General features: G+C 57.2%; 7 protein-coding genes and 1 pseudogene across 11 annotated transcripts in view; 1 reads left to right on the top strand and 7 right to left on the bottom strand.

Moving 5' to 3' along the window:
- Positions 1–19,326: 19,326 nt before the first annotated feature.
- On the bottom strand, positions 19,327–122,109 carry CACNA1I (calcium voltage-gated channel subunit alpha1 I). Of its 2 annotated transcripts, XM_087448898.1 has the most exons (37): positions 121,865–122,109; positions 100,648–100,759; positions 98,788–98,921; positions 84,401–84,498; positions 69,988–70,147; positions 64,758–65,073; positions 63,114–63,206; positions 59,717–60,029; positions 56,937–57,362; positions 56,527–56,531; positions 49,345–49,496; positions 48,488–48,673; positions 48,069–48,186; positions 47,176–47,331; positions 46,628–46,721; positions 45,750–45,952; positions 44,579–45,070; positions 44,180–44,280; positions 43,324–43,447; positions 43,016–43,084; positions 42,200–42,384; positions 41,547–41,673; positions 40,081–40,206; positions 37,485–37,574; positions 34,864–35,056; positions 34,131–34,282; positions 32,780–32,889; positions 32,010–32,143; positions 31,069–31,139; positions 27,525–27,603; positions 26,784–26,905; positions 25,988–26,326; positions 25,595–25,741; positions 25,062–25,184; positions 23,273–23,438; positions 21,457–21,656; positions 19,327–20,534 (listed from the first exon to the last, which is right to left on the bottom strand). In XM_087448898.1, exons 1-37 carry the CDS (start codon positions 122,107–122,109, stop codon positions 19,977–19,979), a joined length of 6,519 nt encoding a protein of 2,172 aa, XP_087305024.1. In that variant the 3' UTR covers positions 19,327–19,976. The 2 variants fall into 2 exon arrangements, with proteins under 2 accessions (XP_087305024.1, XP_087305023.1); XM_087448897.1 differs by lacking the exon at positions 56,527–56,531 and having other exon boundaries at positions 56,941–57,362.
- A 33,941-nt stretch (positions 122,110–156,050) lies between these two features.
- Positions 156,051–159,606, top strand: RPS19BP1 (ribosomal protein S19 binding protein 1). 2 transcript variants are annotated; one of them, XM_087448902.1, is made up of 4 exons: positions 156,051–156,148; positions 156,312–156,440; positions 158,581–158,678; positions 159,021–159,606. In XM_087448902.1, exons 1-4 carry the CDS (start codon positions 156,097–156,099, stop codon positions 159,192–159,194), a joined length of 453 nt encoding a protein of 150 aa, XP_087305028.1. In that variant the 5' UTR covers positions 156,051–156,096; the 3' UTR covers positions 159,195–159,606. The 2 variants fall into 2 exon arrangements, with proteins under 2 accessions (XP_087305028.1, XP_004437937.1); XM_004437880.3 differs by having other exon boundaries at positions 156,059–156,148; positions 159,060–159,606.
- Positions 159,607–166,778: 7,172 nt separating this feature from the next.
- On the bottom strand, positions 166,779–168,838 carry ATF4 (activating transcription factor 4). Of its 2 annotated transcripts, none has more exons than XM_087448901.1 (3): positions 168,629–168,838; positions 167,778–168,089; positions 166,779–167,686 (listed from the first exon to the last, which is right to left on the bottom strand). In XM_087448901.1, exons 2-3 carry the CDS (start codon positions 167,995–167,997, stop codon positions 166,860–166,862), a joined length of 1,047 nt encoding a protein of 348 aa, XP_087305027.1. In that variant the 5' UTR covers positions 167,998–168,089; positions 168,629–168,838; the 3' UTR covers positions 166,779–166,859. The 2 variants fall into 2 exon arrangements, with proteins under 2 accessions (XP_087305027.1, XP_004437935.1); XM_004437878.3 differs by having other exon boundaries at positions 167,772–168,089.
- Positions 168,839–171,541: 2,703 nt separating this feature from the next.
- On the bottom strand, positions 171,542–178,133 carry MIEF1 (mitochondrial elongation factor 1). 2 transcript variants are annotated; one of them, XM_087448900.1, is made up of 5 exons: positions 177,987–178,133; positions 177,772–177,859; positions 176,873–177,050; positions 176,402–176,664; positions 171,542–175,863 (listed from the first exon to the last, which is right to left on the bottom strand). In XM_087448900.1, exons 3-5 carry the CDS (start codon positions 177,048–177,050, stop codon positions 175,057–175,059), a joined length of 1,248 nt encoding a protein of 415 aa, XP_087305026.1. In that variant the 5' UTR covers positions 177,772–177,859; positions 177,987–178,133; the 3' UTR covers positions 171,542–175,056. The 2 variants fall into 2 exon arrangements, with proteins under 2 accessions (XP_087305026.1, XP_004437934.1); XM_004437877.3 differs by lacking the exon at positions 177,772–177,859 and having other exon boundaries at positions 177,987–178,130.
- Positions 178,134–184,180: 6,047 nt separating this feature from the next.
- On the bottom strand, positions 184,181–184,395 carry MIURF (mitochondrial elongation factor 1 upstream open reading frame). The gene has a single exon (XM_087448903.1). The coding sequence runs from the start codon at positions 184,393–184,395 to the stop codon at positions 184,183–184,185; it is 213 nt and encodes a 70-aa protein (XP_087305029.1). The 3' UTR covers positions 184,181–184,182.
- Positions 184,396–186,399: 2,004 nt separating this feature from the next.
- On the bottom strand, positions 186,400–188,405 carry LOC101390774 (large ribosomal subunit protein uL23 pseudogene; annotated as a pseudogene).
- A 16,920-nt stretch (positions 188,406–205,325) lies between these two features.
- On the bottom strand, positions 205,326–234,117 carry MGAT3 (beta-1,4-mannosyl-glycoprotein 4-beta-N-acetylglucosaminyltransferase). The gene is made up of 2 exons (XM_087448578.1): positions 234,035–234,117; positions 205,326–207,192 (listed from the first exon to the last, which is right to left on the bottom strand). Exon 2 carries the CDS (start codon positions 207,189–207,191, stop codon positions 205,587–205,589), a length of 1,605 nt encoding a protein of 534 aa, XP_087304704.1. The 5' UTR covers position 207,192; positions 234,035–234,117; the 3' UTR covers positions 205,326–205,586.
- Positions 234,118–258,666: 24,549 nt separating this feature from the next.
- TAB1 (TGF-beta activated kinase 1 (MAP3K7) binding protein 1) overlaps positions 258,667–280,359 on the bottom strand; it is a 25,279-nt gene continuing 3,586 nt past the window's right edge. The window contains exons 2-11 of the mRNA XM_014793221.2: positions 271,632–271,768; positions 271,131–271,284; positions 270,022–270,108; positions 269,410–269,548; positions 267,898–268,011; positions 267,179–267,290; positions 265,194–265,338; positions 263,397–263,619; positions 262,185–262,347; positions 258,667–260,569 (exon numbers count right to left, since the gene is read on the bottom strand). Coding sequence (XP_014648707.1) covers positions 260,362–260,569; positions 262,185–262,347; positions 263,397–263,619; positions 265,194–265,338; positions 267,179–267,290; positions 267,898–268,011; positions 269,410–269,548; positions 270,022–270,108; positions 271,131–271,284; positions 271,632–271,768 — 1,482 coding nt within the window. The 3' untranslated portion in view covers positions 258,667–260,361. The remainder of the gene's footprint in view (positions 260,570–262,184; positions 262,348–263,396; positions 263,620–265,193; positions 265,339–267,178; positions 267,291–267,897; positions 268,012–269,409; positions 269,549–270,021; positions 270,109–271,130; positions 271,285–271,631; positions 271,769–280,359) is intronic.

A 280,359-nucleotide genomic window follows, 5' to 3' on the forward strand; every position in this document is an offset into this window, starting at 1 on the left:
CACTCAGGAGAGCTGTGAGTTCCAAAGAGCAGCATGCTTCCCCAAGCTCAGACATCTCTGGAAACACCTTCGAGAACTTGGCAAAGTGGCATGGCTGGCCTTCCAGTGCTTTCCCTATAGACCAATCTCCTGTCATAACCTGCTTCAGGGACCCCAAACAGCCAGGCTCTGGAATTAACCTGCTGGTGTTTGACTCCCTGCCTGCTGTGCACGGCTGTGTGACCTGGGCCCCCCCACACAGTGGGATCTGTGCCTGCCTGGGCCCCCACAGGCGAGGGACGGTCGCCAAGGACAGATGCCAACCCTCTGAGGAGAGCAGAGGGCCCAAGCCACGTAGGAGCCTTCCTCCGTCAGACAACTGTGGCTCTTCAAGGCCCCACCCCTCCTGGCTGCGCCTGGCCCCCAGCAGTCCACAGATGCCCGAGCTGTACCCCTGCTCTGCTCAGGTGGGGACCGCAGGCCAGGTCTGGCCACCTCGGGATTAGGTGGCCCAGAGAGAGGAGGGCCATCACACAGCCGATGGGAGCTTCAGAGAAATGGTCCTGGGCTGATCCCATTAGCCTCCCCGGGGCCCAAAGCTTCTCCCACGGGCGCCTCCCACGCTGGTCGGGTCAGATTCCCACGGTCAAGAAAGCAGGCCCATCTCTACCTGCCAGAGCCGGCTTCCAGCCTTCACAGGTTTCACAGCCAAGATATCTTCCCTGAGATTCAGCTGTTTCAACCCATCACTCCTCCTTACTCCCCTGAACCGCACTTTACAAATCTCCTCCTCCTCCGCATTCATGCCCTTCGGAGGTTTGCCACGGGACTCATTTCTTGGCTCAGGGACAGGCCATCAGTCTTCTTAATCTGGCCTCATAAATCAGCCACCTGGGCACCCCTAGGCAGCCCCCCTCAAGTCCCCCAACCCCTGAGTCCTCTGGGCACCTCTCGGGGCAGCCCCTCCAGGAGAGGAGCCGTGCTCCCCAGCACACCCAGCACCGTCCTCCCTCCCCCTTGGCAGGGTAGGGGGCTTGCAGCTGCTGCAGCAGCCTGGCAGCTGTCTCCTGTCAGCAGGGCCTTCTCCCGGAACAGGACATCTTCAACTTGTTGGGATCAATTGCCTGTGGCGTTCCACTCAATCACCCTGCCAGGCAACTGACAGCTTTAGTGGAGAGGAGGAGCAAGAAGGACTTTCAGGACCCTAAACCAACCCCTAAGGGACACGGCCTTCAGTGTAGGGAGTGGAGCAGGGCACTATGGGGGTCTGGAGGAGAAGGGGGCAATTAGAAGCATCCCGCGGCCAATGACCCCGTATTTAGAAAAAGCGCCCAGGTGTAGCCCCAGGGGAGCCCTACTTGTCCCAGGCAAGGGGCAGTAGGACCAACTGGAGTCCAGCGCCAGGCCTGGCACACAGTGGGTACTCAAGAAGGCTCACTGAGAGAAGACAGAGAGGGTAACTCTGGTGAAGAGAAAAGGGGGGTGTGTGTCTGGTGTGTATGTGTGGTGCGCGTGTGTGGTGTGTGTGTAGTGTGTATGTGTGCGTGTGTGTATGGTGTGTGTGTGTGGTGTGTGTGTGTTTGGTGTGTATGTGGTATGTGTGTGTGTAAGGTGTGTGTATGTCAGTGATTTCTTGGTAGGGAGAGAGCCCAGAGGTATCTTGGACTTCCACCCCCACCCAAAGACCCACCAGCCAGAATGCACCCTTTAAGGTTCATAAAGTCAGTCACTCAACTAAAATCGATTTAGCATCTGCTCTGTTCTGAGCAGGTGACGATGAAAATGCAGAGGTAATGATGACAACGCAGTTCTTGCTGGATGAGGTGTGCATGCCAGAAGGCTTCCTGGAGGAGGGATGTTAACCCTGCAGCAGACTGGAGAGACTTGGGGACCATTAGGCTAGGGCAGTGGTCCTCACTCTGTGGTCTGGGCCCAGAAGCACCTGGGAACTCGTGAGAAACGCAGGTTCTCAGGCCACATCAGCCGCTCTGGGGTGGGGCCCAGCCACCAGCCCTCCAGGTGACACGGGTGAGGACCCTGGGCTGGGGCGCAGGAAGACCGGCCGTGGGAACCAATGCCCTGGGAATTCTCTCCGTTGGCCAAGAGCTTGGGGCCTGAAAGCGCTTTCCAGCACCCGCCAGGCCATCCATCATCCTGCAGGTTGACAGTGCACACTGGGGTACAGGCAAAGGAGAAAGCATTTCTGAAAGAATTCAATATTTAGTGTTTCTCCAAAAAGCATCAAATAATCACCATGAGAAATACCAGAATCTCGTTGACATTTTATCTGTTTTATCCCCCAAATTAGACATTATGAGAACTGCTCTGTAAAGCCAATACCATTTCTTTGCCCTCCTGCTCTTGCCTGGGGGGTCTCCCTTCCTCCAGGCACCACCTTCCTTTAGAAGCGGCTCTCGGGAGGGGCCAGGAGAGCTGCCATCTCTCAGCTTAGTCTGAAGGTGTCTTCATCTTGTTCTTGAAAGATGTTTTTACTTGATCAGATCTAGGCGGACAATTATTTTGTTTGTGTTAGTATTTGATGATATTGCTTTCCAGGCTCCTAGCCTCTATTGTTGCTGTCAAGGCGTTTGCCTTCTATCAAACTGCTGTTCACGTGTGGGTCATTCTGTCTCTTCTTTCTGCTTCTTGTAAAATCTCCTCTTTGCTATTCTACATCGCTGTGATGGGTCCAAGTGTGGATTTTTTTTTATCCCTTGCTTGGGATTTATTGAGTTCCCTGAACTGAAATTGTTGTCTTTTATTAATTCTGGAAAATCCTCAGCCATTACCTCTTTGAATAACGATGCTTGTCAATTCTCTATTCTCCTCCTGGAACTCTAAGCAGATGTGCGTTCTTATTTCTTTAACCTTCTCATTTCTTTAACCTTCTCATTTCTTAGCCTCCATTTCCTATTTTCTGTGTCTTTTTCCTCTATCCTGTGTTATGCATTCTGGTGATCACTCCAGCTCCATCTTCTAGTTCACTGATTCCCTCCTGAACTGGGTCTATTTGCTGTTCAACCCACCCGTTGAGTTTCAGGTTTCAGTTACTACATTTTTCATTTCTAGAAGTTCTACTTGGCTCTTTTTTCACATCTCTCGAATCGCTTTTGTAGTCTTTTTTTCCCTTGTCCGTGTTCTCAAGTCTTCTTCCTTTAAACAATTGTTAACTTACTTATTTTTATTCTAGTTCTGATAATTCGAACATCTGAAATCTTTTGATCTAGTTTTGCATGTGTGGTTTCTGCTGACTCTGACTCATGGATTGTTTCCTGCTGTGTTTGGCGACGTGAGACGGTGAGCCTGATGGCACTCTGTGGGAACCCGGAAGGACCCAGACAACGGTGTGCTCTGGCCCGGGGCCCCGGATCTGACAACCCAACTCCACTCTAGGTAAATTTCTTAGCTTGGGGTTTTCTGGACCCCTGAGCTTACAAATTTGTGCTCCAGTCCTGAGTGAAGGTCAGCCTCAGTTGACACACTCTTAGGAGGGAATCTTTTTATCCTCATTCATTGCAGAGTCCAGGACAAATGAGTGTCCTTCTTATCTTTCTTTGCTAGAAGGTTGTTTTTTTAGGCCACGCTTACCCTGATGGTGCCACTTTGAAGGTCCCAGCTTGAGACCAGGGTCCTACTTCTTACTCTCAATGTTTTATGAGCTCAAGGTAAAATAACGTCTTCAGTTGCCTGCGTTGCGCTTAAAACCCGAGTTTCTAGGCTCCTGTCGTGGGCAAATGCCTCGGGACATCCGGAGGTCAGCATTTGCTTCCTGTTCTCGTGTCATTTCTGCCTCTCAGGAATTTCCTTTACTTCCTTGCAAACTTAGCTATGCACTGAATAAAGAAGTTTATGGTCACGGATCCTGCAGTTTTAGGTGTTTTGTAGCAGGAAAGTGTCCCCCTTGCCCCCACTGGAAAGATCTGACTGTAGCAGACCAGATCTCACTGTTCACAAACCATTTCTTTGTCCTTTGAGGTTCACAGCTGGACCACAGCCCCAGCTCCCCCCCCCCGGCCCCCGCCGCGGCTAAGTGTGGTCACGTGACTGCCTTCTGTCCAGCGGGACCGTTTCCAGGTCAGGCCCATGAAAACCTCCCACGCCATGTGCAGGGTGGAGATGGATGTGCCCGCGTCCCTGATCACTGCTCAGAGGAGAACTGCCGACCACCTCAGAGGTCACACGAGTGGGAAAAACCCACTGGGACTGCGGGGTTGACCTGCCGCATCAGCTGCTGTTACTTAACTAGTACACCGTCCACACAGCTGCCAGAATTCAAGTCCCATTTATGACTGTTCCACACTTCAGTACCACACACGTAATCTCCGAATGGCTTAGGGACTTCAACGGTTTTTATCTGGCCTGGCTCTCGGGAGACAGGACTGCCAGTCACAGTGCCTAGGGGCCCACTGGCATTGCAAATGGGGTGACGTCTGGAAAAGACCCCCTCCCCTTGCCTTCCCTGCCTTGTCAGCTCTCTGGGCCAGGTCCTGCACTGGCCACCGAGTCCCCACTCAGACATGGCCCTGTTCTCGAGGAGCTCCTGGGTATCGAGGACACAGAGGCAGACACGAGTAACCCCGGGACAAGAAGATGATGGCTGCAGTGGGGCTGAGGACAGGGTCTGTGGTGGCCCATTCAGGCTGAGGTTCCAGGGCCTGGCTGGGCTGCACCTGGCACGGGACCCCGCAGTCCAGCACACTGGAGTCAGAACCAGGCAGGCCTGGCCCTGGGTTCGAGCAGGCGGGACCCCAGGGGCAACCCAGCCTGCCCGGCAGGAAGGAACCCCAGCACACAGCCCAGAGCTGGCAGGACTTTGAGGCCTGCACTGTGCTGGAGAACCTCGTCTCCACAGATGACACCTTGCTAGGCGGTTGCTGGAGTCCTTGGGCCGCCCACCATGCAGACGTGTCCTCAAGAGGCCACGAACCACTAATCACTGCAGTCTTCTCCCAGGAACGAGGACTGCCATCTGGCAGCTGGTGACATTCCCAGGACAGGGTCTACAGTGACATGGCAGGCCAAAGGACAGGTGTCCAGACCCCACCCTTGATGGGTCACAGCCTGCAGGGACAAGGACACGCAAGTCCTCCTCTACTCCTCCCCCAGCTGCCCAGTAAAAGAAGTGTCCACAGGCCCTGGGCCGAGAGAACACAAGTGCAGTAAACAGGCTGCTATTGGCAAGGGTGGGAGCCGGGATTTGGACCCATTTATGATGTTGATTGAATGTGTCAACCTGGCTGGGTTGTGGGGCCCAGATGCTTGGTCAAACAGGAGTCTAGATGTTGCTGTGAAGGCACATTGTGGATGTGACTCACACTGACAATCAGCTGACTTTGAGTAAAGATCAGCCTCGATAATGTGAGTGGGCCTCATCCCATCAGTTGAAGGCCTTGTGAGCAACACTGAGGCTTTCTGGAGAAGAAGGAGTTCTGCCTCCAGACTGCAGCATGGAAATCCAGTCCTGCCTGAGTTTCCAGCCTGCCCTACAGATTCTGGGTTTGCCAGCCCTCACAATCACCTGAGCTGATTTCTTAAAATAAGTCCCTCAATCTCGCTCTTTCTCTCTCACCTGCTCCCCGGGCTCCTCGACTGACCACAGTCCTGAGAGCTTCCTGTGCACCAACCTCAAGGGGCAGACACTGTCGTTCAGTTCATGGTCGGTCTCTCGGGGGATTCAGATTCATATATGACGCCAACTCTGGTGTGTCTGAGAGGAGAGGGACAGAGGGAAAGCCATGGGCGCCCAGAGGAGGGCGTGGCTGACACCACCCGGGGGTTCAGGGAAGGTGGCCTGCGAGCTGGGCCTTTGAGAGATTGAACCTGTGTGCACAGAAAGGAGGCGATGGGGGAGGCTGTTCAGGCAGGGAGGACGGCACAGGCAAAGTCACGGAGGCGTGCCGGTCCGCAGTGGGCCTGGGGGTGGTCAGGGCCGCCGGGCAGCAGTGAGGGGAGAGGGAGCTCGAGGCTGAGGAGAGAGGTTTGGCCCAGTTTGGGAAAAGCCTTGAACGACAGGCTGAGAATTCTGCACTTTGTTCTGGAATGTTGTGCCCGCCTCCCACTGACCCAAAATAAAATGTCGGAGCAGCCCCCCACCCGTGGGGACTGCAGGAATGGGAGGAGGTGCAGGGTGGGGGCAGCCGGGCTGGCCTTTCTCCGGGAAGAGCTCGGCCGAGAGAGGAGCAGAGCGGAAACACGTCGCACACCGCACGGGCGCCGCAGACCCGCCTCGGGAAACGGATGGTTATTGGATTGTGCCCGCGCAGCATCCAGTCCACGGCCACCCGGGAGGCCAGGTTCCCGGGAGACAAAGTGCCACTTAAAAACCCATCATCTCCTACTCCCCTCCCGTCCTGTCCCTCGCTCCACAGGACATAAATCCCAGAGGGAAGAGGAGGCCCACGCTGGGGGCTGAGGGTCACAGACCCAGCCCATCCATCACTGCAAATGGAGGCCCCCTGGACACGTGGTGCAGAGAAGCACCATCAGCCCATGGCATCCTTGTCAAACTCCTACACTTCCTGCAGCCTGGACCAACCCTCTGACCTCGGCGGGGACCTATTTTGGTCACTGCACTGCACTCCAGGGAAAAATTGCTCCTCCTCTGCACCTGCCTCCTCTGGTTACCCCATTTTAGAGTAGAGCCTCTGGGTTTTTGGGACTAAAGAGCAGTGGGAAAGCTGTGAACACGGCTTAGTCCGTCAATTAGCTGTTAAGAAGACTCAGAAGCCCACAGATATCTGGGAAGGATAGTTTATTTTCACTCACATTCTCCTTAAGACCTGTGGAGTCAGCTGGAAAGAACAGACCTCAGAGTTGGCTGGTTAGGGCTAGAGTCCTGGAGCTGCCGCCGACTGGTGGTGGGCCCCAGGCAGGTCACTGCACCTCTCTGAGCCTCCATTCCTGTGCACTGAAGTGGGAATAAGAATATCCACCCCACCAGGCTGACGTGACAGCGAAGGGCCAAGAAGGCCCAGGTGCATTGAAAGTGCTCGACCAGCATCCTGTCCCTCTGCGCCTGACTCCCACGTTCTGCCTCTTGTCCCTCCCCGTGTCCCTGCCTGCAGAAGCTGCTGGGGATGTGGGACATGTAACAACATTATTCGGGGGTTATGAGGGGAATGGGGGGTCAGAGGAGGTAACTCGAGTGGTGGGGAGGGTTTCAGGTAGGGGAACAGCATGGGCAAAGGCCTGAGGGCACGAGAGTCCTGGACTGTGCGCTCTCTCTCTTCCTTCTCTTGACTGGCTGAACATGGGCTTAAAATGCACGTTTACGGGGCTGGTGCACTCAGGAGCGTTCCCAGTGCCCCGCTGATACTTTCAGAAGCAGAGGCTTAGAGGCCTTCCTCTCAGGTCAGGGCTGTGGACAGCCTGAGCGGCCTCCTTCCTGGTGAAGGGAAGGACTGGGGCAAGGCCCTGTGGGGTGCCAGGAGGCATCATCACCTCTATGCCAAGTCACATCCAGTGTGGAACCCGACTTCCAGGGAGTGAGGCCCCCAGACACCCCAGCTGGGCGTCGACGCTGCAGACCGAGAAGAGAGGAGGCCAGCCTCTAAGGGAGGACAGGACAGCGCGTCCCCGCCTCTGGGCCCCACACCTGCTGTGCGCCTGGCCCGGTGGAGGAAGCAGGGCTGCAGAGGTGAGGTCCGTGTGCCCGAGGTCCACAGGCTTCTCTCAGCTACGACACAGAGCCTGTGCCGGCAGAGCCCTGAGAAATCACCGCTACGTGATTTCACCTACACGGCAGTTCGCGTCTCTGCTTCCAAGACGGGGAAACTAAGGCACAGAGGGAAATGACGCCCCGCCTGACACAGCTCAACCCTCTGAGCACCTGGACCTGGGAAATCCCAGCTCTGCCGCGTCCTCACTGCATGCCCTTGACTGAGTGACTCCGCTGTGCCTCAGTTTCCCCATCCGTAACTTGGGGACTCTCGTTGCTTCCTTGCGCGCTGCCCGTAAGGATGAAACGAGATAACCCATGTGAAAGAGCCTCTTCAGACACTGAGCACATAATAAACCTTGATTGCAATTACTCTCCAGACCACAATGCTATTATTCTAATTTTCTCCCATTAAGCACTCTGTATTTGCTAAATATGTGATTTTTTCCCAACATTTTATTATGAAAATTTCAAACACACGACAGAGTTGAACGAGTTTTTAATGAACACCAGTATACCATAACAGTACAATTCTACCAGCTACATTTCATAATATTTGCTTTATCAACACCCATCCATCAACCCATCTTGTTTTTTGATGCATTTCAAAGCAAATTGACAACATCAGTCCGATTCCCCCTAAATATTTCAGCGTTTGCTGTTTTGGGTTAAAATTCACATACAATGAAATGCACACGTCTTAAAAGTCTTTTGCTGAATTTTGACGAATGCGTATGTGCATGTCACACAAACCCCTCTCAGAATAAAGGACGTTACCATCATCCCAGACAGGTTCCTCCTGACTCTCCCATCCTGCCACCACTCCCAGGAGGCAACTGCCGCTTCGATTTTTTTCTGCCATAGATTAATTTTGGCTGTTGTAGAATTTCACATAATACAGGATATGATTTCATAACACAGTACAGTATGTACCTGTGTCAGTTATCTGTGGTTGCATAACAAATTACTCCAAAATATAACAGCTTAAAACAACACAGTTATGATCTCACAGTTTCTGCGGGCCAGGAACCAGGACTGGGCTCACTGGGTCCCCTGGCCCGGGAGCTCCTGACGTGTTAGCTGGGCCTGCATCTCATCTCCAGGCTCAGCTGAGCGAGATCTGCCTCCAAGCTCACTCAAGTGGAAATGGCAGGATTGGTTCCTGGATGTCGGCTGGCAGGGGCATCTTTCAGTTCCTTGTCACACGAGCCTCTTCATAGGGCAGCTCACAACATGGCAGCTGGTTTCCACCAGAGCAAGTAAGTGAGAGGGGGCAAGAGAGGGTGAGCAAGATGGATGCCATTGTCTTTTTGTGGCCTACTCTCAGGAGTGCCGTATTCTGTTGATTAGAAGGAAGTCACTAGGTCCAGCCCACACTCCAGGGACTGGGATGATACCAGGGCATGGGTACCAGGCGGCAGGACCATCGCGAACCATCTGAGAAGCTGCCTACCACGACCCTCTTAGGTGAGACACCCATGGCCTGCCAGTCACAGCTGGGAATGGCCCTCCTGGCTGCTCTCTCTCCAAATGCCCCTCTGGCTCTGGGAGATGACCACAGTGATTGACCCGGGCCTGTGTCCCTTGGTGTGGCCTCCTGCGGGGGAAGATGCTCCTCCCTGTGGGTGCAGGTGACCTGAGCCCTGGCCCAGAGCTCACCAAGGCCCTGAGATCCTGACCTTTGCCTCTCTCATCCTTCCAGGCAGAAGTGTCTTGTGGGGAACACCCAAAACTGGGATTATGCAGAGAGGGGTGCCCTGGGGTAGGGGGAGGAGCTCACCCAGCTCTGCTTTCAGCTGAGTCCTCATGGCTCTTTTCCTCCGGGGAGAGTGCTCACCATTTTCAGCACCAGCACAGTGAGTTGTCCCCTAAATGCCCAGGGAGGGTGACCACAGGCCATGGTCACTAGTGGGCTCATGGCAGGATGGGATCCCTGTCCTGGGTGCCCTTATCTTTGCTGGAGACACAGGAGGTGAGAGCGTGTGCAAAGCGCACCATGTGAGGAGAAAAGAGCACAGAATCAGGCCCTGGCCGGGACTCACCCCTCAGCCCGCATGGAGATGACCTCGCCCTCCCTCCTGGGGGCTGTGAACCCAGAGAGCCGGGAGTGGGGGGCCTGGCCTGCGATGTGCTTTCTATTGTCATCAATGTGAGGGGACACGGCCAGGGAAATCACCAGAGAACCAGAGATGGAGGGAGAAGGACCAGCTAGAGAGACAGATGTACAGAGAGACACAGAGATCGAGACAGACACAGACAGAGACAGAGGCAGAGAGGGAGGGAGCGGGCAGCAGAGAAGACTAGGGGACAAGGACACGAAGCCAAAAGGCGAATGCTAATGGGCTGAAATGGAGCGAACCCAGGATGTGGCAGCAGCCCCGGAGGAGACCTTCCTCCCCCCGCCCCGCATCTCCCCGGAGAGCACAAAAGCCTCGTCTTCCAGGGGCTACATCTGGTGGCCCAGAAGCCGCCAGCCTGGCCCCGGGCCCGCTGAGGGCGGCAGAGCTGTGCGGGGAAGATCAGACAAGCCCCTGGGAGGAGGGCACTGCCCGGTGGGCGCAGCAAACCCACCTAGCGATGGACCAGCCAGTGCAGCGGGGGTGGGGGATGGCATCCTGGCCTAGGAGCTCAGAGAGGCGGAAACACCGCTTCTCTGTTCCCGGGCTGTCCCCACCTGGGGTTTGCATCGGGCAGTGTCCAGGCATTAGAGGAGGTCCCTTGATGCTGAGCCTCCACCCTGAGGACTCGAGCCTTCTAGACCAGTGGCTCTTGGCTTCTTCCAGGCCACGCCTGGCCCTGGGAAGCTTTGATCAGATGGATGCTCCATACGGCCACTCCTCTTGGAGTCAGACCACAGCCCCAGTCCCATCCTGGAGCAGAGCTCAGGACCCCTCTGCTGAAGGGGCCAGGCACCCTCGCCCGCCTCTCCTCCTCCTGCCTCCTCGCAAGCTCTCCAAGCTCTCCTCCGGGCTTTTGGGAATTAAAGGAAGTGCTGAGCACCACTCAGCAAAAGCCACGCACCTCCTCTGAGGCAAGGAGGCCAGAGCTGCTAAAAAGAGCGGAGAGGGAGTGGAAAAGGGGAAAGTAAGGGAGGCAGAAAAATCTGTAGATAATATGACGAAGTATTACCCCAGCCTCACGTGGAAGCGGGGAGCTGCGGTGGGAGGAAAACAGCACGGCCGCAATGGAAAACAGCATAGCGGTTCCCCAAAACTTTAATGTGGAATTACCACGTGATGCAGCAATCCCACTTTTGGGTGTATACCCGAGAGAAGGGAAAGCAGGGACTTGAACAGATATTTGTGCATTCAGGTTCACAGCAGCGTTATTCACAGCAGCCAAAGTTGCAAATGACCCAGGTGTCCATCAACAAGCCAACGCAATGCGCTTCATATGTACAATGGGATATTTATTGTCAGCCTTTAAAAGGATGGAAACCCTGACACAAGCTGCAGTGTGGATGAAACTTGAAGACATTAGGCCAAGGGAAAGAAGCCAGTCTCAAGAGGACAAATACTGTATGATTCCACTTATATGAGGTCCCTGGAGTGGTTGAATTCATAGAGACAGAAAGTAGGATGGTGGTTGCCAGGGATGTGGGGAGGGGAAATGGGGAGTTCGTGGGTACAGAGGTTCAGTTTGAGAAGATGAAAAAGTTCTGGAGATGGATGGTAGTGATGGTTGCACAATAATGTGAATGTTGATGCCTCTTAACAGTACACTTAAAAATGGTTAAAACAGTAAATTTTGTGTTATTTATATTTTACCACAATAAAAAAATATGGCTAATTAAAAAAAAAGGTGAGGCGCTGATGGTCATCAGAGGGTGGGGACAACCTGGAGGTGCAGGAAGGTTTCTCCAGGCAGCGAGGCCCCAGTTGGGGCTTGAAGGCTGAGAACAAGGAACCGAGTGATGGGAGGGGAGGCCGGGCCAGGAAGTCGCAGTGGTCAGTGGTGAGGACCAGAGTACCAGGCCCTCGCAGGCCTCGGTGCAGGGAGCCTCGGAGCAGGGTGGGGCAGGCAGAGGCGGATCAGATGGCTCACAGTGAGATCCGATTGCAGGGCGGGACTTCGGGGAGACCCTGAGCAGCCTTCCAGGACCAGGGCAGGGTGGCGGGGCGAGTGGCGGTGCATGGGCCCACCTCTGCTGCTCGAGGCCTGGGCAAGTCACCTCCCCTCTCTGATGGGCTTGCCAGATTTAGCAAATAAGAATTTGAATTTCAGATAAACAACAGGTAACGTTTTAGTGTAAGTGTGCCCCAAATACTGCATGGAATGTACTTCCACTAAAAAATTGTTCGTAGTTTATCTGAAATTCAAATTTAACTGTGCGTCCTGTATTTTATCTGGTAACCCTCCTCTTTGAGGGGTGGCTAACGCCTTTGCATGGCTGTCTCCCTCTCATCCTTCAGGCCTCAGAAGCTGACCACCCTGGCCGAAGGGCCCTCCCCTGCCCCCAGTCACTCCAGCCACCTCACCCACTCTGTTGCCTTCCTGGCACCCACAGGCTCTGAAACGACCCCGCTCACGTGTCTCTTTGCTGCTTATTATCTGTCTCCGGCTCTGGGAGGCAGGTTCATGAGCGCAGGGACTGTGGCTGCCGTATCCTCAGCGCCAGCACACAGTAGGTACTCAATGAGTATTTATTGAAGGACGGAAAGGATGCCTCCTGGGAGGGGCTGTCAAGAAGGGCAGTGAGAGGATGTGGGTGACCTGGCGGCACTGTCACTTGCTGGTTCTGTCCACCCTACCCCTCCCACTGGTGACTTGTCCCCTCTCCTCCAAGGCTCAGGGCTTCCCAGGGGACAGAGCTGCCCCCCGCCTGGCCCAACACGGGACCTGCACGTCCACTCCAGCCCAGCGGAGTCCTGCCGGCCGTCCCTCCCCACAGGACCAGTCTCCCTGTCCACAGATTCCCACAGCAGCCTTGTTACCATGGCAACGGCAATCTGAGGTCACAGCGCTGGACACCAGAGGACGCTTCCCTCCTGGAACGCCACCACCGAGTCAGAATCTAATTTTCATTACAGCTATAATGGTGGTTTTACATAATCATACATATATTAATACCTAACATGCCAGTGTTTATTTGGTTAAAATTCATGAATTCAGGTCTAAATAAAAAGTGCTGATGGCTGAAGTTTTTCATTCTCTTAAAATGTTCATGGGTAGTTTTTTTTTAAGTCAGTCTCTCTCCTTGGCAGCAACTTGCTTTTAATCCTGTTATTAACGGGGAAGAGAGAGGAAAACAGAGCAGGGCTCTGCTCCCCAGGGGCCCGGCAGCCACAGCAGGAGAGTTGGGCACGGCTTCCCAGCAGTGGAGAAGGAGGTGTGGGTGACAGTCACCCCTGGCACTGCCTCCCTGTGTGACCTAGAGCCCTCTAGGCCACCTCTCCGGGCTTCAATTTCCCCAGGTAGAGAAATGAGGGAAGGGCATAGTTGGTCTCTAAAATCTCTCTGCTTCCAAAACGCAGGCACGGAGCTGACATTCGCTGAGGCTCAACAGGGCACTAGACTCTGGGCGGGGAGGAGGGACCTTGGGTCGCTGCTCTTGGGCTGGAACTCAGTCAGGAAACAGACAAAGCCCTGGGGCAGCCAGGAAGCCTTCCTGGAGGAAGTGACATTTGAGCTGAGACCAGAAGGCGTAAGTAAGAGTTAGCCAGGAAGGGGAGAAAGGGTTGAAACAGGCGCCCAGACACTCAGTGGAGGGGCTGCTGCCTTGAGGCCTGCGTCCCCCCAGTGCTGGACACACCCACAGCCGGGTCTGGGCACGGTGGGTGATATCTGTGCACACTCACCCGTCTCCCCACTGGTGTGGAAGGAGCTGGAGGTAGGACCACACTAGATCTTCTCTGAGGCCCCAGCACCTGGCCAGCTCAGGCCCCCGGAGCTGCTATTGGTCACGTCAACATCCTCACATCCATTGGCCTAGGGAATGAAGCTGGGGTGCCCGAGGCCTCTGGTTTCTCAGCCCAGCTGGCCCTGCACACCTGCCTCTGCTGCCCCAGCCCTGGGCCCTCCCTCTGGCAGGCAGCCAGACGAGGTGGCGGGCAGAGAGAGGTCTGGGCTGCAGGTAGAGATGTGAGGTTGGGAGGGCACGGGCAGCACTCAGAGTGAGGCTGAGAAAGGGCAGCGAGGAGGGGCCTGACCCCAAGGGTCCCGTGAGAACAAGGAGGCAGTGAGAGCATGGGGGCTGGGAGAGAGGAGAGTGTTCCAGAAGGAGAGATGGTCCTAGGGACAGTGGCCTCCAAAGGGCTCAGTGGGATGAGCTTTGGGATTCGGCCCTAGGGGTCAGCAGGGGGAAAGGATGGAGAGGAGCTTGAGGGGAGGGAGCAGGAGGGAAGCCAGCCTGAGGTGGGCCCAGGGTCCCCGGTGACGGACTGACTGTGGTGGGTGTGTCGCCTGCACAGGCTCCACGGGAGTAAAGAGTCACTGTGTCCTTCCAGTCCCCTACCCTGGCGGGGAGCCTGGAGCCAGCACCAGAGGGAGGTGGGAGGACAGAGCAGACCCCAGAGCCTTGCTTAGCAGACACTAGGGTGGAGCACTGAACCCCAAAGCCTGGCGGTCGTGTGGGGGACGCGGCCTGGCCATTTTGCCAGCAGAAGCTGCAGCCCCACTCCACCTCCAGCCCAGCGAGCCACGGCCACTCTGCCCCTGTCTGTTCTCCAATATTCCTTCCTTCCTCCGTCCACCCATCCAACAACCATTGTGGAGCTCCTGCCCTGGCCCTGCCCAGAGCTGGCCCATCAGGACAGAGGAACAATAGGACGTGTCCCTGCTCTCGGGGAGCTCCCAGTTTCATGGGGGAGACAGACTTGGAAACGACCCCTCAGGATTCAGTGAGATCCGTGCTCATTCTCAGAGGCCTCCTTGAAGCCTGGGGGCACTCACCAGGGCTGGGGCAGATGGGGGGGAAGAGTAGGTGAGAGAGGCTTGCGGGGGTGGGGGGGGGAGACAGCGCTAGCTGAGGGGTCAGGACTTTATCCCCAGGGCGGCCCAGAGCCCTGGGGAGGTGAGGTGACCAACTGGCCTGGTAGGATCATGGCCCTGGCTGCTGGGGCTGTGGATCGCAGGGGCGGCTCCTGGGCTGTCCAGGGTGACGAGACCTGAGCAGGCAGCAGTGTGCGGAGGAGAGGAAAGGAGGCTCTGGAGAGACGCAGCGGGCGGCAGGGCGGCTTGGCCATGACTGATGTCGGAGGAGGAGGGAGGAGTTGCGGCTGGGGCCCAGGTTTCCAGGAGGGGAGGGACGTTGGGGGAAGGTGACTGCGGGGTTTTGGACATGTGGAGTCTGAGGTGCCTGGAGGAGGAGTCCAGCAGGTCAGCCTCGAGGGGCTGGAGCTGGGCTCTCAGCAGACGGCTCTGGGCCATGAGATCCATGGCTGGGCCGCCTGACCAGGTCTCACAGGTGAGGAATGGGGCTCAGGCTGGGGCCTGGGCACACCATCCAGAGGGGCCTGGGCCTGCTCTGCACTCAGGGCCCCGGCTCGCTTTGTAGAGGGCCTGCCTCGCCTCAGCCTCCCCATCTGAAAATGGGGGTGAGATCGCTCTCAGGACGGAGGCTGCAGCCCGGAGCTGGGGCAGGCCTGCTCTCGCGGACTGGGGCAGGTGTGAGTACTTGCACACACGGGCACACGCATGTGCACACACACCCAGGCTTCCGCCACTCTTCCTGTCACCACTGCTTTGCCTATTATGAGGCTGACACCCAGGCAGAAAGGCCTGGAGAGGGTCCCGGTGAGACTCCAGAGGGCAAACCTGGAGCAGTCCTGCAGTCAGCTTGGGGTGCCCGTGTCCCCACCAGGCCATGGGGCCTAGACGCTGTAGTGGCTCCTCTATTATCTCCAAGAGCTGCAGCGGCCAGCTGCAAGAGATCATGGAGCAGAAACCAGGAACAGGGGTGAGCAGACAAAGGGTGATGACGAGACAGGGAAATGCTGGGGGGGATGGGCCTTCCTGTGGGGTGGTCTCAGTTCACCTGTCTGCAGAGTGGAGGGGGCCTCAGAGAGGGAGCGTGGCACCTCCATGGCACGTACCCTAGTCAACTCATGAGATTCCATGGACTTTGCCAGACTGTCAGGGAGAGAAGCTCTTGTTCACCTGGGGATGGGCAGACAGGCCCGAAGCCTGGGCTGCTGGTGGCCACTAGGAGAGGAGGGATACAGAGATGGAAGCAGAGCCGAGAGATGGAGAGATACTGCGTCCTAGTGACATAGTGACTTGATCCAACTGCACCTGAAGCCAACCCCACCTCTGGGCTTTTTAGCTACTTGAGCCACTTAAGTTATTTTCTTCTTTTTCTTTCTTTTCTCCCTCCCTTCCTTTTCTCTCTCTCTGATTCTTTCTTTCTTTTATTCTTAAGCTCATTTGAGTTGGCTTTTTGTCCTTTGCAGCCAAAAGAGTACTGATAATACCCATAATATGAATTCAGAAAACAGTGGCAAAGGTGAGTAGATCATTATTCCCCTGTGACCTTCCCATCTACGTCCAGCATCTTAGATACTGAACCGGAGTGACAGAGCCAGGCCCTGCCTCTTTGCCAGCCCAGCGGAGCCCAACCCATAGTCCAGCCACGGGAGGACCCTTCCATGGTACTTTTCTCTAGGTCCCAGACACCCCAGGCCCCCCAGCCTGAGCATGATGGGGAACACATCACCACCCCGCCCCTGGGAAACCCCCAGCTCAACACCCACCCCGCTGGGGAAAGAACAGCACAGACACACGGAGAAATTCTGAAACAGGCTTCTGGGTTTTTATTCAAAACAACACTGGTGGCGGCTGCCACTTGGTTTCTCTACGCCCAGGCCATCTGGGCCAGCAGGGACCAGCGCCATCAGCAACTAGGAAGGAAGTTCATTCACACCATAGAAACTGTACAGCGACTGGGAGCGTGATAGTTACAGCGGCAGGGCCAGGTCCAGGGCTTCCCAGAGGAGGTGGCCTCTGCCTCCTCCCCAGGCCCTAGCTCGGCCGGGGCTCTGCCAGGAACACTGATTATTGCACAAAGACAAAAAGAATATGTGTATCTGGGCTAAACGACAGCTTCTAAGACCCCAAGCCCTTACACAGCGCAGCAAAGGGGACCAAAGGTGGCCCTGGAAACAGAAGGCTCCAAGGGGAGAATTTGGGGGGAGACAGGCAGGCTGATACTGTGCACACTTCATCCTTTAGGGGGCTGCCTGGTGCAGAAGGCGGGCAGGGACAGGAAGAGGGTTTGGCCAGGGTAGGCCACGGCCCCGTCTGGTCTTGGGTCCATCTGTGCAGACACCGAGGTGCCTGCCAGCCACCACTCTGCAAAGCCCTGTAAACAGATAGCCTGGGGTCTCTGGCACCAGGGTCCCCACTCTCCCCAGGGCCAGGCCCGTGTGGGGGAGGGTAAGTTTGTGCTTTTGTGATGGACAGGCCACAGGATCAGGGAGGGCGGAGAGGGCACTCACCCACCCCTTATCTATTCGGGCTGGTCCTGGTCAGCCAATCACAGCTTCCCTGGTCCCTAGCCCCCAGAGCTCCCAGGAACAAGGCCAAGTGCCTGGGAACAGGATGTGGGGCCGTCCAGGAACAGCCCCAGCTCCCACGACATCCCGGGTGAAGCTTCTCCTCTATGCTCACTACCCCTCCCTCTAGACACGCACTGCTGTCCCACCCGCACACCTCCACTCTGACCAGTCCACTTGCCTAGACTGCCCTCCCCACGCGTCTGCTTGTTCCGGGGTCACAAGGTCCAGGGTAAAGGGATGGCTTCGTGTCCACGCCCAGGGTGTGTTCCCTGCCCAGCCCTTATAAGCTGGTGACACCAGGAGAGTCACGTCCCTGGTGGGTGCACAGAGCAACAGTGCACACGGCTCAGGGCCACCTGCCGATGATACAGGATGATGCCTGGGCCTGGAAAACAGAAGCTGCTGGCCAGTGTCAGATGCCGTCCCCTTAAACACCAACCCATCCTCCCCTCTTCCGGACTCCAGCACACGTATCCCTCCAAGAACGTGCTGATGTGTGCGCCGCCTCCCCTCCAACTGCCACTGCTCGGGCCAACATGGCGCTGGGAGGGAGGGCGAGGCAGAGCCAGACAGGCCCATCTGTGCCCTCTCCTCCCCCAGACGAGCACCCCCATAATTCGTGCCCCCATAATGAAACAGCACAGCGAGGGAGGCGGGCTCGCTCCTCCCTGGAGCAGGCAGTGTGGGGCGTGCACCCAGCCTCCCCCGCCAGCCTTGGGGCCGCCTACCGCAGTGACAAGACCCCAGGGCCACCTGCTCCCCGAGGGGGAGGGCCCGGCCACCCCCTCACCCTGGAGGCTACTGTCCTGGGAGTGGGCCCAGTGCTCGAGCATCACCTCAGCGTCCTACAGGGGCCCAGCACCCACACTTCTGAGGCTCCACAGGCTCAGGGGCATTTCCAGGTCTGACTGCCACACCAGCCCAACGCCAGAGGGCCAGCAGAGGCCTGCAGCCGGACTGTGCCTTCTGAATCCACCCCCTCTGAAACACAGGGCGCTTCTTCACCTTCCAGGTACTCAGGGGCTGGCCCCCGCAGCACCCCAGCCTCTGCTGCCAGGGCCCTGAGGGATCCTGGGGTGGCCCCTTCACCTCTCCAGCCCTTGGTTTCCTCACGTGTAAAAGGGCCTGGCCTTCCCCGCCGCCCCACCAGCTCCTGGGGGAAAGGCTTTGCGGGCCACGAAGCTTAAGTCACTCATTACCTCCACCCTTTGCTCCAACGCCCAGGCCCCAGGGGTCCCTGTGTGCCCAGAGACACCCAGAGCCCGTCAGGCAGCCCACCCCCCCACACCACCCGCCAGCCCAGCCGGAAACCAAGGTCTTTAAGGTCAGGGCTTGGGAACGAGGACAAGCCCCCCGTGGCGGGGCCCAGCAGAAGCCCTCCGAGGAGCCCACACAGGCAAAGGGCCTGGTTATTGCTGAAGTGCAGTGTGCCCCCAACTGGCCAACTTCCCGCGCCACAACTCTGCCCACCTGCAGACCACCTCCCACCTCTACCAACCTTCTCCTTTAAACTGACCTTAAATCCACTCACTTTTAAAAACTTAGCCTTAAGCAATATGTCTGTGAAATTACTGTTCAATGCACTGGTTTTGTTCTTAATAATACTGAAACAAATGCATAACTGTTCAAATAAAAAATACCCGTCTGCGAACGCATTCAGGAAGCACTGCTGTCGTGAAACCTGATCTGCAGCTTTCGGGGGGAAGAGGGGGGACAGAGACCCAGAGACGGCAGGGGGGAGGTGGGAGGAGGTGGCTCTCCAGGTAACCGAGTGTGAAGGAGCTAGGGGGTGCTGGTCCCAGGGCCCAGGCAGGTGCCCTCCACCCCTGCTTAGAATCCTGTCCCATCTGCTTTACCCTGAACTCCACTGGGGGCGGAGCAGAATCACTCAGGGGGGTGGGGGGAGCACAATCTCCTGGAATGGCCGCAGCTCAGGGCCCACCTGGGGGAGTCAAAGGCAGTAAGTAACCACCCCACTGCCTGCCTGAGCCAGCACAGACCAGGGTGGAACCCTTGACCCTCCAAGATCTCCTGGACTGGTCGACCCCCTTCACCTTTCGTCTCTCTCCACTGCCTGCCCTCTGCCTTTCTGGAGGCAAAGCCACGGCAGACCCCACCCCCAGAAGCGCCCACTGAGGCCAGGACCTCACCTGGGGCAGAGCTCCCCCCCCCCCCCCGCCCCCACCCCTGCCCTAAGAAAACACCACTACTCACCCTGGTTTTTCTAAAGAAAGACATCTAACTGGTTGACTAAGAGAGCGTGTGTGCCCTGGGGCGTCTACAGAAGACTGTTCACAACTAGACGGTCAGGAACACTAGACAGACACCCCAACACATGAGGGAGGGCAGGATCTTAGCAGCGTTCCTTCTTTAAAGGAAAAAAATGCACCCTGAATTTCACTTCTTCTGGGCCTGTGGACCCTCCGAGGCCTGAGAGCCCTCTCGGAGCTACTCCTGACAGAGGAGAGACATCATGAAGCACAGCTGCCCACTCCGGGCAGGACCATCCGGAAGGGTCTGGCCTGGGTCCTAAGAAAAGCCCCATCTGGGCCCCGCCCGCACTTCCCAACTTTAGCACTTTCTGGAAGTCATAAGCTCTCAGTAAAAAAAATAAATATATGTCTGTCTCTCTTTCTATATGCATATATATACGTCTATGCACGGGAAGGACCACGGCGGGGCCGGCTGGGCCTCTGAGACCCTGCTCTCTCGCCCTCTCCGCGGCCTGGCGCCGGCTGCCCCCGCGCGGGTGCCCAGGTTGTGGACAAGGTATTGCTGTCTGCCCCCGGCTCCTGAGGTAAGAGAAGGTGAGACGGGGCGGGCGGCGTCGGGTGGCCCTGCGGCCCTCATCTCTTCCTCTTGCCCGCGGCGTCTCCGGGCTGCGGCTCCCCCGGGGGCTCGGCCTGGCCCGGCGGGTCCTTGCTGCGGGCCGCGCCCCACGAGGGGCTCCGGGCCAGGCCGCGGGGCCGGGCGGGGGCGCGGGCGCGGCCGGGGCCGGCGGCCAGGCTGCCGGCGCTGCTGACCCTCCTGGCGGGCGGCAGGCCGGGCGGCGGCGGCGGCGCGAAGGGCGAGGTGAGCGAGAGGCTGCTGAGCGGCTCCGAGTGCTCGCCGCCCGCCCGCCCGGCCGCGCCCTCCTCGTCCGACGGGTCCCCGGAGTCGGGGTGGGCGCAGCCCGGGCTGGTGGAGCCGCCGCTGCTGTGGCTGCGCTGGTGCGCGCGCAGCCCGCGCAGGCTGATCGCGCCCCGGCCCCGCGGGCTGCGGCGGCGCGCGGGCGACGGGCCGGCCCGGGGGCGCGGGCCGCGCCGGGGACTGTCGCTCAGCGTCAGGCTGTCCTCCAGCGTGGTCTGCAGGCTGCCCGCCGAGCTGCTGCGGCTGGCCTCCAGCGACGTGTCGCTGCCCGTGGCCTGCGGGGCGGCGACAGGGGCTGGGGCCGCGCGGTGCCCCCTGGGCCTGCGCTCCCGCCGCGCCGCCCCCACCCCACCCCACCCGCCCCTCCGGTCCCGCGGGAACTCCGTTCATCCAGAATCCCTCCGCCAGGCCACCACCCGTCTGAGCTTCTGGTGGCTCTCACGGGGGTCACCAAAGTGGCCTCCCTCTGGGCTCCCTGGCCCACCCCGCTCCGCGGTCCCCAGGGGGCAGCAGGATCATCCTACTCAGACCCGGTCAGACCCTGGCCCCACCCAGCCCTCTGGGACCTCACGTCCACCATCCTCCCACCCCCCACCTCTGCCCTGGCTGCCGCAGATGCCCACCTGCTTCACCCCTCCCTGCCTTCCCCCACCTTCGACCTGCACCATCCGCACCCCTGCCCCCCCCTTCCCTGTGTGATCTCCCCAGCGGGTATCGCTATCACATAGACTATACTGTTCATGCATTTATTGTGGCTTCTCCTCTCTCCTCACGCACACCCACAACACACACTTGACACTGAACTGTGAGCCCATGAGGCAGGGATTCTGCATTCTGCTGCCTGCTGTAGCCTCCGAGCCTGGCACAGCCTGGCAACAGCCCGGCACATGGCTGGGTGCACAGTTACTAAATTAACGGATGCTCAGAAGGGGCCGGGCCCTGCCTCCTCCTCCACACTGGGAGCTGCCGCGGCTCCTGCCTCTCCCTGAGCCCAGGACCCCCACCCACACAACGGGGCCACGGGGTCTGCGGGGCCTTTCTGCTCTGTGCTTCAGGCCCTCTGCGTGCCCAGGTGGTGGCCCTGCTGGCCAGGACCCCCCATCCCCCAGACCTGCCCCTCTACCTCCACCTGGGACGTCAGGGCCCCACTCAGATGTCCCCCGCAGGGGAGCTCTCGGAGCCAGGGAGGTGCCATACCTGCCGGAGAAGGGTGCAGTTGACGCTGGGTGACCGCAGGGATGCCCAGGAGCCCTGCAAGGCGATCTTGGGGAGGCTGCGGGCCCCCGCGCCCTTCTCCTGCCCTTTCTGGCTGGCGGACACAGCGGGGTGGAAGAACTCGGCGGGCATGGGCAGGAGCGGGCTGGAGGCATCTGCCGAGAAGGGGCTCGGGGGCACTGCTGGGAGGAAGGAGAGGGAGCTGGGAGTGGGCTCAGGCTGGGCGGTCCCTGGGGGGTGGGCTCCCACTGGGCTGGCAGGGAAGGGGCCACCTAACAAAGTGGCTGTGAGACCGGGGTCAAGTCTCCCTTTGGAGCTTTGGTGTCCCCATCGTGAAAGCAAGAGAGAAATACTGAGCCAACCATGTGACTCCTGGGAGGATGGGCACTGGGCAGAGGCACAGCTTTTGGAGCCAAGTAGACCAGGCTCAAGGACCCTGGGTTCCTCCTCCTATGAAACGGCGCCCAGATGCCTCCCTCAAGGGGTGGAGGGACGGCGGTGAGAACAACCAGGTGCAGGGCACATGCTCACTATGACTAGTCACCCCCAGGTCCTGACACCCCCTGGGGTCCAGCCAGGCCTGGGGGCCCTCCAGGACAGCAGGCCGGTGGGCACTGCACTGGATGGCAGAGCAGACACAGTGCTGCTGGAGCTTTCTGGACTGCTCCACTGGGGACAGAGAGGGACAAGGACAGGGGAGGGGAACATGAGGGCCGGGCAGGCCTGGGGGTGGCCAGCAGCCTCGGCCCACGGTCCCCTCAGTGCCTTCCAGGAAAGGATGGATGAAGGAATTCAGGAATATGTAAATATGCACCCAAGTACATATTTGGACAGCTTGAATGTCCCCAGGTAGGGGATTCCTATTCTATGTCTTATTATTTAAGGAAAATGCAAACGAATGGTTAACGAAAGGGAATGGGACTTCACTCCATCAGAATGGCTCTTGTGCCCTGTGCCCTGACTGTTGGTTCAGGAAGTCTGGGGTCTTGGCACCTTAGCCATCACGTCCAGTCCAGAGGCCATCGGCTTTAGGGAAAGTCCTTGGAAAAGTCACTCCACCCCCCTGCAACTGGAAGATGCTCAATGCCAGGCCCCCCAGAAGAGCACTTGAGGTAGGCTCAGGGTCCGGGGTCCCTCTTCTGCTGAGCTCGCCTCTCTGCCCACTTCCCCAGCCAGTGCTGTGAAACCAGACTCCTGTCACCTGTCAAAAGGACTGGAGGTGAAGGTGAGCCCGAGTGATGGAGAGGTCAACTTAGTCCTCTGTCCTCTTGTCTAGAGCCAGGCCACAAGCCCAAAGCAAAACACAGGATGCTGAGGGTAGGACTGAAGAATAAAGTCTGGACATTTTACAAAATGGCTATTGAAGACGACAGGTTTCTATTGTTCAACATCACCTTGTGTGAAGATCTGTGGGAAAAATATCTCTCAAATTCAGCTCTAGAAAAACACCTCAATAATTTGGTAGCTTTCCTTCTGCTTGATGAGAGCTGTGTGTGCCAACCTGTTTCCCTTTTTACCACAGCTCCTAGGAAGCTCACATGAATCTTCCACTAGCCCATGTTTCTGGTATAATTATCATCTCATCGCTCTGTATTATCTGGCTCTTGATCTTTTATCATTGTTATATCCGGCCTGAATTCCTATCTTTTATTGTCAGTTATCCATCTGGTTCTTTCTGGACTCAATATAATAGTCTGAGCAAAAATACTAAGGGAAAAACTCAACCAGCTCCCTCTGAAGCAGACGCCCAAGATCAGAGCTGTGGGGAGCTGGCAGGGCTCCACCCCTCACCCCTCACCTTGGCTGCTCTCATGTTTCAACCAGGACCGGATGGGGTTGAATGGGATTGCCTCCATCTGGGACAGAAAGTTCTCTGGACCCGATGAGACGGCCGTGTTGGACAAGGGGAAGAAGCATTCGCCCAGGTCCCCCACACACATGGGCTCGGGTGGGTCCGGCTCCCCCTGCAGGAAAAGGGAGGTAGACGGGGGAGGATGGTGGAGAGGGGCACAGTGGCCAAAGCCCACCACAGCTGCCTTCATGCACCTGCTCCATGGCCCTTTGCCCGGGCGTTCTCACTGGCTGGGATGGACTTCTCCTCGCCTCATTCACCTGGCCAACAATCATCATCTTCCAAACCCCTGTGAAAGGGCCCCCCCCCCCGCCCCAGGAAGCCCTCCATGATGTCCCAGGCAGGTGGCAGTTTTCTGCTCACTCCCCTCTTGTCTCTGAGATCCTTAAGGCAGGAGAGGGTCTTCTTGTCTCTGTAGCCAAGTCTCTGGTACGGACCCTGGCCCAGCACAGAAGCCAAGTCCAGGCTGGAGAAGGCACCAGAAGAAGGGCTGAGCGGCCGCAGGGCCTCCCTGTGAGCGTGGCCTTGGGCCGGTTCCTTCCCTGTGGCAGGCCTCAGTTTCCACACCCATAAATGACAGAGGAGCCCCTCCTTCTCTGGTCTGGTGCCCAGAAGCCACTGGCATTCCTTCCTGGCACTCCTGGGCCCTGCCCCTCCTGGGTCTGCAACCCAAGGAGACTCCTTCCCAGCAGGCTCCTCCAGGGCTGCCTCGGTGCCCTCTCCAAGGCAGAGGGACCCTAAGACTGGCTTTCCAGGTCCTGAATAAAACCAGACTGTGCTTGCCTAAGCCCAACCAGGCCCCAGGAGCTGTGCGCCCCGACAACCTGTGTGGGAGAGCAGCGCAGGGGTGTGGGAGACGCAGGAGGGGCTGGGTGGGGGGTGCCAGGAGCTGTGTCAGAGAGGGGACGGGGGGCAGGGAGATCAGAGGATCCTCGTTCCCCACCCCAGCCTTCCCCAGCTGATGGAGGACGGCCCTGGGGCAGTGGTGCCAAACCCAGACTGCCCTGGGGGGGTCTCAGGGAGAGAAGCTCTCATAGGGCACAGCCACTGTATCCCTACCTCCCCCTCCATAGCTCCTCCTACATCCTGGTCTTCAGGTCACGAGCCCAGCAGCAGACCCCTCCTGCCTGAGTCTGCAGGACCAACACAGTGGCCCTTCCAGCCCTCCAGGCCTCTCACACTGACTACCTCGGGGGCAGAGGGTAGGAACAAGCCCCAGGGCAGCTGCCCTGCTCGGCCATTCCCAGCCGTGTGAGGTGGGCCACCTGCCTCACTTCTGGGAGCCCCCAGGTACTCGAGGGTGAAACGGGGCAAATCACCCCACTGCCAAGAGCTGGGGGACAGACAGACTGAGTGCACGGAAAGCGTCTGGCACACAGTAGGTGCTTGTGCCCAATGCGACCCTGCCCCATTCTCTTCAACCTCAAGGCCCCCAGGAGGTTGGCCTGCATGGGCAACCCCCCTTAAATGGATAAACAATATCCAGAGCAACAAGGAGCAGCTGAGGCCACTGGATGCCATGACTGGGGCCCTGGCTGGGATCGCTGCTGTGTGGCGTCAGGTAAATCACTCCACCTCTCTGAGCCCCAGTGCCCCCATCTGACCAACAAGAGATGAGGGCCTGGCACACCTCAGGTGTGCTTAAATGGTGCCCTGGGAAGAAGCGGCATCCTGCTGGGCAGGCAGAGCCAGCCTGCACAGACCCGCTTGCCCAGGAGCCCCCGGGGCCGCTCACCTGGTTGTCTTTGGGGCCGGGTGGGCAGGCCGTGGGGTCCTCGAGACTCAGGTCGTCACCCAGCAGGATGGATGAGGACCTGTCTGAGTTCAGGGAGAAGGCCTCTGTTTCAGCCAGCTGCACCTGCGGGGAGGGCCGGAGCCTCGGGTCACCCCTGAGGCTGGGAGGGGCAGGCCTGGTGCTCCAGACAGACACGCAGCGGCGTCACAGAGGCCCGGAGGTCTAGTGAGCACGGATGGCGCGCCTGCCCTGTGTGGGGCCCAGTCTTGGCAGGGGTGGCAGACAACAGGACGGTGTCACAGCCGGCCGAGGGCCCGCCCTGGGCTGGGCCAGACGGCAGGCGAGCTGCCGTGGGTGTAAACTCCAAATCTGGTGGGCTCGCCCCCAGACCCAGTGCCCTCGAGGCCGGCCAGTGTTGGCCGAGTCGGCCCATCGGGTCTCTCCCGGGAGCCAGGCTCTTCTCTCGGCCTGGCCCCCACCAGGCTCTGTGCTGCCCCCACCACGAGGCGTCAGCCTCCCGGGACTGTCCTTACCTCTTGCTTGTCGTGGTGACACTTCTCGCAGCCGGCCGGCGCGGAGTAGTGATGGAAGATGGAGCCGGACAGGTTGTCGATGATGGTCAGCTCCCCCTCCAAAGAGTCCTTGATGATTAGAGAGACGCTGTCCAGCCACAGGTTCTCCTAGCCGGACAGGGACGGGGTGGGGACAGGCGAGATTACCGGCAGGGTCCGGGAATGGCGAGGTGGGTGAGGCACAGCTGCCCTCCCGGTTCTGGGCCCGACCCCCTCGTCACAGGGTCACCCCTCCGAAGGAGCTGAGCAGGGTGGGGCCCAAACAACAGAGGTCTCTGCCCGAGGCCCCCCGGCCCAGCTGCCCTTCCAGCCCCACGGTCCGGCCCTGGGTGGCCGTCTCGGGCGCCCGCGCACCTGGGCCGGGGAGTAGCAGCGCCGGCACAGGCGGCCCTCGGCCTCGCTCCCGCCGCCCGGCCCTCCTGGCCCTCGGCCGGGCGCCCCCGGGGAGCTGGTGAGCGGCCGCGGGCTGGGCCCCAGGCCATGGGCCATCTCCAGCTCGAGCTCGGCGTCCATCTCGGCGTCCTCCTGGGCCTCCTTGTTGCTGTCGTCCAGGTGCTTCATGAGCACGGCCACCACCACATTGATGAGCACGAACTGGGCGGTGAGCACGAAGCTGACGAAGTACAGCGGCGACACGAACTGCAGGCTGCTCAGACAGCTGCGCTCATCGTGCGTGCAGTCCCGCAGCGTGTCCTGCGCCCGGGGCGGGGACGGTGGTGAGGACCCGGGCTCTCCAGGCCCGGCCGCCTCTCCGTCCTCCCCGCCCAGCCCACGCCGGGCTGTGGGCCGCAGTCAGGGAGCCTCTGGGCACGACCGCAGTGCAGCCAACGCCCGAGGGCCTGGCACCAGGAGGAGCAGTGACGGGAGCCCCGGCCCTGGGCTGCGGGCCCCAGGTCCCCTCTGGCCCTGGCGGAGTCGGGTCCCCTAGAATCTGAGCAGTGATCCCAGAGCATCATTTAGGGGCGGACAGAGAACCACTTCTGGCCTCTCCTCCACCTGCTGTGCTGCGGGGTCCTGGGCAGGGCCCTCTGCTTCTCTGTGCCCTGCACTCCCCTCCCGCGTACACTGGGGCGCTGGCGGGCAGAGGGCCCAGGAGCCCCAACTGTTAGGGCCCAGCCTGCCTCCTCCCTCCCCAGCCCGCCCACAGTACCTTCATGATCCCGTTCCAGTTGTCACCGGTGGAGACCTGGAAGAGCGTGAGGAAGGCCATGCCAAAGTTCTCGAAGGTGGCATGTCGGCTCATGCCCTCGCACGGGTTCTCGTCATTGCAGACTGCAAGGAGAGAGGAGGTCGGCCCATCCCACTGCAGAGCCCCCCTGCATGGCGCCCCCGCTGGTGCCTCCCGGCCTTATCTCAGAATCCCCACTACAACCCTCCGAGGTGCGTGTGGACTGTGCCCAGCCCACAGATGCAGAAACTGAGGCTTAGGGAGGTGGCACACAAGCTAGGCTCAGACTCAGGTGACCCAAGGGAGCCCCGCTTTCTGGAGCCGACCCTGTGTGGGGCTGGGCTCGGCGTGAGCTGTTGCCCTTGGCCTGTGCCCTGGCCACACTGCTTGCTGGGGCAGTGCCGGCTCAGGACAGGCACTGGCACGTGGCACCAGAGGGGGCGTCCCCAGGAGGTCAGACAGCTGGGGGTCTAAGTCAGGGGGCCACCGCACAGGCCTAGGGTATGCACATGGACCCAGGCTAGCATCTCTCCAAAGCTACTACCCACCCGGGGGGGCGGAGCGTCAGCCCTCCACTCCCACAGGCCTGCTGTGGGGCATCTCCCCAGTACAGAGACCCTGATGTGACAGTCCAGGGGGGTCTTGGGCCTCCCCACCCTGCCAAGGCCCTCGACCAGACCTGATCCACCCACCCCACGCCAGCCTACATCGGGAGCCACTCACCCAGCTTCCCGAAGAGCTCCACGCCCAGGGCGGCGTAGATGAAGAAGAGGAGCATGAAGAGGAGGCCCAGGTTGCCCACCTGTGGGGACAGCAGGAGGGGTGGGCCGGGCTGGGGGAGGGTGGGGGGACGGCAGGCTCCAGGCAAAGGGCCGGCCTGAGGGTCAGGGCAGCTGTAACGTCTCACCAGCTCTGAGACCATGTCCGCCACCCCCCGCATGACCTCCTGGCGGGCAGGCCGGGTCCAGCACAGGACACGAGATAATAATGAAGCACTGGTGAGGTCTCCACTGTGAGCAGCCCGGTCTCAGGCTCTTCACGTGCATGAGCTCTCTTACTCCACACAGCGATCTATGAACTATCCTTTACCTCACTCTTCAGATGAAGAAAGAGACGTACTAAGAGATGGAGTAATATGCCCAGGGTCACAGAGCTCATGAGTGGTAGGACTGGGATTCAAACCTAGCAGGCTGTCCCAGGGGCCACGCACACAATCGCTATTCCATACACCTGTGTGTGGTTAGTACCACCCCATGGATGAATGGAGGGAGGGTGGGAAGGAAGGAAGGCTCGGCAATAATGCCACCTCCTCCACGAAGCCTGCCTAGATTCCTCCAGGCAGACTAGGATGCAGTCTGACAATGTGAGTGTAACCGGTATGTCCCTGTCACTGTCTCTGCTAGTCTAGAAGGTCCTCGAGAGCAGAGAGTTGGCTGGATTAAGTCAGATCTGCTTCCTGGGGCCAGCATGGGGCCTGGCCATGGAGAGGAGTGAACACAGGAATCATGCAGAACTGTGGGCCCCAGAAGCTTCCTGCAAACCCAGCCACCCCCGTCCCACAGCTCCTGTGGGAGAAAAATGTCCCAGATTCCAAACCTATTTCACATCTCTCCATACACTGGAACCGCCTTTGACTCGTGTTACGGATGAGATAAGCTTCACACACACTTTCGCCCTAGACATGAGGTATCTCCCGGAACTCCCAGAAGACCCGCATGAATGCAATCAGAAGACGTTCCCATTAATTGCTGGAAAGTGAACCACGTTAATCCCAGACTCCTCATGTTTCTCTGCTCTGGAGGTTTCCTTCCGTGCGGTTCTACAATCACATTGATAGTGTCTAATTAAGTGATGCTCCGTTCATTAATGAAACAAGCACTTACTGAGCACCTACGAGGCATGGTGCGAGGCCCTGACAGCAGAGAGGGATCGGACCTTTCCTGTCAGTGCCCCCCTCCATCCTCAGCGTCTCCCAGAGCCTGCATGGCTACAGCAGCCTCCGCACCCGCCTGCCTGCCTCCAGCCTCTCCCTCCAATCCATCCTCCTCACAGTCACCAGAGCAGCCTTCTGAAAGGCAGCTCTGCTTGAGGACTCTCCTGTCCAGAGCCTCCTGGGGTGCCTACTGCCCTCAGATCAAAGCACCAGTGTGCTGTCCTGGCCTCGAAGGCCTGCGTGACACAGCCCTGCGGACCCCTTCCCAGTCTGATCTTCCCACCTAGACTCCAGCCACACGGAAAACAGACCCTATTTGCATATTCTGTTCCCTCTGCAGGGAAGACCCTCTCTCTGTCTTTGCCTGCTAAATGCCTCCTCCCCATGCCTCAAAGCCCAGGTCTTGGGTCACCTCCTCTGAGAAGCCTTCCCTGATGCCTCCTCCCTCTGCTCGAGGCAGAGCCTGGACGGAAGGGGCTGAAGGTGCATTTTCATAGCACTTTACATAGAACCGAGGAAATGTCCAAGCGCAGCTAATAGAGTTTGGGGGCTAAGCACCCCCACGCCACATGGTACTCGGCACATGCGTCTCTTAAGTGCTGACACTAATTACTATCACGTGTCTCCTGTTTGCGGCTGGGACGTCCTGGGCATCTCCATGTGCCCTGTGCCAGCTCAGGGTTGCTGAGGGGTCAGGAGGAGGGGAAGGGAGGAGGGGGAGGGGGCAAGGAGGCCAGGGAGGCCGGGGGCACACACCACCCCCACCCCCATCCTTAGCAGACTCTTATATGGCACTGCCTATGACCCAAGTCCCATTCAGTGCTTTATAAGCTTTAACTATGTCCAGCCTCACAACAGCTTTTGAGATAAGTACTGTTATCCCCCACTTCGCAGCAAGGAAACTGAGGCATGAGAAGTTGAGTCACACACCCAGGGTCTCACAGGAGACTAGGCTCTGATCCCAGGCAGGGTGGCTTGAGTCTGGGCTCCAACTTGCTTCCTGTCTGCTCACCCCCCCAGGCCAGCGCTCACCCCCATCTCCCAGGTGACGAATTCCCCTGAAGGGATTTAGTGTTGGGAAGAACACATCTCCCTGAGGGAATGCCCTGGCTTTCCATCCAGACCTGACGAGAGCCATGTTGCTTTCCCTTTGCATCTAGGCTACTGGGAAGCTCACACCAAACTCGAGAATGGAACTCACTAACATCCTTAGCCCAGGTCCCTGGAGAATTAGCTTTGCTTTCACTTCCCTGGGCTGTTAATCTTTTATCCTCATTTTCGGTTTGCTATATCTGTGCCTTTTATTTTTATTTATTTATTTTTGTGTGTGTGAGGAGATCAGCCCTGTGCTAACATCTGCCAATCCTCCTCTTTTTTTGCTGAGGAAGCCCGGCCCTGGGCTAACATCTGTGCCCATCTTCCTCCACTTTATGTGGGACACCGCCACAGCATGGCTTGCCAAGCAGTGCGTCGGTGCGCCCCCGGGATCCGAACCAGCGAACCCCGGGCCGCTGCAGCGGAACACGTGCACTTAACCGCTTGCGCCACCAGGCCGGCCCTGTGCCTTTTATTTTAAGACACCTAAAGTTCCTTCAGACTAGATGAGTCATAATGAATAAATGAATGTGCAAGAGGCTCACCTCAGAGCAGAGGCCACCCAGAGGGTAAGGAAAAGGGGAGCACTAGGTAGTCAGGACAGTGGGGCAGGGAAGAGATTGGGACTGCAGAATTCCCGGGAGGATGAAAGATGCACCCTCTGTTGCCCGGACCTATCTCCCTTCCACTGACTAATGGGACGGGTCGGGGGGCTTCCTAACTTCCCAGGGCCCCACCCAGGTCAGGGTCTCATGCTGTCCCCTCCTAGAATGTCATATCTGAACCTCTCTGTCCACATCACCACCTCCTTCTGCCAAGCCACCCTACAAGGTCAAGCTCAAATCTCTGATGCCTTCCCTGATTTCCCCAGGGAGTGTCAGGGCCCCCCACCCCCAACCCCGCCTCCAGCACACTGGAGGCCCCTCCCCACGCTGCCTGGAAGCGTCTGTCTTCCCCATGAGGCTTCGACTCCTGGGAGTGGAATGTGGGTCCTTGGTGCCCAGCCCAGGGCGAGCTACAGAGCAGGCATTGGCGAGCACGTGGTGAAGTAGGAGGAAAGAGGCAGAGGGGCCCCTTTCCACCTCTCACAGCCCCTGCCTCAAGCTGCCTCTCTGGAGATGGGATTCTGCCCCGGCTCTGGGCAGGTGTGGGGAGAAGGAAGTCGGGGCCTGCGCCCCCCACGGCCCAGGGTGACACCAGTGACAGCCAGGCGGGGCTGCCGGAAGGAGCGGCTCTTACCTGGGGCAGAGCCTGCACCACCGTGTCCAGCAGGGCCCGCATTCCCGTGGCCATCTTCAACAGCTTCAGCACTGTGGGCGAGACCCGGCCAGCCCACTCAGCCTAGGCCAGTGGGGACGTGTGTGTGCACGTGTGTAAATGTGGAAGAAGAGTGAGAAAGTGGAGGGGCGTGTAAGCCAAGGGGGTGGCTCTGTGATGCCACCACAGCAAGAACGTGGGTGCAGCTACAGGGTGAATGGGGGTGTGCACAAAAACACGCGTGCACGACTGTGGACGTCGGTGTAAAACAGTCCAGGAGAAGGAGGGCACGCACAGTGGGACGGAGGGATATAGTGTGTGAGTGAGCACATAATTCACCGCGAGGAGGCAAAAACGACCAACGTGGGAGTGTCCACGTCTCTCCCTCGCCCTCTGGCTAAAGAGGGCTCTGGTGCTACTGCTGGGTTTCCACACACACACCCCGACCTGGGAATCTGGAAGCAGGGCGGGTGCAGGACGAAGAGTAAGAGGTTCTGGGTGAGCACCGGGGCAGGAGGTTTTGAAAGAAGTGTGGGGACAGTCTCGGGGTGAGAAGGAGGTTCTGGGAGAAGAAAGGGGATTTTAAGAAGCATGGAGGACCGTGTGTCCCAGCCCCTGTTGGGGAAATGCCGGTGTCTTCCCAGCTGCCTGGGGCTCCTTTCATCCCAATCAGACGGGACTGCATGGGGCACGGTGTTATAAGGAGGCAGGGGTGCGGTGTGCTGTGCAGAGCTGTCTGTGGACGAGGGCACGTGAGCGTGTGACACAGGAGGCAAGTGTGTGTCAGGTGTGTGCTCCTCCTGGCTCCTGTCCTCCTGTTGTGCTCCAGCATCCCTGTCCCCACCCCACTCCCGGGTGCTCTCCCAGGCGATGGGGAGTCCTATCTTGCCCCTGCCTGTCCCGACCCTGTCCCCGCCCCTCACCCCGGGCAATGCGCAGAACCCGCATGATGCGGATGATGGTGGGGTTGATGGGCAGGGCCGCGTTGATCTCAATCTCCTCCAGCGTGATGCCCATGACGGACAGCAGCACGATGGCCAGGTCCAGCTGGTTCCACCTGCTCGGCCGGGCAGAGGGCAGAGGTGGGAAGCAGGTGAGAGGCACTCTAGTTTAGACACACCTCAGTTGGGGGAGGTTGCCAGCTCTCCACCCCCCTGTTGTGGCCCATGAGGATGTGAGGCCACTCTCCCCACTAGCCCCTCCAGACCCCACTCGGTCCAGCTCTCTGTCTTCCTCCTCAATAGCCTTGATCCCTCAAGCAACGGGTTGACCAGACTAAATAAATATCTCTAGCCTCTGGCAGAGGAGGAAGAATGGGCTCTGACTTCTAGGTCTGAATCTTGAGCCAGCTGCTCCCTCTGTGTGGCCTTGGGCTAGTCCATCAACCTCTCTGAGCCTCACTTGTTCCCTCTGAAAAGGACTAGCATGAGGTGTGCCCTGCTCTGCCTGTGGGGTATGGAGGACACATGAGAGATGAGCTGAGGAGACTTGGTAAAAAGTCCTGTACCCATCAGATGGGACCATAATCCCTTCCTGTTCAGGGCTGTAGGCAGCACCCAGGGGACCCTGGCCATCAGTGCCCAGACACTTATTGGTTCCCCTCCTCTGGCTGTTCCAGGCTTCCCCAGGGCTCAGGGCTGCTTCCCCATCCTGTAGCCCACGCTACACTGCCCTAGCCTGGCCCAGCCCTCACCGGTCCTTGAAGAAGCGCCTCAGACCAAACGCCACCAGCTTCAGCACAGCCTCCAGCACAAAGACAGTGGTGAACATGTAGTTGCAGTACTTGAGGGCTGTCTCCAGGGACTACAGGGAGCAAAGAGAAGCATGATCCAGGCCCTATGACCTGGCCCCCACCTTCCTCCAGACAGAATGTCTCTGCCTTTTAAGGGGAGAATTTAGTCCATTCACATTTAGTGCAATATTTTTGTATCTGCCCTTATTCCTTCCATCTTACTTCATGTGCACTATTTATTTTACATTGGTATTTCCTCTTCCTTATTTCTGCTGGTTTGGTCCAGGTGCCCCTCTTTGGAGGCAGAACAGGGTAATGGTTAATGGTAGTGGTTAAGAACCAGACTGCCTAGATTTGAATCCTGGCTCAGCACCTACTCCTTCTTCACTGTGCAACCTTGGGCAAGTCACTTGACTTCTCTGGGGCTTAGTTTTCCAATTTGTAAACTGGGGATGATAATAGTACCTCCCTCAGAAGGTTGCTGTGAAAATTAAATGAGATAACAATCCAGGGCCAAACACAGAATACTTAGTAAATGTGAGCTATTATTATTCCATTTCTCCATGGTTAATTTGCAAGTTCTACAATTACTGTTCCATATTGCCAATGGTTGCCTTCCTCTTCCCTGCACTCATAATATTCCTCCCTTATCATTTAAAATAAGATATTAATTTCTCACCTGGAGGCTCTGCTCCCCTCTTCTTCCCCTCGACTCTAGTAAGTGGAGGCTTTGAGAATGAACTTGCCCCTACACGACCCTCACACACACTGCCTGCAACTAGCTGGGAACTAGCCACCCTCTCCTGCCCCAGAGTTTGCTCCCAATGGTCCTGCCAACCGGAATGCCCCTCCCCCAGGTCCATAAGCCCAGGTACTCGGAGAGCCCACATGGAGGCCTTGAATGCAAATCCAAGTTCCAGTCCTGGCTCCACTACTCACTGGCTGAGTAATTTGGGCATGTATTTAACCTCTCTGAGCCTCAGTTTCTTCATCTACAAAATCTGGAGAAACTACCCCCCAACCTTAGGGTTGCTGTGAGAATTAGAGAGTTCATATCTGCAGCATGTCCTGTAAAGCACCATATTGAACACACTGCAGCCATTGTTACCCGTGTTCAAGGCCGGGCCCACTCACCAGGAACAAGTGGCTTTTCCCTTCCACTCATCTGTTCTACCAAACCCTGAGCTTCCTGGGCACAGGGCCCCGCATGGGTGCTGCTCAGATCCTGGCCCACTGGGTCCCTGGGGTGGGGTTCTACTGAGGACCCAACCCCACCATGTGACCTCGGGCCGGGGCTGGGGCCGGGGCTCACCGTGGGCTGGTTGTAGTGCTCCAGGGACATGGTGACCACATTGAGGCAAATGATGAAGGTGATGAAGATGTCCAGGTAGTGGCTGGTGCACATGGAGTGGATGAGCAGCCGGGTGGGACAGTAAGTGGCATAGTAGGGCAGCCGCTGGGCCTCTACAGGGAGCACAGGGGTTGTAGCACAGACCACAGAGGGTTGGGGCGGAGCGAGCAACAGAGCACATGGAGGGAGAGGCAGAGGGTAGGAGGAAGCAAGGGGGAGAGATCCACCCCAGGCCCTGGGAGTCAGAGCCAGGTCCCCTCCACCCAGCCAGGGGGCCACAAGGGGAAGAGGTACGACGTGGGGGACAATGGCGAAGAGGAAGGACCCTGATTCTCCCATCTACCCCAAAAGTGCCCACAGCAGGGGCTCCAGGTCTGCTGGGGGGAAGATGGGGTCCCACAGCTTAGGGCCAGGCGTCCAGGCTCTGTCTTTGCCCTCTGCCTGCACTGAGCTGCCAGGGCCTCATTCAGGTCGGCAGTGGGGTCACCATTAGAGTCCAGGTGGACACTAATAGGGGCTCAGGTCACTAGACAGGCAGACGCTGGGGGAAGGGGCAGGGCCAGGGGCACAGGGGGCGTATCCTTTGTTCCCTTCCAGCGCCAAAGGCCCAGAGGCTGGGGTCAGGCCCAGGACCAGGGGCAGTGGGCAGAGGAGGCCCAGGGCCGGGGGCCCCACCCCCACGTCACCCACTCACTCCGGCGCTTCTTCTCCAGGCGCCGCAGCCGCTTCTCCTCGCGCCGCCGCGCCTCCTCGGCCTCCTGGTGCTGGCGGCACTTGTGGAAGTTCTCCACCACGACGCCCACAAACATGTTGAGCACGAAGAAGCTGACGATGAGCAGGAAGGAGATGAAGTAGAGTAGCATCCAGGGGTTGTGGTTAGGCACGGGCTGCAGGGAGCCAGACGGGGCTGAGGCAGGCTGCTCGGGCACCGCAAGGCCCACCGTGGGTAATTTGGGCTGAGCCTCAGGGCAGTGGAGGTGCTGACAGAGCCTACCTCCTAGGTGGCTGCGAGGTTTGAAGGAGGCAGCAGGTAGGAAGTGCCCACCCTTGCCTGGCACAAGTAAGGTGCTCAGCAGAGTTCCTCCCCTTCCCTGCTCCAGCTGCTGCCTACCGGACACATATCTGTCTTCTTCTCACCCACCCATCCATCCATCTCCCCATCAACCCACTTATTCATCCATCAGCCCACCCATCTACCCATCCACCCATCCATCCACCTCTCCATCCATCCACTTATTCATCCATCTGCCCACCCATCTACCCATCCATTCATCCATCCATCCACTTATTCATCCATCTATCTACCCATCTATCCATCCATCCATCCATCCACCCACCTATTCATCCATCTACCCATCATTCATCCGTCCATCCATCTATCCACTTATTCATCCATCTACCTATCATCTATCCATTTATCCATCTATCTATCCATCCATCCATCCATCCATCCATCCACTTATTCATCCATCTACCCAACATCCACCCATTTATCCATCCATCCATCCATCCATCCATCTATCAGTCTATCCATCCATCTATCCATCCATCCATCCATCCATCCATCCACCTATCCATCCACTTATTCATCCACCCACCCACCCACCCATCCATCCATCCATCCACCTATTCATCCACCTACCCATCATCCATCATTTATCCATCTATCCATCCATCCATCCACTTATTCATACATCTGCCCACCCATGTATCGATCCATCCATCCATCCATCCATCCATCCACTTATTCATCCACCCATCCATCCATCCATCCATCCGTCCGTCCACCCACCCACCCACTTATTCATCCATCCACCCATCATCCATCCATTTATCCATCTAACCATCCATCCATCCACTTATTCATCCATCTGCCCACCCATGTATCTATCCATCCATCCATCCATCCATCTATCCATCTACTTATTCATCCACCCACCCACCCATCCATCCATCCACTTATTCATCCACCCATCCATCCATCCATCCGTCCACCCACCCACCCACTTATTCATCCATCCACCCATCATCCATCCATTTACCCATCTATCCATCCATCCATCCACTTATTCATACATCTGCCCACCCATGTATCTATCCATCCATCCATCCATCCATCTATCCATCTACTTATTCATCCACCCACCCACCCACCCATCCATCCATCCATCCACTTATTCATCCACCCACCCACCTATCCATCCACCCATCCACCCACCTATCCAAACCATCCATCCACCCACTTATTCATCCATTCAGAAACAAGGCAGGAAACAAGGCAGCCAGCAGAGGGGAGAGCACAGCCCTGGTGGAGATGGTGTGTGTGTGTGTGTTTGCTGGTGGGGTGGTGGGCAGGAGGAGTGAACAGACAAGGAAGTGGAGGAAGATGCCTCTAAGTGTTCTCATTTCCCTCGCAACGCCATCCCCACCTCCAGCTCCAGAGTCATACAGGGTAAGCCCCAGGAGGCTAAGAGTCAGAGGTCACTTACCCATGGCCCTGACTCCTTTACTGAGTGGGCCCTGTCCTGACCTAAAGCGCCTCCTTGTTCCCTCTCCCAAGGATCCCTCAGCCTGGACAGAGTCAATCCTGGTCAGCCATATGTCTTGCCTCAAGTCCCTGCCTAGCCCCAGAGGGACTCCTGCTCTCAGGAGATCTTAGGAGTGAGGGATCAGGCCTCCTCTCAGGCCCAGCCTCCTTTCTGACCCCTTCCACCTACCCCTACCCCAAATCCCTCCTCACCTAACAGCCCACAGGAAGCTCCCACGAGCAAACCTGATGGTGACACTCCCTTGCTATAACACCTTCACTGACTCCCATTGCCCTCAGATAAACTCCAGGCCCTGCGATGGCACACTCAGGGTCTTCCTGACCTTCCAGCCCTACTTAACCTCCTCCACTCATCTGCCTCTCTCCTTTCACTTTCTAGGCCCAGCCCTCGACTCACGACTCCCTGAACACGTCACTCTCTCGCCTCAGGCCTGACCCTGCTCTGCCAGCCAGCTCAGCCCCTCTTCTCCTCCTCCACTTGGTTCTCCCCTCACAAGTCTCTGCACCCCTCCAGGCAGGAGCAGGCTCAGAGTGCTCTCCCTGCAGAGTGGGGGACTCATTGAAGCAAATGGAACAATGACTTACGCTACTCAAGGAGCTGCCCTAATGGTGGAGGATTCAGGCCAGGAGCGCAAGGGGTGGGCTGTGGCTGACAGTGGGACACTGGGGCTGTGGGTCTTGCTGACACCAGTTGCAGACCACTGGGCCCCAAAGACACTGTGTCCCTCCCCACTGCCCAGGCCTGACCTGGCCCCAGCCATGCCCACCTGCTGGTCCACCGCGACAGCATCCAGTCCATTGTACATGATGTTCACCCAGCCGTCCTTGGAGGCCAGGACAAAGAGGGACATCAGGGCCTGGAAGACAGGGGAACAGGAGGCTATAGGGGTGATGGGCCTGGGCAGCTCAGGCTACATCTGCCCCCTCCTCAGCTCTCCACTTTTCTGCCTCTGGGAGGCAGAAGGACAAAGAGGCCTTCTTCACACTGAGGGCAGAGCTGTGCCCTCAACTGACAAACCTTTTCTGAGGACCTACTATGTGCCTCCCATACCCTGCAGGTATTGCTGCAGGAGAAGGAGCACTGGACCAGGAGTCCTGGGTTCCAGTCTCAGCTCTGAAATTAACTGGCCAAGAAAATTCATGAGCTCTTGTCCTCTCACCCACAGAATGGAGCTAATACTTAAGTGAATGCCTGCCAAGTTTGCTGGGAGGGTCAGCAGAGACTTTGAACTGAAAGGTTCCCAACAAAAATGAGGAGCCCTGCCACCATCACCCCAAGCTTGCCTCTAGCATCTGAAAACAGGAGCTCATGAGAGAAGTCAGGAGCCCTGGGTCACAGCCCAAGCCCTGCCACTCACTGGCTGTGTGACTTGGGGCAAGTTCCTCATTGTCTCTGGAAATGGCAATAATCATCCTCACCAATGTGAGATTTTGAAATGGAGGTGACCCCCAGGAGACAGCCAGCCAAGGCTCCTACACAGACTGCCAAAGCATCCTCGTGTCCCTTCAACGGGACTACGGGCTGGTCCTACAGCACCCAGCACAGAGCCTTGCACACAGCCGGCGCTCAGTAAAGGCTTTATGAGCAGGACTGAACTGGTGCCACCCTTGCAGAGCCCAGGTGTGCTGGCAGTTAGTGGGTTCACAAAGGGTCCCAGACCACCAGAGGCTGACCGGAGGTCACACACCCTAATCCAGAAGCCCCTCCCCCTTCTCTGCTCTACCACACCTGTTCATTTGCTGTAACCCAGGGCCCTGGGCCAGGCAGTGGGGCTCTGGGGTGGGTCTCCTGACCTGCACCGGCCCCTCCTTCCCACCCATCCAGGGCACAGAGCCTTCCTCTTCCCTTCCAGGTGGGAATGGTGCTGAGGGCTGCCCAGAAAGGGCTGAGGCCCAGGAGCAGGTCAGGGCAGGAACACAGAGGGAGCCCTCCCTGCCAGGGGGCACATGCAGCCCTCAGGTGCCAAGGGGCAAATGTCCCGCGAGCCCTTGGGTCACAGAGGCCTGAAGTACAGAGAGCCTGGGGCTGGGAATCACAGACCTGCTGTCAAGTCCCCATTGACATATGAGGACACTGAAGCACAGAGAGGGAATGGAACTTGCCTGAGGGCACACAGCTGGTAAGCAGCCCAGCAAGGAATCAAAGGCTCTGGGCTGTGCTGTAACCCCCATATGGCTGCGTGCTGAGGGCCGTGCTGTAACCCCCATAGGGCTGTGTGCTGAGAACACCTTACTTAGGGGTCCAGGGGCCAGCCTGGCAGAAAGCATGCCCAGAAAGGGAGAGAGCTGGGGATGCTCCAAGGGAGCCAGGGCCTGGGCCTGGCCCTGAGGTCAGGGGGTCAGGACTAAGCTCATAAAAGGCCTCCACTGGCTTTCCGTCAGCTTCTTGGAACATGTTGTTTTAGAACTTCTGTTTTACCACCCACTGAGTTGTTAACAACCTGAAAATGCACTGCTTCTGGAGACTGGAGGGTACGAGGGAGTGCCTGTCCCAGTTCCTGACCCCCTTTCCCTGGCCACTCGCTGCCCCTCTACGACCCCGTGGCTTCTCTCCCAGCGGCATGGGGAGTGGGATCTCTGGTCACGTGGGGTGGCGGGGCTGGAGGATTCCCAGCAGAGGGGTGGGGCCTGGGCCCTGGGCCACACAGACCTGGATCTGCTCTCTGTGTGTGACCTGGAGAAGGCGCCCCCTCTCTGGTCATACCTAGCTGCCTGAAATCCTTCAAGAAATGGAGCAGCTCTGAGGAGGCGGGCGAGGCTCTTTGGAAACAGCCAGCTAGGGGTCATCCGGGGCACTACCCAGATGGGTCAAGTCTGGCAGGCCCCCGGGAAACAGGACCAGGGGCAAGACAGGAACTGCGCAGGGGCCTGCCTGCAAGTGGAATGGAGAGCAGAGGAGATGGGAAACCCGGCCGGGGCCCAGGACCTGATACACTTTCATCCCCACCACAGCCTGCCTGGTGGGCTGTAACATCCCCACTCTACAGAGGAGGAAACTGAGGCTCAGAGAGGCCACACCTCCTGTGAGTGGTAGAGCTGGGCTCACACCATGTCTGGCTGACTCTAAAACTCCCGCCAGGGCCCCTGGGTGGAGGGTGGGGGACGGCACACTGTCCACTGAAGCACCTGCTAAGCGCCAGGCGCCTGGGGGACACCCTGTACTCAGGATCACTAAGCCTCATGCTCCCTCTGAGGTCAGCGCTATCCCTCCCCATTTTGCAGAAGAGGAAACTGAGGCTTGGAAAAGAGAAGCCCTGGCAGGGCAGGACTGCAGCCTGGTCTGTAAACCCAGGGCCGCTGGCACCGAAGAGCTGTCACCCTGCACTGGCGTGGGTCAAGTCAGGGGTGGCGGGCGGCGCTCACCTGGCCCAGGTTGTCGAAGTTGTACTTGTGATGGACCCAGCGGTAGTTGGCGGCCACGCAGTCGGAGCGGTTGGTGATGTTGCGGGTGTCCACGCCCAGACAGTGGTAGAACTTGCCCTTGAAGAGCTGGGGGGAAGGGACACGGGGTTGGGGACTGTCCTGCCAAAGCTCCTGGGGGTGGGGGTGGGGTGCAAATCAGAAGAGGACCCGCCCCTCAGGGGGCACTTGCTCTGTGCACAGCTTGGGCCCAGCACTGACCATACATCTCAGCAAGTCCCCCAACACGAGGTGGGGGTACCCTCATCCCATCTCCCAGACGGTGAAACAGGCCCAGTGGTGTCAGGAAATTTTCCCAAAGTCCTCTGAGGTTTAGGAAGGGCAGAGCCAAGGCGCGCATCCCCGTCTGTCTGACTCCCAGGCTCTTCCACAGACTCTGAGATCAGACCCCAGGATCCACACTGGGGCTTTGGGCAGGGACCCCACGGGGGAGAGTTGCCTGCATATACCCAAGGGAGAGAGAGAGAAGTAAAGGGACACTCTCCAGGGACCCAAGCTCTCTCCACGTCAACTGCCTGGACAGGGCAGGGCCACTGTCCTCACAGGGTCCACATCAAGGCCCTCCTGCCCTGGCGGCTCCTCTGTGGATCTCTCAGCAACCCCAAAGGACACCTGTGCCTGGGGTCCCTCCCCAGCTACAGCCCCAAACACAGGACCAGGCGAGGAGCCCCGGGGCCCCAGTGCAGGGCTGACAGTACACAGGAAGGATCTCGGCAGCAGCTCAGACCCCAGAGGACCCTGGTCGTTCTGGCCACCCCGCTCCCCGTCACACACTTTATGATCCGCCCACTCCACCCCATCCAGCCCTGAGGCCCCATCCTATTCCTGGGCTGGGCTCCAAACCAAAATCCGAGTTAGCTCCAGCCCCTGCCTGTGTCAGAGACCCTCCACGTTCCCTACCCCCTAGGATCCAAGTCTCAACTCCTTGGCTGCCACTCCAGGTCTTTCCTCACTTGGCCCAGCTCATCTCCCTGTGCCAGCCGTAGCTCCCGGGCTCTCACCCCAAACATGCCCTGCTTGGTCCCATCTCTACACATGTGCCCATCCTCCCCTGAAACAACCCCCACCCCCACCATGACCTGTGGAAATCACTGCTCTTTCAAGGCCCAGGGCAAAGGCCACTTCCTTCAAGGTGCTTTCCCCCTTGCCCCCAGCCCAGCCCTGTGTTCCTGTGTAGCTTGGACCCCTGTGATCCCATTTACCCAGACTGCCTTGCGCTCAGACATTTGTGTCTGTCTCCCTCCCTGGACTGTGAGCTCGCTGCCGGCAGGGACCATGGCTGCTCTACCAGGGCCACCTGAGCCCCCAGGTCGGCTGGCATGAGGCCGGGAGAATTGGGCAGGAGTTTAGAGTCTCTTCCCCGATGCTGGGGCCCGCCCCACCACGTGCCCAGCCTGGACGCCCCTCACCTGCACCCCCAGGATGCCGAAGATAATGAAGAAGGCACAGCAAATGAGGACAATGTTGCCGATGGGCTTGAGGGAGGAGATGAGTGTCTCCACCACCAGCTTCAGGCCAGGTGCCCGGCTGATGACACTGTGGCAGGGAAGGGGCAGGGGCACAGTGAGCCCATGGCCAGGCCCCCAGGTGTGAGGACAGGGGCAGGCAACACAGAGAAGGCCAGGCAACCCCAGATTTTGGCAGAACAGGTGGTGAGAACCCCCAGGTCCCAGATCTGTAGGCACAGCAGGCACTGTGCCCTCATCCACACCCCTGGGGGTCCACACTACACCCCTGTCTGGAGCCTGAGGCCCAGAGACTGCAGTGAGCCACCCAGGGACGCACGGAAAGTGGGTAGCAGTCCTGGGGGCCACCTTTGGCCTCGGCCTTCCAGCGCGCGCGCGCGCGCACATGCACACAAACATACACACGCACATGGGCTCCAGGCTCCTCCCCCAGGACCAGCACCCACAGCCCAGCCCCTGGCTCCGCTCAGCCGGTGCCTGACACCTGCTATGGAAGGACTGAGTGGGTGGGGAGCCGGAGTGAGGGGTCCACTTAGACCCAGGGGGCTTCCCTGGACAGTGCAGGATTGCTCCATCCGAAGGGGACAGGTCCTCACCGCAGGGGGCGAAGGGTGCGCAGGAGCCGCAAGACCCGGAGGACCCCCAGGATCTTGGCTCCCCCGGCAGAGGCCACGGACACCACGATGTCGATGATTGACACGAAGACGAGGAAGCCGTCCAGCACGTTCCAGCTGCTGCGCAGGTACGCCTCCTCGCCGAAGTACAGGCCCAGCGAGACCACCTGGGGGCGGGGCGATGGGCGCGGTCAGCCGGTCTCCCCGGGAGGGGCGGGGCAGTGTGGCTGACGGTAGGCCGGCCTCGGTGAGGGGGCGGGGCGACGTCAGGGCCCTGTGGGCGGCCCTGTTCGGTTCGCCCCTGGGGGGGAGGGAGACCTGGGGGGCGGGGGAGGGGTGACAGACGGGGCGGGGTCGGGCAGGGGACCCGGGCCTGGGCTCTCCCTCCGAGGGCCAGCGATAGGCGGGGGCGGGGCGGGGTCAGGGCCCAGCGGTCGGCCCTGTTCGGTTCTCCCCGCACATCTGGCAAACCTCATTCAAAGCCCGACGGAATCCCTTCCCTGTGCCCCACCCCTCCAGCAGGTACCTCTGCTACACTGTAAATGTTTCCCCGCATTCGCCTTTCTGCCGGGTTGTGAGCTCCTGGAGAGCGGGGACTTGGCTGATCCTCCCCTCCCCTGTCCCCCGTCCCGGGAGCCCAGGGGATGGCACCAGGGGTTGGGCCTCCGGGGCCTCCTGTGGAATGTCACTGATGGGCAGGTGAGTGACAAGCTGAGGGAGGGGCACGCCAGGGTCAGGCACCAACCCCCCCCCACACAGCTGGGAGTGGAAGAGGTCCCAGGTGAAGCTGGGAGCTACCTTCAGCGTCATCTCGCCCACGAAGATGGCTGTGAAGATGTAGTTTGACACGGTGAGGAAGATGCGTTCCTGCAAGACCAGGAGATTCCATGGGCCCAGGGGCTCCCAGAACTGCCTGGCCACCTGGCAGCCATCCAGGAGAGGCTGCCACTTCACAGCCCAAGGAGGTTGTTCCCCTCCCCGGAGGCAAGCTCCCTGCCACACCTCCCTCAACCATGTTGGGCCCTGGCACACTGTCCCATAGCAGGCCCTGGTGGTCTGCCCCTCTGCCTTGTCCCTTGCCCTGCCAGAAGCCTGCAGCCACTCACAGTGCTGCCAGCCTCGATCTGGGGCCGCTCCAGGGCGATGGTGATGCAGTTGAGGAAGATGAAGGCCAGGACGACATAGTCGAAGAGCTTGTGGGCAATGATGGTCTGACACAGGACCCGGAACCTGGGCAGGGGTGGGCGGGGGGCCACATGAGTGTCGGTTTGCCCCTCACCACGGCCAGGAGGAAGGCAGAGGGACCAGGCACACATAGGGGCCAGGATGGCCTAGAGGAAGCTGGCCCTGCTCTTCTTCTCTGGCCACACAACAGGTGGTGACTTCACATCTGCCCAGGGTGCCCATTTGGAGCCGCCTCCCCGACCACACACCCACAGCAGCACACATCCTGGCGCCACAGGATGACGGGCACCCAGCTGGCCCTGGCACTCAAGGCCTTTCCACTCTGGTCCAAATACCGGAGCCTTGTCCTCCAGCCACTCAGACACATGTTGCCTGATGCCCTCAGCTTCTGCCCCCAGGTCTTCCCTCCGGCTGCTCCCTCACCTGGACCCCCCCCCACATCTTCACAACCCCTGCATCACCTCCTGGAATGCTGTCTGCCTCCAAGGTCCACAAAGGCCTCCTCCCCCAGGAAGCCCTCTGATCCCCCCACCAGACATGAGCACCCCAGGTCACTGGAGGATTCGTTCAACCTAGTGCCCAGCACAGGAATGGCCTAGACTAGGGGCGATGCCCAGGAAAGCCCCCACACCAACACTCCCCCTCCCCTGCAGACCCTTCACCACTGGGGTATGGGGGACCCTCCACCAATGGCCTTTCGTGTTTTGGTAGAACTCTCTCCCTCCCCGACATGTCAACTCCCTACTCCAACCTCGCCCCCAGCCTGGCCCTGCCCACCTGTTCTGGGGGGAGAAGAGGTAGACAGACCAGTCCTCGCGGACTTCGCACCAGTCGGGTTTGTAGACGTCAATCATCTTCCGGACGCGGAAGCACAGAGTCTGGCGAGGGGAGGATGGGGGGCAGGCGGGTCAGCGCTGCGCAGAGCTCCCAACTGTCCCCTCAAAACCAGAACCCTTGCCCCACCAAGGGCAGGCCTGGAGGGCTTCTGCCCCAGGCGTGGGCCCAGCTCGGGTGTGGGCAGTGCCGGCCCCGCCCCCTGCTCCCCACCTAAAGCCCTCCCCTTGGCCACGCCCCTGCCAGGCCCTCCCTGGCCACGCCCCTCGGCCCCTCCCCTTCGGCCCTAGCGGATCCTCTCCGGGTCCCCTCGGCCGGACCCCTAGAGCCCGCCGCACTCACGTAGTCGATCTCCTCCTCGTCCTCGCTGCGGTCCCGGCGGTCGTCCATCTTCGTGAAGACGTCCTTGGCGATGCTGGGCATCCTGCCGTTGCAGTCCTCGTGCCCAGGGGCCGGGCCCGCCGCCCTCCAGGCCGCCCGCGGGTGGGCGCCCACGGCGGGCACCAGCTCCGCCAGGTCCACCGAGTCTCTGGTGTCGAGGGACAGTGTGCGGCGGTGGTGGTGGTGACGGTGCGCCGGGTGGGGGCCGTGATGCGCGTGGTGGGCGTCGTGATGCGCGTGGTGGGCGTGCGGGGCGTACAGGGGCGCGGCCCGCGGGGGCCCCTCGTCCCGGGCGCCCTCGCAGGCCCGGGCCCCGCCGCCGCGCTCCCCCGAGAGCAGGGACTCGTGCTCGGCCGACGGCGGCCTGTGCTTGAGGCTGTTCCAGCTGGAGCGGCGGCCGGCCCAGGCCCCGCTGCGGCCCCACGGCCCGTGGTAGGAGCTCCGGGAGCTGGACTGGGAGGAAGCCGGGCTCCGGTCAGCGCCGGCCGCAACCCTGGGCTGTGACTGAAGGCAGCCTGCACGCCCGCTGAGGCCCGAGAGGGCCACCCGCCTGGCCAGTGGGTGACAGAACGGGCTAGGCCCCAGGGGTCCTCTCCCCGCCCCGCCTCTCACTCCAGCCACATCTGTGGACCTGTGGGTATGTCCACAGTGAGCTTACATTGGTTCCTGCCACCTCACTTCCCTTGAGAAAGGTACAGGAAGTTAGGGCAGCTCCTCATTTTACAGGGAAGGAACAGGCTCAGAGAAGGGCTGTAGCTTGCTCGTTGTCACACAGCTTGAAAGTGGCAGAGGCTGGATTCAAGCTCAAGTCTGCCTGACCCCAAAGCCCAGCTCTTTACCCTACACATTGCTGCTAAGACGAAAATCTAGTTCTCTACACCAGACCCACTGGCACTATTCATTCATTCATTCACTCATTCATTCATTCACTCATTCATTCCTTGTTGCCAGATCCTGCCCTGGGCACCCAGGAATGCAACAGACATGGTCCCTGCCTGGTTCTGGCTGGATAGTCTGGTGTCTTAAGCCTGGGTACCAGGTTGAGGCTGGACTAACAGGCACTTCTGCCCAGGGTCCCTCGACACACACCCCAGCAGGGAGCAGCCATCCAGAGCACCCCACAAAAACTCACCAGGGAGCGCTGGTCGTAGCTCACCCTCCCCAGGGACATGACACTGCTCTTGCGGGAACCGAGGGCCACCAGCATGGGGTCTGGCTGCAGCGAGAGGCGGGGGGCAGGTGCCACAGCCCCAGCAGGGCCCAGGTGTCCACCCAGAGGAAGGTTGGGGTCTAGATGCCCATTGGGGGTCAAGGAAATTGGGCAGAGCTTGGGATCTGGAGGGGTGGGATGGAGACAAAGGGAGGGCAGACAGACAGACAGAACAAGAGCAAAAGAAGCCATGAGATAAAGAAAGAGACATGGACGGTAACAGAAATGGAGAGTTTTTCTGGGGAGACCTCCTCCACCAGGAAGTCTTCCTGGTTGGACCCCATCACATGTGCCTCCCCTCCACCCCGCCTGCAGGGCTCTCAGCTTTATTTTTGGATGAGTGGGTCCCCTGCCTTCTGTGTTCAGGGACAGCCCCGAGCTTCACCCAGCATGGGAACCTCACTCCCATGCCCACTGCAGGAAGCAAGGCAGAGACTGTCCAGCCCGGTTACCGAGAAGGACACAGCATGGGTTGGGGACGTTCCAAGCTGCCCAGTAGTGACAGACAGGACCAGAACCCAGGTGTCCCGAGGCCCGAGGCTCTTCCCAACAGGCCACACCATGCGGAGGGTGAGGGTGGGCTGCAGCTACCCCTGTGGCTGGAATTCAGGAGGGCCATGAATGTCACAGACCTCTTTTTGGATTTAACATGTCTTTCAATTATGAATGTAAACAACCAACCACAGAGAATTGGCAGTCCTGGAGCCTGGGCTGGAGGGAAAGCCAGACGCTGTGCCCTTTGCCCACCTGGGTCTCGGGGACAGGTCCTGGCCCCCGGGGGCCAGTGGAGGTCTGCTTACCTCCACCGCCTTCCAGGCCCTCCTGGAGCTTGTCGAACTCCTCCATGTGGGACGAGCTCTGGTCCTCGTCTGAGCAGGAGCGATTGGCGTCACCCTGGGAGACCGTCCCTCACGTTGGAATGTAAGTCAGCTCAGGCCTTCCCTCCCTCCTGAACTTTTCAATGGGTGTTTTCACCCCCATTTTACAGATGGGGGAACTGAGGCTCAGAAAAGGGAAGTAAGAAGCTAACGAGGATCTAGGCCACAAACCCAAATCTACCTGACTGCAAATGTCCCCACTGCCTCAAGGAATGGAGGAGGCAGGATCCAGAATCTCAGAGACGGAGAGGCCTAGCCCTACACCCCTGGGAGAGAGGCAGGGATCCCAGATACAGCCCCCATCTGCATGCGTCCTGTGCTGGGAAGCTCACCACCTCATTGGCACCCCCCTCCTTTGGGGACCTGTTGCCTGTAAGTGTTTGAATCGCAGCCCTCCTCCACCTAGGACCCCTTCCCCCCACCCAGTCTTGTGCACATGGAGGTGCTTCCTCCACCAGGGCCACAGTCACCTCTGCCTGGAAGCCCTCCACCAGGATGGCCACCAGCAGGTTGAAGAGCACATAGTTGCCGAAGGTCATGAGGGCCACAAAGTAGAGTGAGGCCCAGGGGGAGGTGGAGGCCATGCCGTTGTAGAGGACGACATTCCAGTCCTCCTGGGTGAGGATCTGTGGGGGAGGGGCACGGCTCAGCCCTGGAGCACCCCCAGGCCCCAGCCCAGCCCAAGGGCCGAGGGAGCCCACCGGGTGGCATAGCTGCAGGAACACTGCCGCCCACGTCACCTGCAGCATCCTCTCACACAGGCTTGGGCACACCCAGGCCCTCACATGTGATGGCCCTAGCTGGGGGCCTGCCTCCCTCACACGCACACTGCTCTGCCCGCTGCCCACAGTTTGCCCACACTCTTTGGCCTGTGTCACACACTCTTGCCCTGACACTCACTCCCCGCTGATCGGTGCTCCCTCCTGGCTGCTCCCACAACCCCATCCTCTCAGCACACTCTCCTGCTCGAGCCCCACCCCCTGGGCATGGGCCCACCTCCTCCTCCCCTCGCTCCTTCTGCGCCCACTACACCTGTATAAACATGCTCATTCAACCATGCGCACGTTACACGTGAGGAAACAGTTTCAGAGAAGAATCCCAAGGTGCCCAAAGTGGAGGGGTGGGGGCGAGGGGCAGGGGTGGGTGATGGGCAGTCAGTCCAGCTCCCTGAGCTGGTGCTCACCAGCCTGGCCTGGCACCCAGGGCCTGCCCACTGGAGGCCGGAGTCCAAGGGCCTCCGTGTCAGGCCACGCCTCTTCTTCAGATTCTCCACGGCTGGTGACACCTCTGAAAAGTGATCCTGGGTGGCGGGCCTGGGAGAAACTCCTTCCCCTGAAGCCCAGGGACACACGCTGCCACTCACCTGGAACACGGTGACGATGGCCCACAGCAGGGAGTCGAAGTTCTTCCTGTCGGGGACCGTGTCGCCTGTGTCCGTGCGCAGGCTGAATTTGCAGCCAAAGATGTGCATCCCAAGGATGCTAGGGGAGGGATGGAGGTGGCTCAAAGGACTCGCGCACAGCAAGCTCTCTGCCCACCCACCTTGTTTCATTCTCAGAGTATGACGGGAGGGGGCAGCATTGGTCCCATTTTACAGAAGTGAAGGCTGAGGCTCAGAGAGGTAGTTCTCGCCCAGACCATAGGGAATTAAATGCTGGTGCCAGGAGTCACACCCAGGGCCAGGGTGTTGCCCAGAGAAGTTCAACCAGCCACTCTCCCCCAGGCTCCTGCCCACGACCCCAGCAGGCCCCACAGGCGTAGCCCCAGGTGGGCGGGGCTCACCTGAAGATGAAGATGAAGAGCATGAGCAGCATGCAGAAGGTGGCCACGTTGTCCATGGTCTTCATGAGCACCACGAGCTGGCGCCGCAGCGCGGGCATGAAGCGCACCAGCTTCAGCACCCGCAGCAGCCGGAAGGTCCGCAGCACCGACAGGCCGCCGTCCGCCTGCCCCACGATCTCCCAGATGCTGCGGCAGAGGGGTGGGCGGAGGAGGGTGGGGGAGGCAGGCGCGGTCGGTGGGAGGCCAGCAGGAGAGGCAGGCAGAGAAGGGAGAGGCCAGGAGGACGGGGAGACAGAGTTTCCATTCATTCATTCATTCATTCATCCAACAATGTGTCACGGGTCACTGCTCTCTCTCTCTCTCACGGGTCACGGCGCACTCTCTACCAGGGGCTCCTGACCTGGAGTCGACGGACACCCCCCAAGATGTCTACATCTAGAGTCCAGGAGGTCCACAAAGGTCACTGGCCTCTTTTTGAGATTTAACATTCTCTTGATTATGAATGTAAACAACAAACCACAGAGAATTAGCAGTTCCTATGACTTTGTGGCCAATCAAAATCACTGATATTTTCACATCAGTGATGCAGATATTTCCGAATATTATTTATGCTCATCCCTTCTTTGGAAGGGTGCTAGTCACAGACCTGCTGCTAGATCTTGCTATTTCATGCATTAATCCAGAAGCACATATATTGCTAAATCACAAATTTTTAACCATTTTGATACGTGTTTCTGAGTGTGATTGGTTTCCTTTGGTCTTATGTGGTTTATTTCCTGGCTGGAGTCAGTGCATTAAGGCCCCCACTCCCCCCCTCTGCTTCTGGGCCCACAGCATGCTGGGGGCGGGGCCGGCACCTGATGATGACAATGATGCTGTCGAAGATGTTGTAGGGGTTGCGCAGGTAGTCAAAGAGCCCGAAGGCAGCCAGCTTCAGGAGCATCTCCAGGGCGAACATGCTGGTGAAGACCACATTGCAGATCTCCAGGATGTTGGTCAGCTCCTCGGGCTGTGGGAGTGTTGGGGCAGGGGACAGGGATGCGGTCAGGCCCGAGGGCAGCCGTGGGTCCCCTCTGGATGCCCATTGGCTCCGGGACCCTTGCCACGCTGGCTGCATGACCCGGCAGGTCAGTGCCCTCACTGGAGCCCAATCTGCCCCCTACACAGTGGCCTCGGGAACTTTGCAACTCTGCTGTCCTGAGAGGTCCACCGAGGTGGTGGGACCCCACAGGGCTGACCTTCCATAAATTTAGAAATGATGCTGGTAGTGCACACTAAAGGAGGCATTATGATACCCATTTTACAGGTGAGGAAACTGAGGCTCAGAAGCCAGCCTGAGGTCACATGGCCAGACACAGAGTAAGACGGGTAGGCAAGCCATGATTGCTAGAAACGCCCGGTTCACCATGACGCTAGCCCATGTAGTGAGCATGTGCAGGCCCCATTCTGTGCATGTCACAGTGTCACATCACATCAAGTCCCGCACAAGAGCCCAGTCAGCAGGTGAGGAAGCAGGTTCAGAGAAGGCCAGTCCCTGCCCGAGTCTGCGGAGCCAGTAAGGGGCAGAGCCAGGATTCAAACCCAGGCAGCCTGGCTCCAAGGCTCCCGCCCTTAACCCCTGCCCGTGTAGACAGCCCTCCCCAGCCCACCCCTCGCTCCCCATCCCCAGCAATGGCCATCTCAGGATTGCGGGTGGCTGGAGACCACCATGCCCCGTGAAGGGAGGATGGAGACCTACTGTGTGCCACAATGGCTCTTAATCCACCCCACCACCCTGGTTGGTGGGGTTTATTTCCCCCACTTCTCAGAGAAGGACACGGAGGCCCAGGGAGGTCAAGGGTTAAAGTCACCAGTTGGTCAGAAGGAGACTAGCCCCCTTGGCCACAGAGCCAGCCTCTGCCCCCAGAGCTGTGTACCTCCTGGTGTTAGCAGCAGGAGACATCCCTGCAAATGGGGCCCTCTGAGCAACCACAGTACAGACAACAGGCCACACTATGGGCTATGACGGGGGGCGGGGTTCCAGGTCCACCCCCACCCCGGCCTCAGTTTCCTTATCCACAAAGCCAGGGGGTGGAATGAGATGATATTCATCCCAAACCTCTCTGCTCCATCCCCACTCTCCCCTCCACCGCCCCTCCGGGCCTGGGGAAGCATCTGGTGTCTGCTCACCAAGGGGCCAGGTTGGGAAGGGCCATTCGTTCAGCCCTGAGCACGAGCCCATGCTAAGCTGACCCCCAACACAATTACTGACGCCTTAGACAACCCTTGAGGTAGCTGTTAGCATCTCCATTTTACAGATGAGGAAACTGAGCCCGGGAGAAGTGAACTGGATGTGCAAGGATGTGGCAGAGCCAGGCACCGAACCAAGTCGGACTCCAAACTGCTCTCCCCTTACACACACCGAAGCCCCACCCGAACTCATCCATTCATTCATTCACTCATTCATTACTGCATGCATCCCACAGGTTCTCTGAGCCTCCACTGTGTGCAGGACTCATGCTACCCAGGACGGCCAATGGTGGATGAGTCAGGACGTTCCCCTGCCCTCAAGAAGTGCAGGCTCCGGTCGCAAAGCCCAACACACAAAGTTCACAAAACCAGTCGGCAGGTGCTAAAAACAGCGGGAAGTTGAGGGTGGCTGAGGGGCAAAGTGACCATGGGGTCAGAAGCAGCTTCCTGGAGGAAGTGACATCTCAGCAGAGACCTCAAAGCTGAGAGGGAGAGCCGGGTGATGGAGAAGAAGAGAAGGTGTCCAAGCAGAGGGACCAGCCAGAGCAAGGGCTGGGAAGTGGGAGAGCACAGCCCCACCCCCCATGGCACGGCGCCTCAGGGGCCTGACGTGATTCTACTTGGGTCAAAAGAAGAGGAGGGAAAAAAACCCAACCACCCACTTCCTGCCTGGTGCCTGAGAAATCTAATAAAACTGCCAGCTCCTCTCAAGCCCAGATAAAAGAAGCCCCATTTCCACCCGTAATTACATTTGACTCACAAAATGGTCCCGGAAAAAGAGTGGGACCCTGAGAGGGGCCCCTCAGCGGGGAGGGGCTGGGGCCCAGCATCCCTGGCTGAGCCAGGGCCCAGATGCAGCTCAGAGCCGCCAATTTCCCAGCCTGCCAAAAACAGAGATGAAAAATGTGGACGCTGACGCTCCATAACGGCGGATCACCAGCTCCAGGCCGCACACGCTGCACACACTCCTGCCCGCGGCTGATGCGCGGGGCCACCACTCTGCTCTCCTGGAAAGGTCACCCGCCGCTTCCCTCCTCCCTCGCAACAGCTGTTCCTCTAGTCAAGCGCACACCTGTTAATCTTTCTCTAATGGACCATCCGTCACTCCCGCAAGCATGTTTCTGGGAGAGAGACGGTGAGCGGGAGAGAGACAGACAGACAGACGAATACAGACACCATGAGCGAGAGACCACAACCATGGCGGGAGACAGCAGCAGCCAGATGGACAAAGAGAGACTCGAAAGAGAGACGGACAGACAGACAAACAGACACGGGGAGTGAGAGGCAAAGACAAGCGTAGAGAGACGAGACAAAGAGAGAAAAATGCAGATAAAAACATAATGAAGGACCAAGATCAGGACATCGTGGGAGTCAAAGAAAGAGCCAGAAAGTGAGAGGAAGAGCGGGCAGACAGACAGACAGGCAGAGACTGCAGAGAGGTGGCAACGACCCCCCCAGTGGAAGAGGAGGTGCTGAAGGGCAGAAAAGCCAGGTTAAGTCAGAGGCAGGAGGGCAGAGGGCAGGGGCAGGGCCAACCCATCCCTGCCTGATGCCAGGCTTGGGAGGCACCAGGCTGCCCAGCCTCCAGCCATTTCTGCAGGAGTAGATACGGGCCTGGCTGGGCAGGGGTCTCTACACTGCCCCCAGGAACACTTAGAGCCCAGCACCATCCCCAGGATAACGGCAGCTGGTGTTAAGCGTCTCCCACGTACCAGGCAGTGCTAAGCACTTTCCATGAATTATGTCGTCTAAGCCTGAAACATTACCCTATAGTGTCCCCACTTTACAGATGGAAACCTGAGGCTCAGCGAGGAGAAGTGACTGCCCAGGGCAACCACCAGGCAGTGGTGGAATCAGACCTCAAACCCAGGTCTCCTCCCTCTGCCCTGCCCCCTCCCCAGGGCCCAGGCGCCTTCACTGCCCCACTTTTCTGACTGAGGCTCCAGGTCAGCACAGACATGTCACTGCCCTGCTTACAAGCCTTCCATGGCCCCCCAGTGTCCTAAGAATAAAACCGGCCTCAAGACTTTTCATGGATGGACAGCCTCCCTGGCCTCCTAGGCTGTCTGCCCTGCCCCACATGCACATCCTCCTTGAGGGCTCAGGAGCATGCCTACGCTCCTGGTACCTGTATCTGTCCCTCCTCAGTCTCACTGATGAAATCTCAGTCATGCTTCAGGATCCATCTCCAGTGCCACTGCCTCCAGGAAGCCTTCCCTGACTGCAGCCTATGTTGGTGTCTCTCCCCTACACCCTCAGGGAGCTGAAATGTTGGGCACTAAGCAACCCATCTTCCTCTTCCCAGAATCACCCCAGACTTGGGTGACCAGTGACTTTACGGGGCTGCTGAAGGAAGAATAGAGCCTGCTTTGACCCATGCGTTGATTTGGAGGCCTTGAATGCATTCCCCTGGGAGCTGGAGCCAGTGGGCCTGCCCCGGGGAGGCTCCCTGCACCCCTGCCATGCTGCCCACTCAGCCTGACCCTCTTTCCAGCTGTCCAACTTGGGGAGCAGCCTTGCCCAGCTCAGGAGGAGTCAGGCAAGTGGATGGGTGAAGGCTGGGAGAGGAAGCTGAGAGCCAGACTGCTCCCAGGAGCAACGTCTCCCCACCCGCCTCCTGTCCGCTTTGTGGAACCTCCAATTCCACCTCACCATCTCGGAGCCCAGCTGGGTGGCCTCTCTGAGCCTCAGTTTCCCCATCTGCCCAGTGGGGATAAGACACTCACCCTGCCTGCCCCATAGGGCTGCCATGGGGATCACCCAGGGAAGAGATGTGACGACACATGACAGCAGGTGATGATGGAGGCATCTGGCCACCCAGGCTGACCCCACCCCACTGCCTGTCACGCAGCCTCGGTCATGGACGTTCTGGGCCCACCCTCCTCCCAGGGCTATCCAGGAGGGCAGACTTCACCACCACCTGACCACCTCATGGGTCACACAGGCCCCTGCCTGGCTGACCCCTCCGTTCACCTGTCACCTCCTCCCTGGTCAGTCCCTACCAGGAATAGCATCTGTGGCCACGAGGAACCTGGTGACGCTCCCTCGTGATTTTGACAGCAGTGACCACCTAAAGGCCACAGGCACCCGCAATCCCATCTCTCGTTCATCAGAGCACCCAGGAGCAGAGAGGCGGGGGCCAGCCTTGCTTTCCCGATGGAGTAGGAAAGCAGTGCCCAAGCTCGTCACGCCCTCACCACCTGCCACCCCCCTGTGGCCACACCAAGCTCCCTGCCGGCAGGGTGGGCAACCGGGGCATGGCGGGGGGCCCCCAGGACGCCTCCTCTCCACGGTCACCACCCCTGCAGGAGAGGGGGCTGTGCGTGTTCACCCACCTTCTCCTCCTGCTCCTCCCCTTCTCTCCCTGCCCCTTGGCAGCCCTGGGCCACCTCTCTCTGCAGGCGCCACCTCAGACGGGGCTGCTCAGAATAAACACGGGGTGGGGCGGACCACTTCCCACTGAGCCATGTCTGGGGGCGAGGAGAGTGGAGCCAAAACACCAGCAGCCCCCAAGCAGGCCCTGCGCAGAGTACGCTCGGCCAGACAATGGCTGCCGCTCAGAGCTGCTTTAAAAAGAACATTTTAAAAATCCTCCTCCCCCTCACTTTTTCTTTAATTAATTAATTTTTTGAGGCCCAGACAGCGGATGGTAAACTCACCCCAAGGGTGGGGGTGTAAGGCTCCAACACAAGATTCAGAAATAATTCCTAACTTGTGAGCACACCTACTGTGCGCCAGGCTTCCTAACGCACCCTCCCAGCCACTCTGTGAGGATGGGACCGTGTGCCCCTTTACAGATGGGGACACCAGCTGAAGGAGGCCAAGCGACTGGCCCAAGTCCGCCCTGCCGGTCAACAGCAGAAGCAGGGATGGAACCTGGAGCTTGAGCGATGGACTTCACTCCCTGGGAGGTGGCCTTCACAGGACGGCAGGGGGACGGTGACAATAGCTGCTTCAAGGGGGGGTTGTGAGGACTCAACACACCGTGCAGGCTCGGGGCCTGGCGCTTAGTAGGTGCTCAGCAAACGGGGAGGGGAAGGGCACACAGTCAGGGCACCTGCTTCGTAGCTGAGGAACCCGAGGCGGAGTCTATGAAGGGCAGGAGACTGGCCAGGGAGAACAGCCTCTCCAGCCCGGCGGGGGCACCAGGGGGTGCCCGCAGTGCCAGACAGGAGAGGCTCCCCCATATTCCAGGCTAGAAAGCTTTTCGGACAGGATGTGGTGGGAGAAGTGAGGGGGACAGGCCGGGCAGGGAGACCTTGAGGAGGCTTGGGCAGAGCCCATGGCCTGGCCTGAGGCTGGGGCCTGGCGTAGAGGGAGAGGCTGGGCCCAGAGAACAGAGCTGCCCCAGCCTCCGCGTTGGCTTGGAGGGGATGGCTGAGGAGGCAGGGACCAGTCAGACGCTGGCAAACAGGCCTCTGAAAAACAGCCCTGATTTGTAGCAAATGCCAATTTCCGTGGTGTAAATCTCTCACCATGGCCAATTTCAAGCTACCAACTGTTTTTAACACGGGCTTGCAAAATTCCTGAGTGTTAGGAAATTGGCTCTCGCAGGCTGGTTCCAGCAAGTCCCTGGCAGGGACAGTGCTCAGGCTCTCAGCGGGACTGTGACAGGCCCCTCAGTGCTGCCCCACACAGAGACCAGAGCCAGCAGCCCAACGGCACCTGTTCCCTGTGGCTCCCCCCCCCAAAGGAATGCTGGCCCGGAAGGCTGGACCCTAGGCGAGCGGGGTCGGGCTGCCTGTCTCCCCGGCTTCACCCCGCAGAGAGCCTTCCCCTAGCCCTCCCCAGAGACCTTTTTAATTAAGCCGGAATGGCTGGCAAACCAGCTGATCCTAGCAGAGTCGGCAGCCCCAGGGGCCGCGTTTAAGTAAATTGAATGGAGCCTGCGCTGGGCGAACTAATGAAGAGGGAAATGAGAGTGTGGCCCGCCGCAGGGCCAGCGGGCGGGTGGAGGGCTTCCGCAGAGAGAGGGCAGCAGGGAAGCAAAGGGGACGTGGAAATCCACACCCTGCGGGGTGTCAGTCTCGCCACAGAGAGGTGTGAATTCAAATCTGGCCCCTGACTGGCTGTGGGACCTGGGCCAGTGGCATCCCCTCCCTGGGCCTCAGGATCGCCAGCTGCCAAATGGGGTGCCCTCACAGGGCTGGGATGCAGGTTAAGGGAGGGAACCCATCCAGGGGATAGGGGGCAGTAGGAGTGAGAAAATGGTGTTTTTCCAAATGGAACCAGAGTTGGACTTGTCATCCAGGCTGTCACCCCAGTGTGACCTATGGACTGGGGACATCTGTGCTAACCCCCCATAGCCCTCCATCCCGTGTGCCCACAAATAGCTTCCTCTCCTCATGTACACATCATCCCAGCACTCCTGCCACCTCCCGGAAGCCGTCCCCTCCCCCATGTGCTGTCCCCCCTAGGGGACCCTTTCTCCGAACTCTGAATCCCCAGTGGTACCCCCCACAGCACACACAAGGGGCCTGGGACACACCATTCAACTCAGCCCACACACACCTGCACCCCATGCACCCAGAGCTGAGGACAGAAGAGACCACAGGGCTGGCCAAGGAGGGAGATGGGGGACAGCCTTCGCAGGACAATCGCAGGGCCACCCTCAGTGCCGTCGGACTGTGGGGAGGGTGGAGTAAGCGGGGGCCTCAGGGACAGGAGGATGCCCTGCCCGCTGAAGGGATGTTGCAGGCAGAGCATGAGGAGCCTGGAACGTCAGCGGAAAGGTCTACGTTTCATGCCAAGGGCAATGCGGAGCTGTGCAAGTTTGGGGCAGGGGAGAGCCCAGCCTCGGCAAAGATCACTCCAGCTGCTCTGGGGAGAGTGGACAGCAGGGCTCAAACGGAAAGGTGATGAATGGAAGTTAGATTTGCAGGGACTGGCCGTGGATGGGCTTTGGGTGCCTTGGGGTCCAGTCTGAGCAGCTCAGGAGGGAAGGAACTGCCCTCATTCTCACCCCAAGTAGCCAGTCCCAGCACGGCCTCACCCGGTCACTCCTTCACCCATTCAGCAGACACTGAGCTCCTCGCTCCTCTGTGCCTGGCCCTGGTCTGGTCACTGAGGCCACGTGGGTGGATTGGACCCAGCCCCGGTCGGGCGGAGACAGACCCACAGTGGGTGTCCCACACGGTGGCTGGCTGGGGCTGGCTGGGGCCTGGGCGCCCGGCCCTCCCTCCACACACGCGCCCCGCCCGCCTCCAGCGCCCACCCCAACTGGCCTGCTCGTGGTGCTCGATGCCCATGCTGACGGTGTTGACCAGGATGGCCATCATGATGCCCCGGCTGAAGTACTTGCTGTCCACGATGCCGCGCAGCTTGGCTCGCGTCTCCCGCCACAGGGCCCCGCACAGCCGGGCGGGCCCATCCGCCTGCTCCTCCTCGTCCTCCTTCCCCAGCCCCGAGGAGGCCCCATCCTCGCTGCTCCGGGCCCCGTCCCCACCGACCTCGTCCTCGCCACCACCGGAGCCCCCGGAGCCCGAGCCCTCCTGGCTTGAGTCAGTGCTGCCCAGGCCCGAGGGCCGCCGGCCCGCCTCATTCTGGCAGCGGGGGCAGCTGGTGGGGTCGGAAGCCAGCATGGCAGAGATCGGCTGCACCAGCGTGTGGGGCGTGGGGTCCAGCGGGCTGTGTCTCGGGCACAGCTCTGCAAAGCAAGCAGAGGGCAGGGTCGGTGCCTCACGCTCGAGACCGCTGGAGGCAGCACCCACACCGGGCCCCAGCCCCACCCTGGGACACAACCCCACATGCGCTTCAGGCTCCCGTGGCCCACAGGGTCTGCCTGGAACGCGGCAGCCCCACCTGGAGGCCGAGTGGCGCCTGGTTCCTGGGGAAATGGTTTTCCCTTCTGGGCCTTGTTTGCCCCTGTGCAGAAGCAGGGACTGGGAGAAGCCACCCTGCAGGAGGATTCTATTGGTTACTACATGTGATGTCCCTAGAATGGGGCCTGGGCACACAGACACATTAGCTGTCCTTGCTCCATCACTTCCCGGCCCGTGGCCCCGGGTTAGTCACTGAACAGAGCCTCCCGGAACCCCAGCCCCTCCCCACCGTCCTGCTTGGGGACAGCATGCAGCTTGGGACATGGCTGAGGAGGGGTATCTGAAAGGCGGGTGTAGAGAGCAGACACCTCTCACAGGAAGCCAGGGTGGCCTCGGCCTTCCCCAGCTCTCCCGCCTGCACGTGGGGCCCATCGCATCCCAGGGAGGGAACAAGGCAGGAGCCCTGGCAGGGGCAGGCCCTGGCTGTAGCATTGCCTCCACACAAGCTGAGGCCAGGGCTGGCCCCAGGGGAGCAGGCAGGAGGGGCCGACCGGAGCTGTCGGCCCTTCGCTGTCCGGGGAGAGTGCGAGAAGCCTGGCCAGGTCTGAGGCCCGAGCTCTGTGATCTGTGAACCATTTCTAAGAATGTCACAGAGGCGCTCTCTGGGTAGTTTGGTTTCTTCTTTATATTTGTCTATATTTTCCTAGAATTAACAGGTTTTGCTCGTGTATGCAAAAAACACAACATTCAAAGAAAAGAAAACATGTAACGGCTACCCTTCATTTCCACACTTGCCTCCAAATACCTCCCAATGCCCTGGACAGGCCCTCTGACTCATTCACCCCTGAAGCCGGAGGGGGCAGCCCGCAGCCCAGGGGTCAGTCCCACCTCAGCGGGAGGACAGGGCAAAGCCCTTCTCAGCCCGCCTGTCTGTGGGGCTGGGCCCCTGACACGTTTCCCAGGGAAGCGGGAAGGCACGAGGCCTGGGGGCAGGGGGCAAGACCTCCCTCCAGACGCCCCCTGGGACTGCTCTCCACGCAGGTTCCCTGGAGAGCATGGTGGGAGCCCCCTGCAGTAAACACCCCTCCCCGCGTCATCCAGGAACGCCGGGTGCCAGCCTTGCCCAGACCCCAGCTCCCCCATCCACGTGCTAAGCCAGCCCACAGGCCACCTGGAGCCTCCTCCAGGACCATGTCTGGACGGCTGTCGCCCAGAGACGGGTGGGCAGCAGCTCTGAGCCTGAATTCTCCAGCTTGCCTCCAGAGAATCTCATCCCCAGGACGTGAGAGCAGCAAGAACAGGGCCTGGAGGTGGCTGACTCCCACTGTGTATGGGCCTCCTCCTCATCTCACAGAGGGGGAGACTGAGGCCTGCAGAGGCGCCGGGGCTGCCCAAGGTTGCACGCTGTGCATCTGCTCCAGGGTACAGTCCCCATGATGCCTGCTGACTTCCTTCTTGGCACCAACTGGGGGCAGGACTGGGTCTGCGGGTGGGGGCCACCTCCCGTGGTGGGATTCCCTCCTCCTACGGGAGCAGCTCATGTCCCCCTGGGGGCAGGCTCAGCAGACTTCAACACTCTGACCTCCCTGACCTAAGTGATTCCCTTCATCTCTCTAGACCTTAGTTTTTTGTCTGAAAATGGGATAATATTCTTCACTCTGCCCCCTTCTCAGGGCTGTTTTCTAGAACAGATGAGAAAACGAATGGAGAGCCCTTTCTGAGCCTGTAGTGCTAACTCTCAGAAAGAACTGGCTACAGTCTACAGTCCAGCAAGCAGGGAAACGGCCCAAGGCAGGAGCAGATCCCAGGGAGGCACGTGTCCCCAGCATGCCAGGCCTTTGCAGGGCAGGCCATGCCCCTTTATTCCAGGCGGCCAGATGTCACCTCTCAGGTGTGCCAGCAAGCTGCAGTGGCAGCAGGAGCCATGCAGGCTGCAGGGCGACGGAATTTCCGAGTTTTACAAGTTCATTTCTTTCAAGTGAGGATCCCAGGGGCGGAGGGAATTCCTCCAGGGTGGGGGTTGAGTCCCCGAGCCCAGGGAATGCCCAGGCCAGGCACTGGCAGGTGGTCGGGAAAGGATGGAGGGAACCGAGGGGTGTGGACTGGAGGGGGGCAGAGACCCAGGTTCTCAAGCTGCTGGACGGCTCTGCTTGTGCCGTGGAGATGGGGATGCACGTCTGCAAACAGTGCCGGCTCTGAGTCCCAGCTGGAGGCACATGAGGCTGCGGGGGCCACTTACTGTAGTGCCTGGGCTCCTTGGCGTGGGGCCCCGGCTTGGCGGAGGCGGGTGCTCTGGGGCCCAGGGCCTGGCGCCGGCTCTGCAGTGCCTGGTAGAGGCCCAGGGCGCGGCGCTTGGCCTTGCGCAGGATGTGGCAGACGTACTGGAAGATCTCCTCGTAGCAGTCCCCGGGCTCGGCGTAGCTGGCCACCGTGCTGGACGACAGGTAGCGCTGCCGCTGCTCCAGCATCAGCCGGTGCTCCCGCTGCTTGGTCTCCGAGAACTGGGTCGCTATGACAACGAGGCACAGGTTGATCATGAAGAAGGAGCCCACCTGTGACCAACGGGAGGAGAGGACAGGGACAGGGATGGAGGAGACAGGGGGTGGGGGAGGCCGACATGGGGGGTGGGGTGGGGGGAGGCGGAGATGGAGAGACGAGGAGACAGAGATGGAGATGGAGTGACAGAGGCAGGGCGAGAAGCCCGGGGATACAGGGGCAGAAAGGGAGACGGAGGGAGGGGAAGGGATGGATCCGAGACACAAAACAGGGAGAGGACAGAGCAGGGAGGCAGACAGCCAGAGACAGCCAGGGGTACAGAGAGACGAGGACGAGGAGAGACACCGAGAGAGAGTAAGAGAGGCTCAGAGAGGACAGAACCAGAGGGTGTGGGAGACGCAGAGTGAGGGGGCAGATGGAGACAGGGAGAGAGAGGAGGGGCGGGGGAGGGCCCAGAGAGGCGGAGAGGCACAGGCACAGGTAGGGACAGGAAAAGATCACTGAGGCCTTGCCCTGGGAGGAGGCCAGGCCCCAGGACAGCAAGGGCCCGGGCAGCTCCCCAGGCCCCACTGAGGCCCGCTTCCATCCCTCTCCTCTCAGGCCCCTAGGTCCTGGCCACGGCTGCCCTCCTGTCTGGGACATGAGCACAGAGGCCAGGGAGGGAGGCACAGCCCCTCTCAGGCTACCCAGGCCCCAAGTCCCAGCCGGCCTTGACTTTGGCCCCAGCTAGACCCCCAGACACGAAAAGAGAAGCTTCCCTCTGAAAGGGTTTACGTGTGAGGCTGTCTCGGTGCTTGCCTGGCGGTGGTGGGGAGAGGCTGCCCAGTCAGTGCTAGGAACCCCGCCACCTCGTGACCCAGGGCCTAGCTCAGGGGCCCCCACAGGGAGAAGAGCCCTTCCTGCCCAGTTTCCGAAGAGCAGGCCCCTCCCCTGGCATTTGCTAAGCCTCTGAACAGGCTCAGTGGCCTGCCAGTGAGAGGCCTCCTCCAGGCTACCGTCCAGGAGGCTCCCACAGGCCGCAGTCCCACTCACTGATTCAACTTCCCTCCTCTCCCCAACAGCATGGTTAGGGAGCTGGGGTTCTGGGGGTGTCGAGTAGGGGCTTCCAGGCACAGAGGACTCTGGGAAAATTCCAGGTAAGAGATGCCCCACTCATTCACCCTCTCTGTCATTTCTTTCTCAAGCATTTCCTTGGAGACCTGCTCCGAACCAGGCCTGTGTCAGGGGCACAGAGGAGGAGCGGATATGGAGCCTCTCCTTCGGGAACTCACACCTGTCAGCCTTCTACCCAGCCTGCCTCTGCAGCTGCCCCCACTGGGTGACTCAAGCAGCAACCCCATCCCCTCTGGACCTCCATTTCCCTATCTGTAACATTGAAGGCTTGCGCAAAATGAGCTTAGGACTTTTCCAATCAGAGGGAGCACTGGGGAACGGGGTCTGAGGGCTGAGGACCCCTCACCGGCTGTGTGGCCCAGGCCAGGCACCTCACCTCTCTGGGGCTCAGGGCCCTCACCCGAGCAACAGGCGGGTGACCCCACGTGGCCAGGGTCAAGAGGGTAAATGACAGCAGGGTCGCTCAGGCTCTGCTCTCTGGACCGTCACTGTTCCCCAAGTCACTAGGAGCTCAGGAAGCTAAGGGGTCTACCTGCGGTCACGAAGGGAATTGCCAACCCCAGACTGCCACCCTAACTCCATCAGGAGGAGCTGAGGGAGCATCCTCCAGCCCCTCTCTGGAATTCGAGGCTTCTCTAGCAATCCCAGTGGTCACAATCCCTACTGATGGAAGATTCTGTCCACTTCAGGGTCTCTGTGAGTTACTCCCCTGCCCAGAAGCCTCTTCCTCTGGCTGCCCCTGCCCCCTGAGTTTTTAAGGCTCAATTCTCGTATCACCTCCTCCAGGAAGCCTCACACTCCCCCAGCCCTCCTCCAAGCTGGATCAGAGGCCTCCTTGGGCTCCCTCAGCCTCCTGGGCTGCCTTCTATCACAGCTCCTAAGATGCTGTCTGGTCGTTGTTTGCTGTAGCCCATCTCTCCTCACAAGACTGTGACCCCCTCGAGGGCAGGGCCGGGCCTGACTCACAGCTCAGTTCCTGGCACTCAGCTCAGGGCCTGGTGCAGAGCAGACCTCCCTGAACGTGCCAGGGAATGAACAAACCAGTGGACGAACAGCGATGCTGAACGAAGCCTGGTCCCTCTCCTTTGATCTGGGGGGTCTCCTTACGGGTTCACGGCCCCAGCCTCCCCAGGAAAGTGTCAGAGCTAAGCCAACAGCAGGTGCGTCTCAGGTCACCTGCCAGCTTGTCCCGGACCCCCAGGTCAAGGTCCCAGCAGCCCAGGATGCAGTGCTTCCCCAGAGGGTGAGGCACGTCCTCTCCCACCACCAGGGAGCCAGAGAATCCAGCTTCGCGGCAGCAGGGAGCCAACAGCAACTCTCCGGGAGTGAATCACCTTGACCTTCTGGGGATTGTGCTCTGGCTGAAGCTGCAGTCAGGCATGACAAGGCGGATGAGCTCGCTCTCTGGAGTTCGTGGGGGAGAAGGCAGGAGGGGCCAGGCAGGAAGGGGGGCCTGCTCTGCGGGGCAGAGAGAGCCCCGCCTCCATCTCCAGGTCACCCCCACAAGGCAGGCTGCCTGAGAAGTGGGAGTCCCTCCAAGAATTTCAGGGAGCTCCACTGGGTCATGACCAGGGCTGGTCTCCTCTCCAAATGCTGCTCAGGAAGCAGCCCCGGGCTTCCATTTCAGAGCATCTCATCTTCCCGCCCCAGGAAAATAGGGATAAGCTGGAGCCCTTGAGAAGTTTCCAACCTGGGGCTGCGCCCCGGCGAAGGTCATGAAAAGAATGTACTCCCAGAGACTATGAGGCAGAGAAACAGGAGCAGGAGCCATGGGGTGGACTTAGATGCCCAGAAATGAGAAACAAGGGCAATTGGAAGTGACGGATGCTTCCAGCGGCGGCCCCTGACGAGTCCCTTCAATCACCTGCTGCTCGGCTGCATTTAAAATTGCCTCTCCTGCTCTCTCCCGTCCAGTCTCCTGGCTCTGAAGGGCTCCCTGAGGACTCCCGAAGAACTCCCCGCCGCCCGTCCCCTGGTCCATGAGTCCTTGGAGCTTGCCCGGAGAGCCCAGCTTCCCTGACACTTACTATGATAAGCAGGATAAAGTAGATGAAGTTGTAGAAGGAGTGAGCATCCATCACGTAGTACATGATCTCCACCCAGCCTTCCAGAGTAATCACCTGCCAGGACAGAGCGGGGAGGAAAGAGCCTAAGACAGGCCGGCCTCAGGAAAGGCAGGCGACAGACAGCGCCCCAGACAGAGGCCCTACTGTGTTCCAGGACACTTTACACACGTTCTCTCTTGTACTTCTCACAAGGGCTCAGCAGGGCAGCCACCCTCATCCCCGTTATACAGGTGAGGAAACTGAGGTTCAGAGAGGTGAGGGCATTTGCCTAACATCACACAGCTGGAAGGAGTGGAGCCAGACTTAAGCTGGTCCCTCTCACCCCAGAGCCCACCCTGTTTCCAGTCTACACCACCAAGGCGGGAGGGCTGGAAGCAGGGGGCCCTGGGCTCTGGCTCCAGCTTACCAGCTGAGCCACTCTCTGAACCTCAGCTGCTGCTCCTTCAGTATATGGCAATAACAGAGCCCACCCGGCAGGGGTAGGGTGCGGCTCAGCTGAGCCCGGCAGTGTGGCTGTGATGAGGCTGGTGTGACTCTGTCCCCTACACATGCATTCCCAGAGAGGGAGTCAGAGCACCCTTGGGCAAGACAAATGCTGGGTCTGCCCAGCACTGCCGAGCAGCCCACCACCCTCTGGGGGCCGGAGGGTCCCAAAACACAGCTGCGGGGCTGTAGCTCTAAACCCCGTGACCCTGCCGCTCCTCACAGCAGCCACCTCGGTAAGGCCCTCCCACCACCTCAGGGGCTTGTCCTCAGCCACCACCCTCTGTCTTGCCCCATCCTTCCCCCTGAGGACCGCAGGAAGGTGATCTTTACCAAGTACGCACTGCACACTGGGCTGACTGCTCTGCTAACATCCTCCGGTTTATTCTCAGCCATTCAATGGGGGGGGGGCTGTTATCACCCCATTTTAGAGATAGGGAAACTGAGGCACAGAGACATCAAGCAATTCACCCACGTCCCACAGGTCTGGTTCCCTAAACATACCCCACCCCTCTCCCCCGCAGGGCCATACAATGCCATCAAGTGCTCTGCACAGAGTAAAACCTGTGGATATGTGTGTAGTGGGCCACAAGGTAAAATGCATTTCTTACTGAGTTTTGCTCTCAAAAACGAAAGTCTGAGAGACCCCGCCCTAGACTCCAGATAAACAGCTCCCCGGTGCTCCCGGCACACCCCTGTGGCTTCTCTGCCCCGACGCTGCCTTGCCTGCTCAGCCCCACTAACGGGGCTTGAGTCCAGCCTCTCCTCTCTATGAACAGACCTCCCCGCGGGGACCCAACTGCCCCTGGCAACCCGGGACTCCGCAGAGAGGCTTTGGGGTCACCCAGACCTGGGTGAGAATCCTGATCTGCCATTTAGTAGTCACGTCGTCCTCGCTTCCCTTCTTTGACCCTCAGTGGCTCTGTCTGTAACGTGGGCGTGATCGTGCCCAATGGCCAGCACGCTGGGCAGACGTCAACGAAACGACAGGTGGCAAACGCCCAGCGCGGAGCCCTGCCCGCCAGGTGAAGTGGCGCACTCGGCCACTCGCCCCTCCACCGCCCCCCACTCCCACCCCCAGCCCCCCCCGCAGGGGCCCAGGCCAGGCCTGCGCGGCCTCACCTGGAAGATGACGATCCAGGCGTAGCCAATGTTGTCGAAGTTGATGGCGCCCTTGTGGGGGTTGGCGCTGCCTGTGCGGCACACGTTGTAGTAGCGGTTCCAGTTCACGCAGAGCCCGCTGGTGTTGAGGTCCTGGCGCCCCGCCCCGAAGTCATAGGCGTCGTCCTTGGACAGGCAGCACTCACGGCCCTGCTCCTTGAGCGGGGGGATTTCATGGCAACCCATGATACCATTGTCCCCCGACAGCGAGCAGATGAAGGGCATCTCGTCGTCCTCCTCTGGCTGGTAGTAGGGGGGCAGGGCCACGTCCCCTTGTCTGTCCACAGGTGATGGTGGGCAAAAGGGGAGAAGGACAGGTCAGTGCCGGGAGGAGCAGGAAGTGGAGAGGCCACACAGTGTGGCAGAACTGGCCCAACAACTGTCATTGCCTCCAGGCCTTTGTACATGCTGTTCCCCCTGCCTGAGACACCCTTCCCCACCTCTGCCATGGTCACAAAAACTTCCACTGACCCACTGTGGTCACTTCCAGGGTCCCCCCTTCAGGGAACCTTCCTTGAGGGAGCCTCCCCAGGATTAAGCAGGGCCAGTCCTGGGCCCCTGTGGCCAGACTGTGCCCTGCACACACTTCCATTATTGCTGCTGGGGCAAATGCACCCAACTCCCCTGGAGGCTGGAGCTCTTTTAGGAGAAGGACGGGGTCTCAGCATCCCTGATCCCTGCACATTTTGTGGTCAGTGCAGAGCAGGTGCTCAATAAACAAATGCTGAATTTTACTGACCCAGCAGATGAGGGTAAGCTCCTCTGCCTGCCCCACCCCTTCCCATCTATGTGACCTTGGGCTGGTCACTTGCCTTCTCTGGACCTTGATTTCCTCATCTGTAAGACAGAGATGACAATCCCTGCCCTGCCCGCCCTGTAGGGTTAATCTATGATTCACTGCAATCCCAATCAAAATCTCAATATGTTTCTGTCTACGGAACCTGGCCAGATGGTTCTAGCATTTATCTGGATGAGAAAACAGTCAAGACAATTTTTTAAAAGAAGACAGATGAGTGGATCCCAGCCCTACAAGAGAGCAAACTACTCTACAACTACGATTATTAACACAATGTGGTACTATAACAGGAACAGAAAGATTTGTGGAACACCACAGAGCACAAAAACCAACCCATGTATAAAAGAGAACTTAGCATGTTATAGAGATGCCTTTCAGATCCATGGAGAATGGAAGGACCAGACAATAAATGGTGTTGGGACAATTGCTAACCATTTGGAAAAAAATAAAGATAGATCCCTACCTCACACCATATACAAAAATAAACTTGAAGACTTGGTATCCAAAGGAAAAAAATGTAAATTTCTCATTATTAATTGTTTACATTGATTGTACATTGAAAATAATAATATTTTGGATATGTTAGGTTAAGTAAAATATAAAGTTAAAAATAATAAACTTCTGGTGGATTAAAAAGCATAAATGCAACGAATACAACCACAAAAATATTAAAAGAAAATATGGAATATTTTTGTTAACTCAGGATAGGTAAGGCCTTCCTGGATAAGACACACAAATTTCAAATTCTACACAGGAAAAGGTTGACAAGATTGACTGTGTACAAATGTAAAATTTCTATGAGACAGAAGATAGAACACAAAGTAAAAAGACAAGCAACAAATTGGGATAAAGCAGAGGTAGGCAAACTTTTTTTGTAAAGGGCCAGATAGAAAATATTTTTTTGCAGACCACATGGTCTCTGTGCCAATTACTCAACTGCACCACTGTAACTTGAAAACAGTCATAGGAATTAGGTCAACAAGTGGGCATGGTTGTGTTCCCATAAAACTTTATTTACAAAGGGGTCGGCCCAGTGGCATAGTGGTTAAGTTTGCATGCTCCGCTTCAGCTGCCCAGGGTTCGCGGGTTCAGATCCTGGGCATGGATCTACACACCACACATCAAGCCATGCTGTGGTGGCGTCCCACATACAAAATAGAGGAAGACGGGCATGAATGTTAGCTCAGGGTTAATCTTCCTTAAGCAAAATGAGGAAGATTGGCAACAGATGGTAGCTCAGGGCCAATCTTCCTCACCAAAAAAAAAAAAAAAATTTTTATTTACAAAAACAGGCCAGAGTTTGCCGTCCCCAGGATAAAGTATTTGCAACATATAAGGCAGATAAAAGATAACTATCTAAATCATATTAAAACCTCCTATAACTCAATAAGAAAAAGAACCCACTAGGAAAAAAAGGACAAAAGATAAGAACAGAAAATTCACAGAAGAACTTAAAATGGCCAATATATAGAAAGAGATGCTCACCTCACTAGCAACAGGAAAATGCAAACAAAAATAACAATGAGATCATTTCACATCCATCCAAACGGCAAACACTTCAGGGTTGATATTACTGAGTGTGGAAAAAGGTGTGCAAACAGACACGCTCATACACTGTTGCTGGGAGTGTAAATTGGTACAACATTTTTAGAGGGCAATTTGGCAACACCCATCAACAATTACCATGAACACATCCAACCCAAAAACATCCGGTCCCCTGACATGGAGGCACCACTGCAATTCACCGGGGAAAGATGGACTTCTCAGTAGATGGGGCTGGGACAACTGAGCATCCATATAAAAAGTGAATCTTGACCCCAACCACACACCACCCACAAAATCATGTGAGATGGAATATAGACGTACATGTGAAAGATAAAACAAAAAAGGTCCTAAAAGAAAACATTGGAGAATATTTTCATGACCTTGGGTTAGGAAAAGATTTCTTAAACTGGGAGGGCCGGCCCCATGGCGCAAACGGTTAAGTGTGCGCGCTCTGCTGCGGCGGCCCAGGGTTCAACGGTTCGGATCCCGGATGCGCACCAACGCACTGCTTGGCAAGCCATGCTGTGGCAGCATCCCATATAAAATAGAGGAAGATGGGCACGGATGTTAGCCCAGGGCCAGTCTTCCTCAGCAAAAAGAGGAGGATTGGCAATGGATGTTAGCTCAGGGCTGATCTTCCTTGAAAAAAAAAAAAGTACATACACTTTGAGTAGGAATTATTGTCAAGCCATTGATCACACGTGCATACAAAGATCAGACACATACACAACGCACCCTGCAGCCTTGTATGTAGGAGCAAAAACTTGGAAAGCACGCAAGGCCCATCAACAGAGGCTGGCTAGATGAACTGTGGTTTGTCCACGGAAGAAGAAACACTGGTGTGAAAACACGCTCAAGACACCTTGCCAAAGCAATCCACAGTGTTAAAACCTGTCTGGGGTATAAACGGTCGTGTGTGTGCATGTTAATGCCTAGACAGAATCTGGAGGAAGGGACCAGACACTTTGCAGAGGACACCAGACCAGGGCTCAGATGCCGGTCCCTGCCACTTCCTAGCTGGGCAACACTGTCCCAAGTCTGCACTCATCAGGAACCCTCGAACCTATCATTTGGGGTCTCCCAGGGGGCTTATGGGCCCAGAGGGATGCGTGGAGCACACTCACTGGAGGTTCTGGAGTCAGGAAACCCGGGTTCAAATTCCAGCTCTGACTTTGCCGAGCTCGCCCTGGAGCAAGACTCTCCTCTCTTAGCCTCAGCTTCCTGGTCTCTGCCCAGGATCAAACGTTAAGCATTACCTCCACCGCCCCGTCATGCAGGAGCGCTTCATCACTGCCAACCAAGTAAACACACCAGTCTAGAGACACCCCACGGCCAGTACATAAACTCACAAGTGAGGTGATTTCACACAGAGATAGCGCCACGAAGAAAATCAAGCAGGATAATGCAACAGGGTGTCTGGAGGAGGGGGTGGTGAGGGAAGGCCTCCAGGAGGAGGTGACGTTGGGGCTGAGCTGGGACAAGGAGAAGGGGGCAGCCACGGAATGACCTAAGGAAAGATCCATGTGGGACAGAGGGGCCTGGATGTGTCCTGAACCCCCAAAGCCGAGAGCTCATACCTGCACGTCTCCATCTTGAAGGCCAGACCAGGAGAAGCAGGTGTCCCTTCTCTTGCCGTCCCAGGCCCTGCCTCAGGGAACCCCTCTTCCAAATGATTGACACAAGTGCAGGTCCCTCCCCCCACAGGGTCCTTACCCACAGGGTGCCCCTTCTCTGGTCTACACAGGTACCCCCTGTTCCCCCACAGCGATGGGCAGGTGAGCCAGTCCCTTCCCCAACCTTCACCGGACTCTGGTTTAGCATCCTCTCCACAACGCACAGTTAGGCCTCAGGGAGGAAGCTCAGCCCACCCCTGCGCAGTGTCTCCTGCCGTCGTCCTCGGTCCATGAAAGTCACTCAGTGGAGGTGTCTGTGAGCAGATCCCGGCCTGGGTGCTCCTCAGGCACAGGAACTCCATCTTCCGCTGTGTCCCCAGCCCTGAGCCCGGGCTTTGCAAGAGCGGCCACTTGGGTGCATTTGTCGAGTGAGAGGATGAATGAAATGCTTTCCCATGTCTGTGTCCCCGGGCCTGGCACACAGCAGCAGTGCACTGATGCACATTAAAATGGAAGCATACTTGTCCAAACACATGTGTATGTATGCACACTCAGAGATGCTGCCTGTCCCTCACCGCTAAGATGCTACAGATGTCAAATTTCTCAGACAACTCAACCCAACGCCTCCAAGAGCCCAAGCTTGATTTCTGCTTAAACAGCTTGTGACACTCATCTCTGAGGAGTAGCCTGGCCCCCTGCCTTTAGACACAAGTGGGCCAAACGCAAGCTGACCTGTCCTTGATGACTCAGTCACTAACAGGAATGTCTGTGCTGCAATTAGAGAGCCAGGCCTGTCTGTTTTTGAGGTTTTCTGTCTTCTTTTTCCCTGTTGGCATCACTTCTGCTTGGGTCTTAAGTGCTCTTTCCCCTCCCATCTGACCTCCTTCTAGTTTGCTGCTTCCACTCTGTTGCCCCCGATTCACAATTACCAAGTAAGTTAAAACTTTGTGTTAAGTAAGAGTCACTAGGAGCTGAATTAGCTTCTAAGGGCCTACGTTAGACTGATACCAATTTTGAGGACTCAGAGGCCTTTTGTGCTCATTTTAGTGTCCAGCCATTCACGGTAGACCCCCCGCCAACTCGCCTGGACACTCCCTTGATCTTTCTGCACCACTGGGAACAAGGAGTGGGACCAAGTGCTCCATGGGGAGACCTGCCCAGCCCTAAAATAATCAGCACCACTACTGCCCCAGGGAACGCTGGCTGGGAGCCGCCCGGGTGGCGAGGCTGCACTCACATGGTGAAGTTCTCCTCCAGGAAGCAGCGGTTGCGAAGTAAGCCCGCCCAGAGCTGCACACCGATGATGCCGAAGATGAAGAACACAAAGAAGCAGAGCAGGAGGACGTTCCCCAGCATGGGCAGCGTGTCCAGCAGCAGGTTCACCAGGATCCGCATACCTGGGAGTGGGGAAGGGTGCAGGGATGCTCAGACGGGGAGCAGAGGTCCCAGAGAGGAGAGAGGGAGAGCAGGGTTAGAAAACTGGGGGGGTGGGAAGACAGGTGGGGACACACGAGCACACACCAGCCTGCTCAGTGGCCACCAGACAGACCTTCTCCTTGACATCTGCCCCTCCACCCAGAGGCCATGGAAATGGCTCTGGGCCCCAATGCACTTCTGCTAGATTGTGGATGAATAAGCAGGCCTTTACGGAGCACTGTTTATGTGCCAAGCGCTCTTCTGCATAATGCATCAATATGATCTCCTTCAGTCTTCCTGACGACTCTGTGAGGCTGGCAATATTATCCCTATTTTATAGAGCAGGCAACTGGAGGTTCAGAGAACTGAAGCTACTTGCCCAAGGTCACATAGCTAGGAAGCGGCAGGGTCTGGATTTAAACCAGGTGTCCTGACACCAAGTCTAGCACCCTTTCCACAACCCCCAAGTACTCAGAGGCCTGAGACCAAGGCTCACGATGTCCAGCACCCCCTCAATGGGCACAGTAGGTGCCTAATGAATGTATCCTGAATGCCCTTCATTTCCGGGGCAATCACTGGTCCCTTGAGCATGCCAGGACACACCAGCACCAGCAAGAACCACCCTGCTGACCCACCCCACAGCATGATGGGACCAGGCAGAGATCTCAGAGCCACCTACAGAAAAGTCATGGCCAGCGATGGACTCAGATCTGGCCTGATGTCAGGAGATGAGGCCTTTTCCCTTCCTGAGAAATAGCTGCACTGAACCAGCCAAGCCAGAGGCGAGAAGAGGAGAAAACAGGAAAATGGGATGGAAACAGGAGTCCCCAAGGAGGGCGATGGGGGACCTGAGGGGCCTCAGGCAGGCATGGGAAGGGGAGCAGAAAGAGTTAGTCACATCTTGGAGGGGCCTGCCATCCTGAAAGCCAGCAGTAAGGAGAGAGAGCCTGTGATTTAGAGAGATCCGGGTTTAAATCCCGCCCTGCTGGCCTGTAGGACCTTGAGCCAGTCCCTTCCCCTCTTGGAGGATGAAGACCCTCGGCAAAGGGGCCCAAGAAGACAGCAGCCACCCCGCAATGGTTCCCCGGCTCAAGGGCCACAGCTAACTTTGAGCAAACCCTGGGGCTCCCACCCCACAGGGAAAATGGAGAATGGGCTCAGCTTCCGGCCCCACCCCACACACTTATCATCCTTACGTCTGTCTCCCCATCCTTCCCCTCTGCCCCTCCTGCCCTGGGCTGGCCATCAACACCCTCTCTCTCTCCACTGGCTCAGTCTCCCACCCCCCGCCCCACCTGTGAAACTGACCTGCTCTCCCAAGTCTGGGAGATGTCATCCACCGTTACGGCTTCAGTAACTGTCTGTACGTCACCCACTCCCTCCTGACTCCACCCATGAAGATCCCGCTGCCCCGGTAACTGGAGAATCCACAGGAGTGCAAGCCCCAGGCAGATGGGTCACCTCTGTGGCTTTGCCCAGACACCTTTCCCAGTCTTAGGAACAGTGCCCTCCCCACTCCTGTCCCTTGGTTTGGGTGGGCTGACATGGCGATCACATGACCAAGGCCTGACCAATCAGCACATTCTGTTCCCCTAGCCCCAGTGATTGGTCCAGGATGGGCATGTGACCCAAGCCAGGACCAATGAGATTCAGCCCTGAGACTTGTGCTGGAACTACGGGAAGAAATGCTCAAGGGGTGGTGGGTCACCCCTTGAGTGCACGCCCCCCAAGATCCTGTGAGGTCCGACCCTCCCTGCCTCTCTAGCTTCATCCATACCTCTCTCTCTGTCTCTCTCTCCCTCTCTCACCAATTTGCACCCTGTGCCTAGCAACACCAGATTATTTGAAGTTCTCTAAACATACCATGGGGTTTCACACCTCCATGCTTTTACTCATGCTGTTCTCTCTTTCTGGAACATCCTTCCATCTCTCTTGTGCCTGGCAAACCCTTATTCAGACACCACGGTCCAGTTGAAGCTCTATTTTCTCTCTGAGAAGCCTTCCCATATCCTTTCTCACTCCATCCTAGGTAGAGTTCATCCCTCTCTCTTCTGCTCTGGGCAATCTCAGCACCTCTGACCTAGCCTAGGCTGCCACGTACAGCTGTGCAGGTTGCATACTGCATAACCTTGGAGGCCCCATTCACATCAACATCTAGTCTTCTTCTAGCCCTAGTGTATACTTCTCTCTTTACCCTCCTGTCACATCCATTGGGCTCCTGGGGGCAGGGCCTGTGTCTGAGTCAGCGTTCCCAGAACCCAGCAGGTCCTGGCCCAGAACAGAGGCTCAGCCAACATTTGTTGAATGACTGCTCATGAATGCCTGATGTGATAAGTCATGGAGAGAGAGTGGAGATTGGAGAGGGGAGGATGGAAGGATGGTGACAAGGAGAACAGTGGCCCTGTCCAGATTTTTATTTATTCCAGGGGTGATGCTGAGGTGGTTATTAACAAGGGTAATTATTCGGGATTTGCATCATGAGCTCTGTGTGGAGTGATTTCCATTCAATAATTAATGCCCACCCCATCCTCCCGCCCCACAGAACTAGGTCAGCCTCCTCTCAGGAAAGGCAGTGGGGCTCCTTGCAGGCTGCTGCCTCCATTTAAGAGCAAGAGGCAAGGGGGAGTGAGGGCTCAATGCACCACCTCCCATACACGCTCCCCAACAGGGTAGCCAAGGGGTGTGCGGAGGAGGGAAGCACGAAGATAGAACAAGCACCCTTTAAGTCATCCAAATGTTCAGTAAGTCAGTTGCAGACCTTTCTGATGCCCCATCACTCATTCATTCATCAAACACTTATAAATACTTTTGTATGCCAGGCACAGTCCTGGGCACGTGGGAAATCCAAAGATGAACAAGCCCCATTTTTTACCCCTTCGGAGCTTGCAGTCTAGCAGAGGGGGACAGGGGACCACGGTGTTGGGAAAAAGGACCATGCTAGGGATGTGGGGGCAGCTCCAGGCATGTCACTGGAGGGGCTGACTTGAGTTGAGCCCTGCAGGATGACAGGAACTTGTGGCAAAGGCACAAAGATGGGACCATGCAGAGAGCACATCGAGGCCATGCTGGGGGGGTCTAAGGAGTGTGGGGCTCTGTGTCAGGTGACTGGTCAGGGAGGGTCAGCCCTTGATGGGCTCTGGGCAATCCTGGAGGCCGGGACAGAGGCAGGAGGCAAGCGCAGAGGGCCAGGCAGCGGCTGTGAGACGGTGCTGGATCAGAAAGTTCTCGATGACGGCGGCTCTGCACAATTCCAGCCCGGCTGCTCCATGGCTGCTCCCCCGGGCCCAGCCTTTGTTGCTCAATTAATTACATTTCCCTTGTTCTCCAGGATATTGAAATTCTGAAAGGCTCCTGAAAACCTGCCCGCTGGCCTCCCTGAATGGGAGCCCGGCCCCTCTTCCCCTCCCGCCTCCCTCTGCCCAGCCAGGCCGGCTCACTTCACGGCCCTCCCTGGGGCCCAGGGAGTCCCAACGCCCCAGAGCCGAGGCATAATGAGCTAATTAGGGACTCAGAACAAGTTCGTAGCTCCCGTGCCCGGGGAAAGGGGCCACGGGGTCAGGGAGCCAGGGAGGACCTAGCGAGACCCCCGCTAATCCTCCTTTTATGCCCACAGTCAAGTAATTAGCCAAGGCTAGTCAGAAGCTTCCACTCTGCCCTCAGCTCCCCTGGCTCTGGGCACAGGAGAGAGAGAAAGACAGAGAGACACAGAGAGACAGAGAAAAATGTAGACAGAGAACAGAGATGCAGAGAGAGAGAAAGACTGCCTTCGAGACTGTCACCACCTGCCTCAGACCACCCTTGCTACTCATCTCCCTCCACACCTTCCCCCAAGCAAACTCTCCTCTTCTAGGCAGTCTTCTCTGATTCTCACGCCCAGTTAGACATGAAGCCCTTCTGCCTCTGGTCCCCCATGGCTCTCCATCACCCTCTCTCAGGATGAGCTTGCCTGGTTCTGCTCTCTTGGTGTGACTTTCCTGGCCTTCAGCCTGGGATGGGGCCAGGGGGACCTTGATAGGAACAGGCCGCAGGTGACCCATGAGTGTGGCTGAGAGCCCTGCTTCCCCAGCCGAGAAGGGAGTGGACCCCGGAGTCCCCAGGATGCCAATGCAGCCTGCCTACCCAGGCAATCACCCAGAACACCAACCCACAACAGGGTATCCGGGTCCCAGTCCCGGCTGGGCAGCCTGGAGGCAGAGCTTGCCCTCTCTGGGCCCCAGTGGCCTCGTCCACAGAAGAGGACAATGGTTCCTGACCAGCCAGCCTCTCAGGAAGACCATGGAGCCAGGACACTGCAGAAGAGGGAGCCCCCGAAGTCAGAAGCCACTAGCAGCCCATCCATCCCAACAGGGAAAATGCAAATCCCTATCTCCCCCACATCCCGCACTCACACGCACCCACAATCTGGCCCCAGCCCATCTCCCCAGCCTCACCTCCCTCTGTCCACCATGCACGCCTGAACCTGCTGCTCCGGCCACACTGGCAGATGCCCCCAGCATCCCCTCTCCCCACCTTTGCACACTCTGCCCCCCACCCACAGCGCCCTCCCCGACCCTGTGCCATAAAGCTTCCTGTTCCTGGTCCTGTGCTGCTGGGGCAATGCCGGGTCCACTTCCCACGGCAGGCGGGGGTCCAGGCTGCTGTGACCCAGCCAGACCCACCCACTTCCAGTTCCTGGAAAGCCCAGGGTCTGGGTCACCGTCCAGCCCCGGCACACACTCAGAAGGCCATCTCTCCTCTTTTTTAGCCCTCAGCTGAGTGGTCACCTCTCCTGGCCCCCAGGCTGGGCTGGTGCCCCTGCAGTGAGCTGCCACAGCCCGTCCTCCCTCCATCACAGCACTCATTACCCAGCTGGCCTTCATCAGTTCATGGCTCTGCCCCCCGGGAACCGGGATCGTCCCGAGCACGAGGCCCATGCGGGGTGCCCTGCATCCTCCAGTCCAGCCCAGGGCCTGGCCCAGAGCGGCCCCTCCGAGGACGGCAGCTTGAACAAATGAAGAAGTGATGGATGGGGGGATGGATCCACTCAACAAATATTTACTGCGGGCCCACTATGTGCCGGGCCCCATTCTAGGCTCTAGGGATACATCAGCTGAAAAAAAAGTAGACGCCCTAGGTCGGGGTAGGGAGAGACAGACAGAAACAGCAAATGAAATAAATACGTACATTTCCCAGCTTGTTGGGTAAGTATCAGGAAAAAGAGGAATGGGGGAGGGGTGGGGAGCACCAGGCTGGGCCGGGGGCAGGTGGGTGTAAAATGGGGGCCGGGAAAGGCTCCCTGGCAAGAAGAGACTCGAGGCGGTGAGGGAGCCAGCTGTGCGCACATCCGGGGAGGAGCTCCCCAGGCAGAGGGAACAGCCAGGGCAGGGCTGAGTGGGAGCTCCCCAGGCAGAGGGAACAGCCAGGGCAGGGCTGAGTGGGAGCGAGCCGGCAGAGTAAGGAACAGCTGGGAGGCCAGTGTGGCTGGAGGGAAGCGAGTGAGGGGTGCAGGCAGGGTGAGGACTCGGGCTTCTACTCCACCCGGTGCTCCGGGTGGAAGAGGGGTGTGGTCTGAGGAAGGTTCGAAAGGATCGCCCCGGGTCTGGGGGGCGAAAATGGACTGCGGTGGGCCAGGGTGGAAGAGGGGACCCTTAGGAGATACAGCCTGTGGGGTGGTGTACAAACGCCCATGTGTGACGCCGGCACGTGCACACACATCTCTGGAATGTGGAGCTGGGCTCCACGGCCAGGGGCGACAGTGGCCACACGGTGGCTGCCTTCCCCTAGGACAGAAATGGGGAGCCCTGAGGGTGGGACCCAGGAGACATGTGGCCCCTGCCTGTGCCCTCCTTGCTGAGGTTGCCCAGGCAGACGCGGGGCATCCTCTGTGACTCTCCAGGGCGGGTCTGGGCCTTCAGTCCATCTGCTCCTCTCCGTCCCCCCTGTCCCGGCCATCGCTCACCTGCCATCATGATATTGCACATCTGGCTGGGTCCAGATGATGACAGCAGTGGAGGCAGGGATGTGGCTGAATGCTGGAGATATTTTGAAGGCCGAGCCCGGGGACAGGATGTGGGGTGTGGAAGGAGGAGAGGAGTTGGAGCCTCTCCAAGGGTTGGGGCCTGAGGCCAGGGGCATGGAGCAGCCATCAGTGGAGATGAGGCTCCATCTGGACACATGGAGTTTGGGGTACCTGGCACACACCCATGTGAAGTCGTTTTATAAGAACTCGGGATCTGGGTTCAGGAGAGAGGGGTGTGGCCTGGCGTACCGTGTGGGTGGCACTGGGGTAAAGACGGTCTCTAGGTGGCATTTCAGTCAGGAGCTGGGAGGAGACAGATGACTGTGGGCAAACTGATGGAGCCACTCAACCTTTTCAACCCTTTCCACAGGGGACCCCCAGACCAGACTGGGATGCTGGAGAGCATCTGGACAGGGGGCCCTTGGCGGCAGTAGGCAACCCAGGAGGAGATGGGGGTGTGCTCCCTGATAGGCATCTCCCCTGGAGGTCTGGGGTGCCCTCTGCAGACAGGAGCTGTTAGCCCGGACGGGCACAGCCACTCTGCCAGGCCAGCTCAAGTAGAAACAGCTGGACTCATGCCAGCCTCTGCCCCGGGCACAGCCCGTGACCAGGAGGAGGGGAGCCAGACTGAGGGCAAGGGGGCCGAGGCTATGACTGGCCACGGGGATCCCCTCTCTCTCTGGTCAGGCCAGGTCAGTGGAGGGCGCTGAGTGCCCAGGAGAGGCCGTCTGCTGCTCCTGACCCTGCCAACGCTGGCTAACCAGGGGCACAGCAGGCACTGGGCGGCCAGGCCAGGCAGCATATGGCCAGGCTGCCGAGGACACCGCTGCTAGCCCCAGCCCAGCCGGGGAGGGGCCTGTGGGCTGATGAGGGGCCTCGGCGCCCACTCCCGACATAGGAAACAAACCCCAGCCAAGGAGCTGGCACCCCTGCACCCTCCAGCCCAGGAGAGGCCTTGGGTTCCTCCCCAAGGCTGTCGATGCTCAGGCCCCAGGGGGGTGGCCGGGCCCCCATCCCACCAAAGGTCCCTGCACCCCTGTGGCCCAAAGAATCCTACTCATTCTTCAAACGCCCTGTCCCCTCCTCTGCGAAGCCTCCCCAAAGTACATGTAGGCGGCCCATCCCCTCGGCCCTACTGCCTCCATTAGAGCACGTGTCCCCCTTGGCCCACCCCTGGCTCCAAGTGTCTGCCTGCAGAGAAGGTGCTGTGTCTGAATCTTCTCAGTGACCCCACATCTGGCCCAAGGCCTAGCCCAATGGCCTCTCAGTGGATGCTTCTTTGGATGAATGAATGAACAAATGAATGAATGAATGAATGAATGAATATAGAGTAGCCTGCTCTGTCAATCTGGTGTCCCATCCAGGAATCACTCCTTCCTGATTTGCAGAGTAGAACTGGACCCCAGGGTGCTGTCCTCCCTCTACCCCCACCCCCAAGCATTTCTCCATCCACAGTCCTGGCCGCTCTTTCCTGTTCCCAAGTCAGGTTCTCACCAGATGTTCTGGCCAGATGTTCTCCCATCCTACCCCCTCTCTCCCGAAAGGGCAGCAGCCCCAGGGAAATCGAGCCCCTCCGCTCCATCTTCCTCCTCTCTCCCCACCTCCCTCCTCCCTCCCTTCCTTCCTCATGGGGGCTGCCAGGCCTTTTTCTCGAAAGGCAGCTTGGGGGCCCCTTGCCGGTGACAAGGACAGACAGCCCAGGGGTCTAAGGTGTGGCCTGGGGCCACAGCCTCCTGCAGCTGCACCCCAAGCCCCAGGCAAACACACACCCTAAATGAAAATCCTGAGATTTCATGCAAGCTCTGTTTCAAGGAGAGTCTCCCAGCCCCCTTGCCAACAGGTGTCCCCAAGGTCCTTCCAAGAAGGAATCCTGGGACCTTCCTCGCCCGTTCTCACACAGAAGGCCTGACCACGACCTTGCTGGGTGTGGAGCTGGGCAGAAAGGGTCAGAGCAGGCCTGGGGTGTGAGGGCCGGGTGCCGTGTCTCCTAGACCAGATCATTACAAGATTTCTCATTCCGAAGCCAAGGCCCTGAGCATCTCTGAAACCGAGAGCTGAGATTCTGAGGCTCAATGATTCTAAGACTCTCCAGGACTCGCAGCAAAGCTAATTCCAAAATCCCAAGAGTATGAGAATCCCACGCAATCAATATACAACACCGGCACCTCCACAGGGTGCCTTCCGGGAGCAGGGGTCGTGCGGACGCTTTGCTGCCCCACAGTCTAGCAAAGGAGGGCCAGCACCCTACTTTAGAGATGGGGAAACTGAGGCCCAAGAGGTGGAGCTGCTGGCCAAGACCCCAGGCGCAGAGCCACGTCTAATGTCCTGGAGGCTGACGTCTGTGACCCCAATACTGGGACCCTCCCTCTATGGGAAAGGGGGTGGGGCAGTTCGCTGGCATGTGTTCTGCACCTGGGGCTGCAGACTAACCCATGTGTGCCATCCCCATGGTGCAGACGAGGGATCGAAGCAAGAGAAGACTCTTTTCCCCAGGTCCTGCAGCTAATTAATGCAGGACCAAGCTTTGAATGCTGGCAGGGCAGCTCAGAGGCCATGCTCTGCACTAACCACTGAACCATCCTGCCTCCTGCCCTGACTGGTCCCCCTCAGGCTGCACAGGGCCCAGCACCAGAGAACTCTGTGCCCTGACAGTGAAGGGCGTTCAGAGGTCTAGAGCACGCCACGCTGGAGGGGTGGGGGATGGGAAGAGAAGGTGCCCCTGGAGCCTTTCTGCTTTGACCCTGGACGTGGGCAGGGGTCTTTCCTGCAGGCAGGGTGGGTGGATAAGGTGCCTACACACCAAAAGGAGAGGAAGAAGTCGTGAAAAGGAGCAAAAAGCTCTGGGGTCATGAAAGCACAAGTTCCTAGCTCTGTCCTCGGCCAGCCGTGTGGCCTTGGGCAGGTTCCTCAACCTCTCTGTGCCTCAGTTTCCCCATCTGTAAAGTGAGCATCACCACGGCACCAACATCCTAGGGCTGTTAGGAAGATGAGATGACACAGCTCATGTAAAGCACCGTGACAGCTTGTCCTAAGCTCCTGATACATAGCCATTTATCATTCTGAATAAACCCCTAGAAGATGTGGAGATCCCACCTCCCACCTCCCCCCACACGCAGTCCCCCCCCAGGCACACTGTTCCCAGGCCGGCTCCTCCTCTCCACCTCTGCACACGCAGGCCCGTCTACCAGGAACACCCCCACCCCCCACATGCACTTGGTGCGCGTCTCCCAAAACCAGCCTCTGCACAACGTCCTGACGCACCCACCCTCCCCGCCCCCGGCCTCAGCCCCCCAGCACCTTCCTCACAACAGCAGCGCCTATGGACCGCTGACTGCGCACGCGGCTCCACGCCAAGCTCTCTACACACACGGTGGCATTCCATCCTTACAAAACCACATGGAAACCGGTATGATTAACCCCATCTTATTGTTGGAGAACTGAAGGCTCCTAGAGGAGCGTGGCTGCCCCGGGTCCCATGACGGGCACGTGCAGGCCCTGGGACCAGCACCTGGGTCTGTCGGTGCAGGGGAACCTCCAGTTCCCTGGCCTGCAGCTGGGGCCTGAGAGCAGCCTTCCCACAGCTGTCAGCTTTGCCTCCCGGCCGGCTGTGGTCCTGTCCCGGGAGCACCTTCTCCACCTCTCTGTCCCGCCCCCACCCCAGGCCCAGCCCCGAGGCCCCTGCACGGAGGTGGGTTCTTGCTGAACCAGGGAGTGTGAGCTGGACAGGCGCTGGGGGGTGGGCAGCGGCCCAGACCAGGCTCAGCATCCCCAGCAGCTGCCCCTGAGCTCCCCAGGCCTCCCTCCCACCACTCTCCCCAGCCTGGGCCAAGGGAAGAGCTCGCCAGGGGCAGGTGTGGGCTGGCAACCCAGGCTTTAGTGGTGACTGCCCTAGTTTCTCACTGGAGGGAAAAAGCACTTTTCCTATTTAAATGGCTTGGCCAATGGGCTTAGGGAGGCATGCAGCAGCTTGAGGGGTGTGTGGGCCCAGGGAGGCCGGGAGTTGGCTGGGGCCAGGAGAGGGCACTTTTAGAGATCATCCAACCCCATCTTGCCGAGGCCCAGAAAGGGATAGTGACTTATGAAAGGTCCCACAGAAAGGAACCAGAACCCAGCCTCCTGACTTGCAGTCTGGTGCTTCCTTCCTCCCCACCCTTCCCCTCCATGCTGTCTCCTTCCCTTGATCCATCAGAGGTGGAGTGGCTAGAGACCTGCAGGGGTGGGGTGGAGGGACATATATGATGAGGTTCCGTAAAGAGCACCATGACTCCCAGGTGCCCCATGCATGTGGAAAAAGTTGAGAACCGTGCATCTAATCCAGTCCCTCCTCCTGCTTTGTGCAAGTAGGGAAACTGAGGCCCAGAGACACCAAGGGACTTTCCAGGTTGCACAGCAGCCTCCTAGCAGAGCTGATAACCAGAATTTGCATTCCGTAACAACCAAGATGAGTCTTTCCAATTGATCACGTTGAGGCTATGCAGCCGTTGCTGGACTTTTTAAACCGTAGGCAGCCAGCCCACACCCCCTAGCTCTGCGATTAATAACCGGTAATTTGCCTTTGCCTAGTCCCAGCTCTCTAGCCTGCCATCTAGTGGCCACATTGAGAGCTACAGGCTATTGTCGAAAAGAATCAGTCCCAACGCAGAAAACGCTCTAAAGATAAACAGGAGGACTTGGCATGTTTCAGGGAAACATCTGGAAAAAAAAGGAGGCAACCAAGCAAACCTCTCTAGGAAGCACTTCTACGAGCCTGTGCCCCCTATGCCACTCATTCCCTGGTGACCCCGGGCAGAGGCCGTGGCCCCTGGGAACAAGGCTGCCCTTCCTGTAAATGAGCCGCTGGAGGAGACATCTGCTCTAACAGGTGAGGCTCCTGTTAATTAAGTTGCTCATGAACAGGAATTTATCTTCTGGTCCCTTTCCAGGGGAGCACTGGGCAGTCTCTAAGTCGGGGGAGGGGTGCATGGGTTAGATTTTGGATCCTGAGGGCTGGAGCCTCCAGCAGCTGCTCCACACGGGGTTCCGAGAGAGCGAGCTTCGTTTGTCAGCGGAGAGGTGGAATCAGGAAACAGACAGTCCCGACTCAGGGCCACCTGGGCCGCCCACCGATGCCTATTAGCAGGAAGGAGGCCCCTGAGGAAAGACCCCAACTTGGCTCTGGGCTCTCTGGGCACCCAGCCTCCAAACTTGGGGCCTCCAGGAGCGCAGGGCCCGTCCTGCCCTTCTCCAGAGAGCCGCACAGGCGGGCGCTGGGGCTCCAGTGACCCCGCAGCCAGGAGCCACCTAATGAGCTCCTCACGCCGAGCAGCGGGAGACGGAGGGAGGGGCCTGGGGAGAGACACACATGTACACACACCCCACATGTGCATGCACCCTCACATGTGCGCACATACCCTCACATGTGCACGTACCCCACACGTGCACACACACCCTCACATGTGCATGTACCCCACATGCGTACACACACCCCACATATACACACACGCCCTCACTTGTGCACGTACCCCACATGCGCACACACCCCACATGTACGTACACATGTACACACACGTGGTCTCCTGAGGACACAGAGACCCTCAAACCCACAGGTACCCACGCACAGATGGACAGAAACCCACCCACAGAGAGAGACCCATATTCCGTATGTCTGCCCTGTCCCCCTTCCCTCCTAAACCTTCTCAAACACCCTGTCACATCACTGTTCTCATGCCTGTCAGACCCCGAGACCTGGTGGGGGGTTCAGAATGCTGGATCAAGTACAGACGCCCGTGTGTGACCCCGGCACGTGCACACGCATCTCTGGAGAGGGGGCCGGGCCTGTGGGCTCCATGGCCAGGGGCGTGACAGTGGACGCGTGGTGGCTGCCTCCTGAGGGCAGCCCCTGCCTTCCCCTGGGACAGAAACGGGGAGCGCTGAGGGTGGGGCCCAGGGGAGATGCGGCCCCTGCCTGTGCCCTCCCCTGCTGAGGTTGCCCTGGCAGGCGCCATGCTTCCTCTGTGGCTCTCCAGTGGGGGACTGAGCCTTCCGTCCATCTGCTCCTCTCCGTCCCACCTGGCCTGGCCATCACTCACCAACTCTACCAGAGCGGTCCTCCGTCCAGCTCGCCCCCCCATCTCCCCACCCCTGCCAGGCCTTTCTAACACACTCCCTTGCCTGGTTAATGCCCACACTCCACTGGGTCTTGGTTCAGACATCACCTTTGACCACCAGCCCCCCACTCTCCCCCTCCCTGCCGCATGGGCCCCACTCTGCCCAGGCACCTCTCTGTCTGAGCACGGACGTCACTGGGGCCCTGGCACAGGACACTGCTCAATACACTTGCCTAGTGGGCCACTTAACACACGTTTATCGAGCACCTTCTATGTACCAGGCATAGTCCCGGGTGCTGATGAATGAACTCCACCTCGTGGCCAGTCTCCCAGTAAGGGAGGTGGGGCACGGGGGACAAGAACATGCACTGTTGGAGAAGCTGTGCTGGTTAGAAACTTGGGCTCCAGGTTAGTCCCTGCCACTGACCTGCTGTGTGACCTTGGGCTGGTCATGGCCCTCTCTGAGCCTCATTTTCCTCATTTGTTAAATGGGGTAAAGATGGTTTTGAACTAGATGATCTTTAAGAAGTCTCCTAAGATTGGTGGGGATTGGGAAGGATAGAGAGAAGCTGGCACCTAGGATGTCCCTTCCCTGTCCCCGATGGAGTCTCCCTGGGGCAGTGGGAGGGACAGAGGTGGTCCAGCTGGACTGCTCCCCCCCACCCACTCGGCTTTGGTTCTCATCACTGCCCGCCTCCAGCCCCCTCCCTCAGGACCTTCCCCGAAGCTCAGGGCCCCCTGAGTTTCCCACCATGTCAAGGTTCATGTGTGGGGAGGTGACACTGTGTGTGCGACCTGGAGATCCCAGGACCCCCAGCACCCCCTCCGTACCTTGCCCAACCTGAGCCAGCCTGCCCCTCTCGCAATGAGGCAGGAATCAGGCCACCCTCCAGGCTCAGCCACGCTCCTGGTCACCTTGCTCCACAAATGTCCCAGAGCGTGGCCTCCGCTGCCCCACCAGGCCTGCCCGGTCTGACCCACCGGCTCTGCAAGCCCAGAGTCAGGCCGGCCCCAAAGGTCACTCACGGCAGATGGGCTGCAGAGAAGTCAGCTGGATGGGGCAGATGACAGGGCCCCCCAGGGCCCCAGGCCTAGGAATTAAGGGAGTGGAGACAGCACTGACTGTGGAGGAGGAAGAGGTGCCGAAGACCTGCCCTCTTCTGCAGATGGGGAAACTAAGGTTCAGGCAGGGAAGAGAAGCAAGGGTTCAGATAGTGCCAGGGAAAGAGCTGGGTTAGGACAGACAGAACTCCACTCAGATCCCTGTCCTGCCACTGAATTGCTGTGTGACCTTGTGCAAGCCACTTACCCTCTCTGAGCCTCACTAGGTGGTTGAGAGGATGAAATCAGCCATCAGTATGTCAAGTGCCTGGCACACAGGAGGTGGGTGATGCTCACAGAAGTTCCTGTCCTTCCCCAATGGGGCTGGAACCCCGCACAGGCAGGGCCCTCCTCCTCCCCTCCCCTGGACTCCCAGCCCATTCCTAACACAGGGCAGTGGGAAGAGCACTTCATGAGGAGTCAGGAGACCTCCTGGGCAGGTGATCTCATGTCTTCATGTCTCAGTTTTTCATGAGAATAGCACACCTCCCTGACAGGGGGATTGTAAGGCTCAAAAGAAATCATGGAGATGAAAAGCTTTGAAAACTGTGTGGATCTGGACAGATGTCAGGGCTTGTTCTAAGATAACCTCTCTTAATACTGGGTGGGTGGACAGGCGGATGGGTGGACCTACAGGTGGAGGTGAGTGGCTGGTGATGGGGCTCGAGTTCTAAGTCAGCCAGCACGAGGGAGGGACCAGGGGATGCCCTCCAGGGAAAAGCTGCACAATGCCCTCCCTCAAACTAAGCAGCTTCTCACCACGTGCCCCCTGGACAGCCACCCTCCTGTCCCCAAGGAACCTTGTCCCTGAAAAGCCAGACTCCCCAGCACGCTACAGGCCCAGTTTTTCGGGACTCAGAGGCATCAGGGCCACCCTCTAGCATCTTCAGGCCCAAACACCGGCCCACGAGCCCCGTGGGAGCAGGGCCCACGTCTGTCTGGCCACTGCAGGATCCCCGTGCGCAGCACAGGCCTGGCCCTGGAAGGTACCGTCAGTCTCTAACGAGTGAATGAGTGGCTGGGCGGGCCAGGGGTGGGGGGCAACTCACTGGGCACACGGTTGATGGCTTTGAGGGGCCTGAGGACGCGCACGGTGCGGATGGCCGAAAGGTTGATGTTCTGGAGGTCCAGGGAGTACTCAACCATCCTGCGGAGAGAGGGGCCGAGAGTGAGGGCAGAGCAGGGGACAGCGGGGCCAACACCCACGCCCACCCACACACACCCACACCCACCCAGAAGGAGGAAGTCAGAAAAAGGTCCGAATCCCGGCTCTGCCCCAGTCGGCCGTGTGGCCTTGGGCTGTCTCCCGGGCCTGCCTCCTCCTCTGTAAGCGGGGGAGGTGACATCTCCCCTCTGGTGACGCCTACCTCCTGACTGTCCTGAGGGCCCCAGCAGGTGTGGTCGGGGGCAGAGGGGATGGAGGAAACAGAGACTGCGTGGCCAGCGCTGTGCCAGGCGCTCCTGCCCCGCCTCCGGAGCAGCCTCTGAAATGAGGGACTAGCCCCGTTCCCCAGAGCGGGAGAACTGAGGGGCTGAGAGACCCCCGGGCTGAGCCCAGATGGGGACTGGACATCACAATCGCAGCAGCAGAGTGTCCGTGAAGCCCGTGCTGGGGACAGAGGCCCGAGCGGAGCCCCCAGTCCTTACACCTCCCCGAGTCCTCAGGGGCCCACCCAGACACCTGGACTTACAGAGGAGAGGGGGCTGTAAGAGAGGTGACCTCACACGCCCCAGGTCACCCAGGACGGGTAGAGGCTCAAGGCAGGAGCCACACCAGGCCTGCCCCTCCCTGCTCTCCCGCCCTCGGCCCCACTGCGGCCTCACGCCGGCTGGGCCTCACAGGCCACGGCTCCGGGATGGGCCGGCGTGTGTAGTCTGCCTGCAGGAATAATCCACTCTCCTTGCCGGGCAAGCCCACCCAGCCAGCCCCCTCCCTGCCAGGCACCCAGGCTCCAGCCTCCTGGGCTCACTGCACCCTCCACTCCAGGCCTTTGCTCCCTCTCTCCCTTCGGCCTGTCCCACTGCCTCTCCCACTTCTCCGTCCATGGAAACCTTACTCATGCTTTAAGGTCCCCTGCAGATGCCCCTGGTGTCCTGAAAGTTTTTCCACACTGGAATTCACGATGAACCAGGCCAGTCTAGGTGCTATGGACCCAAAAATGACTCCGACCCGGCCCCTACTCTCAGGAGTACCCACTCGGGGAGGGGAGAATCTCAAAGGCAAAGGCAGCACCGGAGGCCTCCCCACTGCCCCAGTTCTCTTCCTCAGGGCCTCATCAAACAGGTCCACCCTCCCACTCCATGCTCAATCAGTCCTGCAGCTCCTTGGAGGCAGTTTGCCTCCTCCAGGAAGTCTTCCCAGATTTCCACAGGAGGCAGATCTCTGTAGTTCCCTGTGCTTGCATCAGATCCCACCAGCTCAGTCTCTACCCTCCTCCTTCTCCCACTGAACGACAGGCTCCAGGGGCTGCAACCCCAGCCTGACCCCAAGCGCCCTGCTCACCAGAACTTTCCTCCCTCCCAGCCCCCCACCCCAGGCTCCAGCACGGCTGCCGGCTCCACCTGTCACACCGTCAGCGGGAAATGAAGGCTTTCTCTACACGCCATGCAAACCTGTCCGACTGTTGTGAAGTCACCGCCCCCTCCCGCTGCTTGAAGAGTAATTGAGTGAAAGCTTCAGTTCGCCTGAAATGCCTCCATCCATCCCCCAGCTTTCCGGGCGCAGGCTCTGGGTCCCGTGCTCAGGCGCTCTCTCTCCCCCTCTCTCTCACACACGTGTGTGCGCACACACACAGTGACACACCTGCGCACAACCATCTGTCACACACACTCCTCGGATCCCCTCATACATGCACACTCCTACCAGCCCCCAAATTCAGATGAGGGGGTGTGACAAAAAAAGTGACAGAGACCTACAACTAGAGACAGAGACCTGGGGGACCGGGGGAGGAGGAGCAGGGGGAAGGGGGGGGACGTGGGGACAGCAGCCAGGTGGAGATGGTGAGGGCTGAGGCGCTTGGGGCAGTGCGCGAGGCAGAGGGTGGTCTGAGCAGGGGGCACCAAGGGAGCGGAGCTGCGTGAGGATTCCGCGCGTGGGTGAGCCAAGCTGTCATTTTCATATTTTGTAGAAAGAGCTCTCCAGGCAGCCAGGGAGATGTGTGTGACGGAGGGACTGCGGGGGTGGCACACACGGGCACACAAACAGGCATTTACACTGGCACGTGCACACGCACACACACATCCCCCCCCAGGCCCAGGAGAACCACCCCACTGCAGGCAGCCAGTCCCTCCCCCACACCCACCCCCACAATCACAGACCCTCTCCCTTCGGCCCAGGCTCTCTCCATCCTGACAACGGGGGTGGCACCGGGCCCTGGGGAGGGCTGGGTCCCCCCATGGCTCAGTTATGCTTAGCTGGGTGTGCTGGGGGTGGGGGTTCCCAGCCATGCCACACTGAACCCACCCAGATCCTACGTTTCAGGAGCCCCAGGGCACACCCACCGAGCTCCCGCAGGTGCCAGCCCAGGATTTGTTCCCATCCCCATGAAGTCTCACAATAAAAATAAATAGATGGTTCACAGATGGACGGGTAGACAGAGAATAGCAAATACCTTGTGAGGGCCTGCTGCCTGCCAGGCACTGTGCTCGTTCTTCACCTGCATTCGCAGGTTTGGGCCCCGCCACATCACTGGGATCCCGCCTCACCCCTCTCCCTGCTCCCCTGGACCAGGGCAGCTACAAGCACCCAGGGCCCTCCCGCTCCGGGAGCCTCAGTACAACCCTGCCTGGTCCCTGACTCCCCCGCCCCACACTGCCACGCAGGGCCACATCCCCTACAGAACCTGTGGTCCACCGCCTGGGACCCTTGGTACTTAATTAAGGGGCGTCTGCCATGGTCCCTGTCCTGGGATAGGCTGGGGACGAGAATGAGAAGCTTCTACAGATGCCCCGCGTCCTCAGGCCCCGCAGTGAGAAATCAAGCTTTCCTTTTGTGTTTCTCTGAAATAAGGTTGGGGGTAGACAACTGGCCCCTGGGTCCCCAGTGAGATACAAGTTGCAAGCGGATGTCACCGAGGCCCACAATTACCCAGAGTTAATAGCTTTAGGGTCTGACTTAGCCCCCCACGGGAGGCTAAGACTCTTGCGCCCACCTCCGAGGGGGACCAAAGCAGCCACATACCAGCCCAGCCCCTTCCCTTCACCCCTGACCTTTGTCCTCACTCCGTCCTTCCTTCAGGACCACCTCCTCCAGAGGGCCTGCTCACCCGCTCCCTGCACCGCAGGGAATTCACTCCTCTCTGCTCTGGCTCCTGCCACACTGTTCACACCACCTGTCTAGTTGGGGTTCCCCCAAAACAGACCCGGAGCCAAGGACTTGGGAGCAGTACTGTATCTGGGAGGCGACCCCAGGAAGCACAGTGTGGGTGGGGGGAGGGAGAAAAGCCAGTGAGGGGCTGGGGGCTATTCAGGAGCAGGTTACCACTGTGGGCGACCGGAGTGCCATCCCAGCGGGGACCCCCTCAGAGACTGTGTGGACCACGCCTCGGAATTGGACCAGCGAGGGAGGGGGCTGCGGCATCATCCACGGGCTGGCTGGATGGTGGCCGTGCACCTCTCTCCTCCTCAGACACCCCCCACCCCTGCACCAGCCCCACACCGCACACCGTAGGAGCTCAGGGAATCCACTTACAGAAGAAGCCACCTTCTACCCCCTTCCTCCTCCTCCCACCCTGGATGACAGCTGCGGGAGGGGCCGCCCCTCCCCAAAAGAGAAGGTGAGGAGAGGCTGCTCTGTGGGTGAATAACCACGGGGCTGACTTCCCTCAGGCCCCAAGTAAGACATCACTTACAGGAGCGAGAAATTAATTCCTAATTACACAGTTACTTTATCACACAGCTTCAGTGCTAAAAGTCTAAGAAAAAAAATCAACAAAAACCCCCACTACCTCCTGCCAGCTCCCAAGCGCCTAATTAGGTAAGTAATTTTGCTTTAAAGCGAGCACTTCCGTCCTGACATCACCCCAGGAGGAGAGCGGCGGAACCTGGTTCCAGGTGTCTTCTGGAAAAAGGGGTTCGGGTGTGGCCATGCGGGGTGGGGGCCAAGCCAGGGGTGGGTAGGGAGGGTGGACATCCGCTCTGCAGGGCACACCCCCATGTATTCCTGCTGAGGAGCCTCCCTCCCCCACTCCCAGTTCCCCCGGCCCCCCCGGGGAGGCCAGAGACCCAGGCCTGGTCAACAGGTGGACACCATCCCGGCCACCATGACTGGTTCAGGATGGGCACATGGCCCCAGGTGGGCCATGAGGGGCAGCCCAGCCCTTGAGCTGGGACCGCAGGGAGGAGGTGCTCTCCTTGGCGAAGCCGCCGCCTGGAAACCCGGAGGCGCTAATGGCCATCTTGTCTCTGTGGTGGCCTGAGAATTTTGCCAACCCAAAGAAAGGCTGAGGCCAGAGCCAGAGAGAGACAGGATCCTGGCCATATGGTTCAAGCTTTCCCTCCAGCTGCACCGAATCCCAGATCTGCCCTCTGTCCTTCCCTGTTATGGGAGCCGATGCATTCCCTTCGGGGCTCAGGTCCCGTCTGCACTGCGTTTCTGTCACTGGCAACTCAGAGTCCCGCTGACTCAGAAGGGTTTCCTGACCACTTGCTGGGTGCCGAGCACTGTGCACACCTCCCCCCAGTGGGATTACGGTGCCCGCTGCAGGTGAGGAAGCTGAGGTTCAGAAAGAGGCCGGCTCACACAGCCAGGTAGTGGGGGATCCAGGAGCTTGGCATGACCCGCCCCACCCCCCACCTCATCAGTCATCAGGCTGGCACCTTCTAGCTCACGAGCACCCCTCTCAGCTGGCCAGGTGGCCAGGAAGCACAACACACATGGCAGCACACGGAATAAGGCCAGCGTCCCTAGAGGCAGTGTTGCCCAGTGGTTAGAGCACAGAGCCTGGGTTCCAATCCCAGCTCTGGCGCTAGTGCACTGTGTGACCTTGGGCAACTCACTGAACCGGCCTCACGGGGGTGTGGGAGGATGAAATGTGTTCATACTGAGATTCAGTGCTTAGAACACGGCCTGACACAAGTAAGAGCCAAATAAGTGTCAGCTATTATTATATCACAGCCTCATCCACCACCTCAGCTCACACTTGCCCATGAATCACATAAGGCCGGCTTAAACCCCTCCCCAGATCCCAGAAGCTCTCTGACCATGACCCCAGCACTGCCTGCCACTTGTCCTGCACTCCAGGGATGCTGAACATCTCCAGTTCCCAGAGGGCACATGCTGTTTCCAGCCTCCATGTCTCTGCATTTGCCAGTCTTTCCACCTGGATGGAGAGCCCTTCCCGGCTTTCCAGATCCCACACCCCCCGGGGCAAAACAGGTTTCCTGCCTTGCATCCCACTGTGCCTCTCTTAGGGCACCTCTGGCTCTGAGGCATGCTCTGTCATGTCCCTATCCCTCAGGGCAGGGGCTGGCTCAGGGTCCCCGCTGGGTCCCCAGCGCCCAGCCCAGGCCCTGGCTTGGAGGCAGTCTCCCCATGTCAGCTTGTCAAACAAATAACTTTAGGGATGAGATCAGAAAAAAAGCATGGAGCTGACAAGAAGCAACATAAAATGACTGAGATTTAACGTCTTTCCAGGAAATACCCCTTCCAGGAGATGGTTTCTGTGTGTTGCTGATAAAAATAGGGTGTTTCCTCAATCTTTGCAACGGACCCACGGGGGCTTCCTTAACATGTAACTTAAGATGTAGCTAATGGAATGGAAGCCGAGATGCTGGAAATGGCAGATCATCTGTCAGGAGGCTGCTCTGTGATGACTCAGCCTTGTGTTGGTTGATCCCAGACCACCAGCCCAGGCTGCTGTCCCATCCCCCAGCACATAGTAGGTGTCAGCGGAGGGAGGGAGGGAGGGAGGAAAGAAATAACCCAGAGAATGGGGTAGGAATAACACTAAACCTCGACTTCAGCCAGCACTTTACAATTTACAGGGCCTTTTCACCTACATATCCTCACATGAATCCTATAAGCCCCCTTGACTGATAAGGAAACTGATGCTCTGAAACCAACTCAGGCCAAGCTCAGAGTACAGGGGGAATTTGAGGCCACGAAGTGGAAGGAAGGGCTGCACAGACAGACCCGGCAGGCCAGAACCGGGGCAGCTCTGGGGACCTCAGTGGCAGGAGACCCTGGACCTTCACTTACGACAATACCCCAGGGACTTTATCTCCAGACAGAGTCGCCAGATAAATACAGGATGCCCAGTTAAGTTTGAACTTCAGATAACACTGTAATTTCCAGTGTATGTCCCACATATGCCTCATGACGTCTCTCCGCCAGGAAATTTAGCTCCATTGATCTGGAGTAGCCTCCGCATCACGGCAGGTGGGCAGGCTGCTGGGAACCAGATAGAGACCCTTTCGGCTCTACCACAGCTTAGGGGCAAAGTCCCTCTCCTGGGACTCACCCCACATCCTTCTGCCTAAATCCTCCGGGGCAGATCAACTGGGATATTTTGGCCTCTGAAAAGGTAAAAACTGTCATGTTGTGAGTCAGCCTGGGCTCTGGGGGCCTTCATACCTGAGCACATCCCAGATCTGGCCCATACAGGCTGTGCGACCTGGGGCAGGCTGCTAATCTCTCTGAGCCTCTATTTCCTCACCTGCAAAATGGGTTTAACAACCCCAAGTTCTCAGGATGGTGAGGACGTAAAAGGGCCCAGCCCAGTCAGAAAACACTACTTCTGGTAAACCACCTAAGCAGTGGTTTCTGTCTGCCCAGAGCTCCCCTCTCGGCATAACAGTCCTGGGGTTTCCAGGTCTGTCCTCCCCACTCTCGGGCCACGTGGCGTGGGTGAGGCGACCTCACACGGGGTGCCCGGAGGCGGGTCTTGACCTGGGCCCGGCCAATCAGAGCACTGCCTCATTCCGGCCACTATGATTGGTTCAAGGATCAGCACATGACCCACACCAGCCAATCCAAGCCAAGGAGGCTCAATTCCACACCCTTTGGAGCCGCGGGGAAGGGAAAGGCATTTTTCTGTTGAACCCGAGGAAGTAAGCTGCCTGTGAGCCCCCGGCGCTGCCGCCAACGCCCGCACCCAAGAGGCAAGTTCCCAGGGATGGACGTCAGCCCAGAGGAACGATAGAGCTGTGGGATGGGAGGACACAGTCTGGTGACATCTTTCAGGACTCTGGATCCAGCAGGCCCTGAAGCCAGAGGCGCCTTGGCCTTCAGTCAAGGAGATATTAATAAATCCTTTAAACCAGGTTCCGCCTGTTCCTGTCCCGTATAACTGAGAGTCCGGCCTGAGTCATGATTAACTGGGATCTGGCTTGTCAACCTGCGGCCTGAGAATCTGGTGACTTACACCCCTCCCCTGGGCATCCAGCATCCTGTTTCCATGGAAACGGACCTGAGCAGTGATCATCACTCTCTCTCTCCCACTCTACTCCAGATGCAAATGAGAAATCATCCACTCCAGGGTTCCCACTGGAACCACCCCAGATCCACACCCACCCAACAGCCAGTTCAGCTTAAAGAAAATGGTCCCAGATACTCCCCACCCCAGCTCTGCCGTGCCTGGGCACAACAGATATGAAACAAACATGTCACGGAGCTTCCTCCTCCATGCTGGCCCAGGGCCAGGCTCCAGGGACTCCAGGATGATGACTCAGCCTCGGCCCTGCCCTCAGAGCACCCAGTCCTTGGAGGAGCCAAAGCTGCAGAGCTCGGGATCAATCAGAGTGTAAAGTAAGTGACAGGGCCAGGAGGGTGCCCTGGGCCTGCTGACGCATGGAGTGTTTCCCTGACCCACAGATAATGCACACAGAGCCATGCAGAAGAGAGCCCAGCTCCAAAGGCTTCTGGAAACAGCCCCAGTGATGACCCTCTGATGCCCATAACCAGAGCTGGGTCTGCTGGCAGGCACAGGCCTCTAGGAAGCTTGCACAGATTGGTATTTGACTTTAGATTTCTCAGTAGATCCCACGCCCTGCCCAGTCAGCCCAGGCAGACTCCGGAGGCTCCAGCCAGGGCTCAGAGACATGGTAGGGCCACAGCTTTGGTGGAGAGCAGACGAAGCAACTCAGGCCCTGGGAGAGGAATGTGGCAGACTCTGAGAGTTGCCCGCCCAATGTGCATTCTCTCTTTTTCTAATCTTGCCTGGCCCCAGGGAACAGTTCTTGGTTGATTTAGGCAAATTCAATGGTGTCTATTTTCCTGGCTTCCCTTGCAGCTAAGGATGGCCACGAGACCCAATTCTGGCCAAGTGTGCTGGGACAGGGGAAGGATCTAGGAAAGAAAGTGCTGTTTTCCTGATCAAAGTGGACGGGCAATGCTGCCACAGCCCTGGGCCCCTTCACCCTTCCGGCCTTCAGTGCAGACACAATGCCCACAGCTTCAGCAGCCACCTTGTGACCCTGAAAGAAAGACCTGGAAAATCACAAGGACATCAGCCTCCACATCACAGAGCCATCACCAGTGACCACTGGCCTCACAACTTATTGTTATGGCAGAAAAAACACCCCAGGATTTGCTCGAGCCACTGTTGGTTGGATGTTCTGTTACTTGCAGCCAAATGCATCCCTGACAAATATGCCCACAAGTTACACAGGACTCAGTGCCAGCCCATGGAGCCAAGCTTCCCTGGTTCAACTCCTGGCTCTGCCCCCTACCAGCCTGTGACCTTGGGGAGGTCACTCCCTGTCCCCGTGCCTCATCTGTGAAATGGAACTGACCACAGTCCCTCCCTCCCAGAGCTTGTCCGAAGATTAAACCAGATAATGCACAGCATCGGGCCCACAGTGAGTACTCAGCAGGTGCTCTTATTTTTACTCACCCTTGGGTGATGCCTAAGAGGATTCAATTCCCTTTGCTTTTTAAAGTCCCACTGATGGGGCACTTTGGACAAAAGGAACTCTCAGCCAGCAACCACAGAGGGGACGTGCCTGCCTCATCTTTGTAGAAAGCTCTAGTCCAGTGCTGAGCAGCAATTCTTATTGACGTTTTGTTTCCCAAGAGCCTGTGAGAGTCAAGGTAGGGGAGCTGTTCTCGGCATGCACTCAGGAGGAGATGTTTCCAGGGTGTGATAAATCTGGACCCAGCCTCTCCTTCCCACTCCCTGGCCGAGGTGCGGAGTTCTCACGTTACTGCTATTTCTGTTAATATTATTAATGATGATAGAAATTCTTACGAGGAGTCCCCACTGTTCTGTTCCCAAAGTACATCTATTTGTCATGAGAATTAACTCAGATCCTGCACACGGATGAGAGATGGAGCCCCCATGCCACACCCCCTTCCTGTGGTTCTCAGAACTGGGAACCGTGATTTCCACTTGAAACGCTCCCAACGAGGGGTTCCCTGAAGGTCGAATGAACTAGACCACTTGCTTCAGGGCTCCCTGGGCATTTGGTTAAAATGCAGATTCCTAGGCCCTGCCATACCTGCTGGGTCTGGATCCCTGGGGTGAGGCCCAGGAATGTGTATCTTACCATGTGCCCCGTGATCCTGTCACTCCCTAGATTTTGAGGAGCAGTGAGAAAGGGTGCAAGGCTGTGCACAAGTTTGAGGATTGGGGAGGTGGCCCGTTCCCAATCTGCTCACACTCAGGCCTCCGCTGCTCCATTTTCCACACCCAGCCCCTCTCTGGGACGCCCTCATAGTCACAGTCAGAAGCTTTCAAGAGCTTTCAGATTTAAGGCGGCTCCTGTTCCCTGCACTCATCTGAGGCGGGGCCCAAGCCAGCCACGCTCTTGGTAAGGCCCTGGCTCAGCCTCATTCTGGAGAGGTCCCTGCAGGCTGGCCCTCCAGCCAGCTTCGCCCTAGAGACCCAGCATCAGAATTCTTGGGGAAGCTTTTAACAGAGGTGCCAGGCCCCTCCCCACAGCCAGCGTGGCTATTCCACATTTTTCTTTTGTGGACAGGTAGAATTACCAGCATGACGCACCAAGGGAGATATATAGATAACGACTATCTCAAGTGCAACAAGAATGTCATTGAATATTTCATGACCTCCTAATGGACAAGGGCAGAAAAGTGTGGCTTAAATAAGACAGCGAGGTGGGTTCAACTATTGCCCGATGATTCCTGGGGCTTTGTCACACACTGGAAGAGAGTCCAGTGAAGTGCCTCAGGGCTCGCAGTCCTGGGCTGATCAAGCACAGGAAGTAAGTGTAATGAGTGAATCAGGACTTCAGGAGATCACTAAGATGAAATGAACAACAAGAAATGCAAAGTCTGGTATTTGAGGTAAAAAAAAATTGGGGTGGGAGAGACGGGGCGTGGAGGGTGAACAGCACCTGGGGGTGGCAGGGAGCACAGCCACTCAACAGGTCACCACAGTCCTACATGGCACTGGCACAAGGGCAACCCATTCTCTCCACCCCATAAGTCCTCACTGGGAGGCTGGGGTCCTGCCCCCCGGCCAGGGACCAAGACGGCCTTGGTCACTCGAAGGGAGTCCAGCAGGTAAGGCCCCCTCACCTGTCCTTTGACAAATGGTGGGAGGCGCTGGGGACATTTCATGTGGAGAAGGGGAGACTTAAGGAGGAAAAGAACCACCTTCCCAATTCTGAAGGAGTCTGTCATGAGTCTGCCAGGGACACCCCTGCCCACAGGCTTGGGGCCCCCCTGTGCATTCAGGCCCCTGCCCCCCATCTCTGGCTTCATCTCTCAGCACCCACCCACCCCTGGGGTCCCCGGGCTCCAACATTCCCCTGTGCTCTCCCTCCCCTTCCTCAGACAGCCCCCTCAGGCCCTCTGTGTGCCGTCCCCTCTACCTGCTCACCCCCCAGGCCTCTCTCCCTCGGGGAGCCCTATGCTGACCCCCACCCTGCCCCCCATCTCAATCAGGTCCGTCTGCTGCTTTGTGACAGCACTGATCCCAATTTAGAATTTACTTAGAATTTTATTACCTGTTTTATGTCCATTTTCTAAACTGTGAGCTCCACGAGATCAGAGCAGCATCTGTCTCGTTCATCTCGTGTCCCCACTGCCCAGCACAAGGCCCGGCACCTAGTTTGTGCTCAATAAATGCTGATTTATGAATGAGTGGTCCCATCAGGTGGGAGCTCCAGGAAGACAAATTTCAGCTCAGTGAAAGAAAGAACTTTCTAGCACATTGGGATCGGCTGCCTTGTGAGACAGTGAGTTCCCCGCAGTGGCAGCAGGCGAGCAGGGGCTGACTGCATATGGAGATGAAGGCTCTGACCTCTAGGGAACCTGCTAGCACAGAGGTTCTGTAGCTTGAAGAAGGAGCCAGTAATTTGGGGAAGGGGAGGAGCGGGAAGGAAGAAACATCCTCAGGATGTCAGGCCTGTTACTTGGGAAACAGAACATTTATAGCACCAAGCCTGGGGGGGACCGCAGGGGCTGGCCGGGAAGCTCTGGGGATGGGTCTGGAGTGGGATCAGGCCTGGGGAGCCAGGGCTTGTGGCTTCCCATCCTGCCCTCCGCACCCACGCCGTCCCTAGGCACAAAGGACGGGGAGGACCTTGAGGACAGGGGTAGGTCTGGGTCACCTGAGTCCCCAGCATCCTGCACGGAGCTGGCCACGTGAGTCTCCATTGAACCTGCCCCCCAGCCAGAACCACCTATGTAATTTGTGGGGCCCAGTGCTAAAAGAAAACGCAGGGCCCCTTGTTCACACTTAAGGATTTTAAAATGGCAACAGCAGAGCATTAAACCAAGCATGGGATCCTATGCAACTGCACATGCGCCCAGCCCTCCCTCAGCCCCAGGAAGATGCTGGCCTGTGGACCCCACCCCATCCCACCCCCACCCCGAGGACCAAAGGACGATTTCAAACAGAGACCTCACAGGCCAGCTCCTCGCTCTGCTCAGCTTAACATCTCCACTGTCTTAATCCAGAAATATGAGCAGACAGAGGGGAGTCACTAAGCAATGGAGGACACTCTTCAAGTCAAAAGGGCAGGTGGGGCGCTCATGGGAGGCAGCGGTGGGGCCAGCAAAACAAATGACTTCCCTGAAACAGGAGTTAAGAAAAATTATCCTAAAACTTGGAAATAAGGCAAAGGGAGGGTAGTATTTCTCGCCATGTCATTTTGGAGCGTTATTTAACAGATCCATCTAAGGATTATTTCATTATCTAGGGGAATATTCCTCTGTTTGACTCACTATTTACTGTTAATTAAAGGTCTGGCGGCTGTGAAATTACATGTTAACTTGTAGATTTCTATAAGTGATTTCTGTCCAATGGAAACGATAACCCCAAAGGTTGTGGTTTTCTGAGCCTGTAGGTCGTTCACCAGCTCTGATGCCAACCTAGCCCCACATTCTTCCTCCAGTGCCTGTTGTCCTAATTCTGCTGGCTCCTGGTTCACGAGTTGAATAAATCTGTGACACGTGTTCCTTCTAAGATTTGTGTGAGGGTCATTTGTTTTTTTAACTTTTTGGAAATTATATTTTGACTTCAGGATTAGGAAAGGACTTTTAAGAGCCCAATTAATATCCATAAGGAGATTCGAGTGGATACTGCATCCATAAAACAAGAGCAGGCCCAAGCTGCTCTGAAAATGGAGAAATCCAAGAGCAAGAAGCCATCTTGGGAATTAAGGAGACGCAGAGGAGACGAAGCCTTCCGAAAGGGGCAGTAGATAGAGGAAAGGGCATGGTTAGTGGCTCAGAACACCAAGTCACGGACTTCCCTCCCGGTGCAGATGAAGCCTGTGAGGGAAAAGAGGAAAGACCTACAGAACAGATAGAGGAGGAAAGTGTCCATTTAATGGGAATCCCAGGAGAGGGCAGAGAAGAATGGGCAACAATCAAAGAAAAAATAAAAGAATGTTTTTCTGACCTGAAGGAACATACGAGTCTTGAGTTCTAAAAGGCCCCACAGGGAGCAGTCCTACACCTAGTCCGGACCTCGTGAAATGTCTGAAGTCTGAAAGGAAGGAGAAAACCCTACAAGCTTCTAGCAAGGAAAAAGCAGGTCGTCTCCCAGGAAATAAGAATCAGACCTCTACTGGACTCACAATTTGAATGGTACCGTGTGCCGGGTTCCGAGGGGTCAAAATGACAACTCTGGAACAGCACAGACAAAAACTGTCCTTCACATGTGAAGACCAAGGGAATGTATGTTTGGACAGGCAAGACTGAAAAATGACACTATCCAAACAGCTTTTCTTTATAAAAACTACTTCAGGATATCCTCCAGCCAAACGAAATGAGAATGAGAATGAAGAACTTGACAGAGGGTGACGTGATTCACAAGAAACCATCTGAACTCAGCATAACCTGTAGTTAGGTCTGAAGAGCTGCTGACAGTGTGGTTGTGAAATTGAATACAGTTCCTAGAAAGGATGCTTAGAAAGGTGTAACATTTTTTAAAACACTAGTGGACACATCATTGCACTTCAGAACACATCTGTGGAGTTTCACACATACTTGGTGGTCCTGACTCCCCCTCTCAGCCATATGCCTGACTACCCTGCCTGCCCCTTCTCCATGGCATCACACTCACACGCTGACACACACATGTGAATACACACACACACACAATGACACACGTACACACTCATATGTACACACACACTCATGGGCCTCCAGCCTTTTACTCTCCCCCTCCTCACCTCTGCCATGGAGACCCATTACTGGGCTGGTTAACACCTACCTTCAGCTCTTCACTTCCCCAGGAAAGTCCCCAAACCCCTGAGCCCCCTGCCTGGCTCAGAGACGATCTCAGAAAACCACACCGCTTTGCCCAGAGCCCTTGTTTCTGTCTGTGACATGTTCACCCAGAGAGCTGTTGGATGCCTCTCCCCAGACGGTGGGTGGGAAAGACAGGCCTCTGTGTGGGTTTGCTGTCCTCCAGACCCACCTCTAGGACCTCACTGACACTTGAGAGGAGCTCCGTCAACCCCGGTTGTTGGACGAATGCGTGAAAGGGCCACCAGCCTGGTTTGACCAGGAAGGCAGGGACAAGGCACAGAGTCTCCAAATGGGCGACACTGTAACCTGGCCTTTCTCTCTCTGGCTGTAGCTTCTGTCTGGGTAGAAATAACCACAGTCCGGAGTCAGACAGTGCTCGAGCCTGTCTCGCTCTCTGACTTGCTGAGTGATCTAGGACAATAATAATAACAAGAGCTAACATTTACTGGCTGCTCATTTTGATGCAGCTACCACTATTATCCCATTTTACAGATGAGGAAACTGAAGCTTAGACAGGTTAAGTGGCTTTCTCAAGGTCACACAGTTAGTGTAAAACAGACCCGGTATCAGCTGATGGTCAGGAGGACACAAGACGGACCAGAGAGAGGAGGAAGGAATGTCTGCCTGTGCAGGCCATTCAGTGCAGGGGCATCAGTCCTCCCCCCCAGAGGACCAGGAGGGCCCCAGACCTCACCACGCAGCCTCATTATATCACCAAGAAGCCCCAGGAACTATTTAACTTACATCTGGTGTGCACCAGAGGCTGAGACTTACCCCGCCATGACAATGAAGAAATCCAGTCGGTTCCAGGTGTCCCCAAGGTAGCACTTCTTGCCAAAAATGCCCAGGGCCACCATCTTGAGCACCATCTCCATAGCAAAGAAGATGAAAATGAAGTCATCAAAGACCTGCAGGGGCCGGAGGAAGGCAAGAAGCAGGGACAGTGTGAGGTTCAGAGCAGGACCCAGGGTCAGAGCCACAGTCGGAGGTTGGGACACAGGCATGGACAGGAGGGGCCTGGGAAAGACCTGGAAACTTCTTCTCCTGGGCAGGCAGAGAACCTGAGAGATCCTGGTCCACTGCAGTCATTTCACAGATGAGGAGATTGAGGCCCAGAGAGGGGAATGAACTCGCCCAAGGTCACACAGCCCATTCTGTTTGTTCTCTCTGGGGGTGGGGCAAAGAGGCTCTCCCTAATAACTGTCAAGCACTGGGCTAGACACTTGACCTGCATTCTCACTTCTGATTCTCAAAATGACCCCATGAACAGTGCCATTTTACAGATGAGGAAACTGAGACTCAGAGAGGCTCAGCAACTTGCCTGAGGTCACATAGCAGGTGAGGGGCAGAACCAGAACTGACGCTCAGGTCTATCTGACTCCAAAGTCCCTGTGGAAGGAGCTTTCTCAAAACTGGCCTGACAGCCTCACCAGGCACAGGCCCCAGTGCTGGCTTCCTCTGCTCAGAAAGGAGGCCCCAATGTGTCCCTAACCATGGGCTCAGGTGAGCATCTACTTCCTGAGGGCAGGACCTGGGTGGAATTGCTCTTTCCAGGATCAATGAGGGCTGCAGTCAATTCAATTCAGCAAATGGGCGCTGAGCACCTGCCATGTGCCAGGACATAGGCTGGGTGTCGGGGACCCAGATCGGAGTCTTTGGTGAGCTCACCACCTAGTAGGGCAGCCAGCCTAGTATCCACTGAGGCTAATCGGCTCTAACTCCCCCGGGGGGCCTGCAGCTGGCTGAGGAGCTTGTTACCCACCAGGACCCCAGACCCACCCCAGACCCACCCCAGAGTCTCTGGCTCTGCAGGTTTGGGATGGGCCAGGGATCTGGATCTCTACCAAGACCCCAGGGGATTCTGAGGCCCGGGCTGCTTGGGAACTGCTCAGCCTTGTGGAAACACGGGAGGCAGAGGGCAATTCCTCCTGGGAGGACTCTGGCTTTCCCAGGGAGGCAGCATTGAGTGTTTCCACGTCTGTAAAATGAGTATAAGCCAAACACCCCCCACTACCAGCATATGTGCTCAGCATGGGATCAGGGCAGGTACCAAAGGTTCGGCCCCCACCTGGGCCCTCCGGACATGAGAACAGGAGAGAGACTGGAGGCCAGCTCCTTAAGGGCATCAAGAGCGAGTTACGGAGCTTGGCCTTTATTCCAAGAGCATCTGGGTACGAAGGGCAGGCTTTCAGCAGAGGAGTGTCAAGGTCACTTGTCACTTTTTTCGGCACGGTGGGGTGGCGGGGGTAGTCTAAGGTTGGGGAGACTAGGTGGGAGAAGATCAGGGCCTGGACTAGGGCAGAGGCCCGGGGATAGAGGGGAGAGAGGATCACGAAGGAGAATGAGTAAGATCAGTGGGAGTGAGGAAGAAGACAGCGAGGTAAGCAGTGCGGGCCAAGTAGCGGGGATGTGGCTCGGCTGGGTCTGACGGGGCGGGGCGGGGCAGCGGGGGCGGGGCATGGCGGGGACGGGGCGGGGCATGGCGGGGACAGGGGCGGGGCATGACGGGAGGCGCGGGGCGCGGTGGTGGGCAGGGCAGGAGGGCGGGGCATTGTAGGGCTGGCAGGCAGGCAGGCAGGCAGGCAGGCAGGGCTGGGTGGGCGGGGCATAACGGGGCGGGGCGGGCGTCCTCACCTGCAGGATCTTGCAGCGGTCCGACAGGCAGTCCATGTCGTCGCAGGGCTGGTACATGCCAAGTGTCACGCAGTTCAGCAGGATCACCAGCATGCTGACACATTCAAACCACGTGCACACCGAGTCAAGGACAAAACTGTGGGGGGGACCGTGGCCATGGCGGGCAGAGCGCACCCTGGAACGTAATGACCCCTCCCACCACAAACACAGGCATACCACCCATTCCTGGTTCTCCCCACTCCAGGTGCCTTCCCTGGATGGGTCAATGCTCACGTTTTCAAAGACCATGCAGCCAGCCTATCCCCCTCACAACAGACACTGTGAGGCCACACGTGGCAATGTGCCAAACCCACCAGAGAACCCACACTCCAAGCCACCGCCTGCCAGGACCTCCCCTCCCACCTCCCTGCCCCAGCCTGAGCATCCCCTTCATGCCTTGGGAGGGAGAGGTCCCCAGAGGCCTGGCTGGCAGGCCATCTCTGGACTCTCCCTGACTGCCTCTGACTGCCTCCCTCTGCCTGTCACTGCCTCCCCTCTCTGACCACCTCTCCCCTCCCCTGACCCATGCCCCCTCCATCTCCGCCGGAGGCCTGGATCTGGAGCCTGCAGAGGGCCATCCAGTGTGGCTGAGATGGGCTGGACACCCCTGTCCTTCTCTCCTCCCCTGTGGCCAGGTTAGAGCTCATCTCCAGAGTCTGGAATGTCTGTACCTAGGCCCTCCCCAGTCCCTGCATGGTGGAGTGGGGCTCAGCCTCCCCAGGCCTGACCAGGCAGAAAGTCTCCTGTAGCCAAGGGGTCTAGAGATCATCTCATAAGGCAGCCCTGGGCAGGGCCTCTGGGGCCCATGCTTGGAGCCGGACCCGTGGGCTCCCCTCCGCTCCCCCCGCCAGGCTGCTCTCCTCATCAACACCATCCTCCTGCCTTCCTTCCTGGCCCACTCCTCCCAAGTCTTAGAACACAGCCAACGAAGTCCAGTCCCACCACTCCCAACCCACCTAGAGTCAGAACCAGGGTGGTCGGAGCTCCAAGGGGCCTCAGAAAATCCATGCCTCATTGAAAAGAGGGTGACCCCAGGTAAACTGGACTTAAACAGGTTCTCCTTCTCTAAGAGGAGGGACACACTGCCCATACAACCCCATAAACCAGGGGGACTGTGTTTGAACTCCAGGCCCAGCATTGATGGGTCTGAGGTCTCAGGCAAGCTCCTTCCCAACTCTGAACCTCTGGAGGTTCCCCACCGGAGGACCAGGAGCCTCCTCACTGGCCCCACCGGGTCTGCTCTGGCCTCTCCGGTCCACCCTCCCTGCAGTAGCAGTGAGCTGTTGAAAACATCAGCGAGATCACCTCCCTCCCCTGCTCAAAACCCTGCCACGCTCTCTGTCTCTCTCAGCATAAACTTTGAAGCCCTCACTGTGGTCTGCAAGGCCCCACCCGCCACCCCCCACTACCTCATCCCCTTCTTCCCTCCCCCTGGCTCACTCCCCTCCAGCCTCACTGGCCTCCTGCCACTCCTCAAACACATCAAGCACACTCCACCTCAGGGCCTTTGCACCTGCTGTGCCCTCTACCTGGGAGACTCTTCCCAAGACCATCAAGGGCTGCTTTCTGACCCTTTAGCTTCATTGTCACCTCCTCTGAGAAGTCCCCACCCAACCTCTCTGACCTACCCCCACAGGGGTCACCCTCTCCCACCCGACCACCACCTTCTCCCAGCTTTATGGTCTCCTGAGCACTTATGCCCTGAAGCTGTCTTGTTGACAAGCTCCTTGTCTTTGTCCACAGCTAGAACCTCACTCCAAGGGGACAGGGGTTCCACATTCACAGCTCTAACAGTAACAGGCATCTAGTAGGAGCTCAATAAATATCTGTTGAATGAGTAAGTAAATCTCTGTGGGCCTCACCCACTCTAACATCCAGTGATTCTTGAGTGTGTCCAAATGAAAACCCTCACCCCTCAATTTCAAAGCGCTTGCTCTAAGCTTGGATGTCGCCACACCAGCCAGAGCCTCAGCCAGACCCACCCAGCAGGGGCGAGCACCTCCTGCCTGATGGGAGACTGCCCTGGTTTCCCTGGCAACAGCCTCTCTCCCATGCCGGGCCCTTGCTCACCTTGGGATGCTGCCTTCCCTCCCGCCTCCCTCTCAGACCCTCCTCGCCCCGACCCTGCTCCTTCCTGCCCCCCCCACCCTGCTGCCGTCCTCCTGCCACAGCCTGTAATTAATTTCAGTTGCTGCCAGGGCCCCCTTCTAGCCGAGCATCACTCCAGCAGCAGCTTCATCATTAATTAACTTTTTTGAAGTTCAAACGTTCTAATTACCAGCGAACATCCCCCATCTCCCTTGTCTTTCCCCCCTGCTTGTCATGCTCTCTTCTCTTCCAGCCACCTCCTCTGCTCCTTCTGCCCTTCCTGCCAGTTTCAAGTTCAAAGAGCACTTACCACGTGTCTCCCACGGGCCTGGCACCCGCGCTTCTTCCTCACCAGGGATCTGAGCAGCAGAGTTCGGCAGGCCTATTTTACAGATGAGGAAAATTGAGGCTCAGAGAAACTAGGGGCCTCTCCTGGGTCACACAGCTGGGAAGTACCAGAGCTGAGGTTCACACCAGGAATGCTCGACTCAAGGCCAGTGCTCTCCTCTGTGACTTCCCCCTCCCTCCCCCGAGGCCTCAGTCTATCCTCGGCATCTCTCACCTGGACCCTGCACAGCCTCCCCGCTAGCCTCCAGCTCTGGCCACTGCGCCTCCAGTCTGCCCCACACAATAGCCAGGCACCTGCTGTGTGCCCAACACTTGCCAGCACTTTGCAAGTGTTATCGTTTCATCCTCACAGGGCTGTTATAAGCCCCATTTACAAATGAGGAAACTGAGACACGAAGGGGAACACGATTTGCCCAAGGTCACCAGCTGGAAAAAGGCAGAGCTGGGATACAGAGCCAGAGCTTGCTTTTTTTGTCCACAAGCTATTTTGCCCCTGCCAGATTAATCTGCCTGAAGCAAAACTCTCCCCTGTTTGAAAACTTTCCATGGCTCCCCATTACCCTCCTTACCTGACACCCAAGGCCTCCTAGACTCTGACCTCAATGACATCCTCCAGCCTTATCTCCCACTGGCCTTGGCATGCACTGAACTTCTTGCTGTCCCCAAGCATACTCTGCATGCACTTTCTCTTCCCTCCACTGACTCTACCAGGCAAACTCCTACTCATCCTTCACAGCCCAGTTCATTTGTCACCTCTTCTTGAAGCTTCCCTTGAAGCACCGTTCCCCACTCACAAGGTAGTGAGTCAGCCTCCTCTCCAGAAGTGTTCCCTACCCACCTGGTCTAGCTTGTATCACAGTGATGAACTTGGCAGTAACCACGACTACTGCATGCCAGGCCCTGAGGGACACGGCCCTACCTCTCATCACAGCCTGCTGGGGGCAGATGAGCAAACAGACCTAGAGAGTGGAGGGACTTGCCCAAGGTCACACGGTCAGTGAGCAGCCCAAACGGTCTGACTCAGTGGTGCCCGGAGCCACTGCCCAGGGCGGCCTCTGTTGCTCGTCCAGCTCGCCCACTGCACTGAGTCCCTCGAGAGGGCAGATGGAGCGGCTTTCACCTCTAGATTGCTCAGCTTCAGACGTTCAGAGATGGACAGTCTCAGCCCTGCCCGGAGGCGCTTGGGGAAATCCCAGATGGCAGAGCCTGGGCCCTTTCCAAGAGCCCACAAGGCTCAGAAGTCAGGCCAGAGCTGGCATCGCTGCCCGCGGCTCCTCACATGCTCCCCACCGGCTCAGGGATCAAAGGCACCAGCCTCCTTGAAGTGGAAGCACACCACGTGGCGTGGGACCATCAGTCGAGGTCTCCAGGCTGAGTGGCTCCGTGGCTTGGCCCAACTCCGAATGTTTGCACCATTAGTCACAGCATCAAGGAACTCGGAGAGCACAGCTGGGCAAAGCTCTGGGGTTCCGGGACAATCTGAGGGAGGACAGAGGCCCCAGGAGGGCAGTACGGGATTCCTGGGCAATATGGCAGGCGGCGCCTGAGTGCTGGCTCCACGAGGGCAGGGAATCTTCAATGGCTCCTGCAGCCTCTCACAGCAAGGCTCAAAGCCCCTGCCCAGCATCCGAGGCCACGCCACCTTGCCTACTTCATCGCCCAGACCGTCACTCCTTTTGGGGTGTCCTTTATCACAGACAACCCCACCGAGGTCCTCAGAGGGCAGCTGATCCCATCGCCCATTTCTCAGATGGGAAACAGAGGCGCAGAGAGCTGTCCAAGGACACAGTGAGCCCAAAGCGAAGTGACCGCAGACCACAGACTCTCCCCCCATGGGGGTCCCTGAGCCACAGCTGAATTTCAAACCCACACCAAAACCCCACGTCTCCCCCGAGGTCCAGGCTTCGCATAATGTACCACCCGCTCGGCACAGCCACATGCGGTCATTTGAAGATGATTAGATCCCTGAGGAGCAGCCACAGCACCTCTGAGGAACACAGACGGGGAAACACGTCAATGGTGGTCCCATCGATAGCTTCCTCGGCAGGCGACGCCTTCCCAAACACTCAACCAGCTTGGGGCAGAAAAACAACCAAAGGGTCCTTGGGGGCTGCAGAGCCCCACCCTTGTCTCAGCCCCACCTCCAGCCAGCCCCTACCTGGGACCCAGGCCCTAGTCCCACCCCCACCCAGGCCTCCCATGGTCCGAACGGGGGCCTCAGAGCCCAGCAGTGAAATAACGAGCATATATTGAGCGCCTGCTGTGTGCCAGGCACCAGGTTAACAACAATAACGGCAATGATGGCAAACATGTCTCGACTGTTCTGGAGTGTCTGTTTGCCAAGGAGCTTTCTAATCAAGCAACATGTATTATCTCATTTAAGCCTGACAGCAGGCACACGAGGCAGGGAGCCCCGAGGCCCCAGAACACAGAGCCCGTGGAGCCGTGGACCGGGCACCAGGGCTGGTCATGTGGTGTGCAGTGGAGAAGCCCCGCTCGTCGTCAGCCTCTCCTGTAACACGGCTTGGGCCCTTCTGTTCTTTGGCTTTTGGGGGGAAAAAAGCCACCTCCCCAGCAGAGGACTAAGAATGCCATGCTGGCGTTTATGCTGATTACTTAATACGACCACGAGTGGAAAATGAGAAATGCTGAATCGTCACTCACAGCCTTTCAAACAGAATCAGTCAGTCCAGACCTGACAACACAGAGAGTTGCCCCAGAACTTCAGCAAAGCTCCCCAAAACTGGCAGGTACTACTGCTACCCCCATTTTACAGATAAGGAAACTGAGTCACTGAGAGAGCTGGCTCCAGGGCTCCAGCACAGCCGCCAAGATTCCTGTAGCTGGTACGTGGCAGGGGCAGGATTTGAACCCGCCATCTGCTGACTCCAAGTCCCACATTCTCAGCCACATGCTCTGCAGCCCCAGGCACAGAGCCTGGAATACGAGGGACCAGTGTGTCTTCAATGGAATATTTGCTTTCCCTTCTCCCCCAAATGTCGCCTCCCTATTGGGCCTGGGTCAGCAGTGAGCCCAGCCATCAGCCACCGGCTGTGCCTAGTGGGGTCAGGAATGGGGACATTCCGCCCCTGCCCGTGGCTGGGAAGGAAGGACCCACCTTCAGGAGACAGTGGGAGGGAAAGCCACCAAGGGGAGGGTACTGGCCTCAAGGCCTCCAGTAAGAGGCCGAGCTTGATTGGAACTGTAACTTCCCCCACGTCCTTGCTGCTGAGTCTTGAGAAGGCTGGGGTATGAACTGGGGAGACAGAGTCACCGGGGAGGCCACCGTGCCAGGGGCCCCCTCAAACCTGCCACTTCCCGGAGAGAAGAGTGACCAAATGGAGGGGCAGTGCCTGATGCCTGAGCAGGCCCCTGGGGGCAGCCTCCTCTCCAGGAGCTGGAGGCAGAGGCCTGCACAGTTACCATGGCAACCACCACCCTCCATCCTGGAGGCCCTGCTGACAGTCATGGTTTCTATAATTGGGGGGCTCTGGGAGGGTGGGTGGCAGTGGGAGAGCTGGGTTTGGCTGGGACAGCCAAGTTTGTTTTTATTTTTGTCAAATTTGAAATCTGATCCATTTCCCAGGGTGTGCCTCAGTTGTCTAAATAAACCAAGTGGAGGAAGGGGCTGGGCGCTGCATCCTCCTGGACCAGGGAGGCAGGGAAGGTGGGCCAGGCCCTACTCGGGGGTCCCTCCCCTACTGGTCCCCAGTGGCTCCAAGGACAGGAGCTCAGGCCGGGGCCTGAGGTTCTAGACCCGGGTTCTTGGGCCAGCTCTGTGCTCCTCTGAGGCTAGGTCCGCAAGCATCCATGAAGCACTTGCTGTATACCTGGCCTGTGCATCAGTGTACTGAGAAGAACCAGACTCACTCCTGCCCTGGAGGTGCCTGGAGTGCATCCCTGTCCCAGGACCCGGCATGATGGGAGGCTGTATCACATGCACTGCAGTAACAGTGGCTACCATTTTGAATGTCAGCTACGCTCCAGGCCTTGGGCTTTAAAGAGGCTATCCATTCACTAATTCATTCATTCATTCATTCGACTTATCCTTATGAGCAACAACCACTCTGGAAAGCTGCTCGGCAGCATCTATTAAAGCAAAATATAGGCCCAGCAACACTGCTCCTGGGTCCATACGTCAGAGAAACGCCAACAGAAGCCCGCCAAAGGCACGTATTATTCATAACAGCCCCAACCTGGGGACAACCCAAGTGCCCCTCAACAGAAGAATGAGTTGGGCAGCAGATTTTAACTGGGGATGACCCCAGGGGATGAGTGGCCGTGTCTGGAAAGATTTTTGGTTGTCACCACTTGGGGAGGCAGAGCACTGGCATCAGTGGGTAGAGACCAGGGATGCTGCTAAACCTCCTACAACGCACAGGACAGCCCCACCACGAAGAATTATCCAGCCCACATGTCAACACTGCCAAGGCTGAGAAACCCTGTGGTACGTCCATTCGATGGAATCCTGCCCAGTGATGAAGAAGAACAAACCACAATACACACAACAGCAGGGATGGAGCTCACAGGCGGGACACTGGGTAACAGAAGCCAGACACCAAAGAGCAAAGAGCGTCTGAATCCAATCATATGAAGTGAAAATTCAAGCACAGTCAACCTACAGGGAGGGAGATCAGAGCAGCGGGAACTTTGGGGGAGAATCCATGGGGGATGAGGACAAGGGAGCTTCCGGGAGTCTCTCCATCTTCTGGAGATGTTCTTCTTGGCCTGAGTGGGGTCGCAGGACTGTGTTTATATGGAAAACTGCCTTGAGCTAGACACTACAATTTGTGAGCTCTATTGCATGCATGCTTTACCTCAACCAAAAGTCTAACAAAAAATGATGAAGAGCAAGTTCTCTGAGGATAAATAAAAATGCAACAATTAAGAAAACACAAGCACCTGCTAGCGAGCCCGCTGTCGCGGACCCCCATGGGAACCTTCACCACAACCCTGCAAGGGAGGGGTGTCACCCCTGTTTCACAGACTTGCCCAAGGCCACAGTTAGTGAAGGACAGAGCTTGGATTTGAACCTCACACCATCCCGTCCTCTGTTTGTTTAAGGATTCGTTCCGCCCACGGCAGCCCTGGGAGATAGGCCCGGCAGGCATCATTACACCTGCTTCACAGACAGGAAAATGAAAGTCCAGAGACAGCAGGACTGGCCCAAACTGACACAGCAGTGGAGCTGCGGCAGAAAGTTGCTCCATAAAGTGAACAGACCTGCTGGGCAGACGGTCCTAGGCCCCCACTTACGTGCCTCCAGCGACAGGGAGCTCCCCACATGCCACACAGCCCTGCCCGGGCTGATTGGTCTACTTATAAGCTACGGAGCCTCAGTGGGCTGAGATCTCTTAGGGGGAGGGGATGAGGGAGTGAGCCCTCCCTTCCTTCCTTGTCTCTGCCCCCAACCCCACTTCTTAGAGTCCTGATAATTTGAGAACTCGTTGAATTTGGCCAAAGTCTCTGATTCCCAGATGCCCAGCAGGCCGTGGTGTCCAGTGCAGACAGCCGGAGTGGGGGAGGCGATGGAAAGGGAACAGGGGCTGCTGGCTTGGCAGAAAACCTGGGGCAGCTGGTCCACGGGAAGAAGGTTCCAGCCAGGGAGACTCTAGACCACTGCCTTCGCCACCGCTGAAGAAAAGGGCCAGGCAGGCCCCTGGGGGGCCAGGGTCCCGCTGCCTGTGGGCTGACCCAGCCTCAGGAGCCCACCCACAAAGAAGGTGTGCCTTCAGGGAAGCCTCCTGGAGTCCTAAGCAGGGGGTGTAGGCACCTCCCCGGGGCCCTCCCAGCTCCTTGGATGTCCCCTTATAGCAGCTATGGAACTGAGCGTGGTCTGTCCCAGCCTCTCACCCCCAACCAGGCTGTGCTCTTCAAGGGCAGAGCACAGCCATCCCTCTCTGTGCCCAGAGCCCTACCTGGAGCAGCTGCTCAGTGGCACTGCAGTCTCAGGAACGAGTGAGGTCCCCATCACTTGGAGGCATCAAGGAGGCGAAGGAGGGATTTCTGCGCTGGAGGAATTTGCAGGCTCCCTTCCCACCTTGAACTTCCTCTCCTCTCCCTTTAATTTCCATCATCACTATTCATTTATTCAGCACCCCGTCACTGAGGCCTCCCTCTGTCTGGCCCACAGTGGCTCCAGGAACCCCGAATGAGGAAGATGTAGTCCCTGCCCTCCAGAAACCACGAGTAAACACTCAGTGGAGATACGGACAGAGGGGGTGAGGGCTGGACGGAGGGCGATGACCTTCTCCCTCGGCCTCCTGGGGGACACACGTCTCCCCTGCCTGCCCTGACCACACAAGTGTACACGTTCACATGTGCATCCCCCTGGAGCCCTTCACACACCTGCACACGCTACATGTGTGCACAGCCTCCTCCTCGCCCACCAGGCCAACAGCACCGGGCATGGCCGACCCCCTCTCCTTCTGCAACAGCAGTTCATAAGCTCTCCTGTGCCCCCTGGGGAAGCTCACACGCCCCTTCTCAGAATAATGTTTTTAAATGCATAAAAAAATGTTTTAATGCGTAGGATTAGAAAGGAAGGAAGCCACTTATGTTAACATAGATGTCAAAATATTTTTTAAAAAAACAAATTGGTGATAGAGAACTACAGTGCTTCGTTATCAACATGATGAATGAGCAGAGGCAGTGCGGGTCTGACATGGTGTGATTGTGAAGAGGTGATGAGTGTCGGTGATGTCCTGAGACTCTACAACCACCACGCGACAGGCAAATATCGCTGATTGCTACAGTGACGGTCACAGGAACTCCCAAGGATCCCACCATGGTTTGTTACCTCCATTCATAACACGAAGAAATGCTCAATTTCAGTCAGAGGTCAGTGAAAACATATATGCATCTTGTCCCCATCCAAGTTCACGAACCTCAAGACCCTTGTTCTAGAAACTCCCTCTCCCTTGGGCCCCGAGGACACCACACTCCCTGGGCAGGTCCTCTGCCCCTTAAATGCTGGGCCTTCTCAGGCTCCCCAGCCCTCTGGCCTCCTCTCTCCTCTCCTTGACCCCACATCCACTCCCACAGCCGCGACTCCTGCAGTCCAGGGGCTGACCAGGTCCTGAGTCGGTCCCAGCCCTGGGGGGCTCACTCAGTGCTGAGCAACAGCCCCCCAGACACTGCCCCAGGATGTCTCTGGGAACCTCAAATTCATCATGTCCAAAATGGGATAGGTCATATTCTCCCCAGACCACCAAACTCTCTGCACTTCCCACCCCCATGAACGATGCCCTCAATCACCACCAATCCTGGAAGTTGTCCAGACGAGAACCCTCAGGAGCCTCCCTCTCCCTCGTCCCCATGTCCGTCTCAGAGACCTGCCCATTTTACCACCTAAATCTCTCCTCTCCATCTACTCTTCTGCACCCGCACTGCCCCAGGCAGGCCACCCTCTCACTCCGGAGTCTCTCAACAGCCCCCTCCTACAGCCTTGCCTCCTCTAATAAATCCTCCACGTGGCGGCCAGAGGGCTCCTCCAAAGCCAAAAGCCTTCCATGGCTCCTAACTGCCTTCCAGAGAGTTTCCAAATTCCTTGGCTTGGCATTCAAGGCCCTTTGTGGGCTCATGAATGCATGAACGTAAGTTCCCTTGGTCAGCCTCATCTCCGTCCACCTCCAGCCCTGCTAGGATGCACTTCATTGAAAGCTTTGCTGCACACCTACTATGTGCAGGGCTGAGGGCCAAGGCCTAAAGATAAGATAGGCATTAATGGAACATGGAGCCTGTCCTCAAGGAGCTCACAGTCCAGCAGAAGTGAAGAGAATAAGTCAGGCACAAAAAGGCCTTGTAAGCAGTACAAGGAGAGAGTGATGGCCCCAACACAGGGCTCGGCTGGGCAGTCAGCAGGCGGCAGGGCAGATGAGAGGTGGGGGGAGGCATGGTGATTAATGAGCATTTGCCAAAAAAGTGAAAGGATGGATGAGTGAACGGGTTGATAGATGGGTATTAGGAGGGTGGAGGTGGAGCCTTTGGGTCAATGAATGATTGATTGGGTAGATGGTTAGGAAGGTGGGTGGATGAATGCATGAATGTGAGAATTAGGTAGATGGATGGGTGGGTGGGCAGATGAATGGATGAAGAGATGGAAAGATAGATAAATGGATGGATGGATAGATGGATGGGGGTTGATAGATGGATGGGTGCATGGATGGATGAGTGGAAAGATGGATGGGTAAATGGATGATGGATGGATGGGTGTGTGGATGGATAGGTGGGTAGATGGGTGGGTGGATGGGTAAATGGATGGATGGATGGATAGATGAGTGGAAGGATGGATGGGTGAGTGGATGGGTAAATGGATGGATGGACAGGTGGTGAATGGATGGATGCGGGACAGCTGGATGGGTGGGTGTATAGGAAGGTGGTTGGGAATGTGACACTCTATTAAATGGCAGCTCCAGGATTCAAACCCAAGTCTACGTGACCAGAAGAAACGCCTCAGGTTGGAACTCAGCACTGTCCTCTCTCCTCCTTCAGAGATTCTCACTCTCAGTCTCTGCCCTCCTCCCGGCAAGGCCCTCAACCCCATGCTGTTCCCACACGTTCAGAGCTTCCAGTGCTCTCAGGGACCACCAGGCCAGGGTTCCTCAGCCTCGGCACTACTGACACTTAGGGCCGGAGCGTTTTTGTTGTGGGAAGCTGTCCTGTGCATCGTGGGATATTCGGCCTCTATCCACTAGAAACCAGTAGCACACCCTCCCCAAGCTGTGATAAGCAAAACTGTCTCCAGACATCGCCAACTGTCCCCTGGGGGCAAAACCACCCCCAACTGAAAATCACTGAGACAGCCCAACCTCCCCCGCAATTTTAGGATGAGGAAACTGAGACCCAGAGAGGAAGAGGGACCTGCCTGAGGTCACCAAGCTTGCACTTGGCAGAGCTCAGACTGGACCTTGGGGGACACTGAGTCCACAATCATCTCCTCGCTGGACGTGAGGGAGGGGCTGGGAGCCTCACCCCCCACTATCTGGGAGAAGCCAGGCGCAGCCCTTGGTCACCTGCTCTCTCCACCTCCACCCTGGCTCTCTCCTGCCAGCCCGGCATCCCAGGCCCTCACAGTCAGCCGAGCCTTCTTCTCCTGCTTTCTCATATAGATAGAAACTGTCACCCAGAGAGGTCAAGTTGTTTGCTCAGTATCACACAGCAGTGAGCACCAGTGTCAGGATTCGAACTTGGGGAGGGAAGAGGGAGACCAGAGGAGCAGAGCACAGCTCCACAGGGCAGATGGGACGGAAATGTGCAAGGCAGCCCCACAGGAGAGCTGGAGAGAGATTAGCAGGAAGACATTCTGGCTGATTAAAAGGACATATCGATTTCTCTCCGAGGGAAACAAATGGGGCCGTTTGTCTCCCAACAGGATGGCGAGGCGGTCTGAGGGAGGCAGCAGGTCAATGTTGGCTTCTGACACAGACGTCGAAGCCCAGGCAGGGTGGATGAGTGAAAATCCAATCATGCTTTAAATGCCCCAGGATGGGGCTGACTCTTTATCAGCCAGCCAGCCCTCTTTCTAATTCTCTGGCTCTATATCAACTACAATGAGACTTCCTGGAGGGGCTCACAGGCTCACAGGCCCCAGGCTCGCCCAAGCCCCACTCGGCCAATGCCAGGCTGGGTGGCCTGGATGGGCACTTCACCTCTCTGGGCCTCCTCTGTCCAGTGGGCAATCTCTAGAGCCAGCACAGCTGCTGCGAAGATGAAACTCACCTGGCGCATGGTAGGTCCTTAGTGAACACCCTGCCCATCTCAGTCTTCTCCTCTGCCTTCCAGAATCTGGACCCCAATGTCTTTCCATCCTCAGCCCTGGCTCCTTTCCTCTCCCAGCCCGCACTCCAGGCTGTTATCAGCATCCCCGTGACCCCCAGCTCCACTTCAGCACTTGACCAGGCTGTTCCCTTAGCTGGGATGCCAACCCCTCTCCCCTACGCCTCCCCCATCAAAGTCTCTCCTGCCCTGGCTCCAAGGCCTCCATCTTCACCAGACGGCTCCTGCGGCATCCCCAGTCAGAACAGGCTGACCACTCCATCCTCCACGTCCCCTGAGGGTCCCTCTGCCCAGCCTTCACCCCATTTTGCTTCACAGGAGTAGGATTTGGGTGTGGATCTGCCTCCCCCATCAGACTGGGGACTCCTCGGGGTCACTGCTAGGTGTCCAGATCTGGTATACCGTGGCTCCACCCAACATGGCTGAATAGTCCTGGGGGCACCTCCACTCGAGTCTAGAACAGTGTCCAACATAGAGCTGGCCTTCAATAAACACCTGTTGAATGAGTGAATGATTGAATCAATCAATCAATCAATATCCACGGCCGGGCCTCCAGGCCTCACTCTCTCCCTCAAGCATCCTCCATTCTGCCCTAGGAGCAGGCATTCTAATAAATGAGCTTACCCACGTCCCATCCCTGCTAGACACCCATCAGTGATGCCCCAGCGCCTGCAAGATCAAGAGCAGGCCCTAACCTGGCATTCCACACCCCGCTATCCAGCCCCTGCCTCACACTGTCCCAGCCACACTAAACTCTTCACTGCTCTCTACACTATTCCCTCTGCCTGGAAGACCATCCCTCAACTGTTCTCCTTGAAAACTCCTACTCATGCGTCAAGACCCAGGCGAAATGCCCCCTCCTCTACGTAGGCTTCACCAATGCCCCAGTCTGGATCAGGGGCAGCTTCTGCACCTGCAGCTCTCTTTATATAGAAATCTCCACGGGACAGTACAGGAGGTTGCCCTGGGGGTCAGGGTCTCTGTGGCCCAGCTGGTCTCCTCTGACTGGCCATCTGGCCTGCCCTGTTGACCAATGAGAGTGCAGCATCCACTCTGGCCACCATGAGCATCCCCAGGGCCCAGCTGGATGCTGACTTTTACTTCTGAGAAAAACAACCTTCTCTACACCAGATGGAGGGAAACGGACAATTTCCCAGACATGTGTTGCTTCTTCAGCAACACTTGCCGTCCGTCTGGGCACTCCCATTAGGCCAGGGCTGAAGGAGGAGGGGACGCTTCCCCAGCCATGAGCCGGCAGGGGGTGTAGCACCGGCCTGAGAGCTGGGAGTCCTGGGCTCCAGTCTGCCCTGGCTCTGCCGACTCCTCAACATGTGAGCTTGGGCAAGTCGTGCTCTCCTCCTGGACCTCGGTCTCCCCAGCTGTGGAACAAGGAGTTAGCACGCTCCCAGCTCTGCCACCTCAAGGGAGGTGCTGAGAGACTCTGCGAGGTCACGGCGGGTGGGAAAGTACTCTGAGAACTGGAACGTGACAAACAAGCCCACCACTGCCAGGCCCATGCTGGGTGTGGGAGACCCAGGGTGAAGTGAGAGCCACAGGCCCCGCCCTGAGGGCCTCCCGCCTGGTGGAGGAGACAGAGCAAGCAGCCAACTACTCCCAGGAGTGGAGGTAGGAGGAATCTTGTAGGCTAGGGAAGGACTGATGCAGGGCTGAGGGTCCAGAGAGGAAAAAGCTGGGATCCAGGAAAACTTCCTGCCAGTCATGGCCATCAGGAGGGGCCTGGGGGGGCTGGCAGGAGCTGGAGCCACGGCCTGGGGGAGGGGGCATCACGGGGGCAGCGTAAGCAAAGGCAGGGAAGCAGGGGGCGTCAGGAAACATCGGCAGCTTGTTTGGGCTTCAGAAGAGCGTGCGTGAAGGAAAAGAGGAGGAGCCGGCTGGAGGACAGCCAGGGTGGGTCGCAGAGGCCTCCAACCAGGCGGAGTGAGGCTATTCTGGGGGTGACGGAGCGCCCATCGAGGGTTTAGAGTGAGGAAAGAATAAGCAAACAAAGGAAAGAAGGCAGGCAGGGAGAGGGGAGACACAGCCCCTCTTGGGCAGGCAGCACGACAGATGACAAACTGCTCCCACGCAGGGCGGCCCCAGGACCCCCTGAGGACGAAGGTGAGTGGGGAGGAGAGAGAGTCCAGAGGAGAGGCGATCACCGGGGTCCAGAGCTGTGGGCTCCTGGCCGGGTGCTCTCTCCACTGTGCAGGGGCGGGAGGGAGGGCGACGCCAGCCCTCAGGTGTGGCAGGGGGGGTGAGGTCCCAGGAACCGCCTGTTCAGACAGGAAGAGATGGAATAACTCAAGCCCGATGTTCCCGATGGCCCAGCCACAGGGAAAGGCTCAGGACAGGATGGATGGAGGTTAGAGTAAGGGAGGACTTCCTGAGAGTCAAGAGCCCTCAGAAGGGTCCTAGAGGCCTTTATCTGGTGGCCCAAGGCCCCGCCTGGGGCAGCAGGACTGAACAGTAGCCTGCCCAGAGGCAGGGGGTGGACTGAACGATCGGCACAGGGCAGCAGGGGGATGGGAGAAGGGTGCTCCTGCAGGTGAGTTCCTCCTCCACCACATTCAGCGCTCTCCTCCTCCTCTCACCCCCCAGCCTTCACGCCCTCCCACCCCCAGGAGCCAGCACGTGCCCCCGCCTGCCGGCCGCCTTCAGCCTCTCTCCCTGGCAGCCTGGCCCACCTGAGGAAGGCCTCTCAGACCATCATCAAAGACACAGGGCCCAGCTGCACGCCTGCCTTCAGGACCCTTGTCGGGAGCCAGGGCCCCTCTGCAGCGCAGCCTGAGCCGCCCCGGGTGGCTCCCTGCCGCTCCACCGCCAGCCCCCGTGTGCACCCAGCTGCGCTCGGCATTTAACAGCTTGCCCAGTCAATGCTTGCCCTGGAATTCTCACCGGACCCCCTGACATTCCCAAGCGGGGGTCGCTGTGGCCCCCAATTCACAGATGAGCAAATGGAGGCTCAGCAAAGGCAAAGGCCCCTCAGCCAAGAAGCCCAGAGCAGGTCTTCATTCACGTCAACCAAGCCACAGTCCCTGGGGTCACCTCTGAGTCCTCTCCTTCCAATACCAACCCCAAGGCAGCCACACCTCCGCTCAGACCCTCCTCTCCAGGCCCCCCAGCACCTGGGCCACCATCATTCCTCGCCCCACCCAACAGGTGCCCGCTCATGACCATCTCCCAGCTGACGTCTCTCCAAGGGAGCCAGAACGATCTTCCCCCGCACGAAATGGCCACAGCTGTCCTCTGCCCATGCGTGGCACACGGCACACACTCAATAAAGGCTAGAAGAATGATCTCGTGAATGGGTGAGTGAATGGCGGGTGAACGAAAGCCCATTCACCCCCTCAACAAACACACTGAACCCTCACAGTGAAGAGACAGGCCTGGCACCACAGGGCTATGATGAGCCCGTGGGCCCTGCCCTCTTCCTGCCCAGTGATGGGTAATGTCAGAGGGTCTGCAAGGCGGGGGTCTCAGCCAGGTGGACTTCGAAGTGAGAGCAAGCAGAGGGCCGGAGTCAGGCAGGGGACTAGAAGCAGACAGAAGTGGGCAGAGGGGCAGGTGAGAACCAGGACTACAGCCGCAAGAGCACTGAGTGAGTGAGCCCACCCACAAGGAATGCAGGGCCTGCACATCCCTGCAGACACACTGAGATGCTTCCTGGGGAGGACGGCAGGGAAACAAGTACCCAGGCAGCCCCCTCCTGACCTCGCGGCCCAACTCTCCCCATCCTGCAGACAGGGAGACCGAGGGCGAGAGGGGAGAGTGACTTGCCCAAGGTCACTGGCAGCTGGCGTCTCCTGCCTCCCAGCCCAGGCTGGCGCCCTCCCGCTGCCCAGCAGAAGCAGCCTTCACAGCCCACTGGCTTCCCACCATGCATGGTTCTGGCTGCAGCAGAAGCGCAGGCTCAGCACTGGCTGGCGCAGGGGATGCTGCAGCCAGGAGCAAGCCAGGAGGGGAAGGGGCTGCAAACTCCTCCAGGGGATGGCCCCAGGCGGGCCACAGCGAGACGACTGCCACATGTAGACGCTGGAACCCAGCGAGACCCTAGCCCTGCCATCCGGAACTGGGAAGCAAACCTGGGGGGCAACCTGGGGTTTCTCCAGGCTCTGCAGGTGGCAGTGGTGTCCTGGATACGAGCTGAGGCTGGGGATTCAGAGAAATTGAGGTTTTCATCCCAGCTTTACCACATCCTGGCTGTGCATCTGGATAAGAGTTACTCAACCTCTCCGAGCTTCACCTTCCTCATGTGTACAATGGGGCTATGACAGCACCTACCTGCAGGGGTGGTTGTAAGGGTTAAAGGTGACAATGCAGGCAAAGCGGTCAGCATAGTAAGCACCAGCTCCCGTTATTATCATCCCTGAGCACCTCGCGCGCCTGCATTACAGGAATCATCTCTGTTCATCTTTAATCGTCCCATTATAGAGATGAGAAAACAGGCTCAGGGAGGGGAAGCTAGAGTGAGTACAACCCACCACTGGCTCTTCCCCCACAAGAGCTGGTTATGCTCCTAAGAGAGGCTCTCCAAGTCCAATCTAGGTGGAAAATAGGTTTCCAACCTATCAGTCATGCTGCCAGGGGTGCCCTGCTGGAGGACGCTGTGATCAATTAGTAATGTCTGCACAGACGAGGGCGCAGCTACCAGTAGCATAACCCGCACAAATGTATCTAAATAACAGAGATTGAATCTGATTTTCCCTGGAACCAATGTCCTCTGAAGGCATCATGTTCTATCTAAAGACTTGATGCCCAGCTTCTTCTTGAATCTATCATGAGCAGAGTGTGTTAGCCACACACGAGGGCCCCGTTCACCTTTTGGGCACAGGAAGCAAGAGTGATAACCACGTGTGTGGCAGTTTTTCTAGTCTACAAAGCTCCATTTTCACGTGTGCCGTATGTACTGCTTCGGTCTTCAGCGCAATCCTGGGGAGGGAGAATTACCACCTCCATTTGACACCTGGAGAAACCGGGGCTCAGAGAGATTAAGAAACTGGCCCATGGCCACACAGCAAATAAGACGCAGAACCAGCCCCTGAGTCTGTCTGACTCAGGTCCCCAGCACTTTCCACGTGCCACACACACGAGTCAAACAGCACAACGGATCCCCCTGACATTTCAGACCCAGAGACCTCCCGGCTGACTCCCCAACTGACAGCACATGCTCGAGGCCGAGGCCAGGCAGAGAGGGGCACTGACATCTGAGTGAGTGGACCTTTCCCGCCCCAGCTCACCAGCTCAGGGAGGGTCCCAGCAGCCTTCTGTCCCCGCAGTGAGTCAGGTGGTGACTCAGGGCCTAGATCTGGGCTGGGAGGGGAGCTGAGTCAGGAGAGCCAGCCTCACAGGGGAGCTGGCTCGGAGCCGGGGCCCCCAGCACCAGACCCTCCCACACTGCCCTCCCCCCTCCCGGGCCGCTGGGCACGATGGCTGCTCCCACTGGCCTAAGGGGGATGCCCGCACGGCCACCAGTCCTTTGGATGCTTGAAGGGGAGCAGAATCCTGCAGAGTCTGGAGACATGAAGGGCCACTTGCAGTTGTCACAATGATTGAGGGACACTAACGACTAATATTTAATGACCAGGGACACCAAACGCCTGTAATGTGCACCACAGCCGGGACCACGAAACACTGTCACCCCCATAATGCCTGCAGGGCCCCCATGGAGGAGCACTAGGCTAAGCACGGCCCCCTCCCTGGGCTGCCTCCCAGCCAGGATGGGAGAGAGGGAGGTTTTGGGCCAGGAAGAATTGCAGAGCCCTCCATACCTGATCAAAGACACCCCCCGACACACACACCCCCAAGCCTCTAAACCCAGCCTGAGTGCCCCACGATCGAGTCTCTGCTCCACGGGCCCCCTGGAGACCCCAAAGTCCCCTGGGCCTGTGTCTGCAGAAACCTGGCATGGCCTCTCTCCCGGGCTATGAAATCTTAGCGCTGTGTCATCGTATTCACGAGACCCCGAATCACGGGTCCTCCAACTCCCAAACACACACCAGCACAGCACCAATCTCGGACTCCACCCTCTTTGAGACACAGAACATTGCAGTCTTTGAATCACAGAAGCTGAGAGTTTTAGTGTCTCTGAGCCTTGAGTCTGAACTTTGAACCCTTAGACTCGAACACGGAAGCTTGGAGTCTGCAAGTCCCAGAACTTGACGTTTTTGAAGCTGCTCCACGCTGGAACCTCAGACCTCGGGGCTAGAAGGCAGCCCAGCAGTCAGGCGGCCAGTTCAGGCTGAGGCCTGCACCTCCTCCCTCCCTCACCGCAGCCTCCTGCCTGGGGCCTGGGGGGCCGACGTGCTCTGGGCAGCTCCCAGCGTTCAGGGGTCCCTCCTGAAAGAGGAGGCTGGATTCAGCCCCATCCCCTCCCCCAAGCGGCTGCCACGTGCTTGGGCCAAGGGCTCTCCTGAGACAGGCGAGGACCAGCCCAGCTCTGCCCAGGGTCCAGACCCCATCCCTCTCCACCTGAGCCAGCTCCCTGTGGCCCCCAACCCCAGGCTCTCACATGCCCTGAGGGTGGAGGCCAGAGGGGTGGTGAGGACAAAGGGCAGAGGACCCAAGAGGCCAGAAATGTGGCAACGTGGAAGGGCCCCTGTGGGCTGCTCAGTGGTCAGGGCCCAGGGGCCCTGAGGTCAAGAGTGTGGGCGAGTGTGGCTGGCACCCCAGGCTCTCAGGGCTGGAGGGGGGCATCTCCTCCAGCTCCTCCTTTTCAGGCGGAGGCACTGAGGATCAGAGAGACGGGACTGCCCTAAGTCACACGCCTAGTTTATGGCAGACAGGACTCAGGCCTGCGCCCCATTCACGGGCTTCTCCCTGAATGACACTCGGGCCATCTTTGTGCTGCTCCAGCCTGGCCAGACCCGCCAGAGCCTGTCAGAAGGCGAGCTGGGTCAGACTCCCAGGCCAAGGTCATCTGAGCCGGGCCTCTGCTTCCAGCCTGGAGCAGTATGGACCATCTAAACCATGTGCGGCTCAGAGACGTGAAGTGACTTTCCCAAGGTCACACAGCACCCAAGTGGCAAAGCCAGAATCTACCCTTGTCCACCCAGGCAAGGTCCCTGTGACATGGTTCCACAGGCACCCTGGTCCCCCAGCCAGCCTTTCTCTCCCTCAGAAGCCCAACGCTCCCGTGGTCCCCCCTTCTCTGGCCTGGCCACCCCTCAACTCACACACTGAAGGCCCCTAAGGTTTCCCCAGCATTTTGTACTAAATCTGCTCCCATGGGTGGTGCCTGCGTCCCTCACTCCCCGGGGCCGACCGGCCCTGCTTCTCTGTCCTCCGTGACTCCAGGGCAGACGTCAGTGAGTGCTGGGTGACCTGACACACTGAACGGACCCCCTCACCACGCAGAGACCTCCTGAGCCGTCCCACAGAAGGAGCATCATGGCTTTCGGGCACCCCCCACCTAGGGGCCCCCAGTTCTGCTCTCCACCCGCCGCAGCAGAGACCCTCCAGTTTCCCAGGTGGGGGGATCCAGGGCCATCATCACCTCAGCCCCCTACGCAGTGGGGAGGCCAGCAGACCTTTCTGGGGGCCAGCCTCGCCACCCCAGCCTGCATGGGGGCATGCCAGGTGTCAGGGCTGGGCTTAGGGCCCACCCTATGTGGCCTCGAGCACTGGCGGGAACTCTGTTCTGCTTGGTGGGCCCCAACAACCAGAGGCCACCACAGCTGGCTCCCCAAGCCCCCTCCTCACCCCTGCGATCCATTCCCACACCACATCTCAAGGGTCCTCTAATCCACAGTCTCTCCACGACACACCCCTGCTGTCAATGTCACCAGGGCCCCGTTGTCCTCAGTACACACAGGCCAGCTCCTCCCCCGCCCAGAAGGCTCTGCAAGATCTCCCACTACCCTCCAGCCTCGTCCCTCTCCACACTGCCCCTCCCTCCTCCACCCCCACCACATCACACTGCCCTCGGGTCCCCCCTTCTGCAGGCCCCTGCTCCTGCCGTGCCCTCCTGCCCGCTGTGCTCTCCAGCGAACACCACTCAACACCACACACTCAGCTCAGACATCGCCAGCGTGCACCCAGCAGACCCTAAAGGGGCACCTGCCATGTGCCAGGCACTGCGCTGGGTGCTGGGGTCCAGCAGTGAACAGGACAGGCTCTGCCCGTGTCCAGGTCACCTGACAGTGCCCCTGGAGGCAGCAAATGTTAGACTCAGAATCCCACAACTAGATAGTGACAAGTAACGGACAGGCTGAGGGGCAATCACAGAGGGCTGCCCTGAGGAGGTGACACTTAAGCAGTGATTGGAAGGATGCAACGAAGCATTTGGCCAGGTGAAGAGAGAAGGGAAAAGCATTTCAAAGGAAAGAGCACGTGCGAAGGCCCTGAGGCCTACAAGAGCTCAGAGGAGGCAGAGCCCTGGGAAGTGAGGCAGGGCCTGGGGGGCCGGGAAACAAAGCATCTTAAGCAGGGGGCGACGCGAACAGACTAGACGCAGCAGGTGGAGGCAGGAAGGTTTGTAAGGAGCTGCTTGCTGCTGCCTTTGGCCCCAGACGGGGGCACGACAGACAGAATTTGGAGCGGCGGGGCCTCAGCCTGCGTGTTGGGATCTGCTGCCTCCAGGTCCGTGCCCTCAGGCTCCCCACTGGGTCTCATCACCCCTGTGGTCACCGTCCATCAAATGGCTCAGTCACTGGGAGCTGGGCCCTGGGCCAGGGTCTGACTTAACTCTGCACCCCCAGACCCGGCGCAGACCTGGGACTCATACCTGAGGACTTTCTGAGCCAGCCGGCCACTGGACAGACCCCACGGTCATCAGCAACTTCCAGAACACTCCCATCAGCAGGACACCAAGTCCTCGTTGCCCGACCTCCACACCCTGACATCTCCCCAGACCCACCGCCTGAGCTCGCTCACCACCACCTCGGCCCAGGCCGCAGAGGCAGGCGCAGCAGGCTCCATCGGGGCACAGTGTGGCCCCGGGCAGGGCCCGGACACGCACAAAGGATATGGGTTACACACCATCTTGATGCACCAGTTCCGGGGGCTGGTGGTCTGTCGCAGGCAGAAGAAGGCCACGGGTGCCAGGTCCGGGTGAGGGAGGTCCAGGTCAGCTCCATCCAGAGGCCCCTCCGGGCCTGGAGGGGAGGGAGGGGGGCTCTGGGGCCCCGGCTGCTCCGTGACTCCGGGCTCAGGGGCCGGGGCTGTGGCTGCGGCTGCGGCAGACGAGGAGGGCGGCGAGGAGCTCTCAGCCATGTCGGGGGTGCTGAGCAGGGGGCCCTAGGGGAGAAAGGGAGGCGGCACGTGGCGGGGGCGGGCCTGGCACCCGCTCGGACCCGCTTCCTCCCACGAGGGGACAGCCCAGCCGCAGGCCCCACAGGCCCCTCGCCCTGACTCTGGCCGTGAGGATCAGGGAAGAGCTGAGGGCTCAGATGCACCCAACTGGAATCCACTTCTAGTGGCTGGTCCGGGGGCAAGTCTGTAACCTGCTGAGACTCAGTTTGAGGAGACGAAAAGGGGGGAGAATAAAACCTCTTTAGAAAGTAGTTTTGTTATTAGTTTCGTTTTTTATGAGACCAGAGTTGAGCGTTTATTGCATCATCAAAGCTAAGAAACTTTGCAAGAAACAGGGAAAGTTACTGTAAAGATACATTATTGCCAGAATGACACGTGTTACATGGGAGAGGTTAGGGCGCTATGGGACCAGACACCAGGGGACCTGGGCAAGTCAGGAGGAAATCAGGGCAGGCTTCCCTGAGGAAGTGACACTTGAGCTGAGACCTGTGGTTGAGCCCAGGGACCCCCCCACCTGCTGCCTCATAAAGCTGAGAAGCCAGAGACCTGGGCCCTGATGGAGAAACTGAGGCCCAGAAGGGACAGAACAGACACACAGCCAGGAAACAGCAGAGACAGAACTCCATCAGGGCCGGCTTCCTGGGTGCGTGACCTGTGCAGCCACCCAGGGCACCACACTCAGAAGGCCCTAAACTTGATTTAATGCTCTGCTGTCACCAACTTGAAATTCTTAATAATTTTTAATCAAGGAGCCCACATGTTCATTTTGCACTGGGCCCTGCAAGTCACGTGGCTGGTCCTGGACTCCATCGCAGGGGTACTTCCACATCCTGGTCTCGTCTGATGCTCGCGGCAACCCCAGGAGGGTTACTACACCCATTTAGCAGATGGAGAAACTGAGGCCCAGAGAAGGGAGCAGTGTGCCAAGGCTACACACTGAGCCAAGTGTAGAACCGGGGCATGTGCAGAGGCCAGAATCCCAGACCAGCCCTCCAGATTCAGTGGTGACTGACCGCGGCCTCGCGGGCCCCCTCTACAGCCGGCTAATGGTAGGGCAGGAAGAACAGCCCCTCCTCCAGGCTTGCCGCCTCCCCACCTCATCCAGGAGGCTACCAACCCCAGCATCTTCATCGGCTGGGGTCTCCTGGGCCCTGGAACCCTGCCGGTGCCAGGCTGGGCAGTGAGAGCTGGAGACGAGGCCAGAATCCCTGGCACTCGCCCTGCTGCCACGCGGCTGCTGAGCTGCCGGCTGAGCCGCCCAGCGCTGATGCGTTTGGACATTTCTCTGTCTCCCGGGGGCAACAGGCGGGAGTTGGTGCCTCCCACCACTCCACCCGGCTGGTCAGGGAGGCAGAACTCTCTCCCAAGCTCAGGGCTTTGCTCTTGGCTCCAGAAACACAGCCGTGGGCCTTACATAAGCTCCCGGGCACCTCGGCCCACCACGTGTCAACCATTGGGCTGAAAAACATCCTCCCTGGGGGGCTCCGGGCCTGCCCACCGCAGTGCCAGCCTCGGAGCCCACCACTCCCTCCACTGGCCCCTCGCTCCTGCCAGACGGGACCTCCTCAGCTCCCAGAGGGCCAGCTGCCTCCTCCAGGCCTCTGTCACACCGTCCCTCCCCCGGCAACACCTCTCCCCGCTCTCCCAGGCCCTGTGCTCCCAGGCCCTGACAATTCATTCACCTGTCCAACACACATTTCCTGGGCACCTACTACGCACAGGCGCTGGGCAGGCTCTGGGGCTCTGCTGGTGAGTAAGACAGACTGGGCGCCAGCCTCATTCAGCCAGCACTCCAGCAAGGGAGAGAGACGCACAAGTCAATTAATTTCTCTCTCTGCGTTTCCATAGCCCTTATCATCACCAAACATACTGTATAATTTATGTATTTCCATCTTTATGATTTAGTGCCTGTCTCCCCGACCTGCAAGAAGGCAGGGACTGTGGTCTGTGTCATTCACTGCTATATCCCCCAGTGCCTGGAACAGCGCCTGGAACATACTAGGTGCCCAATAAATATTTGTAGAATAAATAAATAAAATGGGCTGGGAAGTAAAGAAACAAGGGAGAAAGGTGGAAGTGGGGAGAAGCCACCTTGCCCCCTCTAAGGAAAGAGATATTTAAGATAAAAACAACAAGAATCAGAAGGCACCAGCCATGGGTGATGTGTGGGAAGAGCACGAGTCACAGAAGGAACAGCATGTGCAAAGGCTGGGAGACTGGAATGAGCACGGTGCATTTAAGGAACACAAGTAAGCAGTGATGCTGAGGCTGGGGCAGGGAGGGGAGGACATTAGAGACTGGGGCAGGGTCCGTTGCAAGCCTGTGGAAGGAGCTCGCATTTTATTCCAAGTGCAATAAGAAGCCACGAGACGGTTTTAATGCGGGCGTGGTACGCTCTGGTCTGTGTTTTTAAGCCATCTCTCTGAGAGCCGAAGGGAGGTGGGCGGAGGGGCAGGGGTGGAGCAGGGAGGGCCAGAAGGTGGCTGGAAAGATGGCCTGGCCTGGGGTGCTGGCAGAGTGGCAAGAACAGGGGGGGTTTGAGATATATTTTAGAGGCAGAGGAGCCTGGCCTGGCATCTGTCCCCACGCCACCACCCAGCCCTGCCCAAACCCCTCCTGCAACCGCACAAGTGGAAAGAGCCGCTGCGGCCTCTGGAACACACGGAATCACTCCCCTCCTTGCTCTCAGCTCCGTCCACTTGGTATTAACTTGCTTCTTGTCTCACTCGGCCCTGTTTAACGCTGTCACACTCTGTGGTTGTCTTTTGTCCTCACACCTCTCCCCCAGCTGTAGGGCTCCTAGAGACCACGACTGCCAAGGCCACTATACCCACCCCCAACCCTAGTGCCCACCCAGCCTCCACCCTCTGACTTGCTCCCCAGTGAACACTCAGCCTCCACCTTCTGACCTGCTCCCTAGCAGCTGCCCAGGCCGCCACCCTCCCTCTGACCTGCTCCCCATTCTCAATTCCCTCTGCCCTATGCCTGTAGCCAGCTCCTGTCCCCAGCTGACCATGTGCCAATGGCTGGAAGCTCTGGGGGCGTTGGCAGCTGGGCCCCCTGGGCTCCACATGACTGCAGATGGAGCCTCACAGAGACGACAGGACCTGCTTTAGGTGGCAGCTTTGGTGGATTCAAACTCAGGTCCACCTCGCCCCAAAGTCTGAGCTGCCTCCACACCCCGAGCCTCCTCCCTCTCAGTGCTCCCAGGTGGGCCCACCAGGCAGCGGAGTGGTAACTGGACTGGCCTCCGTGAGCAGGGGCAGGTGCAGGTGCAGGACCTCACTGCGTCTGGAACACACACCCCTGCTCCTGACTCCATCAGCCTCCTCGAGCCTGAGTTTTCCTCTCTGTAAAGCTCAGCCCTCCTCCTGCCTCAGCAGGTGCTTGTGAAGAGGCAACCTGCTGTGGGTGGGAAGGCTCTCTAGGACCCATGAAGGTGGATGTCCAAGCACGCATGGGGCCAGCTGTGCCATTCCCAGGGGCTGCCATGCCAGACTTCTCTGTACCACCACCACCATCACCACCATCACATTCACCATCACTCATCATCACCACCAGCACCATCACCATCACCCATCATCACCACCACCAACACCACCACCATCACCACCACCACCACCACCACCATCATCACCACCACCATCACCATCACCACCACCACCACCATCACCACCACCATCATCACCACCACCATCATCACCATCACCACCACCATCACCACCACCACCATCACCACCATCACATTCACCATCATCCATCATCACCACCAGCACCATCACCATCACCCATCACCACCACCACCACCACCACCATCACCACCACCACCACCATCATCACCACCATCACCACCATCACCACCACCATCACCACCACCATCACCACCACCACCACCATCACCATCACCACGACCATCACCCATCATCACCACCACCACCAACACCACCACCACGACCATCACCCAACACCATCACCACCACCATCATCACCACAACCATCACCATCACCATCATCATCACCATCACCACCACCATCATCATAACCACCACCACCATCATCATCACCACCACCACCATCACCACCATCACCGCCACCACCACCATCATCATCACCATCACCATCACCACCATCACCACCTCCATCACCACCACCACCACCACCACCACCACCATCATCATCACCACCACCACATCACCATCACCATCACCACCATCACCACCACTGTCACCATCACCTCCATCACCACCACCACAGCATCACAGAGGCTCTGACTGACTCTGACTCTATGCCAAGCAATAGGCAAAAGGCTTTCTGTGCATCGTCCATGTCAATTCCCACCATAGCCCCATGATGTACAGACCACGCTTATTCCTACTTTATAGGGAAAGACACTGGAACCCAGGGAAGTCCAACAGTGCCCAAGGTCACCCAGCTGCTATAGGGCAGAGCCAGGTTCCCAGGTCAGGTCTGCCACGCCTGAGCCCGAGCATGAACCATTACAGGCACCACCCAGGGTAAGGGAAAGGTGCCCTGAACCAGGCCTGCCCTCCCAGCTGAGTCACCAGGCAGTGCCGAGATCACTCCTGGTCCAGCTGAGACCCCCAATGTGGGCAAAGACCCCCAAAGTCTTCCCAAGTCTGTGAGAAAACTTGCCTCCCAGAATGTTACAGGTGGCACTCCAGAGCCATTGGCGTGTGGTGTAGGGAGGCCTTGTGTCTGCAGAGCTGAGCCCTGGTAAAGACAGACCTGCAGCCTGGCCTGCTCACCCAGGCCCTGTGTGTGTGCGTGTGTATGCGTGTGTGTGTGTGTGTGTGTGTGTGTATTCACAGGCACACACAGGCAGGCAACTTGTTTATCCCTTTGTCAACAGCCACACGCCAGCTAATGTCACAACTAGAAGAACAAACAACAAATTCATCTGAGAATACTAAAATCCAGGCATCTCAGAATCAGAGTATCTTAGAATCACCCAGAACCTTAGAAGCCCAAGATACCAACTACAACACCCTCAGACTCTGGAGTGTGGTGTTGCAGAGCCTGGACGCAGGAAGCCGAGACCCATGTTGGAGTTCCGGCTCGAACACCAACATGCCCCTGCACACAACTCAGCCTGGCAGGGGCCCTTGGCTACCGCCTATAAAATGAGGCGACCACTGTCTTGTGGCCAGGCTGCTGGGGGGTGAATTGGGGGAACACACGAGCACCTGACCACACCACCACACCCAGACCAGCACACAGGGAGCCCTGTGACAGCCTCCACGCCTATTAGCGCTGTCAGCCACGGAATTCCAGAATCGGGGAACCTGGGGTCCCAGAAACACAGGGTCTGGTTTAGGCTCTTATGGGCTCCAGATCTTCACGCACAGAATCTCTGAAACGAACGGGACCCCTGAAGTGGCCTAATCCGTGACCACTCACACTCACCAGCGCAATCACCCACAGGCACACACACAGTCACACATACACAATCACACACAGACACATACACATAATCATACAAGACTCACTCATACAGACACACAATCACAGATACACACAAAACTCATACTCACAGATGCACATACAGACACAAACATAATACACAGACACACACAAGCTTACTCACACAGACACACCCCTCACACTTCACACACTATCACACTCACACACACACACAATCACACACCCCCCAGTGCGGAGCCTGCATCTGGTGGCCTGCAGAAAAGCCTTTGTGAGGCTGCGGGAAACCTGCCTCCCAGAATCTTCCAGCCGGCATCCCAGAGCCCCTGGAACCCTCTGTCTACTCCCTCTTCCGCATGACAGCCCTGCAGACGCATGACGACGGCCCGCCCACCCCAGGCCTCATCTGCCCCAGGCCTCTTGTCACCAGCTCCCTCAGCCATTCCTTGGGTGACAATCTCCAGATCATCTGCTCCTTGGTAACCCTCCCCAGTCACACTCAAGTTTGCCTACTCTCCCCTGCAAGGTCACCCAGAGTAGAGCAGACAGATCACCTGCCTGATTCTGCAGGGGGACCTCTCCTGATGCAGCCTGGGAGCCCCAGAGGCTGGCTGGCAACTCAGTCAGACTACAGCACCTATGGGGCATGTGGTCCACTGGTCCCCTCAGATCTTCTTCAGAGAAGCTGCAGCCAAGACCAGGTTCCTCTAGCTTAAAGACGAACGGCCAATGTTTGGCCCCCAAGTGTATGATCTGACACAAAACTTGCTCTTGTCTGGCCAGCTGAGCCTGCCCACCTACTGCAGTCACCTTGGTCCCGTCACCAAAATCAACAGCTAGCCCTCCCAGCTTTGCAGTGTTCAATGAACTGGATCAGAAACCCTTCCTATGACAGCTAACAAGGTCGGAGCCAACACTATTTGCTAAGCACTTACTATGCGCCAGGGACTGCGTTACAACCCAGTGAAGTAAGTGCTTCTGCTCTCTTCGCTTTACAGGGGAGGAAACAGAGAGGGTAATGGATTTTCCCAAGGTCACGAGCCACTTGGTGAGAGAGCCAGGGTTTGGATCTGGGAGGCCCAAATTCAGGTCAGCAGTTAAACCTGTCTGGACCAGGTTGTGGACAGGATGTTGGAGCCCACCCGCCCACCCCCCAGGACCTGTCCACGTGTCTGTCACTGGGCATTGTCATTCGCCGGCTCTCAGCCTTATGGCAAGTGCCAGAAAGTGAGGCTGCGTTGAATCTCTGTCAGTGTGTTTGAACATTTCCCAGCAGGTGACTCTGCTGATCATTTTTCACTTACTCTGCAGTAATTAGGGCCTTGGGACTTACTCCAGCTAACAAATCAGGGTGAACATGGTCCCCGATGGGAGGGAGGGTGTTCTAGCAGAGAGAGCACTGGATCAGGAGTCTCAGGGCCCAGGTTCAAGTCCCAGCTCCATCCTCCCTGCACCACAGTCTCACCAAGCTTCATTTCCTCTTGTGTAAAATGCAAAACATGATTCCTTCTCTAGCACACAAAACGGATAGCAGACTGGGAAAGAGCTTTGGGAAGTACCTTAACAAAAGAAAACCAGCTTCACCGTCCCAGGCTCCCCGCCAGGCTGCAGAGACACTTCTAGGGCTCAGAGAAATCCTTCAACGTGGAAGGTGTTATCTCAATTTTACAAGAAGCTGACGCTCCCGGGACACTAAGTGCCCCGTCCCTGCAGGCCACGCTCATGACCGTGGACTTGCCCCGTCTCTCCTGGCCGACACAAGAGCTGAGTGGCCCAGGGAGGAGCCCAAAGTCCCTGGACCAACAGGGAGCAGAATGCGGCCCTCGCTGCTCATCGGGCAGTAGTCAGGGTTGAGGAGAGAAAAAACCCTGATGCTCTTCTTAAAATGCATCGGGATGACCGCCCTGGCTGGGACGAAGGGAGAAGGCGTGCGAGGCAGGGCCGGGTCCGTGCTGGCCTCTGGCCCCAGAAGACCATGGCCTCCACCCTGGAGAAACCACTCCCCTCTCATCCTCCCCTGCTCAAGGAGTCCCAGACTCTCCCAGCACTTGCTCAGGGCATCCAAACACCGTGTGCTTTCGAAGCCCCCCAAGTAGCAAACACAGCCCTGGTCCTCCCCTCCAGAGCACGAGAGGAAACCAGGCCCTGTGGCCGTGTGCCCACACCGCACCTGGCACAGGGGAGGCCCCGGCCCCTCCCAGGGGCACAGAAGCTCCGAGAGGGCAGATTCTGTCTGTTCCCTCCTGTTCACTGCTGTGTCCCCCAGTGACCAGAACAGGGCTTGGCACACAGTAGGTGCTTCAAAAATACGAGAGTGAGAGAGAGAGAAGGGAATCAGATTTGCTCTCTTCTCTCCTTAGACTAGCAGCCAGGAGGAGGAGAGACACAGCCCACACCTTCCTGGATATCAGGATCCACAGGCCCACGGACCTACAGACCCATGGACCCATGAATCCACACATGCCCAGGTTCACAGACACACACACCCACAGATCTATAGATCCACGGACCCACACACTCACACATTCACAGAGACCCACAGACCACGGAGCATGGAGCATGGACCCACAGACCACGCACCCACAGCTCCCTGGCCTGTCTCTGAGCCGCCAGCCCAGCCCCAGGACTCCTAGGGGCCCAAGGGTTGAAGGCACAAGGCAGGAGTACATCCTAGGACTGCGCGGGAAGAAAAGGTTCTGCAGAAAAGAACAGGAGGGAGGGAACGGGTCAAAAGGAGAGCAGGGAAGGGAGGACAAGAAAAGGAGAGGAGAAGGGAGAGACGAGGAGGGCCCTGCAGCCTGGTGGGGTCTCCTTGGACCCCTGCACCCAGCCGGGCAGCCCCCTGACCGGGGCTGGGCATCCAACAAGAGAGCAAGGCAGCCGAGGGGAGACAGACAGAATCAAGGAGCCGCTAGAGCTGCCTGAAAGCCTGTCTGTCACCTTGGAAAGTGCGAGCCCCTCGAGGGCGGGGAGGGACCGACTGGTGCTCAGAAACGGCCTTTCCCGGGAGGGCTGAGGCCCAGGGGAGCCCCACTCGGGGGCGCAGAGTGAGGGTGGCAGAGATGGCAGTGGAGGGGGCATGATGAAGGGGATGGGGGCGAGGAGTCGGAGGTGGTGACCCCCACGGGCTCAGGGTGTGGATCTGGATCCAGGACCACAGAGAAGCTGCCATCAGGGCCGTCTGAAACTGCTCCCAGCTTGGCTGTGGGCTCACAGGGGAGAGGCTGTCCCAGCCAGCGACAGGAGGTGGGAGAGGAGGAGTTCCCGCAGCAACCCGCGCCCCCAGCTCCCCACCCAAGGTCAAGGGGAGTCAGGGTGCAGACACGGGAACTGCTGCTTGGCGCCCCCTGGTGGGCCTAGAAGATGCCCTCTCAGAGCGCCTGGAATGAGGGGGAAGAGGGCAGGGGGCCAGAGAATCTTGTTCAAGGGAGCCTGGAGGGGCTGTGAGCCAGGCCTGTGGCCCCTCCCCACAGATGCCCCTCAGGGTACCCAGGGGCAGGCCTGGGCAGCTCTGAGCAGCCAGGAAGGGAGCACGAGGCCTCGGTGTGGTGCCAGGCCCTCCGGGTGTGTGAGTGGGGTTCACTAGTTCACTGCCAGGCCAGCTCAGCACCCCCAGGGCGTGATCTTCCGTTTTCCTCTTCCTCCCCAACTGCAGCCACAGAATCAGTCCCCACTCTGCCACGCTGCCCTGTCACCCACTGGCCCCCCCCTCCCTCCTCCTCTGCATGGATGGTGGAGGCGGGAAGGGGACAAGGAGGTCTCCACACTCCCAGCCTGGTCCCATCCCAGCCCTGGGTCCTAGAACCCGAACAGAAAGTTTGTCCTGAAGGGTGGACAGGAGTTTCCAAAGCCAGTCCTCGGGGCCGAGGGGAGACACTGATCCCAGAGGTGGTTGGACAGCGAGGGCAAGGCCTAAGGACTGAGGCCCGAGGGAAGCAGGCCCCAACGCCCCAGCCAAACCCTCTCCCCGGCGCCCAGCCCGGAGCGGACCCACACCCCTATCGCACAGCATCCTGGCCCCAGGCGGCACCTGTATCTGCTGGGTGAATCCCCCAGGGTGGTGAAAGACAGAAGGACAGATGGCTCTCTGCTCAGGCCAATCTGAGCACTCCAGCCCCCAGGACACTCCTCACAGGCGTGTCAGACCCCATCACACCACACAGGCACAGACGCAAGCAAGCTGTCTGTCTCTCTCATTCTCTCTCTCTCTCTCTCTCTCTCTCTCTCTCTCTCTCTCACACACACACCTGGCCCCAGAACGCAGACTCTCAGGACCAGAATACAACCCAGGGGTCTCCCCAGAGCCAATCTCATGCGACTCAGTGGCCCCCAGGACCCTGAAAGGGGGAAAGACACAAGCCCAACAGCCAACTGATGCCTCCGCCTGGGGCCCATCCAAGAGCTCCCTCCCCCAGGCATCATGACCTCCCCCCAAGAGTCCTTCTCTCCCCACACCACAAAAAGCCTCTAGCCCCCCACATCCCACACACACCACCCAGCAGACAATTAAAACCCAATCATCATAAACACTCATTATATAACCTCCCCAACCTGCTAGGATTCCCTTTACCCCTCCCGAGTCCCGGCTCCCACCCTGGCCTGGCCTCACACAGGGAGGTGCAGACCAGGGAAGGGGCCGCTACCACCCCGGCCTCGTCTCCAGGAAAGTTAACCGCTGCCTGGGATTCCCCCGTTCAATCCCCCCGCTGCCCTTCTCCCTCCGCCAACACTCCCAGCTCAGCCCCCGGCCACTGGCACCAGCTCTGGTCCGGCTGGCCGCAGAGCCGCAGCGGCGGAGGGGCAGACAGACAGACAGCCTGGGCCCCCGGCCGGCAGCCTGACTTGTTGAATAAATTTCTGCAGCGCTGGCTCAGCCGGCTTCAGCATTGGCACCGAGAGAACTTTCGTGGCCTTGGAGAAGGGACCGGTCAAAGTTTCCCGTCCTTCCTCCCAAGGCACCCGCCCCGAAGGCACGGGATGGGGGGACCGACCTGATGGGCACGCGCGGGTGGGGGGCCAGGTCCCCAGAAATAAATAAATAAACGCCTGGATAAAGAAAGAACCCGACGCGCCAAGAAATTGGCCTGGGAGCTGAGCCCTCCCTTCCTCCCCCCCCCCCACTTCCATCCCCACCCCCACCTACCTTGCATGGACTTGGCCGGGCAGCGGGGGGTCGTCCGGGTTAGAGACGCGGGGGCGACGCGTCCCCCCAAAGGCGGAGATGGAGGGGGATCCCTAGCCCCGCCAGCCGCCCCCCGCGAATTCAGGATCAGCTGCGCCCCTGGGGCGCGAGGGGCGGCGGGCGGTGGGCGGCGGGCCCCGGGGCCCGGGCCATGGCGGGAGGAGCCGGCGGGCTGCGGGAGGGTCAGCGAGGCTCCGGCGGGCGGCGAGAAGCCGGCGGCGCGGACGAGCCGCGGACCCAGCCGGAGTTGGAGCGCGCGGCGGGCGGGCGGCGGGCGGGCGGGCGCGCGGCGCTCCGGGCCGGGGCCGGGGCGGGGGCGCTGCGGGGACCGGGCGGCGGGCAAGTGCCCGGAGAGGACCGCGCGGCGGCTGGCGCGGGCGGCGCCCCGGGCGGGGTCGCGGGGTCGGGCCGCCTCCCCCCTCGGCCGGCTCGGCTGGGCTCGCGCTCCGGCCCCGGGCTCGAGGCGCGGGGTCTGCGCGCGGCGGGGGCTGCGGAGGAGCCGGAGCGCCGGGCGTTGCGGGGACGTGCGGCGGTGGCGAGACCGAGCCGCGCCGCGTGCGAGGCAAAGCTGTCCTTATACTGACACCAAATGTCTTCGGGGAAAGCTGCAGGCGCGGGACGCCGGATGGGGGAGGCGTGGAGGCGACAGACAGACTGACGGCGGTGGCTGGTGAGCCCCCTCCCCTCCCTAGAGGGCAGGAAGCCCCCAGCCTGGCGGCCACCTCCTTAAGATTCAGGGTGGAGGCTAGGGGAGGGTCCTGCCCCCTCAACATTGGGGCTGCGTCATGCCTTAAAAAGGGAGGGACCCCGTTACTGACCACCCAGAGTCCCAGGTGCCTGGTTGGCGAGATGACGCTCCGGATTCTCACCAAGATGCTGTGAGAGTCTAAATGGGGAGGGGGATGTTTCCCCCACTGCCACAGCCCAGGGCTGCCCCTCTGAGGCCACCAGCTCTTAAATGGTGGAGCTGGGCTAGAACTTGTCTCCAAAGGTCACTCTGTGGCCCAGGCAGTCTGCCCACTTCTCATCCACACCAGGGCTTCTTCCCAACCTTCAAAACTTGGCTGAAAGGCCACCTCCTCCAGGAAGGCTTCCAAGGCGACTCCCAAGTGGAACAGATGCCCCTTTCTCCAGGTGTAAATGCCCCAGCCTCTCCCCTTCTCCTGGGCAGCCTGGGCCACAGGAGCATGAGAGATCAGGGACTTCAGCTCTGCCCTCCCCACCCCCACTTCTTCTCCTGGGAGAATGTGGGCTGGGGGGCAGGGCACTGGGCTGGGGCTGGGGTGGGGTGGCGGTGGAGGACTGAGGAGGCCTGCTGGGGCAGCTGGGTCTGGCAGATAAACAGAGCTTCGGAGGAAGGTGCCCGCAGTTTGGATCCCAGCTCTGCTGCTTCCTGAGGGCCTTGGGCAAGCCTCTGAAAGTCTCTGAGCCTCAGGTTCCTCATCCGGGAAATGGGGATAAAAGTTCAGGCTTTGCAGAATGAGAACAGTCTGAAACGAGCTTCGTACTGTCCCTGGCACATAGTAGGTGCTCAACAAATATTCATCCCTTCCCAGCTTTGAATCTGTCCAGGGGGACAAGACAAACCTCCATCACAGCACGAGGCCGGGTAAGCCCACCAGGCCGGAGGTGTCTCACAGGTACGGATTAAGCAGGCCAGAAGGCGTCCACGGGGCGGGGTAGATTTGTTTCAGAGCAGAGCGGGCTTCAGATCAGGAGTCTCGGGGAAGACCTCATCAAAGACGAGAGGCTGGCACTGGGCCTTGAAGGCTTGAGCAGGATTGAGATGAGAGGAGAGGAGGTGGGTGGGGAAATGGCATCGAGGAGGCAGAAAGGACATATGCAAAGGTATGGCAGTAGGAACGAGCTGGCGTGAGCAGGCGCTCCACACCCTGGCCGGCTGAGTGCCCAGCTGGACCGCCCCAGGCCTGGGAAAGGGAAAGAAGTTAGGCAGCAGGGCCGGGAGAAGATGCCAGCCACTGCTCACTTTCTCTTCCTTCTCCTCTGACAACATTTTCATTAAGTTCCCAAGGCTGGACAAGACCTTGAGAAGCCACCAGATGGTGAGTTCTCAGGCCTGGGTCCTTTCGGCTACAGCCTCCAGAAGTGACTGCCCAGCCCCTGCTCACATACCTGGGGTGACGTAGATCTCATCACCTCTTGGGGCAGCTCCTTTGCTCTCTGGGTATCTCTGTTCATTTAAAGTTCTTTTTTATATTTAAGGAGACATATGGCCCCCTCCACGATCCTAGTTCCTTCCCTGTCCTGGCAGGACTAACACTCCGTCTCCAGCTTCATTCAAGCATCCACACAGGCAGGAAGTCCTGCTTTATGTCCAACCTAAGTGCTTTATGCTTCAACTAAAGCCTTACTTGTCCAATCCTTCACTCTTCTGCCCACCCCGCCCCACCCCTCGGCATAGGGGTGGGCTCTGTGGACATGGAGGGTGCAGGTAGACTAAAGGTCATGGAAGAAGTGGGGATGAGGGACGACCCTCCACCTGCTGGGGGATGGGATTGCAACTCTGGGTCTCAGGGAGAAGCAAGGCTGCAGTATCCCTCCCAGAGGCCCTTGCTGGCTGCGGGAGCTTCATTTATTCATTATTGCTATTTATATTGTGCATGGTATTTGCAGAAGGCTGTAGCAGCCGCACACACTCATTAGGCTCCGCCATGCCCTGGGAGCAGGCTCCTGCCAGGAGGTAGGTGAGATGGACCCTGGCCTGGAGTCCCCTAGGACATCTACCCGGCAGCTGGGCCAGGCTCCCTATCCCCTCCCCCAGGAACGAGGCCCAACCAGACCCTCACTCACTACTCCAGCAGCTGCTGGGCAGAGCAGCCCAGGCTCCCCTCCATCCCCCAGGAGAACTTTCTAGCAATTGTAGTGCCTGGAAAGGTAGGGAGCATCTGTCCATGGGGATAAGCAAGCTGGGGCTAAAGGAAGCTGGGGCTAAAGGAAGCTGGGGCAGGATTCCTGCTGCAGAACATGAGATGAGGTCCTTTCCAGACCTGAAGGTCCTAAGAGCACAGAGACAAAGTTTCCAGTATCCTCAGAATTACCCTGATTTATTTCTCAAACACTTACAGAGCATTTATCTGTGCCAGGTCCTAGTCTAAGCCTTTGACAAATATTAACGCATTTAATCTTTTCCACAATCTTGTAAATCATTGCTACTGTTTTATAGACGAGGAGCCATTGGCACAGAGAAGTTAAGTAACTTGCTCAAGGTCACACAGCTAATAAGTGGCAGAGCTGGTATTTAAACTGGAGGCCTGGCTCCAGAGTCTGTGCTCTTAACTAGGATTCTGGACTCTAGGATTCAAAAACTCTGAGTCAAGGTTTCCGGGATTCCACACTGGCAGAGTGGCCCTCCTACTAGAGTAGGGAGGGGCCTGGCCCGAGATATCCTCACATAGGCCACCCCGTACCCCGTTAGAGCATGTTCCCCTGGGGCATGGAGAGAGACTGCTCTCAGCCCCAAGCAGCATACTGAACGCTTGAGACCAAGCCCTGGGAGCAGCCCACCGTCATGGGAGCTAGGGATAGGAGAAACCAATGGCAGAAAATTAACTTCAACATCCCAAAAGCTTTTATTAAGCATCTACTGGGTACCAGGCCTGTGCCAGGGCTGGAGAACATTCTGAGATGGAAAGGTCCAGAAATGCTGAGTGGGGGAAGCAGGGAGGGGATTTGGGGTCAAAGGCAGAGGAAGGGTGGACAGAGGCCGGGCCTCCCATATGTGATGGGGCAGGCACTCGATGGGTTCGGAGAGGCCGAGGTCGACCCGGACCCCAGTCTGGAGGGTCGTGGGAGAAGAGCCAGAAGTTTCAGAGGGAAAAGAGTGGAGGAGAGTGAAGGGAGAGGAGAGGAGAGACTGCTAGATGGAAGAGTCAGGGTCACAGGGAGGGGGGCCCCTGGGGAGAGACCCCCAGAGAGCACGAGGACTCCATGGGAGTCGTTTGCATGGCTGCCGTGCCAGCCCCCTCCCCCCGATCTCTCAGGAAAGTCAGTGAGACACACACGGGCCTCGCGAGAGTGGGTTTTTCCGTGTGGGGATGTCAAGAAAGGAAATGAACTCCCCGCAGAGCTGACGTGGATGAGACCAGCCCCGAGCAGGCCAGCCACTCCATCCCCCAAATGGACGAAGCTGGCAGAAGCAAAGTTCAGAGCCAGAGGGCCCCAGGAGGACGCTGGCAGCCCCCAGGGTCGCTGTGGCCGCAGGAATCCACCCAGACGGAAAGGGTGGGGGGCGGCGTCTTACCTGCCGGGGAGCAGGGAGCCCCTCCCTGCTGACAGGTGCCACTTGCTCCACTAGCCCACTTAACCCGCTATAGTCCTGGGTAAGAGGCAGCGTGAAGCTCCAGTTACGGATGGGAGAAGCAGAGCCCAGGGAAATTGCGTCAGTCTCCCAGGTCACACAGCTAATGAGCGGCAGAAACGGGATTCTGTGCCAGAGTGAAAGAGAGAGAGAGAGAGACCCTCTCCCACCTGCCCAAGAAGGAGGCTGGAGACGGCAGATCTCAGGACCCCCAGGTTCCTGTCAGGTGAGAGGCCCCTGACTCTCAGCCAAAAGCAGCTGTAGATACTCTAGAAGCTTCCTGGATGGGACTTGAAGTATCCACTCGGGGCGCAGCTGGAAAGGCCGCTTGATGCTCCAACAGTCTGCAACTGGCCAGGGGGCATGGGGCGGCAGTGAGTTATTCCAGCGTGAATGTCAGAGGGGAGAACCATGGGGGGCACACCAGAAGCCCCTCTCCCATCTGACTGGCACTTGACCCTTGGTGCATCATCCCCTTTGTGTCTCACAACCTCCATGCACAACCCGGCATGCAGTAGGCGCTCAATATTTTCTCGGTGCATTTCTTTCTTTTTTCTTTTTTTGCTGAAAAAGAGTGGCCCTGAGCTAACATCTGTGCCCATCTTCCTCTACTTTATATGGGACGCCACCAGAGCATGGCCTGACAAGCGGTGCCTCGGTGTGCGCCCGGGATCCGAACCCGGGCCGCCAGCAGCGGAGCGCGCGCACTTAACCGCTAGGCCACAGGGCTGGCCCCAGTGCATTTCTTGAATGCCAGCCCTCCGAGCAGCCATTTCCAGGTCCATTTTACTGATGAGGAAATTAAGGTCACAAGAGGTGATGTGACATGCCAACGCTCACTCCAGCTGGTCACTCAGTGACATTTGTTGGCCATCTACTATGTGCCAGGTGTTGGATTCACACAGATGAATGAAACTCAGCCCAGCGGGGAGACAGCCATCTTTAGACAACCCAGGTTAAGTGCAGTGGAAGAGAAGCGGGGGCCCCAAGAGGAAACCGTCCATTCTGGCAGTGGACAGACAAGGAAGGCTTCACACACAGAGTGACCATGTGAAGGCTTGGAGGGAGGGTGGGCAATGGGTGGGTGAGAGCTCTCCTGGCAGAGCATTGGAGGAAGGCCATCCCAGGTGGGGGTAACAGCAGGAACAAAGGCCTGGGAGTGTGAAGGAGCAAGGTTTGTTGTGGGAACAGCGGGAAGTCCTGTGCAGCTGGACCACAGCTTTGAACGCCAGGCTGTGGAGGCGCAGGTGGGGAGTGGCAAGGTGAGGGATGTTGCAGAGGCCCTGCCTGTGTGCCGCGTGAGAGCCCATGAGAGGGCAAGACGAGGCGAGAGGCCGGGACTAGCCTGGGCTGTGTGGGTGACAGGAGAGATGGAGACAGATTTGAGGGATGTTGAGGAGTCGAGAAACAAGACTTGGAAACTTAAGGAGGGAGGGAGGGAGGAAGGGGAGCAGGGACGGCCCTGGTTTCTGGTCCTTCCCTGGGTGGGTGGTGGTGCCTGATGTCTCCCCCAGCACAGACCCCAGGGCCCCTCCCAGCCTGGCTCCCAGAAACTCCCCAGCCTGGGAAGGCGGAGGCTGTGATGGGGGTGAGACAGGCACAGTGAGGAGGAGACGGCGAATCAGAGAGACGGGAAAGTGGGAGATGAAGACGGACACGGGAAGAGAGAGGTGAAGGCAGAGATGAGGAGAGACAAGCTCCTCACGATGGAGCCAGAGGGGAGAGTGAAAGGAGGAGGAAGAGAAACCAGCACAACTGGGCCACCTCTGCCCTCTGCGTTCTTCCCTCTGCCTCTGTCTCTCCATCTCTGCGTGTCTTTCTCCTTTTTCCTGTTCCTCTTGCCCATCTCCCTTCCTCCTCGGCTGTTTCTCTGTCTTCTCCTTTCTCTGACTCTCTCCATCTTTCTTCCTCCATCCCTGTCTGTCTCTCTCCACCTCGACCTCTCTGCATCTCCCCATCTCCCTCCCTCCGTGTGTGGCTCGCTATCCCAGTCTTCATGCTCCGGGTGTGTAAGTCTCTCACGCACGTGCGCTCTAGCTCTCACTCCTTCTTCTCTCTGCCACTCCTGCTGCTGGACAAAGAGTAATAGAGCGGCCTCTCTTCCTTTTGTCCTCGCTGGACAAAGGCTGGCGCCCCGGCAGTCAGGCCTCCAGGAAGCCTCTTCAATGTCACCATCAAGGAGAGATAGTTGGGGTTGTGGGGTGGGAGCGGGGCGCTGGAAAGGCTGGTCCCGGCTGGCCTCTGCCCCTGCCCTGCGACCTTCTGACCCCTGGTGGCTCACGATGGGTATTCTGGGGAGGGCTGGCTTTGCCCGATGGAGGCAGGGTGGTCAGCTCCTCAGCCTCCCCGAGCTCCTGCCAGTCCAGCATCAGGGTTGCAGTTCTTTCTCTTAAGGTGTTGGTGTTGGTTAAAACTGGACCCCCTGGGAAGAATCATGGCGTCCAGTGCCCCAGCCCTGGGGCCAGCTCCATGCCTGTGCTGACTCCAGGGTTTGGAAAACAATCCCCAGCCCTGCCCTCTGTGGGGGGGGGGGGGCGGTTGGTGGGGAGAAAAGGCCATAATCAAATGTCTCCCCCTAGAGAGTGCATGGCATCCTCAAGCCCAGCTCAGACGTCTCCTCCTCCGGGATCCCACCAGGCTGTGTCAGGGGTCCCTCACTCCACTCCCGCCTTGTCCAGAGGGCCCACCTCTCTGCCCTACCCCTGCCAGACTGGGAGCCCTGCAAAGGAGCACAGAGTTGGACATAGAGTAGGTACTGGAGGTTTGCCGAATGAGTGAATGAATGAGAGAATGAATGAATGAGAGAATGAATGATTATCACACAAGAGGGTGTGGCGGGCACTTAAGTCTCTTCGGCAGCTCCTCCCTGAGCCCGGCTGTGTGCCAGGCACAGTTCTAGGCCCTGGGGGTCCAGCAGTGGACAAAGTGGGATCCTTGTCCTCATGGAGCTTACACTGCAGTGGGTGTCAGAAAATACATAAGATAAATAAGTAAACTATATAGTACATTAGATGATGATCAGCCTACAGACAAAAATAAAGCAGGGGAGAGGGATGGAGAGTGAGGATAGTGGGGTCACTTTAAGTGGTCAGGGCCACGATCTGACTCGAATCCTACAGACCACCCTGGCTGCTGTGTGGAGAATAGACTGGGAGGCCGTGTGCTTCCTCGGTCTCTGCCCACTCTAGGCTCAGATGCAAATGGCCCTGACATCTGGGCCCACCTACCCAGCTGAGGGCCCAGACACCTCTCCTGAGTGATGAGAGCCTGGGGCTCAAACTGCCCCCGCCAGCCTCCCCGCCCCTGTCTCAGCCCCTCCCGTCCATCTCTCCTCTTTCAATCTCTTACACCATCCCCAGAATGGACACATACTCACACAAACACACATGTTCCCTTTCTTAAAACCTGTCTAGGAATCCCTTCGTTGAGGGCAGAGACACAGACCATGGTGGGGGTGTCAGAGAGGCCCACGAGGCTGGAGGAGGCAGGTGCACACCCTCAGCAGAGATTTGGGGGGCTTCCTGCAGAAGCCCCCCTTCAAGATGTGCCTTGAAGGTGGGAGTGGCCATCCATGGATTAAGATGGGGGAACACTTCCATCAGGGGGATCTGGCCTCCAATTCTGTTTGAACATTGGTATAAATTATAAATACACAGTTGGGGAAGCAGCATGAGCCAACCCACTGAGGCAGAAAAGCACACACCTGACGGACCTCGGGTGTCCCACTGACCAGCACGTTCTCAGCACCACCCACCCGCACCTCCGCACCCATGAATTCCCTCACCCCCCGCCTCGAGGCTGGTTAGATGAGCGGGGTCATCATGTTCCTCTGGCAGATGCAGAAGCAAGGACCAGAGAGGCCAAGAGACTGGCCCAAGGTCACACAGCAGAAAGTGGCAGGGCCTAAAAGCCAAGTCTGGGTCCACTCTCTAAATAGCCTGGAGCCTCTGACCACCCTGCTCCCAGTCTCCAGACGCCTGGGGATCCCCTTGCATCCCAAATCTCCAGAGGAAGCTGGGAGAAGGGTTCTTCACTACTTAATCCAGAGCATTTACTTCTGGGGCACAGAGCTGTCCTCCCTGGAAAGGAGAAGAAACACAGAGATACAGACACACAATCCTCACAGTCCTGTGTGTGCACACACACAGACCCACAAACACCACAGACACCCTCACACGTACACCCAAACAGAGATCATTTCTATTAAATACACCCTCACACCAAGACACAAATTCACAGATACATTCACACTCCCTCTCAAGTACACATAGACACATGCACGTTATTATTATTAAGTTCACACAAATATGGATGCAAGTGCAAATATACGCTTTCCCAAATGCACTCAGGGAGGGAGAAAGACGTATAAAGTGTTAGAGAGACGGAGGGAAAGGAAAAAGAAGGAAGCCGGAAACAATCAAGGGGGAGAGGGAGAGAGGGGGCACGGGTAGATCAGGGAGGGAGTGAGTTCAGAGCATCCGAGAGAGATTTGGGGAGAAAGATGGGAGAGGAGAGGGGAAAGATGGAGAGAAAGAGATAAGGAGATAAGGAGGCAGTGAGGGGATGGAGAATGAGGAAGGGAAGAGAGAGGGGAGAGGGAGCCTGTGATTGGAGCCTAACTTTAGCTGCAGCAGCGCTGATGACTCACGCTTCGGGGGGAGCGTTGAGTCGGCTCCAGGTTTCTGTTTATATACCTCGATGAGCTAAATATACAGGCTAAGGGGTTCTTCTGTTCTGGTCCAGCAGCTCCTCTGCGTTCTTCCTCCCGCCCTCGCCTCCCCTCCTCAGCACACACACAAACACACTCTGTGCCCCTGCCTGCATCTCCCTCTCCCAAGCCCACAGGGCCCTGCCTGTGCCCTCCTGCAGCCACTGGCACACATGTGCCCTTGCCTGCCGCTCTGCCCACCAGGGTGATGGCTGCCAGGAGCTGACCATGAGGTTTGGCTCCAGGCTCAGAAATAACATGGTCCAAACCACCCCTCTCTGATGCCAGGTGGCTGGGTGGGAGGGGGTGATGCTTGCCCAAGGTCACACAGCATGCGAGTAGATGAGCCACACCAGAGCCTCCCGTGACTGCAGGGCCAGAAATGCCCCCAGGAGACAGAGGTGAGGGCCTGGGGTGGTGGGCCTGAGTGCCCAGGGGCAGGCAGGCTGGAGGCTGGAGAAGGAAGAGAGGAGCCTGGAGGGAGAGAGGGCACTAGCCAAGGCCTGCAGAGCATGAAAGAAATGGAATGTGTGTCTGTGAGGGGGAGGTGATCGAGGATCTGGGGAACAAAGGAGAGAGAGAATTCCACTGGCAAAATCATCTCTGGACCCACAGGGAGCTCCTTCTACATCATCAGCCCCTCAACCCACCCTACACCCTGACCTCCTCAGTCCACCACCCAACCAGCCTGCAGGGTCACCTCCCATCAAAGCCTGAGGGGTGCCGCTGTCCGTGGTGCTGAACCTCCTCGTCGCCTCTCCCGGCCTGGGCAGCGTCCATTCCCACCCAAACCTCTCCCAGCGGATCAGCAGGGTTGAGGGAAGAGGTGGCGACAGGAAGGAAGGAGGGGAAGGAGACAAAATGACAGGGATTGTGAGGGAGGTGACCCGGCCAGAGATTTTCAGGGAGACAGTGCGATCTCTTCTTTGGCATCGTTTTACGGTGACCAAGAAGAACACCGCAAGCGAAGATGGCTGACAAATCGAGGAACCAAGGCGGAGAGAGATGTCTGCAAAGCTTAGGGAGTGTTGACACGCACAAACGGATCCAGGCCAGAGGGCGGAAGCTGGGCGGGCTGGGAGTAACGTCCTCGTCCTCGGCAGAGTTGAACCAAAGTGCTTCTAGCTTTCCTGTGTTTTTATTACCCATCCTGATGAAAAGGTTGTGAGTTTTCACACTGTCACAGAACAAACAGAGCTGCGACTTCCGTTTCCCAGGGTACGTGGCTGTTTCATGTACTCCTGACAGCTCCATTGCATTTCTGACAGTTTCGAAAATTTTGTTTTCCTCTGGGAACGTAGAAGGGTGCTAACCCTCCCTTTCCCTGTCACGTGCCAGGCTCAGGAGCCTCGTTCCCTGTACACACATGCCCCTCAATGCTCCAGTTACACTGCCCCGTCCCTACACTGTCTCCTGCCTCCAGGCTTTTGCACATGCTGTTCCCCCCACCTGGAGCGCCTTCCTTCCCCCCTTTCTCCTTCTAGGCCCAGCTCCTCTGTCTCCCCCACTGGACACTGCAGGGCAGGAAGTACCGTGCTCATCTCAGTTTCCCCAGCAGCTAGCACAGAGCCTGTCACACCCATTCACTTTATTTCCTTTCCTTCTACGTGAGTGAGCTGAGCCAAAGAAATGCTTGGCCATGGGGCTGGCCCTGTGGCGTAGCAGCTAAGTGCATGCGCTCCCCTGCTGGCAGCCCGGGTTCAGATCCCAGGCACGCACCGATACACCGATACACCGATACACCGCTTGTCCGGCCATGCTGTGGCGGCGTCCCATATAAAGTAGAGGAAGATGGCACGAATGTTAGCCCAGAGCCACTCTTCCTCAGCAAAAAGAGGAGGATTGGCATGGATGTTAGCTCAGGGCTGATCTTCCTCACAAAAAAAAAAAAAAAAAACAAAGAAAGAAATGCTTGGCCAAATATCCGAGGATTGGAGGGGAGGGGTGCAAATTTACTCCTTGAGCAAGGAGAGTATTGCAGAAGTTCAAAGAGAGAAGTCTCCAAGTTCTTAGAAACTTACTGCCTAAAGCCATCCTAAAGACAACTTCATAAACTCTTCCCTCGTGCTTCATCTCATTTGCAGAAGAGAAAACTGAGGCTGAGAGAGGAAGGGCATTGTACAAGGCTGTCCAGAGAGATAATGGGCATCCCGACTGTGGGGAGAGTCCTTCTGAGTGGGAGCAGGTGAGGAGGGGGCCTGCTCTCTCTCCCAGGCCCCTGAGCCCCCGCTTGGCCACACACACCCCTCAGGAGAGAATTTTTGGGCCCCTGCAGAAAGATGGCCCCGCCCCCACTCCTCCACCTCCCCACCTGCCGGAGGATAAAATAATGAACTATTCCTAATTTAATTACATCTTTAATTCATTCAGGACTCCGAGGAGCTTTGAGCTGGAGTCGGAGGAAACGCTCAATTGTTCCCAGAGGGAGGGAGGATTTCCTTTCCTGTTTCAGGAAGGGAGAAGGAGAGGCCAGGGTCCCATTTTCCTCTGGGACTGTGTGTGCCCCCTACTTTCCCCACAGGGAATCCCTCCATGAGACATGAGCTTTGGGATAAGCAGGGTGCTGGGCAGAGGGTCAGGAAGGCAGCTGGGGGAGGAAGCCAGGGGCGGAGGAGAAAGCCCCTCGTCTGGCGTTTTAAAAGACGCAGTGCTAGGGGCCAGCCCGGTGGTGCAGCGGTTAAGTTCATGCGCTCCGCTTCAGCGGCCCGGGGTTCGCAGGTTGGGATCCTGGAAGTGGACCGACGCACCACTTGTCAAGCCAAGCTGTGGCAGCGTCCCATATAAAGTAGAGGGAGATGAGCACAGATGTTAGCCCAGGGCCAATCTTCCTCAGCAAAAAGAGGAGGATTGGCAACGGATGTTAGCTCAGAGCTAATCTTCCTCACAAAAAAAAAAAAAAAAGGCGCAGTGTTCATGCTCACAGACAGGGAATTGGTTGTGGATTCCGGGTCCTGGAGCATCGTAATCATTGTGTTCATTTCTTTAGGGTCTTCTGTTGTCAGGCACTTTATCCGACTTAACTTTAACCTCACAGTATTACCATCTGCATTTTGCAAAAGAGGAAACCTAGGGTCAAAGGAGAGGAAATGACTTGCCCAAGGCCACAAGGTAGGTAAGAGGCATAACCAGGACTTAGGAGGGCTCTTTCTGGCTTGAAGCCCTGCCCACAAGCTCCGTCTCCACAGGGGTCTCTAACACACACCTCCCATCTCTGACAAGGAATCCCAGGGGATGTCTAATCCAAGGATGCAACCCTCCAGGGATGAGCCCCCAGAGGTGTTTGTAAATCTTGTGCATATGTGCAAATTTCATCAACAGATAATAATATTGATAATAATAACAATAGCAAACATTTATAGTCTTCATTATGTGCTGGACACTGTTCTAAGCACTTTCACACGTTACCTCACTTAACCTTCACCGCAGCCCTCTGAGGTGGTGCTGGCATTATCACCCCCATTTTACAGATGAGGACACTGAAGCACTGAGAGGCTAGTGACCTGGCTAAAGGTCACACAGCGAAGAAGTGGTAGGTTCTCAGAATCCTGCAGAGTAAGGCTTATCATGCTGATTAAAGATCAAGAGATCAAAAGATTAAAAGATCAGGAAACAGGCTCTGAAAGGGGAGGGCACCCCTCGAGGATGTACAGGAAATGACTGAGCTTGAACACACACCCAGGTCTGACCCCCAAATCCCAACATCTCCACTGCATTCAGGAGATGGGGACCTCAGTTTCCACATTTGTCAAATGAGTCTGACGCCTGTGTCACAGATTAAGTGTGAGGACCAGACGTGAACTGGGCAAGTAGTCTGTACACGGAGGGGCACCGAAAGCGTGAGAGCTACATTCATAAGGCAATTAGAATGTGATCTTTTTTTTTTTTTTCCTCAAAGCCCCAGTAGATAGTTGTATGTCATAGTTGCACATCTTTCTAGTTGCTGTATGTGGGACACGACCTCAGCATGGCCGGAGAAGCAGTGCATCGGTGCGCGCCCGGGACCCAAACCCGGGCCGCCAGTAGCAGAGTGCACGCACTTAACCACTAAGCCACGGGGCCGGCCCAGAATGTGATCGTTTAATTCTCACAACGATCTACGGGGTTGAAGTTATTGTTAAGCACAATTTATAATGAGGAAATTAAGGCACAGAGAGTTTAAGTGATTTGCACAAGGTCACACAGTCCGCAAATGGTGAGCCAGGATTTGAACATAAGAGGCTGGCTCCAGAGTCTTGTGTTTAACCACCATGCTCTGCTCCTTCCCTGCAGGGAGTAACAGGAAGGTGGGGAGGGAATGGAGCCTCAGCCAGGCCTGGGGGTACACAGAAGAAGGTCATCTGACAGAGAAGGGAGGGCAGAGGCAGAAGAGGGGGAAATTCTGGGACCAGACCTGGAGTGGGCACACAGCCTAGCCCCCAACCCCCAGGACCAAGGGGTCTTGTGAGCCCATCTGTGCTGAAGCCAAGCGTGGGGCCCAGGCACAAACGGTTAGTATGGAGGAAGGAGGGTGCTGCCAAGCCAGGGGCAGGCAGATGAGGCAGCAGAAGCCCCAAAGGCCTCGTTGGCCACCAGCTGGACCAGCAAAAGCTGCCCACCCAACAGGGCCTCCCAGCAACTCCTGCCCAAGGCGGGCATCTGAAGGGAGCAAGACTTGGGGCAGCTGGGAAGCATGTCGCGAGGGCCTGACGACCTGGGCCGGGGGTGGAGCGATGGGAGAGGCTGAGGGTGATTTAGAAGGTTGAATGGACAGGACAGGTAACTCTTCGCATGTGGGGTCAAGCAGAAGGGGGGAAAGGCACCCCGGCTTCTGTCTGGGGTGAGACAGAGGAGGGGAGAGGAGAGGCAGGCTTGGGCGAGGAGAGCAAGTGCCATTTGGGACAAGCTGAGGCTGAGAGGCCTGTGGGACACACAGGAGCTGGAGGACATGCCCAGGAGGCTGTGGAGATGTGACTCTGGGGACCCAGAGAGGGGGCCGAGCCCTCACAGAAGCCACACAGCTTTGGGTGGCTCGGCCAAGGGCCGGGGGACTCACCAGCCCTCCTTGTACCTGTTTCTCAAGAGAGGAGTCTCAGAGGACCTCTGGGGACATCTCCTGCCAGAGTCCACCATGCCAGGACCCCAGCAAGGGTGGCCACCCCAGGACTCCCTCCGAGAGTGAGGCTACCAGGTGCACTGTCCTCAGACCAGGCTTCGCCTCCCCTCTGGGCAATTCCAGGGCCATGACCTCCAGCACAGAAGCTGGCAGACACTGAGGGCACAGAGGCCGGCCTTACCCCAGCTTCAGAGAGAAGTTCCCAAGTCTGAAGGCCATCCTTCCAGAGAACAGGCTGCCCGCTAAGGAGTGAGCTCCCCATGACAGGTTACAGCCACACAACTAACGAAGGCTCCCTCCTCCCAACCACCCCTTCCCGCCCAGTCCATCTTCCCGTCCTTGAGTCTGTGGACACATCTGCACCCCCACCCGCCCCTCCAGGCTTTACCGTTTCTGGTTGTCACTGTCGCTCTGCTCTCCTCCCACACTTCTGTCTCAAACCTCGCTCACCCTGAATTCCCAAATGGTCCCTGGCACATAGTAGGTGTTCAATTCATATTTTTTGCCTAAGAAATGGCTTGACACTCATTCATTCATTCAACAAACATCAGTCACACACCCACTGTGTGCCAGGCACCATTCGAGGCTCTGGGGCTACAGGCGAGAACAAGATATAAGAAGCCCTGTGGTCCTTACAGTGTGATTGAGAAGACAGACAACAAACAAGAATAAGAAGTAAATATATGGGGGCTGGCCCCGTGGCTTAGTGGTTAAGTGCGTGTGCTCCACTACTGGCGGCCTGGGTTCGGATCCCGGGCGCGCACCGACGCACCGCTTCTCCGGCCATGCTGAGACCGCGTCCCACATACAGCAACTAGAAGGATGTGCAACTATGACATACAACTATCTACTGGGGCTTTGGGGAGAAAAAGGAGGAGGATTGGCAACAGATGTTAGCTCAGAGCCAGTCTTCCTCAGCAAAAAGAGGAGGATTAGCATGGATGTTAGCTCAGGGCTGATCTTTCTCACAAAAAAAAAAAAAGAAGTCAATATATGGTAGTCAGAAAGGGAGGGGCCAGCCCGGTGGTGCAATGGTTAAGTGCATGCACTCGGCTTTGTTGGCCCAGGATTCACAGTTTCGGATCCCAGGCGCGCACCGAAGCACCGCTTGTCAGGCCATGCTGTGGCGGCATCCCATATAAAGTAGAGGAAGATGGGCACGGATGTTAGCCCAAGGCCAATCTTCCTCAGCAAAAAAAAAAAAAAAAAAAAAAAGAGGAGGATTGGCAAGAGATGTTAGCTCAGGGCTGATCTTCCTTACAAAAAAAAAACAAAACAACAACAACAACAAAAGAAAATGATAGTGCTATGGAGAAAAACAGCAGGGAGGGGCCGGGGTCAGAGGTGGCGATTGTCATTTGAAAAACCAGCACCTGTGAAGTGATTACTGCCCCAGGCCCCGGCTCAAGGCTTTAGCTCACCAAATTCTCACAACAACCCTAGAAGGTGGGTTTCATTTTGCAGATGAGGAAACCGAGGCCCAGGCTACTTGGTCCTCTGCATCCCTCCTCCTTTGCCTCTGCACATGCTCCTCGCACGACACAGGTCATCCCAGAGCCCCAGGTTGACCTCTGGGGGGCTCCTGGGGGACTGTCAGGAGTGGAACTGGGAGGTGTATTCATCAGGATATGACCGGCTGTGCTGCAGTAACAGACCCCGAAATCTCAGAGTGCTAACACAATGGTTTACTGCTTCGATGTGGGACTGGACAGTCCCCTGCCATCCACAGCACATTGTACCAAGGTCACAGTAGCAAGGAAAATGGGCTGGAGACTGCAGGGGAAGCTTCCCAGAGCCAGGCTGGACCCAAAGTGGCGTCATCCCCTCCACCAACACTCCATCAGACAGAACTCAGCTCCTGCCCGGCCTGACTGCACAGGAAGCCGCGGTGGAGGCAGGTGAGACGGTGAAAACCCCACGCACTGCCCTGTCGTGCTTGGTCAGGGAGTTAATGCACATGCTCCAGCCTCTTCTGGGAACTGATCTCCCATCTTGTTCAATAACCGGCCGCTCCAAGACCGGCGTCTTAAGCCCCACCCTTGTTCTTGCTGGGATGCACTCTCACCAGCTTAGCATTAAGAACTCAAAATCAGGGCCGGCCCCGTGGCTTGGTGGTTAAGTGCGCGCGCTGCGATGCTGGTGGCCCGGGTTCGGATCCCGGGTGCGCATCGAGGCACCACTTCTCCGTTCATCCTGAGGCTGAGTCCTGCATACAGCAACTAGAGGCATGTGCAGCTATGACATACAACTATCCACTGGGGCTTTGGGGGGAAAAAATAAAATAAATAAAATCTTTAAAAAAAAAAAAAAAGAACTCAAAATCAATCATCAGTCACTCCCCACCACCCCCAGTCTCCCCCTCTCGGTACTTATCCTAAGGCCACAATCATTCAGAAGTTTAGGGGCTGACAGGTTTGCACAGAACAGCCTATGCTCATTCTTCCTCTCTCTGTCATAATTGTTAATTTATAATTTATACTCTCAGCTATTTCTGAAGAGGATTTCTTAAAAAGTAAAATAAAAGATCAGAAATCATTTAGGGAACAGGAGTGAGCTAGATGTTCTAGAAAGTTGAAATGAACATTTACTATAGTTGAATAACATAGTAATGAAATGCAATAATGTAACAAATTACATTTATTACTGTAATACAGTAATACTATTCAATCTGAGCTTCCCAGCAGCAGAGGCAAAAAAGGAAACAATGTCTTCCTCCATATATTCATCTCTTCCTGCTTCTTTTGCCAGCTCTTTTCCCTTCCTAAAGTTTCTTCTCTTTATCCTCCCTTGTTTTCAGATCCACTGGGGGCAGAAAAATCATCCTCTCCCCATTTGTTAGACATCCATATCCGCCTTGCAAGGAAAGAACAGCATAAAGTCAAATGGCCTCAGGATTAGTGTAAGGGAGAATTGAGCTTACACAAGACTTGAAGGTCACTCCCACAGCATCTTTTGGCTCCTTGTCCAGGAAGGGAGCAGAAACTAGAACTCCAGGGCAAGACACATCCTGACTCCACACAGGGAGGCGTTCGAGCCATGGCTTCATCGAGTACCCCAGAAATGCATCTGGAGGGCAGACCCCCTTCCCTGATGTCATATAAATTAATTCACTGACTCCACAGGACCACCCTGCAAAAGAGGCCTATAACATTATCCCTGATTTGCAGATGGGGAAACTGAGGCCAAGAAGGGGAAATGACTTCTGCAAGGTTACCCAGCTCCCTTCCCCTGAAGACCCAGCCTCGAGGCAAGAGATCCCCAAGCTGTGGGTGAGATGCTCAGAGTTCTGAGAAGGGGAGGAGGGGGTCTTCCAGGCAGGCCCCAGCTCTGTCGGGAAGGATCAGGAGGTGGAGACAGGCTCCCCTCCCTACCCCCAGACTCCAGTTGCCTTGACAACAGGGCTTCCTTTCCAGGCATTTGTTGGAAATTTGCATTTTAATGGAAATGTAATTAGAGTTAAAAAGCTGAGGTTGGAAGGGACAGAGCCCTCCCCATCCCCTTGGGAACCAGACGCCCCCTCCCCTCCCAGGGCCCTCCTGTGACACTTTCAGCAAACTCCTAGTGTCTGTCTCCACTGCCCAGAGGGGGACTCTGAGGCCCTGAGCAGAGAAGGGACTTACTCAAGGTCTCACGTGAGGCCAAGTCCCCAGAGTCTGGCTCCATCCACTCTGCCTAAGGACCCCCATCTAACTCCCTCCCTGCTGGTGAGGTCTCCGGGAACAGGTTGACTGGGGGAGGGACATTGGCTTGCTGAGGGCCCCTCAAGTCCTCCCCAGAGTCTTCCAAGTTCACCCCTTCTTCTCCCTGTAACCTCTTGACATCTCCGTGGCCTTGGGGGCCTGGCAGAGCTGGAGAACCCCTCCCGTCTTACCCTAGAGGGAACTGAGGCCCAAGAGGGAAAGGATGTGCCAAGGTCATGTGGCAACTTAGTGGCACAGTTGTGTCTTTGGTTGGTCAGGCTCGAGCCATTAAAAAGACCCCACCTTTGATGCCCACCCAGAGTCACTGTCAGACCCCAGAACTCCATGGAGAATTTCCAGCAGCTTCTTCCTGTGTCTTTATTAAGTTCTTTTTTTTTTTTTTGGTGAGGAAGATCAGCCCTGTGCTAACATCTGCCAATCCTCCTCTTTTTTTTTTTGCTGAGGAAGACTGGCCCTGGGCTAACATCAGTGCCCATCTTCCTCTACTTTATATGGGATGCCACCACAGCATGGCTTGACAAGCGGTGCGTTGGTGCGCACCGGGGATCCGAACCAGAGAACCCTCCGGCCGCCGAAGCGGAGTGCACGCACTTAACCGCTGCGCCACCGGGCCGGCCCTTTATTAAGTTCTTAAGATCAGTCATGCCAACAATTTTATCTTTTCAAATTGTTGGAAAAAAAGCCACTCTGCCTCTGCCTGGACCCCCCAAATGGTCCTGCTGTCCTGGGGGCCTGTTTGTCGGTGCCACTCTTAACCCCACAAACCCTAGGGCCACAAATACAGGAATACAGGCCCTCGAGGGGCAGGAGAGGCTCACACTTGCTGAGAGTGTAACACGAATGTGTGAGCACTACCAGGCCCGGATGGAGACCCTCGTTCACCCCCCATTCCACCTCACTGCGCGGAGCCTGGCTCCTAGTATGTGCTCAGCAGAGGTTTGCTGAGTGAATATATGATTAAGTGCCAGGCCCAATGCTGAGTACATTCCACGCAACCTCTCACTGCACCCTTCAACAGACCTGTCTGTGAGGGAGACACTGCCAGCCCCCAGCAAACCCCCTACGAAGCTCAGAGAGGTGATGTAACCTCCGCGGGTCACACAGCCAGTGAGTGGCAAAGGCTTCTTTTGAACATAGACCTGCTGACTCTGGATTCTTGAGCATTGCTTTCTGTGGCCTCAAACTCCCCATATGCTGATCACAAGAGCATGGAGGTCCAGCAGCTACAGACATGCGCAGGTCACGCACACAGATGTGGGCATGGGTCCCACGGGACACAGCTGGCCCATGTGGCAATCATTTATTTACAAACATATACCGCTTACTCTGTGCACAGTGTGCTATTCCAAGCGCTTTGTAGTCAATCCTCACAGCAACCCTATGAGGTAGGGACTATTATTATAATCAACTCATGGATGAGAAAACCAAGGCACAGAGAGGTTATGTGACTTACCCAAGGTCACACAGCTAGGGAATGAAAAAGCCAGAATTTGAACATGTGCAGCCTGGCTCCAGAACCCATGCTCCCTCCAGACCTCAGGACCCAGGAGCCAGGAGCTCTGGGCCCCCACCACCCTCAGCCCTGGGAGGAGGGCTAGACAAGACTTCTCAAAGTCTTCACTTTGGAGGAGTTCCTCCTCCAGTTCACAGAGGAGGAAACGGGCCCAGAGAAGGAAGGCGGCTTGCTTTTGGGCACACAGCTGTGTGAGCCCAGTCTATCAAACCCAGAGCATCTGTCAGCCCCAGACCCCTGGGGATGCCCCCGGCCCTGCTCCTCTCCCATCTCCCTTTGCCCTACAATCCCCTCCCCCACGCAGGGGCATGTTGATCCAGGAAACTGAGGAGGAGTGATTGCCTGGTGACCGTGTGGTGAGGAGGAAGCAGACATGAAACACAGCATCACCTTTTAGAAAAGAAAGCTCGAGAGAGCCCGAGATGGATGGAGGAGACAAGACCAGAGGCCGAGAGGAGCCCATTCCCCCATCAATTTAGACCCGACAGTGCAGAAACGGATTTTCTCTTGAGCTTTCCTGTAAACGCACTTCAAAGCCACTGATGGCGGGAGTCGGAGGTGAGCGGGAGAGAGGAGAGAGGACTCCACGATAAGGCAGGGCAGGCGCAGAGAAGGGAGAGGCGAGGACACGCGGAGACTTGCCATCACCAGTAGGAAAAGGCAACTGGGAATTCCACTTGGGTTTCCAGTTTGAAGGTGGAGAGAGGCCAGGGGCTGGGGGAGTGGAGGCGGGGGGTGACTGAGGAAGAGATGGAAAGAGGGAAGACTCAGAGACAGAGAGAAGGAGAGGACAGAGACTCGGAGAGACAAGAGTCAGAGATGAGGATAAGGAGATAAAGAGACCCAGAAAGAAAGATGGAGAAAAGCAAAAGAAAACGACAAGATGCCAGGTGCTCCTGCAACACGCAAGTCAAAGAGGCCAAACACACACACTCACACACACACACTCTCACACTTGCACACACTCATGCACACTCTTGCTCGGGACTCAGAGACCTGGGTTCTAGTCCTGACTCTGCTCTCGAAATGCTGTGTGACCTTGCAGAAGACCCCACCTCCCTCTGAGCCTCAGGTCCCCCGCCCTGGGGCCTGGTGAGGTTAAGCTGGGTCCAGGAAGGCCAGAAAGGAGACAGGGATGAGGCACGTGGGCGACAGGGGCTAGGAAGGCCGCGACCTCACTGTGATGTGTCTTCTGTGTGGCCGAGGGCCCCAGCTGAGCAGGCACGGAGGGGCGCCCAGGGAAGGGCTGCAGGCAGGCGGGGACGCGGTTCCAGATGAGGAAACAGCTCAGAGCAGGAAAGCAGCTCGCCCCATGTCCTGCAGCGAGGACAGGAACCCGCCTGTGAGACCTCCTGGCCCACCCTTCCCCGGGGAGAGGGACGGAGCAGGAGGGAGCCGCACCCCTGAGCCTGTCCCATCAGGTGCCCAGACGTGGGCCCCTGGTTCTTGCCCATGTCCTTAATATGGGCCGTGCACAGCGGGGGCACTGACCCACCCAGTCCCTCTGCTGGGCGCTTCTCCCCTATTAACTTACTGGCTCCTCATGCCCACTTTATAAGGGGGCTACTACAGAGGCCCCATTTAACAGATGGGGAAACAGAGGCACTCTCTCTTAAGGGATTGCCTAGGGTCACACAGCCCCCTGCATTCTCCCCAACAGTGAGTGGCCAGCTGTCATTTGCACACCTTTCAGAAAAGAGGCCTCATTCCACCCCCCCGACTCCCCCACGGTGGGCAGCCCTGCCCTGTGGCTCTGCCTCAGCTTCCCCCCCCACTCCTCCAGGCCAGGCTCAGGGGGCGTGTCTAGCCCGGTCTTGGAAGGTCTCGGAGCAGGAACAGCAGGAGGCCGGGGCCGCGCAGTGCTGGCTGGAAAGGGTGAGGCCGAGGGGCGGCCTGACCCCACACTCCTACCCAGACACCCCAACCTGGACCGCGGCCGACCCCATCGCGGAGCCGCGCCGCGCGGGAAAGCTGTCCTGCGGCGCCACCTCGTGGCCGAAGAGGCCGCCTGGCCCTCCCAGAGTCCGGTTGAGCGCCGGGTGAGCGGAGGCCGCTGCAGAAATCCACAGGCCCCAGGCGCCCCTTTTCGCTGGGACCCTGGAATGCGAAGAGCTCTCCACTCCGGGGTCCGAGTGCTGACCATCACGGATAGGGAGGAGGAAGCGGGGAGGGTAGAGCTTGCTCCTTCGTCCTCCCGAGGGGCAGACTCACACATCCCATGACCTCCTGGACATCTCTACCCCGATGCTCGCCCTTCTTCCGTCTAATTCGTGCATTTATGGAGCACTTACTATATGCCAAGCTCTGTTCCAGGCGCTAGAGATGTAACGATGAACAAAACAAAGATCCCTGCCCTTGCGGACCTTACAGTGGCTCATGGGGGGAGAGGAGCAGACAATAAACAAGAAATATAAGAAATAAGAAAACAATCTGACTATTTTAGAAGCAGGAAAAAAAGAGCACGTCTGACAACGTCTCTGGACTCCAGGCCCCCCGTGGCCCTTAGGGCAAGCGCATGGAGTCTGACGGCAATTAAGCCATCCTGCCCTCATAGGTGCTGTGGGGCCACTCCTGTCCCAGGGGACATGCCCTCACTACCGGGTCCTCCTGCCTGGGAGACTCCCCTTCCCACACAGTCAGCTCCTCTTCTCCTCCAGAGGCCTCCTGACACCCATGGCTTGACGGGCCCCACTCAGCACACAGCACTGCTCTCCTGGGTGGCTGGCACAGGAGTGCAGCCCAGAAACGCTCAGGCCGGGCTGTCTGCCTTGATTCCCAGCTCTGACACCAGCTGTGTGACCTGGGCAGGTTCCTTGGCCTCTCTGTGCCTCGGTTTTCCTCATCTGTAAAATGGGGAAAACAGTTGTTCCTACTGAGTGGGGGGCGGGGATAGATGAATTAACAAATGTAGAACACGTCGAACAGCACCTTGACATAGTGCTTGTTATTATTAACATCCATTTAAGTGTTTCTCTCCCTCCTGGACCAACCAATGGAGGGGAGACAGTGAGGTTCATCCAGAACCAGTTGAGTCACCTCCGTGTCACACTCTACAGTGTCAGGTATACAAAAGGCCCTGGGAACATGTTTGCTCAGTGACTCAGTGGTTCCTCCTCATTCACCGCTCATTTACTGAGTGTCTTCTGCGTACCAGGTACCGGGCCAGCAGCTGCAGACAGACGGAGCAGTGAACAGGACAGTGTTCCTCTCCACTGCCCTTCCAAGAAGGGTCATCGAGGCCAGTTCTCAAACTTTTTGGTCTAAGAACCTCTTTACACTCTTAAAAAAATTCCGGGTCTCAAAGAGTTTTTGTATGTATAAATATCTATTGATATTTACCAAGCTAGGAAATAAAACTGAGAACATTTTAAAATATTAATTCATTTTAAATAACAATAACAAACTCAATGCATGTTAACATAAATAACATATTTTTATGAAAATAGTTCTATCTTCCAAAAGAAAACAAACAATAGTAGGAAAACACTGACATTGTTTTGCATTTTTGCAAATGTCTGGCTTAACGGAAGACAGCTGGACTCTCATGCCGCACTCGATCTGTGCGGTATGTTACTTTGGTCGAAGTGTATGAAAAAATATCTGGCTCTACATTTTCTTTTTTCGTAAAAATTGAGAATACTAACTCTCTGCCCCGCCCCCGGCCTCGCCCACTACGGAGCGACCAGCCCCGAGAGGCTTGGCCAACCAGGCCGGGCTAGTAGTGGACGGCTTCCGGGAGAAGGCGTGGCCTGGCTCGCCAACGGTTGGGATTGGACCACAAATGAGTCCTTCTGCACGTTGGCCCCGCCTCCAGGTCCCACCCCTCTGCCCTCTTATTAGCAACCTGCCAACTCCTAAGGCAAGCGTCCTAAGGAAGGTGGGCACTTCCGGCCGCACACTCCGGAACCTTCCGCTCCAGCTCGTGTTTCCGCCGACGCGACGAGGGAGGCCAAGGCGGAAGTAGCTTGGGCGTGTGGGCGGAGCTAAGCGCAGCCATGTCGGCGGCCCTGCTGCGGCGCGGCCTGGAGCTGCTGGGCGCGCCCGAGGGTGAGGAGGGCCTGCCGGGGACGGCCAGCGCGGCTGTGAGGCCGGCGGGGGCTGAGGGCGGGGGCCCCGAGGGTGCGGGCCGAGCCAGGCTGGGCTCAGCCCGGTGGGAGGGAACCCCGAGCGCCCTCCGAGCCTGGTCCGTCCTCTGTCTCTTTCCCCGCAGCCCCCGGGGCCGCCCCCGGCCAGGCTAAGCCCAGCGGGGCCCCGGAGAAGCGGCCCCGGAAGGCGAAGTCGAGCCAGGCCCAGAAGCTGAGGAACTCGGCCAAGGGGAAGGTGCCCAAGTCGGCGCTGGGTGAGCGCGGGGAGGAGCCGGAGCGGGGGCGACCTGGAGGCGGGGGCGCGGGAGGCCGGGGCGGGGGCGCCCTGGAGGCGGGGGCGCGGGAGGCCGGGGCGGGGCCGCCCTGGAGGCGGGGGAGCGGGAGGCCGGGCGGACAGGTCCCCGGCGTTGTTGGAGCACCCGTGCGCCGGGCGCGGGGCGGGGCCCGGCCCTGGGATAAGGGAGTGGAGGGGACGCGCGGCCCCGGCCTCCTGGGCTGCAGCCCTGGCGGGGAGAGGAGTGTGCGAGTTTCCAGATCGGCGTGTAACTGCTGAGCGCGATGCGGGCTCCGGACGGGCTTAGGGTCAGAGGCCCGGTCAGACTTCTCTGAGCGCGCGGCGTTGGAGCCCAGAGCTGAAAGACGTGTCAGTGAGCCCGGGAAGGTGCTCCAGAGAGAGCGGCACGTGCAGGGTCAGAGAGGAGGTTGTCGTCTTTGGACATTTGAAAGAAAGAAGCCTGATAGAGATGACAGTGACCAAGGGTCAGAGATGGAGCGTGTAACAGTTCATACTCGGCGCGCCCGGTGCTGTGCTGAGCCCCGTGTAAATGCTCGCTCCTTTAGTTCCTCACGGCAACGCGGTGAGGGCGGGACCGTCCCTGCCCGCTTTTTACAGATGCAGAAACAGGCACCTGCCCAGACGAGGCAGGTAGAAACCAGGCAGTGTGTCTCCAGAACCCTGCCCTTACCTACTCCATTCAAGTGGGAGGTGTGCTGGCCTGGGTCACGGCTGTGGTGCAGAGATGACAAGAGGATGTGGGGGGGGGCAGGGGGGAATGTGCTTACGGGGGAGCATTGGTGGGCTTCAGTGGTGAACTGTGAGGATGGAGCCCGGTTTCTAGTAGAGCATCTTGGGGAATGCGGTGCCACTTAATGAGGTGTGCAGACTTGGGGAGGGGCAGTTGTGAGCAGGATGAGGGGTGTTTCGACGTGTGGCAGGACTTGGTGAGCTCCTAGTGTGTCTTTGAATCCCCAGGGCCTGGTGCATAAAAGGTGTCCCAGTATTTGTTAAAAGACTGTGAATTCCGGGGAGGAAACAGCCTGAACAAAAGTGTGGAGGCAGGAAAGAGAGACAGGTTTGCGCATCAGTGATGTTGATGTGAGGCAGGAACGTAGGATGCCAGAGGTCACCCCGTCCATCCCAGCCCTTGCCCCACCCCGTCATGGTACATAACTGATGAGTGAGGGGACTCTCAAGCCTGAGTTGCCAATCAGAACATCTCTGTGGCTGCGACCTTGGTCTGAGCTACATCATCTCTTGCCTGGATAATTGCAAAGCCTCCTTCTTGGTCTCCTGTCTCCCACTCCCCCACTCCACTAATCTTATTCTCAGCACGGCATCCGAAGCGATCCTGTAAATCATGAGTCAAATCTGTCTCTCCTCTGCCCTGCACCCCCCAGTGGCTCCCATGGGACCGGTGAAAGCCCCAGTTCTTACAGCTCCGGATGGCCTGCTGCTCTCCTGCTTCAACTCTCCAGCAGTGGCTGTTCCCTCTGCCTTCCTGCCATTTTCTGTTCTCCACATTCATTAATCACACTTCTGCTTCAGGGCCTTTGCACTGGCTGTTCCCTCTACCTAGAATGCTCTTCCCCCAGATATCCACAGTCTCCCTCCAGTCTGCTCAAACTTCATTTCAGTGAGGCCTTCTCAGACCCTCGTGTTTAGAATTGGAAGCTCCACCCCTGGCATTTCTCATTTCTGTTTACTATTCTGTTTTTCTTTGTAAAACGTATCACCCTCTAATATACTGATGACTGGTTTTACCATCCCTCACCCCACTGGAATGCAAGCTCCATGAGGGCAGGCATTTGCCTGTTCTGTTTGCTGCTGTATGCTCTGCACCTAGGACAGTGCCTGACACACAGGAAGCGCTCAGGAACATTCGGTGAATAAATCACGTGAGCACCAGGGAGCTAAGGGTGGCTTTAAGCAGGATCTGTGTGGTGAGTGGATTTGACAGACAGGAGCCCAGGCTGTTGCAGGGATCTAGGGGAGGGACGACAGGGCCTTTGGAAGGACCATGGGCATGGGGGTGGAGTGGGGAGATGTCAGGAGGGGACCCAGGAGGCTTCCAGGTAGTGAGTCTGAAATGACGCCGCCCTGCCAACCATCCACAGCTGAGTTCCAGAAGCGAGAGCGTCGAGGCTACCTCGGAGTAAACCTGAAGTTTATGACCAGTGCTCGAAGCACCGTGGCTGAGTCCATCACCCAGCAGGTCTGTCGGGGTGGGCTATGGGAAAGAACCTGGGGGTGAGAGCTGAGGCTGTATCCATGGGGCTCTCAGCCCTGAGCCACAGGGTGTGGTTTGAGCCACCCCAGGCTCCTAAGAGCTGGACCACCTTGCTGTGCTGTGGGGGGCCTCCCCCTGGAGCACTGAGGGCGGAGCAGGGGAGGTGGGAGGCTGGACCTGGCCTGGTCCCTTGTGATCCTCATGGGCCTCAGTTTGCTCCTCTGTACATGGAACTAATGTGCGCTGCCTCCCAGGAGGGTGAGAGGGCAGCACTTGGTCAGCTGTGCCAGGGCGGGCGGCTCCAAGGGGCAGTCTCTCACGTGCCAGGAGTCACCACCCAGGATCCTGACTCCCACACCCCACCAGATTGTGCGTCAAAACCGGGGCCGAAAGGCCTGTGACCGGCCTATGGCCAAGAAGAAGAAGAAGAAGAAGGCCGAGGGCACCGTGTTCACCGAGGAAGACTTCCAGAAGTTCCAGCAGGAGTACTTCGGCAGCTAGGCTTCCGGGAGGGCCCAGCCAGAGAGGCACTCGGGCCGGGCCTCCTCCTCCGACCTCACAGCCTCTGCTGGCCCCAGACCCCTGCTGAGTACAGTGCGGACAGCAGATCGCAGCCCAAGGCCAGCCTAGCTCAAGGAAGCCCTGGAGCTGGAGCCAGGGGGAGGCTGGAGTGGAGCTGGAAGCCTGGGGAGGATTGATGTTCACACCAGAGCTGACATCTGCAGGCTCGAGAGGGAGGAGTCATTTACCTGCCAGAAAGGAACATTTCTGACTGTTGTGTTTGCTTTGGCCCAAGTAGGGCCTCTGGGCTGTTTGCTGTGGAAGCCCAGTTGCTGGGCCCTCCCACCTCTAGGAGTGGAAGAAGGGTGCTGGAGAGGCCAACAGGTTCTAATAAATGGGCCCAAGAACTGTGTGCATGCTGCTGCTGTGACTCATGGGGTGCCTCCCGTCTCCTCTGGTACAGGGGCCCTCCCTCCCTTCCCCCGTCTCCCCGTGTGGCTCGTGGAGCTCCAGGTCAGAAGTCCTCCAGTCCTGCGCCGGTGCAGGCGGCATCTGCCGACATAGCCCAGAGAGGCCCTCCTCCCCTGAGGTGGCATCCACAGCTGCTGGGGCTGTTGGGGGCTTTGTTTTGGGAAGGGACACCAGGGTCTGGGGAGAGGGAGTGCTGTGGCCTCACAGCGGGGGTAGCGGGGGTCAAGGCTGCTATTTTTTTTTCCTCTTATGTCTGTCACATGAGGTAGGGGAGTAGAGGAGCACTCAGAAAGTGATCTCGAGAAACAGGGTTTCCCACTCAGGTCTGTGCCGGAGCAGAATGGTGGTGCTGGGGCCAGGGCTGCGCCGCCATGCAAACAAACATGGCCCCTTTCCAGCAGGCACAGTGCTGGGTACAGGACAGAGGGCACGAAGTGAGTGGTGGTGTAGACCAGATGGGGCTTCAGTGTGGAGGAGACAAGTCCCGTCTGTGGGGTGGGTGGGGGCCTCGTGGAGAAAAGGCCCTGGCCACCTTCGGGCAGCCCCCCACCTAAAGGGCTCCTTAGGTTGTGGCCTCTTCTGGTAGAGGACTTCCTGAGGGTCCCCTGTCGCTGGGCAGCTGGGGAGTGATAATCTGCCAGCACCGCAGTGGGTTCTTAGGTGCAAGAGGAGAGGGTTCACCCATGGACCCTGCTGCCCAGTTGGGTCTGTTCCTGGTTATTAACCAGCTGTCCATCCTGAATGGGGACTGAGGCCGGGTTGGAGTCAGTCCTGTCTGCAGGTGGCCTCCCTCTGAGCAGTAAGAAGTGGGCCATCCAGGGCTGGCCCAGTGGCGCAGAGGTTAAGTGCATGCGCTTGGCTTCGGCAGCCTGGGGTTCGCAGGTTTGGATCCTGGGTGCACACTGCTCGTCAAAGCCGTGCTGTGGTGGCGTCCCATATAAAGTGGAGGAAGATGAGCATGGATGTTAGCTCAGGGCCAGTCTCCCTCAGCAAAAAAAGGGAGGAAGATTGGCATCAGATGTTAGCTCAGGGCTGGTCTTCCTCACAAAAAAAAAAAAAAGAAGTGGACCATGCACCCAGGAGATCAGGTAGGTGGAGAGGACGGGGCTGTGACTCCAAACCGGTACTGACCTGCCTTCCTCAGGGCCCTATTCCAGGAATGGGGAGGCTGGTCTTCCTCAGAGTCTCCACACTCCTCCTCCGCCTGCTGAGCTCTAACGACCCCAGGGGAGAGGGAGAGACAGACTGGGATGTCGTCCAGAGACTCACGCCCTTCATCTTTTCAGCAGCTTAGCGAGAAGCGGGCTCGGCTGCTGGCTCTAGCTCACTGGGAGTTTGCTTCTGGGAGGAACAGCCTGACCAGCTGCTGAGCTCCAGGGCCGCCTTCTAACAAGGACACACCTGCTGTTCCATAATCACCTCCATGTCCCCTGTCCCCTCCCAGGTGTACAGTGAGGAGGCTCCTTCCTGGGGGGGTGAGAGCAGCGCTTCTGTTGCTTCTCTGCTTGTGTTGTTTTGTTTTGTTTTGTTTTTTGAGGAAAATTGGCCCTGCACTAACATCTGTTGCCAATGTTGCTTGTTTTTTCTCCCCGAAGCCCCAGTAGGTAGTTGTATGTCATAGTTGTACGTCCTTCTAGTTGCTGTACGTGGGACGCCGCCTCAGCATGGCTTGATGAGCAGGGCGTAGGTCCGCGCCCCGGATCCAAACCGGCGAACCCTGGGCCGCCAAAGCAGAGCGCCTGAACTTCACTGCTGCGCCACTGGGCAGGCCCCTCTGCTTGTGAGTTTTAAACTGAGTCTTATGTGACCTTGATGCCACGTAGCACCAGTGGGTGTGTGCCCACGCCTGTTGGTGTGACTAACGTTAGTGTTCACTCCTGAGCTTCTGGGCCAGCAGGTTGGGGTAGGACTCGGGGATCTGGATTTTAGCAGTCACCGTGGACAGTTCTAGTACGGGTGGTTAGAAGGCGGCAGGGGGCCCCGGGGAGGCTGGGACGGGCCCTGGAGGAGGGAGGGTGTGCCACCATGGGGGGGGACAGTGACCATGAGCCCCAGGATCTGTGACCGACATGTTCCGAGGAAGGAAGGGACAGGGCCCAAATAAGAGAACACTTGAGTTGCCACGGTCACGCTGGGGCTAAAAACACCCAGGAGGAGGAGGGCTTCCCCAGGTGAGACCCTGTGCGTGGACAGAAAGCACCTGGAAGCCTTTGTCTCAGGTGGTCTGGGCCAGCTGTCGGATTTGGGGCAGGCTGAGCAGAGTTGGAGGAACCCACGTGGGGACCAGCAGGAGGGCCCCAGCCAGGGCTCCCTGTGGCTTCCACAGTGGGGTGAGCTGCTCGAGCCATCCACACTCCCTGGTCCTCTGTGACTCACAGGGTTGGCCAAGGGGCAGGGCAGGAGTGGGCTGGGACTGCCACATGGGACCTCACTGGGCCCAGCTACAGGCTCCCCAGGCCTGCCCAGAGCTTGTATGGATGAGGCTTTACTCAAGTTCCTGCAGAAGCTGGGTGGGCAGGTCCCCATCCTCCAGCAGAGCTGGGGCCAGGAGCCCTCTTGGAGAGGTGGGTGGGACTGGGGCCATTCGTTCCCAACTTCCAGTCTGCCTGGGCTGGCTTTCTTGGGCTGCTCTCCCCATTCTCAGTCCACAGCTCAGCTCAGGTGCCCTTTTCTCTGGGCAGCCTGCTGTGACCTTCCGTCCAGGAGTCCCTGCTCCTTCCACTGAAGTCGCCTAGCCTCCAGCAGCCCTGACTCCTGGAGCTTTCACCCTCCCTTGGTCTCAGCGTCCACCTGCCGTCCCCACGCAGGACTGTGAGCTCCCTTCCCCGCCACACGTGGTGTCTGGCACAGGGGTGCTGGCACTCGGGTGCCGCTGCAGGGCTTTCTGCTTCCAGCTGGACCTCCTCCTGGTCTCTGGACCCTGCATCCACTGTCTCCTCGCCATCCCCTCCTGCGTGTCTCAGAGGCACCTCCCCCTCCCCCGCCAAGACCGAGCCCACCCTCTGCCAGCATCAAAACGTTTAAATAAAACCCTGCTCCTCCCCTGGTTTCCCCCGCTCAGGAAATGGAAACTCTGTCCTTCCACTTGTTCAGGCGTCATCTTTGTCTCCGCTCTCCCACCCCTCATCTGAGCCTGACTTCTTGACTTCAGGATGGATCCAGGCCCTGACCGCCTCTCATCCCCACTGCACTGCCCCCAGCTCAGTCCACTTGCCCACTACCCACTCACAGGCTGCCAGAGGGACCCTCTTCAGTTAGAAACCAGTTTGTCACTCCTGCTCCAGGGGCTCCTCAAGTTTGCAGAGGAGACTCTCACGTTTTATCAGGGCTACAAGGCCCTGCGCGACGTGTCCCCCGCCCCCTAATTCCCCCTCCCACTTGCTGGGCTCCCTCCCTTGCTTCCTGCCACCTTTACCTCCCAGGGAGGGCCTCCCTAAATACCCATCTCAAGGAGCAAATCCTCTCACCCCCCCACTCCGCATGCCTGTTCCACTGCCCTCTCACGTCGGATGTCTTTTTCTTTTTTTTTTTTTTTTTGTGAGGAAGATCAGCCCTGAGCTAACATCCATGCTAATCCTCCTCTTTTTGCTGAGGAAGACCGGCTCTGAGCTAACATCTATTGCCAATCCTCCTCCTTTTTTTCCCCAAAGCCCCAGTAGATAGTTGTATCTCATAGCTGCACATCCTTCTAGTTGCTGTATGTGGGATGCGGCCTCAGCATGGCCGGACAAGCGGTGCGTCGGTGCGCGCCCGGGATCCGAACCCAGGCCACCAGTAGTGGAGCGCGCGCACTTAACCGCTAAGCCACGGGGCCGGCCCCGGATGTCTTTTTCTTATTTTTATTGCCGGTCTCCCTTGCTAGAGTGAGGGCAGAGATTTTTATCTGTTTTGCTCACCACTGAATCCCCAGCACCCAGAACAGTGTAGCACACAGTGGGTGCCAATGAATCGTTGTAGAGAAACATGAAGGCCACTTCCTGATCTCCAGGACCTGCAGCCTCGTCCTAGAGATAAAACAGGCATGAAATGCCGAGAGCTGGGTGGCCCCAGCCTCTAGGTGCAGGCAGGGAGGGCTTGGCACTGAGAAGGAGCACCCCTTTCCACCCCACCCCACCAGGAGTAGAGCCCAGCCTCGCCTATGCCCTGATCAGCCTGGGCTGGGGCTGACCCTCAGCCTCACCCCCCGCCCCCCTCACTCTGTGCTGGGCTCTCAGGCACTGACACCCCGCATGCTGGGCATGGTGTGTGTGTCCAGGCCACCGTCATGTTGTACCAGCTGCCCCTGGGCCAGCAGCCACCCCTCCAGACTCACATCAGTATAAAGAGTAGACTCCTGAGATCCTCCTCACAGCTCCTATGCGGATTATGAGCTAACTACCAGAACACACTCAAAGCTGTGTCTCAGAACCCTCGGTAAATATGAGCTCTAAGTATTATCATTTGTCAGGCGCTGTTGTAGGTCCTGGAAATAGGGGAATGAACAGGCAGTCACAGAGCTTACTTACATTGTAGTTGGGGAATGGGATAATAGAAAACAAACATGTATAGAAGTAAATTCAACTAGAGAAAAGGTTATGGAAAAAAACAGAACAGGCTAAAGCAGAGGGACTGGGATATTAGTAGAGTCATCTTGGAAGGCCTCGGGGGTGACATTAGAGACCTGCATGAGGAGAGGGAGACAGCTGTGGCAAAGTCTAACAGGCAGAGGGAACAGCAAGTGCAAAGGCCCTGAGGCAGGAATGAGCTTGGCAGAGCGGCACAGGAAGGCCACTGTGGCTGGCGCACAGTGAAGGAGCAGAGTGGAGGAGGAAGGCAAAGGCCGCATGTGGTCTGTGGTCTGAGGCTACAGTCTCTGCTGGGACCTTTGCTGCATGTCCCCTCCCTACTTTTTGGGTTTGGGGAGGCCTTAGCTGCAGGGCCTGGGAAGGGGCACAGCCCAGTATCCTGGTTTCAGGCCCCCAGCCTGCACTGCCCCTTCGGTGCCCCGTATTTCCCATCTGCCAGATGAAGGAGTGGGCCACTGTCTCCAAGGGTGGCCCACAGTGGCACTGGAGGACTGTGGAGCTCAAGGTGGCGGGGGCACTCCCGGGGCTGCTCTCTCTCACCTCCTCTTAGCTCTGAGTCCTCCTCCTGCCCCCACCCCACACGCTCCGGGCTTGGGCCGCTGCCCCATTGAGCAGAGCAGATGACACTGTCGGGGGGACAGAGGGAAGCAGCATTTGTAGTCGTTTTTATTTCCTATGTTGGAAACAAATCTATAGTCACAAACCCCAGTGAGGCACAGAGCAGGGACTCAAGATGGCAGCTGTGCTCAGAGGGGCCTGTGGCGGTGGCCTTAGACGCCCTTCTCCAGGCCCTCGCCAAACCCATCCATCGTGATCGTGTGGAGACTTGGTGTGACCTGGAGACAGCGTCCACGTTTGTACTGATCTGTACCACCACCTCGGTACCCACGTGTGCTTTCTCTGGCCCTCAGCTCTAAGACGAGTGTCCAGGGCCCCCTCGCACCTGCCCGTAAGGAATTGTGGAGCCGCACGGATTCAGTGTGCGTCCTGGTTAGCCGGCCAGGGTCTCAGTCCACCAGCTGCCGGCTGGGGGCTGGGCACGTTCCTCAGCCCTGCTTCCTCACCTGTAAAATGGGGTAATGAGAGGATCCTTAGGAAAACAGCGTAGAACGTAGTTTTCATACCATGTCTGTAGCTGAGTTGACGCTATTGTTTTGAACCAGTAAATCCCCATGTACTTTGCTGACAGCAGTTAAGCTGCTTAGATGGGGGGCCAGGGTGAGCCCCCCGCTTCCCGCTCTCAGAGTAAGGTATGGAGGGAGACCCATGGCTTTGCGAAGAATTCTACAATCTCAGGGCAGGAAAGACCTCTAAGATCACCAGGTCCGTGTGTGACACCCACTCCCTCTGGTGTCTCGGGGCAACATTCCCGTCAGGGTCACTGCTGATACAGGCGCCAACAGTGGGCTGGCTCTCCAGTGTCACTGCGCTAGGCGTTGGAAAGCAGATCAGGAAAAATGGAGGCCCCAACTCGCAGGCCCTGACAGGCCACCTGTTCCCAAGTATTTCGAGGAGCAAATCCCCCAAGAGCCCAGACTCCAGAGGTACAGCCCAGGGTTCAAACAGCAGCCTCATCGCTCTGCTTCAGATCGTGTGTACCCATCTCTTGTGAGACCTGTGCAGTGGGGGCCTACCTCACCAGGTTGTCACGGGGAGTGCGTGAGAATGCACAGGAAGTGGCTAGAACAGTGCCTGGTACCCCTTTATTGTCACCCTCATCCCAGCCACACTCTGGGGCGCCTGCATCTCCTCACAGATGGACTGGTCTCAAATGACACAAGGGGAGATGGGACCTGCCTAAGCTGGGCTCACATTGTTTGCCAACCCAAGAGAAAAGGAAATGTCTGCCTTACGCCACCATAAGGAGACTCAAGGAAGCCATCCAGTCACGAGGAAGACCAGGGGTACAATTTGGCAGCATGGCTTCCCAGCGCTGCTTCGCCCCCACACCTCCTCAGAATGGCAGGCTTTCTAGCTGGCCCAGGTGGACAGGGGAGCCTGGAACCCTGGCAGCCTTTGGGCCTACCTCTGGCCAGGAACCTAGTCAAGCTGGGGGCCTTCCACCCTCCTAGATTGTTACACCAAAAGCCCAAGAACCATTTGTCTCTAACAGGCTCTCCTGGGAAGAGGCCTCCACAGGACTGTAAAAGCATGAACAGCAATAGCCTTACGTACCCAGCTCAAGGCCTGTGGGGCCCCATCTGGGTAGATCACTGACAGATGTTGGCACAGGGCTGTGATAGGGAGGAAACGGGTGGAGCCCAGGCTGTTGCTCCCTCAGGCCGACTCCCAGCCCCACGCCAGCTTTCTGAGCAAGACACCTAGCTTCCTCCTGTGTGGGCTCTGGCCCAAAAGGGTCCAATGAACATCACCACTGATGCTGACCTATGACCCAATGAGGCTGGGGAAAAAACCTCGCCCTGGGCTCACGTCTGAAACTTGACCCCCCTTGCCCTCTGTTCACACCGGGCAAATCAAGAACATGGCTACAACAATGCTGACTGAGTTATTTGAGGCAAGAAACCAGATAGGCAACAGTCCGCAGAAGTACTTTCACTACAAAATAATTTATTACAACACACAAGCTTAAGCACAAGCCTATGTACAAGCACACTCCTGACTACCCGAACTAGGGGACCCTCTTCTTCCCCCTTGCCTTGCGGACTTCCTCTATCAGATCTTTCAGGTACTGGATCTCCTTGGCCAAGGCATCTGCCCTCTCTTTCAGAGCCTCGTTCTTCTTCTCCAGCTCCTTACACTCGCCAGTGAGGGCCTCCTGCTCTGCCCTCTTCTTCTGGCGATACCTAGTGGCTGCTGTCTTATTTTGCTCCATTTTTTTCAGCTTCTTATCCAGTTTCTCACCCTTTACTTTTGCAGCTACCATCTTCTCTCCAGGAGGGTCATAGGGTTTGGGGCGAGCAGAGACACAGACGGCACCTGGAGGCAGCAGGCTCCTACTTGGAGAGCCCCCCGAGTGAGAGGGGCTACGCTGGGGAGAGCCCACAGAGGACTCCGGGCTCATACAGATGCCACTATCACTATCTGAATTAGCATCCTCCTCCTTTATGCACTGAGGAATCACGGTACCGCAAGCAGTCGAGTCTGGCTTCCTATCTCCTTCAGAGATATCCACTTCACTGCCTAGCTCTAAACTGAAGGAATGATCTGGAGTGGAGGACAAAGCCCCTGGGGAAAGGGGAAGAGATTGCAGAAAGGTGTAAGGGGCAACCTGGTCGGTTTTTGTTAAACTTTCTGGAGGATGGCCAATTGAGTTCACTGTCTGAGGGGGCTCCTTATTAGTCTCCTGGACTGGGGGGTCGAAGAGATCACACGTGTCATCCAACGTGGCCAAAAGCTCATCTGGTATCAGGTCATCTACACCCAACAGAGCATCGAAATCAAACTCCTTCAGATCCATCTTCTCCACCATCCAATCTGTCCCGGAGAAGGCATCCTCTGCAAGAGAACCAACCGAGTCAGACGCACAGGGCAGCAAGCCCCCATCACAGACACCCCCGGTAGATACAGGACACCCACTCACCCGTACCGTTGTCTGAGGCGTAGACCACTCCATCCACAGCCAGCCATTCGAAGGAGCCCGCCTTAGCCTTGTCGCCAGAGAACCCATGAGGTCCGGAGTGCCTGGCCACCTCCAAGTAGTCGTCTAACAGACCTAAGCTTTCTTCAGCCCCCAAACCCGACTGGTCGAAGGGGGACATCCAGCCCCCCACCAACACCTCGCTGCTCAGGAAGCTCATCTCGGCCATGTTTCGGGACTTTGCTGGAATCGAGGAATGTGCTTAACTCGAAGGTTTCTCTGTCGGTTACAGCAACGCTGCTGCTGGATGCCGTGAAATGCCTGGAGAGAAACCAGAAACCGAGTCGCATTAGAGCTCGGCCGGTCTGAACTCCCGTCCTTCCACCCACGGGGCGGCAAGGCCACATCGCCACTCCGCCTGGCTGTTGAGAACCAGAGACACGGGGCCCCGGGGCCATCGCGCCCCCTCCCGCTCAGGGTCAGGTGGCACAAGATGGACGCCCTCGCGGGCTGTGCCGTCCCTCCGCCGGCCACCAGAGGAAGGCGCTGCCCCGCCTGGCCCCGCCCCGCCCGTGACTCACGCCGCTGCCGCCCCCGCCATCTTGGCGCCGCCACGCTAGCCGGGCGCGGGCGGGACCCCGGCGGAATCGGGGGACAGGCCGCCCAGAACTCCTCCCCGCGGCGCCGGGCCGCGCTCCCCGACCCAGGCGCGCCGGCGTCGCCCAAACACCGGCCACGCGTCCCGGGCGCTTGTAAAACCGCTTCCCCCTCCGCGACACCGCCCGGCCGCAGGCCGCGCCCAGGCCGCCGAGAACCCCCTCCGCCCAGGGGCGCACGGCAGGCGGCCGCCCCATACTTACGCCATGGCTAAAGCCGGTGGGGGGTGCCGCTGCAGAGCCTGGTGCTGCTGCCGCCGCTGCAAAGGCCAACGCTGCCGCAGGCACTGCTGCCTCTAATACGCCATGGCGTCCGCGAACGTGCGGGAGCAAAGGAGGGAACGAGGGCACACGAAACAAGCTACATCTGCAGGAGAGAGGAGGCGAAATGGCGACGCCGCGCCCGCGGGCCCTTTATAGCCTCCGCCTCCGCGGGGACGCATCGCAGAGCACATCCTTCCGCGTGGTCACGTGACTTCGCCGGCCACCCACTCGTTTTCATCTACCGACGCCCCTACTGTTTCCAGCCTACGACTTTTATGTCCAGGGCGTACCTGTGAGGAGAAAATGAGTTATTTTCAAGGCTTCAAGAAAGGCAGAAGGCGCACTATTTTACAAGGCTTCTAAGATCAAAGCGTCACCCTCCCTCCCTGCCGCCGGGGCCCGCGGAGGGATCCTTCAGACACGCCTCGTTTCCGGTGTTAGCTTCGACAAGGGAGCTGGGGGGAGGTCTTTCATACCAAAGGTTTTTATTGTGAAGTCCGAGGCCGCCTGGTTATCGCGCGAGATGCTGGCGGAGAGCGCGCGTTGAGCTGATTGGTCAGGCATGATGAGTCATATATATCTCGAGCTCCCATTGGCTCAGGCCCTGAGGTGGGAGGGCTGCTTGATGATGGAGCCCGGGGTTTGAGCCGGAAGGGGCGGAGCGGCCGGTGGGGTTCCCGCCGCTGGGCTGTGGTATCTGTTGGCCTTTCTGGGTGACACCCTTCTGCAGTGGCCTCGGCCCGGCCCACCCGTAGTCGGCCATGATTGCGCCGGCGCTTACCCCGGGCCGCTCTGGCCCAGTGCCTCCCAAATGGTGGTATCAGGCCCCCACCCCTGCGGTCCCTTCTTGTCGCCCCCAGTGAGCTCCGAACTAGCGACCAGGTTCAGGGCCGAAGGTGAAACTAGGCAAAACATGCCATTTCGTGTGCGTTCTCACCACGGCAAGCCCTGCAGTAGCTGGGAGGCGGGATGAGGGCCTCCGTCGGGAGATCACCGATCCGGGCCCACCCACCGCCAAAGGCCCGCTCTGCGTCCTCACTCCGGACTCTCGAGTGAGTGCCAAGACGCCTAATCCTACAGCCCGACCTGTTGTATTTTTACATGTCCATCCTGCTAAAATATAAGCTTGCTGTTCTATTATTGTTAAAAAAAGAGACAACGGCCCAAAATGGCGTCACTGGTGTTAAGCCCACGTCAGGGAACTGAGACTACACTTAACTGCAGTTTCTGCCTTTCCCGGAATGTACCCCTCTTCCCGTCGGCCTGGAACTTCCCGTCTGCACTAGTGAGGCCGTCCCCCAAAGGAAGGTGACCTTGCCTGAAACAGGAACTCTTTGCTAGTAACTTCCTTGTCCCACCTCCTTATAAAAGTCTCCCATTTTGTTCAGCTCTTGTAGCTCCTTTCTGTCTGCTAGATGGGATGCTGCCAGATTCATGAATCCTTGAATAGTCTATTAGATCTTTAAATGTACTCAGCTGGACTTTTTTTTTTAACAGTATGCAACCTATCACAGGAAATTCTTGTGGTTTACATAGATTCAGTTCCCCTAAGAACAAAGAGAGAGGGTTTTTTCAGCTGGTACCTCTCACTCGAGGGTAGTGTCAGGTAGCTCCCAAGTCTGTAACTCCCAGGCATAACCACTTCCCAGCGAGTCCTCCTAATGGCCCTGCGAGGAGAAGCTTGAGAGCCACGCCCAGTTGCAGGGGTTCACGAGTTTGGAAGCCGCAGTCTGGGTCTGGGCAGCCATTTGCTCTCCCTGCTGGGGAGCTGTGAAGAGCAGGGAGAAAGCTCTTCTCCATCCTCCGGGCCCCTCCACAGTCAGGCCCTGTGGAGGCAGAGACCTTGAGTTTCTGCCTCCATTCATTTCAGCGGGCCATACAAATACTATTTGTATGAGGGCTGTGATGTTGAAAGATTTGGGCAGCACTGTCCTGGATAACAAGAGACCATTCATTGACTTGCTTCAGTCTAGCCCAGCAATTTCTTTACAATGGTAACTGAGGACTATGGGGATGAGATGCCTTGCCCAAAGTCACAGAGCTCCCAGTGGAGGCAGTATGGGGTAGGGTTAGAAAATAGACTTTAGGGGCAAACCCAAAAGAATCCTGGCTCTTCCATTTATTAGCTGAGACATTTTGGTTAAGTGACTTGATCTTCACTGAGCCTCAGTTTCCTCATCTGTAAAATGAAGCTAATGATGAGTATCCTTATCCTTAGAAAAAAGTACGATCATACATGTAAAGCACTGAGCAAAAAGGGCCTGGCACCTGTGATAAGTGCTCAATAAATGGTTGCTATTATTACTATTATTAGAACCCAGGTCTTCTGACCCTGACCTCCCAGTCCCGGCTCCCCATCTCCACTACATCATCCTGCTTCTTCAGAGGATTCCTGTTATTTACTGAGATGAACGCAACTATAAATAACTGGTATATGCAAAGCATAGTGGATGCTAAGTGTGGTTTTTCTTTCCCCTTGGGGAATCACGAATGTCAAGATATACAGAACTCATCTAGTCTTTCAGAGCACAGGCAGTACGCATCCCTGAGCCACTACAGAAGTCTTCCAAGGCGTAACTAAGGACCCACGGGGCATGTCCTCCTTTTGCTGTATCAAGACTTGTCAGTGCTCCTGATGGATGACCATGCAGACGGTTGAGAAGTAAAGAAAGCAACACAGCCCCAGTTTTGACACTGCAGAGGTCATGCAAGAATGACTCCAGTGGCTGCTTGTCCCATCCCTTCTATTATGGAGACCCAGATCAAGCACTTCAAAGGTTTTCCTAGCTGAACATGGAGAACCAGTCCCACCTCTGTAGGAGAATGCTTCATACCACATACAAAAGTCAAAGCTGTTAGAAAGGAGACTTTTATTTTCTTCTTCCCACGCTGTGGAAGGACATCATGTTCCCCAGCGTTATTTCCTCCCTCAAGAAGAAAAAGGATAGCAGTTCTCTGAGCCTCAGGGCTAAGCTGCTTCTCTAGGGACCTAGCCAACACAGGACAAAAAAGATGGTGACTGATTCCACATCGACCAGTAAACACATCAACTGCTACACAAGGGCAGGCAAGTGACTGGAAGTAAATTGTGGACTTGGCTTTAGGGACCAAGAATTTAAAGACTACGAGATAGTCAGAATGAAAAACTTAATAACATGTTATATGCGGTTAACCCCATAACCCACATCTGTGGTATTTTGGCCACTTAGAATCAGCAGTGTCTAAAAGGGCTACAGCCTCACAGCTCTAGTCCTAAGTACAGTCCTACCATTCACTTTGGCCTTGAGCTTCACAGCAGGAAGAGCGGGTTCCCTTGAGAGCAGCAGTTCTCAGCCAGGGTCACAGTCTCGAGGAAGATGGCAGAGGGCTCTGGACACGGGCCGGGATCCCTCTTTACAGAGCTCCCTCGGGGCCTCTCCAGGACCTTTTGATCCTGAAGCTGATTCCTCGTCAAAATCATTTGTGCTCTCAGCTTGAGCGGAGTACAAGGGAGTAAAATCAGCTCATCTGGAGTGTGAACTGGTGGACTACCAGGGGCCAAGACCCAGGAGGAAAGACAGGCCTCAACACAGCTTTTCCAAACGTGAGCTTTGATTATTTCTTTATTTGAAAAAAAAGTCAACGACCAAGCATATGGAGAAAAACACTGCTGTCCTGAACTCATTTTTTAGGAAAGGGCAACAGGGAAAACCAAAAGACACTTTGGAATTGATTAGATTTTCAAGATGATGAGTATATTTTTTAAGCATTAGGCTAAGTGGTTTGCTAACCTAGATGGTGCAAAAAAGTTTCCAGATAAAGAAGTCGGAGCAGACACTAGTACTTCAGGCAAAGTGGGAATTGCTGAGTGGAGAGGCAGAACAGCAGGGAAAGGCACTGCATCTTTCCCCAAAGATTAAAAAAAGGGGGAGGGAGCAAATGTTGCCCTCTTCCATCCAAGAATCTCAAAGCACTTGACTGTCTTCCATGTTTTATGATGAGGCTTGCCAGCAAACCCACCAGGACCAGGGCCGAGAATTCCCATTGCTTCTAGCTCTGAGGACTACTAAGAAGCTCTTGCTTGTGAAATGGTAAAGTTAGGGTTTTTGGTTTCGTGAAACATAGTTAAGAGACAGAGATGCCCTTAGAAAGATGCTCTTTAGGGGAAGAGATAAACTCAAACCACAATTACACTTGGCTTTGATACTTTGGGACTTGGTCTTTAAAATCTTTTCTTTTTTGAGCTCTCCTTCCAATGTTTTATATGGAATGTAATCAGAGATGCCAGCGTGGGAAAACTGTAGGTTGTATGATGCTCACATCAGGAAAACCAAATCCTTTCTCACAATGAAGAATAACCCATGCTTTTGCAACACTTGGTCAGTCCTCCCCTCTCCCTTCCCTCTAATGGACACCAGATGGGGGCATGGGAACCCTCAATGCCATGCTCCACCACACACCCTCTACACCAATCAGCAGGGCAGCACTCAGGCATAGAGATTTTTTAAAACTCCAATTTGATTCTGATGAACAGCCAGGGTGGAGCATCTCTCTCAGGGTTCTGGGCTTTATTTTTTTCATTCTCTCTTAATACCTTCATACAAATGAAACAACTGAACCACTTTAAGGAACCCTCGCATATATATGACAGAAGAGGCAGGAAGATTCTCCACACATAGCCAAGGTTAACCCTAGTTCTCAACCTCCTAACCCACGACAAAAAGGGGACAGGAATCTCTACCCTAAATTCAAAGGGCAGCTGAGGTTTCAGTGCTATTTAAAGAGTCATTTCATGTCGCTGTCATTGGGAAGGAATGAGACAGCTGCAGAGAGCATCACCAGAACCTCACTGATGGAGAGGTAGTAAGAATAGAAAAATAATAAGACTTGATGGGAGGAGAACAAAATACTGGATGGGCAGATCAGAAACAGAATCATCATCAGCCTCTTGCCACAATCAGGAAAAAAAACACAAAACAAGAAGATGTGCTGACATTGTGTATTGAACACTCCTCCCCACAGTCAGGAGACTTTTACATTGCAATAAACAGTGCGATCTGAGCGGCGGGAAACAAGAAGGAACGTGGGAAGCACCCACCTCCCTCTCATCTGTGTTATCCGCGTGCTCTCTTCCTAGGTAGCACCGTTCTCCCCAGGTGCTGGCTGAGGCAGGGTGGGGAAGAGGTGTGTGCACGTGTGCTTGCCTTTGGCCTCTGGAGGTGCCTGGAGAGCTCCGCAAACACCCGCTCACTCCTATGGCAGGCACTGGGGAATGAAGGGCTGGCTATTGGGCCTGTTCCTGCTCTAAGGCGACATCCTAGGAAGGCAGGGCCTGACAGGGCAGAAACAAGTCACTGAGCCCCAGCTGGTGACTGGATTTTCCAGCTGACGTTCAGCCACCTGTCAGCCTCCCTTCAGCCTCTACTGCTAAGGCTGTGTCCTTGAAGGCCTCGTCCTAATTGGCAATAAGGCAAGGAAGGGGGTGAACAACGGCGCTCTCGTGCAGAGGAGCTGCCCTGGCAGCCCCTTGCCTCCGTCCTTGTCTGACCCCTGCACACAGTGGTGCAGATGTGGCGTAGACGAGAGGCACACAGACCCTCCCCCAGCCCCCTTCACCACCTCCCGTTCCCCCACTCTGCGCTCTCCCTGATGGCCGCTAAGAAACACAATCTCCAAGTGACTTTGCATCCAGTTTATCTTGAGCCCTCACTGCTGTGTGGTCAGTAACACTGTTCCCACGAGACCTGCTCAGTCCTTATGGATGGAGTTGGTCAGGAGGTGGGGAGAACGGGCTTATTCTCCAGCAACCTGGGTCAAAGGCCAGCTCTCAGCCCAGTTTCACCCCCAGAAACCCTAAATACTGTCTGAGCACTCTCTGCAGAGTTCAGCTTGGAAACATGCAATCATAACTTCAGTGACATTCAACTAAAAGGCAACATCTTGATTAGGCAGATATGCTCCAGGGAAAAGAGCAACACAGAAGGCTTGAACAAGAGGAAAAGAGAGAAGACACTGAAAAGGAACAGGCCAAAGGGCAGGGCAGGACAGACAGGAGCAGAAAACCTGGGCCAAAATGCAAAACACCAAGTGGTCTCAAGAGCTCAGGCCAGTGCTCCACCTTCTCAATTCATTCCAGAAAAATCAGCCTGGAACAAGGGGGAGGAGGGGAGGAGTAGGAAGCACAGTGTTTGGTAACAAAAATAGAAAGGGCTGGGTGAGAAAACAGGAGACAAGAGACATCATTCTAATCAGCATGAAGTGCCCGGGGCGATGACCAGCGAGACAGGAGGCACCTAGGGACCCTGTGAGGCACCAACTATGTAGCCAAGTGTTTCTAACGGAGAATCCAGGGCCCGACCACCTGACACCCACTCTGGCCTTCACCTGCCCTACGTCTGCAGCAGCACCTCCGGCTCAGACAATGAGCAATAGAGAGTGTATCCCAATTCGTCTATTTCTTCAGGGGTGAGCTCTGCAAATAAGTTCACCTTGGGGTTCAAGACGCTGGGCAGGACTCCGGCCTCTAAGTAGCTGATGAGTCCCCTCAAAGCCTGCAGGAATCGGTCGGCCAGCATATCTGGAGACCAGTCAGCCTCCTCCTGAGCCAAGTGGAGGATGACGTTGGTGAGCTGGCTGGCAGTGAGGTGGCCCAGCGCTGGAGTGGACTTGCATATGGCCTTCAGGATCTTGAGGCACAGAGATCGGCAGCCTGAGTCGGCCTGGTCCAAAGCCCGCAAGCGTGCTGTCTCAGCAGGACGCAGGCTCAGCCGCCACAGGTTGTCATACTGGGCTAGCCGGTGTGGTCTGGCCACCAAGACAGTGTCACCAAGGGTCACTGATGGCAGGAAGTCAATGACGAGATGCTTGTCACGCTCATACTGCACTTCCAGCGTCAGGGCCTCTGGGGGTGGTGCTGGTCGGATCACATAGTCCAAGAGGGACCCTATGGCCGGCCAGTTGATGGAGCCAGCCACTACCTTCTCAAACGTGTCTGCCACTGTCTTTGGGGAGAGGTAGCCCCCCACTACACAACGGTCCCAGTAACTGCTGCCACGAGGAAAGTACTCCGGGTTCTCACGACGAAGCAGGAAGAAGCCAGGGACATTCATGATGGTGTCCTCGCCAGGGATACACGACCACAGGTTCTGCTCCAGCACTAGGGGGACGATGAGCTGGATGTGGTCAGCTGTCACCACCTGTCGGAGCAGAATTAAAAAGATTTTGAGGGACTTAATCTGCTCAAGAGACAAGCTTCCCCAAACACAGGTCCTGCCATCTTGTGTTCCCCCAACAATAAAGGAAACTGAGAATTCGTTCATGTCACCGCATCAATTCACACAGTGTGAGGATGTAAACTCAGGTCTGTCGGACACCAGAGTCCGTGCTCATTCCATATGCCACATCATCTCTGGACACAGAACACGTGACATCCCCCGTGCCTTGAAGACCCAAGAGAGAAAACTAGAAAAGAGAGATGGGGACAAGAATATAGGAAGAAGGAGGGTTCTTACAGCTTCCTAGAAGTTGTGAGTATGACTAAAAAACAAGAAAGGATCAAAGAAGACTCAAGATAGGGATCTCCAAATGCTACTGCAATGTGCAGAATTCAGAAGCAGGGAGACCTGTCTTTTGGGCAAGCCTGGGACACTGGTCTTCTGTACCAACTGCACTAGTGAGAAGTACCTGATCTTGGTCAGTACCCGACCCTACCCTCCGTGAGAACCGCCTTGTTACCTGCAGGTCATCGTAGAGGCTGCCACTCAGGTACATGTCCCGAAGTGGCATGTCAGGCAACTTGGCCCGCAGGAAGCTCCGGAGTTCGGCACATATGTCCACAGCAGCTTGCTTGGCCCGAGCCTGCTCGCCAGCAGGGATGGCTGCCCGGTTCCGGTAGTAAGTAAGAAGTTTCTCCTGCAGGGACATGCGGAGTCGTGACTTCTTCAAGTCTACCTGGCCCTTCCTGGCCAATGGCTTGGGTCGGGGTGGGCAGAATGTATCTGCCAAGGCAAGAGAGAGAGGCACGTGAGCTCTTCCCATGCTTGCTTGCTCCATGGCTGCCTCCGCCCCAGAAAGGAGAAGGGCTTGGCACAAAAGGCCAGTCTAGCACGGTGCCTGGCACATATGTGCTCAAGGAAGGTTTGCTGAATGCAGGGGTAGCACTGACTGCTTAGAGATAAGCCCCAGCGGGGTAACAGCCTTTCTCACCTGCGTCCAAGGCCGAGGAGTCTGTGGGAAGGGTCTGCAGGGACCGGCTCAGGCCTGTCCTCATGTCCTTGCTCAGCACCCGGGGGGAGCCCATCCAGTTTGGCTCTTCCCAGCTCCTCTTCCCTGCACAGCTCAGGCGGGTAGGGCTGGTCGGGGCACTGATTGCCCTGTCATACATCTGAAACAGCAGAGAGGACCGGCACACACACCTTCCTCCCTCTGCTTCCCTCCTTCCCGGCAGCTTTGCCCTAGTGAGTGCAACTACTGTTTTTCGATAACTTTGTTTTATTCTAGATTATGCAATACTTTGCTCCATGCAGAAAATCTCAGGAAATACTAAATGATGTAAATAAGAAACAGATTTATACATAATGTCATAACCCAGAGATAACTGTTAATATTTTGGTATATTTCTTTCTGAAAATATCTATTTATGTAATTAGGATCACACTCTATACATACTTTTGAAACCTGATTTTTTCACTTATCACTTTTATCATTTCCCCACATCACTAAAAATGAATCCGTGTTCAACACTATGGTACACTCTGACCATACAACGTTGTACCTTATGAATGTACCACAATGTGGAACATGGATTCATTTATCTAACAAATACTTATTGAGCGGCTACTATGTGCCAGGCAATGTTCTAGGTTTCTGACAATCAGGCAGTAAACCAGAGAGCCAATCCCTACTCTCGTGGAGTTGTCAGTCTACAAGGAGGATACAGGCAATACATGATAAACAAGTTGAATACAAAGTATGCAGACAGAGATAAATGTTGGAAAAATAAGGTAGCAAAGGGAAAGAGGAAGTGTATGTATGGTGGGGTTGTTGCTATTTTAAGTAAGATAGTCAAGGAAGGATCTTTTGGTTATTTGCAATTTTTTACTCACTGGGATCAACTTCTTTATTTGTAGCTCCAACAATTTCTTTAGGGCAGAGTCCCAGAAGCAGACTCACTGAATTCTCTCAGGGTTGCGTCTAATAATGCCAGATTACCAAGTTTCATGCCTGTCAGCAGTATCCGAGTCTTGCTCCAGGTCAGCTCCCCTTCGCAGAGGCAGCCTCCCCACCCCTCCCACCCCAGGCCCTGGCTGCAGGCACTTACCCGCTTAACAGCCAGCGTGGCGATGCCCAGCATGGCCGCTCCCCCCACCCCCAGCACCAGCCGGGCGTTGGAGAGCACGAAATCAATGGCCGTGCCGATGCCATTGTCATCCTTCTTGCCTTTGCGCTCACCAGCGCCTGCCATTGCTCACCTGAGGATGAAGGCAGAACACAGCCGTCACCACCTGGGACTTCAGGAACCGTCCCTCCTGCCTCCCCCATCAGGCCAGGCCCCAACAAGTTCAGGGTACTCTGAGTGCCAGCAACCCAAATCCTCGTGCCTCGAGCACCGCGTGCTCTAGGGTTGAGAGGGAGGTATCACGTCCCATGACGTATCTGGATGCAAGAGGGAGGAACTGATCACGCTGACTATGGGAAAACCTCTCCACCAACCTACTGAGATTATGGAAAGCATTAGCTCACTGTCAATCCTTTCTTGCATTAGAGTGAAGTACCCACCATGCAACACTACCCTCTCCCTACCCCTTCCCAACGTGATAATGCAGATCCTGCTTTGATCACTTGGCCATTATTTTGTGGAAGGTTAGATCTGAGAAGGTCTAGTCTAATAGATTAGATTAAAGGAGGCTCATCTAATCCCATCGCATCACTTCACACAGGAGGAGGTGACTAGCCAGAAGTCCCAGAGAAAGGGAATGGCAGAGCCATCTCCAGAACTCAGGGCTCCCAACTCCTAGTATGAGTTCCTTGCCCAAATCCAACTGTGCCTATTCTATCTACTTGTGCAAAAACACACACACACGGGGCCGGCCCGGTGGCGCAGTGGTTAAGTGCGCACGTGCCACTTCAGCAGCCTGGGGTTCGGATCCCGGGTGCACACTGACGCAGTGCTTGTCAAGCCATGCGGCGTGCCATATAGAGGAAGACAGGCACGGATGTTAGCCCAGGGCCAATCTTCAGCAAAAAAAGAGGAGGAACGGCAACAGATGTTAGCTCAGGGCTAATCTTCCTCACAACACACACACACACAAAATAACAGGGACCAAACACTGTGCAGATGGAGACCTAACTACAAGTCCATATGTGAGAAAGGTCCAAAGATGAAAACTCTCTGGGGACACTCCTACGTGACAAATGCTTTGTTTCTTGGGGAAAGTGTGCAGGAGGACGACAAGCTCAGGTGAGGCTAGCACTGTGAGACTGAGAATAAACACAATGGACCCTGCAGACTTGTCTGTTAACTGGGGAAAAAAAAATCCATCTGCTCAAATGCACTTGGAAAATGAACTAAAAATGTGGTCACCTAAAAGGAGCTCACAGGCACAATACAGAAGAGGCTGGCCTCCCGTACAGTGCTCCAGCGAGGCGGGCACACACTTGCTCCCTGGCAACAATGGACTCATCCTGATTGAAGTTCTCCTAGTCCCCAAATAAGCCCATTTCCCATGGCGTTGAACTGGGGCCCAACCCAGATGAAGGGTGGCAGTGGTTCAGATCTGAACAGTGCTCTTCACTGCTCCTCTCTTCTGACTCCCGTGTCCTGTACCCCAGGAATCACACAGGGAGAAACACAGCTGTATACCCCCATTCAGGGTCCCAACAGACCCAGCGTGGGAGGATGGAAAGACAGGATCTCTGGGCGCGTCTTCCAGTGCAAAGTAACATGCTTTCTAATACCGTTACACCTGGGTATTGCTAGTTTCACATCTTGTGAAATATCTAAAGAAATATTTCAGACTCTACTTATTCCAGCAATTGAGTTAACTAAAAGTCGTTGTCAAGTCCAAAAATATTTTTTCCATAACTAGAGTTTACAACCTTGGTGACACTTTTCTTTCCTCCACCTTTTACAGGCAACAGAAGCTTCAGGTTTAGGGACATATTGACTCCCCCCTTTTTTTTTTGTGAGGAAGATCAGCCCTGAGCTAACATCCGATGCCAATCCTCCTCTTTTTGCTGAGGAAGACTGGCCCTGGGCTAACATCCGTGCCCATCTTCCTCCACTTTATATGGGACGCCGCCACAGCATGGCTTGACAAGCGGTGCGTCGGTGCGCGCCGGGGATCTGAACCTGCGAACCCCGGGCCGCCACAGCGAAGCGCGTGAAGTTAACCGCTACGCCACCGGGCTGGCCCTTGGGACATACTGAGAGACTACTTGGCCAGTTGAAATACATTCCCACTCCAAATGCACAGAGGCAAGCAAGGCCAAGAAGAAGAGTTAAACTTTGTATTTACAGGTGGGGTCAGGCAAGAACTCAGCTGAGCACACTAATCCAATCAGGAAAAAGTAGAATATACATGGTTCCCCACACATAACAATGACCACTGTTTTATTTTTTTAAAACAAAACAAAACAGAAGAACCTTTAGTGATGTATTTACTGTAGGGAAGCAATGGAGGCAGGCACCCCCTAAATGATCCTGGGATGTGCTGCAGCAGGACCAGAATGGCTCCTCCTCTCCCAAGCAGAAGCCAGAGGAGCCTTGCTGGGCCATTTAGTCCTTGGCCCATCTGATGACTGGTAAGAGTGAGGCAGTGACGTGGCATAAGAGAAAAGAGCCTGGGTTTTAGACTCAGAAATCTTGAGACTGAGTACTTGCCTTTGGGCCCTGACTTATTAGCTGGGTGACTTAACCTCTCAGCTATGAAAAGGGGATAATGACGCCTGCAAGGCCTAAATCAGAGGGTGGAAGTGAGGAAAATACATCTACTCAAACACTGTATGTGAACACTTTATAAACTGTAAAGGACTCCACAAATGTGGGCTATCATTAAGTCTTTTAAGATTCCATCCACAGGGGCCGGCCCCTGTCGCTTAGCGGTTAAGTGCACATGCTCTGCTGCTGGCGGTCCGGGTTCGGATCCCGGGCGCGCACCAACGCACTGTTTCTCCGGCCATGCTGAGGCAGCGTCCCACATACAGCAACTAGAAGGATGTGCAACTATGATGTACAAGTATCTACTGGGCCTTTGGGGGGAAAAATAAATAAATAAAATAACAAAAAAAAACAAAACTTATTAAAAAAAAAAAAAAAGATTCCATCCACAGGACAAAAGGTCAACTTCCAGAAGGCAGCCAGCAATTCAGACTGTCCTCTGTTACATTTCCCCTTCTGAGACAGAGCTAAGAATGGCCTCTGGAACTCACACTGATGCTGTCCTGGGCTGAAGACCAACACTGTTCAGTTGAGCAGGCTTGTGACTAGGCTTTCCTGCTCTAGTGCAATACACTCCCCCACATCCAAGGACCAGGGGATGTCAGACCAGGCGACCTGGAAAAGGAGAGAGCATCCACAAGTCCAACTGGAAGATACAAGGACTTATGCTAACACCTAACTTGGTCCAGCTGAAACTGCTTCTCCTGTGCACATCCTCCACTCAGGTTCTCCCGCACTAGCTGGGAGCCTACTAGGAGACAGCAACCCCACCTGACAGGGCGAGAGCGCCTGGCTCCTCAGTGCAACCAAGAAGGAGCGCTGTTGTTTAACAGGTATAGGCTTTCAATTCTGCAAGAAGAAACAGCTCTGGAGATCTGTTACACAACAATGTGAATGTTTTTTTTGTTTTTGTGAGGAAGATCAGCCCTGAGCTAACATCCATGCCAATCCTCCTCTTTTTTCTGAGGAAGACTGGCCCTGGGCTAACATCCGTGCCCATCTTCCTCCACTTTATATGGGACACGGCCTCAGCATGGCCGGAGAAGCGGTGCATCGGTGCGCGCCCGGGATCCGAACCCGGGCCGCCAACAGCGGAGCAGCGAGCACTTAACTGCTATGCCACAGGGCCGGCCCCAATGTGAATATTCTTAATGCTACTGAACTATGCACTTAAAAATGGTTACTTTTTTTTTTTTTAAAGGAAGAAGGAAGAATGACCTGGCAGGCAGGACTAGGGATGGAGAATCTGAGCTCTGCCAACATTTCAGTCAAGTTATTTCACCTGTCACCTGTCTCCCACAAAGACTCGGCAACTAGCTATTTCACTTCTGGACCGGCTACCCTTCCCCTACAAAAATGGGGACATAAACTCATCACCCCAATATAGTGGGGATGATGAGTAATGGAGGCCCTGCAGCTTCCTAGGATGACAGCACAGAACTATGAAAATCCCAACTTATTTCACTTACAAAAGTCGTATGACTTAAACATGTCTGGTGTTTACCCAGTCGTTGAGTACCCACAAGACTAGCTGACATATAGTGAGTGCGTACCATGTGCTGGGCATTTTACACGTATTAATTCCCTTAGTCCTCACAATAACAATCCCGTGAGGTCAGTCATATTGTTATCTCCAATTTACAGACGAAGAAACTGGGGCTGAGGTTAAGTAACCAGCCCAAGGTCACCACGTGGGTAAGTTGTGCAGCCAAGATCTGAAGCGAGCTCACGCTGCTGGGAGGAGTTTACAGGGGCCCCAAGTAGCTTGCAACCCCACCTTGTTCACATCTCCCCTCTACTAACCTCTGAACACACGCTCCTGGGGGCAGTTGGGCTCATCCACTGCTGTGTCCTTGAGGCCAGCAGTGTTTGATACACAGTACATATTTGTTCATGAATGAGTTATTAACTCTACAGCTTTTTTGTTTGTTTGTTTGAGGAGGTGGTGGTGGCAACCTGTAACCTAACTCACAGTCAAAATGGATTAGGAGCACAAAGACTCGGCAACTAGCTATTTCACTTCTGGACCGGCTACCCTTCCCCGTGTAGGCAGGCTCCCACGGGCACCCATCCAGCCCTGGCCCTTCACCGCCAAAGGGGGTCTGCCACTCAACCCAAGTGGCTGAGGAGAACCAAAAGCCATGACATAAGCCTCCTGCTCCTGCTTTCCCTCTCAGCCCCCTCCACCCAGCTGGCAGGCCTTACAGCTCACAGTCACCCTTCATTCTTTTCTCCTCCTCCTGCCTCAGCCAACTGCTCACCAAGTCCCACTGCTGTACACGCTGTCTTTATGTGCTGCCACCCCACCACCTTAGTCCCTCAGTCCCTCAGTCTCCTCTGGCCAGATTCGCTGCCTCCAGGATCTCTGACTAATTCATTCTCCACACTGCCACTGCCACGATCCCTCTTCCACGTCATTCCCCTGCTTACAAAGCTGTGATGGTCCCCCTACGGTGAAACATCACAAGTTTCCTCAACAGAGGATTCAGTGTCCTTCCAGACCTGGACCAGCCTCAACTCCAGCCACCTGCCTTACAAGTGCGACATTCTAGCCATGCCAGACTCAAGTTTCCAGACTACAAAATGCAGTTTCCACCTCCACGTTTGCTTATTCTTCCTCATGTGCCCAGCAAGCTTCTATTTCTCATCTGAAGCAGACCTCAAATGTCCTCTTTTCCATAGCCACCTGTGACCCTTACCACGACCCTCTCCAAGGCAGAGTTATGTCCTCAGCCCTGTCTCCAAGCTCTTAACACGACCCTCTAGTACAGAGCTGCTCACACTGGAATTACTTCCCAGTGATCTCTGCATCAGACCGTGTCCCTTGATGGACCATACCATCATCTCTATCGTAGAGCCTATCAGATGCCGGGGCCACAGAAGGCCCTCTGGGAAAGTTGCTGAATTAAACATAATCATTAGGGTACAGTGGGACTTCTTGGTAACACTGGTATCAGGAGTAAATTGAGCTGATATACCACACCAAGTACCACTCCAAGTGCTCATTTAATTCTCATCGTAACCTGAAGAGGCAGGTATTATTATCTCCATTTTACAAATGAGGAAACAGAGGCCTGAAAAAGTTTAGTGATTTTCCCTAAATCCCCAAAATAGAGTTATGTTTCGGGGAACGTGATCTGACCCACAAGATAACGGAATCCACTGAAGAATGAGCCAGCCTGGAACTGAGTTCTAATAGTTTTTAACCAATGTCTTTTCTAACATTTTCATATGTAAAATGTTCCATGAAATAAAATGGTGATAACAATTCTGTTCTAGTGGGACTTGAAACTCAGGGCCTATTTTTTTTCAGTAAGGGAACATACTTCTATTATTACGTCTGTATTTCCTCCATTGATTTCCAACGACTAAAGCACTTTGATCACTAAAAGGAAAGGGTCTCTCTCTCCTGGTCCCTTGAATCAGAAGAAATGAAACCTATGGGAACAAGGATCTACCTACCTGAGGCTTCTTACTGCATCTGTGAGGTGGGGCTGGGAGAGAGCAGGAGTGTCTACAGAAGGCACCTTTGTCCTCTTTCCCCTGGAATTAGGATGGGAGGGGAAAGGAGAGGATCCTAAATAAGCCCCCCCAGTTTGCTGTGGAGGAAGACCAGGCCTTTTTCCAGCTGCCTCTCCCGGGCCTCAGGATCCTCTAGCTTCTGATTTTTCCTGAACTCACGGCGGATGGAGGCAAGGTAGAAGTCTCGATCAGTGTAGCGAAGCTCTCGGCCCTGGCGCAGCAGAGCCCGGTAGAGGCTCAGCACCGCCTCTCGGCTCCATGGGGCCATGGGGGACTGGCAGGGGGTGGGCGTCAAGCTATAAACAGAGGGAAAAAAATAGAAGCCTAGAATCAGAATTAATAATAGAAGGGCCTAGAGAGACTATCTACAATTCAAGTTCTTAATCTAGGGCTCAGAGACCCTCCAAGGTCACACTATGACTTAGTGGCAGGGCTAGGACTAGACCCCAGCCTCCTGACTCCCGCTTCTGGGAAAGTACAGGTTCTGCTGAAGGACCAGGGCTTAGAAGCTGGACTGCCTGGGCTTGAATCCTGGCTCTGCCACTTACTTGCCAAATGACTTTGGGCAAATTACTTAACCCCTCTGAGCATCAGCTTCCTCCTCTGTAAAACGGAGATGATGATATTACTCAGCAGTACCCACTACGTGCGGTTATTTTGGCAACTGCGTGAGATAACGCATGTAAAGCACCTGGAAGAGAACTTCACCACAAGGGGTGGACTCTCAGCCATACTTGAATCCTGGTGCCACCACTTATGAGCTGATTACCTTGGGCAAGTTTCTTATCCTCTCTGTGCTTATCTCAGTTCCCCATCTGTAAAATGAGGATTAAAATTGTATTCCGGCCAAACGGTTGGTACAAGGACTAACTGAGTTAACGTATGCAAGCAAGTTTAGAACGGCGCTTGGCACATAGTAAGCACTCTGTCAGGCATAGCCATTGCCAGTGTCACCTAGCCTGGTTTGTAACCCCTCAAAAATATTACATTTAGTTACATACAAACTGCCACCATCTTTCTTCAATAACAATAAACCCTGGCACAAGTACAGAGCATTATCATTTGTAAAGTGCTTTGTCATCCATTATCCCATTTAAATTAAGGAACCTAGGGCCGGCTCCGTGGCTTAGCGGTTAGGTGCGCGCGCTCTGATGCTGGCGGCCCGGGTTCGGATCCCGTGAGCGCCCCGAGGCACCACTTCTCCGTCCAACGTGAGGCCGAGTCCCACGTACAGCAACTAGAAGGATGTGAACCTATGACATACAACTATCTACTGGGGCTTTGGGGGGAAAAAAACTGAATAAATAAAATCTTTTAAAGGAACCTAGGAGGCAGTCAGGGCCCAGAAGAGTACTAGTGGACACTTAGTATTTACTCTGTACCATGCACGTTCTGAGCACGTCCCACAGAACAACTCATCTCACTCTATCAACGATCCCAGTGTCATCGTTATCCCCATTTTAAGTGAAGGAAACTGAAGCTCCCGGAGGGAAGTAACCTGCCCACAGCTGTCCAGGGGGGCTGCACTCCTGACCCCCACTCTGCAGCCTCTGTAACGACAGTTACCACTTGCTGGGGCCTCCACAAACTTTCCCAGCCCAGCGCCTGGCACACCAGGGGCTTAAAAAATAAGCCGAATGAAGAGGGAATCCTCACAAGGTCCTACGCGGAAGAAATGATCCCCCTGTTTCAGAAATAAAGGAATGAGGCCGAGTGGGGGAAGTACGTGACTGGCAGAAGAGCTGGACTTCGTGCCCTGAGTCAGCTAGCCGTTGGCCTCCGGCCTCGCTAACTTCCTGCGCAAGCCCGAGCCGCCGTCCCTGTCCCCTTTTCCTCAACTGTAGAAGGCCCCCTCGGCCCCAGGGGCCTCCGGAGCGGGAGAGATGAGTCCAGAAAACCCACAAGAAAAGTGCTGTTGGAGGCCACTGTCACGCGAGGGCTGTTACTACCAGGTCGCTTGGCGAGCGGGCGGCTGAGCCCCGGCCGGTCCCCACTTCCTCACCGACCCGGGGGGCTGGGCCGAGCTGGGCGGGTGACCCCGAGGCTGGGGAGGCCGGCTCCGGGCCTCGGGAGGCCTCCGGGAGCAGGGACCCTGCCCGGGCCGGATCGGGGGCGCAGGCCGCCGACCCGACAGGAGGCTCGGCGAGCCCCCGCCCCCGGCCCCGGGCCTCGCTGCTCCTCTCACTCACCCGCAGACCGCGCGCACTACGGCTCCTCAGGATTCGCCTCTCGCCGGGTATCTCTCCCGGGGTCACCCAGCAACATGGCCCCTTCACTTCCGGGACACGACCTTGCGCACGGAGCCGAGGGGCGGGGCTGCAGGAGCACGTAGGCGGGCGGAGGCGGGCAGACTGCCGTTCTTCCCCGCCGCGGCCCCTCTAGGGGCGGAGCCAGGCGCCTCGTTGGGCCACGCCCCACAGCCCTGAGCCCCGCCTCCGTGGTGACGTCACCAAGGACCGGGCCCGCCGCGGCCGTTCGGGCCCCGCCCACCCGGAGAGCCGCGGTGCGAAGGGCCGAAGCGGGCAGACGGCCAGTGGGCGGGGCGCGGCCTCGCCCTCCTACGACGCCGCAGCGTCAGGTCGGCCCCCAGCCTGCCGCCTGCCCCGTGGCCTGTCAGGGGTGAGGCCAGATCCCGGCACTGTCCGCTGATCTCAGGCTGGGGCCATGGGGCCACGTGGGGGAACTCTGACACCAATAATACTCCCTCACATGGCTTTCATAGCTCTTCCAAGTCCATTTTGTCAGATCGATTTCTTTTCTTCCCTCCGTGCTGTTCCCGCTCTCCAGGCCCCTTGGCTCCTGGCAAACTCCTACCCTTCAGGGTCCACTCCAAATGTTCCCTCCGGAAGTCTCTTCCAGCCCCTTCCTCGCTCCTCATCAACACACTTGGGTGCCTCCTTTGGGACCCACAGAAATATCTCCGCACGCTGTTCAACAACAAAACGTATTTATGGGCACCTGTTATTTGCCAGGCACTGTTTTTAAATACATCCATTTGCTTCTCTGTCTCACCGGATTTGAGGGCAGGAACCTGTCTTACAGAATCTGTAAGAACGCCACCGCCACCGGTGTCTCCCACAGTGCCCAGCTCAGAGGGCAGCGGAGGAAGGTTATAACGTCTCTCCGGGAGGGGTACCCACAGGCTTTGGAGTCAGGCCCAGCTGGCTCCCAGTTCTCGCTCCACCAGAGGACAGCTGCCTTCTGGCAAGTTTCCTAACGTCCCTCAGCCTGGGGATTAGAAGGTGTCTAGCAGGAGGGGGTGGGCATTTACAACGTAGTTGCCGGTCCACTCATTTATTCGTACAAGAAATCCTTGTTGAGGGTCTCGACTATGCAAAGCATAGGCATTGCAGCGAACAGAAAGATCAAGTCCTGTGATCTGGTGGGGCTGATGGGAGGAGATGATAAGACCTGAGAGGAAGAATGCTGGTGAGAGGATGGAGGGAACGGAGTGTGGTGGGAGGGAGGGGGTTGCTTTTTTACATGGAGTGGTGTCTGATAAGGGAACATGGAGCAGGACCTGCGGGGAGAGCATTCCAGGCATTGGTCCCCTGATGGCCCTTAAGCTGGGAGTGTTCCAGGAGCAGCACGGAGGCCAGTGCAATGGGAACCGCATGAGCAGAGCTGGGAAGAGGCAGGAGACAGGTCCTTACTAGGAGCAGGGGACAAGAGACTGTGCATGGGATAGGAGCCCCTGGAGGGTTTGGAGCAAAGAAGTGATGGGACCTGACTTCCATTTGTTTGTTTGTTTCTTTCTTTATGATGAAAAAATTTATATTTAGAATTAGCCAGCTGGACTCAGTTTGGAGGATCCCGATTTTGTTGGCACCACCCAAAACATCATAGTTAGAAGCTAGTCAAACACATGCCTCCTTCTCTCCATCCGACCCCATCAGGGTGGTGGCCTTGGCCACGTGATGTCGTAGAGCCTGTACCCAGCCTGTCTGGTCTGGTGTTGATGGCCTTGACATCCTCAATGAACTCGAGTGTGTTGCTGTCTTCTGTCCTCCTCATGGTGGACTCGGTGGTTGGGAACTTGATGACGGCAGAGTGGTCAAGCTTGTTTCTCCCGGGGCCCCTCTTCCAAGGATGGTTGGGCTGCCTTCAGAGCCACAGTTTCCTGGTCCTCAGGAAGGCGGGTGATGTGTAGATGTTTTTGTGTGTGTGGCTGTGGACGCCTTTCAGCACTGCCTTCTCGGCCTTCAAAGCCTTTGCTTTGGCTTCGGTTTTGGGAGGCGCAGGGGCTTCCTCCTTCGTTTTCAGTGCCATCTTTGTGAAAAGAGTCCCAGACTTCCATTGTCACAGGATCAGTCTGGCTTGAGCACAACTGAAGGGAACAAGGGCTAAAGCAAGGAGACCAGTCAAGAGGCTTTGCAAAACCCCAGGGGAGAGAGATTAGGCGCCCAGCCCAGGGAGGTGGCAGTGGGGTGGGGGCTGTCAGATCCTGGAAGTATTCGCGGGTAGAGCCACAGAATTTGCTGATGTAGGGGGTGAGAGAGAAGGGTCAGCCATAGTTTCGGGCGTCTGCGCCAGCAATCGCCCTGCTGCCTCCCTGCTCCAGCCTGTTTAGGAGCATGTCCCAGGTTTTCCAAATTGCTAAAAGAAGGCGGTTTTCCAGGGGCCTAAAGTCTCCCCTCAGTTGAGGGAAGACTTCCCCAAGACATAGGGAAGAGCCCCAGCAGCACTGGGGAGCCGGCGGGCCTGTGAAAGGGAGGGGCCTGGATGGGACCTGGAGGAGGGAGGGTTAAGACTTAGGAGCAATAGCGGGTGTGGAGTCCAGGATCTTAGGAATCATTCCCCCAGGGCTAGCTTGGCATGGGGGAAACAAAAAGGAAGTTGGGCAATTATCTCTCTCTCACACTTACACTGAGGTAGCACCAGCACCTAGAGTTGCCTTATTAAGCACCTGTTGTGTACAAGACATTAGATTGAGTACTTTACAAACATTGTATTATGTCCAATCCCAACGTCCCTGTTTGGTAGGCTTCATGATCCCGATTTTATAGATGAGAAAACCAAGACCAAGAGACATTTGCTAATTTCTCTAAGACGCTGAGCTAGAGAGCAGAGAAGCTCACAGTGGAACCCAAGTCTATCTTCCTCTGAAATGTGTGTTCTTTCCACTCTGCCAGGCTGCCCTACTTTGCTCTTTAAAGAATTATTTTGTGACCCAAATAAATCTAATTGGTGACATTTCTAGCTGGAAGACCAGGTGACCTTCCCTCCTGACCCTGCTGTTCTATAGAATGTTATTTTGGGGAGGAAAGGAGGGAGGTCCCTTGGGGGTCTGCCCTTCAGATCAGCTCCCCCAGAATCTTCTTGCCCTTCAGGGTCTTCTCTGCACTTCCAGACTCACAAGGCTCCTCCCTGCCCCCACTGCTTCCATGGCAATGGGAGGGCGGAGGGGACAGTGAGGCAGGCGTCTGGCCCCGCCATGTATCCATGGTGACTTTGTAGGCTGGAGACCCCTGGCAAGGGGCACTGATCCAAATCTCAGGACCCTGCCGGGTTTGATGGACAAGGGGCCTTCTGGGATCTCTCTGATTGATATGGCAGTTTTGACAAAACCCCTGGTCTTACATCTGGATGGTGGCACTGGCCTCTTATGGGATCATGGCTGGAGGGCGAGAGGGAAGCACTTGTTCACCAGAACAGTAACTCACACATAGTTAGGCATTTAATTGTGGAATGAAGAAATGAGTGAATGAATGAATGAACACTTTCCAGAAACATAGACGGCCTGGGAGAGATGGACTCCCCCTGAGTCGGGCCAGTCAGGTCCAGTCTAATTTGAAAGGGGCATATGGGGAGGTGGGGAGTGTGTGGCAAGTGATTTAAGCTTTGCGTGCCTTGGTTTCCCCATCTGTGAGTTGAAGATGGAGATAAAAGAACTACCTCATTGGGCTGTTGAGGATTAAAGGCAAGAGGGCATGTAAGGGGTACTGGCACCCAGGGAGCCTGACACACGGTGAGCACACGGTGAGCAGTGGCTTCTGCTATTATGAGATGTCGTTCTCTCTCGTGCATGGATGGTACATGGGAACATTAGCTCACCAGCAGACTTTGGAAAGCTGGGACACCATTCCCAGGGCAGGAGCTCAGGGGAGTCTCCAGCTGTGGCCTCCCGGCCCTGGAAAGCCTCGGTGGACAAGGGTCTGGGCCCCTGAGGGCTAAGGCAGGATGCTGGGGCAAAGATGAACAAAACGTTCTTGCCGAATGACCCGTGAGAACCAACACTTGTTCCCGACATATTAGCCAAGTTAGTTATTTGCTCACCATTTAGTGAGCAGCTAGTATGAGCCAGGACTGGAGGTGCACATGTAGGAATAAGACACGCAGCTCCTGTCGTCAGGAAGGCCAGGGTTGAGGAGAGACAGACAAGAACACAGACAGGCACCAGGAGAGAAGCCTTTGCAGGTGCGGGGGAGCAGAAGAGCCTATGATCCATGCAGAAGCGGGGGGTGGGCACCACCCGGCTGGAGCACAAGGTGGGGAGGTGAGGGGATGAGACGCGAGGCTGGACAGGTGAGCCTCCCGCGGGCGCCCAGGGAGGCAGTGACAGCCCAAGATGAGCTTCGGGCTGCTGCACCAGCACCGTTAGTTGTGATGCACTGCCACCAGCTGGAGTCAGTTGTGGGTTTGAATTTCAGCTCTGCCTCCTGATGGCTCAGCGACCTCAACAAGGTTCTCAACCTCTCTGGGCCTTGGTTTCTTTTGTGTGTGTGTGTGGGGAAGATCAGCCCTGAGCTAAGATCCGATGCCAAGACTCCTCTTTTTTTTTTTTTTTTGAGAAAGATTGGCCCTAGGCTAACATCTGTGCCCATCTTCTTCCACTTTATATGGGACGCCGCCACAGCATGGCTTGACAAGTGGTGCGTCGGTGTGCACCTGGGATCCGAACCTGCGAACCCTGGGCTGCTGAAGCGGAGCGCGCACACTTAACCGCTTGCGTCACCGGGCCGGCCCCCGGGCCTTGGTTTCTACACTTGTAAATGGGGATTGATTAAAGTGCCTAAGCGATCAGACCTTGTAATTGACTCAGGCTAACTAAGATGGAGGGAGAGAGAAGCAGGTCAAGTGGATTTCTGCTGTGAGAATTATAACCACGGCTGAGGCCTTAGGGAGTTCACCAGGTGATGGAACAGGGGCAGGAGTGGTCCGGGCAGAGGACGGGGTCACGGCCCATTGGAGAGCTAAAAGGACCAGAGCCAGAGAATTCAGGAAAGAAAGGCCCCAGACGAGTCTGGTGAGGAAGGCCAGGCCCAGCAGGCCACAGCCAGGAACTTGGCCCTGAGCCAACAGCAGTGGGCAGTCCATGCCTTGATCAGACCTGCATCTTAGCGAGAGCAGCCTGGCCCCTTTACGGGGACAAAACGGGGGTCTGAGAGCTGCAGGAGATCAGTCCCCAGGCACTGCGGCATGCCCTGAGAGAGCCATCAGCGGGCACGAGGAGAGAACGCTCACTGAGCTCTACCCACGTGCCAGCACCTGCACGCAGCCGTCCCCAGCCCTCCTCACAGCCCTGTCACTGTGCCACTGACGACCAAGGAGGCGGGGTCTTGAAGAGCCACAAGCAGCAGGACGAGGATCTGAACTCAGGTCTGGAGCTCTGAACCATCCACGGGAGAGATGAAGTCACTTGGACGAGGGTGGAGGAGGGGGAGCCCTGGGGACACGGACATCTAAGGCTGAGGAAGCAGAGGACACTGGAGAGGACCAGTCAGAAGACAGGGGTGTCCCGGAGGCTTGGGGAGAGGACAGTGTGGTCACAGAGGCCGGATATCTCCTTCCCCAGTTAGGAGCTGGTCTCTGACTGGTTCAGCGAGAGGTGGGGACGGAGGCCCAGGGGCAGAAGAGTAAACAGGAGGTGGGAAGCGAGACAGTGATGTTGCTGGGAAGGGAAGGGCAGAGGAGAGGACAGTTAGGAGGAGGTGAAAGCCCGGTGGGGTTGGGTCGGGTTGGTTTGGGGGTTGGCTGGTACTTGTTCTAGCCTTGAAGGTGGAGGGAAGGAGCCAGCAGAGAGACAAGTGAGAAGGCCAGAAGGGGAGAGCCCTCAATGGATGATGTCACAGGGGAGAGGAGCGGAGGGGAAAGGAGGGAGCAGGCAGGTGCCCCTTTACCTGCAGGGGTGGGGGCAGTGTAGGGTGGCCCAGGGCACCCCTTTACCTGCAGGGGGAGTAGCACGGGGCAGCCCAGGCAGCCCCACAGAAGGCAGAGAGGGCGAGGACCCTCAGGCGTGGGTCTTCCCAGCGTCATCCCGTCTACTTTGCCCGGTAGGATGCCTTATAAAATTGGAACTCTCTGTAAATGCTTGTCGCCCTGAGTTGGAGGGAAATCCTCCTGGATGACGAGACAGCATGCTCCACCCAGCCCCGCCTAGCCTCTCCCAGCCCCCTAGGGAGGACCCGGGTGGAGTGAAGGTGCAGACACTCCCATTACCCGGGCTGCTGGAGGAGGTGGCTGTAACCAGGTCGGTGAGGCTCCCAGATGTGAACAGCCAGGGCCCAGGAAATCACTCTCGAGAGCGCCGCCCCGCCTAATGGGTCTGCTGTCATCAGATGTCACCGATTCTCTATTCACCAGACTGGAACCTGGTCTCCCTGGACGGGAGTGAGTTTCCCCATTTGCCTGTGAAATCTCCGCTGCCCACCCTGTGCCAGGTGCTGCTGAATGGGCGAAGGGAGTGTAAGCTCATGCGCCGAATACCCTCCCTTTGCCAGGCAGCAGGAGAGGGGGGCTGGGCGCTGGTAGATGTGAGGGCTGAGAGCCCACATCCCAGCTCCTCCGCCTCCCACCGTGCGACCTCTGCGAGTTTCTGGACTTAGGAGAAGGGTGGGAAGACTAAGCACAGCACCCAGGCCAGAGCAATTGTTCAGTGAATGTTAGTTGGTCTCCCTTCGTATCCTTTATCCGCGTTGATCCCTACCACAGTCCTGTGAGGGCTGGGTATCAACGGACCCATTTTACAGACGAGGCAGCACCACTCAGGCTGATTACAGCTTCCGCCACCTCAAGGGGCAAACTGGAGGCCTGCATGCTGGACTGGACCAAGAAGTGCTCTCCCTGCTCCACAAAGAGCTTGGAAGGACCCAGACAATTATAAAGGACAGTGTTCCAGGTTTGCTTCAATACTTAGAAGATCTGGCAGCACTGGGCTCCCCACCTATGCTGAGGAGCAGCCACCACTTGTGGACAGAGTCTGAGCTCCCCAGCTCACCCCAATCCCCACCACTCCCTATTGTCTCTTCCATGGATGTTCACTCATTTACATTACCCGTTGGGCTCCTGTAATCTGCTGAGTCTGCCAAGGCCTCATGAGGGTTTCTCATCCCACCAGAGAAGGAAAGGGAATCAGAGAGAAAGCTGACATATCTTCCCAGCTCCAACCACAAAGCACTGAACCTTGAAATATAGAAAGAGAAAACCAAAACAGCATAGCTGCGCTCGAGTCCAAGGTAAATACCTCGACAGCCCGGGAAAGGAGCTGACACAGGAGCCCTTGGTGCACCCAGGCGCTGCACTCTTGAGGGGTGCCAGGACCCGCAGGGCCCCCACACCCATCTGCTAGGAGTTCCAGAAGAGAACACAGGGATGGCAGAGTAGCAAGAGTTGGTGAGAGCTGAGAACATTCCAGTCAAGGAGAAAGTGTTACAGGAGGTACATGGGTGTGGTAGGCTTAGGGGGGCTGGGCTTCGAGTCAGGTGAAATGAATGGCAGCTGTCACACTGTTAGAGACCTGGGGGTTTATCCAGCTCACACCCCCCTGCAGGCCCCAACACACACACGTGCACACACACACACAACCGTACAGCCACCCATAGAGAAAAGACTGGCCACACTGTACTTATTAAAATTGTATATCTTTGGTGTAGTCATCTGGCATTCACTTTGGCGTAAGGAGCGAGGGAGGGATTGTAACGTCTTTTTTCTAAATGGCTGTCAGATATTTACGAAATACTCCTTCTTTCCCCCATGCCCTGAGACGCGCCTTTATCATATACTGAAGTCCTACGTGGATTTGAGGACCCCGTCACCAGGTCTCCCGAGTATTGTGACTCCTTCGAATTTGCTGCCTGCTGGGTCACTGTGCCCCCCCACCGTCACAGCTCCGAGAGGGCTACTCTGAGTTCACGGTTGGGTCCCTCAGGCCAGCAGGTGGGGTTTGTCCTCAGGATCCGTGGGAACCAGTCACTGGAGGCCGGTCTCGCAGGGCTTCTCTCTGCACTGCTCCGTTCACCCGCTTTCCAACCAACTTCCTCCGACTGGTTCAGCTCACCTCTTCAGACCAGGCCGCGTCCTGGTCAGTGCTGCCCAGCCCGCAGGTGAGTCGGTCCCTTTGAGTCGGGCATCTACTCCAGTCCAAGGATATGGGACAAGGTAGCATGATGGGATATCAGGGACTCCCTGGAGCTCTGTCAGGAACCTTGACTTGGCCTGTAGGTGATGGGGAGCCATAGACTATTTTAAGTTGAGAGGGGGTGTGATAGGATCAGATCTATGTAGAGCAGGGTTGCTGAGTTTGGTCGTTCATGTTACACACTGCACAAGGACACCACATCCAAGGGGCGCTTTTCACATCGTAGACCTTGTGGAGTTGTATGTTTTGTATGACATTTCTTTGGCAGAAGGCAGTGAATTGTCTTGTTCTAATGAAATCACACTATGTCGATTTTCCAATAGATGGAAATAAAATATCTTAAGGAAGTGATGCCCTTCCCAATTTGCACAAAAGCCCTCATGGGCTGGCAGCGGCCCTGCATGGAGAATGGGTTGGTTGGGGGAGGCTGGAAGCGGGAGAAGGAAGAGCAAGGGGCGATTTCTGCGTGTCCAGCTCAGGGTCTGGGGGTAGGCAACACCAGCTATTAGGCAAGATGTGTCCCCGAGGATGCACAGAGCTTGGGAAGCCCTGAGTGTGGTCTAGATGGTGAGTTGTGACGTCTGTACATGCTCTTGGTCCTCTGAGTCTTAGAACTCAACTCACCAATGCCATCATGCTGGCAAAACAGCCTTTCCTTCCCCTGGGGCTCGGCAATCCCACAGGCCCAGGGCAGGCTGGAGAACGGGAGGGACCTTCTCCGAATCTGGCTCCGCAATGGGAAAGCCATTCTTGCGACCTTCTCACGTTAGGCGGTCAGAGGAGGAAATGTCCACCCAGCCAGGAGAACAGGCTACAGGACGCAGGCCTGAGCCCCACTTATCAGATCAAGAGGCAAACCCCAGAACTGTCCCTGACTGTGCTCAGTGACTTCTAGGGTGTTGACATTGCCCGGCAGAGCCGCCCATTGACACAGGAGCGGGGGGCCTCGTCTTCTGCGAGGTAGAGGGGCTGAGCAAGCCCCAGCTAAGGAGGGTGGCTGCCCTCGTCTGTCTGGGGACATGCTGGTGGGGCAGATATCCACATGTACTACGACTGACAATGCAAGGAGGGGCCTGGGAGACAGGTCGCCCAGGGAAGGGCGAGTTAGTGCGTGCACCCCACGTCAGTACAATTCAGTGAGGATTAAGTGAGGCTGCTGGCCCCGGGCAGGTGTGGAGACACAAAGGTGAGGAAGACACGCCCAGCCCCACCATGTAGGCCAGACAGGTGCTCCAGGGGGGCCCTCCATTACTGTTCATCCTTCAAGCTCCACCACCTCCTGTGCACGTTCTGGAACCTTCCTTTCCTCCCCTCTAAAAGGGGAGGGGGGGACGTACCCCTTTCCTCTGCATGCCTCCAGCACTCTGACGCTGCCCTAGTCCCTCCTTCATAATTTTGTGTTATTTCCCAGGGATGGTTTTCTTTTATCTTTAAAATTTCCCATGGTTCTAATTTTTATATATTTGCTTTTCCATTTTGTGGCATGTATTTGTCTAAGCAGCCTCAAATCCTGTGTGGCATCCAGGGAAAAGAAAAAAAGAGGAAGGAAAGGAGCGAGGGAAGCCAGCGCCGCGGGTGACGAACATGCCCCACTCGCCCACTAGGAGGCAGCACCGCCCCATGGGAAGGCGGCAGAGACCGTGGTCCTGAGTCCTGTCGGGGAGCTGTGTGCCTTTGAGCAATTTACACCCTTAATCTCCCTGAATCCTAGGTTGCCACGCTCCAGTCTCGCAGGCTGGGAAGTGGGAGGAACCCCCCAAATACCATTCAGATTTCGCGAGGTAACGGTATGCAAAGTGGCTGGCACGTACACAGTAGGTGCTCAATAGTTGCACACCCCTACTCTGTGGTCCTTAACTTGGGTGATTTTGCACCGGTATTTAACGATGTCTGGAGACATGTTTGGTTGTCACACTTGGGGGAGTGGGTTCTACCGGCATCTAAGGGTACAGGTCAGGGATGCGGCCAACACCCTGCGCTGCACAGGACAGGCCCCCAGCAAAGAACGATCCGGGCCACATCATCAGTAGTGCTGAGGTCGAGAAACTCTGGCCTACTCCCTTGATTCTGAGCGCCTAGAGGGCGGAAAATGCGTCTTGTGCGTCTCCGTATCGTCCCCAGGGCCTGTCACAGTGGACAGTCGGTAACTGCGTGCAGGACTGAGCTGGGAGGCGAGGAGTGGCATGGTGCGGTGGGACCCGTGGGCGTCAGACCACGACTAATTGTCGTGGAGCCGGGCCGCGTGCTTAGCAGTGGGGCTTCCTGAGAGCTGAAGGAGATTTGCAAAAACAAGACTGCCTCCAAACCCTCCCAGGCAGGTTGCTTTAAATGCTAGAGATCAAGGGGGCTCTTTAAAAGTCTTAGAGCATCGAGCGCCCCCCTTCAGAGCCTTCTGCCCCAGGAGGCGGTCACATGAACTGGACCACGTGAATTAGGAAATTCTCTGCCTCCTACAAATCTCAAGAACATTGGATTCTCTTCCTCCCACCCTCAACCTGCACCTGAGGCCTTGGCCAATGTTGTAGAACCAAATGGCAAAAAGTCTAGAAGTCCCATTTCTGGAATGACGAGGGACCAGCTGGCAGAGCAGATCAGGGAATGGAGATGATTCTTATTTTTGACAACTTGATGGACAGTCACATGGATGAGGGCCTGGCCTGGTCCTGCGTGGCCCTCAAGAAGGCAGAGCATCCTCACGGGGGCCTGGGGTGAGGTGTGCTGGGTCTTCAGCCTGGTGGGACAGGCCGGAGGTTCTGATTAAATCATGGAGGTTGATCCAGCATGAAATTCAACAGAAGTGACGAGTCTGGGCCAGGCTGGGCCGATCACCACGGGCAGCAACCCTGTGGACAAGGTCCTGCAGAGGAGGAAGCTGGGCCATCGAATTACCTCCTGCTCTCCGGTGGGCAGATAGGTGTATGCGATGGAACCCCAGCCCTCGGGCTGGCAGAGCGGGGCGCTCAGGGAGCAGGGTGTCAGGGCAGTGGGGGTACTGGACAGCACTGGAGATGGTCCTGGGTTCAAATCCCAGCCCCTCCACTTATTAGTGGTCTTCACCTGTTCAGTCGTTCATTCCACAAAGAGCTATCGAGTCATGCCATAAACACAAAAGCAGACAGTTCTAAGACCACGTGCAAGGGGCAAGGCTGGAGTCGTGCAGGCATAACCCAGGTGTGGGGAGGCAGGGGCAGGGGTGTGGAGAACCTGACACCTGAGTGCAGCACGAAGGAGGGAGCGAGTCAGGTGCAAAATGGCAGCAGAAGGTTCTGAGCTGAGAAGACAGTGCATCCACGCTCGCAAAGTTTTCATGAGACGAGTTAAGAATGCTTTTGGTTGTCAGTAGCAGAAAACCCAACTCCAAGTGGGTCTAACAGAAGAGGACTTCCGGCTCACTAACTGAGAAGTCCTGACCGTGGCTTTTGGGGGAGGCTCCGCACAGCAGCCGGGGTTATAAGCTATAAGCTCCACCACCCTGTTTTTTTTCTGGTGGTGAGGAGTTCTTTTTCCATCATTCTTGAAGAAAAGAGAAGAATTTCTTTTCTAGGAGCCTCCAGCAATTTCTTCCTCCGCATCACTAGCCTGAATTGGGCCCCCTGTCCATCCCTGAAGCAGTCGCCCTGACTGGCCAGTGAGGTACCAATTGGTTCAGCCGTTCAGGGCTGCCTCGGGGGCTGGGTGTAGGTGTGTGTGCGTGCATGTGCGTGGGTGTCGATCCCACCAAAACGCGAGATTAAGATATTCTGGGAGGAAGAGATGCTGGGAAGAGCAATTGCAAACGCCCACTGCGCCCAGCACTTAGTGAGTGCCTGCTGTGTGCCCAGCCCTGTGCTGCTTCACCTGCATCATTTAATACTCGCGACAGCCAACGCTGCGAGGTACGAGCGGTCATCCCCACTTGACAGATGGGGACATGAAGGCTTAAGTCTAAGGAACACGTCCCGAGTCATGCAATTAGCAAGTGGGAAGCTGGGATTTGGACGCTGGGTGGTTATGTCATAACAGGCCCTGGCACACAGCAGGCACTCAATAAATGGCAGCTACTATTGGGGAGAATTCAAGGATGACTCCCAGCTTTCCAGTTTGTGATTGGGCAGGTGAGGGGTCACGAGTGGGATGGAGAGTGCAGGACAGGGAGAACAGCCTTGGGGGGAAGTGCAGTTCCACCGGGTCCCTTGGTGTTTGAGGTGACCTTGACTCCTTGGGGCTCATCCAACAGGCAGTTGGATCCTCAGGATAGAGGGCTCCCCAGAGAGACTGAGGCAGCCTCGCCTTGGTGAGAGTCAAGAACCACAGGCAGGGGGCCGGCCCAGTGGCGCAAGCGGTTAAGTGCGCGTGCTCCGCTGCGGCGGCCCGGGGTTCGCCGGGTCGGATCCCCGGCGTGCACCGACGCACTGCTTGTCAAGCCATGCTGTGGCGGCATCCCATATAAAGTGGAGGAAGATGGGCATGGATGTTAGCCCAGGGCCAGTCTTCCTCAGCAAAAAAAGAGGAGGATTGGCATCAGATGTTAGCTCAAGGCTGATCTCCTCACAAACACACAAAAAAGAAGCACAGGCAGAGCAGGACTAAGTCCTGGGAGCCCCCTAATGGAGGGGGTGCATGGGGTAAAAGGAGCCCAGGAAGGCAACCTAGAAGGAGCATCAGAGAGGGAGGAGGAGCCACAGAGGCTAAGGGAAGGAGCGCTGAGAAGGGATGCAGGGTCCACGTGGCAAATGCACCACGTGAGGAAACGGAGGGTGAGCACACGTCATGAGGATGACAACTCACCCTCAGGAAGCTCTCACAACGCTCCAGGCTCGGTCCCAAGTTCTGAGCATCATCCTCACCACCACTCAAGAGGTCTGTCCTATGAAGATCCTCATTCCACAGATGAGGGTCCAGGAGAGGGAGTTGACCAAGGGCTGGTGAAAGGCCTGACGGAGGCAGCTGAGGTTGTGCCAGTTGTGACCTCTGTGCCCCAATTTCTTTTGGGCATCCTTCCTCCTTTTTAGCCATATAGAATGGGCTCTGGTTGATCTAAGCTAATCTGCATATTTCACCCATCATCCCGCTAATCTCACTGATTTGTTCAGGGATAATCACATGACCTCATCCAAATCATTGAGATCTGGGCCCAGGACTTTTAGGGAGAGGAGCTCTGTTTCTTCTGTGCTGAGTACCTAGGATGAGTTGATGTGAGGCCTGGAGCTGCTGCAGCCATCTTGCAGGCATGAGGGTTAAGCCTGTCTGAGAATGGGGACAACACAAGTTGGGAAGTGGAGCCGAGCTGAGCCAGGGAGAGCCTGATGACAGTGTGACCATGAGCTCTGCCTCAAGCTGTACCTGAAGCCAACATCACATCTGAACTTCACCATTAGCAAGCCAATAAATTCTTTCTCTGCTTTACTAGTTTGGGTTGGCTTTTTTGTCATTAACTGAAAGCAAACTGTATCAGTTATCTAGTGCCACACTTAGGCCGGTAACAAAGCCCCCCGTAGCTCAGTGGCTGAAGCAGTCGAGCTTGTGAGACAGGATGGAAGCTTAGGCTGCACTTGACTGGGAACTTGTTCTGGTCTTGGCTGGGCTCACACACGTGGTGGGCAGCTGAGATGAGGGGGACAACTAGGTCACACATCCAGGCCGCAGTGGCAATGATTTGTGTCACTGTTGATGTTTACTCTAGGAGCTTTCAGCAGTCTAGGATAGGTGCTCGAAAGGTGGTCTGTGATACTGACGCAGGGTTGGGCTTTTCCTGTAAATGTGCAGAAGAATAGGGTTGCAGGAAATTAGGGGGGCCTAGGAGAGGCCAGTTTTTTTGCAGGTTGTCCCTCAATCTGGGTTTGTATGATGCTTCCTTGGGATTAGATTCAGGCAATGCCTTTCCGGCAGCAGACCTCCTGGGTGATGTGGAGTCCCTCTCAGAGCCTGTGGGTCCGTGAGCTCGGGGTTCCTGTCTGTGGTGATGTCACTCCCTCTTATCTGGTGTGCAATCGACTCATTCTTTTGTGCATTATCCCTTCCTTGGTCACCAACCACCCAGGTCAGGTCCGAGCAGGGGCACATCCCTGCAGCAGCTGCCCACCCGCTGTGGGGCAGGAGAACCGTTCAGCGGAGCCCAGCCCAGACTGTAGAACTGTGAGCAAATAAATCGTTGTTTAATCTACTAAATTTCAAGGTGGTTTGGTTGCAGCAATAAATACTTGATAGAGTATACTGAAAAATAAAACAAAAAATATTTTAATTTCAAAGAATTAGTTTCCTGGTATAACTGAGTCTCTGGGAATTCACTAGAATGGCAGGTGAGGTGCCAAGGACTCTGGCCAGAGGGCTGGCCCTGGGCAAGACCTTTCACCCCTTTGAGCTTTAACCAGAGATTGGTGGAGGTCCCATGATTTGTGGTGCATGGTGGGGACTTCCGGTGGCTCCGGGGTGATGGGCCTTCAGGATTTCGGAGTTTTGACTGCCCACAGCTCAAGCCCCAACCTGGGAAGTGGCCCTCGGGGGGTTTAATGATTGATGAGGATCACGGTCTCCACTACTGCCCTGTCTCTCCCCTCCTAGTGGAGCTTCTCAGCTCATGACACGTCCCAGCCCTCACCTCCCGTCTGGAGGTTGTGCTTACCTGTCTGTGTCCCCCACTGACTGCGGTCCTCCTGAGAACAGGGACGTCCTCTCTGTGGCCGCTGACCGTGCCTGGCTGGGCTAGGAGCTTGGATGGTGTTTGAACATAAGCCCGGGCATCACCACTAGCCTCTCCCCCCCCCCTTCCTCCATCTTTCTCCGCCTCCCCGTGGATGCTGATGAAGGGCCTGCAGGGGGCCAGTTAAGAGCTCAGCATCTGGTGTGAGGCAAACTGACTCTGCCACTCACGGCCTTATTGAACGTGTCCAAGCCTCACTTTCCACATCTGTAAAATGGGAATGGTGGGGAGAGAAATCTTTTAGCCCAGAGTTTAGCACAAAATAAGCACTTAAATAATGTCTGTAAACGTTTAAGATGGTGATGATTCACCCTGGACATGATGGAAGGGTTGTAACCCTCATCAGAAATGGCAAGTGGGTCACCATCGCCCTCTTGTGTCTGGGTGGGGCATCTGCCTCTCCTCTACTCAGTCCTGCACCTGCAGGGGCAGGCGCCTTCCTGGGCTCTGGGAGCCTGGCTGGAGTCCAGGAGACAGTTACGCAGGTAAAGTGCTTGGAACCTTGTGGGTGCTCAGGAGACATTAGCCCTGCTCCGGCCACCAATGCTGCTGTCGCTCCTCCCCGTCTCCAGCCTCAGTCTCCCCATCTAACACGGAGGCCGCACAGCCACCCCACCGCGGACCAAGGCAGGGTTCCAAGCGTGTCTGCTCCACCATCTCTGAGGTTCTGCTTAGAAAATACCCAGAGGGCCCCCTCCCAAGGACAATGCCCCCCCATTCCACGGGCCCAGGCACCAACCCAGCACAAGTCCAAGGTTGGCTCCATGGGGGAGATGATTGATCCCGGAGCCTGCCGTCCTCACCTCCCCAGAGGGCTGGCGACAGGACCAGCGCTGGGAATCCAGGTCTGGCCTGTTCTGCCACCAAGTGGCAGTGTGATCTTAGGACCCCTGACAGCGTCTCGATGCCCAGAGAGCACAACTATGGGAGAATCACTTTCCTCCCTGTAGAGGCACCAAAATCTTCATCTAGACCCCCAAAGGTGTCCCTGCCCACCTCGGGAGGTGGGTGTCGCCAGCCCCAGGCCTGCTTCTCCCTCCTTCTGGGGACCTCTGTCCAGCACCTTCCCTCTCCCAGCCTGCTTCCACCTCTGGGAGGGAAGGATGCCCCCTGGTGGTGGTGGTGGGTAACTGCATCTCTCAGTGAAGGTGGTCCGCACGTCCCCTTCCCACTGGCTGTCCAGTCCTTGGGAAGGCTTGCACCCTACTGACCCCACAGTCTGCAGTGAGGGCGTCTTTAGCAAGACCAGAGCCACCCACTGCACCCCTCCCTGCCCCAGAGCACCCCCAAACCAGCCACACATGCACATCCTTCAGACTTTGTAGCTGTTTTTATTATTAACATTATCTCCTTTAAGCATCCCTTTAAGGGTGAAATGAAATCCAACCATTTACAGAGAAAATGATTTCAGAATGTACATATTGATTTTCCCTTACAAAAAAAATAATACTATTATTATTATTGGTGACCTTAAATTATACATTTCCCAGGGCCCTGCATTCTGCTTGGGCAAGTCCTGTCTCCCCACCCCGACTGTCACCGTTGTTCCCCCAAGCTCTCCCAGCGCCTGTCCCAGGAACCAGCGTGACCCATGGGTGGGGGCCTCCTTGAGCCTAGAAGCCACAGGGCCAGTGGTTCCCAGGGAAGGAAATCTGGATATGGCAACGGGGCCGGCGGTGCGCCAACGTTCACATTGTGTGGTTCACCTTCATATTGGAGAGCAGCCCAAGGCTCCCCTGTCCCCCGAAATTCCCAGTGTATGATGTGATCATTGTGAAACTCTTCAGCCCCTGCCCTGGCCCCCCACCCCTCAGACAGCTGTCCCCTCCACACCACGGCCAGGCCTCCACTTGGCGGTGGCCATGAATGTGCCCCTGGTCTGAGGGGGTAGGCGGGGCCTGGCAGGTCTGGGCTCCTCCCTCTTCCTTCCTCTGTCCCCCAGCTGGTGAAACGGAGGCCAGGGACCCCTGGCAGCCTGGGAAGGGGGCATCCCCCCGCAGCTGAGGGTGCCAGGGGCATGGGGTGAGGAAGCCATCAAGGAGGAAGGCTCCAGCTGGGATTCAGGCATGATTCAGGAGTCCCCAGAGACTGCCCATCCAGAGGGTGAGCAGACGTGGCTGGGAAGAGCAGGCCTTGGATGGGCTGACCCAGAGCCACAGGGACACCGTGACCTCTCGAGCCACTTCTCAGCACCAAGAGGGACCAGAGAGGGGGGCTGCTGTAACTCCAAGGGAGGGGGTCCCATGAGAGAGAGTGGAGGCAATAGAGCCCCCTCAGCCTGCTTCATGCCTGCCCACCAGAGGCTGCTCCGCAGCGAGCTCCCCAGACCACGCCTGCACCAGGCACTTCCCCAGGCAGAACCATGGCAAAGGAGACACCCTCCTCTCCTAGCCCATCAGGAAACCCCAATAAGACACCCAGGGAAAGTCCCAGCTGGAGGCTGGGGGGGGGTAGGGTGGAAGGATGTGGCTGGGACCAAGAAGGGCTGGGGAGGTAGTGAGCTCTCAGTATTCCTTGGACTGAAAGACAGACAGACAAATAGACCCCGCATCCGCTTTAGCCTTGCCTTCCAGGCTCCCCACGGGCTTTCTGCCTCAGTCATTTTGGGAAGCCACAGGAGGTGTGGCCACAAACTCCAGGTCCTGAGGAAGGGGGGCCAGGGCCTGCTCCCACATCCACGCACGAGCATCTATGTACAGGGACACACCGACACAGACACACAACAAGTCCACACCAAGCATGCACCCATGCCCATAAATACACACACACGCACAGACACGTACAGTCCCACAGGCAGCTCTGCATCCGGGCATCTCCAGTAAACGTCCGAGAGGGCCTTGGGGAGGGGGTGTCTCTCCTTCCCATGCCTGCAGGCTCTCCTTGCACTCAGCTCCGGGCTGGCAGTGCAGGCACAGGAGCAGGGTGTTCCGGGAGCTCTGAAGGACAGCAGGATCCTGTGACTTCAACAGTCATTCCGACCCCTCTCCCCTCCCCCTGTGCCCGAGATGCCCCGTCCCCCATCCTTCTCTCCTCCTCCCTTTAATAAGAGAACTCCCACGCTGAGGCTGGGCGCCTGGCCGCCCAGCTGAAGACTACCTTTCCCAGCTTCCCTTGCAGCTACTTGTGGCCACGTGACTAAGTCCCGGCCAGTGAGATGCGATCAGAAGCGACAGTGCCATCTCCGGCTCATGCCCATAACAGGAAAGGGTATGTGCTTCCCTTGCCTTTCTCTGCCTCCCCCAGGCTTGGATGCACATGTGATGGTGGGAGCTGGAGCAGCCCTTCTATCCAGAATTGGACAGTGTGTGTGAAGGGAAGCAGAGGGCCCTGCGAGCCCGGGACTGTCTCCCTCTAGACAGTTGTTAGAAACAAGCTTCTGTCTTGCTTAAACCACTGTGTTTCGGGGTCTCCTGATTACAGCAGCTTAGGATCTACTCTAATGAATACATCCCCCGCCCCATGAGGCAAACTAAGAGGAATGACATGACATACAACTGGCCTTAATGACCCTCCTGGGCCAGCCTCATGGCCCCTTTCTGGTCCCTAGCCAGCCCCAAGGAGAGGCACGAGGGTGACTCCGCCTGAGACGGTAGAGAGCCTCCTCTTTTCCCCGTTCCTCGCACCCCCAGCCCCAGGTCCGACCTACGGGGCTGGCCGGCAGCCCAGCCTCCGGCTCCCATCCCACCCGGGACCTGGCCTCCCGGCCTTGCAAGGGCTGCGTGGGCAGCCCACAAGACAGCAACGTCAAAAGGGAGGAGGACGTCAAGGCCAGGCCTGGAACCCAAAGGAAGACTCCCAGGCTTCCCCAGGCCCCACACCTATCAGCTCAGCAGGTGCCGGGGAGCACAGGTGTCCTGTGGGGCAGGGGGGTGGGGTTCTCAGCTCCCTCTGCACTCCTGAGGACCCTGCAGAGCATCCAGCAGCGCTTCCTCCCAGCTCAATGCCATTGTCCATCCTCTCCCACCTTGGTGTCCCCTCTTCCTCCTGGACCCCAATGCATCTATTTACAGAGCCCCAGGACTTCCTGGCTTCCCCCTTTCCCACTGCAGAACCGAAGCCCCAGGAGACCAAACAGTGGGCTTCTCCCCAGTGGGGGCCGCAGCTCCCACATGGCTGCCCTGGGGAGTTCCCACAGGCTCCCTTCCCCACCCTGCCCGCCCTCCCCTGCTACCCAGTAACCATCATGCACTCTCCACGGGCACCTCCTGTCACAGCACCCCGGGCCACACTCCCCTCTCCTGACAGGAAGGATGTTTTGTGAGCTCAGAGGCTTGACCCCGATTCACAAAGAGCTAGGTAAGGAGGACTCCCCCACCACCCACTCCTGGTCCTCTCAGGAACCAGCCAGATGGCAGAGGGAGGCAGGTAGATAATAGGAGGGGCCGCCCCCTCCCTGCCACCGGCCCTGTAAGATCATGCAGCCTTAGCCTTCAACCGTGTCCAATTTGCCCCTGGCAGGCGGCCTTCCCTCGGGACCCTTGTGCCGCTGCCCACCCTCCCCCACACCCTTGGGCTCCTGGTAGGGGTTGTCCAGCAGGTAGCGGAACTGGTGGTAGTTCTTGAGCAGGTACTTGGGGGCGTACATGTGCTCGCTGGGGTCGGCTGGGGGGTACTCCTGCCGCGTGCCGTCAAACCAGCCCCCGGTGCGGATCAGGCTGCGGATGTAGTTGAGGTCCCGCTTGTCCTCGTAGTCCCCCCAGCGCGGGAAGTCGCCGTTCTGGGCCGACACGAGCTTGAAGTAGATGCCCTCGGGGGTGAAGCACCAGGAGCAGTGCCAGCCGGCGAAGTGCAGGGGGCTGCCCAGGGACCACTGCACGAGGATGTGGCCGGTGCGGTTCTCGTACTGGCGGAAGTTGGGCATCGTGTAGTACTGGCGGCGCCGCAGGCGGATGCCGTCCAGCCCGTACACCGTCTGCAGCATGTCCACCGTGCAGCCCGACACCACCTCCAGGGTGCCCGGCTGCTTCCAGAAGAAGCCGTAGAGCGACTTGCGCATGTGGAAGGCGAAGGGCTCGGTCCAGCCGTCGTAGAGCTTGAGGAAGAGCACGCCGTCGCGCGCGGGGATCTCGTCGGCGTCGTCGATGATGAAGACGTCGTCGGGCCGCAGGTTGCGCAGCCGCGACACGCCGTCCTGCGTCAGGAAGGTGCGCAGGTAGTCGTCGGCGATCCAGCCGTCCTGCCGCCCGCCCGGCGGGAAGTGGTCCAGGAAGACGTAGAGCACCTTGTGCCGGATGTACTCGAAGGTGCCGTTGGTCAGCATCTCGCGGAACTTGAGCGGCCGCGGCTCGCCGTAGGCCGTGAAGTTGGACTCGCACACCACGAAGGCGTCCACCACGTCGCCCAGCTCGTGGAAGCGCACGTCCAGCAGGTCGAACTCGTGGTTGACGTTGATGGCGTTGATGACGCGGCGCGGCACCTCCCGGGGCACCAGGCGCTCCTTGGTGGGCAGGTTGGAGTGCTGGACCACGGTGGGCACGCCGCAGCTCGGCCCGTGCCAGCCCGGCAGGCACACGCACTCCACCCACTTGCGCCGCGCGCCCCCGCGGCCCCCCGCGCGCTCCCGCGCGCTCAGCAGGTGCCGCGCCGGGCCCCGCGCCGAGGAGCCGCCGCCGCCCTCCGCCTTCTCCTCCGGCCGCCCCGACGGGGGCTTCTCCAGCATCTTGGTACCTGGCTTGAAACAGACGCCGCCGGCTCTGGTGCGCACGAAATACTCGGTGGTGTCCTCGGGCAGCACGAAGTCCGTCCGGTGCAGCTCCTCGGTGGCCCTGCTCGGCGAGAGCGGCTGGAGCAGGGGCGAGTGGGAATAGAGCGGGGTCCGCAGCAGGTCCGGGCTACCCGGCTCCGGGCTGGCCTGGGGCGTGACGGGGGCATTGTTCCAGAAGAAGCTGGACACCAGGTTAGGGCTGAGGGAGGCCAGTTCTCGGGGGAAGGTGACATAGGACAGAGTCTTAAAGAAGTGCAGGAAGGAGATGAGGCACAGGCCGGCCATACAGAACATGAGAAAGAGCTTATAGCGTCTCATCTTCATCCTGCAGGAAAGAGGGAGACAGCGGACAGGTCAGGGGTCTGCAGACCTGGGCCAGGGGAGTCTGAGGCTCTTCTCCCAGGAAGGGGACCTGGAGGCCTTTGCTGTCACCGTGTTTGTGAATGTCCTGGCCAGTGCCTGATGCCCCAGCATTGTCACCTCCTTCCCGCCAGGAGTCAAGCCTGCAAGTCCAACTTGCTGTACCAAGCACCCCTGGAAACTCCCCTCCTGGCTCAGGACCTTCCCCCTGCTCCCACAGCCCTTCCCCTCAGAGACCACCAGGGCACCACACATCGCTCCACAGCAGCCTCCTCCTCCACCTGGCCCACCCCTCCCTGACCCTACCAGCTGCATCGCTAGGCTTTGCTCCAGGAACAAAATGCATCCTGGGAAAAGCTCAACCCTGCAGTGCAGAACCTGCCCCAGAGGGATACAGGCCCAGAAGGAGGGGGAAAGCGGGCTGCAGCCCTGGTTGGGGGGGGGGTTGCTTCTTTGCACTGCCCGGAGTGCTGTGCTTGTCCTTCCTTCTTTCCTTCCTTCCTCTGGACACACTGACAAATCTTTTTCATACCTTTTCACTGAAAAAATTCACAGGTCTCAAGGGATGACACTTAATTCTGACCAATTTAAAGGATAAAACTATGCAAGTTCCCTTCCTTACCCCCTGCCCTGTACTAGACCAATGTCCTGGCGTGAACTATTTGATCTGTTTGAGGTCTATCACTGGTTTATATGCAATTTTTCTGTTCTTGGTTTAATATTTTTCACAAATATTATCATACTGGACACTAAGTCCAATCAAATTGTTCTCTTCAATCAACGATAGAGATTTTCATACCAGGAGAAATAGATCTACCACTTCCTTTTAAATTTCACATAATATTCTAGGGTTATTTTGAATGAATTGCTCTCTGTTCACGAGTGATTCATGACTATAACCATTCTCTGCTCATTTACAGTTTAATTTATCAATTGGTTTGTGGCTGTGGAATGGAGAGCCTTGTCTATTGTTTTTACAATTTAAATAGACTTTCTATTTTAGAATATTTGTAGCTTGTCAGAAAAGTTGCAAAGATAGAGCAGAGGGTTCCCTTCCACTCCTCAGCCAGTCTCCCCTAATTCGATTTCTTACACGACCACAGTACATTTGGGAAGCTGAAATGGACGCGTGACTATCAACTAAACTCCACATTTGATTCTGATGCACCGTTTATCTGCTGCATCTGTGCAGCAAGGGAGCACTTGTGACCGGAGCCCTCAGCTCACTGTGTTCTCGAGCCCAGGGAGGTGGGTGGGCAGGCAGTTACAAAGCTGGGGCATGAGTCTGGGTGGCTTGGCTTCCGTGCTACATGCCCTTCCCAGCCTCACCTTCGTGAGGAGTCCCGAGCGAGCTAGTGAGGAACAGCCGAGTCGCCAATCCCACTAGCCAGGGCGGAACTTGTGCTCTCAGTTCCAAGATGCCTCCTCCTCCAGCTGAAACGCCTGGCCCTCCTGGAGCCTGCCCACGGGCAGCTGGCATGGCTGAGTGCAGGCAGGCAGGCCAATCAGGGGTGGGGGCCTGACCTCTGCTAATGTCAGCCGTCCCAGGGCAGACATGGGGCTGGTCTCCACTGGCCTTTGGGAAGGCAGGAGGAAGGGATGCTCCTTGGCAACATTCTGCAGTGGGTCCTCTGGGCTCCTCCCTCCACAGTGGACTCCAACCCTGCTCTGGCAAAGCGCGACCAGGGAGCCCTGGCCAGCAGGTGAGCTGAGGGGCAACGGGGTGAGGCCCAGTAAAGGCAGGTGGATAGGAGTTCTTACTGTGGCAGGGGCCAGGCTTAAGGCAACACTGCAAACTGAGGTCAGCCCGGCAGAAGCCTCCAGAGTGACAGACCTGAGGGGTTTCAAGACCCGGCAAGGCAGCCTGATCCTTCCGCCTCTGTTTGTCCCCACTTCTGCCTCTGTGAGGCACAGCCCAACCCCAGCCCTTGTGGGACTGAACCCGCCTGTGAGCTGTGGAGGGCAGGGCAGGGCCAGGCTGCCTCTCAGACTACATCCCCCAGCAGCAGCGAACAAAGGCCTTAGCAGGTCAGAGAAACTCAGGGAGGCGAGTGAACACCCTGCTTGGTGCAAAGGGGTCCCTGTGGCTCTGCTGAGGTCACCCTGACCAGCTACCCCATAGCTCCCTGGCCAGGCTGGCTTTCAGGATCTGGTTACACCTGGCGGGCTGTGCCCTTGGGATGACAGATTCACCAATGCCTGGGATCTCCCTCTGACTCACAGGGGCCTCTAGGGTGAGGCCCCTTGAGAAAGCCCCAGCCTGGCTTGCTGCCGAGAATCACGGAACTGAGCATGTTTTCCTCATCACCCAGGCTGCTAGGAAGCTCAAAAGTGGACAGTGATTGGCCTGGAGCTAGTCGGTGCCTCGCAGGCTACATTTTCTGGGACACCTTCATTCATGGCTGCCTGTATTTTTTCAACTCTTATTCTTCTTGGCCTGATTCCTTTTTATCTTATCTTCATGTATTTTGATAAGTGTTTCAAATACCTTTTTTGACTGAGAGGCATATAGGTAGGAAACTGAATGAAGAAATAAGCACTGGCACCCAGGGTCTCACTTAAGTCTCAGCCACCCTGGGAGGTCATTGTAACCGCTCCATTTTTACAGATGGCGAAATGGAGACTCAGAAAGATGACGAGACTTTCCCCAAAGGACATTCAGAAGGTGGCCAAGTCAGGACTTGAACGGTTCTGTTCCAAGCCAGCGCCTCCCTCCCTCCTTACAGCTAAGACTGTATCCCTCCCTGGTCGCCTGGCTGGGGGCTAAAGCTGTGAAACCAAATTAGGCCCAGCTGGCAGCATTTCTGCCTCCATTATAAAGCTTCATTGAGAAACCATCAGGTGTGACCATAAAGCTTATAACCCACCGCTGTCCTGAGCACATTACACACGTGACCTCACTGAATCCTCCCACCACGAGGCAGGTACTGCTGTCACCCCCATTTTACAGGTGAGGACACTGAGGCCAGACAGCTGATGTAGTTTGCTCAGCATCACACAATTAGCAAGGGTCAGACTCGATTCTGTGGGGTCAATAGTGGGATTTCATCCAGTGGTAAAGCTGTCCTGGGCTCCTTCCATCTGCCAAGTTCAACCCAAGTGGGGTGACAGGGGCCCCAGGAAAAGTCCACCTGTGACCAGTGAAGACAACCCAGTGGATGGAAGAGACACCATCACATTTGATCACACAACACCTGGCAGGGCGCTCACCCAACCCGTATTGTCCATTCACTCGGCAACTACCTACTGAGAGCCCCACTGTGTGCCAGACCCTGGGAGCACGGGGGATGAGGGGGACAAGAACCCCCGCCCTCTGGAGCACGCACAGGGATGAGCGGGGCAAGGAGATGGCAATAAACTGAAAATAAATGAGTCAAATAATATTGTATGTTAGAAAGAGCCATGCTCTGGAGAAAAATAAAGCAGTGTCCTCATAGGAGGGGGCGGTTCAGTGACAAACAGGGTTGTCAGGGCACGCCGCACGGAGAAGAGTGAGACGTAAAGATGAGGGTGCAGGGGAAGAAGGTTCCAGGCAGAAGGAACAGCCGGTGTCAGGAGGAGTGCGGAACTTCAAGGAGGGAGATGGACGGGCCCAGGCCATGCAGAGCCTGGGGCCATGGCTGGAAATGTGGCTGTCACCGGAGGATTCTGAGCGGAGGAGGGACGTGACCTGACTTCCGTGTGAACAGGCTGACCTGGCTGCTCTGTTGAGAACAGACAGTTGCCTCAAGGGCGGAGCAGGGAGAGCAGGAAGAGGCTGTCGCACTGACCAGGAGAGACGGGGTGGCTTTAACCGGGGCGGGGGCGGGGGGTGGAATCCAGGTTCTGCTGGATTCGCTGATGACCGGGATGGGAAGTGTGAGCGAGGAGTTAAGTACGACAGCTCCAGGACCTGGAAGGACGGAGTAGCCTCTGACCGGGGCGGAGGCCACCCCTCAACAGCCTTTGTGGAGACGGGAAATGGCAGAGCCGGGCTTCGAGGACGCCTCTGTCTCTGCAAGTCCCCCTCCAACCCCTGCTTCTCTCCCCGCGGACGCAGACACTGAGGCTGAGAGGGAGGGGCCTGGCCACAGTCACACAGCTGGCTAATGGCAGAGCCTGGCCATTAACCTTGGTCTCTGGATCCAAATCTCATGTCCTTTCCACAGTACGCTTGGTCTAGAAGCTTCACAGAATGGACGAGGGCGGGGCGAGCGATGCTTTAGATATGAGGTCCCCCTGGGGCTCTGGGAGTAGGAGCTAGGGGCAGGCACTGTCCAGTCCACCCCCACCCCCTGCTTCCTGGGAAGCATCAGCTTGAGCCCCCGCAGGAACTCAGGACCCCAGGAGGGGCATGGTGGTCAGGACCTGCCTAGAGAAGCACCCTTAGCTGGGGAAGGACTTGGGGTCCCCAGGGGCTGGGCCGTTGCTCTCTAGGGCCAGGAAGGCAGCTCTCTGAGAACAAAACGCCTGTCTGGGGCCCTCCTGCTGCTGGGAGTGATTCTGAGGCAGCTCAGAGGCCACACTCAGGCCCTTACTCAGGTCAGTAAAATTCACTGAGTATCTCCGGTGCCTGCTCAGTGCCAGGGCCGGCCTCCTTTGAAACCAAGTGCCTTCTGCCCCAGGCCTGAACCCATACTGAGCTCTCCCAACCCTCTTCCTGACTCCCCACAGGGATCACTGAACCACCGTCTTCTGGGTTCATGGGAACCTGAGCCTCACGGTCACTTGGCCTCTCTGAGCCTCAACTCCTCCGTCTGGAAAATGGATACAGCCATTCCTGCCCAGCCCACTTCAGATGAGACAGAGAATCAGAGAGACCAACCCACAGCCCTGTCCCTTTCCCAGCGCTCGCCATGCTGGGCTCACCTCTCCTGACATCTGTCTCCCCAGCTGGACTACGAGCTCCCCAGGGCAGGAACCTGTACACAGCAGGTGCTCAGCAAGAGCACCCTGCATTGCCCTGGGCCTGCTGAACACGCTCACCATCGCTTCCAAGCGCACAGACTCCAGAACCAGACTGCCCGGTTCAAATCCTGGCTCTGCCACTTCCTATCTGTGAGGCCTTGGGCAGGTTAATAACTTTGCTCCTTTTTCTCATCTATAAAATGAGGGTTCAATAACAATCCACTTCAAGTTTCTAGCACATAGTCAGTGCTCAATAAGCTTTCGCTCTTCTTATGGCTATTATTATTCCCCAGCCTGGCAGAGAGTAGGGAGATCCTTCGGGTGGGGGCACTGCAGGAGTAAAGGCCTGGAGGGGAGCCCTGGCAGGGCCTGCGCCCCGGTGGGCGCCGTCCTGTCTCAGAGCAGCAAGGAGCAGAGTGGGGGTGCTCAACAAGTGGAGCCCAGGCAGAAGCTGAGCCTGACAGGGGGTGGGCTGGGAAACAGCACCCTGCTTCCTGGCTCCAGGGGAGGAGGGAAGAACTGCAAGGCTCTCAGGAAGCCTCCCTAGAAGGGCCCCCAGCCCCGGGGGGCCTGGGTCTCCTGCATGAAGATGGTGGGGGAGGGGCCGGGTGCTTCCTGGTAGCTAGATAATCATGGACACAGGAGGCTGAGGCTGCCCCTGACCCAGGGTGGGGGCAGGACAAGCCCACATTGGCCTCTTCTTCCTGTACTGACTCTTGGCCACGGCCATGCCCCAGAGGGTCCCAGCTGGGCAGATTTTCCTCCTTCCCTCCCTATTCCCACTTCTCTCTTCTCCTGTTCTTGCCCTTTTTCTTTGGGCTCTGCTTGGAAGGCTGATGGGGTGAGGGAGGGAAGCAGATGAGCCCAACCCCCATGGCCCAGCCATGACCTCAGGGGTGGGCTCAGGCTTAGTCCACTGGGGGCTCCTGGCCAGAGAGAAGACACGTGCTCCCTGGAGACCACAGGCTTGACCACGGGGCTGGCCAGGCCAGCAGTAGCCTCCGGTGCAGACACACCCTGACAGCTGTCACCGGCCTGACGGGAGCCCCTGTGGAGCTCTCCATGGTCCTGAGCTCGCCTGCGCTGACCATGGTCCTAGCTCAGCCTAGGGGTGCCCTCAGCCGGCCTCACCCTGGCCCCTGCCAGCCTCCTCCGTGGTTCAGCGGCTCATGTCCTAACGGCCACTTCTCCTGTTTGACACTCTCTGGCCCCCTTCCCCACCTGCCTCGTGACACCGGATCCCTGGCGTCTCAGCTCTGGGACAGCCCAGGGGCACTCAACTCCTCTAACTGGGAAAAGGGGCCAGCTGTGGTCTGTGTCTGACACCGAGTAGGTGCCTGGTGTGCTTTTGGGGTGTCCATGGGGGGCTTCTCGGAGCCCACCCTCAGCCTCCACTCCTGGCCAGGAATCTACCCATCCACAACTCCTAGTCTGGAGCACCTCTGGGGATGGCCCCTCACCACCTCTCCAGGAGTTAGTGCATCTGCTGGAAAGGGCATCTTGACTGTGAGCTGAAGCTCCCCTCCCTCTGCTCACCCTCCACCCCATCCCAGGCCTGCCCCACTCAACGGCAGGGCTCTGCCCGCCCCTGTCAGGAAGACAGGACGTGCATCTCTGCAGCAACTGTGCTGTGCCCAGCAGCTCCTGAGACCCAGGGGAGGCCAGTGGTTATGACGTTGGATCTGAACACTGCCTCTGACCTCGGCAAGTTACTCCACCTGTCTGTGCCTCAGTTCCCCTCTCCATAAAATGGAGGTATAAGTGTCTATCTCATAAGGTTGTTGTGAGAATCATATGAGTTAATCCATGCAAAGGACTAATAACCGTGCCCAAGCACACAGCAGGTGCTTGGTAAGCACTGGCCTCCATTGTCACAGGAAGTCAGGAGGATTTGGTTTGAATCCCAGTGCTGTAACTTACTAGCTGTGTGCCCTCAGGCAAGTTACTTGGCCTCTCTGAGTCCCAATGTTCTTAGATGTAGGAAGATGCCATCCCTCCCATGCAGTCCTGTGGGACACCTGGATGAGCTGTGGTGTCAAAGCATCCTGCCTGGAGCCTGGCACTTGGCAGATGCTCTGAAAATGCCTGTTTCTTTCCTCCCACTGGGTTTCCTTCCAGACAACCAAACACAGATGACACCACTGAACATGCCAGGCTTTGCTCCTGGTGGCTTTGTTAAAGGACTGGGCCAACTACAGGGCTGCTTACCACTGGCACCCACCACCCTAAAAGGAATTTCTCAGTGACTCATCAGGCTTTCAGGACCTGAGGCCAGAACCTGGGGAATCTGGAGGCCCACGGATGGTGACTTCACCCCAGGCCAGTGCCCCTGCCAAGGGTCCATCTGGCTCTGCTCTTAATGGTGCCCATTCCAAGCCCTTTGGGCTGCTAGAAATCCCTCCTTCTGTTGCCCCAAATCAGCCTCCCTGGAGCTTCAGCTACTGGTTCCGGGTCCTTCCTTGGGGATTAAGCAGAGTGAGGCAGCATCTCAAGGATCAGAAGTCAGTGACCATCTCCTCCCGACTCTGGGACTATTTTAAATAAGCATCCTTCCAACATGAGGTTCCACGATCCCACATGGAAAGACGAGCAGAGGAGGTGGCTACAGAACACAACGGATTCTGGAGTTCCGGCAAGATGCGAGCAACAACTGATGCTGTGTTTATTTCTTCACCTCTCCTCGTTTTGTTCATTCCTTCTATTCATATCCATCAGGCAGGGCTCCACGAGGGTCAAGCCTACACACAGAGCTCACTCTACTGTCAGCGCATCATCCAGGCTACTGGTGGACAATTACCAAGACGCTGTGTGCCAGGCGCTGCCTCCGCGAGAGCTGGAGAGAATTAGGGGCCGACTCACGGGTCAACCCGGGAGGCAGGTACGTGTGTCTCCATTTTGTAGATGAGGAAATGCAGGCTACGAGAAGTTATGCTACCTGCTCAGCTACACACGCCTTGTGGGAATAAAACAGATGGAAACCGAGACTCCCCAAGCATCCTGCACCTGCTGAGAGGTAGACCGGTGGCCCAGCAGGGCTGCAGATTTGGGGGGGCCTGCCCCACGAACAGCCTGGCTGAGGAGGGTCTAGTGTACCGTGACCCCCAGTCCCCAGGAATTCTGCTCCCCCAGCACTCCCCAGAGAGAGAGAGTCGGCTCAAGGGGCCAGCCCTGGCCAAGGACTCCTCCTATCCCAGGTGGCCAGAGTCCTGGAAAACACTGTCCCCCATGGGGCAGGTGCACAGCTGCTGCTGTTCCCATCCCCACATAAGGAAACCAAGGCCCAGAGAGGAGGGGCAGCGTCCACCAGGAGCCAGTTCCTGGACTAGCCAGACGGGGTGCCAAGGCCAGCGGAACACCCAACTTCCCTGGGCACGAGGGTCTGGCCCCCACTCTCTCCCCCGGCTCACTCCAGGGTGGGGAGCTGGCTAAAGGCTCAGGCCAACACCCATGCCCAGAAGCCCTTTCCATGGAGAACCCTGTCCCCGCTACTCCGCAACCAGCCCCTGTGGGCCCTGGCCCTCTCCCCTTCCCGTTCCACCTGACCCCAGCCCCCTGCCAACTGCCCGAGAACTGTCCCACAGAGCGGCTAGCATGTGTCTGGGAAAGTTGGTTCCCAAGACTGGGACCCACCCTCAGCTCCCTGGGGCCTCTTCCCCTTTCCCCACTTGTCATTGGCCCACCAGGACGTCAGCTTCTGGTCCCCAGAGGCCCATGGGCAGTGAAGATACAGAACATTTCCACCATCCCAGAATGTTCTACTGGACAGCGCAGGAGGCGACACAGATGAGCCATCCTCGGGCACCAGCCAATGCGGTGGCTGTGCTCAGAAGCCAGTGGAGGCTCCCACCACCCGGCACTCAGAGCTGCTGCAACCCCGGCCCCCCGAGATCCGCCCCCACTGTACCGTATTCACGTTAACAGGACAGTTACCGCCTGTTGCATGCTTAAATATGTGCCTGCTGTCGGCTGGAGGCTTCACATATACTTGACCCTCACAACCATCCTCGGAGGTAGGAATTATTATCCCCATTTTACAGATGAGGAAACTGAGGCTCAGAGAGTAAAGCAACTTGTAGAGCATTCCTCTGCTCACCTGTGCAACCTACTGCTCTTCAGCAGCGGTGGGCAGGGCACAGGTGAGGCTGGCCTCAGCCCCAGGCCACTGAAGGCTCTGAGTGGAGTGTGCCCTGTGCCTGAGGGTGACCCATCTGTTAGCTTCCACAGCTGTCATAGCACGCCCTGCGAAGGCAGAAACTTCTAGGCCTGCGCCATCCAATACACCAGCCAACACACCTGGCTACCGAGCACTTGAAACTGACTGGGGCGACTGAGGAACTAGTTTATAACTTAATTGAATTTTAATTTTAGTTTTAATAGCCACATGTGCCAGTGGCTACCAAATTGGACGGCGCAGTTGTAGACCGGACTGGGGGGAGCGGAGGCAGGGAGCCGGGTCCACTGCACAGGCCTGTGGGTGCGGTGGGGCTGGACGCCGGAGGAGGCAGCAGGACAAGCTGAGGGGGATGCTCATCGGGAAGCGGCGGTGCTGGGAGAGAGGGGGCAGCCCGGGGTGTCCAGCCTGGGACACGAGGCCGTGGGCCCCAAAACAATCAAGAGGGTGCAAAGACGCTCTCGCAGCTTTTCCATTTTATACACTGGAGTTCCTTGTAAGACGGTTTGTGGAAAAACTTCTATACTAAAAAATGTCTGGAAGCCCTTATGTGAATCCACCCCTCACTCCACGGACGAGAGCACTGAGGCCCAAAGGGCAGTGATGGGGCCACAGTCACACAGCAAGCAGAACCCAGGGCTCTGACTAGCCGGGCAGAGAGGCCTGGGGCCCTGGGATGGCTCTCCTCCATCCCGGATCTCCACCCCCAACCCCGGCTGCGCAGAGAAGGAACTGAGTGAACCTCAAAGGGCAGATGACATGACGACGGGTACCCCATCCAGGGTGGTGGCACATGTGCACATTTCAGAAGGGCCCTCGGGGCTCTGACTGCCTTGCATACACAGCCTGGAATGGAGAGGTGCAGACTGGGCCTGAGGGAATGGCTACACCAGGTCGGGGGGTCTTGCCTGAGTCCCCTTAGCGGTCCAGAGAGGGAACATGGAGATGACCCAGCAGGGCGCAGGGGCAGCTAGGGCGGTAGGTGGGAGGAGCAGGGGCTGCTGGCCTTTGGGCCTTCAACACTCACTCAAATCCCCCCACCCGGATTGTGACTGGGGGCCGCCGAGCCAGGGGTCACGTCTTCCCCAACCCCAGCTTCTGCCCTGTCACAGCAAAATGCACCAGCGACTGGCCTTGTCCCCTGCCCTGTCCATCTCTGCTCCCACACTGGGAGTTCTCCAAGTCAGGTCGGCCCTGTTCCTGGAGCCCAGAGCCCACGCAGACACTCAGTGGACGTCTGGGACCACCCAAGGGAGGAGCTCTGAGGTGGGACTTCAGGCACAGAGACATGGCCTGTCCCCTTCAGCAGGGCCACACAGTCGTGAACGCCCAGTGTAGAGTTGAGGTGGGGGTGGGGAGGCACCCGGGGGCCGTGGGAGGGTCCTGGGGGCACGTGAGGACCGTAGTCAGGTGGCCAGTGCTTCTGCCCTGCGCTGGGGTGGATGAAGAGAGCAGATCCATGCTGGGCTTGGAGCTGGGGGCAGCTAGGGGCAAGATGGGTGGACAAGATCATCACAGAGCCCAGTCCAGTGGAAGGGACGAGGACAAATGAGCAAACCGGCCAACAGAGGATGCCGGCTGTCAGGAAGGAGCTCTGAGGAGAGGACACTGCAGCTGAGACCCAAGGTCGAGGAGCCGCGGTGCAGGATGGCGGCAGCACCCCAGGCCAAGGGCACAAGGGGCCTTTCGCGGGTGGTGAGGACCCTCCTTGCACTTCAGGGGTGCTGGGGAAGAGGCCTGAGCATGCCATCTTGGTCGCCACCTTCTTAGGTTACAATCCTGATGCAGCTAAATCATCCGGCTGGGCAGGTCTGGGGAGCAGTGGGCCCGGAACATTCCTCCCAGGAGATGGCGCCTCCATCATTGCCTTCTTCAGGGCAGCGGGCACTGAGTGAGTGCCCTCGGGGGCTGGGCTGTGTGCACTGGCCTCACTCCATCTATCCTCACAGCGACCGGACATCGAGGAGCCGGGCTGGAGACCTGCCTGAGACTCAGCTGGCAGCAGAAGGACTCATACGACCTCTGGGGGCCTCACTTAGGATTTCAGGGGCAAAGTCCAGGTTGCTTGCCTTCAGTCTTGCCCAGGGCAAGGGCCCCTGTCACCTCCACCCCAGGCCCCAGCAGGAGCCCATGGGCCTCCCTGGCTCTGGCATGAGACCGAGAGCCCATGCCCAGCAGAGCTGCACCCGCCCACCCCCTCTGCCTGAGGCCCCCTCCACCTGCCCCAGGGTGAGCCCCCTGACGGCATCTGCAAGGCCGGGCTGCAGCGATTTACAACCACATTTCACAAAGCCCAGGGTTCCCTGAAAGGCCGAGGGAGCCCCAAGCCCCTTCCCACCCCCCAGCTGACTCCCACAGGAACAGATGGCCCTGGATAGCATCCTGTGTCAGGGCCTCCAGGAGCCTGAGGGGGGTCTGGTGCTCTAAACAGTCGGGAAACCTCTGAGGTGAAGCCTGGACTTCACGGGGCTCCGGGGGGCCTGAAGCCCCTTGGGACCCGGCTCTCACCCTGGGCTGCGCCCCTGCCCCTGAGCACTGCCATCCTCATCCAGGCCCTCCTCCTCCTCAACTTCTGTCCCCCTCCTCCTCCACTATTTCTTCCCTAGCCCTGTAGGCCCAGAATCAGAGGGAGGGAGGGTCCCCCAGGGACCGCACCTACTACCCCGGGGGTTTCCGTTTGCCTGACTCTCTGGCTGCGTGTCCTGGGGACGCCCAAGCCCCCGGCCCACGGCTGCCCCTCACCGGCCTGTGACCACACAGTGGAAGCGGGGGCATCTGAGGCCTGTCCTGTCCCAGGGCTGCCCTCGGGAGGGTGTGTGACGTGCTCTAGCTCTCTTCTCGAATTTTACCCTCACACGGCCCCATCACCAGTACAGACGAGGGAACGGGTGCAGAGAGCCCAAGGGACCAGCCTGGCTCGCCCTGGAAGTGGCAGCAGCATGGGGACCTCCGTCTCTGCCCGGCCCCTCCGGCCCACCCTCCCCTCACCTGACCTGGTACCTGCCTCGGGCCCCGGGGTGGCTCACGACAGTGTCCGGTCCCAGCCGCTGCACTGTGCTCCCCAACCCTGTGCCTGGCCTTTATGGCAGCTGCTTCCTCCCTGAAGGCTGCCCCCACCGCCTGTCCCCAAGCCCAGGTGTTAGTTAGGTGGCTATGTGGGGAGCCAATGACCTTGGCTGGCCTGGTGCCAGCTCTGCTTTTCACCTGGACTGGTTTCCCAGCTCCGCCTCTTCCCAGCTGGGTTGCCTCATCTCTCCGGGCCTCAGTCTCCTCGTTTGTACAAGGTACAGACAGGTAACTAAGCAGCGGTGAGAGGCGGCCCCAGCCTGCTGGAGCCACTCCTCGGTGCCAGGTGCCCGGGAGGTGGGAGCACCTACGTGTCCATCTCACAGGTGAGGAGCCGGTGAGTGCCCAGCGCTCCGTCAAGCGCATGCCCATCTCCCCTGGAAGCCTCGCCCTGCTCCCCCTGTGGTCACTGTGAACTGTGCCCTGACTCCCAAGGGGCTGCTGGACATTTTCCATGGGACATGGATGGGAAATGGAGGAGCATGGTGGTACAGGCAGAAGGGCTTGGAAGTCAACTCTCTCCACCAGCGGGACCCAGTGTCTCAGATCGGGGGGCGGGGAGCCCTGGGTATGAATCCTGACTCTGCCCCTCGGAGAACCTGTGCTGCTCACCTGCCAAGTCGGCCGGGCGCTCAGCAGCCCTGTGGGGGGAGGTGCAGTCGGGGGTGAGGGGCTCTCTGGGAGTGGAACAGTGGCTGGACTCTGTGGCTGGCCGTGGATGAGAAATTGGGAGGCCCAGAAGAGACCCTCAAACAGCTATTGCATTGCCGGGCTCCATGCCCAAGGCCACTATTAGCAAGGTGGTCATTCCTTGTGTTGATAATGACCCTCTCCAGGCTCCTCCTAAGAGGGTGAAGACATAGCTCAGACCCTGGCACAGCGAGGACTGGGCGGCGGAGCTGCGAGCATTGATGCTGCTGAGGGAGGGAGGGGGCAGAATGCATTAGGGGCCTTTAAACACGCTGTCCCACCCTGGGACTCCTTCTCCCCCTCCTTCACACCCCAGCTTAGCCCCTGCCTCCCCTGGGGGCCACCCTCAACCCCAGCCTGCTCAGGAGTCCCCATCCCCCTGCTGGCCTGTCTGCTTGCCCCTCGGGTTGTGAGCGCCAGAGTCCTGCTCAGACACGCAGTGAACATCAGTGCAGCGACATCCAGTGAACGACTGAGCCACACACCCTGGGGCAGGTCCCACTGCGCCGTGCCTCAGTGTCTCCATCTGTCAGATGGGGCAACCCCCACCCGGTAGGGTTGCCAGAGGCCTGAGTGAGAGTTGAGCGGACGCCAGGCATGGGGGGACTTCCCAGGGGCACAGGGGTCCGTCATCTCTGCAGGGAGAGGCTGGCGGGGGTGGAAGGCAGGAGGGGCAGGGGCAGGTGTGGGGTGCCACGAGAGAGAAGGAAGGAAGGAGAGAGAGGAGGCCAGGGTCCAGCCAGGGTGAGGCAAGGCAGTGGCAGGAAGGTGGGGGGCAAAGGCTGTACTAATTAATTGGGCAGATTATTAATTAACAGAGTTCTGATTTGAGGAAGGAGAAGAACCCAGCTTCTTCCAATTCATAAATAGGAACATGCTGCCAGTCCTTTGAAAAACGTGACTGAGCCAGGCCCCATGCCGGCTTATCGCTCATGTCCTCATGGAACCCACCGAGGCCCGTGGGGAATAAGCCCTCCCAGAGACTCCTGTACTGTGGGCTTGCAGCTCCCTGCCCGCCTCCCAGCCACTTGGCCTTCCAGATCCAAATAACCTGCCTGCCCCGTTCACAGAAGAGAGCAGCGAGAGAGACCAGCTCTGCCCTGCCTCAGTTTCCACTTCTGTGGAATGGAGACCAGAACGCCCACACCTCCTCACTATGAGGAAAGGCTCACTATGAGGAAAGGCAAGGCCAGTGAGGCGGGGGCTGAGCGTTTTCTGCCTCCACAAGAGACACCCCCAGTTCCGGCTCTCAGGAGAGGGAGGACCGGGCGCCTCGAGGGGGCAGCAGCTCCCTGGAGTCTGGACTCATTGGGAGCTGAATCCCAGTCCTGCCCCTGCCCCTTCTCGACCCCCGGGTGATCCTGGGCAGGTCACTTTACACCCCTGGGCCTCGGAGTCTCCATCTGCCATGTGGGGCCATCCCTGCCCCTCACTCCATGGGGACTAAATGGAATAACATCCAGGAGCTGTGACAGGCCCGTCCTCGGCACTCTGAGCTGAAGCACACGTGCCCCCACACGGCCTCACCATGTGCCTGGCTGGGGCGCCGCAGGGCCTGTGGGCGCCTTCCTCCAAGAGGCTCCCAGGACCTAACCCCCTCCTCCCACTCACTGGCCTCCCTCCCTCCTGCCTCATTTTTTTAAAATTCTGTCTTGAAATTTTTCATTTTTGAACAAGTGGCCCTGCATTTTCATTTGGCACTGGGCCTCACAAATTCTGTCACTGCAAAGTCCCCATCAGGCCATGTCCCCCCTGCTCAACACCCACCCCATGACCCCCCTCATCCTGTCACACTCAGGATGAAACCCAAGCTCCTCTCCGCCCACAGGCCCTGCCAAGTGGGTCCCTGCGTCTTCACGGACCTCGCCTCCCTGGTCCACTCGGCTCCAGCCAGTCCGCGCCTTTCCGTCCCTCCCACATCCCAGGCTCGCACTGGCTGTTCCCTCCGCCTGGAAGGCCCTTCACTCAGTCCTCTGCATGCAGGCTGCCTGCTCAGAGGGGCCGTCCTGACCAGCCAGCTAACGCGGCTGTCTCCTCCCCAGGTCCTCTGCTCCACAGCCCTGCTCATAGAAGAAGCTGTCTGTCCCCTTGTTTGCGTGTTAGTGGTCTGTCTCCCCCACCCACACCCTGCTTGCTCGGAATGTCAACAGCAGGAGAGCAGGGTCACTGTGGGCCACAGTCGTGGGTCACTGCTGCTCCCCACCTCCAGGACAAAGAGTGGCCCAGAGCAGGCACTCCATAAACAGCTGTTACATGACGATGGAATTCTCATGGGATGTGATCACAGGCTCTGGGTGACAAGTATCGTCTGGCTGGAGGGGCGGGGGCAGCAGGCCTGGCCAGTGTGCACAGCTAAGTGTGCACCCACACTTAGCAGGGTGCTCTCCCCTGCTCTGGCAGCCCAGAGAAAGCCCCCACTCCCCTAGCCTGCTGAGATCAGTGCCTCCTGCCCAGGCAGCCCCGGCAGTGCCAGCCCCTCCCGCCAGGCTCGCCCGTCCTGCAGAGACAATGTACAAAGGGCCACTTCAGCCCAGAAGCCTAAGGGTGGAGGAGGGCGGGGAGGGCACTCCCCACCCCTCCCCTGTCCTCACAGGGCCTTCTCCAGCACGGGGCGCAGCAGGCAACAAAATCAAGCTATGGCTGGAGAGGCTTGGTTCCACGTGCTGCATCCTTGGGGGGAGGTGTTCATGCGTGGGGGGGTCCATCCACGCACGGGGTTGGGGGGTGAGTCCACGCACAGGGAGGAGGCAGAGGTCAGTCCTTGCATACCTAGCCAGTAGGAGTGGAGGTGCTCTCACGGGCATCTCGCCCTGTGCACAGGGCGGCAAGTGGTGGGTACACCTGTGCACTTGAGAGGCTGGAGTGCCAGCTGGGGTGAGGGAGGGAGAGGAGCAGATCCAGTGGATCTGGCCAGGCTGTGGGGAGAGCAGGGCCCTGGGCTTTACAGTCGGTTCCCACCCCGCCTGGGACCTTCCTCTGCAAAATACGGCCCGACAACCTGCGCAAACACTTGTTCCAACAACCTGAGCTGATAACCTGTGACCTGAGCTCGGCACCCAGGGACGCTCCGACAACTCTGGGCACTCCCAACGCTCCTCCTTCTGGGCCCCGTCAGTGATGTGACCAGGAACCTGGGAGCCACCCTAAATGCTCCCTCTCGCTGACCCCGCGCACCTATTACCACGCCCTGTCTGCGCCATGCCCCGGTACTTCTCGTCCCTCCCTTCTTGCTGTGCCCATGCCGGCTGCCCCACCATCGGCGCTCACCTGGACACCAGCAGCGGCCTCCACGCAGGGCTACCAGACTGGTCCCGATGAGCCAAGCAAAAGCCACATCTGACGCTGGGTGCTGCCCCTCCCAGCTTGGAACCACTGCCCTCAGGATAAAGTCCAAAATCTCCAGGAGGCTCGAAGTTCCTGTGTAATCTTACTCCCAGTCCCCAGGCCTTTCCCAGAGGCTTCAGCTCAAAGGCACTTCCTCCAGGCCGCCCTGACCCCAGGCTGTGCAGAGACCCAGCCGTCTGCACCCTGGCCTGCCCCCAGGGCCCTCACCCCACACAGGGGCTCTGCTGCCCCACTCCTCTGGGTCCCCAGCCCCAGCAGAGAGCCTGACACAAAGGAGGCATCAACCTGGGTCTGCTGAATGAATAAATGGCCCTCCTCCCAAATCCACACACCTGCACCTTTCAGGCAACGCTGCCAGGCTCTCAGGCCTGGTGTGGGGCTTAGAAAAGTGGCTGCAGGTCCTTGTCACGCCCACCATGCAACCTGGGCTCGGCACGCCCCAATGAGGTGGCTCATCTACGTGCATTCTAAGGGTCCTTCCACCGGGATGGTGGTGGTGGAGACGGAGACACAGGCAGTGACTCCAGCCTTCCGAGACTCTGAGCAACATGGGGCAGATGGCCAGGAGGAGGTGCGGGAAGGAAGAAGGTGGAAAATGAAGCGACAGCTCCGAGGGGTTAGGATCCTCCCCCCGCAGCTCATCACTGTGTGCTCAGTGCCCAGCACCACGCCTGGCACACAGTAGGTGCTTGACAAGGCACTGCGGAGTGAAGGAATGGGCTGGAACTCTGGCTCTGCCACCCACAGCTCTGGGACCCAGGCCAGAACCCTACCGTCTCCTGGCCTGTCTGCTGAGGCACAAAAGGGGAAGCTGGTAACCCCCACCTGCAGGGTCCTCAGAGGGGTCTGGGGAGGCGATGAAGCTGCACCTAGCCCAGAGCCTGCGGCTCCTGGATCTGGGCACCTGAGCGCCACAATGACCCTCCTGCTGGGAGTGGTCCTGATGGAGCAGGTGCACAGCTGGTTGGCTCTGGGCACCTGGTGAGCCCTGGTGAGGCTGGAACAATGAGCCCTTTCTCTTTCTCCTCCCCGATTACTCTGTCCAGACCCGCCTGCAAGGGGCTGCAGCCCTCTTGGGTCAGGACCCGCCTGTCTCCACCCGGGACACTCAGTGAGCCCTCACCAAATGGCAGGGGACACCCCACGGTGCTGCAGGTGCCAGGCCCCTGCTCCTTAATATCAGGGGAGCCACCAATCTGCTCCTGCTCCGTTAATTAGTCCTTCTCACCTGCTGGATCCAGAGAGGTTCCGAAACAGGCCTGCAAGTGCTCAAACATCCCAGACTGTGGGGAAGGAGAGAGAAAACAGAACAGCAGCAACAAAACCATCACCACGAGGCGAGGAGGTCATTCCAGGAGTCAGGTGGCTGGGGTCCCGGTCTCAGCAATGCCACTACCCTTCTAGGAGACCCTGGGCACCAAGTGATGTGCCCCATCTCATCCCACGCTCACACCCCATTTCACAGATGAGGAATCTGAGGCCCAGAGAGGGGACACGACTTGCCCACTGTCAGGCCCCAGCAGGCTGTGGGGGGGCCTGGCTCAGCAGAGACCACTTGGACGCCCACTGCTGCTCAAGACCTCCCCACCCCCCCTGGACCTCAGTTTCCCCACTGACCACTGGGGGCACGGACTTGATCCCCCAGCCCTGGCAGACATCAGTGTTCCATGTTCCAGAAGGCCCACATTCTAGGTTTGCTGCTCCATTCCCCACCTCTAAGTTCCACATTCCAGCTTCTCTGGTCTAAAACGAGGAGTTCTACCTTCTAGGTGCTGTGTTGTGGTGTCTGGTCCCAAGTTCTCCTCTCATAGAAAGTTCTGCAGCCTGGGTTCTCCGGACTGCCCATGGGTTCTGTATTCTGTGTTCCCCAGCCGACACGCCTCCTCCTCAGGCACTGTATCTCCTCCTGGCACCCACGGCGGGGCTCAGAGCGCCCACGGCTCCACGCTACAGCTCCAGAGGCCTTCAGGGGCACTTCACAGCAGGGAAACCAGCCAGGAGGGCCGGCCGGCATTCCCAGGCCGGGGTCCAGGGCCACAGGGGGATCGCAGAGCACACCTGTCCCCCCCATCTCTGCAGGATGCTGTTCTGACCCCCACCCCCACCCCCAGCCGGCCCCTGCCCTCACCAGTCTGCACTGCAACAGCCCCACAAGACGGGCACTTCCCCAGGTCAGAAACCTTTGGTCACTCATCTCTGGGTCAAGGCCTGGCGCCACTGCTCCATAAATGCTTGATGAATGAATTAACCAGGCAGGCCCGAGGTACTGGCCAGATTACACACCGGGATGTGAATTCACATATGACGGAGATGCTCATGCTGCGTGCACGCACACGTGGGTGGTTCGCACAACATGAATGCACGGACGCAGAGACACGGTCGCACCCTGAATTCTGCAGATCTGTGCCCCAGGCCCCCAGCCCGGCCCCTGGCACACAGTAGGCACTCAGCGAACAACTGCTGAACGAATGAATGAATGAGTACTCTGTACCAGACACAGAGTCGAGGGCTGTGGGGAGACAGAGACTGAGCCCCCAGGATCAAGGCTCAGCTGTGATTACAAACACCACTGCCACAGGTAGCGCTTGACCCGCATTGTCGGAGGACTGCAGGAAAGGCACTTCAAGGCGGGAGTCAGTAAGGAAGGCGGTGGACGGTGCCGCACCCACTGGGCACCGGGGATGGAGGTGAAGCCAACAGCCCTGGGGCCACCCCTGGTGGGGGGGGGGGTGGGCGGGAATGGCTTCCCAGGCAGATGGCAGCACCAGGGGTGGAGTGGGTTAGCTTTCCAGGTGGAGAGCCCGGCACAGCAAAGGCCAGAGGTGGGAAGGCGAGGGCCATGTGCAGAGAACAGCAATGGCCTGAGGCTGGAACATGCGGTGAGTGGGGGAAGAGGAGCAAAGGCCAGGCTGGCGCCACAGGAACACTGTCAGAGGTCTGAACGGAATTCTCAGGGCCTGGACTCGCACTGACCCAATTCCCGAGAATGAGAGAAACACCAGCTGTCTACCACAGGTGCGGCTGTCTGAGCAAGTGCCCGGTGCTGGGCGACTCCCACGGGGAGACCCTACAGCTACTCCCTGTGCAGGCCGCCCGCAGTGGCGACCCCAGATTCGAACAAATGGAGAGCTGGCTGTTCTCAGGGTGCCTTTTCCACCTTTCTCCTTTAGAATATAACTTCATTTTTCTGGTTATAAAGGTTTCTCGTACATTCTAGAAAATCTGGAAATCACAGCAAAAGGAACAGGACAATATCACCCACCACCCTGCCATCCCCCGGGCTAACATTTTAGCCTAAGTTCTCATGGATTTTTTTCCTGCGCACCCTTTTGCTGGAATGAACTAATGACGTAAATTTTCTGCCAGCCTTTGGGCAACACCCATTTTCTCTAAGGAGCTTTGTCCTCCACGCTGGAGGACCAGAGTGCAGACCTGGGCCCGGGGGACTCTGCTCCCCTCGGCTCCTTCCCATCCACCCCCAGACCCGACCTGCACCCCTTCGAGAAATGCTCCGGCTTGGAACAGGAGTGGGGGCTGGTGCAGCCCCACAGCCCTGGGCTCTCCTCCTACACACCACAAAGGGGACCCTCGGCCACTCTCTGTGGTGCTCTGGGCTAGTCCCAAGCGCCCCGGGCCTCAACGTTCCCTCTGGGAAATGGGCAGGTTCAGCTGACCACGTGGCCTCAAGGCTCCCCAGCCTGGCCCTCTCTCTGGACTGAGGTGACAGTCACCTGGGCTGGGCTGCACCTTACAGCTGCTTCCAGGAGCCACACCGGGAGGTCCCTGGTCTTTCCCATAATTCCTTCCCTTTGCCATCTAGACAGGAGGGACGGCAGAGCAATCCCCATCGCTGGCCCTGGTGACCTCCCCCCGAAGTCCTCCTGACCCACTCGTCTCTATTCTCCCCAGTGGCATGTCCTATCAAGCCCTGCATTATAATCGGGCCCTGAACAGACCTGCCCTGCCCGCAGGGTTCTCAGTCCCCATGGGGGCAGAGAGACAGAAATCTCTGGTGTCGACATCAGCCTCGCCCTCAGGGTGGGGGTCAGGCACGGCTCCCTGGAGCGGTCTTAAAGGATGAGCCAGGAAGGGAGGGGAAGGGCATTCTGCACAGAGGGACAGCATCTGCAAAGGCCCGTGGGAAAGCCAGCACCCGATTTCTCTTTTTTTGGTGAGGAAGATTAGCCCTGAGCTAACATCTGTGCCAATCTTCCTCTATTTTGTATATGGGACGTCACCACAGCACGGCTTGATGAGAAGTGCCTAGGTCCGCAACCAGGATTCGAACCCATGAACCCTGGGCCGCCAAACCAGAGCATGCAAACTTAACCACTACACCACCGGGCCAGCCCCCAAGCATTCAGACTTCTAGTCTGGGTGGGGGTGCTGGTACATCGCCCCCTCCTCACGTGCCAGTGCCTGGAGGCAGGGTCCATGGTTTCGGTCACATTCTCCCCAGTGGCAGGTGCAGGGCCACCACCCATGCTCATGTGTGGCCTCAAACATCTCTGACAGCAGTGACATGCCAGGCCCCAGAACCAGTCTGAGGAGACCTGGTCCCTGGACACCCCCTGGGAGGAGGTTTGCCTGGGTCCCCCCACTGTTCAGTGACTCCAATGGCGTTCGTTCTGCACAGCTGAAACCCACCTGCCAGCCTCCCTTGACCCCCCCCAGCGTGGCGGAGCCTCACCTCTGCTCTTCACCTTGGCCGTGCCGAGTATGACCTTGGACCGGTCACCCGCACTCTGTGGGCCTTGGCTGAAAAACCGAAGACCGTCTTGGGCTGTTCCCAGGACCAGATGGGGCCAAACCGTGCACCAGCCTGGCACCGGAGCCGCAGCTCAGGCCTGGCTCTGCCCGCACCGGCCAAGTGGGCTCCAAACACCTGCTGTGCACCCGTGCCCCCACCACACACTGCCTCGTGTCTCTCTCCTGTCCACCTGGGCAGAGGGCTCTCCTCTCACCACCTGCCCCTCGCAGATGCAGAGTGCCCTCGGGGACAGGCTTTCTGACCCAGGATACGGGCACAGGTGAAAAAGTCGAGCCAAACCTCCGAGCGCTGTGAGAACCAAATGAGATCATGTGTGTGGAAGCGCTCTGTCCACTGTCGATGCCGCCCATCGGGCGGGCTCTGTCCGCAGAACCACCTCCCAGCTGTGTGACCCTAGCAAGTCACCTCCCTCGTGTGCAGCTCAGTTTCCACACAGTGGAACAAGGATGACTTCAGCACCACTGCCCAGGGCGCCCGGGACACTGAGATGAAATCACGCAAGACAACACCAGCATCTCGTCCCCATTCGTGCCATAAACGAGTTCACAGTCCTGGGCGACCATCTGAAAGGCACCTTCTCAATCTTTCACCTACACCAGCCGATCTGCGATGTTCTGGAAGTGGCCTTCACCTTCCCCTCTCAGTCACCATTCAACAAATATTTAAGGAATACTTACCAAATGCCTTCTCTGTGTCAGGCACAGTGCTAGCCCCCAGTGTGCACCCATGTGCCCAGCCAGGGAGCCCGGCCCCTCCCCTGCCATTGGCAGCTCTCCCTGTCCCCCCTTCCCCAGCCACCATCATTCACCCAGACTGTGTGCGGGCCCCAGGAACAAGAGGAGGGCAGCCGTGAGGGATTTGTCCACAGCCAGCCAGGACCTGTTTCCTGAGAAGGCAGCAGTGGCAGGTGCCAACACAAAAACAACGGGGGGCCGGGGGCGGCGCATGATGTGCGCAGAGCTGGGTGGGGGAGCAGGGAGCAGAGGCCAAGAACACAGGAGGGGCAGGGTCCCAGGGATCCAGGTCCCAGGGGACAGCCTGGAGTCTGTGGGGAGGGGCAAGGTTCTTGGAGTCCACAGCCCTCTGAATCCCCAGGGCAGCATTTTTAAAACCGGGTTTCCAGCCCTCCCTCCCCTGGTGGGGGATTCTGACTCAGCAGGGCGGGGCGGGGCCTGGGAAATATGTACTTTCCCTAAGCCACCAGGTGAGGCTGAGTGGGGCTTCCAGAGGCAGGGCCCCAGGAGTCTGGGAAAGAAGGGTGAGGTACCCAGAGGGTGGCCTGGAGGCCTGGACATGGGTGAGGCGGCTGTCTTGGGAGCCCAAGCCTCAGAGCGGTCGCCTCTGGGTGACTGAGGGGGCCTAGACAGGCAGCTCCATCAGGTTCTGGGGTCCTACAGGCTGGATACAACCCCAGCCCTGAGCCCCGGGGCCCAGGCACCCTCAAATGGCCAAACAGCGATAATGGTACCTACCTCGAGGGAAGTCAGGAGGGGCGCTGGGACAATGCAGACAGAGGGCTTGGCCAGCTCCCAGCACATAGTAAGCGCTCAATAAAGGGCTGCAAATTATTATGACTTGGAGGTCGAGGCCGAGGTGGGGGAGGTTGAGGTGGGAAGAACAGCCTGGAAGGTCATCCATCACGGGTCTCTGTCAACCAGAACCCTACAGACTGCCTCTGGCCGCCCTCCTCACTCAGACAGACCCCTGTCTGTGCCGCTCCTTCTGGGAAGTTCCCGGCCTGCCGAGAGAGGGCAGCCGGAGGGCAGGCCTTCAGGAGGCCCCAGTGAGCACAGGCTCCGACCTCCTGTCCTGGCCCTCACCCTGCCCCTCCCAGGGGTTCCCACTTCAGTGAGAACCAAAGTCTTGAGCCAAATAAACTCTAAACTTGTAAAACCATGGAGTAATTAGGTGTGTGAATGATTTCTATTGTTCCAATTTTATTTTTATAGAAAAGATGGAAATAAGTGAGCCAACAGGGGAATTTCCACTTCAGGCAGCGCATGGAAAAGTATTTTGGACCCTGTTAACTTCCTGGATTACGGGCAAGGCCTTGGGCCCCCTTGTTGGCCCCATTCTAGGCCACCGGAGGGTGACCACTACCCTTCCACCAGGCCTGCTTCCAGCTGCGGAAGGTTCCCACCCCCTCCTGATGCCTCGCTTTCCCCTTCTGGGAGATGGGGACAAGCAGCGTCCCTGTGACCATCCCGCCATAGTGAGGCTGCTCTCTGAAGGGCCAATCTCCTCCATCAGGGGTGGAGAAGCGGGAGGAATGGGCAGGAGGGCAGGGCTGCTCCCCTAGGCTGAGAATCACTCATTTGCTCTGTCAATCATTCATTCATTTGAGATCCTGTAGCCTGTGGGGCTCACGGTCTGGCGGGAACATGTAACAACAAATGGGTGTGGTGCTCTGCGGGCCCACAGCAAGGAGACCAGGGCTCACGTGGGCTTCCCTGCGTGAGCTAAGATGTAAAGGATGGGTCGGCACTAACAAGAACCGTGGCTCAACCTCCCCATCTGCAGAGGGGATTATAGTGGCTCCTCTGTCACGGCTCACTGACAGACACAATAAATGTTGGCTATTAATATTTTTATGGGCAGGCAGTCTGCCCACGCGAGGGGCTGTAAGCCTGGGGGCAACAGCAGAAGGGGTAGAGAGTCTGTGTGATTGGGGTGGAGGGCTGCCATCATGGAGGAGGGGACATGTGAGGAGGCTTTTGATGGGTGACAGAGTTTCAGGGGCAGAGGGAGGAGTGGGTAGAACAGACATTCAGGTAAAGGGAACAGCATAAGCAAAGGAATAGAATTTGAGGTTTGGGACCTGTTTGGACCACATCTCAGAGCTCTGTTAGGCTAAAGCTTGGGGTCCACTTGGGCCATTCTGGGCAGAACCACAAGGCCAGGCCACTACGCTGGAGTGAGGCAGGGTGAGAGGTGTGGAGGGCCCCAAGAACGGACACCAGCCCTCCACCCCCTCTGCCCTCCACCCCGCTGTGGGTACTTATTCCTGGTGGTCTCTGGTCCCGCCCTCAGCCTGTCCAACGCCTCCCCCGGAAGTCCCTCTCAGCTGCAGTACCCTGGCAGCTCCCCAAGTCCATCTGACCAACAGTCCCTGGGGCCTCTCCTCCTTGCTCAGTCATCATTTATGAAGCCCCTACTGAATGCCTGGCTGCTGAAGCTGGCGCGTACCAGCTCCCACTGCAAGACTCTTAAGCTGCTGGGAGCTTGAAATCGGCTCTGCTGGGAAAATTTACACCACGGAAATCAGCCAACACCGCTCACCAGAGAGCCAGCTGCCAGCACAGCACTGGCCCCGCCCAACAATGGATACAGACAGGCAGGCCCCTGCCCACAACAGGCATGTGGATGACACTCCACCGAGGAGGGCTGTGTAGTCTCCGAGGAGACAGGGGTGAACAGGGAGACTCATTCTAGAAGGGAGGCAGTGAATGTCCACCAGAAGCTGAACCAAGCTCTTCAAGCAATAATATGCATCATCCCCAATTTACAGACAAGGGAACTGAGGCACAGAGAGGCAGAGTCACTAGTCAACAGTTACCCAGTAAAAAGTAACAGGGTCGGGATTAGAACCTGGGCCCCTGGATCTGGAATCCTTGCTTTTTAACTTCTGCACCTGACTGCCTCGTGGCGTAATTATTGTGACTCTCGCTGTCACCGAGCAGCCAGCACGGGACTAGGCAGACCCTGGGTGCCCAGTGGTATCTGCTGCCCAGCTAGATTCTACCCTCCTGAGGGCAAGGCCTGTGTCCTCTTGCCTGGCTGCCCAGCACAGTGCCCCTCACAGGAGGACACTATGTTTGTTGGCCTGAATGTCTGGAGAAACTTCTGGAAGGGAGCCTTAGTCCCCATGTGGTGCACTAGAGCTGGCAGGGAGGGGGTGCACCAGGCAGTATGGGGCATAAAGAGGCTTCGGCCTTGGGGAGCAGAGCAGGGTCCCCCAAATGCCATGGCCGGGGGCCAGAAGGTGGTGGGTGCCCACAGGGACAAGAGGATGCTGTCTGTGCAGCCCACCCAGCCCCAGCCTCCTCGGTGCTTCTCTCTCCTCCTCCTAGGAGGACATGGACGCGCAGTGCCCGCAGCCCTCGGCTCCCTCCAGCCCTCACATGACCCTCACCGCCACCTGGTGAAGAGGGCCTGGCCGGCCAGCCAGCATCAATGTCCCCGTTTTACAGGTAAATACACTGCGAAGCAGCCAGCCACGTCCCAAGTACCACTCAGGGGCCGGGCACCCTGCACGCATCGTCTCACGCAGTCATCTCCACAACTCTGGAGGATTCTCCACATTGGACAGATGGGGAAACTGAGGCGCAGAAGGCCGACTTGCCTGAGGGGATCCAGCTACCACAGTAAAAGGATCATCAATGTGGCTCAAGCAGCCCTGACCACATCAGGGGCACTGCGCAGACCCTCAGAAGGCAGCAGCTGGGCCAGACGGTCACTCCCACCCCTGTGGGCTCCTCGCTGTCCTCAGGATGAGCGCCAGCTCCCTGAGGTGGCTGCCACCTCGCCTCCACCTGGCCCTCCTCCTCTTCAGCCTTGGCTCCCTCCTCTTCATCTGGCTTCTCCTCCTGGTCACTCCCGGTGCCTGCCCATCCCCCACTCCATCTCTCAGCACATACCAGGACTCACATCCCTGAGTGTTTGCTCGTGCTGTTCCCTCCGCCCACAATGCCCTTCCCACTTTTTCTACCCAGTGAACTCTTCCAACCTCCCCTCATCAGTTCTTCCAGCAAGTTCTCTCTCCCCCATGGGCTGGCAGCGCCTCTTCCAAACTTTCCTAGGCCCTGTGCCTATCTCCTTAGCAGTCGGAAGTATTAATATCCCCAGTGAATTGCCAGCGCCTCCAGGTGTGTGGGGGGGCTTGTCTTGCTCTTCCCTCCATGCTCACGCTTGGCCCCACGCCTGGATCTTTAGTAACTGCCCCGGAGGTGACACACCAGTGCCCACAACACCCCCATCAAGGCAGATCCGGACTGGTGTCCCAGGCTGGGGGGGCCGGCTCTGGGGGACCATGGAGGAAGCTCACTCGGGTAGTGTTACTGTCCACATCCCTTCTGGGGCGTCTTCCAGAGCCAGGAGAGTCACCCGACCTCAGGCCACCAGGGCTGGCTGAGACCCATCTCTGCTTCCAGTGGCACCCCAGCTCAGGCACCCCCCAGACACCCAGGCCCGCTCCCCTCCCCACTCCGGTTCCAGAACTCACTATTTGCAGATATTTATAGCGCCCTCCCCCAGCCAGGTTCCCTCCCCCACCCTGGGCAGTGCAGTGGAAAGAGCGGGAGCCCCTCCAAAGGGATGGGGGTCCTCCCCCAACTCCCCTCTGCCTGAAACCCATAGGCGGCCACAATCTCGGCCCCCGCACCGGCCCAGCACCCCGACCGCGCCTGGGCCTCGCCGCCGCCGCAGCCCGGGGTCGGGGGGTGGGGAAGGCGGGCGCTGAGGCCTCCCACCCCCAGTCCCGCGCCGCGCCGGAGCTTTGTGGGGGGGCGCAGCGCACAAAGCACGGCTCCAGCCCCGCGCCGGGACGCCCCCCGGCCAGGCCGGGGAAGGGGGGTCGAAGGGATGAGGCTTTGCCCTCCGGCGCCAGGGAAAGCTCCGCGGAGCAGCCAGGTTGGGGGAGGGGGCGCCGGAGCTGAGCAGCCTCCCCTGCATCCCGCGCCCCATCTCGGCCCCCAGCCCCCCAGCCTAGTGCTCCCGCCCCCGCCTCCAAAGGTCACGCTCAGGGAGGGGGGCTGTGGGAGCGGTGACGGGGGGCGCAGCGAGCGCCGAGGAGGAGGCGCGGCGATGGAGGCGGAGGGCCGGGCGTGCGGGGATGGAGGGGCTGCGGCGCGGGCCCACGGGACGCCGGGGTCAACTCACCCATCGCCCGCTGGGTCTCAGCAGCGGCGGCAGCAGCGGCGGCGGCGGCTCCGCGGCCTCCGGGGCCCCCGGCGGGGAGATGCTGGCGTCCGCCGCAGCCTCTCGCCCCATCCCGGGCTCCGGCGGCGGCGGCTGCGGCGGGCGCCCGGCATCGCAGGCGGCGCGGCCCCGGCCCGGCCCCGATCCCCGCCCCCGCCCCCACCTCCACCCCGTCCCGCGGGCCCGCCTGGCTGCACCCCGGGGCCGCGGCGGGGGCCCGGCGAGCGCACGGGCGCGGGGAGGGCCCGCGGGCGGCGCTCGGGGTGCGGAGGCGAGGCCCGAGCGCGGCGCGCAGAGGTGCCTGCTCCCGCCGGGCTCGGGCGGCTCCGGCCCCGCCCGCCCCCACCGGCGCCCCCTCCCCGCCGCCGCCCGCCGGGCTCCGCTCGCCGCGCGGGGCCGGGGCCGGGGCCGCCGCCGCTCCGCGCCTCCCGCGTGTGCGATCAAATGTGTATGAGTGTGTGTGCGCGCCCCTGCCTGTGACCGTGCGTGCGCCGGCCCACGGCCCAGTGCGTCCTGTGCGGTGGTGTGTATGCGACGGAGGCGGTCAGCGAGTGTGTGTGTCCGACGTGTGCATGGGTCTGTGTGTGCGTGGATGTGTGCGTCTGGGCTTTGCAGTATGCATGGGTCTCTGTGACCTACAGTGTGTACCCGGGTCTGTTCCTGTGTGTGCATGGGCGTGCACATCTGTGTTATGGTGTGTGCGTGGATCCGGGCGCTGTGTCTGCGGGTACCTGGACCGTGATTGTGTGCACACATCTGTGACCGTGTGCAGAGAGGCCTCGAGGTCTCATATCGTGTGCGCGCCTGGCTCTGGGCGGCTGTGATCATGTGTACACGTTTCTGTGACCGTGTGCAGAGGCCTGGCCTGGTGTTGTGGTGCGTGCACCGCGCTGGGCCTTTTACCATGTCTACACAGGTCTGCGGGGGGCCGCTGTATGCCCGCCTGTATCCCTCCGACCCCCTCCATCCATGCATTCGCCCAAAGCCACCGTGCGCTGACTCTCCCAGGCCCGGTCCAGTGACTCCTGGCATAAACCTCCCCTCCCCGGCCCCTCCGCGGGCACTCGAAGCTCGCCGGTCCTGCCCACCTCTTGAGCCTCCTCTCCTGCCACTGGGCCGCCAGCGGTTCTCCAAGCGCCCTCCATTTCACGTCCTGGCTCCTCATGCTGTTGCACAGGGCTCTGAGGCGCCCTCCACGCGCTTCCCGCCTTTCCGGCCGTTCCTTCCGCTCTGGGGACCCGGTGGAGCGGCCACTTCCGCTCCGCGCGCAGGGCACCCTGGGTATGCAGTAAGCACCACTCTGGGCCATCAGCGAAGGTGCGTGGGAGAGGGCAGGGAGCCGCCTCAAGGCCACGTCCCAGCAAATGGCCTCAAGGGCAGTCCCATGGGCCTTTGCTGGGCCTTTGGAGCTGCCTCTGGCTGATCTTCCTGCTCCAGGTGCCCTCTGCCCACCTTCATCCATCCTTGCCAAACAGCCAGAGTGACCCTTCTCCAACATTCATCAGAGCAGGTCACTCTCCTCCCTGAACCCTCAATGGCTCCCACTTGCCCTCAGCTTAAGCTCAGTGCCTGGGCAGGGCAGAAGATGCCCTGTCCCCAGGTGACCTGGCCCTGTCCCCTTCTCCAGCCTCACCCCTCCGCTGCTCTCCTCTCCCTGGAGGCTCCTTCTAAGCCAAGGGTGGGCAAACTATTTTCTGTGAGGGCCAGATAGTCAATATTTTAGGCTCTATTTCAGCTCCTCAACTTGGCTATTGTAGCATAAAATCAACCGTAGACAATGTGTAAAAAAATGAGCATGGCTGTTTTCCAATAAAACTTTATTTATGGACGCTAAAATGTGAATTTCGTATAATTTTCACATGTCATGAAACATAATTCTTTTTGATTTTTCCCCCCATCCATTTGAAAATGTAAAAACCATTCCCAGCCAGCACTGCTCCAAGCACATCCCTGCGCCCTTTTTTCCATCCTCATGTCTCCCCTGCTTCATTCCCCCCAAATCCCGTCTATTCTACCCCCAAAATGTCAGCCTCCTCTTCTCCCCTACCTGCTCCTCCAGCTGACTCTCTGCCCCTTCTCTTTCCAGCCCCGATGGAACCCTCACTACCCCTCACACCGGCTCACCTCCTCCCTGTGCCTCTGCTGCTTCCTCTGCCTGGAGACTCCAGCCACCCGGAAAGGGCTGTCTCAGAGACAGCTTCCCTGCCCCCGACTTCCCCGGGAGAATCTGCTCTTCCTCCCGGGCCTCTAGCAGCTTGGGCATCCCTTGGCCCGTGAGAGATGCACTGTTTCAGGTCTGGCTTCCCCAGTGGCCTTGCTCTGGGCATCGGCACTGGCCCCTGAGCACCAGGCTGGGCACAGAATATTTATCCCTCAGTTGTCACAGCTCCCAGCAAAGGCAGAGAGTGTGTGTCTGGCGTGTGCATGGGTCTACGTGTCCAGCTCTGTGTGTGCATGCACGGGTGTGCCCCAGGAAACAAGACCAGGCAGCCCTGGAGTCAGGACTTGAACCCAGGTTTGCGGGGTTTTCTCGTCCTCCGCTCTCCCGGCGGTAACAGTCATCTGTCACCTCGTGTGTGCTCTCTTTTTCGGGGACCAGCTCTGGCTCCCCCAAGACCATGAGCCCCACAGGTCCCGATAAAGGCCTGAGCCACAAATAGCCCTTTTTGTCCTTCGAAACTTTTTAGTTGATTTGGGTGAATAGATAATACTGCACACAGTGCAAATTTGAAAATTACTGAAGGACGTCCAGTGGAAAGTGAGCTTCAGTCCCGCCCCGGCCATTTTGTTTTCCTGTAAGTGAGGATTTTACCCTCATGGCTCCTTTGGTGTGAAGCCATTTTGTTGTGACCTAAAAACCAGTTCAAAACTTGACTCCGTTTTGGTTTTTTTAATAAGGTGCAATGCAGCAGTGCTCGCCTGTCCTCGAGCCCCCAGGCCCTGCGCATGGGAGGAGTGAGTGGGAAGGCCTTGTGGGGAGGGTCCCGTTGCGTGGTGGTGGACTGGGTTCAGGAACCAGAGAGATCTGGCTTCAGTCTGGGTTTTTGTGCAAGTGGCTTAACTCTCCGTTTCCTAATCTGTGAAATGGGCATAAGGAAGCCTCCCTCAGAGGGCTGCTCGGACGGTAACATGGGTCCCTGTCCGCAAGGTGCCCTCCTCAGGGCCTGCTGTCCAGTCTGTCTTAGCTGGCACCGTGACTGCAGGGCCACTGTCTCCTGAGCACTGAGTATAGGGCTGGGCACACAGGAGATGTTCAACAAATATTTGCGGGAAAAAAAAAATGAATGAATTAGTGCCGTCTGCATGCTTATTACCTGTCATTAAAAAGCAGTGATTGTTGACTTTGAGCTGTCTGAAAATGGCCACTCTGGGAAAGCTGTGTCCCGAGGGCCCTGCTTCAGGGAGGCTCTACCCGCATCCCTCACAGGGCACCCCATCCACATGTGGGCGCTTGTAGGTCCATGCGGGGGGAGGGCCCTGAAGGCAGGCACCCCAGGGCAGGTATGTGGAGGGACCAGAGTGAGATGGCCCCGCCCTGCCCAGAGCTGGCTGGTCAGGAGGACTCCGGGGCATGCTCGCTCATGCTCCGTCCTCCCCCAACTCAGATCTTTGTTCTCCCGACCTTTCCAGATTTCCAAGCTTCTTGGGAGGCCTCAGAGGAGTCAGCCCTGGTTGGGGCCATACCAAAGTAGGCCTCTGTCTGCCCAATGCTCCCCAACAGTGGGCTGGGGGCTGTGTGTGGCGCATGCCTGCCCTCCTAGCCCGACAGAGATGACAAGTGACTTGCTCAGTCACCCCCTGGCAGAGCTGGGCATACCAGGCCCCACCTCTTTACCTGCCAACTCAGGCCCTGCAGCCCAGGAGCCCACCCCTGAGAGAGCTGGCCAGGAGGGGAAACGACCTCCAACTCCCTCCTCCCTTGGGCTTCCCTCCCAGTCTCTTCCACTCCTGCATTTATGGAGGTCTGGCACACAGTAGGTGCTCAGCAGGTGGAGAAGCTGAAGACTAGTGTGATTAAGACCCGGGTTCTAGTCCAGCTCTGCTGCGTGTCCCAGTCATTTCAGTGCCCTAAGCCTCGGTTTCCTCATCTGTAAAATGGACATACTCTCTGCCCTGCCATCACATTGATACCAGTGGAATCTGGACCTCTCCATCCTCTCCCTCGCCCTCACTCACTTAATGTCCTGTCTCCGAGCTGTCAGCAGGGATGTGGGGGAGGGCAGGGCTCGGTAGGTGGTCCTCCCTCCCCACCCCCTCGTCTGGGGCCCCGCTGCCTGACAGGGAGGTTGGGGGAACCTGGAGCTGAAAGAAGCCCAGATACAAGATTAGCCAGGCCAAGGCGGTGTCGCCTTCCAGCTCTGCCGTCCCCTTTCACCTGGGGCCCATTTGGCTCTGGGAACAATTGCTGCGTCTGTTATCCCTCTCGGCAGCTGCTGCCTGGCCCTAGGGAGCCACATTCCGCCCTCCCTGGGTCATCGCACGCCCGGCCCTGGGTTTCCAGGTCCCCTGACCTGTGCGAAGGCCAAGCACCAGCCCTGCCAAGGCCCCCGAAGGGCAGGGAGCATGGCTGGGCCACGGCATAGGGAGCTGGCTCACAGCCGTGCCTTCTTCACCTGCAGGATGGGCGTGAGCCTGTGGGCCAGCAGCAGAGGTATTCTGTAAATGTTCAGTCCCCTTCCTTCCTCATCACCTGCTGGATGAGGCTTCCTCTCCCACTCTCCTCCACATGCTCCCCACTCATTCACTCATTCATTCATCCCTTCATTCATTCATTACTGAACCCCTCCCAAAAGCACACAGCAGGCAGCCCTCTGAAAGGCTTGCAGTTTCTCCAACTGTTCTCATCTCTGCACTTCGGCATATATTAGTCCTTCTACTCAGAAAGCCTTCCTGGAAAAACTCCTACTCATCCTTCAAGACCCAACCCAGGTGTCCCCTCCCCCTGAAGGCCACCCTGACTTCTGGTTCCCGGACACCTTGTTCCTGCCCCATTTGGAGAGTTCCCACTTCAAAGCCTCTGCTGCTCCTGGACTCTGCCTGCAGTGCCCTGCTCAGCCCTGTCTCTAAGTATTCACTCTGCCCGTCCCAGCCTCCAGGGCGCAGCTCAAATACCATCTCTCCAGGCCTCTTCCTTCTTCTGAATTCACCTTCGTGGCCCCCACAGTTATCTGGGGCCCCGTTAGGACCCTGAGCACTTCCTGTCTGGTGCCCTGGCCTCCCTACTGGCCTCACTGTGAGCTCTTCAGGCACAAAGATGCGAGGGGTTTCCTTGGGGCCTAGCTCAGTGCTGGGAGACAGAGGCCTCGCAGGCAGGGGGCCCCTGATGCTCCAGGTTGGGTGTCCAGCCCGAGTCTTGCTGGTCGGGCCCTCTCTGCCTGGGTGACCTTGGACAAGTCCCTTTCTCTCTGCAAGTCTCAGTTTCCACTTATCAGGTAGGGGGGATGGATTAGACAGGGGTCCATTGCCTGGGGGGATCAGAGGGTCCAGGAATCTCACAAAATTCCCTGTAGTGTGCTGTGTGTGTTTGTGAGCGTGTGTTAGTATGAGTATACACATGTGTGCGTGTGTGTGAACATATGTGAGAGTGCCCGTCTGTGTGTGTGGATGTGTGCACGCACACAGGCACATTTCTCTGGGAGGGGGTCCATGCTGTTACTGGATTCTCAAAGGGTTCTGGACCAGGCGTGGCTTCCCCACTGGTGTTCCTGCTTCTGTGCCTGCCCCATAGAGCAGTCGGTGTGATTCTGGAAAGCACAAGTCAGATTACCTCCCCCCTCTGCTCAAATCCTGCTGTGGCTCCCATTTCACCCTGAGTGAGCCCAGAGCCCTTTGGGAGCCACAAGGCCCCGCCTGGCCTAGCCCCCTCCCTCCACGCTCCCCACGCTCATCTACCTCCTTTGCGCTGGCTGTTCCCTCCCTCTGGAACCTTCTTCCCCCAGGTACCCATGGCTCCTTCTCCTCCCAGGCTCAGCGCAAAAGCAGGGCCTCCTCCAGCACCCATTTAGATGCAGCCTCCCGGATCCCTGTGCCTGATCGCCTTCCTCTTTCCCTATGGCACTTGTCACCTTCCAGCAGGCAAGGTAGTTTCCTGTGTTTCTTGTTCTTTTGCCTGAATCCCCCAGAACATAAGGCTACCGGGCAGGGGTCTTTGTTCCCACCATCGTCTCCCCGGCACCTGGCACAGCCGGGCACGTAGCAGCTGCCCAGTAAACGCTGTTGCATAGGAAGGAAGCCCCGTGTGTTGGCCTCTGTGTGTGTTTGGGGAGACACCGCTCATCTGTGTCTTGTGCAGAGGGCGTGGGAGCCTTCCTTCCGGGCGGGGGAAGACCTCTGGGCGGGAAAAGTCCTCCCATGAGGGCCAGGGCTGCTGTGTGGCTGTAAATGGATGTGCTCAGGATGCAAACTGCCTTTTGTACCATGAACTACACACTTAGCTGGGCCCTGGCAACCACTCCTAGGAACTCAGGAGCCTGCTCTACCTGCCCCCCTCTTTCTTCCCCGGGCAACCCCCACCAGCCACATGTGCCGGATCCCCAGATGAGGAAACTGAGGCACAGCAAGAAGAGACTGATGGAGCCCACTGGATGGCTGAGAGGTAGAGCCAGGACTCAGAATCCAGAGCCAGTGCTCTGGCCACCAGGGGCCAGGACCCCTCCCAGTCCTCTCACCCACAGCGGCTGACCCCACAGAGAGAGGAGGGCGAGCCTGTGGCAGGGCGAGGTTATATGCATTGGTGGATTGAGCACCTACTGCATGCCAGGCCCTGGGCTCCAGGCTGTAGTGGAGACGGAGGTGAATCAGACGCATCCTTGCTTCCAGGAGAACCCGGGCCAGTAGGGGGCAGGGGTTGAGACAGAAAGACCAGAGGGAGGCAGCTGCACCTGGGGGGCTGGGAACGTGGACACAGCATCTCAGCCAGGCCTCAAAGGTTGGGGCAGATTTGAAGATTCAGCTAACAAGGGAAAGGGCATCCAGGCTGAGGGTGGACGGGGAAGGGACCAGTCACAGCCAGAAAGTGTGCAGGGGACCCGGAGGGAGTCATTCAGCCTGGGGACCCCCATAAGCTCCAAGGATGCCAGAGATGCTGAGAGTTGGACTGAGTCACCAGGTGGAAGGCGAGCGAGTGACATCCAGCTGTTCCCAGCATCCTCTGCAGCCCACGGCCAACGGGCTGGGTCACACCGCGGGTCACACCTCTGGTCACACCAGTGGAAAGTAGTTGGCACACCCACACCCACGTGCATACGCCTGTCACATGCAGGGAGCAGGCCCCCATCTGCCGGCACATGCACCCACTGGGGGACTCCCCACCCTAGTGTCACACACACTCTCTCTCTTACATTCATGCATGCACGTCAAGCCTTGTATGCACAGACACACAGATGCACCCCATGCGCACGCACACAGGACACACCCCCTGCACTCACAGAGCTCTGCTGGGCACTCCCCACAAACTCAGACGACATTCCACGAGGAGGAATGTCCCTGGGCACGGCCCACCCGGAGCCCCCCTCCTGCCTCCAGCCTCCAGCTCTCGTCCACACCACCAGCGCCTGCTTTGGTAAAGCTGCCTTGGAATGCCACAGATGGAGGTGAGGACATAAGCCCAGAGATGCTGCCTTGTGGCCTGTCCATCCTACAGCACGTGGGCTCCTGGGGCCCATCGGCGAGGTTCCATCCTCACAGCTGCTGGGCCAAGTCCTTGCCCGCAGCCCTGTGGCCGTGGAAGGCGACCTTTGGAACATCCAGTCTGCTTCCACTTGTCTGAGCCTGAAAGCCACGGGCCCCCAGGTGGCCCACTGGGGTCTCGGAGGTCCTTTGGGTCATCAGGTTCTCTGGTCCTTTGTATGACCAGAAATTGAAATAACAGGGTGCTCCTGGGAGCCCTGCTCAGGGGTCCAGCCTGTCCCACTGGAGCCGGGCTGATGGGTGGGACTGGCAGAGGAGAGAAATTCACCCATGGAATACAGGGTCAGCCTCAGAAAAAGGCCGGGGCTGGCTCTCCGCCTGAGGGCCTGAGCTGGCAGCAGGAAGCTCAGCCGCCGACCTTTAACCCACGCTGAGGCTGTCGGGGCCGCCCAAATGTGACTCCATCGAGTCTCACACCTGGCTGTTAGAAACCTAGATCCTGCTGCCCGGAACTGGTCAGAGCAAGTCCATTCCTCCATCAGCACCACAGTCCTTCAGAAATGTGGCGAGAGTCTCCCCACCACTTCTCCTCCCAGATTCTTTAGTGGCTCCTCCTAGGACAGGGTTTCCGGACCTTTCCACCCCAGCCCCTCTCCCATCTGCCCCTGCCCTCCTCCAGACACGGCCTGACCAGCGCAGACACATACTTCCCCTGACTGGCCTGCTTTTGCGGTGAGTGTTCTGGCCGCTATGGTGGGCTTCCTGCGAGCTGCTACATGAAGTACAAGGACTTGGCCTCAGAGAGCCTCAGGTGCTCAAAAACATTCTGGTTTAAAAAAAGTCTGGCCACATTATGGTGCAGGATTGTGGGTAAGAGATGGATTAAGAAAGCAGGATTTGGGGCTGGCCCTGTGGCATAGTGGTTACGTTCACGCTCTCTGCTTCAGCGGCCTAGAGTTCTTGGGTTCACGGTTTCAGATCCCTGGCAGGGCCCTACCCACTGCTCATCAAGCCCTGCTGTGGCGGTGACCCACATACAAAATAGAGGAAGATGGACATAGATGTTAGCTCGGGGACAATCTTCCTCAGCAAAAAAAAAAAAAAGAAGAAGAAGGCAGGGTTTGAATTCTGCTATTGTTGCAGCTTTGGGCCATTTAATCTCTCTGTGCCTCACTTTCCTCATTTGTAAAATGGGAATAAGAATAGTGTCTACTGCCACTCAGAGTGCGCCTCAGTGACTTCACCCCTTCTGGGAGTTTAGGGTCATGGAATCTCCTAGTCTTTGAAGCCTACTCCATTATACCAGTGAGAAAATGGCTCAGACAGAGGCTAGGGCCTGCTCAGGGCTATAGGAAGCTCTAGGACAAGACCCATAACCACGGCCTTCAGCCCACGACAGTGTGTGGCCCCGAGGCCCTGAGGCCCAGACGCTTTCCCGGGGTCTGCACTGCCACCTTCAGAATGTTTGATTTCTGCCCCAGCCGGGACTGAGGCTCAGAGGTTGGGGCCCTGGGACCCAAAGAGGCCTCACCGGGCCTGGGGCCTGTGCAGAAGCGACGTCTTGCTTCTGGCACCTTCTCTTGGAGGGCAGAGTACCCACCCTCAGCCTGGGACCGGGGCTTCAGTGAGTCCAGATGTTCTGGGCCTGCTGGCCCCACACCTCCTGGGAGGAGGCTGGCAGCTCCGGCAGGGTGTGGAGAGACCAAAGTGGGAGCCAGGAGGCAGGGTTCTAGAACAGCCCACACCCCTTGACTGACTAAGAGTTATCTGCACAGTCAGGGGCTTGGCCTCGGGAATTCCTCAAAGCAGCTTGGCGTCTCCCAGGTCACAGGATCATTTCTCAGGACTTGTCCCCACAGGGGATGTCAGTCCTGGCAAGGGAGGAGGTAACTTAAGCTGGGGAAGGGGGGTGACGGGGTGAGGGGATAGCAGAGCAGGGACCCTCCTGAGCCAAGGTCTGTCCCACAGCCTTAAGCCTGCCAGTGTCTCCCATGCTGACCCCTCTCATTCCCCCTGCCCTGGGGCAGCCTGGCCTGGCAGAGCAGGGTGGGGAAAGGTCAGAGCCAGGTGACTGACCCCAGGGCTCAGTGTCCATGGGTGGGGACACTGGCAGGCCAGGCTCTCTGGTGCACGCCAGGACTGCCCGCACCACTGCCCCCCCAGCATGCCCCTCACTCAGGAGCTGCTGGATCATCTCTGCCAGCTCCTCACCTGGCCCTGCCTGGCACCCACCAGTGCTGGGGCTGCAGACAGACTGGGGTTCAAGGAGGAATCAGGAACCCCTGTGCATGGCTGGCAGGGTGGGAATGTAAAATGTTGTGGCCACTGTAGAAAACAGTAGAGTGTTTCCTCAAAAAACTAAACAGAATTACCACCTGACCCAGTGATTCTACTGCTGGGTTTATACCCAAAAGAAGGGAAAGCAGGGACTTGAACACATATTTGTACCCCGTGTTCACAGCAGTGTTATTCACAGCAGCCAAAGGTGGAAGCAACCTAAGCGTCTGTTGACAGATGAATGGATAAGCAAAATGTGGTCTCTACATGCAATGGAATATTATATAGCCTTAAAAAGGAAGGAAATTCTGACACATGCTACAGCATGGATGAACCTTGAAGACATTATACCAAATGAAATCAGCCAGTTACAAAAGGATAAATACCGTATGATTCCACTAGGCACCTAGAAGAGTCAAATTCATAGAGACAGAAAGTAGGATAGTGGTGCTGGGGGCTGGGGGCTCGGGGAGAGAGAGTTGCTGTTAATGGGTACAGTTTCATTTGGGAAGATGAAGAAAGTTCTGGAGATGATGGTGGTGATGGTAGCCTGACAATGTGCAGGTACTTGGTGCCACAGAACTGTACGTGGTAAATTTTATGTTATGTATATTTTACCATAGTAAAAAAAAGAAGAAATTAGGCAATGGGGAGCAGGCACTGGGGGAGAAGATGGAACATGGGCCCCAGAATGATGATGGTGATAATAATAACGATGGCAGCAAACACACCACACTGACCCCGGGCCCGCGCTGTCCCAGCCATTTCCCTGTATTCACAAACCAACCCGTGAGGGGGGCAGAGCCGCAACTCAGGCTGCCTGGGCCCGTATCCTGACTCACTGACTAACTGTGTGACCCCAGGCAAGTGCGCGACCTCTCTGTGCCTTCATCTCCTCATCTGTGACTCGAGACATGACAGAACCCTCCCACAGGGTTGCTGGGAGGATTAAATGAACCGCTAGATGTAAAGCGCTCAGAACAGGCCCCGAGCAGAGTGACCATATTCCCCCCTCTCTTCTCCCCATTTTTCAGATGAGGACACTGAGGCACAGAAAGGTCAAGTCCCTTCCCCAAGGTCATACAGCTAATGAGTGGCAGAGCCGGGAGTGAACTCGGAGCCTGTCTGGGTGGCCCCCTGCAGTTCCTGAGGTCTTGGCGGGGTGGAGTTGGGGGAAGGATTCGTCTGGTCTCCTCCCTGCGGACGACCTCGACCTCGTGAACACCATTATCTGGGGACAGCATTTTCTCAGAACCTGTGACGCTGGGGTGGGGCTGGGGAGGGGCTGGGCCAGGAGGAAGTTTCTCATCCTCAGGGAGGCCCAGGGCAGGATGGGGCGGGGCAGGCGGAGGGCAGAGACCAGAGCATTGCTCCCTCCAGCGCAGCAACCCCGGTAAAGAGGAGGCAGGGCCCATAGAATGTTGTCACCAACAGGCTAAGCAGGCCGGGTCTCGTTCCCCATGGAGGCTCAGAGGCTGGGCAAACTCACCCCTCGAGGTGGGGAGCAGGGCAGCTGGGGCCTTGGTAGGGAAAGACCCAGAGGTCTGAAGAGAGAGGGCTCCAAGTCCTTTTGTCCCCCCGGCCAGGCCAGGGCCAGCCTATCCTTCTAGTCCCACTGCAGCCAGCCCCAGAGCTTCCTGGGTCCCTCGTCTGCATTTTCATGGGCCAACGTCAACCCTCCCACCCCTTGTCACGCAGGAGTCTGTCAGCAGGCAACTGACCATTCCAAAGGCGAATGACTTCCCCTCCCCTGGAACCTGGGCTGCCCGAGTGTGACCTGCTTTGACCCACAGGATGAGGTGGGAGTGACTGGGAGAGGCCAGGCCTGGTCCTTAAGAAACCTTCAGCATCCATCTCTTCCAGCTTGGAAGCCAGAGGCCATGTAAGGAAATCAGATTATCCTGCTAGAGAGAGGCCACCGGAGAAGGCCTAGAGCCCATGGAGGGAGGAGAGAGGCCCAGCCTGCCCCTGCTGGTGAGCAGCCCCACTGGAGCACCAGACACCGAGGGAGGCCAGTTGGGCCTCCTCAGCCGACCCTGCAGGCAGCAGACCTGAGTGGTCCCTGCCCAGCCCCGCCCACACTGCAGAATCGTGAGCAAATCCACGCTGGGTGTGGCTTTGAAGTGCTACATTTGGGGGCTGTTTGTTACTCGGCAATAGATAACTGGTAAACCTCAAGTCGTGAAATCTTAAGGTCCTCAAGTCTCAGGGTTACAGCAACATGACAGTCAGACCAGGTTCAAGTCCTGCTTCCACGGTGGCCTGGACAAGTAACATCACCTCTCTGGCCCGTTCCCCCCCAAACAGGAATAACAGCACCACACGGCTTGGGGTGAGGTGGGGAGTGAGGGAGCGGAGGATGTGCTGGCCCAGAGGGTGTGTTGGAGAAACGTGAGTGAGGCGTGGAGGCCCAATCACTCTGTGCCCTGGGGGTCCCTGGGCCACCAGTCCTGCCCCCAGGGTGATGGTCTCTTCCTGTCTCTTCCTGACGGTACCACAGCTGGTACTGCTGCTTCTACCCACCCACTAAGGCAGATGGACAGAGGCCAAAGAGGGTCATTCTCCTCCCCACCTCAGGGAAGTCACTAGGCTCCTGGAGTGTGGGTCTCTTGAGTTAAAAAGTTCTCCAGGACTGAATCAGGCAGACCCCGCCCCAGCTGGACAAAGTCTCGGGGACCTGGAGACACCAGGATCCTACCCAGGGCTAGAGCTGCAGGGACCTGCCAGGCGCCATGTCTGCATGTGAACAACCTCTGACCTCTGCATGTGAACGACGTCACTTCTGAGCCTCTGACCGTCTGGTGAGGTGGACGATGCAGCCCCAGTTAACAGAAGAGGAGGTTGAGGCCAAGAGACAAAGTGACTTCCCCAAGGTCACTGAGTTTGTGACTCAACCCGGACCTGGAGGGTCGTGGCCTGTCCTTCCACCTCCCCCAGGGCCTTTCCTGCTCTGGGAAGGACAGAGATGAGTCAGCGGCCACCAGCTGTGGCTGATTTGAGGGGTAGCGGGAGGTCGTCCACTGCCACACCACTGCCAGGCCCACCAAGCCCCTGGTGCCCACACGTGTCCCCCTGGAGTCACTCTTGTGGGGCAAGGTGTGGGGGGCTCTGCTGAAACAGCCCTCGGAGAGCCTTGAGTGCACGGAGCCCAGAGAAGCGGAGCCTGCGGGCCACACAGCAGGAGAGCGGCCGCCAGCCCACGCGCTCCCCCTCGGCGTGCATTCCTTCCCCTTCTCCCACCAGCTCACTTCCGCTCTCCTCTTTGAGAAACCGCCAGAAACAGGGGCGCTCGGCCCACCCCAGAGGGACTGTGGGACCAAATTTCTACACAGGAGGGGCTTGTGCAGGGGGGATCTTAGGAAGGGACGTGTCTTATGCTGCTCTTGATAGCGAGCATGTCTGCTGGGGTCTGGTGGAGGTTGGGGGTGACTAAGACCCCCTGAAGATCATCCTGGAGCCACCACAAATGCTGTCCACAGGTGTCTGTCCCCAGTGGGGGTCCATACCAACCTGCGTGCCCAGCTCCATCCCCCTCGCCCCCCACCGCCTGTTGGCCTGGCCATAGGCACAGCTCACTGCGTGATGTCTCCTGTCCCCAGTCTCCCGCCTCGCTTTATCTTGTTGGTCATCTCTGCGCAGGAAAGAGCCTGGGTGGCTGCCAGGGCTGCCTAAGCAGACCATGTCATTTGCCCTGGGAGCATTCAAAGCAGCTGGGTCCTGGGGCTGGCCCCTGGGGGACCAGGCCCTGAGCTGTCTTCATGACCAGCCCCTAAAGAGGAAGCAGAGGACCAGAGAGGGGGAGTGACCTGCTTGTGTCACACAGCAGGGAAGAGAAGGAGCTCAACGGGGAAGCCGCTCAGCCCCTGGGGTCCTGCTCATGTTCTCAGCAGCTCGCGGGAAATGGCTCCTCTGGGGCTCAGTGGAGGATGTGAGAGGGCCCCAGCCACCCCCACCCCATTTCCAGTGGCCACCACTCCTCTGCCACCAAGATTATCACCAACTTGAAAAACGCTCATGCCCAGTAGAGGACAGTTTACCCTACCACGATCGGCTCCTCCTGCCACCTGGGAAGGGGCCATCTCCACTTTATAGATGTGGAAACTGAGGCTCGGGGAGGTTTGGAAGTGCTGGAGCTAGCAAGTGTGGAGCCAGCCCTGAACCTGGGCAGTTAGGGGCTTCAGAGCTCCTGCTCTCCCGCCCTGTTCCCTCCAGCACCCGGCTCAGAGCAGGGAGTTTGCCCCGCCTGCCCTCTCCGCCATCCCTGGCCTCCTGGCACCTGGCCCTGGGGGCGGGAGTGAGTCCAGATCTGCTACTCAGTCCTGACCCACAGGGAGAAACAATGCAGCAGGGTGCAGGCCAGGCATCTTACACACGTGTTTGCAAATGATTGTGAGATTCTGGGGTCTCCAGCCCTGCAGCCAGGAGAGGGGGCTGCTTCTAAGTCAAGTGGACATGACAGTCACTCTCCCCCCCCATGGCTGCCCCCTCCAGCCTCTAGGAGGATCCTCGAGCCCTTCCTACAGGGGGAAAAGCTGAGGCTCAGAACCGGGCTGTGAGGTGCCCAAGAGCACACAGCCTTGCTTCGCACTGTGCTGGCCAAGTGGGGTCAGAACCCTGGGCCCCAGCCCCAGGAGCACCTCCTGAGCTGTGCGACCTTGGGCAAGTTGCCCTCCCTGAGCCCCCTTCCCCCAGGCCACACTGAGTCCGCTTTCTTCAGCACTGTTCCCAAAGCTCTCGCAGGGGCTGCCAGGCTGGGTGCAGACCGGCAGCTCAGAGCAGGCCTGACCAGGACCCCAGAAGAGGGGCGGGCATCCCCAAGGGGCCTGGAGCCGAGAACTGATCTGAGGGCTGGGAGAAGGTATCCCAGGACCCCTCCCTGGTTCCTTGTTTCCCTCCTGCCTGGCTGGTTGCTGCTTGCTGTCATATGATACACTTACTGTGTCCTCGTTTGTCGTCTGCCCCTCCTCTGGGCAGGGCTTTTGTTGTTCCTAATCAGTGCTCCCCTCGCTTGTCTGACACCCTCTGGGCCCACACTGGTACCTCGCCCTGAGATATGCCCCATCCCACCCTGCCTCCTCCTCCCTAAACCCCTCCCCCTGGAATCTTTCCCTGATTCTCCTGCTCCCCCCACCACACCCCCCTCCAATGAATTCCCCCTTCCTCTGCACTCACATTCATTTATTCCCTCACTTACTCACTCACTCAGGAAACAATTCTGAGACTGGCCCTGGGTGCCAACTCCATGGGGACGCAGAGATGACTGCACCCCAGGGGAGACAGACCCAGAAGCCAAACCACGGCATTACTTGAAACCAACAACGTGTGAATGCTCTTTTAAAGAACAAATGTCTCATGGACCCTGGGGTTGTCTTCAATCATTTTCATTGTAGGGTTTCTTAACTACGTGCAGACACAGAGCCAGGTAGAAACCTCCTGTGCTGTGTCTGCTCCGACATCAAAACCAAAGCAAATTTACAGAACGAATATAAAGAATATTAGCAGAACCAATAAAAATGCAAATCGACACCAGGAAGGGACCTTGCTGGCTCTCACCACAGATGGGCGGTCTGCAGTTGAGGGGCTGGAAGAGAAGCTGCTTCTCTAGGGTCGGGCAGCTTTGGCCACAGCGTGGGGTCTCCTTGACCCTCCTCCGTTCACCCCCAACTCGCACTTTGGAGCCCTGGCTGGGTCAGCCTGGCCAGCACGTGGCTGTCCTGGGCACCTGGGACTCAGCTGGGCACTGGGTCTCCCCTGATCTTTTCTCATCAGCCACTAGTGATCATAAAGTCTTAACCGCCCTGGATGACACAAACGCAAACACACAGGGTGGCAGGACTTATTTTTTTTAGCTGTGGTAAAATACACATAACATAAAATTTACCATTTTAACAATTTTTAAGTGTGCAGTTCAGTGGCAGTAAGTACATTCACATTGTTCTGCAACCACCACCACCATCCATCTCCAGAACTTTTCCATCTTCCCAGACTGAACCTCTATACCCATTAGACAGCAACTCCTCATCCCCCAGCCCCCCAGCCCCCAGCAACCACCATTCTACTGTCTATGAATTTGACTCCTCTAGGTGCCTCATATGAGTGAATCATAGAGTATCTTTTTGTGACTGGCTTATTTCACTTAGCATGATGTCTTCAAGGCTCATCGATGATGTAGCCTGTGTCAGAATTTCTACCTTTTTAAGGCTGAATAATATCCCACTGTAGAGATACACCACATTTTCCTTATCCATTCATCCATCAATGGGCATATAACCCATCAGTGTGCTGTTTCCACGTGTGGCTGTTGTGAATAATGCTGCTGTGAACACAGGAGCACAAGTATCTGCTCAAGTCCCTGCTTCCAGTTCTTCGGGGTGAGCACCCAGAAGTGGAATTGCTGGATCATACGGTAATTCTATGTTTAACTCAGGACTTATTTTTAAGGCGATTGTTCAGATGATCCTAGGTTATAGCCAATTTGTTTTTAATTCATAGACTCAAAACCCACTAAATTAAAAAACCCTCAGACTCTCCAGGTTACGTCCTGAGACTTCAGTTTGAGACACTCTAGAGCCGCACCATCCAGTGGGGTGACCACGAGCCACGAGTGGCTTTGAAGCGCAGGAACGTGGCTGGCCTGCACTGAGGTGTTCTGTGCAGGTAAAATACACCCGTATTTCAAAGACAGTATGAAAGAGAGATCGCATTAGGAATCTTTATATTGATTACATGTTGAAATGATAATACTTTGGCTATATTGAGTTAGAGAAACCATAGCATTAAAATTAATTTCACTTCTTCCTTTTCATTTTTTATTTTTAAATGTGATGACTAGAGAATCTAACATGGCGTTTGGGGCTCGCATTATCTTTCTGTTGAAAGCTTAACCCCAGCGGGTTAATCCAGGTGCTTTCCGAGCCTACAGGAGCCGCCTGGAGACTTGGCTGGCTCTTTTATTTATTTTTAATTGAGGGGAAGTTCACATAACATACAATTAACCATTTTAAAGTGTACAATTCAGTGGTACTTAGTGCTATGCAACCGCCACCTCTCTCTAGTTTCAAACTTTCTTCCCATCACCCCAGAAAAACAGCCCATATCCGTCACTATTCAGTCCCCATTCTCCCCTCCCCCAGCCTCTGGCAACCACTAATCTGCTTTTTGTCTCTATGGATTTGCCTATTCTGGACATTTCATTTCAAAGGAATAATACAGTATGTGACCTCTTGTGTCTGGCTTCTTTCACTGAGCAGAAGATCTTCAAGTTCATTCATGTTGTAGCATGTGTCAGAACTTCATTCTTCTTTATGGCTGAATAATATTCCGTTGTATGGATAAACCACCACTTGTTTTTCCATTCATCCACTGGTGGACATTTGGGTGGTTTCTGCCTTTGGGCTATTGTGAGTGATGCTGCTAGGGACATCCATGTATAACTTCTGTTTGGACGTATGTTTTCATTTCCTGGGAGTGGACTTGCTGGGTCACAAGGTAATGGCTAGTTCTGTTTGTCTTTTTAACGTTCGCCTTACTTATTTATCGAAGTTCTAGATACACATTGTCAAAGAGTCAACTGCTTTCTCAGAGTGTCTCAGGACAGACACTTGAGCTCCATTGAAGGGACGTCTGGGGGGACTTGTTGGGGACCCCCCATGTCAGTAGTTTTGGGACTTTGTTCTTAAGAGGATTGGATTCTCCAGAGAGGAGCTTTGAGTGTCCTGCCTGGATGGTAAAGGCCTGGCTGCCGCTGGGAGCAGGGCAGGGGACAGAGCGGGGACCCCAGTGCTCAGAAGCCCCGGCACGATTCCCCATCCCTAGGCCAGGGACCCCTGCTTACCATCACAGACAATGACTCCAGTTTTCTGCTGGGGTTGGCGTGGGTGACTGCCTGGCAGTTCTGGGAGGGGGTTTGGGGGTCTGACTGCTCCTTACTTTGCCCCCACCCGTCACCCCCACCTCAGGCTGCCAGCTCGCGCTGAGTCCTTGGCGGCTCTTCGCGGTAAAGCATGCCGGTGCTCAGCCGCCACTCCTGCTCACTTGGGATGTGGCTTTTCTGAGTCCCTGAGACCAGATGCCACTCTACATCTACTTTCCAGCTGCAGAATAGTGCGGATGTGGTCTCCTGTCCTGCTTGCCCCATCCTCGCGGGTTTATACCTTAAAGGAAAAAGAAAAGAAATCCCTTTGTGTAGTCTTCACGGGGCTTGGGGAGGCGAGAAATTTGGGGCAAGTGTTTAATCTGCCATCTTTAGCGAAGTTGTCAGGACAAGACTAGCCTGGCTGTCCCAGGAAGCCAAATCCTTCAGAAACATTCCAGGGTCTGGTGCAAAGCCCCACCCTGGGAAGCTTCCCAGAACCTGTCAGCCGGAAGGGGTCTCCCCCTCTGCCTGGGTCTCAGGGCCCTTTCTGGCTGGAACTCCAGGCGCTGGTTTATCTTCCCCAGAGACTGTGAGCCCCTGCAGGGCAGGAGTCTTCATTAGCCCTCTCGGACTCCCCTCCTCTCTCTTCTCTCTCCCAACCACAGCCCCCACTGGCAGGGCTGCACATGGCCGGTGCTCAGCATGCTTTGTAAGAAGGCACGGCCGGGGCAGAGGCCTGGCGACGAGGAGTGTGGAGTGTGGGAGGACATTCCTCTCCGGATCTCCTCTACCTGCTCTGGAACCCTCCTCGGATCTTATTCCTGGGTCTGAGACCCCAGGGGCACTCAGAAGTTTGGGAAGCCTGGGCCTGGGACCTCAGCTGCAGGCCACCCCACTCAGGGGAACTGGCTGAGGCCCTGCCGGTCCCTGCGTGGCAGGGCTGACTGCATTTAGGCAGAGCAGATACAGAGCCTCAGGCCCACCATACAGAAATATTTTGCTTTCTTTTAAATCAGAAAAAAAAATTAGCTTTTAGTTCAAAGAAAATATTTTAATATATAATAATGAACATATTTGTCTTTAAACCAATGCAATCATAAAGTATAATTTTTAATAGTTTTTGTGAAAGAAGAGGCCCATGAAAGTCACGATGCGTGCTGTCCCCTGCCCAGGGTCACCTGCCTTCTTGAGCTCTTGGCTGCTCTGGGCAGGGTTGTACTCCTTCCCCCAGAACAGCTGGATCCAGCTCAGTTCAACGCCGCACACACTGCCCTGTGCAGGGCGCTGGGACCCACAGGCCCAGTGTTCGCAGGGCCTCGCCAGGAGCCCCAGGTCCCTGCAGACCCAGGCCAGGGATGCCCTGTGCCCACGGGAGCCTAGGCTGGCCTGAGGGAGGGGTTGAGCTGGGGAAGGCGTCCCTGGAAAGGGAGGTGGTATTAGCTGGGTCCTGAAGGATGACTAGTTCTCACACTGAGAAAAAGCCCCTTCCAGGCCGCAGGGAAAGCGTCAGCAAAGACAGATGCACTAAGGGGTCTGGGCCGTTCCCAGGAGGGTGGGGGTCCTGGTCCAGCTCAAGGAGGGTGCAGGTTGGGGGCTGGGCGGGCGGGGATGGAAGGACCCGGTGACGGCCCACTGCAGGGTCAGAAAATGCTTTTTTCCAGCACCTGAAATGCCCGTTAACTCCAGACCCCTCCTCCAAAGTCATGGAAACTTCTGGTGTGCACATCACTTCCCAGATTCTGCTCTGGGGCTGGCCTGCTGGGGCTCAGCCCGAGGGGTCAGGACCTCTTGGAAAGGACTGGCGGTGGCACCCCCTGCACCGTCTGCACTGCCCGACTCCCCTCTCAGCCCCTCCCACCTGCCGTCAGCCCAGCCTCGGGAGAAAGGACGCAAGGACGCCTGACCCACGGCCTCCCCAGCCCCACTGCTGCCACTCCGCAGGCCTGTCCTCCCGCCTTTCTGGCCGCCCTGAGCTGCCTTCTCCCCCTTCCTTCCTTCCTTCCTTCCTTCCTTCCTTCCTTCCTTCCTTCCTTCCTTCCTTCCTCCTTCCTTCCTTCCTTCCTTCCTTCCTTCCTTCCTCCCTCCCTTCCCTTCCTCCCTTCCTCACTTCCCTCCTTCCTCCCTCCCTTCTTTCTTTCTTTCTTTTTGCTGAGGAAGATTGGCCCTGAGCTAACATCTGTGCCAATATTCCTCTATTTTGTATGTGGGTCACCGCCACAGCATGGCTTGACCAGTGGTGAAGGTCCATGCCCAGACCTGAACCCATGAAGCGGAGTGCGCAGAACTTTAACCACTCGGCCATGGGGCCGGCCTCCTGCCTTCTCCTCCTTCTTTACCCAGCTGGATCCTACTTTTCTTTCAAGATGCAACCCCACTTCCTCCAGGTAACCTTCCAGGGGCCCCCAGATCTTGGTCAGGGGTACCCCAGACTGTGAACTCCTCCAGGACTGGGCCATGGCTGATTTCTGCCGTGTCTGTAGTTGAGGGCCAAGCCCCAGTGTTGGGAAAGGCTTGGTACCTCCCGTGCCCCCAGTCCCAGTGGACAAGTCAGACGAGGTGACAAAATTCTAATATGGTCTCAAGTCCCAGAGGGCCCGTTGGTGTGAAGCCTTCCTTCCTACACCGGGGAAGCAAAGACGTTCTAGCAGGTTAAACTGTGCAAGATTGCTGTCAAAGCCCAGCTGGCCTAGAAGGGCCTTTGAAAATCATGAGGAAACATCATGACGTGTAGAGAAAACTTCTGAGTTCAAATTGCTGTTCCTGTGTGACCTTGAGCAACTGGCTTAACCCCTCTGAGTCTGGGTCTCCTCATCTCTATAGGGGCATCATTGATATCTACTCCTTGCTGAGTCATTAACTGTCAAATGAGATATTACAGGTCAGGTACATAGTTAGAACCCAACAAATGGTAGTTGTTTTGTTTTTCTTCTTACAAAAAGCCAATCTTCACTTGGAGACGAGACAGGGATCAGAGAGTTTATGGGCCTTGTCCAAGGTCACCCAGGGACACACACAGGTAGGACTTACAGAAGCACCAAATCATGGAAGGCCGCAGGTGGTGCAGGACGGCAGAAGCCAGTCAGCCTGGCCTCCAGTCAGGAACCTCCAGCAGCCCGTGGTCTCATTAGATTCCGAACCTGCGGTCCTCCCCCAGGAGGTTCTGACTGTCAGTCCAGCGCAGGGCCCTGGAATCTGTATTTTTAACAGTCACCAGCTCTTCACTGCCACACGGCTCTGACGGCAGCCAGGCTGGGCCCGCGCTCAGTCCTCCCCCGCCCCATGGGACCCAGCGGTGCTCACTGCTCACATACCCGTGATGACAGAAGCTCCCACCTCCCGCAGGCAGCGCTTCCAATGCCCATCATCTCACACGCTGTTAGAAAGTTCTGTCTGATCCTGAGCAGAAATCTGTCTCCTGACCCCTCTGCCCAAACTCCTTAACCTGTCCATGCTTTACTTTCCCTCCCTAAAGGGGAGGCAACCACAGGACCAGCGAACTGTCAGGCACAAACCCCTGCCCGGTGGCGCTGGGTGTGGGGGGCGCCGCGAGGGCCCCCTCGGGAGGTAAGGCACCTCAAGTCCCGCCCGGCGCTCAGCAGTCAGCGAGCTTCAGTGGGTCACTGGGCCCCTCGGTCTGGAACCTGCTGGCTTCCCTGTGATGTGCCCAGGACCGCACTCCTGTAGGACTGACCTGGTGCACATCCTGAAGCATCGATTTATCTGATAATAAGTAGTTTTAAATGTTATTTTTGAAAAAAAAACTGTTACTTTTGTGTTAAAACGAACACAGGATGTTATGGATTTGACTGCAGAATTCACCTAGATATTCATAAAATAAATTATGAGACATCTAATTTCGTACAAACCTCGAAACTCGGGGGGTACTGGGGTGGGGGTAGTTTTCCGTAGGGTAAAGATATTTCCTGTAGAGAAGTTCCAGAAGCTCTTCTCAGAGCAGTTCATCTATCCGCTGGTTCCTCTTCCTCTGACGTTTCTTAGACATGGCCCGGGGCTGGCCCCGGGCCACTGAGAGGACTGGAGGAGAGGGTCTGGGTGCAGGCCCGGGGGGTGGGGAGGGTTGGGGGGAATAAGCAAGCACGCAAAGGACTCCCACACAGCAGGGCCAGGAGGCAGGCTGGAGCCACGGAAGCTTCTTGAGCTCAGCACTCGGGCCACAGGATGGCTTTGCTGAAGGGACAAGTGTGGGAGCTTGATCATGGAGTGTGTGGGAACAGCCACGGGGCTCTGAGGCCCACCCTGTCCCTGCCCTGGCCCACGAGTGACCCAGAAGAACAAGGACAAGAAGGGGCTGGACTAGACAACTGGGCCACACAGCCTGGGTCCTCGGACCCCTCCGGGGGTCTTGAAGGCAGGAACACAGCCCGTGAACTGGTGTCAACGCTCCTCAAAGCCAGCGGCCAGACTGCGTCTGTCCTCGAGGAGGCCGCCCGGGCTCGCGGAAATGTCAAGTGCCCGTCTTTGCTCGGGGCTGACATCACCTCCGTGTGGGAACAAAGTGCGTGCTCATGCCGTCGGGATTGGCAGTGGTCTGTGTCCTTGTCTGCTTTCCAAACAGGGGGCCCAGAAGGCAGAAGCATGAAAGCTGCCCTTGTTGGAAGAAAGGTTCGGGAGCCGGCCGACGGCCTCCCTCTGGGCTTCAGCGGAGAAGCAGGAGCCACACCCCCTTCCCAGCGGCTGGCATCCTAGGGAGCCGAGCAGCACCTGCTGTGAGCGAGGCCCCAAGCGGAGCATGTGTGCACACGCGTGTGTGTGCGTGCATGTGTGCGTGTGTGTGTTTATGGTGAGAGCAGCGGGGGTGGGAACCCCAGCTAATGCCCTGGTAACACGTCCCAGTCCATTTCCACATCTGTAAAGCACGGCAATTCTTACCTCATAGCTGTGGTGGCTCAGATAATCTCACTAAGAGGTGGGTTGTATCCTCATTTTATACACGAAGAAGCTGAGGCTCAGCATGGTCAAGTAACTTGCCCAAGGTCACATAGCCGGTCACACATCCATTCGTTCAACACATACGTGAGGGCCTACTACGTGGCTGGCACGGACCTTGGGGTCAGGACCCAATGGAATAAGGCAGACAACATCCCTGCTCCCAGGGAATGCACACCTTGGTGGGCAAGGGAGACAAACACAGATAAATGAGCAAGAATGTGAGACGTGAGCGCTTCTGGGAAGCAGATTAAGCAGGGAGGTGGCTGGGGTGGGTCGGGAGGGGCCTCGGACAGGAGGCAGCATTCGTGCTCAGGCCTGAGTGACAGGAGGAGCCGGTGGTAGAAGGAGCCCCACAGACGCTGTCCCTACGACGCTACACAGCGGCCCGAGTGGCTTCTCACAGGTCTCACTGCCAATGCCACCAGCGCTGAGGACACCCTGCAGCAAGTGCACCACGGAGCTTGCTCTGCGGCTCAGCTCAAGGGCCGGTTCTGAGGACAAGAGGCCCAGACAGGGCTGGACAAGCAGCAGAACCCTAGCGAAGACAGCCCCAGGGCGTCCCCTTCCCCACCCACCTGCCCCAGCCCCGGGACCAGCAGCGGCTCAGGAAGGCCTGGCCCCATCTGGTCTGCTGCAAGCCAGGGTCTCAACCAGGCCTCTGACAGTCCCGCCCTGGCAGGGACCAGATGTCCTCAAGGGATAAGTGACACGGTGGCAGGTGGGGGGTGGGCTTCTCCGGTCTGTCTGGTCCAGCCTCACAGAAGCCAAGCACTCTCTCAGAGGCTGTGGCAGGTGGTCAAGGCTGGACAGGGGCTCGGGCCGGCTGGGCCCGGCTGTGGCACTCTGCCCCCCAGGCGTCCGAGGGGCAGTGACAGCTGCGCAGCTTCGCCTGGCTGCCTTGGTTCTTTCCTGGTCCTGACCCTCACCACTTCTTAAATCCTAAACAGATCCCAAGCTCCCCTCTCTGCTCCACACACCAGACTCCAACAAAGGGAACCCAGAGGCTCCAACGGTGCTCCTCTCAGCCCTAGGAGACAGGCTCGAGGGGAGCTGAATGACACGAGGCCGGGGAACAGGGGACACGCGCCCTGCCACCACACTCCTAGGGCAAAGCAGGTGCTGGGAGAGGCCCAGGGGCCTGGGGCTGGGCGAAGCCATTGTGACAGGACTGCGCCCTCACCCATCCGCGCCTCAGTGACTCATTGGAGAAATGCTGCACCCGCCACCTCCCTCTGGGTGCCAGCCTGAGGCCATGACTTCAGGAGGGCTGGGGGGGCCCTGGTCACCAGGACCGCCCGAGTGGGCGGCGGGGGAAGCTGAGGAGGGGGCAGACCCTCTGCCTCGGGACCCTTTCCAGCCAGGGGGCCTCGGAGTCCAGCACCTGAACGTCGAGCGTGGCTTTGTTCCCGAGCAGACTCCACATTTCAGTTTAGTTCCGACTCCCAGAAAGCCGAAGAGGCTCTTTGTGGGCCAGTATTTACAGAATAGCCTCCCACCAAACAAAACCAAAATAAAGAATGGCTGCTACCGGGTGGGAGGCGGGCTGCCCCGCGACCTGCAGCTGACGGCCACAGCACTCCCACATGCCAAGGACCCGGCTAGCGGTCAGGAGCGGGAGACCTGGCCCACAGCGGGAGAGAGCTGTCATCCCCTCCAGATGTGCGGGGCCCTGGAGGGATGCCAGACACCCCACACTCTCTCCCGGGCCATGGGGGCGGCAGCACGGGGTCCAGTCAGGAGGCGGGGTCCACACTCCAGCTCTGCCAACCCCCGCCCGGTAAGCTGGCCCTCCTGGTGGCTGAGCAGGGCAGCAGGAGGCGCCCCCCGGGGCTGCCTCCAGAGGCACCTGAGACTTGAGTAAAAGCACCACTGACACCAGCCATGTAATACCACCATTTATTATGTCTTCACTGTGGTAAAAAAGTGATTCTATTTCTAGAGCCAAACAGCAACCTGGAGACATTCTTGGAAGAGAATTCCCTTTGCTCTCAAGCCTTTGTGACTGATTTGAAATCTGCTCACCTGCAGAACAGAGGCGGCTCCCGGTGGAGAGGAGTGAGGGCCCCCTGCGGAGACGTACTTCCTCTGGTCGTGCCTCTGCTTCCCTGGGAGACCAGCCCTGGGCCTCGCTCTGCTGCAGGGAAACGCAATCCCGGACCACAGCGCGAGCCGGGGCCCCGGGAATGGCCTCTGACTCTCAGAGTCTGAGTACGCTGGAGGCCGCACACCACGGCCAGTGCCTGGTGAGCCGTGTCTGGCGAGCCGTGTCTGGCGTGGTGGGGCAGGAGAATGGGAGCTGGGGGGCGGGGGGGATGGCAGAATCCAGGGGCCCTCGGACGCTGACGAGTTGTGCCCCACCACTGCCTGTGACGGGGGCACTTCCTGAGTCTCCCGGGCCTACCCTGTCCTCAGAAAAGAGGAACAGCGATCCGGCCGACAACCCTGGCCCCAATGGCAGGGTGCACGTGTGAGATGGTCTTACTCAGGGCCCGGGCCGGCCTGCCCCAGCCCCTCAGTGTCTGTAAAAAGTGTACATCTCTAAAGCCCTCGGCCACCCAGAGCAGCTGGTCTGAAAGAACCTCTTCCCTTTGGGGAGCATATTCCACTGTTCTCTCTCAAATGAGCCCCCAGCCTGACTCATGACCTGTTACCTTGGAGCTGGGAGAGACTCCTCCTCAGTGGTCAAGATCCTTAATCCCAGCGGCTCCCCAACCTGTGGCCTCCCCAGCACCAGTAAGGAAAGAGCAAAGCTCACCCTGATTCGGGGCCCCCCGCCTGGAGGGGCCTGACAAGAGCAGCCACTACCCCCGCTTGGTCCAGGCGCAGCACCCCCTCTCCTGCACCCATGGTTCTGGTGAAGCCCGCCTCACCCAGCCCACCCCCTCTGGTGGACTCCAGGACCAGGGCTTCTCTTGGCCCAGGTCCTTCCAGTTCCTTCCCATCTGACCTGGCCCCTCTGTAGCCATCGCAGGCCCTGATGCTTCCCTGGTCTTCCTGAACAGTTGCCACTGAAAACAACCCGGGCAGCCCAGGATGGCGCCCAGGGCTGGGTGCAGACACCAGCTGGGGTTCTGCTCTGGAGGCTGGAGAACAAAGGGGGTCGCCACTGCCCAGGGGTGAAGGGGGCACTAGCAGCGGCCACAGGCTCTTCCAGGGGAGGTGGCCGCAGGACAGGGGTGGCCTTGAGAAAGCAGTGGCTGCTGGGCCTGTGGGGTGCAGGGTCACAGGAGAATCTCTTCACATTCTGCCCACACGGTGGGCCTGCGGGCCAACACAGCTTCTGCACCCGTGTCCCTTGTTCCGAGAAATGGCGATGGTCCTGGCTGAGGCTGCCTGAGGGAGTGGCCTCCAGCCCTCTGTGTGTGACAAGGTCCCAGGGGTCCAGTCTGCACTGGCGCCTTCTGAGAGGACATTCTCTACAGCACCGAGAGCTGTGGGGCGAGGGCATGGTGCTGGCTGATGACTGGGCACCACTGGCCCCACAGCACAGGCAAACAGCAGGAGAAGGCCTGTCCGACCCCAGAGCTAGGCCCCTCGTCCCACGCAAGGTCCTGCTCGGCTGCACTCCGGGCTGGGGCTACGGTGCCGTCATCACGCTCTGCTCCCCGTGGTCCACACTCCAGAGGCGGTAGAACTCAGCGAAGTCCACGTAGGGCTCGACGCGGCCGTCCTCGCCAGGCGGGAGCGAGTGGGCTGGCCGGGAGCGGAAGAGGCCCCCATCCGAGCTGGAGCTGCTGCTCTGGGTGTGCGTGTTGGTGGACTGCAGGGTCAGGGTCGGGCTCTGGCTGCGGGGACGACAGGGGACAGTCAGTCAGGGGCCTTGGCGTCCAGCCTGGGGACAGAGAGGCCCCTGCCTCGACCAGCTCCTCAGGCCACAGGCCTCTCTGACAAAGGAAACTACAAGAGCCAGCCCAACCAGATGTTCTCAGGGGCAGATGAAAAGTCAAAAGGAATTTTTAAAGCTCTAGCTATTATGTAGCTACTTAAGTTAACTAGAATTAAATACAATGGATCACCCAGTTCAAGTGCTCAATAACTACACGTGGCTGGCGGCTACTGCAGAGGACACAGAACATTTCCACCCTCAGAGCGGTGCTGAGCTAGAGGCCATCCTTTCCAGTCTTTCCCAATCCATCCTAATGCAGACCCCACTGACCACAGGCAGGCAAGGGCTCTTCTCCCAGAAAACCTTCCTTCCTCCCTCCCAGTCACTCCTCTCTCAGCAGCTCGTGTTCTCTGAGCTTCCTGGGCACCCACCCTCTGCCACAGAGCATGTATGAGCCGTGAATTCCTGCCAGCCCACCGTCCTGCAAACTCCCAAGCCTGCCCAGCACCCAGCACCGGGCCAGCCGGCAGGGCCCAGCTGACGCTTAGATGCAGGACGGAGGAAGGGGGCTGTCAGGGGCCCAGGAATATAGAGGCACAGAAAGACAGCTGGTTCGCTTGCTGGTCTGGGACCACTGCTATCAGGCTCTGGCTCTGTGGAGACAGCTGGTGGCCTCCACTGGGCAGCCCTGAAGGGACAGGGAAGTCACCCTACTGCGCTTGGGATGCCCATCGCTCAGCTGCCTGGCAGGCCCCTCCAGCCCTTGGTGGTGGCTGCAGCAGCAGCAGCAGCAGCATGGGGGCAGGGAGAACAGAAGGCCCCCGGCGAGGCAGAGGGAAACAGTGTGACTCCCCGCCGATGGCCCTTCCAATTGGCCACATCCTCTGAGTGGGCTGGGTGTGGCATCTCTATTATTCTGTGCAGGGCTGGAATGTGGAAACCAGATCCTGGTTCCCTGGTGCGGTGGGGTGGTGTACATTCCACAGAAAGGATGGGGTGGGGTGGCCAGCAGACCTGTCAGGCAGGTCTGCAATGAGGAGGGGGCTGGCCCCAACCCCAGGCTCCACACCCCTGCTGCCTCCACTCCTTCCCCCACCTTGAACTAGCGAACTCACTGTAAAGCTAACATTTGACATTTTTGGCAGAGAACACCAGCTCTGACAAGCCAGGACAGGCCACACAGTGGCCCTCAAGCATGGACGGCATTGGGGAGGCCACCCTACATCACACACTCCCAGACGGGAGCAGAGGAAAGAACAGAACCTTCCCATCAAATGAAAACTGCATGTGGGACCCACAAGAAAACATGACCAACAGGCTGCCAACATCAGCCTGTCCCCTCCCAGCCTGCTCGCCACTCTGCCCCCCGAAGCCCCACCCCCAGTCCAGCTTCAGGGAGCTGCTGGAACCTGCAGCGCTGCGTCTTCCTGCCTCAGCATCTGGGGGGCTCTCCAGGGACGGGGGTGGGAATTTGGGAGGTGAGACCCAGGCATCTCATCTGGGGCCCGGGGCCACTCCTGCCCAGTGCCAAGAGCTGTCCCAGGACGTGGGCCTGGGGCGGGGGGAGGGCTTACTTGGTGAGGGTGGGAGTGGCTTCGTCCAGGGTGGCTGCGCTGTGGGCCCCGTTGACCAGCTGGCCCTGGGAGGGCATGACGAGGGACAGGGTCACACTGGTCTTGCTGGTGCTCTGGGCGCTCGAGTAAGGCACGGACACGGGGTACACGCGACCTCCCGCGGCTGTGGAAGCAAGTGAGTGGGCCACAGGGAGCGGCAGGGGGACCTGGGGTGGTGGGAACAGGCTGCTCCAGGGCCCGACGGGGGCAGTGGCCGAGGGGCTGAGAGGTCAGGTGGCGGCCTGGCTCCCCAAGCCACAGCTTGGCCCTCCGCCCCTGGTTACAGCTCAGGAGTGTCCCGAGGAAGAGCCTCTTCCAGGCCAGGCAGAGGCCCCCTCTTGCAGCAAAGCACCGCTGGCGCTCAGAGCAGGAGAGTCAAGCGCTGAGCTGCCTCAGCGAAAGGGTTACCGCCCAGCTTCCCACGATGCCCTAATCCAAGGGATAAGTGTGCTCCTAGCTGGGGTCGGCCCAACAAAAACAGGGCTGCAACAACGAGCCAAAGAACCTCCAGTAACCCTGTGTCCGTGGGAGAACAGACCATCTGTGGACGCCTGAGCACGAAGGCCTGCTTGTGTGAGAAAAGGAAAAGAAACCAGCCCCCAGGAACTGACGGTCTCGACGCTAAGTGGCACTGAGTGCAACACAGAACGATCGTCTCTCTTTCTGAGCAAGCTGATTTCAGAATTAAAAAGGCAGAAAGTAGAGCATCTCCCCCTTGCCTTTGACACGGCCCGGGGACAGAGCCAGGCTTTGGGGGCCCTTCTGTCCACACACCTAACCTCGCCTAGGTCACTTCCTTCTCGAGCCTCAGTTTCCCTTTCTGTAAAAGGGGGGTGCCATCTGTCTTTGGGGTTGTTAACGAGGACTAAGGGAAATGTGCGGGTATGGTGCCTGGCACTCAGCCATCGTCCCTATGATGTGGCCCTCAGCTCTGCGAGCAGCCCGCACTCAGGTCTAAGGGAGGCAGCAGGGCAGGGGGTGTTACCCTCATCTCACAGACTAATGGAAACGAAAAACACGCAGCTCAGAGAGCCCAGGTCAGAACTGCTCCAAGCTAGGCCTCCCATCTCCATCTCTACTCCAGGCCGCAAGGCCATCGCCTCAGCTGCTCTGCACCCACCACAGCCCTGCACGGCGTCCTCAGGCGGCTGCCTGTCCGCACAGCACACGTACCTGGGGCCGGGGTCAGTGAGGGCTGGCTCAGCTCACCCAGTGGGTAACCGAAGTTCCTCACCAGCAGGGTCATGTCCTCGTGCCGCAGGCAGAACTTGGCACGTTCCCCGCCACTGGCAAAGGTGTCACTGTGGATACGCTTTACCCGGTCCACCACGGCCTGGGCCACCGCGTCCAGGGAAGTCTGCTTGGCGAACTCAGTGTCGATCATGGCGGCAATCTCCTGGGGCAGGGGGGCAAAAGCCTGGTGAGGAACAGGGGGCCCAGGACCGTGGGCCACAAATGCAGAGCCTGAGCAGGATACTTGGGGGTCAGCAGCCAAGCAGGTGCAGGAAGTCCCTACAGCCAAGCCTGTAATCTGAGCTTTTCAAGGTATTCAGGATAATCCTTCTGGAACTTTCTCATTAGAAAAGGTGTGGCTTTGTGATCTGATTGTTGGCTCCCACACCAATAAAATGGGGGATAATATACACCTCACTGCCTTATTATGAGGATTAAATAACAATGGATGTGAGGGCCCTTTGGAGCCTACTAAAAAGCCCTGTATAAACTGTCATCATTATTAAGCTTTCTTTCCTGGAACAAACTTATTGCAGGCTATGATACACCAATTTTGTCAGAAATTGGGGATACAGAATGAAGACAGGGTCCCTGCCCTCAGAGAAGTCCAACTGTCCATGTATTCTAGAACCCAGTAGAGGCCACTGGATAATTCTATTGTGAAGACCAAAGAAAAGAAAAAAAATTACATTGACAAGAAGATGAAAAACACAAACAAAATCCTGCCCATGATGGCTGGCCGCAGTCTCTCCTGGAGGCAGGAGGCAGGGGCACATACCAGTAAATGACCCGGGCCCGGCCGGCGGTGGGCTCAGCTCCATCACTGACCAGCACATCACCTCAGGGAGACCCTGAACTCTGAGCCCCAAGACCCTAACTCCACGTGGCCGTGAGCCCCGCCCCCTGTTACAGGCTCCTGGAAGGAACGATAACGTAGAACAGGTGAAACACGTCAACCACAGCTATCAGGGGAGAGTCAGGCACCTGAGACTTTGTCCTTGTCATTTTTCATGAGAAAGGACAAAGCAGAAGAGGTACCTTCCTACAAGGATCACAGATGGAAGGAGGAACACGACCTGAACTCATCTGACTGACCAGCAATCCAAGGTCAGGTCAAGGCAGGCTCCCAAGATCACCCCTGCAGTGACCGTCCCAAAGTGACCGCTCAGTGACCGTGTCTGACACGTGGACTCCAAGGTAAGGGGATACAAGCAGCCCCACTGGCCGGGGCCCACGTGTCTCACAGCCGCCCCCCACAATCCCACAGAGGTGGATGTTGTCCCCCATCCTAGAGATGAGGGACAAACTGTAAATCATCCGCAGCTCAGGGCCCTGGAGGGAGGGGTGGAGTGAGACTCGGATGTGGCGGAGGACTTCCTGGCCAGTGCTCTGTGGACCAGGTCATACCCCCTCCCGACAGTCTCCAGAGCAATGTGTGCCGTGGAAATTCACCCCATCTCAGCCTCTTCCCCTCAGGCCTTGCTCAGGGCCCTGGGGACGGACACCGCTTCAAGCCCAGAACCAGCAAAGCTTTTGGGCGGCAGAGCGTTCTTGGAGCTCTGGGCTTTTTCTTCCCCCGCTATGAACCCAGAGAAGATGTCTGGCGATGGCATTTCAGAATCAGGGCTCTCAGGGTCCCTGAGCACTTCGGAGCTGAGCAGGAGGGCTGGCTGGGTCCCCAGGGGAGCACACCACCCTGCAGGCTGGCCAGCAGCGCTCTGCCCGGGCCCAGCTCACCTGGTTGGCCTGCCCTGGCCCGTGGGCTGCCTCCAGGGCCTTATAGAGCCCCTCGGACATCAGCACCAGGAACCCAGTTACCCCATCCAGGGGCTGTGCACCATGGATTTCGGGCTCCGCGATGATCGGCTTGGACTTGGCAGCGCTGTGGGAAGAGAGCAGAGGGGAGAGCCGTGCTTGGAATGGCCGCCGGGGACATTTACTCCCCTGAGGGGAAAAATCCACATCCAGAATGTAAAATAAAACACACACCTGACAAGAGGAAAAGAAATGAAGAGAAAACCAGAGAAACAGACTTATGTTTTGAGAGCAGCTACTAAAATAAAGCTCAGAGGCCAAAAAAAGTGAAGAGGCAGCGGGGGTCAGGACGGCAAAGGTCGAATGCCCCATCCTGGCCCCATTCTGCACCTCCGTCCACAGAGCCTGGGGGTAGGGTGGGACAGCAAGGGGGAGGGCTTCTCTTTCAAAAGCCCATCCTCTCGGGCTCGGCCAAAACAGGTGAGCTGACCCAGACCCCTACACACGCTCTGTCTGCACAGGGATGGTTCACCAAGGCCGTCAGAGCCAGTAAATGTCCGAGCTCCAACACGTGCACGTGCACACGGAGGCAAGTGCAAGAGCATGCTCCTGGCAACAGTATTTGGAAGAGTGAAGTCTGGAGACATCCTGAGGGTCCATCAGTAGGTCAGTGCTGACCCTGCCACCCACTGGACTCCTAGCAACAGTTACCCGGAACGCCGCCAGCCTAAACTGTGGGTGTGCAGGAATGGAGGGATGGGCACCTATGACGAAGAAGTGAGGTGCAGAACACTAGGAAGAAGGCTGGGAACACTAAGTGACATTTGTGGGTGTTTTGGAAAGGAAGCCCCACCACACACACACACGCATTTGTGGGTGTTTTGGAAAGGAAGCCCCACCACACACACACACAAACTGGCATTTGTGGGCGTTTTGGAAAGGATGCCCCACCACAGACACACGCATGCACACACACGCATTTGTGGGTGTTTGGAAAGGATGCCCCACTGCGCGCACGCGTGCGCACCCGCACACGTGCACAGACACCTTGGGTCAGGACACACGAGAAACTAGCGGCCTCTGGAGAAGGAGTCCTGGCTTGGGGTGGGAGAAGACTGACTTTACTGTGCATCCTTGGTGCTGTTTGAATTGTTTTAAACCACAAATGTACTTTCCAATAAAGCACACAGAGCCCCACAAATTAGAGACCCCAAACTCGATAGCCTAAATCCTGTGAGAGTAAGGAGTTCTCACATGTGCTTTCTAAGACACAAGACAGCACCTCACACACACGCCTGTGTCCCCAATCAACGTCCTCACAGACAGGTGAGCCAGTGGTTAAGGACACGGTCTGAGTTCAGGTTGCCTGGGTTCAAGCCCAACCTGAGCCCGCTGCCAGCCCTGGACCAGGGAGGCCACCTCATGTCTCCATGCCTCAGTTTCCCCGTATGAAAATACCTTTGGGGCAATAACAGCACCCACCTCGGAGAGCCCGAGGACTGAACAAGAGGATGTGTGTAAAGAGCTGAGCACAGGCTTGGCACAACAACGGCTCATAAACGCATCATCGCCCATTTGCTGCCGTGAGTACTGGGTGGCACTCAGAAAGGACAATTCATCTCGCACCTCTGCCCTGGCTCCAGCCACGCCAGACTGACCAACAGGCCTTCAGTCCATCCCTATCTACGCCAGGCGGCTCGTGCCACTCTGGCCTCTCCTGCCAGGCCCTGTGGCACCGTTGCTGCCCCTGGCTTTGGCCCAGCCTAGCCTGCCAGCGTAGCTCTACAGGACCCCAGCTCCCGGGGCAGCGGGTGCAGAGCCCCACACCAACCTCTCTGAGAGGAAGAAAGCGTCTCCGTGGCTCCAACTACTTCAGTTGCACCTTTTCTGTCCGTAGGGCCACACGCCTGCTTCTGCCCCGGCCCCCTGGCCTTGCAAACAGATGGGGCCGCGGGACGGCCGCCTACCTGAGGAGGTCGCTGTCAGCGTAGCCGTACTTGACCTTGTAGTCCCCGATGCGCCTGGTGCTCTCCTGCCCACAGAGGACCCCCACCTGCTTGATCTTTCCCGCGTCCAAACCTGGCAGAGGGAGGACACGACAGCCCCAGACCCTGTTCACAGAGAGGACGACAGGAGGGGTGCAGACACAGCCCCGGAACCCAGACAACGAGGAGCCACTGAACAGGACATGCAGCCACAGAGGGCGCCCCGGAGAGCGGCTAACCCCAAGTCCCCCAGTGTCCTCGTCCCCAACCCCGGCAGAACACGCCTCGCTCAGAGCCCCTCCTCCACACAGGATCCAGCCCTGCCCAGCAAGGCCCTCTCGCTGGGGGCCGAGTGGGAAGGGAGGGAGTGGCCACGGCGGCTGGACGCTCAGGACCTCTCTGTTTCCATAATAACAGTGAGTACCTACCACGTGCCAGGTATTCTCGGAAGCATTCTACACGTATTAACTCTTTTCATCCTACCCTAAGGTAGTGTTACTATCATTCTCACAGAAAACCTGAGAAAGTCCTAGACATCACCAACTAGTAATCAGCAGAGCCGGAATTCAACCCCAGGCAGGCTGGTCCCCAGCCCAAGGTCACAGCCCGTCCACTACACGGCCGCCAGAAGAGGGCACAGGGTGAGCCACGGGGTCGGCCTCCCCACTCCCACGGACCCCTGGCCTGCAGCCCCTGCTCACCCAGCTGCGAGAGGCGGAAGAGCTCATCCTCGTTCTCCGTGGTGTGGTCCACATTCAGCTGTGTCACCTGCAGCCCGTCCACCGTGGACTTGCATAAAAGGGCACGGTTTGTACCTGCAGCAGAATTTGAGCAGCTGAGCAAAGACTGAGCGCGGGAAGAATAGGACACGGTGAGAAGAGAGAGAAAAGGCATCTCACACATGGAAATCCTTGAAATGAACTACGAAAAGAGGCTGAGACCACTGGGGTGAGTCACCAGTCAGGGAGAGCTGATGATATTAAGGAATTAGGCTAAACTTTTCCAGTGTCCTTCTGGGATTAGGATTTTAATAAAAGAGACCTTTTCTTTTTTTTTTTTTTCCCCAAAGCCCCAGTAGATAGTTCTATGTCATAGCTGCACATCCTTCCAGCTGCTGCATGTGGGGCACGGCCCCAGCATGGCTGGAGAAGCGGTGCGTTGATGCGTGCCCGGGATCGAACCCGGGCTGCCAGCAGCAGAGCGCGCGCACTTAACCACTAAGCCACGGGGCCGGCCCAAAAGAGACCTTTTCTCGAGGGAGACATACTGAAATATTTATAGATAACATGACACGATGTCTGGGTTTGATTCCCAACAATGTGGGGACAAAGGGCTATAGAAGAAACGAGAGACTGGCCACCATGTGCTGATTGTGGGGGCTGGGGGATGGGCACAGGGGGTTCATTAAATGCTATTCACTCTGGTTTTTCACATTTTTGAAAAATTTCCATGATGAAATCTTAAGGGTGGGGCCGGCCCCATGGCGTAGCAGTTAAGTGCGCGCGCTCTGCTGCTGGCAGCACAGGGTTCAGACCCCAGGTGCACACCGAGGCACGCTTGTCAAGCCATGCTGTGGCGGCGTCCCATATAAGGTGGAGGAAAATGGGCACAGATGTTAGCCCAGGACCAGTCTTCCTCAGCAAAAAGACGAGGATTGGCATGGATGTTAGCTTAGGGCTGATCTTCCTCACAAAAAAAGAAACGTTAAGGGAAGGAGGAAGGGAGGGAGGGACATTATTAGTGGGGTCTCTTCAGAGCTCTTACCGTAATCTGCACCCTGGGGTCCAGCTTTCTCAGCTGCTCTGCCCACAAATCTGAACATCCCTGTGGCCCCTCACCGTCCAGCCCACACCCAGCCCACCTCACTGCCTGTCATGGGATGCCGAGTGGGTCTTCCACAGCCAGACTACCTCTTCCAGAAGAGGAAGCCACTGAGGAGACCCAGAGAGCGGACGTGACTCGCCCAAAGGCCAAAAGCCAGTTAGGGGCAGAGTGGGGATTAAAGCCCAGACACATGCCCCCCAGCCGTCCTTTCTTCCCACTGGGACTGAGACACTCCTGTGGAGGATCAGGAAGACAACTAGTGGACTCGGGAGACTCGGGCTGGCGGTCTTACGTGCCTGGAGAGCAGATTGCCCAAAGAACGCACGGACCCCTGAGGTTGACCTTCTCTCCCCCAGCCCTCCCTGCCCTGGGCCAGGCAGGCGGCTCACCGACATTGGCGACGTAGAGCTTGTTGTTGAGAAGGACTGCCACGACGGCCATGGCTCCTCCTGAAATCTCCTTCTCCAGCGTCTTGAGTCTTTCAAGGATCTTCTGATACTGAGGAGGCAGCTGGTGCTGAGGGACACCCTACAAGCCACCATCAGGGGTCAGAGCAGGCCGTGTCCTCGGAGACCACCTCACCAACCCTCCCTTCCCTTACAGAGCAGGATCTGAGGGCCCGGCCAGGATGGAAGCCCCACGGCAGGCTTCTTCCAGAAAGCCGGAGGTGACCTAACTTGTCCCGTGGGCTCTGACAGTGCTGGTGGGTGACGTGCACAGGTAGGTGACGAGGCTGTGGACAGATTCAGGCCTTTCCTCACACCCTTCACTGGCCCCCCCCATGCTGAGCTTCACAGTAAAGCTGCCCAGTCGGCCAGGGAGGCTCCTCGGAGGGCAAACCCATCACTACCAGCCTCCCCCAGTCAGGAACTGTCCCCTTGACTTCCGCTGCTCTGGCCCCATTGTGCCAATGGCCTAGGAGTGACGAGAAGATGAGTCCTTGCTCCTAGCAAAGCTGGGCCTCGACGTGCTTCTCCTGGGGAGTGGGCTGGGGGGATTACCTCTGGCAGCTGGGACTGTAGGCTCGCCTTCTCCGCCAACGCGTCATCGATGGACTCCAGGAAGCTCCTCTCCACCACATCGAAGGCCTGGAGGGACAGGAGACAAGGAGAGGGGTCAGGGCAAAGGCCAGCTCAAAACACCATTATCATCTGATGCTGAAACACCCCGTCAACAGCAACAAATCATATTAACTGCGGGTCATCAAGTGACGGGGGCTCCACAGGCACCGCCAGGCACTACTGCTCCTGCAGAGCAATGTCTGACAAACACGCCTGCCCAGGGGCCGGCACCTTCCGAGGCAGCACAGAGAGCGACTGCAGAGGTGGGAAGCTTGGAATCGGACCGCCCGGGGGTGAGTTCCTGCTTCGCTACTTGCCGGTCTCCTCATCTCTGCACAGAGATGGTGCTGCTCTGAGGGGACTGAGATAACTCACCCTGCGCTCAGCACCTGGCTCAGAGTCTAGACCAGCGACAGCTGATGTTGTTACTACATCCTGTTGTCCCCCGACGCTGGTCCCGCTGCTGCCTTTCCCGGGGGGACCCACTGAGAATTACTGGCACACAGCCCTGGGGCCGGAGAGGGTGCTCTGGCCCTTGGCGCTGAGGCCGGAGAATGGCTGGGAACACTGTTTCTGAGGAACAGGAACCCATCTTCCTCGTCTAGAACTAAGTGCCTCCCGACGTGCTTCCAAAAAGAGACGCCACGAGGAAAAGCTCCAGAACAGCAGCAAGCAGACACAGACCTGGCCAATGAGCACCAGCCAGCGAGGAGGCGAGGCCCAGGGTGCCTAAGCCCACCTGAAGGAAAGGGGCCCCTAAATCACCGTTTCCACCAGGGCTCAGCCGTCCACGGCACCCCGCTGTCCAGGGTTCCGTCCCTAATCCCCTTTCCCCAGGAGCATCTCCTCCAGAGCCGCCGGGTCCTGGACTCCTGGGAAGTGGGGAGCCCCTGCTGCGGAGAGGCTCCCTGGGCTGGTTTCTCTGCAGGGGAGAAGCTGGCAGTGTCCTCAGCCCAACCCTGGCTGAGCCTGCACTTCATAGCCGCAGGGCTGAGTTCCCGGGGACACGATGCGCCTGGGTCCTGGTCCGCCAGCCCAAGCTCTGATACCTGCAGCAGCACGCGACGCACGTCGGCCTCGGTGTGCTCGGTGTTGAGCTGGCCGAGCAGCAGCTCCGCGGACAGCCGCTGGGCCACGAAGTTGGTCACCCGGTTCCCATCATAGCCGTTGAAGACCCCATAGAGGAAGCAGTTGTTCTCACTCCTGACAGAGGGAGGGCAGGAGGCAGCCTGAGACCAGGGTCCCGAGGGGAGGGGGAGGGGAAGGAATTGGGGGAGACCAAAGATACAGCAGCTGTGGCTTCAGGTACCCACCTAGGTTCCCCCCTTTGACCATCACTTCACTCTGGCCACGACCTTCTGGGACGCCCCCCGCCCCCACAGTAGCAGGCCCTCGGCTCTGAGCTCTAGATGTGGGAGGGACAGCAGCAGAGGCCACCTCCCATGGGCCACATCTCACCGGCAAACCCTACATGGGACAGCTGCAAATCTCCTCCTTTTCTTGCTTGTAAACCTGCTTCCAATGCCCAGGAGAGCACGTGGGCCCCCTACCTGAACTTGAGCCAGCTGTCCTCCGGGGGGTGGCTCTCGGTGCCCTTGCCATCAGCAGAGTAGGTGCGGTTGGAGGCTGAGCCCACCCCAGAAAGGTGGCAGAGCGGCAGGTCGTCTGTCCAGCTCGGCTGCTGCTCCTGGGAAGACATGGGAAACCAAGAAGCGTCACCGCCTCCCCCAGGGCAAACCCCACCTCACCTTCTTTTTCTTCCTCAACAAAAACCTCACAGGCCCAGAGCCCCACACTAGGGGGTCCACTTCTTTCTGGAAAACAATGACACTTGTAATGAACAGACAGCTCAAGAAGGGTGTGCATGTTTTCACAGCCAGTCTACAAACCTGTTCCCCAGCAAACCTGAAAAAGATTAGAGTTCCCCAATGCACAGCTCTGCAGTGGACTCCAGGAGTGACTATGTGGCAGAACACGAGTGAGACACACACACAAATGAAGCAAAGTCTTCGTGGAAAACTGCTGGCTCCCCAACTCGCACTGCAGTGGCTCTGACTCCAACCCCCTGGACTCCAACCCTCAGAACGTCTGATCCAGGTGGGGCTCAGGGTGTCTGCACAGTAGGCAGCTCCTCCCAGGCGACTCTGATTCAGCTGGCCCAAGACTGCAGCTCGAGACACTGACACAAGCCAGCCTCAGCCACTCTCCCTGGCACTGGGGCCTCCACCCCCTGGTCCCCGCTCCACCCTGGTGTCCTCTCCCAGCTGCCCCCTGCCACATCCTCCTCCACCAGCACCACACACTTGCAGCACCCAGTCCATCCCGGCTCTTACCCTCCGAGTGGAACACCCTCCTTGTCCTTGTCTAGCAATTCTCCCATCCTTTGGGACTCTGGCTCAGGAGTCATCTCCTCCGGGAAGTATTCCTTCAGGAAGGCCCTCCCCAGGCTTGGTTGATAGCCCTCTTGTACTCCTACTACACCTGGCTCCCTCACTCCTGCCTGGCTGACTCCCATTCCACTCCACAGATCGCAAACCAGGCCGTTCAGTATAATCACCGAGGAGCTTTAAACACACACACAGAGCTGTCCAGGCCCCAGCCCACACACAGATCCAAACTTCCTAAATCTCCTTGGGGTGCCCTCTGAGCACCTGCATTTTTTAAGCCCCAGAAATGACTCTGACGCAAGGCCCAGGTGCGATCACTGCCTCTCAGTGAAGGTCCCCCACCCACGCGGGCCCCCCGGGGCATTCCCAGAACCGCCGTGTTGAACTAGAGCAAACTAAAACAACCTGGGAGAATCAAAGTTCAATTTCAAAGAGAATAATTAAAATTTGGCCCGAAAGCTTTATCGAAATATTAAACAAGCACGAACACTGCACAACTTCTTACACGTTATGACTAACAGTCCTCAGAAAAGGATGTGAAAACCACTCCAACAGGCTTTTGCAATCAGATGTAAAAAGCCTGTGGTTAGCTTTTGTGGCAGATTTCATCTTCTGTTTATTTACATACTGACACAGAGTGACTTTACGGGTTTTTTTTTTATTTTAATTGCTTTTATGCTGCCTTTATTCTAGCGCTTTAGTTTTGAGCTTTCACTTCTGCAGGGTGTGGGAGTTTGTTTTTATTTTTGAATTAACGTATAGTAAGACGTTTTTGGGTGTGCAGGTCTATGAATTTTAACCCACGTGGAGATCTGTGTAACTGCCACCACAACCAAGCAGCAGAACAGCCTCGTCACCCCGACACGCTCTCGTGCTGCCCCTTGGCAGCCAGACCCTCCCCCAACCCTGGCACACCGACCTGGGCTCCAGCACTATACTGTCTTTTCAAGAATGTCATGTAAATGAAATCAGCAGTACATAACCTTTTTTTTTATTGTGGTAAAACATACATGACATAAAATGTACTATGGTAATTAACCATTTTTAAGTGTACAGTTCAGTGGTACTAAATACATTCACATTATTATGCAACCATCACCATCATCCACCCCCATAACTCTTTTCATCTTGTAAAACTGAAACTCTGTACCCATTAAACAACAACTCCCCATTGTCCCCCCCAGCCCTTGGCAACCACTGCTACAATCCTGGTCTTCAAGTACATAACCTTTTGAAACTGGCTTCTTTCACTCAGCATTGTTAATCTGAATTAATAATTATGAATCTCAGCCTTTGAGATTCATCCACGTTGTTGCATGCATCTACAGTTTGTCCCTTTTCATTGCAGAGCAGTATTCCACTGTACGGATGTAGCAGTTTATCCATTCATCCACTGAAGGACATCTGGGGTGTTTCTAGGTTTTGGCAATTATGAAGAGAGCTGCAATAAACACTCACCGGCAGGGTTCTGCGTGAACATAACTTTTCCTTTCTCTAGGGTAAATGCCTAGGAGTGAGACTGCCATTTATAAGAAACTGCCAAACTATCTTCCAGAGTGGTGTACCATGTGCAATCCCACCAGCAATGCACAACAGTCCCAGTCGCTCCACATCCTCACCGCTACATGGGATTCTTTGTTTTTTAATTCAGACATTCTAAGGGGTGTGTAGTGGTATGTCATCATGGCTTTAGTTTGCAATACCCTAATCACTAATGATGATGCTAAGCATCTTCTCATGTGCTTATCTGCCATCCACATATCTTCTTTGGTGAAGTGTCTAAGTCCTATGCCCATTTTTTTAATTGGGTTGTTTGTTCTCTTAACTGCTGAGTTTTGAGAGTTCTTTATATATTTTGGATAAAAGTCCTTTGTTGGACATGTGATTTGCAAACTTTTCCCCAGTCTGCAGCTTGTCATTTCATCCACTTCATAGAAGTTTTGATGAAACCTATTTTACCATTTTTTTCCTTTCATGGTGCATGCTTTTGGGGTCATGCCTAAGAACTCTCTGTCCAGGGGCCGGCCCCGTGGCTTAGCGGTTAAGTGCATGCGCTCCACTACTGGCGGCCGGGGTTCGCATCCCGGGCGCGCACCGACGCACTGCTTCTCTGGCCTGGCCGCGTCCCACATACAGCAACTAGAAGGATGTGCAGCTATGACATACAACTATCTACGGGGGCTTTGGGGGAAAAATAAATAAATAAAAATTAAAAAAAAAAACGTGAAAAAAAAAAAAAAAGAACTCTCTGTCCAGGTCACAGAGATCTTCTCCTATGTTTGCTTCTGACAGTTTTACACTTTACATTTAGATCTGTGATCCACTGTGAGTTAATTTACATATAAGGTAGGTTTAGGGCAATTTTTTTTTTTTTTTTTGCATACAGATGTCCACTTTTTCCAAAACCATTCGTTGAAAAGACTATCCTTTCTCCATTGAATTACTTTTGCACCCTCGTCCAAAATTAACCAGTCATACTTGTGTGGGTCTATTTCTGGACTCCGTGCTATTCCATTGATCTGTGTGTCTGTCCCTCCACCAATTCCACGCTCTTGATTACTACAGCTTTATAGCGAGTTATTAAAATCAGTAGTGGGATGCCTCTAACTTTCTCCTTTTTCAAAACTGTTTTGGCTATTCTCGTTCCTTTGCCTTTCCATATAAATTTTAGAATCAGCTTGTCTACATCTACAAGAAAAGCTTGCTGGGGTTTTGATTGGAACTGTTTTAAATTTATAGATCAATTTGAGATCCGACATCTTTACTATGCTGAATCTTGCAATCCATCAACATGGTTATGTCTCAACTTACGTTATTTATATCTTCTTTACAAGACTTTTTTTTTTAATTCACACAATTTCACACAAGAGCTAAAAAGCTACTAGTGCCTAGTAGTATCCTCTGAAAACAGAAAACACGATTGAACATACTAATGGAAAACAAACAGCAATGAGACCTGAACTTCTGCTCAGCTCCTGACAACACCGGGCATTTAAGACTTTCAGGTCAAGCTACAGCAAAAGACCTGCTTCACAGTAACACAAAACTGTTTCTCACTCTAATCTTGACATGTCTCATTTTAAAGCAATATAAGTGTCTCTCAATATAAATGTGAGTTTAAGTCTTTGGAATCTGCATATGACAAATGCAAAGTATATTCAATTAATACATCCATCCATTCAACAAATACTCACTGAGCATTTATCACAGGCTGGCATTATTCCAGGTACTGGGGATATGGTGGGGAAAACAACAGAGGGTCCTTGTTTGAAGCCTCCTTTCTAGGGAGAGAGCTCCTTTAAACATGTAATACAATAAATACACAAGGCAACTGTAGACAGGGTTCTGTGCTATGGTGAAAATACATCAGGTAACAGGACAGAGTGATGAGGAGGGCTCTTGTAGGTGAGGTGGTGAGAAGAGGCCTCTCTGGGGAGGTGACCTCTGAGCCAGGCCCAAATGATTACAGAACAGTGGCCATTTCAGAAAATGGGGAACGAGTCTTCCAGGCAACAGGAACGGCATGTGCAAAGACCCTGAGGTAGAAAAACAGGCGTGTTAGGTTCAAAGAAGCGCAAAAAAGTGAGTGTGGCCTCTGTAGTGAGCAGAGGGGAAAGTGGCTTGCTACGTGTTCATACGGATGCCTGCACACGTGTGCCTAAGAGGGGACAGTGTAAGGCCTTCTAGGCCATCGACCAGGTTCACTGCCAAGGAATTAATTATTTTTCAAGGAACTGATCCTTTGCCAGTCATCCCTTAGGTCTGAGATCTGACCAGTATACCTCTATCACCAGGGACCTCACAAAGGTCTCAGGCAACCTGGCAAATAAATTTCCAAAAGAAGCTCCTTTTTCTAGGGTCTGGCTCCTGCCTCCAACTGGAATGAAATTAAGCATAAGATTAGGCAGAAGCACAAAAGCATGTCCCCAGTCAGGAGCATCCTGTGTCCCCCTCCTGAAAAGATGGGCCAAGAAGCCAGCATTCAGCACCCTGAAGTACCACAGCTGTTTTACAGAATGGGAGAAGACATTTATACTTTCTAGAATCCTGTCTGCGATTAAAAATGAGATTAATATGGATTGAACTCATCCTCTAATAGGAGATGAGCAATACAAATGTGTCGCCCACGAAGCAGACCTGTCATCAACGCTGCAATCACAGCGCCTCCTCTGCCAATATCTACCGCCCACAAGGGACAGAGACAGGCTTCCAGGGAGTTGGATCTTTCCAAAAAATTCATACTTTCCAGCAAAAAATAAATATTACCCAAGTGACTTATGGGCCTGCTTGATGCTGAGAAATAGCATTTTATGGGGAAAGAAGGAAACAAACTCAAATGGATGACTGAGGAGCTGCCATGTCATGTGTCGTGGCCCAGGGACGGTTCATCTAAAAGTATTCACAAAGGGAGCCCACAATGCTGTTACCAGGAGTGGGCTGAGCCGTGCTGACTGCGTGGGAAGAACGAGCTCTCCCAGATTAGGAAAACCGTGTGCACGCACGACAGTGGTCAGTACTTAACCAGCGCCTTGTTCTTCAGAGTCTTTATGACAAGTGTCTGGAGACTCCCACAATGTTAAGCGCTTTTTTCGAAATCTGATCTTCATAATGTTGAGCTCGTAATATTTTGGAAATATGTTATTTTATTAATTAGCAATCGGTGTTCGGGTCAATAGGCATGGACTCCAATGCTACTGTTTATTTAAGGACAGTCTTTATCCATTCCTGATAAAAACACTCAAGACAACAGTAACCAATGGATACTTTCTTAACATGCCATTCTCTGTATACTTCAGCCAGTCCTAATGCCAGCATCTCACTGGGTGGGGAAACACAAGAGGCGTTCTCATTAAGACCAGGAACACAGCAAGGACGCCCACTATCTCACTACTTAACACTGAACTAGAGGGGTCAGCCCGTGCAGTTAGACACGAGAGCAGCAGGACAGCATAAGCGTGGAAAAGAAGGACAGTTACCTCTCTTTGCAGTCGATGTGACAGTACCTGGACGCCCTAAAGAATTAATGATAAAACTAACTCAAATAAGAGAAACCAGTAAGGTGGCAGGACAGAAAATCAACACACAAAAACCAACAGCCTTCATCTACTTAAAGACGGGCATCTAGCCTCCACGTGAAAACTTCTTCTTGCTGTCAACTAAAATAACAAGGTCTCTTCCTCTGAAGTTCTATGGGGTCAGTCTCCCCCAACCACACTCCTGCGGAGGATGTTTTGAAAGCTAAATCTGTATCGGTTAGATTATATCTTAATGCTTTCATCCCAGCCGTCCAGCCTGTGGACACAGTTTTGAATCTCACCCTTTGAGAGATGAACAATCTCACTCAGCTGTCTATCTTGGAGAGATAGGGCCTTCTATACAGTGTTCCAAATGGTTTCTGAAAAACCGTGGGAAGCTAACCCACTTCCGGCAGGTGTCCGGACTGAACACAGGAGGGCAGTAACACCCCCACCAAAGGGTTGCTCTACTTGAAAAGCCAGAGGTATTTTTGGAGCCTCAAATGAAGAGGTTACTGACCCTCGAGGTACAGTCGCAGAAACAAGCTCACACTTGAAAACAAACCAACTATTTATACACATGGACCTTGATGAGCAAAGTTCTACTTATTTCACACTGGTACTCTTTAAACATTAAGTTCCTAGCCATTTTGGGCCGGCCCCGTGGCTTAGCAGTTGGATGCGCACGCTCCGCTGCTGGCGGCCCGGGTTCGGATCCCGGGCGCGCACCGACGCGCCGCTTCTCCGGCCATGCTGGGGCCGCATCCCACATACAGCAGCTGGAAGGATGTGCAGCTATGACATACAACTATCTACTGGGGCTTTGGGGGAAAAAAAAATAAAAAGTTCCCAGCCATTTCGACTTGGCTTGTTATTAAAATAAAAAATAAGAAAAAATTACCCAAAGACCATATTAGAGAGTATCCACGGTGAGAAAGGCCTCCCCTTTGCTGTCTTTCCCAGCCCTACCCACCCCCAAAGGCCCTGCTCAAATCCATCCGGTGCCACAGGCCCGTTTCCCAAACCTCAACCCTCCACTCACCATCTTCAAGAAATTATCCACGTCATGCTTTTTCTTTAAACTGCCACATTTTCTTTTACTCAAGTGATTTCATTTTGAATGTAAACTTTTTCAGTATTATAAGTGGAAAACCAATATTACCTGTCATATCTTAAAGATAATAAAAAACGAAAACAAAGTTATTAAATTCTAGCTGAAACTACAGCCAGCTCTAGACTCTGAGCTGGAGCCCTGTTCCGTTAAAAAAAAAAGGAGGGGGGGGGGACATAAGCAAGGCTCAGGAAGGTGTTAAGCACATACTAGGGCCAAACCAAGTCTCTCTCTTGATCTCATCAGAGATGCGGAGAGAGAACTGAGAAGCACGTAACCTCCTCAACACGTACCAAGGAGTTTTGTACCAGCACACACCCAACCACCTCACCGTGTGGCCCAGACTCGGGAAAGTCCTGCCCATGGCCACGGAGCCCTTCCCTGAAAAACCCATCCCCGGGGCCTCACCGTGCAGACTGGGCACCCCGCTCCCCCGCCTTTCACCATCTGGCCGTGGGGCAGCTCCTCTGCTGCAGGCTGTTATTGCTAATTAGCTACCTTATTTCACTGATGCAAAGATGTATATTTTCAACATTTTAGTATCTTTGAAGTTGGTGTGTTACCAGTTAATTAGCAACGCGTCTTCTTTCTTAGTAGTATATAAAATAATGATGTGTCCCCTATAATTAATGGTGTCTTAGACCCAATGACATATGGACCATTTCTCATGAGTGCTCCTTCAGTGGAAGGCCTGGCCTTCTCAGAATGCGGTCCCCACAGCACCTCAGACATTCAATAACCAGTGGCCGGAGAATTCCAGAAGGTTCTACCCATGGGGGAGTACCTGGTCCTCCCTGATTTCAGCAGTGGCCCTGACATCACCCCCACCCTGCTGGGCCAGGTGGGCTATGATCATATGCTCCCACTTCACTCCACCTCCATCGGGGACCAGCCCCACCAGGCGTCCAGCGCTGATTCTACTAAAACCCACCAGACTGCCAAGTCTCCTGCTTCCTTCCTCCACATTTCTGAGCAATTTTCGGAAAGGTCATATATTTTCTCTTCACACAAACCCCCCACCTCCCCAGCCCTGCACATGCTGATGTACACTTTCTCCCACGCTCACAGATGCCAGGCCCGCCAGCGCCAGCAGAGAGCGGCACCCGAGCACCCGGGACGTGAGTCGTGAGTCGGGTGGGAAGCTGCGAAGGGGGCGTCTCGCACTCATCGCAGCCTCATCACAGAGCTGTGCACACACACAACAGTGAGCACCGACCACTTTAACTCTTTGATGGGTCACAGTGAATTTCTCACAAGAAATATAACAGAAAATACGCAAGAAAGAAGGCTGTCTCAAAAAGCCTAATTTTGACTTGATTATGTGAAGGAGTTTACCTAATTCATACTTTGGGATAAAAAGTTTTTATAGTGATCCAATTGTATTGAACCCATTAAGGGTGTTACAAACACCTTATGCACATATATTTAAGCATTAGCTCCTCATATACATATGTGACCATGTCACACAAAAACAGTCCAGAAAAGTCCCCACAGAGACTCATCTCAAATGCCTGGGCAGCAGAAGTGGACGAAGCGCGGTTCCAAGTTCAGGCCACAGCCTGAATATCAAATTATGGTATGAAAAGGCCGAGTGTTTTTGTGGCAAAAGCACCCGGATTCCTCAGAGGCAGAAAAGCTCAAAGAGGGCGAGTACCACCCCCAGGAAGATGCTCTGGGTGGGGGCAGCAGTTCTTTCTCTCCAAAGAGCTTAAAACACCCGGTGCCTCCTGCCATCTCTCTTTCTGAATGACCCCCTTTTTCTCCC

Source organism: Ceratotherium simum, chromosome 25, assembly GCF_057802395.1.
Source record: "Ceratotherium simum simum isolate JZ-2026a chromosome 25, ASM5780239v1, whole genome shotgun sequence".
Lineage (NCBI taxonomy): Eukaryota > Metazoa > Chordata > Mammalia > Perissodactyla > Rhinocerotidae > Ceratotherium > Ceratotherium simum.

Coding starts and splice junctions, on each gene's coding strand:
- MGAT3 (XM_087448578.1), bottom strand. CDS start 207,191: ATGAAGATGAGACGCTATAAGCTCTTTCTCATGTTCTGTATGGCCGGC.
- ATF4 (XM_004437878.3), bottom strand. CDS start 167,997: ATGGCCGAGATGAGCTTCCTGAGCAGCGAGGTGTTGGTGGGGGGCTGG. Junction 167,687..167,771: donor CGCCTCAGACAACGGTACGG/GTGAGTGGGTGT, acceptor GTTCTCTTGCAG/AGGATGCCTTCTCCGGGACA.
- RPS19BP1 (XM_087448902.1), top strand. CDS start 156,097: ATGTCGGCGGCCCTGCTGCGGCGCGGCCTGGAGCTGCTGGGCGCGCCC. Junction 156,149..156,311: donor GCTGCTGGGCGCGCCCGAGG/GTGAGGAGGGCC, acceptor CTTTCCCCGCAG/CCCCCGGGGCCGCCCCCGGC. Junction 156,441..158,580: donor GGTGCCCAAGTCGGCGCTGG/GTGAGCGCGGGG, acceptor AACCATCCACAG/CTGAGTTCCAGAAGCGAGAG.
- MIEF1 (XM_004437877.3), bottom strand. CDS start 178,130: ATGGCAGGCGCTGGTGAGCGCAAAGGCAAGAAGGATGACAATGGCATC. Junction 177,051..177,986: donor CCACGCTGGCTGTTAAGCGG/GTAAGTGCCTGC, acceptor CTGCTGTTTCAG/ATGTATGACAGGGCAATCAG. Junction 176,665..176,872: donor CTCCTCGGCCTTGGACGCAG/GTGAGAAAGGCT, acceptor TTGCCTTGGCAG/ATACATTCTGCCCACCCCGA.
- MIURF (XM_087448903.1), bottom strand. CDS start 184,395: ATGGCCCCATGGAGCCGAGAGGCGGTGCTGAGCCTCTACCGGGCTCTG.
- CACNA1I (XM_087448898.1), bottom strand. CDS start 122,109: ATGGCTGAGAGCTCCTCGCCGCCCTCCTCGTCTGCCGCAGCCGCAGCC. Junction 35,057..37,484: donor CTGTCGCGGTGGACCAGCAG/GTGGGCATGGCT, acceptor GGCTCCCTGCAG/CCCGTGCCTAACCACAACCC. Junction 32,144..32,779: donor AGGCGCTTCTTCAAGGACCG/GTGAGGGCTGGG, acceptor CCGGCCGAGCAG/GTGGAACCAGCTGGACCTGG.